This window comes from Canis aureus, chromosome 12 (genome assembly GCF_053574225.1).
Source record: "Canis aureus isolate CA01 chromosome 12, VMU_Caureus_v.1.0, whole genome shotgun sequence".
Classification (NCBI taxonomy): domain Eukaryota; kingdom Metazoa; phylum Chordata; class Mammalia; order Carnivora; family Canidae; genus Canis; species Canis aureus.
The window spans coordinates 46,201,510-46,405,336 of record NC_135622.1 but is presented as its reverse complement, the minus strand read 5'-3'; the positions used below and the strand labels follow the sequence as shown (position 1 = coordinate 46,405,336).

At 39.1% G+C, this 203,827-nt stretch overlaps 1 protein-coding gene and 1 long non-coding RNA gene across 13 annotated transcripts; one reads left to right on the top strand and one right to left on the bottom strand.

The window, feature by feature from the left end:
- Positions 1-7,611: 7,611 nt before the first annotated feature.
- On the bottom strand, positions 7,612-135,685 carry ITSN2 (intersectin 2). 8 transcript variants are annotated; one of them, XM_077843920.1, is made up of 41 exons: positions 135,550-135,685; positions 109,284-109,347; positions 107,015-107,116; positions 101,537-101,629; positions 99,801-99,864; positions 98,443-98,606; positions 96,932-97,138; positions 96,713-96,809; positions 95,563-95,702; positions 91,487-91,550; positions 90,806-90,943; positions 90,270-90,355; positions 89,319-89,581; positions 88,298-88,447; positions 85,912-86,052; positions 84,628-84,715; positions 80,766-80,905; positions 79,714-79,794; positions 69,993-70,129; positions 66,874-67,010; positions 65,758-65,855; positions 61,979-62,154; positions 61,537-61,681; positions 58,397-58,602; positions 56,393-56,457; positions 53,654-53,820; positions 50,340-50,385; positions 50,134-50,255; positions 48,346-48,442; positions 47,716-47,907; positions 23,143-23,264; positions 20,062-20,168; positions 19,047-19,230; positions 16,153-16,251; positions 14,127-14,294; positions 13,488-13,703; positions 12,872-12,993; positions 11,985-12,067; positions 9,196-9,279; positions 8,601-8,774; positions 7,612-8,095 (listed from the first exon to the last, which is right to left on the bottom strand). In XM_077843920.1, the coding sequence occupies exons 2-41, from the start codon at positions 109,312-109,314 to the stop codon at positions 7,938-7,940; spliced, it is 5,154 nt and encodes a 1,717-aa protein (XP_077700046.1). In that variant the 5' UTR covers positions 109,315-109,347; positions 135,550-135,685; the 3' UTR covers positions 7,612-7,937. The 8 variants fall into 8 exon arrangements, with proteins under 8 accessions (XP_077700046.1, XP_077700045.1, XP_077700050.1 ...); XM_077843919.1 differs by lacking the exon at positions 135,550-135,685 and adding an exon at positions 135,091-135,200; XM_077843924.1 differs by lacking the exon at positions 107,015-107,116 and having other exon boundaries at positions 135,550-135,684.
- Positions 135,431-194,875, top strand: LOC144281133 (uncharacterized). Of its 5 annotated transcripts, XR_013349579.1 has the most exons (6): positions 135,431-136,026; positions 137,658-137,726; positions 153,674-153,783; positions 183,481-183,591; positions 191,106-191,242; positions 192,775-194,875. It is a non-coding gene; the product is annotated as an uncharacterized LOC144281133 (long non-coding RNA). The 5 variants fall into 5 exon arrangements; XR_013349581.1 differs by having other exon boundaries at positions 135,432-137,726; positions 183,484-183,591; XR_013349578.1 differs by having other exon boundaries at positions 135,471-137,726.
- The last annotated feature ends 8,952 nt before the right edge of the window (positions 194,876-203,827 follow it).

Here is a 203,827-nt window from a genome sequence, read left to right as displayed (position 1 = left end):
CACCACGTTCTCCTTCCTCCTATCCTACTGTCTTTTACTCTTTCAGTTGAAAACTCAGCTGCTAGTCTCACTGTTGATCCTTTGAAGAAAACTATCTTTCTCTAGATGCTTTAAATTTTTTCTTGTCTAATTTTCTGTAGTTTCATATGATGTTTCTAGATGTGAATTTTCTTTTATTTATCCAACTTGGGATTCGTAGGTTTTCTTGTACCTGTAAATCGATATCTTTAATTAGTTCTGGGACATTCTCATTTTATTTTTGTTTATTACCTTTGCCATATTCTCTCCATACTCTCTATGGTACTCCAGTTAAATATATTTTAGATTTTCTCACTGTATCCTGTCTTTTTGGATACACCTTTTTGTGTGTATTTTTTATCTTTTTATGTTACTTTATACTTGATTTTAGATATTTTACTAATTATCTCTTCAGTTGTATCTAATAATCTTTTGTTAAGCTCATCAGTAAGCTATTTTCAGGAGTTATTTTTATAGTTCTAGCATTTTATTTCATTCCTTTTCAGATAGGTTTGGGGAAGGCTGTCTGAATTCAGGGTCTGGTAGGTCTCCATCCCCTACCAGGGACCTTATCCCAACGCACTGTTTGACTTACTTACAACTGAGAGGGAGGTGTTGAGAGCAAGGTTAACTACTCAACTGCTAAAATAGCAAGGTTAACTACCCAACTGCTAAGATAGCAAGGTTAACTACCCAACTGCTAAGATAGCAACCATACCTGGGAGAAAAAAATCCACCAAGGATATGCTGGGACCATGGAGGAGTCAGTCTATACCCTGCTATCCAAGGTTGGCAAGTTCCCCCAGCAGAGAAGATAGTCAGAAATTGCCAGCTCATTCTGAGAAAGCTCTTTCCTCTCTGAAATTGTCCAATGACTTTAAGATTATGAATTTTTTTTAAGGGTGGTGGTAGTCAATATTCTGTTTTTCTAGTTGTTGCAGCAGGAGTGTTGGCCTGTGCAAACTTGTAAGTCCTAAACAAAAAGTAGAAGTCCTGTTGTGCTCTCTTGATATTTCCTTTTTGTCTCTCATCCTGGATTTTGCTGGCATGAACAATGCTACTTTCTGTTTCCAATTCTGACTTGGAAGTTTTATGTTTTATTTCTGCTATCTTGGCTTCTTTATAAATTTTAATATTTTAATTGAAACATCAATGATTATGTAACTCACTATCCTCCAGGAAGGCAAAGGCTATATTTCCTCATCCCCCCCTTCTTGCTCCTCAGCTCTTTCAATGGTCTCCTCCCCTTTAGTCTGGTATCCTCTGGGGAATTCTTCATCTTGCAGCTGGAGGAGTCTCTCTGAAGTGATCAACCCTCTCCAACTGAAAACCCTTCAGAAGTTTCCCATAACCCTTACAATGAAGTCCAGACTTTTAACATAGCACATTAGGTGCTGTCTGGGTACTGCCATCCTTTCTATCTTCATCTAAAAAAAATCCTTTCTCTTAAAGAAAAGAAACTACAAAAAATCAGGGTCAGATCAGCACAGTTATAAGTGCCTGAACTGCCACACTGGTTCATGCCTCTGCCTCTTCTTTGCATTGCTGGCCATCCCAACCCTGGCAAAAGAGGAAATTATCACCTGGGGATATACTGCCACACTCTCCATTTGCCTTTTCCTACCCCAGCAAGCCCCTGAGGGCAGGGACTGTGTTGTCTTTATCTTGGTGTTCCCAGCACTTAGCTGGAATGCAGTGGAGGATGAGAAAATGCTTGTTGAAGGGAGGAAGGGAGGAATGGAGGAGTGAATGGAGGAATGAAGGAGAGGCTTATATGCTGTGATAGGCCTGGGCTTCCCAGGGCAGGGATGGGACAGCCCTGGGGAGACCCTCAGGGAGGATACACCTAGAGGTGCCTCCACATGGCTGCTCAGTAAAGTAAGGACTTAAAGACAAGGTGGCTATATTGGAGTTTAATTACAATTAATTACAGAAAAACAGAATCCTTTTTTTTTGTTTTTAAGGATTTTTTATTTATTTGACAGAGAGTGTGCATGTATAGTGGAAGTGGGAGAGGGCAAAGCAGGCTCCCTGCTGGATGCAGGACTCAGTCCCAGGAACAGCCAAAGGCAGGTATTTATTATTTATTTTTATTTTTTAAAAAGATTTTATTTATTAATTCATGAGAGACAGAGAGAGAGAGAGAGAGAGAGAGAGGCAGAGACACAGGCAGAGGGAGAAGCAGGCTCCATGCAGGGAGCCTGATGCAGGATTCGATCCCAGGACTCCGGGACTGCGCCCTGGGCCGAAGGCAGGCGCTAAACTGCTGAGCCACCCAGGGATCCGAAGGCAGGTGTTTAACCAACTGAGCCACCCAGATGCCCCTAAAGCAGAATCCCTCTTACATTAAAAAAAAAAAAAAGAAAAAAAAAAGGCAGTGGGGAGCGGGTGGCAATTTTGTAGACTTGGTAGGTTAGAAAGCAGTGGTCTATTATGGGAGCCATGGTCACTGTCTCAGCCCATTTGACTGCTATTACAGAACTCCAGAGACTGGGGGCCTTATAAATAAAAGAACTTTCTCATAGGTCTGGAGGCTGAAAGTGCAGGAGAAGGTGCTGGCAGATTCAGTGTCTAGTCCTTAGGTGGCACCTTCTTGCTGTGTTCTCATATGGTGGGGGGGCGAGGGAGCTTTCTAGGGCCTCTTTCATAGGGGCACTCATCTCATTCATGAAGGCCATGTCCTTGTGACCTACTCATCTCCCAAAGGCCCCACCCACATCCTAATGCCATCACACTGGGGGTTAGGTTTCAACATATGAATTTGTTGGGACCATGGCAGTCAGAAGGACAGCCAGGCTGCTTAAGGGACTAAGAGCCATGTCCTCTCCTCTTTGGGACTTTGTGCCTTTCATCAGAGCTGCCTTGTGAAGTTGCTTCCTTTCTCCGCACACTGGCTTTCTCTGTGTTCTTATGCATGTACTGGAAGATGGGTGCCCCAGGCCTGCCTGAGTTTCTAGTGTGAGCACTCCAAGACTGCCTGGAAGTTACCTGGTCCCACTTACAACTGTAGGGACCAAGGCTCTGGACCAGGTACCTCAGCCATGGGCAGAGAAGGGTCACATGACTCATGGTCCATCTAGTGGTTGTGCCAACAGGTGTGGGTGGGGCAGGCTGCCTGATGGACAGCCACCAAGTGAGGTCTACTCAGTAGACCTGTCTACTCAGGTCTCGCAGGGAGCCAGATGTGGGACTTGATCCTGGATCCCAGGATTACGACCTGAGCCGAAGGTAGGCGCCAACCACTCAGCCACCCAGGCATCCCTGGAGTTATTTTTTTTATGTTTTTCTTTGCAGTCCTGAAAAACTTACCTATACAGAAAATAAATATCTGCCTGATAAAGAGAACAAGACTACCGACCTACGAATAAAAGGGATGAGAATAATTGTGTGGTGAGCAGAAGAGATCTTGGGGGCAAGGGGGAAGATCAGGTGGGTGGCAAGAGTTTGCAACATGCACAGGATAGCAGACCCTGATATTGAAATCTGAATCATTGACAAATCCCTCCTCCCATGGGTTCTGCAGGGCAGAGAAGGCAGGAGCCAAAGAAGGGAGTGAAAAAGAGGATGCAGAAGAGGCTTTATTTTATGCACAATGATGGGTTTGCTTCTGGACTCTGTGCTGCTGCATATGGGCAGCCCGAGGCAGGGAACCTGAGGCTCTAGAAACTCAGAAAAGGAGCATTTTGGTGAATGCTGGGGGGGACAGACTATGCCCTTTTAAGATGAGAGAAACCCTGGCCACAGTGTTCTGCCCGCTAAGATTTCTTTTCTCTTCTGCCATTTTTCTAGCATTCATACATCCAAACCAGACCAAAAGATTTGTTTTCCTTAGTAGTCATAATAGGTGGGGATGTTCTGAAATGAAATTTATATGAAAAATTAGGCCAAATGACGGTTTCAATACATGAAGGTTTTTGTTTTTTTAAAGATTTTACTTCTTTGAGAGAGGGAGATACAGAAAGTGAGCATGAGCAGGGGGAGGGGCAGAGAGAAGAGAAGCAGGCGCCCTGCTGAGCAGGGAACCCAATGCAGGGCTCCATGCCAGGACCCCGGGATCATGATCTGAGCCAAAGGTAGGTATCTAACTGACTGAGCCACCCAGGCAGCCCCATGAAAGTTATTTCATATGTAAGCTTTTTCCACACACAGGTTGCTTTTCTTTTTCTTTCTTTTTTTTTTTTTTCCAAAGATTTTGTTTATTCATGAGAGACAGAGAGAGAGACAGAGGCAGAGACACAAGCAGAGGGAGAAGCAGGCTCCATGCAGAGAGCCCCATGTAGGACTCGATCCCGGGACCCTGGGATCACGCCCTGGGCTGAAGGCCCTGGGCTGAAGGCAGGTGCTCAACAGCTGAGCCGCCCAGGGTCCTATCCACACACAGGTTTCTTATTAAAAGCTCACAATCTGATTGGCACATGAATAGCTCCTGCTCTCTCTTCCCTTCCACCCTCTTATCTCCCACATCCTATATCCTAATGCCCCAGGGTGAGGACACTTCCAGAGAAGCCTTCAGGTACTTGGGAACTGTAAGGGTTCATGACTGTCTGGGGTGCAATGGATCTTTGCGTTCACCAGCTGCCCCCCTCTTGCCTCCAGCACATAGAGGACGAGGGACTAGTTCTTCTGCATAGCATGAAAATCTTGTGAGATAGTTTATGACCTAAGTCCTACCCAATCCCACTGTTTTCCCCAGTCTCTCAGAGAGAAACAGATTCTCTATATATGGTAAGTTTCCATACCACTTTCCTCAGCAGTTGTCTCTGTGAATAATTCTGAGAGCCAAGCCCCTCAGTCAGTTCTGAATGGGACCGCAGTCAGCTCAGCTCTTCTGGCAGGTAACCTAACCACTGTTACCAAGAGAGTCAGAAAATGGACTGTGGTTTACACACAAGAGAAGTTTCTCGCTCAGGTACCAGAATGGGGTAGATTGGCAGGCTGTTCCTCTTTGATGCAGCCTTTCAGGACTCTGATAGAACCTTTGTCATCTTCAGTGCCCAGATTCCAAGGCTGCCCTGGGGAAATCATTCCTGTCAACCCGAGAAGGTAAGAGGGCCCCTCACTGCTCTCAGCACAATGGCAGGGAAAGCAAGTGTTTTGTGGATAGCTGGTCATCTCTGTTCCACCAGTAAAAGGTTAGTACCATGTGGAGTCCAAAGATATGGAAAGCCTTGGCTGGGAGTTGAAGACATCAGAGGAGCAGGGGAGCAGGGAGGGGAAGGCTGCTTGGAAGGTCTCAGCTCAGGGTTGAGTGTTGGGTAGGATCCTCCGAGGCCTTCTTCCCTGCCCCCGTAAGTTCCTCTTCCCTACCCTACACTTAGCCCTTCCCTCTGTTCATAGGTTTGAGGAACCAGACAGTGTAGACCACAATCCTGGGTGGCTGGGGAAGGCCAGCAGAGGCAGGGGGCACAGACTGTGGAAATAAGAGTGATGACAGCAGAGGTCCTGGGGAGGCTGCTGGGGCTCAGGCGAGGCTGCCAGGAATCGTGCTAGCTGTGAGGAGGCCACTGGCAATAAGTCTTCGCTGGGCTTTAGTTTGTAGTGTCTGCAATGGCTAAAATGCTGCCAACAGGTTTCCTCTCTCCAGACATGTGAGAAATAACCAAATAATAATAGTTACCATTTAGTGAGCACTTGTGAACTGGGAACTGTGTGAGGTGTTTTATTCCATGTAAAAGTTTTCACAGCAAGATGGTAATATTATCTCATTACACGAAGCATAGAGGGGGTTCAGCAGCTTGTTCAAGGTCAGCTGCATAGTCTCGATTCCAGGTTCAGGCCCTCTGGTGCCAAAGCACTGGGCTGCTCACCAGAGCACACTCCCTCCTCGCCCCTGTAATGTCAGTCACACTGCTCAGGATTTGGGTCCCTTTCAGAGGGTGGTTATCTTGCTGGTCTGCCACAGTGTCCTGATCCTGAAGAGCACTGAGGGAGGGGTTGGCGCTTGCTGGGCACCCCTCAGGTCTCCTCAGTCCTTCCCTGGGGGATGCAGGTAGGCTAAGGACACACCCCCTTCCCTCACCCTTCAGAAAATTGGGCTCACGTCTCAGGAGAGAACTTGGTTTCTTAAGGGACAGTAGCTTCATTCCCAGGTCAAAGCGGGTGACTGGAGTTGCTAGGAGTACGGACATTGAATGTGCTCTAAAGTTTCCTAGAAGTTGTCTGACTTACATCCTGCAGGCTCCTCTATTCTGAATCTGAACGGAACCCTGACATATGTAGACACGGAGAAATGGCTCTAGCCACGGTTCAGCTCAGTGAAAATTCAAGTCTTGGGAAAAGGATTATTCTGTAGCTCGAGTCACAAGTAATCCCAGAGCTGGTTTTAAGCCAGCCTGACCCATCAGTAACGGCCTCAGGCTTTGGCGGTCAGCCGGTCAGAGGCAGACATGGACATCGACCCATACCTGCCTCCGAGACCAACACATAACTTGCTTCCCAAGACTCTATGGGAGACCCTGTATGAGATCAGCGAGGCTGTGCCTGACTGGCCAAACTTTTACCTTAATATGTCCAGTTGTTTTGGTTTCAGATGTTGAGTGAGCGTCTCTTCTGTTGACAATGGGGCCATATTTCTTTTACATCTAAATTTTAATAAGTCAGTGCCCAGGATTAATACCTGGAATGATGGATTTTTCTTTTTTACTTGAATATTCTGGGTTATGTTTTCTAGCTTTTTTTTTTGCCCAATGATTATGTTGAGACAGAAACGGCAGCTGGGGTGAGGGACATCGGAATCTTTCCTCACACTCCCTGGGCATCAGGGCTCCTGCAGCCTGCATGGTTCTTTCCAAAAGACAGATCCTTGTCCCGCTGTATGCATTAACCCAGGGACTTAGTGGGTAAGACCTTATTTTTATCAATATTCAAAACAAATTTCATACTCCAAATCCAGAGCCCCAGCAAGCAGCTCTGAGAGGAGAGGTGATAGGAGGGAGAGGTGTTGCTGGAGCTGAGGCTGAAGATGCGTAAGTTACCTCTGAGTTTCCTGCTCACCCTTGCCAGCAGAAGGACCCACAGAGCGCAGGAGTCTAGTGGTCAAAGAACCCAAGCCCCAGAGTCCAGAGCAAGTCAGAGAGGCTCCGGGCTCCTAGGCGCTCCCCCTCCCCACCCAGTCCTTGGATTTTACCACTGTCAGCAGAACGGAATTGGTTTCATCACAAGGAACCCCTGAACTTACCTTTTAAGAGCCTTTTAGGTGGAAAGTAAATCAAATTTGCAAAGAAGTTACATTCATAAACATATTTTTATTCTCTTTCTGTACATATTGGCAATGATAAAGCTTAAAGATGCATGTCCTATGAAATATGCAAAAACAAGGAATTTACATAAATAATTTATACTTCAGAAAATTAAAGTTGAAAAATATTTCCATATCATTAGAGTTCACAGTATTTAAAGTAAATCAAGCTTTCCCCTTTATATTTCAAACTCTATTGTCTCAGCAGAGATGACAAAGTCTAACCGGGAATAGAATGATCAAGTCTGTGTCTTCATTCAGTGCACGAGCAGACCTACTTCACTATCAGGCTGTGCGCACGCCCAGGCTGCAGTGTTTCTCCCCCATCCTCCACCTCCTGAGTGCCTGTGCCCACCTGACGGGGCACATTCGACCAAGTGGTAGTGTCTGGTGTTCTGATGCCTCATTTCCACTTAATACTTTTTATAGCCCTGAAAATGGAAACCCCGGCATCTAAACACAGCCAAAGATGTTAACACTAATACAAGGCACTGTGCTATGGGTTTGGTTTATTTATAGGAAAGATCATGTTTGCATAGATTGCTAGCAATTTAGTGTGCAATAAAATAGCCCCGGCGCGTGTGGCCTGTGATGGATGAAGCTGTGTGGTGCTCCTTCGGCCCAGGAGCAGCACCGTCCGTCTGGCTCTAGCCCCAGCCTTTTGGGCAGATCCCTGAGGCCCCTACAGGAGAGTTTTTTGCTCAAAAAGCTGCAGGTCAAAGCGGACCCAGACCTCCCCAGTGGGGACCTCATGCAGCAGCAGTCGGCGGGTTGTGGGGCCTTTGCTTTCCTGTTCTGTGCGAATTTTTGCCACTGGAACTTCAGTACGACCCAGGAAATCTGGTGAATAGACATGTGAGAGTCAAAGTTTCTTCTTTATAAAAATTGTTAAACTACCCCAGGAGGAGTGTCTAAAAACATTCTTAAAACTTTCAAATTCAGAACAATTAACTTCTTTTGCTTAGTGGCTATTTGATACTGTGAATAGATGCATGCAGAACGAGAGGACTTTGGGAGGGAAACTGCTTCTGAAACTGCCTCTTTGGGATCCAAGGCCCTTCAGTCAGAAAATGTGTCACCCTCTCAGTAGGTGCTGGGAGCAGGGCTGCTATTAGGAGTGTAGGTTGTGACTGGGGTCCATACTGGAAACACACTGGAGGCCAACCTTTACCCGTGAGAGGACCTCCCCCAGCTCTGCTTCCCACATGAGCAGTGGGTGCCCATGGGGTTGTGTCATTTTCCTTAGGTGTCATGGGGTAAAAATAAAGCCAAGTACCCTGGATCTAGACCCCAAATTTTAGAGTATTGGGGAAGCTCTGGATTCCCTGGTCAATTTATACTTTACCATCTGGTGAAAACTGATCTCTGTCAAACATGGTGAGACACAGCACATCTTGGTAGAGATCCTTAATAAAGAACTGGCAGTTAAAATTCCATTTGGGATTGAGTGTGTCCGGGAGGGTTCTGGTGGTATAGCTCTGGGAGCCCATGCTGATTTCACAGTATGGATTGCTCTTTCCTGAACAAAAACAAACCAAAGATGCATGTGGCATGTGTAGGTAAAATAAATGACAACAGGACCTTCCTTGAGCAGAGGCAGGATCCAAACGGATGCTTCTCTGTAAACCATGACAGCAGGAGCCACGGTCGGAGCCTCGTGGTCTCCGTGTCCCCAGTGCTGACAGCCTCATAAGCCTGGGAGCAACTGTGTGGGCTCTGACACCCAAACTGTTTCCCCATGAGCTTGGGCAAGTGTCAGTGCAACTTCTCAGAAGCACTGAGGAGGGAGGCACTAGTACTTATTGGGAAAACACAGTGGTCCAACAACCATCACTTGAAACACTGATTTTTAAAAAGGCATCCCATTATTCAACGTCCAGAAGAGTCCTCAGCAAAGAACAGGGTAGTTACCACATCTGTTGAATGAGAGAAGCATTTACCATTTGGTTTACAGGCTTTTAATTCTGTAGCTTCGATGACCTGCACCATCAGACGCCCAATGCCTGAGGTCTTTTGAGAGCGAGCTACAAAAGAGGAAGGACAAGTCTTGTTAGTTTCTTCTCTGAGCATGCAGGTGGTGCGCTGATGATGCTGCACTGTAGGTACAGTCTAACCAACCCTAACACGCCCCAGTGTCCCCTGCAGTGGCACCGGGCCTGGCAGCCCAGCATCTGGCTGGTCTGTGCCTTGGCCCAGGCTGTCACCTGCTGTGATATCTTGTCCACTGTTTCTGCCTGTCTGCATCCTTACCTGGCCTTGAAGATGCACGCTCAACTCACCCCCCCACCCCCCGCCCTCTCCACACATCCATTATCCCCAGCTCTTGAGTGTCCTGCAGCCTGCGGGTTCAGAAATTCTGAGTCCTAACAGTCTCCTCTGCCAGGAGAGGCCGCTGCAGAGCTTGTGTTGTTTATGCAGCCTTGTATTAACCCTCGGTTGCCTGGCAAATGGTAATACTAATAAAATAATACATTATACCCATTCAGCATTTAAAGGGCAGCCCGGGTGGCTCAGCAGTTTTGTGCCACCTTCAGTCCAGGGCGTGATCCTGGGGACCCAGGATTGAGTCCCACATCGGGCTCACTGCATGGAGCCTGCTTCTCCCTCTGCCACCACCCCCCCACCCCCTGGTCTCTCATGAATAAATAAATAAAATCTTTAAAGAAATAAATAAAAAATAAAAGCAGTTAACATTTATTGGATACTTTGTGTTAGGCACCTGTGCTAGACCTCTACAGAAGTTTTATTTAAGCCGTACCTTATGCCATATGGTAGTTGTTTAGAACTGCCATCTCCACACACCAGAGAACAGAGGCTGAGAAAGGACTATAACCTGCCCGTGTCACAGAGGCTATCCGTGGCAAGGTAAGAAATTCACCACCAGGTACTAAAGTCTGTTAGCCACCCGCCATCTTTCCAATTACATGTAAACATGTCAGCTTATAAAGCGGTTTCACTTAAGATTTTGTTCTACTTGAGGGTGTGCTCCAAAACCTTCCATATGGAGGGAAAGAAGTCTGTGAACTCAGATTATCTTGTAAATATGAAGTGAAGCAGGTTTTGCCCTCAAGGGTTTAAAAATGAACAAAAAGGCTGGTTGGTGAGCTACTGATTTTTCAAAACTAGGGCAACTAAACTTTCTCTATGAGAAGTGGCCCCAGTTCCCCTTAAATGCAGGGCGGGGCCGTATTCATCTTTAGAGGCCTGTTAGGACTAGCACAGGGCTTGGCACAGAGTAAGTAATAAATGTCTAGAGAATTGAACACATAGAAAATGCATAACCGTATGTACAGACATTGATGTTAAGCAAAACTAATAGAAAAACTCTGATTTACATCTTTTACCAATTAAGAGATTATTATATGCTTTACAAATCATTCAGTTGTTGATTTTTTCAATAGCAAGCATTTTAAGTACCATTAAAACACGATGCAATCAGCAAAGGCCAATTTACACATACCTTTCAAGAGTATATAACAAAATTAGGGAAACCTGAATAAAAAAAACAGAGTTGCAGCTATAGCAGCCAGGAACATGAGAGGGAGGACTGGATAGGGAAGGCCTGGGGGTGGGTGTGGGCAGGGGTTCAGAGGCGGTTTGTTCTGTCAGGCAGTGGTGGTATGGGTGAGGCAGAGGGAAAAGGAGAAGAGGGGCCGCGTAACAGGTAATACTGAGGATGCACCCTGAATCTGGGCTAAGAATTTGTCCTTAATTTGGGAGGCAACAAGGAAGATGCTTAAGCAGGGAGATTCAGCCCTATAAGAATACTCTGGGAATGAAGGGGATGGGTGATGGGGCCTCTCGTGCTGGGGTGGAGACTGGAGGGTCTTAATGGGGCTGTGCCACCAGGAAAGGACCAGGACATGGAAGAGAATGATAGAAGGTGTGCAACTCAGCCTCTGAGAAGTGGAGCATGAGGGCTGAGAGATGCTTCTAGTCCATGTGGCCAGGACAACACTGCCATCCACAGAGCTGCTCAGGAGGAGGTGCCAAGGTGCGAAGCCCAGCAGGTGGCCGGGAGAAGTGAGGTGTGTGTAGAGTGTGGTGTCAGGGAAGCAGCCCAGCAGGACTTTCATGAAATTGAGAGAGAGGCTCAGGCAAGGGCGGAGCTCCAGGTACAACGGGAGGAAGATCCTTGACTTCCTGCCATTGGGTGCAGGGGGCTCAGAAGGGGAGATGAGTCAAGCCCTGGGTTAGGTCACTGGTGTCAAGTGAGGGAGCCATCTGCACAGGATAGGGACAGCAAGTGGGATGAAGGGCTGGTGATGGGGAGGAGAGCCTTGAGATCCAGGCGCTGTTGTCCAGAGAGGGAGGATGGGTGGATGTGGAGGAGGGCTGGGGCAGAGGCTGCGGTCAGAGAGAAGGCACAGAGCTGAAGGCAAACAGGCCACAGACGTGAAGTTGGGTGAAGCAAATGGACCAAGCAGAAGTGGGCGTGGTTTTGCAGAGGACCCTCCTCCTTTGCCGCAGACAGAAGGGAGGTCCTGGGGCTGGCACTGGATGCTCCTCGCCGCCGTGTAGTGGCTAGGGGGCTCAGGGAGTTCCCACGGGCGGCAGCAGCCAAGTGGGCTCTGCTGTCTGGTCCCCCAGCAAGTCTGGTCTTTCAGGCTGTCCCTGTTTAGTGCCCTCACTGCAGGGGCAGCAGCAGCTTGTGTCCTGAGGGTGGGACCTCGCCCCTCCCTGGGGTCCCCTGGCAGCTGCTCCCAACTCCCCAGGCACCACCAACTACCTTGATAAGCTTTTTCCCGTTTCTTCTTTTCCGTATCGATGTACTGCTCAGATGCCGCCTTGATCTTCTGGACCCAGGCAGTCCTGGAGAAGCAGAACACAGCCTTGGGGCGGCTTTCCCACACACCTCACAGGCTCAACCAGGAGCTCCAAAGCTCTATGCTCCTTCTTCACGCCTGTGCTAACCTTGGCTTTGACAAGTTTCCAATCATAGACCTAATATTAGTTGAACTGAAAGACTTATTTGCTAGTTGAAGATCAAGCTGAGACTTTCTAGACAGTTACTGCTTATAAAACACCAGGCACTTGCACTGTGCTGCCCTGCCCCCCCCCCCAATAGAAGATGCAGTGTGCCCCATCAGTGGCAATTCAGCATGACAGAGGGACATTCTACTGAAATCAAAGAACCAAGTGCACTAGAAAAGGAGGAGCACCCCCTCCACCCCCGTTTGCCATCACAGAGGTGCTGAGCTCCACTACAGAGGACGCATGGCTGGCCAGAGAGCAGGAGCATGGTGCTCCATAGGAGGAGGGCAGATATTCTGGCTGGAGCACAGGTCATGTGGGGTGGGGGAAGGGACTGCGGCTGAGATGCACACAGGGGGCCTCAGAAACTGGGTGAAGGTGCCTGGACTGCTGCACAGGGGATTTTAGTAGGAAGCAAGATGCTGGATCTCCCATTTTGGAAGATCCTAAGGAGGGCCTGGAGGCAGGGACACATGGAGAGGTGATCGTAGCAACCCAGCATGTCTACACCAAGGCTGACCAGTAGACTAGGGGGTTGGGACTGGTTAGGGAGCTTGGACATGCAGAATTAGCAGGACCAGAGGTGATTTATGAGAGGGAGATGTCCAGGCTTCAGGTAGGTTACACGTGGTCAGGACTGACCTCTCGTTAATGTTGTCTGTTCGAAGGGTGTAGACTCGGTCAATGTGAGAAATGTGGAAGACCGGCTCATCGCTGGAAGGGTCCGTGGGCAGTTTCACCAAGACTTCATTCAGGAAAATGGGCTGAAAGAGGGTCAAAACACAGGCAGTGAGACGGGCCAGAACCCTCCTTCTGTTCTGAAGAACCTGGTTAAGAAGCAGAGAAGGGTCTAACTTCTTGAGGCTTTTACTTAGGGAAAAAGAGACTGTGTCCATTTTGTGGAAGAAAACATCTTGGGCAGATCAGAGGTTACTGGACTGGGGACAGGAGCTCACAGGACGTGGTCTCTCCTCTTCTACCTACACTTAGCACTCTGCTTCAGCTTCAGTTCCAAGAGACCTGATGCTGAATGTGGACAGAGGTGGGATCACACGTCACGTCTGCCAGGAAGGAGGCCAGCAGCTACAGCTGGAATCCAGCTGTCGGGGGCGGGGGGAGCAATGCGGCTCAACCACCCTGGGGCTTCCTCCCTGGGAAATGGAGGAGTGACCCACCTGGAGACGGGGAAGGAGGTCCTCGAGGTGAAGGAAACACCTCGTTATGCTCCTGATGCAACGGCCAGGAACGTGACACTTACCGTTTTATACATTTTGAACTGGGCATTGGACTTAGAGCTGAAAAGCTTCTCAGAGCCTGAGGAAACAGCGAACTGCTTGACCATGTAGGTCAGAAGCAGAAAGTCATTGAAGAGGAATCCGTGTAGCTCCTTGTTGCTCTTGGTTTTGTATAATTTCCCACTGTGCAGAAGCTTCCGGGGCCCCAGGCAGTTGGTGAGTGAGTTGAAAATAAGTTGCTTAAAGAGAAATTGTAGCATCATAAGTCCCAGCACAAGCCTCCCCGGGCCCCTTGAGAGGCCGGTGCCCTGGACCTGAGGTGCTGTGGTACAATCTTCTGGTTCAGAATGTGGCTGTAATCATTCACCTTGACACAAAAGAGCCTTGCTTTTTTTTTTTTTCCTTCAGAGTTCAAACAACTGGCATGGTGAAAATGATTACTTATATCCACAGAATAGGGGTTTTATAAATTAATTCAAAAAACTCAAAAGTACCAAATTTCTCTCTATAAGAAAGGAAAATGAGAACCCAAGAAGGGGCAGGATGGTGAGTCCACGGGGCCTGGGCTGAGGCATGTCCTGGCCACAGTAGGGGAAGGCCTGCAGCTGGTTCCCCACCCAGAGCCTGCCTAGTGGCACCCAGCTCAGCACCCCAGGCCTCACCTCTGCAAGACCTTCACACTGGACGTGCGCCTGGATCCACTCTAGTCGGTCTGAATTTTCTTTTTCCCGAACTCCTTCATTAACTTGGGAACAAAGCTCCTCTGCTTGCTCAAGAGCCAGCTTTAGGGAGGAATGGTCTACATGATTCTCCAGGGTGTTCTCCAGAATCTGGAAAAGAGTGGGCTGCATCATCTGGGAAGTGGAGTGTCTTCCACCCACCCACCCAGACGTTCTATTGGCTGCTGTATGTGCTGCGTGCTGGGCACTGGCTAAACAACAGTAAGATAATTGTTTGCCCTCGAGAGGCTCATAGCTCCAGAGTTCTGGGGGTGACAGGTGACTCAGTTACAAGAGGGTGTGTCAAGTGCTACATGGATCAAGTGTCCTGAAACGTGTGGGCGTCTGATGGCTCTCTGGGGGGTCTTGGTAATAATACACGTGTTAAAGGGTGTCTCCCTACCTTCCCCCCCCCGTAATTTAAGCCACGTGCATTTAACCCAACAGTTTAACCTGGCTGCAGCTCTCAGAAGTACGTGAACTTGCTGGATAGCAACATATAAGTATGTTGGGGGTCACTGATTTAAAAAAATATGAAGAAAGCAATGAATTGTTTGCTACAGGGAAAATACAATCAAATCATGTCATCAGCTTATAGGAAAACACATTCAGTTCACTCTGAAGTGACTTCAAACTAATGTTACAAATGCAAAAGAGTAGAGGCTGGGGTACAACTCTGTGGAGCCTCTGGAAATTAGTGGTCCCATCAGCAGATGGCTCCTGTCTGGGCTCTAGTCATGTTGGGGTCACAGTTCTTTGTTTACAATTCCAAAATGGGACAAAGCCCTGAAAGTCTAAAGTTTCTTTCTTTCTTTTCCTATTTATTTATTTATTTATTGAATCTTTTCCTTTTTAAATATTTTATTTATTTGAGAGAGAGAGAAAGAGAGCAGGATTAGGGGGAGGAGCAGAGGGACAAGGAGAAACAGACTTCCTGCTGAGCAGAGAGCCTGATTTAGGGCTCAATCCCAGGACTCTGGGGTCATGACCTGAAATAAAGCCACTCAACTGACTGAGCAACCCAGACACCCCTGAAGTTTCTTTCAATATTCATTTGGTGGCAAAACCTGACCTAAACTGAAGAGATATATTTATTTATTCTACTTAAAAGTGATTATTCATATATTTCACTGTAGGAATATTACTGTGTTTGGTTAAAGGTGATGTCCAGGCTTTGTTGTAATGTCATATAATATACAGTATTTAGATTACATTCTGAATTCTGAAATACATCTGCCTCAAAATATTTCAGGTAAGGGGCTGTGGATTACTGTGTATTAATGGGTCAGTTTGGTATCGTTAACTGTAACATAAGGTCCATAATGAGGTAACATGGCTTAGAGACCAGTGGTCAAGGGATAATCAATAAAAGTAACAGTCATATTATTTAGGCTATTTTTCTTTGTAAGATGATTACAATTGTATCAATGATAACTTGTGGAAAAAACACTTTATAATACGCCTTCTCCTTAGAAGAGGCCCACACAGCTTATGTTCAAAGATGGATGGACTTTTAGAACTGCTGGGATGCGAACGGCAAGGGGACGGTGATGAGCTCTGGCTGGGGCATGCTGAGTTGGGGACTCCTGAGACCTCTAGGTGATGGTGCTTAGCTAGCTGGTAGATGAATTCAGATCTCAGCAGAAAGACTGGAGCCCAAGGTCATACTAAGAATGGCCTCTGTCTGGGTTCAAGACAAGCTCCACGGCTGCAGACCTGGAGGGCACTTACCTTGCTTAGAAACACACACTCATGACTCTGAGAGGCCCGCAGAGTCTCCTGGGGGAAGGGAGTCACTACCCCAGTGACACCGGATGACTGTGATTTGCCTAATGGGGATTGCATGTGTGTGTTCCCGTGCACGCACACACGTGGCACCTGGTCTATCAGGCCACCTGGCAGGGGCTCCCTGAGCGTGGCCTCTGTGGACCTCAGAGGGTCCTGACCCTGTTCCAGCCGGGGCACTCACACTTCTGATGAGGAGAGGGTAGCGGGTGATCCTCTGCATGGGCTTCAGCAGGAAGCTGGAGAGGGGCATTCCTTTACACCGAGGGTCAGATGCCAGCTTCTGCAGATAATTGAGAGGCTCATGAGGAACTCATAGCATCAGTGAAGACAAAGGAAACACTGACTGTACTCCTGACATTGACCACCTTTTAGATTTCTAATTTCTTTTAAAAACTCAAGATTCAAAATGATACGTATCAGATTAGCAGCAGGAGTTTCCTCCCTCATTTGGTAAAGCCAGCAGATGCTTTTCAGCCCTTTCCTTCTTACCTGGATCTGGCAGTCTGCGCCATCACTTCCTCCTTTGCTTCCAGAACCACTGACAGCTGTCTTCCCAAGCTGGCCCCTTCCTGATCCTTACTTCTTTCTTCTCCTCTACCTGCTGTCCACTGTGGGTGCTGCCCGAGACCCCGCACAGCTGAGGCCCAGAGCGTCACCCAGACCCTCTTGGGCGCTCCATACTTGCTGCATCACTCTCCTTCCCTCCTACCCCGATCCCCTACAGGCACCTCAGCAGACCCCAAAGTCCTCATCTTCCTTCATGAAAGCCTTTTCTTCCACTTCCATCCCTGAGCTGCCAGAACCATCCTGCACCCATCTTCCCTCCACACACCTGGGAGTCACCTTTGTCACCAGTCTAGCTTCTAAATAGCTCTTGATTTCCCCTGCCTCTGCCTGCCCGTTGTCTCTGCTTTATTAGAAACCATCACTACCATTTAGAGCACCTACGACGAGCCAGGTAATGAATGCATTGGCCTTTGGTACTGTTCCTTCTGCTCTTTCTTCACTTGGCTAATTCATACTCCTTTCAGAAGACTGAGATTATGCTTCCTCTTGGTCAGGCCCTCCCCTTTCTTGACACCTTCCCTCCTTTTCAGTGATCCTTCTGGAGCGTCCACAATAATCATGGCCACCTTATTATAACACCACCTCTGGAATGGGTAAGGTAAGTAGAGGTATCACGTTTGAGGTGTCTCGGTGACCTTGCAGACTGTTAGCTCCATACAATATACATGCTAATATAATATATATAATATATAAGCTAATATAATATAGTTATATTATTCATATAGTACCCGAACACAGTAGCTAGTACTCTTGGATGACCTTTTTTTTGGATGACCATTTGTAATGACCAAAAAGCATATTTACTGTAATTTACCTAACCATTTCCTGCTTTGGGATATTAAAACTGCCCCCTCTTTTTGTTTTTGGATATATCTATATATGTTGCTATAACAAGCATCTCCATGCTTTTTATTTCTGTATTTTCTGAGACTTTAAAAAAAGTAACATTTAGGGAGCACCTGGGTGGGTCTGTCAGTTAAGTGTCTGCCCTTCAGCTTATGCCCTTCAGCTCAGGTCAGGATCCCAGAGTCCTGGGTAGGACTCCCTGCTCAGAGAGGAATTTGCTTCCTCCCTCTTCCTCTTCCTCATACTCTTTTTCTATCTCAAATTAAAAAAGCAAACAAACAAAAAAAACTTTAAAAAGTAACATTTACAACAAGGCTTATTGCCAGATTTTGTTTTAATGTAATGGACACAATGCCTTTCATTATAAGACTATACATTTTTTATTTCTTACTATTGTTACAGTTGTGATGACACTGATAACCTATTTACATTGCTATTGTTTTTACTATTTGGAAAATTTTAAAAGTCTTATGCTTTAGAATGTAAACATCAAATTAAAAAAATATTTTATTTATTTGAGTGAGAGAAAGAGAGCAGGACTGGGTGGAGGGGCAGAGGGAGAGGGAGAAACAGACTCCCCACTGAGCAAGAAGCCTGATGTGGGGCTTGACTGCAGGACCCTGAGATCATGACCTGAGCTGAAGGCAGAGACCCAACCTACTGAGCTACCCAGGAACCCCTTTCTGTTAGAATTTTTATCCTCCATCTAAACATGTTATATTTTATGCTTAATTATTTTTTTCCATTCTTTTTTGATAATGACATTAAAAATCTGCATTCTCCCTTAAGGCACTGTGGCTGTATACAGATCTCAATATGTAGTGTTTCAGAAACCAAAAAGACAAGAAGACACGTAAAAAAGCAAGAAAACAGATTTGACTTTCATTTCCCTCACCACTTTGACATGTGTGGTAATAGTTTCTACTCCTGAACAACATCAGTGAAATGCGTTATCACAACATGACATTCTATTATAATCAGCAGCCATCCGAAGCTCACTGTTGTATCTCTAGAAGGATGTTGCTGATTCATTATGTTACACATAGTGGTCTCTGAGTGTTGTTTTATCGATACTTCTCTTTACCAAATGTTTGTTCTTAATTTATGACCACAGCATCAGAGAACCGATTGTGTCCTCTTCTCACTGGTTTCTGGAAGCTTTGAGGACATAGGGGTGCCCCTGGAGCACATGGACAGGGTCATACACATGCGTTTTATGTAGCGTCCTACATCACCTCTCATTTCCTTTTGTCTCACTGTATTCATCCACTGACAACGTTTTATCTTGTTGCTTTTTATATATTTGAGTAAGCTATTTTATACTCTTCCTGGAATAAGATGGATACAAAATAAACACCATCTACAAATTTAATAAAGTGACATTCTGGATATTTTGGAGCATAAAGCAGCTGATTTAAGTAAATAGGCTTAAATAATACTCTACTAATAGACGGGCAAAATTATGGTCCTAGAGCCAAAAAAAATCAATTTGACATGGAAGGTGACACAAATATTCAGAAAATTCTTTGCCATATTGGTGTTTCCTCTGGAAATTGGTGGAGTACCCTTCCCCATCCTGAGCTTCCTGACAATGCAGCTGTACATCTCCGCCTGTAGGCTCGGAACGGGGTGGGCCTGCCTGTGATCTCAGGATGGAGTTACCTTTAAAAATTCCTTGAAATCTGCATCTTCATCTGTCTTCTGCTGTAACAGAGCTGCTCCATTGAGCTGACAGCTACAGAACCGGATATAAGCCTGCATGTGGGACAGCTCAGCTGCCAGGATATCCCCAATCATCTGCACAGGCATCTTCTCTCCTCCCGTCTTCTTCCGTACCCGCAAGGCCCTGCAACCGACACACTCTGTTTTCAATGGATGTAGTTGGTATATAAAGGATGAATATCATGGGAAACTAAAATAAGGACAACCAGCAAGTCACCTAAAAACCTGGCACTGTGAGGGGAGAGTGAGGAGGAGGAGGAGGCAGCTGGGGCCTATGCTCCACTGGCCAAGCCAATCTAGGTAAAATGTTAGCAAAGAAGAGTAAGAAATGAAATTCATACTCTGGGGTATTTCTAGGTCTTTGGAATTGTTTTGGGTTCATCTTTGTTTCTTAGCAAAGTTCCTTTAGAAAATTCTAACTTGTTCCCAGCTGAACCAAGAAAAGAATTTCCCACATGCTGTAGGGGGAGAAAGGGAGCAGGAGCCCACAAAGGTCAGGTATGGAGGTGGAGGTGAGCACTGTCCCCAGGAGAGCTGCTGTCCCCTAAGGGGCGCAGAGACATAGCAGTGGTGAGGAGATCACCCCAAGGAGTGGAATTTCACATGGAGCCTGAGGAGCCTGCCAGACCAGCCAGTACGTCTGGGTCACGGGCTGCAGCTTCTCTTCTACTCTACCCAGAACAGACAAGTATATTTTGAAATTTTGTTTATTTTATGATTTACTTTTTTTCTTTGTTTCGTCAAAGTATTTTCTTTGCTATATATTTCTTGACTTCCATAGTTATGTATTTTACAGTTACAGGGCATTTCATTAAATGACAATAAAATAAAAAGCTTGAAGGAACAGAAAAGAGTTGTGAGTTCCTTTGCAAAACAGCCCTGCAGGGAGAGAGAAAGTCTCTCTCCTAGGGTCTGTGGGTGTCCACTGCAGTGGCAAGGGGTGCTCACAACTCACTTCAGTAGCTTTGTGTTAGACATGATGAGCTCTTTCCAGTTTACAAATATCAAGGCCATCTCTCCTTCACTGAGAAACCCTGACTCTGCCATCCGTTTCTGAAAAACCTAAATTCAAGACACAAAAGAAATAAATTAGCTTAGATGTGACTACACAGCCTATGTGGTCTAAAGTAAACAGTATATCTTCATACCCTGAAACTAATACAATCATGATGTTTTTGAATAAGCTTATTTATGATTGCTAAATTTTTCTCCTAAATTTTTATTTAAATTCTAGTTAGTTAACATATAGAGTAAATATTGGTTTCAGGAGGAGGATTTAATGATTCATCACTTCCATATAACACCCAGTTGATTGCTAAATTTTAAATTGCAAATTTCCTTACAGTTTGCTACTTGTGTTATTAGGGCTTTTTTTTTTTTTTTTTTTTTTTAAAAGTAGGCTTCATTCCCAACATGGGGCTTGAACTCATGACCCTGAGATTAAGAGTCACTGAGCCAGCCAGGTGCCCCCCATTAGGGCTAATTTTAAAGATCAAGTCTAGTAACCTCTTTAATAAGACAAAATTCTCATACTTATCTCTAAGGAGATGAGGTAGGTTAAATGAAACCATGGACATAAAGCACATGCACCCTATAAAAGCTGCAGAATTGAAGGGCTGGGCACCCTAGAGTCCTGAGGCAATCTCTGAGAAGCTTAGCAACAGAAAAAGTGATGACTTACACACTCCCCAAGCAGATGTGGATTTCAGAGGCTGGCTGACTGGAGGGGAAATGATGCCCTACATCTGTATTCCATAACACTGAAGGATTTGCAAAGCTGATGTGTATATATTTGCACATGCCTGTGTGGTGTGCACGCGGGTGTGGGTGGGTTCTGAACAAACTTCACAGATCATGCAGGTCAAAGTGAATCATGTGTTATCATTCCCAGGGCACTCATGAAGAAATAAAGGCTGAGAGAGTGATCTGCTCAAGGTCACAAACCTAGAACAATGAGGAGCCAGAACCAAAACTCCAGTGAGTGTTCAGTTTCCACTGAACAACTGGGATTCATAGGGAATGACTTTAAGAGCCTTAAGGAAACTGAGAGGTTATTAGAGACAACTCTTCTCATGTGGGATCTTTCCAAGATACACATGACAGGTCAGCCTGTTAAAATCGCTCACTGGCCCTGTGCTAAGACACGGACTCCTAGCTGAGGTTCACCAGGTCTGTGTGATCTGATCTGTTCCCTGCCAACTTCACCAGCCGGGCCCTCGAGTACCTGACACTCCAGCCACATGGAACCACATGCAGGACCCTAACTCCCTGGCACATTGCCCTTCCACTTCCTTTTCCTCTTCCGGGCACAGAAAACTCATCCTCGTCCTTCTGGTCTTGGCTGAAGCCTAACTGGGAGGGTCCTTCCTTCCTGACTCCCTCTCCCGGCCCCGGCCTCCTGCTACTATAGCTGTCTGTCTGTCTCTGCAGGACCGCGAACTCCTCGTGGGCAGGAACTTTGTCTTCTACCTCTGTTCTCCAGCACCGTGCTTTCTGTACATGATAGATTTTCAATTAATTAGTGTTTATTTACTGAGTTGTGCTGAACACGGATTCAAAGAATTCAGGCAACAGTGCTGTGAAGCGGACATCTCTAAAGTTTCCACAGTTCCAAAATCAGGCTGCAGACATTGGGATCCTCCTACAGGTGCAAGCCCCGGAAAGGTGGTGGATCTGCTCTGAGGGCTCGCCGAGGGAAAGCCTCTGGTGGTCTGTTCTTTCACCCATTGATGAATTCATATCACTCTGTCTATTCATTCCATTTACCAGCCTCAGTGAGGTAGGCAGAGGAGGAAGCCAGTCCCAGGGTCCCCAGGGCCCTCTAGGGACCTCTGTGGGAACGATGATGAGAACGCCTGCCTGTGAATGGTGCTTCCACCCTAAACCCCTGCACTGACAGGACTCCCTGCTCTTCAGGTGAGGGCAGGTGGGCAGAGTGGGAATAACGAAGGCCCACGTGGTTAAGTGACTGGTATGAGTGGGGCAAGCATGCGTCCTGTGTTCACCCTCTGTGCTAGGGCCAGAGATGCACTTCCACGGCTATATACAATCTCGGAGGACTGTAATCCGACCAGCGGCAGGGCTGATGCTCAGAGGGGTTAATAATAAGAGGGGCTTTTCTTCTAGGGCATCCTTCCCGGTCAGAGAAGTGCAGGCATGAACACATATAATTCCTTCAGTACTGATGGGAAGGCCTGCAAAGGACCAGACGAAGTTCTGGGGATGCGGGATAAAGGACACACGTCCCTGCTGTCAGGAGCTCACAGCCTTATCAACTGAGAAGGGCAGCAGAGTGTACCTGTGGGCAGAACAAGTGTGCTGGGTCTGGAGATCCCAGCCTGCACAAGGGGGACAATGAATTGGGACAGGTCTTGCTGGGGGGCAGCTGCATGGATGCAGCCTCCACTCCGTGCCTGTAGTGAGGTCACGGCCGGGCCTCTGTGGCATCTGCAGGGCCTGTGTGGGCACACATGTTCTCTTCAGGTGGCTTGTTTATTTAACTGGGCTTCTCATCTGAGGGCCTTGACACATTTTGTGGGAACTAAAGGCCATGGAAACAAGAGTGTAACAAAGTACAGAGTCTTATTTTGTTTACTCCACACAAATCATTTCTAGGTGCTACTCTAGCAGCTGTTATTGGCTTAGGGGTGACTGGCAACATTAATTGGCCCAAAACAGTAAATATATTGTAACTGGGAAATGTTTTACAATGTGGTCCTATTCGGTTTTCTAAACTGACACAAACGTTAGATGAATGTCTCACTGTCTCACAATCCTTCTGTAAATATCAAAGTTTGTGAAGATCTCAGGTGTCAGAAGAGCACAGTAAGCAGAGGCTGAAATGTGAGGTGGACAGTTTCCTTTAGCGCCTTCCTGCTGACTCTCTACCCTTGGCCTTCCCCTGCCACATCCAGCGGTGGCATCTCGTTCTCTCCACCCTGCATGACCCACTCCGGGGGAGGCAGGTGACTGCAGTTCCTCAGGCAGCCTCCCACAGCCCAGACCACGCGCACAGCCCTGCAGGCCCAGGCCTCACCTCCACGACGAGCTGAAGATCATCCACGTACCGCTCTTCAGTCTGAATCAGCTCGTGAATGTAGCCCTGCCTCTTCCTCTCCACTGGCTGCATGGTGTCCAGGCTCTGGAGATCCGCGCACCCTACGGGGTAGGACAGGGTAGAGTTTCAAAAAAGTATTTTAGTCTTTGTAGGAAACAGACATTTATCGGCAGATGTGCTGCGTCCACAAATGATGCCCTGAAAAAGCCACACAGCTTTCCAAAGAGCGCCCTATTCTGTAAAGCGGCGCCCACCTGCCACTCACTCCAAGCAGCAGATTAGCAGCGGCTGTACCATCTCCCTGGGGTCCTAACTTCTTTTCCAAATAAATGACAAAATGAAGGACTTTTACTTATTTTTAAAAATACTTTATTTATTTATTCATGAGAGACACAGAGAGAGGCAGAAACACAGGCAGAGGGAGAAGCAGGCTCCCTGCAGGGACCCTGGGATCACGACCTGAGCTGAAGGCAGATGCTCAACCCCTGAGCCACCCAGGCATCCCCAGAATGAAGGATTTTTAGAAATGGCCTCAGAGAGATCATGACTCTATTGCACTTGTGAAGAATCTATGCAGTTCTCACCACCTCAGGACATTTTCAAAGATATTGAAATGATTAAATGAATCAAATGCTTGAGACCAGTGTTTTCCAAACTGCAGGTCATGAGCCATCCATGGATCCTTATATCAATTTTGTTTTTAAAAATGTGGGTTAGGGAGCACCTGGGTGGCTCAGTTGGTTGAGTTTCTGACTCTTGGTTTCAGCTCATGTCATGATCTCAGGGTCATGAGATCAAGCCCTGCATTGGGCTCCATGCTCAGCACAGAGTCGGCTTGGGAGTCTGTCTCCCTCTCTGTGCTCTCTCCCAAATAAATAAATCTTTATTTTTTTTTATTTTTATTTTTTTTTTATTTATGATAGTCACAGAGAGAGAGAGAGAGAGGCAGAGACACAGGCAGAGGGAGAAGCAGGCTCCATGCACCGGGAGCCCGATGTGGGATTCGATCCCGGGTCTCCAGGATCACGCCCTGGGCCAAAGGCAGGCACCAAACCGCTGCGCCACCCAGGGATCCCATAAATAAATCTTTAAAAGTGTGGGTCAGGCTTAGCCTTAAAAAACAAATAAATACAAACTATCACGCACAGTACTGGTAAGTATTATTCTGTGAACACTTTTAGTTTGGTATGTAGAATATAGCTCTTACTGTTAAAAAGCAGTTTGAGAAACATTTCTCTAGATTTCTCAAAGTGAAGTGTTAAGGTTAGGAAACCTGACATTCCCAGGATCCAGCAGTTCCCAACAAGACCTCTGCCTTAACACACTAGAACAAAGAACTGGTTCTGGGACAGTGGAAGACCTTGAGGGAGGTCCCTAGCAGCTTCATATCAGGGTGAGTGGTACTGCGTTCACTCTGGATCCATTTATAGGCACGTGGCAGCTGAAATGAACATCAGACTGTGAAGTGACATATTTCCAGAATTGCTTGGTAAGTAGCCGAGGGCTTGCTTTATGCACAGTGATAGGGGAATACCTCAGGCAGCCCTTCCTCAGACAAAAATTAATAGCAGGAAGGTGCCAGCAAGCTAGAAGTTGAGGGAGAGAAAGTCGAGGGAGGGTGGATGACCCTGGAGGTGGAGGTAACTGTGAAAGGCAGAGGGGGAAGGTGTAACCCTGCCCCAGCCTCATCGATGGGGCATGTGGGGACAGATGCAGAGGCACCCCACGGGGAGGTGATCATCCAGCACTGGAAACACATAAAGCCACAGAGGCAGAAAACGCAGGCATCAGACTGGGCGTTTCAAGGGGGTCTCTCTTTCTGCTTGCCTTTGAGTTTTTATAGGTTTTGTATAGATTTGGGCTAACAGTTCTAAGGAAGACAACTGGTCTATTTTCTGTACATGTTGCCAACAGTTCTTTAAAAAAATTATCCTCACGGTAAAACAAAAATAGAATAAGGCAGGTTTCGTTTTGGTGCTTTCAAGAAGTCGCCATGGTGCCACTGTCATGTTCAAAATTATCACACTTCTCTGAGGACCGTATGGTCTTCTGCTCTGCTGGGGAGAACTCCAGGAAGACCAAGGGTGTTCTGACCCTGTAAAGGTGATACAGATGCCTGTCTGACCAGGCTGTGTGAAACAAGGGGGCTGGGGGTGAGGTGTTGGTCATGGTGTGACCCAGGGTCACGGATCAGAGGTACCAGTGGAGTCTAATGGAAGCTATCAGAACAGTTTCTAAGGTTACCCTGCCTCTCACACTCATGTTTTACAAATCTGACATTCACATTCTGCCACAGTCACATTCTTCCTCTACTTTTACATAATACTTCTATACATTTACTCAGGTGTGAGTTAAGTATGTAGGAAATCACAGATTTTATGTACTGATTATGTCTCTCCTAATACAAACATAAATACACAACCATTAGAATAAAACAAGTTATCCTATGGGGCGCGCCTGGGTGGCTCAGTTGGGGAAGCATCTGACTAGATCTCAGGGTCATGAATTCAAGCACTGCACTGGGCTTCACATTGGGCATGGGGCCTACTCAAAAAAACAAACAAAAGGGGCACCTGGGTGGCTCAGTTGGTTAAGTGTCTGCCATTGGGCTCTCTGCTCAGCAGGGAGTCTCTCCTTCTCCCTCTGTGCTTGCTCTCTCTCTCAAATAAAATCTTTAAACAAATAAACCCCAACAAGTCCTCCTAGTCCTCCATACTATTTTGTGTGCTATTACGTTGTGTACCATGGGGGTATGTGTATCACACTTTGGGAAACAATTATTTACAGTAAAGCCCACAAGCATTGGCCTATCTGTTCTGTATCTTAGAATAATAGGAAAAGTCTTAGATATTTTATCATTTCTTTTAAAAATATTTTATTTATTTTAGAGGGTGGGGAAGGACAGAGGGAGAGGGAGAGAGAAACCCAAGCAGACTCTGTGCTGAGTGTGGGGCCTGCTATGAGGCTCGATTTCACAATCCTGAGATCATGACCTGAGCTGATACCAAGAGTCAGATGCTCAACCAACTGTGCCACCCAGGCGCCCCTACTTAATCATTTCTAAGGCTACAACATACAGGACACTAGGTTTATCAGAGTGAATGTGAGGACTGTTATACTCTACTTCTAATAATCCCTTTGCATTTCATTACAATGGCTCTTAAGCTTTTATTCTCTTCAAGTTCTTAACTTGACCCTAACCCTCACTTTCAAGGGTCTTACCTCTGATGTCAGGGAAAAGAAACAGAGGCGTGGCAGCCCTTCATTTCCCTGCTCACTCAGCCCTGTACTTCCTTCCTGTGTATGGGGATGAGGGGGTCCTGTTTCTTCCTGAAGCCAGCATCTTTAACCGACCTTCTCCTTTTGACTCCCTGCCATCCTCTCCACCCACACTGTCTCACATGCTGGCCATTAGCAACACGTGGCTACTGAGTATTTTTTATTCATGAGACAGAGAGAGAGAGAGAGAAAGAGAGAGCAGCAGAGACACAGGCAGAGGGAGAACCAGGCTCCTCGCAGGGAGCCCGACGTGGGACTCGATCTCGGGTCTCCAGGATCAGGCCCTGGGCTGAAGGCGGCGCTCAACCGCTGAGCCACCCAGGGGTCCCTGCTACTGAGCATTTGAAGTGTGGCCAGTCCAAACAGAAAAGTGCTCTAAGTGTAAAATACACACCAGATTTCAAAGACCTAGTACAGGGCAGCCCTGGTGGCTCAGCGGGTTTAGCACTGCCTCCAGCCCAGGGCGTGATCCTGGAGCCCCGGGATCGGGTCCCTCATTGGGCTCCCTGCATGGAGCCTACTTCTCCCTCTGCCTGTGTCTCTGCCTCTCTCTCTGTGTGTGTCTCTATGAATAAATGAATAAAATTAAAAAAAAAAAAACCTAGTACAAAAAAAAACCCCGAATGTAAAATAAGGTGTTAATAATTCTTACGTCGATTACCTATTAAAATAGTAATATTTTGGATAATACTGAGCTGAGCAAAAAAAATTATTCAAATTAATTTCATGTTTTACTTTTTAAAATGTGGCTTTTGGAAAACTTTAAATCACATATGGGCTGCATTTGTGACTTACATTATATATCTACTGAACAGCTTAAGTCAGCTGCTACATTTTTTATTATGTTCTTCCCTAACAGAATGTTTTAGTGGTTTCTGCTATTTGCAGAATAAAGTCCTAGCTCAGTAGCACAGGGCTCCAGTCTCCATTATCCACCCATGACCTACAATTGACCATGTAGCCTGCCTGTTAGCCACCCTGGTCCAGGCTCAGTCCTCATGGTGCACCATACGCACTGTATGCACTGCCTGGGGCCCTCTTCTCCACATAGAGCCATCTTATTAACTCTTCCAGGTACAGCTCATGTGACCTGACTCTGGGGAAACTTCCCCATCCTGGTCCCACTTACCCCAGACTGCCTCTTTTTTGTGCTTCCAGGATAGTTTGCATCAGTATTTAACATTTCACACGATGTAACCTGCATTGTAGTTCATCTGTATATAGTCAGTATGTCTGTCTCTCCCACTGGAGGTCAGGGACTGTGTCTCCCATAGTTCTTGAATATCAAATTTAACACAGTGTTTTCACCACAGAGGTCAGGAAATATTTGCAAAATGGCAGACTATTGGGTTGGTCTCCAGACCTGTTTCTCACCTTTCCTCTGCTCTGTACTGCAGGGAGGCCAATCCCATAGGCTGCCTGTATAAGCGCCCATTTTAGTTGGCTTCTGCCCAGGTTTGGCCAATGACAGGAGGCCCTGGAAGGAGATTACAGGGCAAACTGGGAAAACAATCCTTATGCCAGAAAAGTGAGAAGATAGGAGAGCTTTTACATCTCTGGTGGGTAAAGAAAAGAATTTTCTGGGTTTGCATTGCATATAAATTTGGAGTTCAAGAATTCCCAAACTGATAAATTAACAGAAAACTGGTCCCTGGCTGGTGATACTCTCAGGGTGCTTGGTCAAAAAAAATGTACAACTGTCCAGATGGTCTCTTTCACAACCTCAGTTCCACAGGATTTCCAGAAAAACCAAGTCTCACTAAAGATGAGCTCAAAGTAAAAAATTACAAAAAATAAGGAATGCTCCACCAAAAATAAAAAGACAATGATTAGAAAGAATCTTAAGAGGGGTGCCTGGCTGGCTCAGTCAGTATAAATTGGAATTCTTCTATTTTTTAAAGATTTTATTTATTGGGCAGCCCTGGTGGCTTAGCGTTTTGGCGCCACCTTTGGCCCAGGGCATGATCCTGGGGACCCGGGATCGAGTCCCACGTCGGGCTCCCTGCGTGGAGCCTGCTTCTCCCTCTGTGTCTTTGCCTCTCTCTCTCTCTCTCTCTCTCTCTAATAAATAAATAAAATCTTAAAAAAGATTTTTTAGTTATTTGACAGAAAGACAGAGACAGAGAGTGTAAGCGTGAACACAAGCAGGGGAAGCAGCAAGAAGGAGAGGGAGAAGCAGACTCCCATTGAGCAGGGAGCCTGAAGCAGGGTTTGATCTGAGGACCCTGAGATCATGACCTGAGCCAAAGAAGGCAAAGGCTTAAATGACTAAGTCACCCAGGTGGCCCCAGTGTGCAACTCTTGATCTCGAGGTTGTGATTTCAAGCTCCATGTTGGGTGTAGACATTACTTAAAATCTTAAAAAAAAAAGAACCCCAAGAACATAAAGAGAACAAAATCTAAAAAAAAAAAAAAGAAAAAGAAAAAAAAAGGTAAAATATGTATATTTAAAATAACACAAGACATACATGAGGGGTTTGAAACCATAGAGTCTATAAAAAAGAATGGGCAGACTCGAAAAAGAAACTAATAAAAATGGCAAATATTATCAGGGAACTAATAAATTAAATAGCACATCAAACACATATGAGGAAAGGATTAGTAAATCTGAAGACAGATATAAAGAAATTAAGAATGCATCCCAGAAAGATAAAAAGATGGAAAACATAAAATGGAAGTTAAGGGACACAGAGGACAGAATGACAGGGTCCAACATACATCTCAATGGGAGGCCAGGAAGGGAGAACAGAAAAAAATGGGAAGAAGTAATATTGAGATTATAATGGTTGAGAATTTTCTGGAATTGATGAAAGATATACCTCCATATATTCAAAAGGAATAATGATTCCAGATTAGGGAAAAAATAAATACGAATCCAATACCTAAACTGCAAAACACCAAGGAGAAAAAAAAATGATTAAGACAGTAAGAAAGAAAAGGCAAAACTACAACATAGGAACAGGAATCACACTGGCTGCACACATCTCAACACAATGATGGGTATAGAGCAAAAATAACTGTCAAATCAGAATTCTAATTATATACAATTAATGGATGAGGGAGAAATAGAAACATTTTCAGGCAAAGTTTGAGAACATTTACCACTAATAGGCTGACTAATGGAACTATTAAGAGGTGTATTTTGGGAAGATGGAAATTGAGTAAGAAGGAAAAATGAGATGTAAGGAGTGGTGAAGAAAGAGAAGGAAGGTAGGAAAGAGGAATGAAGAGAGAGAAAGGGAAGGAGGGAAGGAAGGATAAACAAAAATACTAGTAAATATGTGAAAAATCAATTACTGATGAATAAAATAACAATAATGATGATGGGTATAAGTTAAGAGGGATTTTAAATTTACCTGAACTTTCTTTTTTTTTTAATACAAAGAAGCAGTAACATGAGAGGCAGGAGGAGACTCATTAGAAATAAAGCATCCACCTGCATTGATCAGAAGAAGTAAGTAAGATAAACATCAAATTTAGACTGTGGAGGCAAACACATATGTTAGAAATGAAAAGGTAACTACTCAAAGAATAGAAACAGAAAACATAACTTTCAAACCAGTAAAGGGAAATAAAGGAAGTAAATTTGATCAAAGCAGCAGAAGTACTGTATAGGCAGAACAACAAGAAGAAAAAAAAAATACATGGTATGGGACGCCTGGGTGGCTCAGCAGTTGAGCATCTGCCCTCAGCCCAGGGCATGATCCTAGAGTCCCGGGATCCAGTCCCACATTGGGCTCCCTGCATGGAGCCTGCTTCTCTCTCTGCCTCTCTCTGTGTCTCTCATGAATAAATTGATAAAATCTTAAAAAAAAAAAAAGCCTGGTAAATAGAAAATATATAATAAGATGGATAGAAACAGCAGTATTCCATTGTTCCAATAGATGTAAATTACTTAAATCTGTCAGTTATAAGACGACTCTGGATTGTATTTTAACATTCAGCTAGATGCTGGGGGAAGGTGGAAGAGTAGGAGGATCCTAGGCTCACCTCATCCCATAGATACAACTAGATAACACCAACATCAGTGTAAATAACCCAGGAAATGACAGGAAGACTGGCAGGACAGACTCTGCATAGCTAAGTGCAGAGAAGAGGCCATACTGAAAGGGTAGGAAGGGCAGAGACTCAGTTGGGAGCCAAAGTGACTTGTAGGACTGTCCTTAGGAGGTAGGGATACCCTGGACATAGAGAAGGGAGAGAAACAAACTCTATACCAGGCACCCAAGGCACAGGGGCCTCTCACCAGGAGAACAAATTCCCATAACATTTGGCTTTAAGAGCCAGAGGGGATTAACTTTGAAAGTTCTTACAATCAGTGGGGCCTAATACCTGGAACTTTAAAATTCAGTGGGCACAGTTGTGGCAGAGCCAGAGGGTGCTAGGAAACTGAGGCCCTGCCCTTAAAGAGACAGCATAACAGGCTAACTAAGAAACAGCACAGAAGTGGCAGTTTGAAAAATGCCTGGGATCTACAAGAAGGAGATTTATTTACTAACCTCAGAACATATGTTGGAGGACAGGGATATTTGGGAGACTTCTCCTAGAGCAAGGGAGCTGGTGGGACCAGTTCTCTTCCCTGACCCCCAGCCTAAATACATGAACACAGTGGAAATCAGTGCATTGCAAACATTCTCCATCTAGCTTGCTAACACCAGTACCCTGCCCCTGTGTTCTCCTGTGGACCCAGCCCTCTAACTTGGCTGGACAGCAGCGAGCTGGGGCAGATATCTGGTCTGACATGGCTCTGCCCACCAATGAAAGCTTCTCAGGGGACAACACAGGGACAGTGCCCTACAGTTCAGTGCTACAGCAACTCTGGTCAATGACTGGTCTGACTTAAGCCCAAGATGGCCCCAGATTGGCCTACTAACAATACAGGGACTAAACCCTGCCCGCAACGGGCAGAGAGAGCCACAATAGACACCAGGACTGAAGGGAAATGCAGCTCAGCTACAACAGTAGGTTCCGGTGAACCTGAGACATTACACTGCAGAGCACTACAGGATCTGTTCTTCATAATGCCACTACTTTCAAGAGCAGGAGACACAGTTAACTTTCTTAACATGTAGAAACAGACACAGAGAGTTAGACAAAACAAGGAGACAGAGGAATATGTCCCAAATGAAAGAACAGGACAAAATCACAGCAAGAGTTAAATGAAACAGAGATAGGTAATATGCCTGATAGAATTTAAAGTAATGGTCATAAAGAGACCCAATGGACTTGAGTCAGGGACCTTAATAAGGCTCTCAACAGAGATAGAAAACACACACACACACACACAACCAGTGAGAGATGAAGAATAATTGAATATTTTTAATTTCAGAGGGAACTAGAGGGAATAAAGAATAGACTAAAGAAAGCAGATGAATGGATCAGTGACCTGGAGGACAGAGTAATGCAAAGCACTCTAGGTGAATAGAAGAAAAAAATAATAAAAAATGAGAATAGATTAAGGGAACTCAGCAACACCATCAAGTGTGGTAACATTCACATTATAGGGATCCCGGAGGGAAAAAAGAGAGAAAAGGAGGCAGAACATTCATTTGAAGAAATAATAGCTGAAAATTTCCTTAATTTGGGAAAGGAAACAGATATCCAGATCCAAGAGGAACAGAGAACCTCCAACAATCAACCCAAGGAAGTCCACAAGGCACATAGCAATTACAGGGGTAAAAAGCAGTAATAAAGAGAGAATTTTAGAGGCACCTGGGTGGCTTGATTGGTTACTATTGGCCTTTTGCTCAGGTCATGATCCCAGGGTCCTGGAATTGAGCCCCATGTTGGGCTCTCTGCTCACCAGGGAGCCTGCTTCTCCCTCTCACTTTCCCTCTGCTTCATGCTATGCCTACTTGTGCACATGCTCTTTCTGTCAAATAAACAAAATCTTTTTTTTTTATTTTTAAAGAGAGAATTTAAAAAGCAGTAAGGGAAAAGAAAACACTTACATATAAGGGAAACCCCATAAGGCTATAAGCTGATTCTTCAGCAGAAACTTTGCAGGCCAGAAAAGAGTGGTATGATATATTCAAAAGGCTGAAAGAAAAAAATCTGCAGCCAAGAATACTCTATCCAGCAAGGCTATCATTCAGAATAGAATGAGAAATAAAGAATTTCCCAGAAAAATGTGTTAAAGGAATTTGTGACCATTAAACCGGCCTGAAAAGAAATGTTAAAGGAGACTCTCTGAATGGAAAGGAAAGACCATAAGCAGGATTAAGAAAAGTAGGAAGCACAAAAGCAGTAAAATTAAGTATATCTATAAAAATAAAACTCAGTCAAGGGATTCACAAAATAAAAAAGATGTAAAGTATGACACCAATACCTAAAACATGAGGGGAGAAGGGTTAAAAATTTAGTGCTTTTAGAATGAGTTCAAAAACTTAAGTGACCGTTAACTTCATATAGACTGCTATATGTATAAGATGTTATATACAAGCCTTCTGGTAACCAAAACCCAAAAACTGGTAATAGATATGCAGAAAATAAATAAAAAGGAACCCAAGTATAGAAAGCCAGCAGACTGTGAGAGAAGAGAATAAGAGAAGAAAGAAACAGAGGAAAGTTACAAAACAACCACAAAAAGGTAAAAAAAAAAAAAAAAAAAAGGCAATACGTACTTATTAATAATTACTTTGAATGTAAATGGACTAAATGCTCCAATCAAAAGATATAGGATGACATAATGAATAGTAAAGCAAGACCCATCTATATGTTGCTTACAACAGACTCACTTTAGATCTAAAGACCATGCATATTAAAAGTGAAGGGATGGAAAAGTATCATGCAAATGGAAATGGTAAGAAACCCAGGAGTAATACTGATATTGGACAAAATAGATTTTAAAACAAAGACTGTAACAAGAGACAAAAAGGGACACCACATAATCTTAAAGGGAATGACCCAACAAGAATATATAACAATTATAAATATTTGTGCACCCAACACGAGAGCACATAGGAATAAACTTCACCAATGAGAAGTACACTTCAGACCTGTACTCTTAAAACTATAAAACACTGATGAAAGAAATAGAAGATGACACAAACAAATGGAAATATATTCCATGTTCATGGATTAGGAGAACAAATATTGTTAAAATGTCTATACTACCCAAAGCAATCCACAGATTTAATACAATCCTTATCAAAAAGCAAACAGCATTTTTTTTTTCACAGAACTAGAATAATCCTAAAATTTATATGGAATCACAAAAGACCACAAGCAGCCAAAGCAATCTTGAAAAAGAACAAAACTGGAGGTTTCACAATCCTAGATTTCAAGATAAAGTATAGATCTGTAGTAACTAAACAGTATGGTACTGACACAGAAACATACACACTGATCAATGGAACAGAATAGAGAGCCCAGAAATAAACCCATAATTAAATGGTCAATTAATCTTTGACAAAGGAGGCAAGAGTATGCAGTGTGAAAAGATAGTCTCTTCAATAAATGATGTTGGGAAAACTGGATAGCTACATGTGAAAGAATGAAACTGGACCACTTTCTTACATCATATACAAAAATAAACTCAAAATGGATTGGAGACCTAAATATAAGACTTGAGTCCATAAAAATCCTACAGGAGAGCACAGGCAGTAATTTCTCTGACAACATTGTCCATAGCAAGTTTTTTCTTTTCTTCTTTTTTTTTAAAGATTTTATTTATTTGAGAGAGAGAGAGAGAGAGAGAGAGCCTGAGTTTGAGCAGGGTGAGGGGCAGAGAGAGAAGGAGAGAGAGAATCTTAAGTAGACCCATGCTGAGCATGAAGCCTGATGCAGGGCTTGGTCTCATGACTCCTGAGATCATGACCTGAGCTACAATCAAGAGTCAGACACTTAACTGACTGAGCCACCCAGGTGCCCCACACAAGTTGTTTCTAGGTATGTCTCCTGAGGCAAGGAAAACAAAAGCAAGAATAAACTATTGAGACTACACCAAAATAAAAAGCTTCTGCGTAGAAACAGAAACAAACAACAAAACAAAAAGAAAACCTAATGAATGGGAGAAGAATATTTGCAAATGATATATCTGATAAAGGGTTTAGTATCCAAAATATATAAAGAACTTATACAACTCAACACTAAAAAGCCCCAAGTAACCTAATTAAAAATGAGCAGGAGACATGAATAGACATTTCTCCAAAGAAGATATCCAGATGGCCAACAGACATACAAAAAGATGCTCAATATCACTCATCATCAGGGAAATGCAAATCAAAACTACAATGACCTATCACCTCACAACATTCAGAACGACTGAAATAAAAAACATAAAAAACAAGTGTTGGCAAGGAAGTGGAGAAAAAGGAACACTTCTACACTGTTAGTGGAAATGCAAACTGGTATAGTCACTGTGGAAAACAGTATAGAAGTTTCCCAAAAAATTAAAAAGAGCATTACTAAACAGTTCAGTAATTCCACTACTGGGTATTTACCCAAAGAATACGAAAACACTAATTCAAAAGGACAAGAGCACCCCTATGTGTATTGCAGCACTATTTACAATAACCATATTATGCAATGGATAAAGATGATGTGTGATATATATATATATAATATATCAAATGATATATATAGATCTCAAATAAAAATGGCATAAAAATGAATGAAATCTTTCCATTTGCAACAACATGGATGGAACTGGAGAGTATAATGGTAAATGAAATAAGTCAGTTAGAGAAAGATAAATACTGTATGATTCACTCATATATGGAATTAAGAAATAAAGAGACAAAAAAATCTCTTAAATATAAATATAAAACTCTTAAATATAGAGAACTGCAGGTTACCAGAGAGGAGGTAGGTGGGAATGAGAGAAATAGGTGATGGGGATTAAGAGTATCCTTATTGTGATGAGCACCAGCTGTTGCATGAAGTATTGAATCACTATATTGTACACCTGAAACTCATACAACACTGCATGTTAATTATACTGGAATCAAAATTTAAAAAAAGTCAGCTAGATGCTGTTTACAATGACATCTAACATCATGTTACAAAAATGTTAGAAAAAGGTTTGGAAAAAGCTATACATTCATAAAATATTAAAAAGCAGCTAGGGAGGTTTTATTAGCAAGAGACAAAATAGGCTCTTATGGATCTGTGTAAGCATTATAAATATTTAGGATGATATAATGATTCTGATTTCATTTGCAACTAACAGGATAGCTTTGAAATGTAAAATTAACTGATAAAATAACCAATGGAAAAGAGAAAGAAAAAAAGCAAGCAAGGGAGGGAAGGTGGATAAAAGAAAGAAAGAAAAAAGATCTGAAAAATCTATAATCAAAGTAGTGGATTGTAATCTCTCTCAATGAAAATTAGTAAACATGACAGATTTGAATACTATTAACAGGCTTACTATAATGAACACACATGCAAAGGAATATCCACAGAATTAATTTCAACAAATACTAGAGTTTGTGTAAAAACATTTCCCGAATGTTATAGCTGGAAAATTAAACATTACAATTATTTTCAAATGTTGTAGTTTACTATTTTTTAAAGATTTTTACTTATTTATTCATGAGAGACACAGAGAGGCAGAAACATAGGCAGAGGGAGAGGCAGGCTCCTTGCAGGGATCCCAAGAACTAGGGATCACAACCTGAGCCAAAGGCAGACACTGTTGAGTGTCTGAGCCACCCAGATGCCCCTCAAATGTTGTAGTTTAAAGGAGAGGTTCTTAAAAGCTCCATGTAGCTCCCTCCTTTAGCACAAGGTACGTCAATTTGCTTGACCAATCACTAGCATTTGTGACAGTGGATCACTCCCTCATCTTTAAAATCTGTCTTTACTTGGCTTCTAGGTCACCAGCTCGCCTCATATCCTCCTACCTCATTGGCCAGTCACCTCCTCTCCATTCCTAGCTCCTCCCCAACACACAGACTTAATGTTGGAACACAAAGGCTCACCCTTCGAACTCTTCTCCACATACAGCCTTGGTGGTCCCACTGAGTCTCGTGGCTTTAAGTATCATCTATGCACTGACACACTCCCAAACATGTAATCCAGCCTGAATATATCCTCTGGACCTCCCCATGTTTTACTGCCTACCCAGTATTTCCACTTATCGATCTTAAAGGTAAGTGACGGTAATACCCAAAACCAAACTCCTATTCATCTTCTCTGCCCTTCCTCCATCACCGTGTGCTTTTCTTTTCTTCTTTCTTTCTTCTTTCTTTCTTTCTTTCTTTCTTTCTTTCTTTCTTTCTTTCTTTCTTTTCTTTCTCTTTCTTTCTTTCTTTCTTTTTCTTTCTTTCTTTCTTTCTTTCTTTCTTTCTTTCTTTCTTTCTTTCTTTCTTTCTTTCTCTTTTTTCTTTTCTTTTCTTTCTTCTCCCTTTTCTTTCAAGATTTTATTTATCTACTCATGACAGACACAGAGAAAGAGAGAGAGGTAGAGACACAGGCAGAGGGAGAAGCAGGCTTCATGCAGGGAGCCCGACATGGGACTCGATCCCGGGTCTCCAGGACCACGCCCTGGACTGAAGGTGGCGCTAAACCACTGAGCCACTAGGGCTGCCCCTGTGTGCCTTCATTTAATGCCAATTCCATCTTTCGGGTTGCTCAGGCCAAGATCTTTAGAGATATCCTTGATACTTCTCTTCTTCTCACACTCCACATTTATTTTTTATTTATTTATTTTTTTTCACACTCCACATTTAATCTACCTACTGGCTCTATCTTCAGAATATACCCATAATCTGACCACTTCTCACTACGTCCACTTGGATCATGCTGATCATGTCATTGTCATTGTTCACGTGGATTACTGAACCACCCTCCTAATGTGTCTGCTTGCTTCTGAGCCCTTCCCCCAAACTGACCCCTGGTTTAATCTAGCAAGCTAGAGCTATCCTGCTAAAGCACATCAGATCATATCCTTCCTTTGATTAAAGCCCTTTGATGGGTTCTTGTCACTCTCAGCAAAAGCCAAAGTTCTTACAAACAGCCTCCAAGAATCTAAACAATCTCCCCCATTTCTCCAGTTAACCCTGTACTCACTTCTTCCTCTTGCTTCTCCCTCCGTTCCAGCCACCCTGGCCTCCATCCTGTTCCTCAAGCATTACAGTCATGCTCTTGATTGAGCCCCTGGCATGTACTCTTCCCTCTGCCTAGAATAATCTTCCAGATATTTACATGGCTCCCTCCAGACATCCCTCACATCCTTCAAGTCTTTGCTCACATGTCACCATTTCAGAGAGGCTTTATCTGAGAACCGCATTTAAAACTGAAATCTGGGGGCACCTGGGTGGTTCAGTAGTTGAGTGTCTGCCTTTGGCTCAGTTCATGATCCCAGGGCCTGGGATTGAGTTGGGCTCCTTGAGGGGAGCCTGCTTCTCTCTCTCATGAATAAATACATAAAATCTTTAGAAAAGAAAATAAAACTGAAATCTGCCTGGATCCACCCTCCCCCACCAACCCATCACTCCCTTTCCCTAACCTGTTTTACTTTTCCAGGACATGACATATTTATTCATTTTGTTTGTCTTCTGTCTTGCCCTACTTAAATGTCAGCTCCAAGTGAGGAGGGATTTTTGCCTATTTTATAATCTGCCATATTCCTAGTATCTGACACATAGTAGGTCTTCAATGAGTATTTACAGAATGTGATATGAAGATAAGCTCTGAACTGCAGGGAGATGGTACCTCGATGTGAACTACAGACGGCCAGAGAGAATGGTGAAAACTTTCTGGTAAGTTCCTTCAGCAGAATGCAAGACAAACAAGAGATCATGACTACGACCAGGTCAAAGTCCCCAGGACCACAAGACTACCCCCTCCCCAGCTGGCGTGAGGATGCAGAAACTGATGGCCAAGTTACACACAGTGAATGGCAGCTATGTAAACTGTGTCCCCCAGAGCTGGGAGGCGGCTGCACATTACAGCGTGCACAAGAGCAAGAAGCAAAAGAGAGACCCCTAAGAAAGGATGGGGGGAGCTCTGGAAGACTCCAAAAGGTGAAGGACAAAAGATGGTTTGTGATGACCAGTACAAAGAGAGCTTGTTGGGATTACGTCATAAAGTCCCAGAAAAGTGCTTGCCCACTGTGAGAAGAGCAACGCCGCTGAACAACGCTATGCTCTGTGCCCGAGTTAGCAGCCAGAGTATCACATAATGGTTTTTTCAGTCTCACTGTTCGAAGCTCAGTGAAAAGACAATTTTCAACAGTAAATCCAGATGACTAAACTGTGTGCATTTTCTGAAGGCTGCCTTTAGAAAAAAAGGGGATTTATTTATTTGAGAGAGAGGGAGAGAGTATGCATGAGTGTGTGTGGGGGGAGTGGGGGGAGCAGAGGGAGCGAGAGGGACAAGCAGACTCGATGCTGAGCACAGGGCCCCACACGGCATCCCACAACCCTGAGATTGTGACCTGAGCTGAAATCAAGAGTCAGACACTCAACTGACTGAGCCCCCTAGGCACCCCTGAAAGCTGCCTATAGAACAGAAGCTTTGTCAGGGCATGAGAAAATTACTGGAGATCTTATTTTGTGAGAGAGTAGCAGTTTATCCACTTGGCAACTATTATGGCACACAAACTAGGTACCAGGTAATATGCTCCCACCATGAAGCCTCAGATTCATGATTTTGTTTTTGGAAATGTAAGCAATTGCTGAACAAACTTTTAAACTCTATGTCTTCTTGATGCCTGTCAATTCTTTGTCACCAGGAGTTAGATTGGTTGTTTTAAGCACAAAAAGAAAAGTTAGTATTGTATCCTAATACTGCAGACCATCAGAAAGTAAACTATTTGGTTATCAGAAAATGGAAGTATTCCAGAACTTCCCAAAGCAAATCTGCTGATAAATGCAAGTGGACAAAGAAAAATTATATGGGTTTTATTTTTACTTTTGAATCTACAGTGAAAGGTCATAAGCCTAAAAGAAAGCAAAGGCCTTGTAAGTAGACAGAGGTGCCTCTGAGGCTCAGGCTCAGAAAGTGGTTGATACATTACAGATTGATACGTGCTTTACCTTCTAGACTGCCAGAGTTCTATCACTGACCCAACTGAGGGAAGTGATGTGCTATTCAGACACAGAACATTATGAAGAGGGGTCACGTAACACAGTGTTCTTGTGTGCGCCCAACACATGGCCGTTAATCTGAACATAAGAATAACCATTACCAATATGCGTATGATGATTTACAACCACTGATCCACTCTCTGAACCACGGATACCACTTTGACCCCTGCTGTGTAAATGTATGAAAAGTCTGAAGTTTGGTGGTTAAGCTACTTAGTGCAGAATTTAAAGCTACTAAATCCCTATATCTAGGCCTCTTAGTTCAAGTCTTACACTTTGAAATGCGAGGCCATTTTAAGTGGTGCTTACACAGTCATCCTACTTGAGGCAAAACATGCATGATAGTGTGTATAAGCTTGACCTGGTCTAAAGCTTGCTGGACTGAATTCTAAAGGAAATGAGGGCACTTTTCTGGAAATGCCAACAGAGTTCTCTCTTTTAACTCATTTCTGTGTCTAAATGACGACTGGTATCTACATACCTTCTCCTCTGTCACACATGCAGTGAGTAGCTGTGTCCAACAGCCAATTTCATACTGACTGTTCCATATACTTCAGTACTCACAAAGCACCCCTGTTATTACACTACTACTGTCCTGGGGCAATAAATAAATCTTAAAAAAAGTTAAACACAAAATTCCCATTTGGTATGGCAATTCCACTCCTACCTAGGTATATACTCAAGAGAAATGAAGACATATATCCATACAAAAATTTGTACACAAATGTTTGTAGCAGCATTGTTCATAATAGTAAAAAAGTAGAAATAAGCCAAATGTCCATCAACTAAAGAATGGACAAGCAAAATACAACCTAGTCATAAAAAGGAATAAAGCCCAGACACATGCTATAGCACGGAGATACCTCAAAAAGATTATGCAGAATAAAAATAAGCTAATCACAAAACCCACACATTTTATGATTCTGTTTATATGATTATGTCCACAACAGGCAAACATATGGAGACAAAGTAGGGGATGAGCAGTTGTTTAAGGCTGGAGGTGGGGGTTGTACAGCAAGATAGTCGGGTAACAGTTAAAGGTTACAGGACTTCTTTTAGCGGTGATAAAAATGTTCTGGAATTAGCCATCTTTGGTGACAGTCGCACAACACTGAATATACTAAAAACCATTCAATTGTACGCTTTAAATGGGTAAACTGTATAGCATGTGATTTATAGCTCAATAAAGCTATTACTCAAAGAAGTGATTATGTTCAGCTTTACCCTTCCAGATACCACTCTTAAAAGATTCCTGTCCTAATTATACTCAGTCTTTGCCTCCTGCCTCCTTCTGTATACTTTCTACAAAGAGAAAACACTGTGTAGCCTCTGATTGTTCCTCTTTTCTTTTCCCTGGTTCCAGTGATGGCTGTCCTGCAGCAGCCTCACTGCTATAAACAGGGTGGTGGTGTCTGTACACTAGGGTAGAGGGTGAGGGCATGGGCTCTGCAGCCAAACCATATGGGTTTGAACCCAGCTCTACCACTTGCTGTGTAACTTTGAACAACTTACTTAGCTTTTGCTTGCTTTTCTTCCTTTCCTTTCTCCTTTCCTTTCCCCTTTCCTTTCCTTTCCTTCTCTCTTCTCTTCTCTTTCTTTCTTTCCTTTCTCTTTCTTTCTTTTCTTTCTTTCTCTTTTTTTTAGCTTTTGCTTTAATTTCCATATCTGTAAAAAGAAAATAATCATGAGGTAAAACATTTGGGAACTTCAGAAGGTACCTAAGATTAATAAGTGCTCAAAGAAGGGCATCTTCCTTCTTTTCTTTTTACTGGTATGAACAATGGTGGTACAGCCAGTGCTTCATCATTCTTTGTGGGCACCTTCACTGTCCCTCCCTCAACTGCTGACACCCTCAGTCAGCTCACCTTTCATGGGCTCAACACCATCAACCTACATCATCCCACCAGCTGTCGTCCTGCTGCTGTGCAGCTCAATCCTGACCATCTGCTGGTCCAGTCTACCAGCATCTGCTGGTGCTCTGTAGTCAAAACCAAACTCACGTTCTTCCCCTAACTCCAATTCCTTCCTGTAGCTGTTGCATCACTATCCTACTGTCATACCTGCCACTGAGATACAAACTTGCCCACACAACCCATTCATCCCCGACTGCCAATGTTCCCGCAGAAACCGTTCTTAGCTGTTTCACACTTTTCCCCTACCTGGGTTTCATATCAGAATCATCTGGGGAGTTCTGAAAAAGACCACATAGACCATGCTTCTTTAGACCCATTTAAATCAGGACTCAGACATCAATAGTTTTAAAGCTTCCCAGATGATCCCAATGAATCTCTCATTCAAGCTAGAGAATCTCAGATTTAACCTTTGGGCTGCTTCTCAAGCCCTAACTTTCAATCTTCCTGGCTTTACACTTCCACTCCAGCCATACTGAACTGCTTCTAAAATCACTCCCACCTGCTGTTTCTTGTCTTTTTCGTACTCTTCACCTCCTGCACCTCAATCTGCTTACTCCTATTTATCTTATTGGTCTTGCAGTTGCCTCCTCCAGGTCTTCTCTAATTCACCAATCTACAGTGAATGAGGTATTCCTCCTCTGTAACTTTCTTGGTACCCAGTGTCTATCACCATGCTTATTAGCACGTTCTTCTAGAATTATCTGCCTATGTGCCTGACCCCCTCAGAGCAACGTACTACCTGAGCCCGGGACTATCTGACACTCATTATCATATTCTCAGCAGTTAGTCCTTTGTTTGGCCTTATACTCAATTCCAGAGATGAGGAGATGTTTTCTGGAAAGAGATTGTTTAGCCAGACATTGATGGATGGGTTAGATTTTGATCCATATTCTTCCATTCAAGGTGAAAACCAAGTAACTTGGTTACTTAAGTTTAAAACTATGTAGGTCTGATGCCTCCAAACAAGCATTCACTGCAGTTTCTTTCATATAGACTCTTGTTTTGTACTAAGAATGTTTTATTTTTTTTTTTATTTATTTTTTTTTCTAAGAATGTTTTATCCTGCATTTGCAATGAGTATCAACTTGTAAGTTCCGTTAATCTTTTTAGAAAAAAGTTGGAGTAAAAACTGTAAATAACATAGTAGTCTATTATCCCAATTTTTACTTTCAAATCAAAATCAAAATTTCTTTTGTTTTTGAGATACATATGATTATTTGGATCAAATTATCTCAATCTTGACCATTTAAAAATTTCTTTTGCCTTCTGTGATATAAAACAATTCGTTGGCTTGTCCCCAGAGACTATGTTAAGGAAGAGAAATTTCAAAGAAATTCAATCACAACTGCATATAATTAAAAATGTTTCAAAGGGTGCTTCAAAAGAAATACACAATACAAGTAATGTAGTTTGTGTCCTTTTAATAAACACACTTGCATAGTTATATTACAATTTTGTAAAAATAAAAACAGATGACCTCATGCCAAGCGTGCCCAGCATCTGCACAATCTCAATATCTTTAATACTATAGTTTCAAGACACACAAAATAAAAATTTAAGGCAAAACAGCACTTCGCAACAATTTAATAACTTATTACAGTAGCATCACAGCAGCATCCAATAATGCCACTTTAGGCAAAGTCTCTCAGTATTTCCATTATAGAGTCTATTTACAAGAATTTATAACTTGGTAAAATTTATTCTAAGAAAACTTGGCAAATAAAGCTTTGGACTGGAATTGGCATTTCTTTCTCTACTTTTCTTTCCTCTACTTTCTTTTAAACTATCAGTATTCTTATTGTATTTTAAAATAAAATAGCAGTTACATTTTTAATAGTTATATTATTTTAAAATGACTCTTCAAAGTTTCAGAGGAAACTGTACAATGCGTGGGACTGATTTCAACTTTCAAATTTGCTAAAAAATCAGCTTTGGTTTTAGAACTGATTTTTTTTTCATCACTGGAAAACCTATCAGGTTTAATCACATACTTTAAAAATGATTATCACATACTACAATCTTTAAACAAATAGGTTTTCTTTTTAAAAATAAACAGGTATTTGGATCCTTCCTACAAGGATCAGATTTACTCACATTTTAAAATTCTGTTCCTGATAAACTCTTTCTTTCTAAGCTAACTGAAAGCTGCCTCTCATACTGAAGGAGGAAGAGAGCAAATTTGTGGCCGAAGAGGAGGTACTGCAAAGGACGGATTGCATGCATTTTTAAGAAGGATTAAGGTTACTCTTCCATGTCATTCAACTTCCTTTACTTTTAGCTTTCTCTCAAATATATGGCAAAATACCTACACAAAGAGTAGTATTTCAGGAACTACAGTAAATTTTTTTCCAGACCAACATTCAGCTTATATATGCCATTATGTGATTTGATTTAGTCCACCTGATTAATATATTATTTTTCAGATTGAGTACAGAGGCTAAGCTCTACCTGAATGTCATTCTTAATAACTTATATTTATCAGTGTTACAGTGAAGCAATTTGAGCTATAAAATTACCCCCGAAATAACTTATCAGTGTATTAGATAAGCCCAAATTCAAAATTATAAAGAGAAAATGTTATACCAAATTGTGCAGCTAATTAATAGTGGTTTGATTTATACCCTCAGGGGTTTAAAATGGATTTAGAGTAACTGTCCTTAATCTGAACCCAATCAAAGAGTGCAAAAAAGTTCAGAAAATAAAAGGCAAGACCAAGTAATTCGTACAATGTGGAAGATCAGGTGAATTCACAAGGACTGTCTTTGCACTGTCTATTTTAGTGACTCCAGGCAAATCTGTTATTCCATCTGTAAAGTGTTATTATTGCTTTCCTATTACTGTCATATTTTATAAAAGTATCATGATGATGTCAAATGCTAAAAATAGAGGTGGTCTAAATAACTAGAAATTCCTGTCCCAAGGAGCACACATACACATCATCATACATTCCAATAATGTTAAGCATTTTGAAACACAGACATTTGAACTTTGTAAGGTTCTATCTAAACTGTTGATTCTTTCTCAAGGAAAAAGTTATGATTTAGGCAATGACCGAAATTATTCATTCACAATATATAGGCACATTAACATAAATATTGCACAAAATATGCCTCTAACTGAAACTCAGATATAAGAACATATTTCACTCTTCTTAAAGAACTCTGTGAGGAAATAAGACTCTGTGATTGTATGTACACTTTTCCTGATAATACTCTGACATTCATAAACAGTAGATTGCACTGCAGTTTGTAAACATTTTAAATTGCATAAACTTCCCATTGATTTTCAAATATAGTTTAATACTGCCTACTAAAACTCCTTTTTGTTTCAGCTAGGTACTCTCACATCATTTACTTGTTTATAATAATGTTTATTATCTTTAAAGTGTTTTCCATTCAAGGAAAAGGAGTGAAATCCTATGCCACAGTAGCCTTTGTATCTGAAGACAATATTAGCCAGAGAATTCTGGATGGTAAAATCAATCTTCTAGCATCAGAGCAGTTTCAGAAGAATGTCCACTCTCGAATTCATTCCTGACTAGATAGAGCTTATATGCCTGCTTCAGGGGCACTTAAACTCTTCAAGGATTCCTTATGATTTTTACTAAATACATTAAGAGTGTCAACGCATGTCCTTTTATGATCTGGGACAGGTAGTCATCTAATTAAAATAGGTATCATAAATTTTGACTTTAGAATGTATTCCAAATATAAAAGCTAAGCTAGGGAAGGTTTCGTATCTCACCGTCAATGACGGGAGCCTTTCATTCCTCAAAAAGAACTCATTTTTAAGCCACCAATAAAGAAGGAAGAACCAACTGCTACAGTACATGGTGCAGGCTCTTCATCAGCCCAGAGCTCAAAGACCCTAAGTGAACTCCCACAGTGCCCTTTCGTGGGCAGCTGAGACAGAGGAAACAGCCTACTCTGCACATCCTGCTGGGGCAAGTTGCTTTCCTCTTTTCTGAGAAAAGCTTCTCAGAAGTGTTGTTGCTCCCACCCCAAAATACACAGAGAATAGAGAAAAGGTTATTTCCAGTTCTTTAGCCTTTAAACAAACTTAAATATTGGTACTCAGGTGGCATATAAGAAAGTAACAGAGTAAACACTGCATATTTGGGAACAAATCGCATACTGAACCAGTTGAGAGATCATTGTGATTAGGATTAGATCAAACGTAAGAGCAAAACATAAGCAAGTTTTATCTGAATTGTAATGAATATACATGTTGCAGTAACATTAGAAAAGCATGGCAGCCCATTCCAAACCAGTGAGAATAGTTTGTGCAAATAGTGGGTCTTTGTGTGTTTGAACTCCCACCATGTAAGGGCAAACTCAATATGCATGCTAATGACCTGTAATTACCAAATTAAAAAAGAAGAAAAATGCTAAAGGATGCCAGAGTGAACAGCAGGGAAAGCCACACAAAGACCCACTATCCTTTAACTTGTTACAAATAAATTTTAACTATAAATTAGAAACACAAAGAAATAATCACAAGTGGCTCTAACATTCAAACGAAGTTAATGAATTGTGTAGGAGATATTTGATCAGGGCTGCCTGCCCTGCCTCCACGCTAGAGTCAAACTTGGATAGTGGGTCTCTGGGGTGCTTTCACACTGGAAGACAACATTGGGTCCTATAAAAAGAAAAATGAGGAATAAAATGAACATAAAGCAAATTAAGTGGGTGAGAAAAAATTTGACTAGTAACATGCAACATCAACTAAACAAATCTGAATAAAATTCTCCATCTTTAAAAAACATCCTAATCACATTATAAAATAAAAATAATAATTGTAAGGGCCCAAGAAACACAAATGATAATCTAAAATTTAACCAGTGTTCACAGACTCATACACTCCTGGCTGTTCTTCCTTCAGGACAGCTTTTATCTATTCTTTATATCCTTATTATGTAAGACTTAATTGGAAAAAAAGTGTTCCTCCACTGGAAAACAAGATAAACCACCACCATGTACTTGGAAACCATCTCTTCACATCCTGGGCACTATAAAAGCCAAATGTGCCACTCTACTGGGTGCCTTCAAGGTTCCCCTACTAGTCCAAGAGCTCCCAGACCCCATAGGTCTGAAAAGTATCTTCCCTTTTCAGGGTCAGAGAAGGCACCTCAGGTATGTCTAATTAATTAGATAAACTGGCAATTACTGGAAGTTGCCAAACCATCAGCAAAGCTTAAAAACAGTCATTTAGGTAGCCCACATTTTTAGGGAATGTTCAAACCATAAGAAACTGAACTCCTCCCAAATTCAAATTGGGATATTTAGTTGCTTTATCTAAAGGAAAGTCTTCACCCAGGATCAGAAATATCTTTAGAACTACAAGTTCTCCGTTGAAAATAATGTACTAATATTTTAAATTATAGTATAAATTCGTAATACTTGCACTGAATCATAAGCATATCTCAGTGTGACTGTGTTACCATTTATATGTTCTCAGAAACTAAACTAAAAAGAAAGGCTAAATATTTTGGATAATTTCACAAGAATGATAAAAATATAAATCATGATGAATCATGATATGTTTTGTAAAGAAGCAAAAAACAAAACCCACAAAATCAAAAGGGTAAAGTGACATTTTATAAAGGTAAGAAGTATTTCCAAGTGCTGTTTATTAACTATTACCAATGTATGTTAATTATAAGACAAGCCAGGCAACTAAGAGATAATTTTGTATAATACCATATTTCACACTGAGATCTAGATCATTTTCTAAAAATAGTGAAATAGATCTTGACTCATGTATCTCATCTCTTGAAAAAAAAAAATCACCTAACAGTTTTGCAGTTTAAACAGGTTTTAAATTTTCTAACCAAAAAAAAAAAAAAAAAAAAGCTGTAAATTTTCTTCTAACCTGGATGACGTAGAAATATGTGCATATTAAATGAAAGGTTGCAAAAATACCACCTTTATAGCATGGTATAGGGTAATTTGAGTAGGTGAATATGGTAATTACTGGCTGCACTGGCTGCTCTTTATTAAGCAGAAAAAGATTGTTAGAGACAAAAAAGGATGGTGGTAAAGGGAAGTTGAAGTGTAGACTGCTTATATCCAAGAACATATATAAGAATTATATATATTTTTTTCAGATAAAGTCTAATAGTAAGGTCTAAAGCCAAGAAAAAAGTATTTAAAGCAGTATAATTTTTGATTTTGTGAAAAATTTCCCTTTTTATCTTACTGCTTTCATCACTAATATGTACTTGCTAAGAGTGCTGAATTTAAGATATGCCGGGACAGAATGAGTGCAGTGCTGCATATTAAAGCTTTTGCACTAGTTTTAGAGACAAACAGTTTGATATTACTCACACTGTTGACTTGGATCAGAGTCTGTTGTCATCTTAACATAGTTTGAAGGAAAGAGACCAGTCACCCCGTTGATTTCTCCTTGCCACCAGTCAGGATCATCTTTGTTCAAAACATTGATAAGTTGTCCCTTGGAGAAATTCAGCTCATCCTCATTATTTGCCGCATAGTCATACATAGCAATCACCTGACACACTACCAGAAAAAGAACAAAATAATTAATTATTCCTACAAAGATCACATGTTAAAACTGCTTTTGGGTTTAAATTACTCTAACATTAAATGTTAAAGTTAGGCTAAAATTTCCCTTGAGCTGCTCTCTCTCACCCTCTTTCCTCCATTCCTTATTTTACAAAACAATCTCCTAGCTACAGTTAATCCACATGAATTGCTTCACTTTTAAGTATGAGAGCAAAGCAATTCCACTTTGAAAAATTTCAAGGAATGAAGTGGCTCAGGTATCACTGCACAGTTGGCCGTTTCTACATAGAATTTTTTAGAAAGGAAGTTCTCATTATAACATTGCTTTGAAATGTTAATGAAAAAAACATTTTCAAAGCATATGCTAATCTAAGAAGTTGTTAAGTCTCAACAAAACTTCTGTAAAATGCAATACAAGTTAACCCGCCATACCAGGATGAAAGGCAGGTGTAGTTCTTTCGCTACTTGGACCCAAAAGTTTAACATGGCTGGCAGGAAACCATCCTTTTTGTCGCTTTTTTCCTCTGGCCTGCAAAATTAGCAGAAGGAATATGAAAGATAAGATTAAAAACAATTATTGAGACATAAACTAAAAATAGCTGTGTAGTAAAGAATTTAGCCCAAAAGAGGTCTGGACTCTACCTTTGGCACCTGGGAGGAAATCTCTAAACCTCTGATATGTTAAGTGTCTGATTTTCTCTGGGGGCCTTGACCATGCCAGATAGTCTAACAATGTGGCTTACAGTGGGTGTTCTAGGTCACAGAGTATAAACTCAATTTTCAGAGGGACTGGAGACTGAGTTTAGCCATATGGGCAGAACCATGTCTATATGATGGAGCTCCAATAAAAACTCTGGATACCAAGGCTCAAATGAGCTTCTTTGCCTGACAATACTCAGTATGTGTTGTTGCTAGGAGTTAGTGCTATCCACAAATCCACTGGGAGAGTACAATATGAAAGCTCTGTTTTTGGAACCGTCCTGAACTCAGCCCCATATATCTCTTCTCTTGGCTAGTTTTAATCTAAGTTATTTTGCTGTAATAAACTGCAACTATAAGAAGAATAGCTTTCAGTCTTATGAGTCTTTCTAGTAAATTACTGACTTTGAGGGTGGGTCCTGGGAACCACCGAATTCTGCACTGGCCTTCCAGGTCAGTATCAAACAAGCGGAAGACTCATTATGCATCTCAAAGTGTTGCTGAAAGTGCTATTGTAGAAGACTACTGGGAGGTGTTTGGGGTTCAAAGTTCTCTGCATATTTCACACAAATAATATTTATAAACTTAAAATTCTTCTAGAATTCTCCTAGTAAGTTCAAGTCAACACTTAAAATGTGCACAATGAACACCTCTTGAGGCTTTGCTAATAATACAGAGATCACAAATACAATTTGTGGAGAGCTGTGCTTGCCATTTAGTTGGGTCAATCTTTAAAGCAAATCAGGAAGGTAGGATTTCACGGAGTTATTCAAGACACTGAATTTAGAACCTCCACTGTTCCTTAGAAATTGCAAGAATGAGGCTGTATTTACCCTCATTATAATCATATATCACTCTTACATAAAAATATAGCTATTATACCTCTTATCTTTTAATCTTAAAATGCCTTTTAGTTTTTCTAGTAAGGAACTTTTAGGAGAAAAGAACTCTCTTTCTGTGTTAAAACATACGCAATAACTGTCTCTGTTAACATCCTGGGAAAAAAACTAGGTTCATTTATACCTACATTTCCTTTCCTTGCACTGCTGTTTCAAAAACAAAAGGCTAAAAAAACAAAAAAACAAAACAAAAAAAAAGCAAAAAAAAAAAAAAAAACAAAAACAAAAACAAAAGGCTAATGTTGGGGAAAGTCCAATGAGTAGCATTTTCTCAGTGCAGTCTGGATCATGTTCCTTGTCCTAGGTAGAGGCTATACTGCAAGCCTGGGGTGACCCTAGACAAAAATGATGCTATGCTTTCCTTTAAGAAGTGACCTGTGGTTTATTACCTGCTTTAAAACAGTTATGTCTGTAGGGAAAATTATTCTTCATATTGTTACTTATAATGTACTAAAAATGAACAGGGAAAAGACTAGAGGGAAACTTAATACATGAAAATGTTAATATTGATTACCTCTCTTAAGTGGTATGATTACGGGTGATCTAAAATTTCTATTAATTTTTTTAATGAACATGCATACTTTTATAATAAAAATGATAAATGTTATTTAAAGGTTATTACCTGTAATTCCCCTTGCCACCATCCACTTGAATTTTTCTTTAGGATTAATATTAACTGCCCTGGTGCAAGGCTTAGTTGTTCAGAACCAGAAGCTACATATGCTGAAGTTACTTGAGCAATCTCTGGGAAAAGAAGACAAACAAGAAACTATGAATTCAAGATTATTAAACACTGTAGTAATTTTTTAACTTCATTATTATACATACCAGGTTTCTTGTTTGACGTTCCAGATTTGCTAGCACTCCCAAAATTCTGTAAAGAAAAGACATACTGTGTTGTTTTTTTTTTTTTTTAAGATTTTATTTATTTATTCATGAGAGACACAGAGAGAGAGAGAGAGAGAGAGAGAGAGAGAGAGAGAGAGGGGCAGAGATACAGGCAGAGGGAGAAGCAGGCTCCATGCAGGGAGCCTGACGTGGGACTCAATCCTGGGTCTCCAGGATCAGGCCCTGGGCTGAAGGCAGCACTAAACCACTGAGCCACCCAGGCTGCCCAAGACATACTGTTTTATCATTTTCTAATAATCCAGATGTAAGAATACAAAGATTATTAGGAATTAGAAATCTCTAATTCCCAAGATTCTTGTTTCTTTAAATGAAGATCAATAGTAGCTTTATATTAACCAAGTAAGTGAAGAAGCCAATACGTAATTATGGGGAGATCTGGTCTACTAACAGACATTATATACAAGTGGCTGATCTTGGCATCCACTGACTCAACGAAGAGTTTAACGCATCTTTCCTGAGTATCAAACGTGATCATCCAGGCCAGATACCTCTCATTTATTGGGTTAGGATCAATGCCCACCACATACAACATATCTTAAGGCATACGTGACTTCTACTCCTGCTGCCTAGGAGGTAATATTTTAAATTATTTTTTGCATGTTACCCCTGAATCTCACATAAGAACAAAAAAAATCTATGCCCTGGGTAGCAACTATAACCTCAGTTTGACTTTACAGGATAGCTGGGCCAACCATCTTTCTTTTTTTCAGGAATTTGAACAAGTAAAGGGAAGGAACAGAAAGTTTTTTTCTGTCAGTGAACACAGCTATAGTGAAAGTACTGAAGATGAACTGGTGGTAGTCAAGGGCTAACATTTTTTGAGTACTAACAACGTAACAGTTACTGGTATAAGAATTTTATATACAGTCACTTATTTAATTCTGACAAAAACACTATTAAGTATTATGATTATCCCCATTTTACAGAGAAAGAAACTGAGGTACAGAAAGGTGAAATAATAATTGTCCAAGGTCCCCTGGCCTCTAAGTGCTGGAGCCAGAAGTCAACCTAGATGGTTATCACTGTGTGGTTTATGGATTCCTGGAGACAGTCTTGAGCCCCTTTTGGGGGTCTGGAAGATAAAGACCTTTTTCATCAACAATGTTAAAGACATTATTTTGCCTCTTTCACTGTGTTGACATTTATAATGATAGGCAAAACTACTGATACCTTAGTACTAATTATGACAGTGGTGCCAAATTATACTAAGCGGTCATTGTATTCTTCACAGCCAAGCGTTAACAGTAGAATAAATAAAATCAGTATCACTTAAGAGGGGTGGTGATCGGGGTGCCTGGGTGGCTCAATGGTTGAGCATCTGCCTTTGGCTTAGTTCATGATCCCAGGGTCCAATGATTGAGCCCCGCATCAGGTTCCTCACAGGGAGCCTGCTTCTCCCTCTGCCTGTGTCTCTGCCTCTCTCTCTGTGTCTCTCATGAATAAGTAAATAAAATCTTTGAAGAAAAAATTTAAAAAAGAATGTCCTTGATCAAGCAGTAAAAATGTTATTAAATCTTAATGAAATACCATCTTTAAAAAAATCTGAGTGACTAAATGTAAGCAAGCCTACAGCATTTCTGCTGCATACGAAAATAGCAAGATGCCTATCTCAAGGAGAAGGAGAAGCATTTGTATGACTAAACTGTGAGCTAAACTGAGTTTTTCATGGTTACGTGAAAGAATGACTAAATCACAAACTATTCAGACTTGGGATTTAGCAGGTATTTTCTCAAAGATAAAGTATGCCTGTCACATCAAGGAATACAGCTGACAGGATTTATTGCCCAGGACCAAATTCAAGATTTCAAAAGAAAACTGAAATTTTGGAAAACCTGTATCTACCACCATGAACTTGACAGTTTCAAAGTATTTGAAGATTTTCCTATGAGATCAGTGGTGATATTAACAAATATAACTTTTTGATATTGTATAATGAAATGTGCAATACAAGGAATATTTGCATAGTTCAGTGATTCCATATTTTCCAAATGACCAAGATATAGGTAAAAATTCCATTTAATGTCAAAACAGAGTGATGAATTTTAATATAACAGTAAGAAATGTTCACTGACATGGCTTTAGATTCCATATGTAACTAACCTATAACAATTTAACACTTACTATGTTTTGGTATAGTAATATCAAAGAATATCCACAGATACCTGAAAATCTTATTAAAATACTTCTCTGTTTTCTCTCACATCTATGTGAGGTGAATTTCATCATATACATCATCCAAAATAATGTATCACAACAGACTGAATACTGAAACAGAGAAGAATCTAGCTGTCTTCAAGTTAAGGCAGACATTAAAGAGATTTGCAAAAATATATAATAATGCCATTCTTTTAACCAAACATTTTTGGTTTGAAAATATTTTTCATAAGAAGTAAGTTATTTACATTATCATGTAATGGGTTACTTTTGTTACTTTAAAATGAGTAAATACTTCTAAAATTCCACAGTTTTAATTTTGAATATGGAAAATATAACTATATATACATATATATTTTTTAAATCCATATATTTTTAAAAACTCTTTAGGGTCCCCAATAATTTTTTAAAGATTTATTTATTTTAGAGAAAGAGAGAGAGAGTGTGTGTGTGAGCAGAGAGGGGGTCAGAGGGGAAAGAATCTCAAGCAGATTTTCTGCTGAGAGCACCTGACATAGGGCTCAGTCTGACGCAGGGTTCGATCTCATGACCCTGATGAGATCATGACCTGAGCTGAAATCAAGAGTCGGCTGCTCAACTGACTGAGTCACTCAGGTGCCCAGGAGTCTCCAATAATTTTTAAGAATGTAAAAAAGTTCTTGAAGCCAAAAAGTTTGAGAACCACTGCACTGTACCATACTAGTGGTAGGATGAAAAGAAGCAGGACCTCAGAGTGTAGAGTGAGTTACATTAATGTCAGAGCCTTAAAGTTTCACAGACTCCTTCAAGGTGATCCCTTATAAGTGTTCCTGGATCTGAGACTATTTCCCAGCTTCAGTTACCATGAGATGAGGCCCAGCCCTACCCCTATAGCTCCTAGTATTAGAAATTTCATCAAATCCTATCCCTCTTAGCTAATAGGATCCCTATAATAAAGTCTATTTTACTGGTGCTACCTTAAACGGTTTCCTTAAAACCAAAGCCTGACCAACACCATATATACATGAATCTCTGTTTTATGTATGCTTCTCAACACAGAAAAATGGAATTATTTTGTTTCTATACCAAAATAACTCTACCTCTTGATCTTTTGGTTTGACATAATTTGATGGAAAAATTCCAGTTCTATCTCCAATACTTCCTGTCCACCACTCTCCATCTTTCTGGGTCACCAGTATTTCTTCACCTTCAGTGAAAGTCAAATCTCCAGGTTCTACACTTGAATATGAATAAAGTGCAATATACTCTGTAGGAAACAAAGCAAAAAGAAACTAATTTTGGTTATAAGATTATAGAAAGAAAAAATTACGTTAATCTCCAAATCTTGTGTAAATTAAATGTAAAAGACCTTATAATTTAAGGAAACCTAATGTAAAAACATATTAAAATAGACAAAAGCATGAAGCAATTAAAAAGATCTGATTTAACATAAAGCTTTATCATGGGGTTTCTTCTTTTTCCTCATTGTATCATCATCATCACCATCGTCTTATCACATCCAAAAACACAAATAGGGATCCCCTGGGTGGCGCAGCAGTTTGGCGCCTGCCTTTGGCCCAGGGCGCAATCCTGGAGACCTGGGATCGAATCCCACATCGGGCTCCCGGTGCATGGAGCCTGCTTCTCCCTCTGCCTGTGTCTCTGCCTCTCTCGCTCTCTCTCTGTGACTATCATAAATAAATAAAAATAAAAAAAATATTCAAAAACACAAATAGATAGAAACATCTCTATAGTCAAGATATTTTTTTTAATTTATTTTTTATTGGTGTTCAATTTACCAACATACAGAATAACCCCCAGTGCCCGTCACCCATTCACTCCCACCCCCCGCCCTCCTCCCCTTCTACCACCCCTAGTTCATTTCCCAGAGTTAGCAGTCTTTATGTTCTGTCTCCCTTTCTGATATTTCCCACACATTTCTTCTCCCTTCCCTTATATTCCCTTTCACTATTATTTATATTCCCCAAATGAATGAGAACATATAATGTTTGTCCTTCTCTGATTGACTTACTTCACTCAGCATAATACCCTCCAGTATAGTCAAGATATTAAAGTATTTTTTCAACTTCCTTATTCTCTCTCTCTGTGACTATCACAAATAAATAAAAATAAAAAAAATTCAAAAACACAGATAGCATCTCTATAGTCAAGATATTAAAGTATTTTTTCAACTTCCTTATACAAAATATATTTTAATATGCTAAGTTCTTTTCTCTTTGATTCTTTAATATATACAGTTATGGAAATGCCCAGCATTCAGCTGACATCAGTACTAGTGGCCAAATTCTACCACAGTGATCTAGCTCTTAGCACAGTGCTTGGCACAGAGTAGATGCTCAATACATACTGACTTTTAAAAAAATGTATTGGCTTTGGTTTCCACCCCTGTTATTCTACTTAGAATAAACAGTCAATGATCTGGTTGTAAACTAATTCATTCTTTTCTAAATATTTTTATTTGTCAATATGGAATTTTATCTGTACATCATAACTAGAAATGACCAGGAACACCATCTACTACAACTTATTTACTGTTCATGTTCCCAGTATTACTCAATTTAGGTGATTTAACAAAACCAAAAATGCCCACAAGGTTTAGGTATGCTGCAATAAGCAAGGTCTTTCCCAAACACTCCTTGCTACCTTCCCAGGCTCACTTCACAGCACTCATTCCATAGTGAACCTATGGTTCCAGCCTTGCTGGTGATCTGAGCTCCCTAACATAGCCATGCTCTGGCTCATGACTTTCCCTCTGTCCACAAGAGCTTTCTCTTCCGTTGTCATTATGTGAAACTCTACTCCTAGCACTGCCATGTAAATTCATAGGTCCTACTCAAAATTAAGTTCTACTTATTCATTATAGAATTTCTTACAATGGTATGCCTATATTCTCCAGTCTATTGTGAGGACTTGGGAAATTTCATCCTTGTGTTTTTCAGGTTCTAGCATAGAATCCTTAATATAGTAGATACCGAATAAATCATTTATTTTACCATTAAACTGATTTTCTTGAGCAGGAATATAAACAAAATAGACTTCTACTATTCAACTAATTTTACAATGGACAAATATAATTCCTTTATAAAGCTATGTAAGTGTTAAATACAAATGTCTGAAACTTAGGGTAGATAATTTTTCATTTTTTAATAAATTAAAATAAAAAATAAGTTATTAAACAATCCCCCTCAAATTTCTTTGTAATAACTATGATAAAGTGTACCTTGATTTCAAACCCTACTTAATGATTATTATCCTGAACATCTATAACCTAGATATCTAATAACAGGGAAACAGGGATCCCTGGGTGGCGCAGCGGTTTGGCGCCTGCCTTTGGCCCAGGGCGCGATCTTGGAGACCCGGGATCGAATCCCACGTCGGGCTCCCGGTGCATGGAGCCTGCTTCTCCCTCCTCCTGTGTCTCTGCCTGTCTCTCATCTCTCTCTGTGTGACTATCATAAATCAAATAAATAAATAAATAAACAAACAAACAAATAAATAAATAAATCTTGAAAAAAAAACACAACAACAACAACAAAAAAACAGGGAAACAAAGCCTTCATGCTATCTTGCTACATTTTTAAATTTATGATCTTATTTATCAAGTCCATGCTGAATTTTTATAGCACTGATTTTCTAAAAGTGTTTTTTTCCCCTATATTCACAGTATTCATATGAAATAGATAAGAGGCAGGTTCTCCTACTCACTTTAACAATGAAGACACAGAAATGGGGGCAAGGGGTAATAACTGTGGGAAGTCAGATAATTAGACAATAGCTAATTTGACACCCATTTAATTTACAAATTGCCAAAAACTCACCTTCTCCAACTGTATAGGCTGCAGAGGTAGGTTTCTTGTTTACAGCTGCATACAAGGTTTCTGGTCTGTCAAATAAATATACAAACAAATTTCAAAAAATAATAATGAAACAAAAAGATATCAACAAGCAAAAACCAAGAAAGGTGATATAGTGGGTGTTTGTAGTACTTTCTTCTAGGGCTTTCTAAAGTTAATTCAAATATTGTCTCAGTACACAGGCTAAAATATTCTCATAGGGGGCGTGGCTTGGTATAGGGAGCAACAAGGACAGTATACGTTTTACTATCTGTTTAGAGCACACTACACATTTAAACATACAAAAATAAAAACTTTATTTTTCATAATTGGTAAAGCTTTAATTTCCAATTTAACCCGAAACTATTTTTTAAAAATCTGGAAGACTGTCATATTTAAGAACTAGACATCTGTAGGATGCATTCTCCAGGACCCTTAAGGAAATGATACAATACGGCAGTTCTCAGGGAAACAGAGTGGAACCTTACTACAGCTCATGGCACAGCTGAACAGACTGCCTTGTTTAGGGCACGAACTCTCCATTACTGCAGGTTTTCAAGTTACATGGCTCATCTGTTAGAAAAGATCAGTAATTGAACGAAAAGTTAGGGGGAAAAAGCATTTAAACTTACTGTCTTTGTGCTTAAGTTTTCTACTCCATAAAGTGCTATGGTGTTTAAGTAAGGTAATTCCTAGAAAGGGCCTGGCGCAGTGCCAATATGCACATGTCAGCTCTGAATTGTTATGATCACTTACTTCTAAGTCTAAAATTCCATGTCAGTCTGAAAAGTAAATTTCTGCATTTCAACTAAAAATTCAGAGTCTCAGCGTTGAAAGGGTTTTTAAAGATTACTCTTTTTATCTTATTAGAAAACTGCAGATGAAGGAGGTTGTTCCATATAGCCAGACAAAAAATAGAACTCAAGCCTCTTGATTTCTAATGACTTTTTTCATTCAATCAGATAACTTTTCTATTTAGATCGATTTCCATATAAAACGCCAGAAACAATTGCCCATTGCTACATTACAGTACTTACTTTTTTTTAAAAAAATTTATTTATTTATTTATGAGAGAGACAGAGAGAGAGAGGCAGAGACATAGGCAGAGGGAGAAGCAGGCTCCCTGGAGGGAGCCCGACAGGGGACTCAATCCCAGTATCCTGGGATCATGCCCTGAGCCGAAGGCAGACACGCAACCAACTGAGCCACTCACTCTGAGCCACTGAGGCGTCCCTAGACTCCCCATTTCTTAAACATCTTAAAGATCTCAGGCACCTTTAAACTGTTTGATGATTTCACTCCTCTATGGACTGAGAAATAAATGCCAGAGACCTTGTCTAATTTTTACTTGTTCACTTAAAAACGGATTCAACTGACAGTTCATGACTCCTCTCTGTATTCACTGAACCAACATGATGGAGAGGCTATTATGCAATGAAATTACACTGGGCAGGGAAAAACTGAAAAGCAACAAGAAGACGACATGGATCGCACCCTTCTGGAGCTTACGATCTCATAAGGGATAGGGGTAAGAAAATGCATAACTACAATCCAGTCTGTTATGAGCAACAAGAGAGGTTTGATCACAAGGTATTCTGGAGGCCCAGAAACAGCACACCCTACACTTTGACAAAGACAGAGCTTCTCGGTGAACATTTAAATACCGACAATGCGCAGTAAACAAGGGAGAAATGTTCCAAAGGAATGAAATGTAACTCCTCTAACTGACTTGATGACACAAAGAAAACAACAGATGTAAAATTTTAAGCACTTTGAAAACTTTAGCAATCTGAAATAACTAGAATAAAAGATACTCTAAAACTGATATAAATATCTGAAGCATGCTTTTTTCACTCTAGGAATTACCCTTCTGATAGTCAAACTCAAGCATAATTGTTTTATTTTACGGTACAGCCAGTAGTTCCATGGCTGCTGACTCATTACTGAAAACACCAACATCCACATCTCATGTAAACACAAAATGCTTACTCTTCCCGCTTGACTTCACTTCCAGGGATGATTTTGACATAAGATTTTGGAAACCATCCTCTTCCTCCATGTACCTCCCCAAACCACCAATTTTCTTGTTGCTCCAAGACAGTAATAATATCATGTTTTGAAAAGTTCAAGTGGTTATCTTTCTTTGCAGTCCAAGAACAAAGGGCCTGTGCCTTTAGGTTTTCTACAACTTGTCCCTGTGAATACAAAACCACAAAATTAAAAAAGAAAAAAAAAAAGGTAATTTCTGTTTCCTAATACATAACTTACTGTTTAAACAGGGACCAATTTGGCGTGGTGGTGACTTAACCTTCACCTATTAATGAATTTAAAATTATATATGACAGACAACATTTGAGTAGCTTTGTGTTAAAAGTTAAAGACTGAACACCTACCATTCAAAGCAACAGCTTGGTATTAAGCATCACTGGGATGGAAGATATACTGGGCACTCAAGAAATGTATTCATAAATCCATCAGGCAGACATCGTAAACAAGTGGAAAGAGACCCTTCCTTTCCCCCAGTTACCAATGGCTCTTTGCTGTGGTCACTTGAGCTTACCCCACCAGGAGTAGAGATGCGGCTGTGTTGTCTCCCACCACTTTTCTGCTTTGTGTCCCTGATCTTCCTCCTCCTATTCTTACTCATTTTTCTTTCTTTGCCTCCTCTCTGAGGAAGGAGTGTTTTGTTGATAAGGCTAATCTCTCTACCCATGCTCTGAATCTTCTATTATGCCCTCTATTTTCTAAAAATATTTTGTAACATCGTGAAGTGCTTCTCTATAATAGTCAATCTCTCCACCTCTCTACTTCTACTTCTAAATTCCTTAAAGATACAATAGTGTTAAATTCAATCCATTTTAATCGAGGTTCTGCACTCACCACACTACTGAACCTCTCCTTGACAAGGTCATTGATAACATCAAAGCCTAAAAAGCTTCTTCCAAAGTCTTATTTTCTCTGATATCTGAACAGTGCTGACATCACTTAGCACCCCTGCCATTCCGAAAGCTCACTTTCTCTGGTGATTGACAGGTCTTCTCTTTGGTCCAGGCCCTTTCCTCTCCTGTTTCACATGATTTCCCTAAATTATCTTATTTATATCTATGCCTTTTCAATTATGTATCTTTTTTAAAAAATATTTTATTTATTCATAAGAGACAGAGAGAGAGAGAGAGGCAGAGACACAGGCAGAGGGAGAAGCGGGCCTCATGCAGGGAGCCTGATGTGGGACTCGATCCCAGGACTCCAGGATCATCCCCTGGGCCGAAGTCAGGCACTAAACCACTGAGCCACCCAGGGATCGCCCTCAAATATATATCTTAATTTTAACTTTATCTCCTGAGCTCCAGACATGTAAGTCAGACTGCTCACTGGGCCTTTTCACCAGGTTGTCTTTAAAACAGTGAAGTTGCACATGTGAGATATATCATTTTTAGAATCCACGAATCCCCTCTTCTTGCAATGCCCACCCAAGATAATGCTACTCGTTACTTGAGCTAAAGACCCTGGAAATGTATGGAAGGAAAATCCATTTCCTCTTCTATACATTTTCTTTATTGTGGCACTGTTTCACATCATCCTCTCTTGTTATTTAGTACTGGCACATCCTTCCTTACTTGATCTCCCTCCTTTGCTTCCTTCCACTAATCTGGCCCTTCTACTACTGCTGGAGTTAGGTTTCTAAAATATACACCTCTTAGAAACTTTCAGGGGTTGCCCACTGCCAGGTTGCTGGGCACTATATGAAACACTTCACAAATAAACTTCAACCTCTAAATTCATTTCTTGACCCTTTCTCCATGAATCCTGTACTCTAGCCATACTATAAACAATTCTCATCCTATAAACTCCTTATGTTAACATGTCCCACTGATCCTCCCCAAATTATTTTTTCACTTTCCTTCTCTGCTACAATCTTGCTTATCTTCAAAGGTCCTGCTCAAATACTTGGCCTTTTGTGAACTCTGCTCCAATTCCCACAGACTGAATGAGATATCTCTCTCGGCTCTATATATCTCAAGACTTTGTAGAATCTGTTACAATACTTCTTACACTTTACCACTGTTTCTTTTTTTTTTTTTAAATGATTTTATTTATTCATTTGAGAGCGAGAATACAAGCGGCTGGGGGAGGGAAGGGGCAGGAGGAGAGAGAGAAGTAGGCTCCCCACTGACCAGGGAGCCAGATGAAGGGCTCGATCCCAGGCCCCTGAGATCATGACCTGAGCCAAAGGCACTTGCTTAAACAATTGAGCCACCCAGGCACCCTACAATTATTTATTTCTGTGTCTGTTTCATTAGATTACGACTTCTTAATGGCAGGGATTTTTTTTTTCCAATAAATTTCTAGCACATATTGAAATTCCTGGAACATAGAATCAGGTAATTAACATGATTTTGAGTGAAGGTGAAAATCTCTGGACTCTTTTCTAATAAAGTCTGTGATTTCTTTTCAATAATGTTAATGTAACAATGTCTGAAATGGTTACATCTAAATCAGAAGCTAATATATATATATATATATATATATATATATATATATATATATATATATATATATATATAACAGAGTTCCCACACAAATGACTCTTTTAGGAACAAAAAACAAAAAACTCCCAAGTCCAAATATCTTCTTACAATAACTACAAATTAATAATAACACAACCAGATTTGTAAAGATGATATTTTGAGCTTAGAAACCTTAGCTTATAGCAACTGGATGCTATGAAAATGAATTGTTGAGAAATTTCTAATAATTATTTATTTATACATCACACATAAATAAGAACAGAAACCAAATGCTACAAACTCTGGTAAAATGAGTAAAATGATGCCTTTGTATAAAATCTTCATTCTATTTTATGTCAACACGAGCAATGTCCAAGAATAAAACACACAAGGACATCTGGGTAGCTCAGTCAGTTGAGTGTGTAACTCTTGATTTTGGCTCAAGTCATGATTTCAGGGTTGTGAGATTGAGCCTCAAGTCAAACTCTGTGCTTAGCATGGAGTCTGCTTGAGTTTTTTTCCCCTTTGCCCCTTCCCCTGCTTGTGCTCTCTCTCTAAAATAAATAAATAAATCTTAAAAAAAAAAAAAGAAAGAATAAAGCAAAAATTAAAGATACACACCTGTCCATGAATCGGTGATATAGATCCAGGGGACACAGTACGAGTAAAAGCTGATTTTTTCTGCCATGATGTATTAACAGTTAGGTTTGTAAAAGATACATTTTGATAATCAGTCACTGATGCTGGTTGATTTGAAGAAAGTGATCTGTAAACACAACATTTTCGCATAATTATACTTAATCATTTAAAATCTAATGAAGTACTACAAATTTTCTATTTGTATAAAATTTACTTTTTGTTTAAACACAACTGTGGAAATAAGAATTCATAAACATCTACATTTTTATTTATTAAATTTCAGTATGAAATTTGGAACAAAAGGTACTCTTGAAGAGCCCAGCATAGATTATAATATGATTAAGTAGCAGGCTGATATGAATACCTATTAGGTATTTATACATTTGCAAAGCTATGTAAAACTCACTGTTAGCTGAATACTTACTCAGAAGAAGTTGAGGTAGCAGATACAGATACTGTAGGGGGAAGTAAGGCCTTCTTAGGAGACACAGATTTTTCACCTGACAGCATTTTTTCTACATAGTTGCAAGGAAACCAGCCAAAATTTCCTTGAAAACTACCATAAAGCCAACCAGGTTCTCCTATGGTTTTTTCATCAACCTACAGAAACAAAAAGAAGGGTTAATATTGGTTATAATGCCACAAGTTTACAAAGGAAGGAAATGTAGACTACGATATAGTGGCCTCATTTTCAGAATTAAGCCCATGTAACTAAAAAACTAATGCATTTTCTATAAATTAATAGATCACTATCTCTAATGATTGACAAGTGCTTTTTTAAAATTTAATTTTTAATGTTATCCAAGTTAAATACATAGTTTACAAAAAAAAAGCAGCATTCTACATAGCTTATGATGGAAGACCCCATCACTCATTATGCCCTGATTTCCAGTCCTCATAGTAACTTGCCATTCTTAGTTGTTTTTCTGTATTATCTTCTCTATTTCTAAATAATGTATTTATGCTACTATTTTAAAAATTATTTTATTTATTTGACAGAGAGAGAGCAGGAGAGCACAAAGCAGGGGAAGAGGTAAGGGGAAAGAGAGAGAAGCAGGCTCTCTGCTCAGTACCCTGAACTCAATCTCAGACCGGGGCTCGATCTCAGAACCCTGGGACCACGACCCAAGCTAAAGGCAGATGCTTAACCGACTGAGCCACCCAGGCACCCCTACACTACTATTTCTTGAATGTTTCAATTTTAGACATTATCTATTGGCTTTTAGTTATGAAAAATCAACATTCTTAACTCTCTTGTACTGCATCTTCTTATTCTATCAATACTGCTATCTCAAATTTTTGGTTAAATTATATTCAATGTTTACATTTTTATGACTATGTAAATAAATTCTCACATCTGAATCATGCACTGTTCTAATAATTACACTTCCTTTCTTACAAACTTGTTCTTTTCCTACAGTTAATCATTAATTTTTGTTTTGCTTAGTTTTTTTCTGTTCCTATCACAGAATCTTCTTGAACTAAGATCTGAACCAGAAAACTTCCTCTAAATACTATTTTTCAACTGGTAACACACATAGGTGATTTATAGTCTCATTTATTTTCCCTTTTATTGCTGAGTAATATTACATTGTATAGATATACCACAATTTGTTTATACACTTACCTAATAATGGGTATTTGAGTTGTTTCCAGTTTTTGGCTATTACAAATAAAACTATGAACATTTGTCTTATATTTTGATCTTTTATCCTGCAACCCTGCTAAACTCACTTATTAGTACTATCAGAGCTAGCATAAGTAATAACTATAAAATAGTGTTCTGAAATAGAACAAAAGGAATCACTGCTAAAATATTATCCTGTATATCTAGTTTAAGACTAGTTTATTTTTTAAATTTATTTTATTTTTTTAAGATTTTATTTATTTATTCATGACAGAGAGAGAGAGAGAGAGAGAGAGGCAGAGACACAGGTAGAGGGAGAAGCAGGCTCCATGCAGGGAGCCCAACGTGGGACTCGATTCGGGTCTCCAGAATCAGACCCCAGGCTGAAGGCGGCGCTAAACTGCTGGGCCACCGGGGCTGCCCAAGACAAGTTTAAATTAGACAAGCCAGAGCACTAAAAATGAAGAGAGGAACACAAAAGACCCCAAGGAATTATGCAACATAAAGTAAGCACGCACAGAAATATACCTGATTTAAACGTTGGTCTCAAGGCAAGGATCATTGACAGGTATGAATATTGGCATTCAAACACTAAATTCCTCCTTTTCCCACAAACTTTTTTTTTTTTTTAAGATTTTATTTATTTATTCATGAGAGACACACACACAGAGAGAGGCAGAGACACAGGCAGAGGGAGGAGCAGGCTCCATGCAAGGAGCCCGATGTGGGACTCGATCCCGCATCTCCAGGATCACACCCTGGGCCAAAGGCAGGCGCCAAATCGCTGAGCCACCCAGGGATCCCTCCTACAAACTTTTAAAAGCCTACTTTCTTTAACACTTTTTCTTAATATTTTTTACCTTTCTAAGAAGAAAAGGCCCATTCATTTAATCTTTAGAATTTGACCAAGTTTGCTTTTTGAGTAGTCAATTTTAACCAACTGCACATCTGTTATTTATAGCCCTAATTAAATTTTACTTGTCAATCTACGTAGACTTAAACTAGAAAATTTACCTAAGTTCTCACAGGTTTATGTAAACTATTACTTCAAAAATACCACTAACACATATGAACGCTAGAAAAACAGGTTGTCATGGAAAATATTACCAGGGCTCGGTGGGATATCTAATCTTTTTTCACTTTCAATCAAATCTCTTCTGCTTCCTTCATCCATTAAACTGATCAGACCTTGCCTCCTATCTTACCAAGAATAAGGAAATAAATATCCAGCTAACATAATGTTCCTGTTGTCACTGCCACTAGACTGGCTTGATGACATGGGGGTGGTCTGCTGGTAGCTTTCCACTACCATCCTTCCTCTACTGTATTAGAATATATTTCTCATCAGACTATCAGCTCATTATGTGCAGAGACTGTGTCTTATTTACTATATTCCTAGCCTAGCATAGTCCTCAAAAAATATTTGTTGACAGAATAAATAAAAGATATAACCAAAAATATAAGTAGGCTTTTGATCAAATGTGCCCAGAGATAGGTTGCATCTCCTCATTCTTGAACACAACTTCATCATACCAACAGGTGGAGGAGGAACAGGAGGGCCACCAGACTATGGTACTGTCAGGGGTAGCGATGGTAACAGAAGGAATGTGTAGCTGGGGACCATCTTGAGTGTTTGAACAGATGTTTCTGGTAAATCCTATGCCAAGTATCACTAAATATCTGCTTTGTAACTGGTAAAATACACCAAACTGGTGACCGTGCAGGGAAAAAAGAAAGCAGGCACTGGCTAGGTATTCTAGGTAATATTATCTTAATTCACTAAGAAGAAAACCGAAGGAGAGACTACAACTCAAGTTAGTATGTTTCTAAAGCCTGTATTCTTTCCATTATATCACAATAGTTATATCAAATGCTATTCTCTGCATCTTCTCTTATTCATCCATTTTATGTGGTTTGTTACTATATAATAAAGACCTTTGTTGCAAAGAACAAAGGCTTGCATCTAGTTAGAGCTATAGAATCTACCTCCTTTGATTTTTTAATGGTTGCCAGAAAATGATCAGTTTCCTCAAATTTCATCCGTAATTTATTAAAATAACAAAATCAGCATCACCTCTTATGATGTGATGCAACAGCATGATGTAAAGAACATGGGATTTGGAAATCAAAGGCATGTACTTGCAACCCACTCTGGCACTGTCCTGCTATTACATTTTCTGTAAGTCTAAGCTTCCTTACCTAGAATACGGCAGTAATAATATGCTACTCTGCAGAATGTCATCAGGGCCAAATCAGATAAAGTTCAAGATAGGCTTTTATTTTTTATTTTTTAAAGATTTTATTTATTTATTCATGAAAGACACAGAGAGAAAGGGACACAGGCAGAGGGAGAAGCAGGCTCCATGCAGGGAGCCTGATGCAGGATTCGATCCAAGGACTCCAGGATCACACCCTGGGCTAAACGCAGGTACTAAACCACTGAGCCACCCAGGGATCCCCAAGATATGCTTTTTAAATGGTAAATCGCTATATAAAATGATAGTCATTATTATTAAAGAAAGTAATATATTACATTGTATTAAGCTTACTCATGAACAATAAAAACTATTTCTTACCTGTATTATATCCCCGGAATTAAAACTCATCTCATCATGGCTCCTGGCTTCAAAGCGATACAGTGCTTTATAATTCACCAAAGCACTAGCTGGCTCACCTAAAGAGAAGATAATTGTCATTATTTGCTACTTTCATGTACACACACATCTTTGTGATGACTCAATATAAAGAGCTCATAAAATCAAAAGGAAAAAACTGAATACCAAACAGTAAAATGAAAATGCATTTGATATAGGCTTGTTAGGATTTAAATATCTTGTATAGTCAAAGAATCAATATAAAAGCAAACAAGGACGTTCAATTTCAGTAAAGTAGGAGGCAATGAAACAAAGACATGACTTGCAGGGTGTGCTACGCTCAGGGACGCCGGGGAAGGTGGAGGAGTGGTGGCAGACTAAGCCATGCAAGGCGGCCAAGCAGCAAGGTTTGTTCTGTGGCGCTCAGAATGTACCAGGGAAGAGACAGAGAGAAAGTTTGCAAATGAGGTTAGCAGTGAACAGGGTTCAGTGAAGAGCAAGCTGTAGGTTTACCAGGACGGTTCTAAAAGAAAAACAGAAGAGCTCACAGATACACTAGCCTTAATAAGATTATAAATATTTTATTTTATATGCAGAATAAATGCTTTAGCTTACAGAAATTTCAACACATGTATCATTAATAAGGATTCAAATATCTGTGTATCCAAAACAGATACAGCAATATGTAAAGTATCTCAGGAATGGACTCTAAGGTATATCATAAAGCATATGAGAAAATTTTAATATGCAAAGATTTAAAATTTTACTGCTTTTTCATGAAAACAAACAGTTTAGTTAACACTGGTTGAATAAACTATTTACAAATGTTTACTTCACTTATGAAAACCATGTCAGGGTCTGTTCATAGCTAGTCAGTGATTATGATCTTCTTTTCTACATGTTGTTTTAAGACTTCTACCCTCAGTCTGTTTTAATAAAGCCTATGCATTTCTCCAGGTTTAATTTAGAAAAAGTTTTCTGACTCAAAGGTTAACATTTGCTTAAATTTTTTTTCCTCTCATCATAACCTTTTTTGTTATTGCTTTCATTGTTCTGTCTCAGAAAAATAAAATCTATCATTTTTATCCTTATCCTTACATTGTTTCTCCTCCACTTTCCGCTCCTCTTCTTGAACTTTCTCTTGTGCTTTTTCTTCCTGGAGTCGCTTTTGTTTTTCTTCTTCTTCCTTTCTAAGACTTTCCCTCCATAAGTTTTCTTTTCCTTGCTTTGCTTTCCTTTACATAAAAAAAAGAGTTTGTATAATGTCCTAAAATTTTTGTTAAGCAAAATATCAGATCTTCTTCCTCACAAACTATAGAAACATTACATATTTCTTATGTACTTATATATAATCTTATATATTTACATACTTATTATATAGCAAAGACATATTAGTAGGGGATGTGGAAAAACAGTGGGGATCATGGATGAAGGGGAAAACCAACTACTTGAGGTCACCCTTGGACATACAGATGAGCTGAGGAGTAGGACCAACAATTTCCCAAACCCTCAAATTCCCTCCTGTCAGCCAACCTCCTAATTCCAAGAAGGGAAACTAAACTATTCAGAAAACATATCTAAAAAGTGTGTCTAAATGCTCTTCCTTTCTCCCCAGATTTTTCGTAAGGACTATATTCCAGCTCTTATTCCTACTCTTCTAGCTAAACCCTGTTTTCAAGATGTGGTCATTGCTGTGGAAATAGGAAATGCTTCTGGGCAGATTACCTACTCTCTACATTGTCCCTTGGAAGTCTTTTCCATTATTAGGTCCATGCTTGCATATGTGTTTGTGATGTGATATAACTGCAGCTTGGTTTTTAGCTGGGCAAGATGGTCTCTGGTCAGACTTAGCTATTACAGTATTAAAACTAATGTTCACCATAGTTTTCTTTCTGGCATGTATTTTTATGGTCTTACTTGGAAGCGGAGCTGTCATCACTAAATTTAGCACCTTCTCCAAGCCTCTGCTCACACTATCAGGGACAGCAGAGCTTGTGGCTGAATACAGCCTGAGAGTTGTGGTTATTTATGCCCCACCAAGGAGGACATCTTGGCTTAAATCCATTTCTCAATTCCTATAATTCCTGGAGAAATTTGGAAATTCTATAATCCCCAAAACTGCAGACCCACTTACTCAGCAACCTTTTCTTCCTCATTCCTGGACTGTCTTAGACTTCATACTCCTGGTTCATTACCCTATGACTAGCTTCCTCTTGACACTCTGCAAATCCTCCCATACCCTTTCTCACTCCAAAGAGTGCTTCCCCTAGCACTTTGTAACTGACATTTGGCTCTCCTTTGAGGGTCATACTTCTCTGCAGATCTTTCTTAATCTCCACTTCCCAGTTAGTTCCTCGGCAGCCTTTTCTGATATTCTTCCACACTTAAAATGACCTAATCTAGCTTTTATTTGAATTCCCATAGATTATAAACAACACTATCAAAGTATTTACGTGTTTACTAGGATAAAGAAAGGCTAGAGAGTTAAGAGAATATAAAATTAAATTTTGGTAAACTGTCTTATGTAGGAGTTAGTAGATGAGAAACTGGGCCAGAAACAGAATGTACCTCAGAAGCTGGACAAAGGGCAAAGAGGCCATATCTCCAGGGTAAAAATCTGACTATAACCCAATAGCACGGGACAAGGAGGGAACCTTCCTAGGCAAATAGCTAGGAAATCAAGTTATATTTCTAAGACTCAGCTTTGGACTGATCTTACATGTGTTTCTGCTCAGATTTCTTCCCTCTTCTATAGCAGGATAACATGTGAGGAAGATGAATGAATTGAAAATATGTATTACTCATCTGGGTTGCTGGGCTAAAAAAATTATGAGCAGTGATGAAGAGATATCAAGATACTTGCAATGTGTCATGAGAAAATTCTGAACACAGTGACTACCTACGTAGTCACTTCACAGTTTCCTTGTGCAATGTTCAGTGGCACTGTTAAGGGGCAGGTAAAAGTCTTCTTAATTTGAAGTCTTCACTGTTTCTGCTTCTATATTATTCTAGTGTCTCTTGTCAGAGCCCACAAAAGTAGGGGCCTTGGAGTAAAGAGTACTACAGCAATCTGTTTAGTTGTCTCCATCTCCTACTGGAATGACAAGAGCTCAAGGAACAAGAAGTAAAACCAGAGTCTCCCTACATCACAGTCAAACAGAGACCACTCAAAGTTTGCTGGGAGTGGTAACAGAGGTCTGCTATATGGTAATGTACAACACATCTTGCCTCCCTAGGAACTCTTAGTTCTTTCATGGGCATTACTTGTCTACTTGTCTCCAAGGTAAAGGAATGTTGGCTCCTTAGTATTTATTAAGTATACTGATTTCTGACACCAGAAAACTTGGGGGGGAATTGAGGAACATATCAGATATAGGACCTTACAACAGAAAAAAACAAAACAAAACATGCTAAGCCTCTAAATAAATGGTTCTATGCTTCAGATTCCGTGACTGTCTTACTTCTCCTTGCTATAAATGGAGGCAATTGATAAGCTCAGTGGTACAAAGAGACTTGCATCAACATGGCATTACACATTCTACCTGTAAAGTATTTGGTTTTGTGATCTTTCAGTAAATTAATAGATTTATAATGGAGAGATGGAAAGGATGAGTGTAAGACATTTGTGCTCGGCTCATTAGCTACATTATTTTTATTTAATTCACAGTTACCTAAGAAGCATGCATCAATATTTCTACTTTGCAGATGGAGAAACTGGGGTTCAAAAGGTAAAATGACTTGACCAAGGTCATCCAAAGAGTAAGTGGTAGATCAAGAAATCTAATTCAGGGATCCCTGGGTGGTGCAGCAGTTTGGCGCCTGCCTTTGGCCCAGGGCACGATCCTGGAGACCCGGGATCGAATCCCACGTTGGGCTCCCGGTGCATGGAGCCTGCTTCTCCCTCTGCCTGTGTCTCTGCCTCTCTCTCTCTCTCTCTCTCTCTCTCTCTGTGTGACTATCATAAATAAATAAAATTAAAAAAAAATCTAATCCAGTTCTGATGCCAAAGCCTCTATTTTTCACTAATGCAACATAAAATTGATTACTATAATCTCAGTCCCTAAAAGAAGAACTAAATTTCCCAAATTGAGAATCTAATTAGCATCAAAAATAATCCTTTCATTTCCATTAAATTCTCATAGTCAAACTAAAGATATGGGCAACAAAATCAGAATTCTAATAGTAATATAGTATAATAAATTTATCAACTGTATTACCTTATAGCCTCATCTTCAAGTTTCTTTTTCTGTATTAGCTCTGACCTTTTTCTTTCAATTTCCTTCAACTTGTCACGTTTGATCTTGTGAAGCTGTTCAAGGGCTAACTGCTGTGTATTGTAGCTTTCTCTCAGTTCCTAAGGAGAAAATAAGAATAAGTCAATATACCATTGATTTAAATATGGTCTTATATACTAATGTGGTATTTTCATTAAGAGACAAAAATCTGAAAGCAAGTTAAACTCAAGTAAAAAGAGTAAAAGTTTTATAATATGTAGATGATTTAAAAATCCTGAATAGAAGTATTTAAGTCCTGTAACCACTGAGGACAAATTCACTTCTAAGGAACAAAGAAAAGCCAATTTCATAAGCCAAATCTTTGATTTGATACTTTATTTTTAATACAAAAACCCCAATTACTAAAAATATGGGGAAACAGGGGTGCCTGGGTGGCTCAGTCAGTTGAGCATCTGACTCTTGGTTTCAGCTCAGGTCATGATCTCAAGGTAGTTCAATCAAGCCTTGTGCTGGGTTCCGTTCTCGGTGTGGAGTCTGCCTAAGATTCTTTCCTTCTCCCTCTGCCACTCCCTGTCACTAGCACACGCTTTCTAGAATAAATGAATAAATCTTTAAAAAAATATATGGGGAAACAATCTGATTATTTGAAGAGGAATTTTGATATTTTTTACATATGTAGTTTAACCAAGTACCTCTAACTTGTTCAATAAGATGCTGAACTAAACACAGAAGCAATTATTGAGTAATTTACTTAGAACTAAAAACAGAAAAGATAATATCTACCTAAAATCATGACTAGAGTAAGTCAAAATAATGAAAAGTATTGTAAACAGGAATTGAAATAAACATTTGCTTAAGAGCATCTAGTTCTATGCAGTGCCATAGAGATATGCAGGGGATCAAATCCAGGGCCCTTTTCCTCTCAAGTTTGCAGTTTTTGCCTTCAAAGAGCTCAAAATATCAAAGTAAAGAAAAGTACTAAAATGTGGGATAGAGATAAGCACCTTAGCAGAAACCCGTGGTAATTTGTTTAGCATTTTCCTTCCATCTTCTAACAGCATCTTTCCCACAGCATCTGCCCCAACCCTAGTCTGTGCAGTTGTGAGGATCTGTCAGAGTCTACCCACACCCCCTCAGGCGTAGTCATTTAATCCAGGCCTAACAATCAATCATGGCACCCCCACCTCCCTCCAAGCTGGACCAGAATCCTTTCCTGGGATTCAGATAGACTGAAGACAGGAGAAAGAAGTCTTTCTTCCTCTAAAACTCATTAGACTGGGATAAGGTAACCCTGGAGCTGTCCCACTACCAAGTGAGGCCACCTGGGTAAAAATTAAATCAATGCAGGAAAGAGGGAAGCAAAGACTAGAGGCAGAGAGAGGAAGGCCTAGGGAACTGAATCTCCAATTGTATTCCTGTGCCTAGGAACTGCACCTGCCCAGTAGCATCTCTACTGACTCAGCAGTCCTGGTAAGCTCCAGTAACTACTCTCGTTAGCTTAACTATTTTGTTTTTGTTTGTTTTTAAAGATTTTATTTATTCATTCATGAGAGACGCAAAGAGAGAGAGAAGCAGGCTCCATGCAGGGAGCCTGAAGCAGGACTCAATCCTGGGTCTCCAGGATCACATCCTAGGCTGAAGGCGGTGCTAAACTGCTGAGCTACCTGGGCTGCCCAACTTAACTATTTTGAACTGAGTTTCTTTTACATGAAATCTACAGAATCCTAAACAAGAAAATATAAAAAGGCTGGAGTAAGGAAGAGAGAAAAAAATACCCCAAAACCAACCTACTCCCCCCCCCCAAAAAAAAACCCTAAAGTAATCAAGAGGTTTCATGGCAGAGGTGGAGCCTTCAACAGTACAGCTGACCCTCAGATAACTGGGTTTGAACTGTGTGTGTCTACCTAACACAGATTTTTAAAAATAAATACAGCATAGTACTGTAAATGTGTTTTCTCTTCCTTATGATTTTAATTTTTTCTCTAGCTTAATTTTAAGAATACAGTATAATATACATATAACATAAAATTTGTGTTTATCACTGTGTACGTTATAGGTTAGGTGTCTGGTCAATAGTAGGCTATTAGTAAATTTTTGGGAAGTCAAAAGTTGTACACCGATTTTCAACTATATTGGGCATTGGCTCCCCTAACCCATATTGTTCAAGGGTAGAATATGTATTTGGAAGAATGTTATGGTAAAAAATGTTTTTGGGTGTCTACCTGTACACAATAACAAAACTCTAAACCAAAAAATCCTCCAAAACAAAAAAAACTCAATTTTTTTCAGAAATATTTTACAGGTGAACCCTTTTAACTTGATTGAAATGAGAGATATGATCTGAGTGCAATGTGGTGTAAGTCTGAAGACTATGTCCAAAATGTCTGAGATCAACACTTGCAGCTTAAGCCAATAATAATACAAATAATGCACTCAGAGCAAAGTTTCCACAAATCTCAGCTTCATTAGTTCTCTTAGTTGTGTCTTTCTCTAAATTCTACTGAAAAGCAGAAGAATATAGTGGTTACAAACTATGGAGAAGCAGTTTGGCTTAGTGATAAGGACTCTGGGAACATAGGTCTGAATCTGGCTCTGTCAGGGGTAAGCTGAGTAACGTTAGGAAAGTTACTTTGCAGTTTCCTCATCTGTAAAATGTAGTTAATTATAGTACATGCCTCACAATGTTGTTGTGAGGATTAAATGGGTTAATATCCATAAAGTGCTTATTACAATTGTGAAGGGCACAAACCAAGTTCATAATAATTTTAGCTATTATTATTAGCTAAGGTCATAAAGGAAAAGAATTATAAGTTATCCTATTTTTTTTAAGTTATCCTTTTTTTAAGATTTTATTTATTTATTTGAGAGAGAGGGAGAAGCAGATTCTTCACTGAACAGAGAGCCCAATGCAGAACTCGATCCAAGGACCGTGAGATTATGACCTGAGCTGAAGGCAGATGCTTATTAACCAGCTGATGCTTAACCACCCAGGTGCTCCAAGAATTGAAGTTTAAAAGGACAGTTAAAAGGAGCCAAATTAATGCCTGATCTTCTTATCTGCAAGATTAGCACTCTGACTTGTCCTGTAAGATACTGCTCTAAATCTTCCTTTATCAGCTCCATTCCTCTAATGTCTGAGTTCATGAGCTTCCCATGCTCCCCAAGGCATCCTGTGCCTTCCTCTACCACAGTGTCTTCTGACTATATAATTACCTCCTCCACTGGAATGAGTTTCTTGACAACAGGGCTGACTTTCATCAAGGTATGCCCACCCAAGAAGGCTTGGTATAGTGTGGATATTTAATTAGTATTTATTACATGAATGAAAATGCATAAAAAAGTCTATACATATTAATAAGAATTGAAGAGCACCATAAGGCTTGCCAGAAACTTCCTCTGCCTGACTGCAATACCCTTAGCAATTGTTTTCAACTAGACTCACAGGATTAAGTCATTGCTTCGTGGAGGCCCTGGTTCAATAGATGAGTTAACTGAGGACAAGTAAACTAAACAGCACTATGGACAGAGCTGTTGTAGTTTGTTTTTGTTTTTTTTTAAAGATTTTATTTCTTTATTCATGAGAAAGACAGAGAGAGAGGGGCAGAGACACAGGTAGAGGGGGAAGTTGCAGACACTGATGCTTTCACCCCAGATACTTCATCACTATTCTACGTAACTACCATCCCAATGCCAGTACCAAACTACATTTAACACAGCCATGAAGTATTACTTAATACAGAGTTCATATTCAAAAATGTCCCCACAGCATAAATATTATCCTCAGTAATAGCTTCTTTTCTGATCCATGATCCAATCAAGGGTCATACACTGCATTTCACTGTCATGAGTGTCCTTTAGTCGTGGTTCTTTGGTCTTCTTAAATCTGGAAGATTTCCTCCATCTTTTATGAGAGTCACAATTTTAAAGTGTGGGTTAGTCAGCTGTTTTATAGACCAAATCACAATTTGGGTGTGTCTAATTATTTCCTTACACTTAGATGAAATATTTTTGGCAAAAATAGTAGAGAGGTGATGTATTTCTTTCAGTGCAATGTATCAGGAGACACAAAATGTTGGTTTAACCATCTTGGTAATCTTAAATTTGACCACTTGGTTAAGACTGGTTTACTTAGTTTTAGGCCTGGGTGTACCTCAACATGACTCAACAAAGCATTCACAAAAATTTTTAAATCCAGCATCTATTTTTATTGTCTATTTTTATTGTTTTCATTGCTCAGAGTACTTATTCTACCATCCTGGTAGAAATGGAAGATTTAACTCGCTGAACTTTAACCACCAATACTGAATACCTCCTATAGTGACAGGAAGTAACTTTATATTCTAATTTTGCTTAAAGAAAGCATGTGATGTTTTTTTTCCAAAGGCCAGGCCTTAAAAGATATTCAATTTACAAAATACAGCTCAGCTGAATAATGTGATATAATCAAGATAAAAAATTTTGATTAGTCATGAAAAAAAAATCATAGCAGAATGCAAATTAGCTCCTCAAACATCCAAAAAGCCTCCAAAACAAAAAACCCTGAACATCTGTCTAGCACTTTAAAGTGCTTTTACACATAATACCTACATTTAATCTGATAATCATTCTTATAAAATAGATATGATGACCATTTCTGAGGCTGAGAAGATTGATTTGCCTAATTTTGAACTGTCTCCACTATGTCACTCAAACTCCAAATCATACCACAGATTCTAAATTTACTTTCACTTAAATTCACTTTCAGCTAAATTTCTAAAGTATCTTTATTAGGTAGGAAACATTTTTAAGATTAAATGATTTAAAGGGATCTGACAAACGGTATTTCATGTCCATTCTAAAGGGGGGTACCTGAGTTAAGAATACAAAAGCAGCATTCTGAGTAAGAGGAGGCAACATCAAGACTCTGTGATGACCACTAAACCAACCCTAGTATGCCCAGAGCCTGTTAAACAACAAGAGGGATCACCTGCCTCTATCCTGAATCAGATGGGCCTTCAGTAAAATTCAATTTTAGAAGCACTGTCTAGAGTAACCAAGGACTAGTCAGTGAAGCCAGAATGACAAAGTCCCAATGGAAACGTTTAGGATAGAAGTCTATGATAAGCCCCAATTCTGGTGTTTACAGATTCTACTTTCTCTCTAAGGAATAGTATCTCCTCAGTCATTATCTCAAATCAGCAGGGGTGACCTTCCAATGCACTGAAAGTACTGTGGAAATTTAGGGTGATTCCTACCCTAATAAAAACCACAAAAAAATTTGTATGGCACATGATAGTCCAGAAAGCCCTTATATATGCTATCTCAAAACTCGCCCTAAGACTCTATAAAGAAGGCAGAGTAGACATTGTCAGCTTCATCTTATAAATGAAGAAAGCAAAATTTGGAAGTTAAATGACAGTTACACAGCTAGCAAGTGGCATGGGTAGGACTAGAACTCATTTCTTCAGATTCTGAAGTCGGTACTTTTCTCACTGTTAACTCACTACTAAAGATAGGACACTGTGTCCTTATTAAAGGAATAAGGGCCTGTCAAATGTCTCATCTTTGAACCCACAGGCTTTGCTATGTGTCCTGGTGTGACTTGATCAAAAGTAAAAATTATCACTAATCCTGTATATGAATATTATAGGGTCCAGAACACAATTCCTTCAAATAATTTTAAATATTTTACATAACCACCATGCCAATGCTAGTAGCAAGCTACCACAGTAGGCTAAAGGAGTGCTCACTCCAGATGTTCTGTCTCAAAGACCACAGATTAGAACTCATTGCTTGTCTTCCTCCAACACTAAGGACAATTCTCTCTCACCTGTCAACCCACCTGGCCTTCCTTGTCATCCTTTATCACCCAAATTCTCATCTCTAGAATGCTGTTTATCTCTTGATCTGACCGAATCTCCAACCCACCCTTCCTCTCCTCAAACCCTTCCACTGCCTAGGAACTCCCTGTTTGTGATCTAGGAAGTTCCTGGCATATCTACACAGCTTCTCTGGAAGAAAATTCCCTTAGCCTTTTAGTCCTTTTGGCTAATCCTTCAGGATACTGTTTTTCCTCTATTTCTCTCTCAGTTTTTTTTTTTTTTTTACCACATATTCCATTTACATCAGGGTGAGGGGATAACTAAAGTTATTTTCCTTGCTCTTCATTGCCATTCCAGACCATTATCTCTCATCCCTCTCACAAAGTCTTGCTTTTCTGAGGCTTATACCTTCTTGCAACACCACCCTCCTCTTCCTCTTTATTGTCACCTCTTGATCATCTGGTCTGATCCTCATTCATTAATCTTCACTACTCTCTAAGGTTTTGACATCCATATGGACTTGATAAAAACTTCAACTCTCCTTTTTATACTCCACTTAATCCACCATTTCCATTTTTATACTTTGAATCTTGTCATCCCTAGAAACAGAACTATCATTGGTTAAATATCCCATTCTTCAAACATAAGTTCTTATCCTCTGAACTCGTCTTATACTTGGTACACTCACTGACTCCATCACTCTCTCATCAGCACCCTTTCCTCTCCTCACACTCTTTCATGTCCATTCCATATTTCAGAGTTTATCTTTACTGTAATTGTCATGTCAAGATCTGCAACTCCCTTGTCCCTCCCTCGTTGTCATGTCTATTAAAACCTTAAACTTGTATGAACCCATGAACCTACTTCATCAGTCTTCATTGTGCTTTTATCTAAGAAGATGAAATTTGGTGGGGGAAAAAAATCATACAATTAGGCATGCTGCTTTCAATTTATATTCATGACCTCCAACTTCACACAGGCATTCAACATTGCTCAGCACACCTGTTTTCCTTTACCAAACATGGACTGCCTATCCCCACTAAGATGTCTATTTCATGCCTAGTTCTCTCTCTGGAAACAAAACTATCTCATCTTTCCTAATCTGGGAATTTGGGAGTTCCCAAAACTCCTTAATCTTCCATCCATTCTTCTTGCTACCAGCTAATAATCTTGCCTCATTAAACCATCAGATTGGAATTCCTTCATCTTTCCATTTTGAAAATCAATAAAACTTCCTATATCTGTACCCAACTTCTAGTCTGGTTGGACTTATTCCATGTCCTCAACTACCCAGGAAGATTCCCTGCAATTGTCCAATTTGCTTCTGATTTTAAGTCTTAAAGCTGTCAGCTTCCTACTCTCCACAAGCAAATTTAGCTGCATTCACGCTCATCTTTTCCCCATATGTTACACTGAAGGTCTCTTTATCTAATCCTTAAATCTATGCTCTGGATTATATCTCAATCTGGTTCCCTCAGACTCGGTTTTATCAATCACTGCCACCTTATATATTCAACATTAAGCTCTCCCTTCCTTCCTCCCTCTCCTTCCTCTCCATCTCCTTCAAGTTTTTTTGTGTATTTTTTTAAGATTGTATTTATTTATTTGAGTAAAAGAGAGTGCACATGAGCACTTGAGAGAGCACAAGTAGGGGAAGCAGCAGAGGGAGAGGGAAAGGCAGGCTCCCCACTGAGCAGGGAGCCCAACTCAGGGCTCCATCCCAGGACGCTGGATCATGACTTGAGCCTAAGGCAGATTGCTTAACCGACTGAGCCACCCAGGTGCCCCCAATTTTTTGCATTTAAGAAATAGCCTTAACAGAAAAAATACACGGAGTCACAAATGTTCCTAGTATGTGGGATCCATGGTTCTCTGCTGTTTTCTAATTCCTTTCTACTTTTTCTTTTTTTCATAAAGTCTATATGTTAACTCTAAAATGCTGCATATTTTCTGAGAACATTCAAAACCGCTCATTAACTCCACAAGTATTTATTGCCACCCACTAACATTCCACGTACTCCTACAGGTGCTGGGAATTCAGCAATGAGATATTTGGCTTGGCCAGGCAGTACAGATGTGGTCAGTTACCTCACCAGCTCTAGTCTCTCCTTTTCCATTCCTCTGTCCTGACAGAAACTCTCTCTCTCCCACATAAGCATATGTCTCACAGAAAGCTGATACCACCTTCAAGGGTGGTCTCAATTATTCTCTCCTCAGTTTTCTTGAGATAAAATTGACAAATACAAATCGTATATGTTTAAGATGTACACCGAGATATTTCAATATAGGTAGGTACACACTGGGAAACGATCACCATAACTAAGTCAATTATCTACCTCACATAGTTACCATTTTTCTCTATCTTAGCAAATCTCAAGCATACAACATGATATTGCTAACTAGAGTAGCCATGCTGTACATCACATCCCAAAACTGATCCATTTTGCATAACTGAAACTTTTTGTCAAGTCTTTCTTAAATTAAAAAAACAAAAACAAAAACACTTTTCCTTTGACTTCATGCCTTCTTTGCACTCTCCTTCCCGAGCCTGTTCACACTCACTCAGCCCTTCCTCAACTCCCATTCATTCCTTATCTGCCACAGTTCAGCTTCTGCTCACTTAACTAAAACGGCACTTTCAGAATGGTCTTCAAGGTCTCAGTGACAATTCCATAGATATTTTCAGCACTATGTTAAAGGACTGCTCTGCAGTGCTTTGCAGAGTGACTACATGAGGCTCTTTTCTTCTTGCTTTCCATAACAACACAGTCTCCTAACTACTTTGAACCCCTCTTAGTTCTAATCCTAAATTTGCCTCTGATGAAAGTATCAACAAGCAGTGAAACGCTGGAAGGCAGGAAGCAGAAGGAAGAAAGTAAAACAAGAGCCAAGAATAATCTGCTGGCCTGTGGAGAATCAAATGCTAACTGAAATAATCACTTGTGTGTGAGTACAGCCTACAATCATTGTCAAACCTCATTCTGTAGATGGAAGAAATGTAGGGTGAAATTTCTGTGCAACCTATAGCATAAGTTCTAAGACGAGATGATCTGGCCATTCATGCTACAACCATAAAGTAAAGGCTGATATCATCTTTCCAACTTGCACACTTTGCTTAAATAACAAATAAGTTGTACTTATCATGTTCTTGTCTTCACTGCGTGTGAAGACATATACATATATATTCAACTGCCCTATTGCTGTAGAATGCACAATCAAAATCTAGGGTCAGCAAGAGGTAAATACAAAGCACCTTTCTTTGTATTAAAACAGAAATTCACTGAGTATTTGAAATACTCTGTGTGCTACAAATGACAAAGTGAGCTACTTATGTATATGATTTAAACATCTTTATCTGAAGTGCAAGCATGTCTAACAACATGAGGCCTGTAACTAGATGTAACTAAAGCTGCTCCTGTATTACTGGTTCTCTAAGATTTTCCCTTATAGCAGTATTAGGAAGCAGCCTGGTACATACATGACATAACCTTGCCCCACATTTCAGAAGGTGTAAATTTTATTTTAAACAATGATTTTCAGTAATATGGGTAAATGATTAAATCTCACATTCCTTTAGCTTTCTTTTTCATTGAATCAGAAATAATCCCAGCAGGAGCTCAATGCACAGGGATATTATAAGGGAAATAGGTAGTTATTTCTAAGTGTCTTGGGCTTCTCATAAGACAGGTTACTCCAGGCAACCCTATGAATTTCTGGCATTAGACTCAAACAGGCAGTTAGACAGCAGAAGGCTACTCAAGCAAACAGAAAGAAAAAAGGTCCACATTGTGTATGTTATTTCAAACAAAGATACTCAGATAAATGCAAAGAATAGTCTAGTTTTTAAGAAAAGAAAACAGTAAAGTAACTCAAAGAAAAGAAGCTAGATATTAGAAAATAACCTTAAGTAAGAGGAAGAGGTTGTTGAGACAGCTTAGCAGAGACAAAAGGCACTGCAGAACAGAGTCATCCATATTCCCACACTGTAAGATAAGGCAGATAAAAAGCCAATTAAACTATGTACAGATTTAAAAAAAAATTATGTAGGGAAGATAACTTGGCTGGCTTATCTGTCCATCAATGACAAATTATTTGGTTTTCTTTAAAATGTTTTCTATAGAATATTTGCTCATGTAAAATTTATTATTAACATTATTCACCTAAAACTTCCCCTCTATAACTGAAGCCACCATGCCTCTTTTCTTCATAATGTTCACTCTATAGTTGGTGTAATATTATTCCAAATAAGTCAGCAAAAGTCACATGAAGAGATAGAGAGCTGTGACTATTCCCAAACTGGAATGATGTGTCATCAGTCTGGTTTTTACCTTTTAATACTTCTTTCATAGGTATGGCTTCAGTATATAACTAATACTGCATATGAATGGTAAGCATACAGTAGACATTTTGGACATCTGCTCTGCCACCGCAGTAAAAAATGAATCATGAACTTACTTTTCATGCAAAGTTTGAGTGCCAGATTATGCTTTGGATTTCACTGATTATTGCATTACCTCACAAAGGTTAATTACATTATAACAAAGAAACAGAAAAAAAGAATTTAGTAGGTTATAAAAGCCTCTACCATTACAAGTATTTTAAATAGTTTTCCATATTTACCATCTTAGAATTTTGCCTAAGATCATGTTGGCTGAGACCAATTTTCTATACTGACAAAGGCACTTATTCTTAAAATGTACAGATGCCAATAAAAGCAGTCAAGAACTGGGAACTATGGTAAATGGTAGGTTTCATTACATAACACCATGTTTATAATATCTACAGAGAACATTTAAAAGGAATCTTGTAATCCTGGTATAGCTCAAATTATAAGATAAATTATGCAAATATACTCCATATAACAATAATAGCTTTAGTTACTCATCCTACTAAATCAAAATGAGGAGGATAAGAAGGCAGCTACCTAAAAATGAATATAATAGAAGATAAATACCTTTAGTTGGTTGTTAAATGAATCCATTTCAGATAGCTTAGATGCAGTTTCTTTTTCAAGAGCATCTAATTGTTCTTTAAGTCTTTGGCATAATTCTTCCTTTTCCAATGATTTTTTATGAAGCAAACCAATCCCTAAATCTGAAATACAAACATCAGATAGTTTACATTTGGTAGAAATTCTTATGTCACTACTGGTAGTTGACTTTTACTGTCATATCTAAGTCAAACCCCTATGCTATATACCTTAAACTCAGTGTATGCTATCTCAGTAACACTGGAAAAAAAGATATAAATTTAAAATTGCTCCATGGTAGTCTACATTATGGCTATTTCATAATTTACATAACTATCCCCTTTTGGATTGGCATTAGGTTGTTTCTAATTTTCTACTATTTATATAAAAATACTGCAATAAATATTCTTGTACGTGCATTTTTAAAGCACACATGAAAGTATTTTACATGGCTAAGAGATGAAAGAATTGCCATGTAAAAACAGGACTTAAACACTCTGAATTTTGACAGGAACTGCCACACTGTCTTTCCAAAAAGGTGCACTAATATAAAATGACACCAAAGTATATCTGTTTCTGCATATCCTCATCAACATGGATATTATCAATCTTTTTTCATTTTCTCTAATTGGCAAAAAAATGAAACCTTATTGTTACTTTAAGTATTTCCTTGATAACAACTGAAATCAAATCAACACCTACTGGCTCACTGGCACTCTCTTGGATTGCCTTGCCCCATCCACTGCTGTTTTTCTTCCTGCTGGGTTGTCTTCATTTCTGATTTGCAGCAACTCTAAATTCTTGTTGTACTGTATGTATTTTAAATGCTCTACTGTTTATGATGCCTTTCATCATGAAAAAGTTCATTTTTATAACATCAAATCTGTAAATATTTTCCTTCATAGCTCTAGGTTGTTTGAAGAAACTTTCCTGACACTGAGATTACAAAAATGTTTTCCATTGTTTAACATTTTTTCTGAAAGTATTTTTTGTTTATCCTCTTAGTTTACTTAGAATTCATTTCTGTACATACAGTGAGGAAAAGAGCTTCCCCACCTCCCTTTCTGAGAATCAACTGTCTCCCAAATCACTTAAGTGACAGTGATTACTGAAAGCCCATCCTTTCCCCACTTGTATTAAATGCCAACTTTATCATATCATAAATTGTCATACATACACAGGCCTGTTTCTGGATCTTCTTTTCAGCTCCAATGTTCTATGTTTTCTTTCTGATCAATAATACACTATTTTAGGGACTACAGCTTTCCTAACATGTTTTGATACCTGGTAAAGCAAGTGTCTTCCCCTCACTAATGTTATTCTTTTTCAAGTCTTGTCTAATCTTGCACATTTTCTCTTCTGGGTGAATCTGTGAATTTTCTTGCCAGGTTTCACTTAAAGAAATCTGAATGGAACTGAATGTATGGGATGAAGTAGTAGAGAACTGACATCTTTACAATCCTGAGCCGGATCATTCAGGAATATAACATGTACCTACTTATCCAGGAATTTTTCATATCTATCAGTAAAATTTTATAGCTATACATTTCTTTATACATAATAATGAGAATGCTAATGTAAATGGAACCTTTGTTCATATTTTTCTAATTAAGTACTTTTGACTGAATTTTATATGCTCACTTTTTATCCAGACACCTTGCTAAATTCTCTTATGATTCTCTAATGGCTTTCCAGTATTTCAACAAATATGTTATCGTTAAATTACACATCTATGTGCAAGGCACTGTACTATGCTCAATAGCAGGTGAAAAGGAAGGATAAGGCATGGGTCCTATCCTCAAGGAGTTCAGAATCTAGTTAAGCTGGGAGATAAGCAATGTGGAAAAAATAAGTTAATTTATATTCCTAGTACTCTTCAAAATGAACATCACTAATTATGGATGTATTTTTTTAATTTTTAAAAAATATTTTATTTATTTATTCATGAGAGACACAGAGAGAGGCAGACACAGACAGAGGGAGAAGCAGGCTCCATGCAGGGAGCCCGACGTGGGACTCGATCCTGGGACTCTGGGATCACACCCTGAGCCAAAGGCAGACCCTCAACCACTAAGCCACCCCGGCATCCCTAATTATGGATGTTTTAATACTGAATTTGAATAGATCATACCTGTGAGTACCATGTTAGGTAACTAAAAATCAAGAGAGACAACATGGTGGCACAGTGGGCTTTGGACTCAGACAAGAATTTGAGAATAACTATTTCGCCATATTAGGCAACTACTTAATCTTTCTGAGCCTCGTGTTTTGGTGAGCTGCACGATGGGAATAGCAATACCCACTTCACAGGGCTGCTGTGAAGATTAAGCGACAGACACAGCACATGAAAACTGCCTAGTATGGTGCTTGGCACATAGCTGGTAATCTGCAATGGCAACAGAGATCAGAAAGGAATATAAGGGATACAAGGCACTTTGCAAATTGCAAACAAGAGCTTCCTATTTTGAACTGATAACTATAACAACAGGTGACCTGGATCACGTTCTATAGAGAAAGACTAGCTCTACCAGGTCCCCAATAAGACATAATCTATATTCCATTCACAATCCAAATACTGAAACAATGAGAGTGATGCTATACTTTCTGCGACTGCACACATCAGGAGGGCTGGCTCATCTCGCCTCTGGAATGCCTGTGAAGGGGTGAGGTGGGGTGGATATACTTTGAACAGACAAGAAAACAATTATGTGCAAGAAAGATGGTCTGAAACATAGACAGACTGTTTCACTGGAAGGTAGGAGACACAGCACAAATAGCTGACAAAAGTAAAATTCTCTATTCTTGGTGTTTCTTCCCCGTAAACAGCCTTTCACTGGGACAACATTCTCAGCTTCTTTCTACTCCTTCAGTAATTGGTGAGCTCAAGGTAAGGACTTGGGCATACATAGCCTAGACCCTTCCTATTCCTTGCATTCTTGAGACTGAACTGCCCATGGAAAACCTGTTCTACTTCATTGTACACCCAGTTTTACAGGGGTGGTTGTCGTCCTCACAGCTAAGCCAAGCTGTCCAATATCAGCTTTACCAAAAATGAGGCAATATTTTGATCTCTTGTGTGTCTTATTCCTTTGCTTTTATTTCTCTGTTTGTTCAGAATTGGGCAAAGATGAGGGATGCTATTTACTGGACTTCCTAAAGAACCAAAAGTATAATAAAGAGCCCTGGAATTGAAAGATTGATAGATACTCAAAGGAAGACATTTAGGATACTTGACTTTCTAACATGGTATTTGCAGATTTACTTTTTTTAAATAAACCTTTCTTCTGCTATGTCATTACTGGCATGCTATCCAATTTAGAGATCTTTTTTTTAAGATCTTGGTTGAGACCTGGATCAAGAAAAATGTTACATTCACACAAATTACTTGGAATATCTTGTTCCAAAGGTGTCAGAGGGCCAAGGTTATAAAAGTCTTTATATGAATCAGGCAATATGAAATGTCTGGAAAGGCATTCCGTTCTGCTTAGGATTAATACTGCTGTACACTATCACCCAGAATCTCACAGGCTTGGTAAAATCTCAGTAGTTCTTTACCATTAGTGTAGAGTTTTGCCAAAATGCACTTACAGTCTTGTGTTAGAGTCAAACTTAGATTTAATTGTAGTCTAACATTAATACTTGAAACATATAAATAAAATATTATCAAGATAGGAAGGCAAATCACAATGACTACTTATTTCATTTTTATTTACTTTTTATCACTAAAAATGCTCTAACATCTGTGATTTTTTTCAAGTTTTTCAAGTTACTTTTAACAAGTAACAGAGTATGACTCATGATCATTCAGAGAAGGACAAAAGAGGTAAAACAAACCTTAGAGACTTACCAGGTGTGTTACCAAGTTGCATGTTCTTAATTCTTTCATTTAATAATTGCTTCTCAGGTACCAAATAGATAAGCTTATTTTGATAATCCTTGTTAAAAAAAAAGTAGTCTCTAATTAAAAATCTGTCATGCTGAGAATTTTTTGAAAACTTAAAAATATGATTTAATCACTCTAAAAACTTAAGTATAGGAATAATTCATAGCTGTAAACTGCTTACAACTTATGAGTAAATCAGAATGGAATTCTGCATGATTTAAAATACAAATATTTATTTTTTATTTTTTTTTATTTTTTAATTTTTATTTATTTATGATAGTCACAGAGAGAGAAAGAGAAAGAGGCAGAGACACAGGCAGAGGGAGAAGCAGGCTCCATGCACCGGGAGCCCGACGTGGGATTCGATCCCGGGTCTCCAGGATCGCACCCTGGGCCAAAGGCAGGCGCCAAACCGCTGCGCCACCCAGGGATCCCAAAATACAAATATTTAAACATAAATCCATTTATGAACAATTGACTGGAAAGAAAAGGTTTGGTGAAGAAAATCTTTGTTAATGGGGTGTGTCTAGAAGTCTTAAAATTTTCAGTGTACTGCTGGATGTCAGCAGGCACAAGGTGAAAGGTGCCTTTGCTATTTGCACTAGACAGTATTTGTAAGCAAGTCTTGACACTGCAGGATGAATATCAAACAGATACTTAAAATGCAGGAGTTAACTAGGGAAGCAGGTTTAAATCAGACAAGAAATGTTATTTGGCCTCTATCTGTACCTGCTGTAACACAGTAAGAAGACTGTTAATTAACTGCCAGTCCATTCAGAAACAGAGATTTGGTGAGAGGAGGACTCTAAAGATGCAGAATGCTTTCAGAGTCCCTATTCTGCAAACCACAGTAACTGACCTAGACCCTACTGCATAAGTAAAGAAGATTACTAAGTCCCCGAGGGACATACACATTCAACACTCTCACCATAACTGTGAAGGAATAACATTAAGTCAAAATTTCCTGAAAGTAGTAGCAATAAACAATGTATATCTATACATTTATTAAAGACTTGAAAACCAAAGTGATAAACATCCATTTATGTACAAATATGAAGCAGAATTTAACCAGATGTAGAGTAGCATATGAGTTTCCTGGTATTATATACAAGATGGTGTATATTTACATCCTTCTAGGAATGAAGCCTATCAAAGAGGTTCATCACCCCAAAAGCGAAAACTATTCTATTAGTAAAAATTATTAACAACTGCTCATGTTTATGGACAATTCAGTAGCAAAGGACTAACCTGAAGTTCTTGTTGGAGTTGCTTGATTTCCATAATTTCCAGGTCACACTGCTTATCCAGAACTTCCAGCTCAGTCTTTTGAGTTTGTTTTCGGAGTCGGACATCTTGAAGTCTGCCTGAGATCTGCTGATGTTTGCCATTCTATAGGAAGAGCATATAAATATACAGTAACATAAAATGCTAATAAGAAGAGCTCTTATCAGGAGAATCATATTCTTATTTAAACTTTTAAATGTTGGGATCCCTGGGTGGCGCAGCGGTTTAGCGCCTGCCTTTGGCCCAGGGCGTGATCCTGGAGACCCGGGATCGAATCCCACGTCAGGCTCCCGGTGCATGGAGCCTGCTTCTTCCTCTGCCTGTGTCTCTGCCTGTCTCTCTCACTGTGTGCCTATCATAAATAAATAAAAAAATAAAAAAAAATTAAAAAAAAACTTTTAAATGTTATTTATCATTTATACTCAGTCTAGATAAATATGTAAAACTAGGTATGAGGTACTTGGCTGCCTCAGTCTGTAGAGCATGTGACTCTTAATCTGGGGGTTGTTCAACCCCACATTGGGCATGGAGCCTACCTAAAAACAAATAAATAAATAAAACTAGGTGGAATGTGTTCTAGAGTTGTATCTGTTAACTCCAGTTATTATTAGCAGGAAATGTACCATTCTCACAGCCTAAAAGCCCAGATGTTAAGATGAGCAAGCATAAACATAGCACACTGAATTTTTTCTGAATTCAACAATTAGGCATTAATTTATAGTACTAAAATAAAGACAGCCTCAAAGAATAATGAGAAATAAACATCTACATGTGACTTTTAGCATTACCTTCTCTAAACTTCTGTTTCTACCCATGTTTTCATCTAATTTCCTCTAATTAAACAGGGTCCAGGAGGACCTTTTTGGCCACAATTCTATTCTCCTACATCAAATATTCCTTTTCTTTTCTTCTAAGAAGTAGGTGAAAAAAAAAAAAAAAAAAAACCAGCAGAGATTCTTAATGGAGGCTAAGGAGAAGGGTAAAGTGTTATAGGCTGAAGTGTATTCCCCCCAAATTTATTATGTTGAAGTCCTAATCCCCAGGACTTCAGAATGTGACTGTATTTGGAGACAGGTCTTTTTTTTTTTTTTTAATAAATTTACTTTTTATTGGTGTTCAATTTGCCAACATATAGAATAACACCCAGTGCTCATGCCATCAAGTGCCCCCCTCAGTGCCCGTCACCCAGTCACCCCCACCCCTCACCCACCTCCCTTTCCACCACCCCTCGTTCATTTCCCAGAGTTAGGAGTCTCTCATGTTCGAGACAGGTCTTTAAAGAGATCATAGGTTAAATATGGTTATATGGATGGGCCCTAATATAATCTGATTTATGACATAAGAAAATGTGGACACAAAACAGACACCAGAGATGCACAGGCAGAGGAGAGGCCATGTGAGGTCACAGCAAGAAGGCAGCCATCTGTGAGGGAAGGAAAGAGGTCTCAGAAGTAACCAAGCCTGCTGACATCTTGATCTTGGATTCCAGCCTCCAAAATTGTGAGAAAATTAATTTCTGTTGTATTTTGTTATGGCAAAATACAGCAGTCTAGCAAAATACCAGTCTGTGGTATTTTGTTATGGCAGCTCTAGCAGACTAATACAGCAAGGTAAGGAGGAGAAATGAAGCTTAAAAATCGCTGATAATTAAAGCTTTTACTGAAAAGTATATTTTATATTTGAGAAATACATGCTAAAAGGAATATGCTATGTTCACCCTCAAGTTCATGTGACTATCTTCAGCATTTTTAGGCTCTAGACCTTCCAGACTGCACATTAATCTATGCTACTGCTTGGTATGTAATCCAGGTTCTTGGGGGGAAAAAAAACTAAATCTTAAGGTTCCCTCCTATTATACTTTTAAGGACAAATATAGTCAAAATAATGGTTTAGACAGAAATCTAAATAGCTACACAAAGAAGTAAACGATTTTTAGTACTATAGCATGAATAATAATTGTGATATGCTTTTATATCCATTTGAAGGCATAAAATAGTACCTTTCTGACTGTAAATGTGATTTTTAAAAATTTTAATTTCAAGTCATCAACCAAATAAAATGTTAGGCTCCAATTAAAGAAGAACTAAGCTTGGCTCTACAACATGGCTATACATGGTGGCTCACTCCATTAAGCATCTGTCTTCAGCTCAGGTCTTGATCCCAGGACCCTGAGAGTCCCACATAGTCAGGGTCCCTGGTGAGTCCACCTCTCCCTCTCCTCTGCCCATCCCCCCACCTTGTGCTTGCTTGCTCTCTTTCACAAATAAATCTTAAAAAAAAAAAAAAATGACATTTTCAACAGGTAACTCCAGCATCATTCAGAGAAATTTCACTTAAACTTTAGCCATACCAGTGCTTCCAGCTCAAGATGAAGACTCTTCTTTTTAGAGTTTAACCTGACAATTTCTTCCTGTTCTCTATTCCTTTGATTGAGAAGCTCTTGTCGACGAATCCTCTCCCATTCTAAACGACGTTGTCTTTCAAGTTCCTGTTTTGCTGCCTGAAAATAATGAATAATATTTTTAACTTAACAATTTTGCATCATTCAAAAACTGATGGGATGACCAAGATAAAGGTGAGGCAGCCTTTAGCACTTAGTGGGCTTTAGCCTAAGGGTCTCTGAGCAAACCCAGTTTTATCAGTGGGCCTAACCCCTACAGACTTCCACAAAAGCAACATTACCCGTTAGACTTTTTGATTGTTTCATGGGACCATCTTCTTGTTTGTAGTTAACTTTTATCTTAAACAAAAGGACAATTCCAGAAATAAAAACGTTAATAGGAACTGTTGTACCTTTATTCTGGTGTCAGAGAAGAAACACCTTCTACTGACATTACTTCAGTGTCATTATGATTTACTGTGCTCCATCCCAAGCCCCTTAAAACAAAGCCAGTTCTTCTGGGGACACCACACAACAGCATTTATCCCAAGGACCTGTGCAAGCTCACCCTTGTGTTTCCCCTCCAGACCTTCGGCCCCACGGTCTCAGCAGCTTTCTGCTGCTCTAATTCTGTGGCTTCTTACTCTGGATCCAAAGCTTCCTTTCATTCATGATCTGCCTGGAGGGACTCCTTCCTCTGGCTCACTAACCTCAGCTCTTTGCTCATCTCAGCTTTGCAATCAGTACTCCTCTGAGTGACATATCATTTGCAGACATGCCTTTGCTACCAGTTACCAACCCTAAAAACCTTTCACAAGCAAGGGCCCTCCTCCTCTCAGCAAGGGAAGGAAGGTTCAGAGTTGGAGAGGGTAAGAATGAATGATGCAGAGAAAGAGGCACAAGAAAAATACCCATTTTTAAATCAAATGGAATGGAGCCACTTATTAAATATAATCATTTTCTTAGGAAACAAAAATAACTTAAAAATAACCTCTCGTCTTTCTATCTCTTTTCTCCTTTCTTCCTCCCGCTGTCTCTCCAATTCCCTTTGCTTCTCCAAGCGTTTTTCTAATTCGAGTTGTTTCTTCCATTCTTGCTCCTGTAATTCTCTCTGTTTTCGCTCCCACTCTTCCTTTTCTTTCTGGGCTTTACGTTCTGCCTCCCTCTGCTGCTGCTCCATCAAGGCTTGGCGCCGCTTCTCCAGTTCCACATTCCCTCGCTCGTAGTTGGCCTTCCGCTTGTCCTCGAAAGTAACTAAATAAAGTATATTGTAAGCACTCTCACATGAAGAGCCCAAGAACGTGGATTCCAGTTTCAACACACTCATGCCTTGTGATCATTTGAGTGCTGTTTCTCTCTGGATAGTTCTTCTAAGGACAATTTTAACTCAAATGTAAATAGTATTTACTTTCATCTAAGAATATTCATTTTTGGAAAACAAATTTCTAAGTTTGAATCCATCTGAGAGAGAAAAATAATTTTACTATTCCTGCCACTTTTTTCTCAGTATTTTCTTCAAGGACAAACAAAGCTATATGGCTATATACTTGTTTTATTTGATATATTTCATTAACATCTTAATACTTTAAAATATCTACCCACGTGCTTCTTCAATCAATATTTAAACTTTCATTTATAGCTGAAGATTTCATCACAAAGCTTGCTATAGTGATTTTTCTTAAGTGGGATAAACATTTTAATTAAGTTGTCTAATATACACATTCTTGCCAAATACATACACTATCTCTTCTTCCTAAATACACTTCTCATTTTTAACTATCTTAATTTTATTGATAGCAAAATCCAACCCAACTTATGAAATAATTTTCTCTTATAGCATATAAAATATTAAGAATGTGAAAATTCTAAATACTCATTTACATCTTACAGTAAAATTTAAGAGAACCCACTATAGATACACAACTTAGACACTCCATGTTACCTGGTAATTTTTTCTGAGGTTCCTCTTCTTGCATTTTCTGATATGAAGGCAGAGTTCCATTAATAGAATCAATCTGCTTTCCTCCTCTAAGAAAAGCAGACAACAAATTTAACAACATGCAGTCTGGGAATTTCTAGACTGTATATACAGCTAGACTACCAATGACTTGAGCCATTTAATATTTAGAATGCAGTATTAAAGACATTTAGAATGCAAGAAGGTCTAAAGTCACAGTGTACAGCAGGATATGGACTATCTAGCTAGAGAGATTTAGATTTCCATTGCCATTTACTGATTATTGGCCATGAGCATGTTTGCTCTTAATCTTGTAGTTGTCAGTTTCCTTATCTATAATGTGGTGGAAACACACCTATTTTTATTCCTTCCTGGTGTAACTCATTAAATACCAAAATCAAATGGATTGTAAATATTTAACTTCTCACTCAACTAGAGCAGAGGCCTTAGGAGATCACAATGTAGTAATCATGTCTGCCCAGGAATCAAAACCATGCCTCTTCATCTCAAGAAATGCCCACCTGAAAGACGGAGGGACAAGCTCAGGAGGTAACGTCAGTGGCAACGGCTGTCCAGCTTTGGCCATGTCAGTGAGGTGCATTGCAAGGATGAATTCTTCAGCTTTCAGCTGTCCGTCCCCATCAATATCAGCCAGAGTCCTAAAGCAAATGTGAACGCTCACCAGCTTATAAACAAAGTCTACTTAAAGTATTTTCAAAAGTTTAATATTTAATTTTAAAATGAGAATAATGACAGTAAAACAGTTGGGTTAATATATTTTAGTAAAATCTAAGTATATAGGGAAAAGAGTTTATTTTTACCCTTTATTGTCCTCTCACCCAAGGGTGGGGAGAAACTTTGAAACAGAAAAGGAAAGATTCCTTCTGAAAAGGTGGCTTGTCTCCATTTCATGGATAATTCACCTTTCAAATCACATTTAGCTCTAAATAACAAATGAGATATTCTCTAACTTTCCATAGTTGCCATTATGAAAAGGCAAACTAGTTTTACTTGCAAAATAATTAAATGCCACATTGTCAAGAATAACAATTTGTACAGTTTTACTGGCTTTCAAGGTTGCATTAACCTTCAAATGGCTGCTTTTATGGAACATCTTTGAGTCACAAACTTTTACAGAAACAGTATTTTTCTTACAACAAAGGATATATCGTTAAAAATCATGAATTAGTGGACAAACTCACCAAATAGTAGCTAGCTGAGTTTGAGAAAGATTTGACTGAAGAAGGGCATTTCTAGCTTGAAAACCTGATTGAGTGGGGAAAACCAGAAAAGAAAGAAACAAAATTCTTTAGCGTCTTTAAAGTCATGCAAACCCAAATAACTGTATTCTATAAAATAATACTGCTGCTATCCTGGGAACTTTTAACATCAAAAAGGTTTTACCAAAGAGGTGCTGAGCATTCAGCAGTAACCAAAACACAGTCATTGCCCAAAGGAATTTAAAATCAAGAATTGGTAACTCAAGCATTCCCCCATGTTGTTTCAGAAAATAACAGTACACACCACTGACCAAAACGGAGGACCATGTGCTGCCACAGAAAGTACTGGAGGCTGCTGAGCTCTCTGGCCTCCTCGTTCTCCCTGTGTACCTTGAAGCACTGCTTTCTTAGCATCTTCTGACTTTCTGATCTCTCTCTGATCTTTCCTCTGTCTCTACTCTCCCTCTTCCAAATGACCTGTAAATCCTGGCATTCCCCAAGGCTCTGTCCTGGGCTCTCTGTTCTCTTTGTGTGTTCACATTTCTATCTGTGACTTTAAATAGCATTTAGATAATTCACAAATGTACACCCTAGCTCAAACCTTTGCTCTGGTTTAGACATCTATATCCAACTAAAAAAACTTCTGAAGTATTTTACAGGCATCTCAAACCGAATATGTACAAAATGACTCTCTCAATCCCCATTCACACCCTTCTTCCTAATCTTCACCCAAACCATTTACCTTCAGCCTTCCCCTCTCTCTGAGTGGCATCACTGCTTCTCCAGTGGCTCAAGCCAGAAAGCAGAAAGTCACCCTTGATCCCTCTGTCTCATGTACACCCATATCCAACATCACGTTCTATAATCCAACATCACTGCATGTCTGGGTCCTTCTCCCCCTGTAAGTACCAATTTAATGCCACCTTCTCAGAAATGCCTTTTCTGTCCACCCTATGATCCAACATACCTTCTGCTTGTTTCCTTCACAGCTCTCATCACAATCTGTAATGTAATATTTAGCTTCCTGTTTACCTGTTTATTGTCTGTTTCTACTATCCTACTAAGTTCTATGGAGACAAAAGCCTTGACTCCCTTATTTACTAACATTACTGTACACCCAGTCCCAGGTACACACATGCCTAATAAATATTTGCTAAAGTGACGAATAATGTTGTAATCCTAAATTCTCTAAGGTGCAGTGGGGACTTATGGGATAGGGTCTGAGAATAAGAACAGCATTCACTGAATGCTTACCATATGTAATAAACTGTTCCAACTTCTTTTCTCCCCCTCAGTAATCAAAAGTATGTTTGACAGGCTTCTTTACCTGCATTTTCATGTCAGGATAATGGTCACACAGAAAATTCCAGGAATTCATTTAGAACAGAAAGTCCTGTCTGATTCATAGGAGCATTCATGTCTGGTGGGCAAGCATGTGACTTTCTGATCATGATAAATAACATGACTTCTCTAGGGAAGGTGTCCTAGTCAGTGAAGCAGGTATCTCACCTCCCACTCCCCAGTGATGACTGAGCCATGGGTACTGGAAGAGTCAGACCCTACTCAGGGTTTTGCCTGAGTCAAGGACCACCCTGCACAGAAAAGAGTACATCCACCCACTCTTCCTCAGCAACAGCTCCCACTACAGAGCCAGCATGAACGTTGCTAACCCATCGTTTCACTGGGCTTTGAACGTGAGGTCTGGGTTATCAAGACTATTTATACTATATGAAACAAACACAGATACATCAGAAATTATAACATGCAATTGGATATTTATGTTATATAACTTAAAAATCTTTTTCAGTCTTTAAAAAAAAAAAAACCCTGGTGATTTGACAGAAATCACATATGGAAAAAACACAGGAAATAGCTTCTACCATCTCCCAAATAATTAGTCCTTAGTAGATCTCACATAAGTGAAATTTGAGATCTTTATGTTAAAAGGAGGACTTTTCTAATAAAAAGAAATGGAAGGTTATTTCAAACTGAAAAAAAAAAAAGGTCTAATAACTAATGTCTCAGCTTTTGCTCAAAAACAACTGAAAGTAGATCCCTTAGCATTAGGTAACAGAGTAAACAAGAGGAAGGAAGGAAGGAAGGTAAATGATTAAAAACCTACTGGTGAAAGGCTAAAATATGTGCAAGTGTAAATAATACAAAGGGCTACAGAGGGCCATCAGGGTCCTCTACTACAAAAAGCTCACATGAACTTCTACACTGTTGGTCTACCACCAGTCCTTTGGATATCTTATTTCCTATGCCTATAATGCTAGTCTCTCCTTCTCTCCCTAGTGGACTACTCATCCTACACGGTCCAGCTCAGATGTCATCTCTTCTGTGAAATTCTCTCATATCCTCAGCATCAGTCACTTTCTCGTCTATATTAATCACAGCATTTTTATTATTACTTTTAAGGATTTTAATTTATTAAAATTAAAAGAATGAGTGAGCAAGTGAGCAGGGAGGAAAGGAGATGGACAATCAGACTTGCTGCTGAGCGTGGAGCCCAATGCAGGGCTTGATCTCACAATCTTAAGATCATGACCTGAGCTGAAATCAGCAGTCAGACGCTTAACTGACTTAGCCCTCCAGGTGTCCCAATCACAGCATTTTTAAACCACTAATCAAAGACTATGATTATGTGATCTAAATACTATGGACTCCTCAAAGATACGGACCATATCTTCCCAACTCCGTGCACTCCAGTGCATCACAGAGTGCCCAAAAGATATGTGGCTCAGAAACTATGAGTCAATGAATTAATCTAAATAAATCACAAGAGTTTAGCGGGAAGGGAAGAGGAAGAAAATTAAATCACCAAATGCTTTGAAACTATGTTCCACGACTTTATCTTCACACCTCCTCCAGGAGAGGGAACTACTATCCTGAATTTTGTGTGCATAATTCTCTTGTCTTTCTTTTTCTTCCTTCAATTTCTAGTGACTTTGATATACATGACCTCAGAGGCAAACAGGGTGAGCTAATGTGTATAGAAAGGAGCAGTCCAACCCAAGGCCCAATCACCCCCTACTTTGCTTTTTTATTAAGTTTTTTTTTCACAGTTATATACCTTTAAAGAAAACACTGTGTATTTTTGCTTGTCCAATCAATTCGAAAGCCTTCTTGCTCCCCTGCCCCAATGCACAACTACAGACCCCATACTCATAATTCCATAGACTACTTTTCAAACTCTCCAAACATGCTGTGTACTTTTTGCTCTTAAGAGTTCTTCTGTCACCCTCAAATGCTCTCAGCTTCAATCTCTATCGGTCCAAACTCTAACTCTTCCTTTCATGATGGAGCTTAAATGCTCTCTCTCTTCCTACATTTTTGTCTGATCCTTTTACTATTACCATCTCCCATTTTATGTTCTCTAGAACTTTAAAGCTCTATTATTTTAAAACACTTATTTTATTACTCTGTCTAAACTGCAAATTACTTGTTGAGTGAAGAGAGAGGGTGAAAGTTAGAAGGTAGGAATTCTACTTGCCTATTATCCTCTGTTTATATCCCCTTCACTATCCTTAATTAGAAAAGTTTGGATAATGTTCTAGCATGGACTCCAATGTTCTGTAAGGACCTAAGATTGAGTCTTATGGGCACATCTGGGTTGGAACATTAAAGGGCAGGCAATGCTCATGGGGGTTTTAGTAAGGGCAAGTACAGAAAGATTCAATGAGGAAGGGTACTGCAGGGAAAAAGCGGAGGGCTAGGAGCCACATGCTGGTCCTTGTCATGGGAAGTTCTCCTTTTACCACACTGGAGGGTGAGGCTTAATCTTCTCAAAACAGAGGTCTTTTTTTCCAAAAAGTTGGCTGTCTACCTGTGTGCTCATCTTCACTGTAAGAACTTTGAAGAAATCAATGAGGTTGTATCTCATTTTGAACTCTCACACAACTTAAAATATTTCTATTTATCAAATGGCTGCTAAATTTTTTGGATGTTAAAATTTTAGGTGAACTACAGAGTACAAACTCAAATAAATGTTCTTTAGTAGAAATTCATATAAAAAAACTTTAACTCTCTCATATTCTTAAACACCGCATATCACTTACCTGAGAGGTACCCACTCATGCTTTTGTCAAGACTATTAAATTTTTGCCGATATTTTAATCTTGAAGGCTGAGGAACTGCCCACTCTGAGGTCCCAGTCTTGGGCGAGTTCCCAGATAGTGAAGCAGTTGAGGACGTTGAGCTGTAACAAAATTAATTTAAAATCTTTATGTTACTAAATAAAATACATTTTGTTAAACCTTATAAGGCAGAGACATTAAGAATTGTACCTTCTATAGTACAACAGTAATTGCTTTTGTGCTTGATATTTTAAAAATTTAAATAATTTAACCTCACTCTTAGGAAAACAAGTACCATACAAAGTACAGAACATTATGCCAGGCTGAGTACTGTGTTAGGGCCTTTACAAATACTATTTCTAATCCCCATGACAATCTCAAAAGGTATTACTGTCCCCACCTTCTTGATGGGCAAACTATGGCTCAGTAATGTTATGAAAAACAAGGTCAGGGGATCCCTGGGTGGCTCAGCGATTTAGTGCCTGCCTTTGGCCCAGGGCACAATCCTGGAGTCCCAGGATCCAGTCCCTCATCGGGCTCCCTGCGTGGAGCCTGCTTCTCCCTCTGCCTGTGTCTCTGCCTCTCTCTGTCTATCATGAATAAATAAATAAAATCTTTGCTCAAGAAAAAAGTAATAATATACCATGTTTGTGAGACTTTTTGATAGAGTATATAATTTGGGGCAAAAACCGGACTAATTAAAAAGATAGCAGAAGGGACGCCTGGGTGGCTCAGTGGTTGAGCATCTGCCTTTGGCTTGGGGCGTGATCCCAGAGTTTGGGGATCGAGTCCTGCATTGGGCTCTCTGCATGGAGCCTGCTTCTCCTCCCTCTTCCTATGTCTTTGCCTCTGTGTGTCTCTCATGAATAAATAAATAAAAACCTTAAAAAAAAAAGATAGAAACGTTTTTAGTTTATGTGAAACATTTTTTCAAACATTTACTGATTCTAAAAATAAAAAATTTTCTATTAGTTATAAGTAGTAAATTTACCTTAAGCACTTTTACATTTGGGCATTATAAAGCAAAACCTGGATAAGCTCAGAGCTTCCAAAAAAAAAAAAAAAAAAGAAATCTTTTGTTAAATACTCCTTATTGAAAGCATAAAAAGTTGTAGGTTTTAAGCCTTCATACCTACTAGATCCTAAATCAATCAGAGACTGGGCTTTCTGTAAACTAGCACCGCCGAGTCCTCCCATCATGAGACTGTAAGATGATGTATGAGGCAATGCTAAGAAAAGAAAGAAATGAAGAAAAAGGTTAACACTAAACAATATCACAAGGTATAAAATCTGTATCAACCAGGACACAACAGTTCTTTCTCCAACAGTTTCTGACTCATTAGCTACTTACTTGAAGAAGAGTAAGGAATGGATAAAGGCTGAATGAGGCCAGGAGTTCCATTTGGTAGTGATGATGTGCTAACAGAAGGCACTAGGGGAGCCGGCATCATTACGGGAGGAAGGGTGGTCCCTGAAGTCGCAGAGGATAAGGGGGTTGTCATAGGTGCAACTGGAGGCAATGAGTGAGGAATGGACAGATTGGGCATGCTTCCCATTCCTAGACACAAAACAGAACACATTTCCCAGTGCTAGCAATTGACTATAAAACACATGCCAGAAAACAAACTGACAGTACAAGTGAGGCACATCCAGGTTTATAGAGACACTACGGACAAACAATCTTAGTTAAAAAGTTCACTAAAGCAGCTTTGACTTAGCAATTACACCATTGCTTTTAATATCAATATTCTGACCTATGTGAACTACGGGAATGCCTACTAAGGAGTTAAAGACTCTCTTCTAGCACCATGATGAAAACTAAGCAGGCTTTTCCAATTAAATGTTAGTATTCTCAAAGAAAGACTGTATCACCTGATTAAATGTAGGATTTTGTGTAAGGATAATAAATATAGTCCTGTTGAGTTACTCAACACATATACATACATATTCCCCCAATGTCCCCTCCCCCCAAAAGATATTCTAGTTACTAGATACTTTAGTAGACCCATTTATGCATATGCATTATTTTTAAGAAGAAGTATGCCACATATTTCACTTTTCTTATAAGTAACACATCCATAGATTTAAGAACAATTCTTTAAAAGGAATAAAATGATGACTTTTATTCATTTACTAACTGCAGATTACTAGGTACACTAATAAGTATGGTTGTCACACAATGATCTGGTATTTATCTCTAGAGCTCATTGTAAGAATTCAGTATTTTAAGATCTAACATCTGGAATGAAAGAACAAGCTTCAGATACACAGAGATACCTAATTGAATGTTCCATCCCAATGAGTGTTTCTCATATATAATTAATAAGAAATTGGCTAATCAAAATTAACAGAAAACGGATTTTCTCTGATGAATATGGTAAATTAAGGAGCACAAAGTCTGCAACTTTTAGCCCTAAATTTAGCTGGGTAATTAACCTTTAAATTAGAAAAATTTCTACTTAGGAATAATTTTAAATTACTTCCCAACTTAAATCACTTCAAGTGAGTTTAAAATTGTTCACATTTTTTTCTGTTATTCATACAGAGTAGAGAGGAAACTAAGAATAGTATTTAAGATCAGCTCTAACTAGGGAGGATCATATAATTTATCATCCAACTGGGAATTGTGAAAGAGAACACTAACCAGACTTGAGGCCAGGACAACAGGCATAAATCAGAACTGTCCCTGGAAAACTGGGACACAAGGACACCCCTTCTATGACAGTCAGTTTCATATCTTATCTCAAACATGAGAACTAACGTGGAGTCTGAGAATTATTGTTTTAGGCTAACAAACCCTTTTTTAATCCCTAAATATTATGTCTAGGAATCAAGTTTAACTGTCATTTAATAAATACCTACCAAAACGAGCAGAAATTAAAGGAGAGAACATAGGAGGTTGTTTCATAATAGGAGGGAGGACTACGGGCAACTGTTGGCCTTGCAGCTTTAGTTTGATGAGTTTCATTGCTATGGAGAACTCCTGCTGATCCATCTTCCCATCCTTGTTCAGGTCTGATAAAGCCCTAGAAGGACCATGAGGTGGGTAGATTGGTATGTAAGGTTAGTATTTTTGAGGATGATAAAATGGAAAAAAATGACACAGCATTCACACACAGATCAATACTTAATAAGCACATATATATAAACAAGCAAAGTTAAAACCTGTACATTAAGAAATACTGACCAAAGATAGCATCTAATGAAATATTGCCAGTCTACATGAAATCCATGTGTAGAGAAGCTATGAGACCTTTGGGATGATACCCCCAGTGTGGACAGAAAGAAACTTTCAAGAGTATAATCATTCTAAATTTAATTTATTAATTTGCTCAAATATTTACTGGAAGTTTGTTATGTGTCCAGTACTCTGCCAGGTATGGGAATATTCCAAGTGGAAAGAAAGATGGGGTAGGGACTGGTATCTATTATAAATGCATTAAAAAACAAAACCCTAGATAATATGAAGAACAATTTTGATTAAGGGAGGAGCAGGAAAAGGGAGAGCTAATTTTGGGCTTATAGATGATGAAAGAGATAAATAACTACAAAGTAACAGAAAGAAGATTTTGAGAGTCTGCCAAATTATAAAGAAACATTTTTCAATGGTGATGCTTCCATTTTTCCTGAAAAATTCAAAGGACATTAATAATTTGTCCAATAGAGGGACATATGGGTGGCTCAGTTGGTAAGCATCTGCCTTCAGCTCAGGTCATGAGCCTAGGGTGCTGGGATGGAGCACCCAGAGTCTGCTTTCTCCCTCTGCCCCTCCCTCTCTGCACACTCCACCCCCTCGCTACTGATCTGTTTGCTCACTCAAATAAGTAAAATCTTAAAAAAAAAAAATTGTCCAATAGAACAAAATCTCAATTATTTTTAGTCATTTACTCAGTAAAATTTATTTTCCTAAAAGCTGAAGAAATACTTAGTAAGAGCAGACTATGAGTAAAAATAACTTTATATTAACACTGTATCAAAAACAAAAACAGGGATGTCTGGATGGCTTAGCATTTGAGTGTCGGCCTTCAGCTCAGGGCGTGATCCCAGGATCTAGGATCGAGTCCCATATCAGGCTCCCTGAAGAAAGCCTGCTTCTCCCTCTGCCTTTGTCTCTGCCTCTCTCTGTCTCTCATGAATAAATAAATAAAACCTTTAAAGAAAAACAAAACAAAACCAGACTATCAGAAATTTAAGTTCATCTAGAAAAGAGAATACCTTACCATATTTCAGCTAAAACAGGAGCCGGCAGGCCTGACTGTAAGAAAAAGGTACGGGCTTGATCCCCTGAAGGTAATAAAAGCAAAAGTCAAATAGCACATTAGTAGATAGAATTCCTCCAATGCCTATGAATAATAATAATGGGCAATATAATAATGCTATTGATTTGTCATTTTAATTTCAGTCACTAAAGAACAGAAATACACAAAATTATTTATGTTACATTAATAAGATTGAGCAGTTTTAAAACAAAAAAGCCACAAATTAAGTTATATGCATTAATCAATGATGAAAGATTACATTATTCATCTTAGGTTTCCTATAATAACTGGGGTATTATTTGATAATATTTCCATTTAATAAAATTTATAATTAAAAACAGTATTCCCTAGAAGAGTTCTAAAATAAAAAATACCAGATGTTGGGAAGGTTAGTCCCCCATGGGTCTCTCACAATCCTCTATGTCCTGCTGTGCGTACCAAGAATGAAAGACCCTAACTGCTCTCTACCTGAGCGGTTTCTCAGTCGGGTTTGCAGTGAGCATTCTTGAGGCATGATTAGGTAATGTTTCTCCCTGGGCCAAAAAACAAGCCTGCTTGCTAAAAATGGTGGGTTCCCTCAGGCTCAGTGTTCCTGTCCTATAAAACACCCGCTGCATGTTTAATATCCTTTTGGGCTCTCTGCATCACCCCGTGGAACTTAGGGGACACAGAAACCTATAGGAACATGCTGATGCTCATGCTGCTAGCTGTGCCATTTCTAACAAAGTCCTTGGTCTCTGTCTCAGGAACCCTGGGTCTTGTGCCGAATCCAGGTGACAGCAACAGACTACGTTATTAACTTGCAAGTAGGGTAATCAAATCCCAGTCCTGATACCAGGAAAGGTGGCTATTATTATAGAAGTACAAATCACATTAAACTATAATGGCTAAGAGGACGGATTCCAAAATCAGACTGAAAAGTTTCAAAGCCCAGATCAACACCAACACTCTGAAATACAGACAACAGTAGCTACTTTACTATGTTGTTGCAAGATTAAATGAGATAATGTACTTAAGTACAGCATCTGAAATACAGTGATTTGGTAAATATTAGTCCTTATAGTTACTATTACTGTAAATAAAGCACTCAGGTGCTTTGGCATAGAAAAAAAGTTTAACTGATAGAAAAAAATTTGAAAGCACACCAAAATTAATCCTCCTTAGGTTCTGGAGGTCATCTTGCAAAACAAGGATTAGTGCCAACAATCAACACTTGGGATCACCTCTCAAAAACAGAGGACTAGCATCATAAAAACAGATTGTAGGAACGAAATTCTAGATTATTTTCAAGGAAATGGGCCTGATGCACACTTCTTCTAGACTTAGTAATACTGACTGTTATACAGGGAACTGGCACAACCTATTAGGATAATATTAATACATTTGGAAAAAAGTCCCAACGGCCTTAAGAAATAAATTGAAAATGTTCTAGAAAGAATGTTACAGTGGGAAACTGGACAGCATTCTTGGTTATAATTTAGAATTAGGAAAAGATCTTCCATAAGCCAAATCCAAAACAAATTTAGACAGTTCCAGATAAAATAAGAAAGCCACTATTTTTTTTTTTAATTCATGAATTCTGAATGGCAGGAATTTTATCACTTAGTAATACAAATTTGATGGTAATCGAATTAAAACTAATTCTAAGACATTAAATGAAAAGGGACATAACTCACAAATAAAATATAAATACAAACCTGTTATATAACCTCCTGAGGGTTTGAGGTTATCAAATTGCTTGTCATGCTTAGTCCGTTCTTCAGAGGTAATAGCCCACATGTTTGGCCCTCCTAAACCATAAGTAAAAGACAAAGAAATTATAGTATACACACACACACACACACACACACACACACGAGAATGCTCAAAATACTTCTAAAATGTAAATATGATCACAGGTGTCCATTTAGTGACAGTACTCTATCCTGCATGACACAGAGTAGAGCTCTCATGACTATATATATGGCACAGCCCTGAAGTTCTTCGCTCATTCAACCAATTAACATCTATAGAACAATTACTGTATACCACTCAATAGATACAGGCAATAGGCTAAATTCCAGAAATAAGAAGATTAATAAAATATTATTCCCATCCTCTTTACACAATCAACATAGCTAATAACCATCTATACTTCACTTCTGACTACCTTTTCAGTTTACCCAACTTTCACTAATAAGAAACCAAAAATGTTTAGATACATAAACTCATACATGTTTGCTGTTTATGGTATAAAAATCTGCCTACAGAGTTGTTTCCAAGAATGACTATCATTGAAAAGTAGGTTCCCACTATACTTTGAAACACTAAGATGGATCTGATTTAATAAATATTTCTTAGCCTTAAATGAATGGATTACTGAAACATCCTCTTTTAAAGATAAGTTTTAAGATTAAAGTTAAAAATACAGAAACAGATATACTGAAGAAGTTCCTAAAACACCTACATCTATACGCTTTCTAAATAAATACCACATACAAAGTAGACACCTACTTGGTTTATCAGTGAACAAATTAATCTGTCATGACTCCTGTGACTAGGAGTGTGGATGTAGACTGCTTTACTACCATAGGAATCTGGAAAACTGATGATGACAACAGAAAACAACGACAACAACAAAGGATGACAAAGAAGGAAGCAGCTCACTTTTACTGAGCCTGGACCCTATGTCAGGGACTTTTTATGCCGTAACTCACTGACTCCCCACCACTACCCTGTACATTAGATACTACTATTATACCCCTGACACAGGTAAGGAAACCAAAACTTATGGTGGTCACCCAACTAATTAGTGGCAGTGCTGAGATTAGAACCCAGGTACTCTGAACTCTGTGCTACATTGTCTCTCAATATTTATGGATAAAATGCTTATGTTCTCTATACCTCAGCTGTCACCTCCAAAAATTAGGAAGATTATATAACTTTACAGGGTTGTTGTGAAGACTGTATGTAATAGATAGTGTATCTACTCTAAAAATAACACTAAATATAATTCTTCATCTATTAGATTGGTAAAATAATAATAGCTAGCATTTAATGTGCCACGTGTTAGGTATTTCTCTAAGAGCTTTATGTGTACTGTTTCTAAACAGTCGCAAGAATTCCATGAGGTAACTATTACTGGTATCATTGTTTTACAGAGGAGGAAACAGAGGCATGGAGAGATTAAATAATTTGCACAAGGTACCAGAGCTGGTAAGTGTTGAAGACAAGATCAGAATCCACAGACTTAACTGAGGATCTTAAACTATCTGCCCTGAGGATAATTAAAAAGAAATAAACCTACAAATACATTGTCAGTTGATTTCAACAAAGAGGTCAAGATAATTCAATGGGGAAAGGATAACTCTTCATTGAAACAAGCTGAAAGAGTAGACATGTACATGAACAACAACAACAAAAACCAAACCACTCAATCCTGCACCACATACAAAAAATTATCTCTAAGTGGATTACAAAATTAAACACAGGAGCCAATCTATAAAACTTCTTGAAGAAAACAAAGAAGAAAATCTTTGTGACTGGATTAGGAAATGATTTTAGGACACAAAACATGCAAATTATTAAAATTTTTTGATAAGCTGGACTTCTTTCTTAAAGACACTGTTAAGAAAGTAAAAAGACATTGGGGCACCTGGGTGGCTCAACTGGTTAAATATCAGACTTGTGATTTCAGCTCAGGCCACGATCTCATGGGTCAGGAAATCAAGCCCCAAATCTGGCTCTGTGCTCAGCAGGGAGTCTGCTTGAGATTCTCTCCCTCCACCCCTGCCCCCATTCATGCTTGTATGTGCACTTGCTTTCTCGCTTTCTCTAAAATAAATAAATAAATAAATCTTTTTTTTTAAAAAAAAGGAAAAGACAAGTTACAGACTGGGAGAAAATATTTGCAAAACATAATAAAGGACATGCATCCAGCATATATAAAAACTATTCAACTCATTAATACAATCCCTGCTCCTCCCCCACCCAAAAAAATGGGCAAAAGATTTGAAGAGACATATTAAAGATATCCAGATGGCAAATAAGCATGTGACAAGATGTTCAATGTCACTGATCATGAGGGAAATGAATATCAAAACTAGAGTAACAGGGCCCCTGGGTGGCTCAGTGGTTGAGCATCTGCCTTTGGCTCAGCTTGTGATCCTGGGGTCCAGGGATCGAGTCCCACATTAGGCTCCACGCAGGGAGCCTGCTTTTCCCTTTGCCTACGTCTCTGCCTCTCTCTCTCTCATGAATAAATAAACAAAATCTTAAAAAAAAAATAAAACTACAGGTAACATATTACTCCATGCCTACAGAATGTCTAAAGTTTTTCGAAAACCGCTGCAAGGATGCTGAGCAACTCAAACTCTCACATCTACTGGTAGAGAAGAAAACGGAGACAATTTAGAAAAAAGAGTCTGTCTGGCAACTTCTGAAGTTAAATATGCATTTTTCATGCAACCCAGCAATAAACTCATAGGTATTTACCATGAGAAATGAAGACTTTTTTCCAGATAAAAATCTGTCCTTTGATGATTACAGCAGCTTTAGACATTTTGGTTTAGACACCGAGACCTGGATATAACCCATATGTCTTCTACAGATGAATGGTTAAACAACTTGTGGTACACATTTATCCAATGGAATTCTACTCTCAGCAATGAAATAGAAAGATATATACAAAGACACGGATAGGTTGCAAAAATATTTTGTTAGGTGAAAGAAGCCAGACACAAATAGGTATATGTATTTCACTCATATGACATTTTGGAAAAACTGTAGGGATAGAAATCTGATCAATGGTTGCCAATGGCTAAGGGTGGGGTATAGGGATATGAGGGAATCTTTTGGATAATGGAAATGTTTCATATCGTAATTTATATGGCTTTATACATTTGTTAAAACTCATCAAACTATATACTTAAGAAGGGTAAATTATACCCCAATAAACCCAACTTAAAAATAAAACAAAATAAAAATATACCATTTAATATATGCCTGCCACATGGAGGCCATTCAATAAATTAGTTTCTTTACTCAACCCAATCCCAGGAAACAATATAATTAAGGAGAAGTCAGAGCATTAAAATCTTTCTCAGGCTCTTCCCCTTCTGGTAAAGGTACCTTGCCAGAAAATACGGAGAGTGAGGCTTTTTTAGTCAGAAACCTTAAGACTATTTTAAATCTGGAGAGTCTGGTTAGGAAGGCTTAAGCTGCTCTCACACAACCCCAGAAAGAGTACATCCTCAGGGAGTGGCAAACTGCTTCCTAAGACTGCAGAGGGCTCCGTGGCATCCGAAGGACAGTGCTTCCTTATGTCCTACTATCACCTTACCTATCCTTAGTTATCTGTCTTAACAGTGGCCAACTATCTGATAAGGTTTCTTGCTTAGTTCCAGCAACCTTGACGCCTTCATAAACATTCGGTCAAAAAACACTTATGGGGCACCACTGTGTACAAAGACTAGGGGTAAAAAGATAAATAAAATGTGCTTTAAAGGAACTCACATACTCCTTTAGCCATGACTCAATATTATCATGATGAATGTCACTTATAGAAAAAAATGTCTGAAGCGTAATGACAAGGGATAATTTTTAAGTAATATTTAAATAATCTTTAAATCTGGACACCTCAAAAGAATGACATTAACACACGAGAAGTTAAGGCACTAAGAATTTTACAAAAAGGAAAAGTTACACAGAAATAAGAAAACTAGGAATACATGTATTTCAAAACCATTTAAAAATAGTTGATCAAGGGCACCTGGGGTGTCTCAGTCAATTAGGAGTCTGACTCTTGATTTTGGTTCAGGTCATCATCTCAGGGTTATGAGATCGGGCTGGGCAAGGAGTCTGCTTAAGATTCTCCCTCTCCCTCTGCCCTTCCTCCTATGCTGTCTTCTCCCTTCCTGTCCCCTCCTCTCCCACGAAAATAAATAAATAAATAAATAAATAAACAAATAAATAAATAAATAAATAAATAAAATAAAATAAAATAAAATATTAAAAAAAAAAAAAGTTGATCCAATTCTGGCTTTCTTAGAATATGTACTAACAGAACCTTTCCAAGAGTTAACAGTTCATTATTTTAAATTTCCAGTAAAACATTTCCCAATCTTTCTCTGTATTTATTCATAAGCCTTACAGAAAGTCAGGAAAACCTGTTTTGAGGTTGATGTTTAATATTTCCTTGAAAAACTAACAACCTTTTACATTGTCTAATCACTTTAGAAATGTATTAAAATTCTATTCATTTCCCCCACTCATCACTAAATTGAGAATGTGGTATTTTCACAAAGATTTCTGTTGCTTATTCTCATCTTGTCACCTACTGGCTCTGTCAAAAACGTACTTATGGTCTATGTAGAAGGAAAAAGAGACATTTACAGAATGTCTACTATATGCTAAATCCCATGCAGTAAATAGTGTCATCCCTGTTTTACATATATAGACATACACACACATGTGTATATGTACATACAGGTGTACACACACCCACACACACACACACGTTCCACAAGATTAAGTCAACACAGCTGAATAGTAGCACAGTAGTATTCTAACACACAGTTCTGAAGGTACACGATTCAAACATGTTATACCCGGTTTGTATGCTGTGATATTAACTGAAGACTATTTCTGGGTCCAGTTCAAAATAATAGCCAAATGATATATGTCAACCCAGTACAAACTTCTATCTCTAAAACACAACTAAGAATACTGGTCTAGATAGAACTAAAGCCTTAACTGGGACTTGAATAATAAATGCTTGGGCTATTATAAATGCAGTATCATACCACATCTGATTCTGCAGATCCAATGTTTAACAATTTCCTAATTACACAGATGAAAAAAACTAGTGAACTCTAAAATTCTGAAAAGGTAATAAAACTCTAAAATGGCATTTTTTTTTCCCTCCTAAAGCCATTAACTGTTCTCTCCCTCCCCCTCCTTCTCCCCATTTCCATAGTTTGGATATAGCCATCGTCATGGGCTTTAGAACTTCTTACTCCTTTAACCAGTTTTCAGTACCCACCCCAGTTTTAAGGCTGGAACAAGCCACAGTACACTACAAACAGGCAGCAGCATGAATTGGAAGTAGCCTCTTGCTTATCACCTGATGACTGAAATATCAGGTTCTCTGTGTTTACAATTTCATTACATTTTTGAAAAGCAGAAAGCAAACCTACCATGATCAAAGAAGACTCTGGCAAGGATGATTCTGCTGGTGCAGAAGACACCAGAATTAGAGTCACGAGTGGTAAAAATATGACGCACTGATCTTTTTTGCTCTGTTGAGGAGATGGGAAGTGAAGCAAAGAGACTAAGAAAAGAATATCTGCTCAATAGAACTTTCTGAGATGATGTAAATGTTCTGTATCTGCATTGTCCAATACAATGGCCACTGGCCACATGTGGCTTTGAGAGTTTGAAATGTGGCTGGCTGTATGACTCAGAGATTGAATTTATTTTTTATTAATTTAAAGTTAAGTTGAAATCGTCACATGTAGCTAATGGCTACTATATAAGGCAGCACAGCTCTGTGAGAACCAAAGAAATCTAATCCATGGTTAGGCTTGGGATGATGAAATAGACATGGCAAAATGTGAGAAATACATTAGAAGCATTTAGACACACAGCTTGGTCTAGGGCACTTATAGACAAGTTCCAACAGTACTAGGCATTGAAAAGATTTAAACACCATCTATAATTGAGCATTTACTAAGAGTAAACACTATTTTTGAAGGTTTTGTGCTATATGTGAATGCCTCTTCCAATAAGATGTTAAACTCTGAACTGGACCTGAATTAGATATATACAAGATTATCTTTAATCTTCAGCTATATTTTAAACTAAGTAGAGGGGTACCACAGTCTACATTTGCTATCAGTTCTTCAGAGGTTTTAAAAAATTACTACTTCTATTTTTTTTTTTTTACTACCTAGGTTCCTATCACTCCTAAAATAATTATCCAACATTTTGTCCAATATTATTCTTTCATAAGTAATGCAGTGAGCTACAAAGTAGATACACAAATGCTAAGGGAATGGAAGAAACAGAATGAAGAAAGACTAGGCCTATACTGCTTGCATTTATGTTCATTTTGTTTGTAAACCTTCTTAACATTTTGTTGAAGTTTGAAACTAAACTATGTGTTTAATGCAAATTCCTTTGCATGGTGCGCAGAAATCCTCAAATTTGGGTAGAGCACATTACTACTACAATTATTACCGATTCTAAACTTTTATCACTCATTATGAGGAAAAAACCATTTTTAATTTTTAAAAATAGTCTGCAGCATCTAATAATCTTCATAATCCCACACCATTTCCAGCAATGCTCATGCTGAATCTTTAAATAAGAGTTCTGAAAAGGCAAAAAGCAAAACAAAACTCTTATCTCAAGTCCATCCCTATATGACATAGAATTCTAGCACACAGAATTTAGTTTTACACAAATAATTCATTTTCCCAAAACTCCCTTAAATCTCACAAGGTCAATCTTGAGTCTTAACATTTTAGATATACAACATGTATTTTTGTATTAACAATGTGCTTAATTTGGCCCAATGACTTAAAATATATTTTTAAAAACGATGTACTTGATCAAATACTAGATGGTAACATTGAAACAGAATTGCGGTTTGAAAGTGGTAGAATTATTCATGATGCTTCTTTTTCCCTCTAATGTTCTTTAATATTACTGCTTTCAATTTAAATGTTAAGAATGACCAACTAGACTCTCTATTCCCTTCTATTTATAATTGGCTAATGAAATTTACCACATATTTAAGAAGTTCCATCTTAGACTTCTTTAGCAATTAAAAAATATAATGCATTTTCTCAATTAATTCTAAATGACATACACGGTAACTTAATACTTATTAAGGGTACTTAATTTGTATTTGGGAAAAGAATTACAACTAGAATCAGAAAAGATGCTTTAAAAATTTTGTTACTGAAGTTACCTCAACACTTTCTTTAAAAATGTTTCATATTAAACAACTGTGTGTATAGGCATATATAATCCTTTATAAAAGGATAACTTAATTTTATATGTATATTACTAAATGAATCTTTATTGGCTTAATCAGTTCACAGTCATTCCAAACAATTGAAAATATCTTTAATGTTCTTCACTTACAGCACTCTGCTTTTTGTCCTCCCATTTTATGCATCAAACAATAAATCCTTTAGGTTATTCATAACTGCTCAAAGGCAAGGAAGCACACATTCTAGATAGTGCAGAATATGCTTAAACTGAGTTGCAAGATTTACTGCATAATATTCTAACAGAAGATATATTCAGAGTTTTAAAGTAAACTAACATTTTCAATAAGAATACTTTAAGTTTTGCATTTATAAGCTTAAGGAAAAATATCAAAATGAATATTTTATAACCTCTAGCCAAAACCCCCCCATAACCTCTTTAACTTGCCATAAGCACAAAGCGGCTTACCATTCATAGCTGTGGGAAACTGAGCCATCATGGTACTGAATTTTCCTGGCTAGCTCTCAGCCATCTGCAACATAAAAACATTGTGCCATTAATAATACAACAAGGGCAGATCACAGCTTTAGTGCACCAGCTAAGCAGTGGGAATGTCTGTCCCCTTGAGCTCACACTTCCAACAGAAACAATGCAGAGCTTCTGCTGCTGCTGAAGAGGCAGGATTTACATTTGGGGAAGGGTAAGAGACTTAGTCGGGTAATGGTGCTGCCTTTAAAATAGAAAGTTATAAGAAAAACAGGCCCATATTTCATAGCAAATACTGAATACAGAAACACTTGGCATGAATCAATTTTGTAGAAATTAACTTGGGAGAGAGGGAGGTTGTTCTAACTAGGCAAGATGTTATTTCAGAGAAATCAACTGTATAAATTAAGTGTATAATAACATGGAAATCCATAACACTTTTTTCTTAAAAAAAAAAAAATCCCTAAATGAGAAAAATATCCAAAATAAATGTGGCTCAGAGTTCTGCAGGCTTATAAAAATTGTCCAGAATTATTAAAATATATGTTTATTTAAACATAACTAAATATGCTGGGTAAGTACCCTGCACTAGGAAGAAAAGCAACTTTGGAAACTAGCAGCTGTGATTTAAATCCCAACTCTGCTATTTTCCTAGCTACGACAATGGGAGAGTTATTTAACCTTCCTGAGTCTCAGATTCCTCATCTGTAAAAAATACTTTGCAGGAGCATTTTTAAAAGTATTAAGCATACTCCAGTATACTGCCTGACACATAATGAGTTTTTGATAAATGGCTGTTAGAACGCAATAGAATTTTGAACCCTAAATTCATTATTTCACTATGAATAAATTCAAAATTCAAAATTTATTCCACAAATCTTGAGGATAAGACCAGTAGTGAGAGTGAAGACGTAGCAAACTTATAATAATATACTTAGTAATTAAAGCCGTGAATTAAAACACTGCAAGAGAAACACTTGCACAAGAGAAACAAGAGAAAAAGACCATTCAGTAGTTCATCTATTTACACAAATCATTTAAATATTAACATTTTTAGAAGCCCAAGGAAAAACGTTTGCACAAGCCATTTGAACAAAGAAGGCATAAAGAAGAGTTCCATATCGTGGTGGAAAGTGGCACCAGAGGAGCTGGCTAACCAGTTGCCAAGAAGTGCTATAAGGCACTGGATCTTAGTGAATTTAGTGTGCTCAAAGAGAAATACAACTGTATCAGTAAAACCATCAAAAATTAGTCACACCAACAAAAGACTGGTATATACATCCAATTTATTGATATACAAAGAGAAATTTAACAGCCAAGAAAATGAATAGTAGCTTTTCTTCTTTATAAGGCAAACTATAACATCTACTAAATTTCAACCAGATCATTGTGTAGTGAGGGTAGGGAGTTACCAGTGATTAGAATGCTTAATGGTATCAGGCATTGACAGATACATTTATCTACAAACAAAAATAAGCAGAGTGCTGCACAATAGGGATGGTTTGTTAAACCTCCAATAATGCTTTGAGTGACACTGCCAACTTTACTCTTCTGACTCCCAACTTTTCTGTATGCTACTACTATATACCATCCTTCCTCTTAAAGTGTATACTCTTTCTTTCAATGTTATTTTTTTTTCTTTCAATGTTATTAATAAGCTTTAGTGCAGTTTATGCACAGCAAAGAAAACCATTAGCAAACTAAAAGACAATCTACTGAATGGGAGAAGATATTTACGAATGACCTGATTAAGGGTTAGTATCCAAAATATATAAAGAACATATAAAACTCAACAACCCAAAAACAAATAATCCATTTTAAAAAGACAGAAAGAAATTTCTTTAAAAAAGACATGCAGGGGATCCCTGGGTGGCGCAGCGGTTTGGCGCCTGCCTTTGGCCCAGGGCGCGATCCTGGAGACCTGGGATCGAATCCCACATCGGGCTCCCGGTGCATGGAGCCTGCTTCTCCCTCTGCCTGTGTCTCTGCCTCTCTCTCTCTCACTGTGTGCCTATCATAAAAAAAAAAAAAAAAAAAAGACATGCAGATGTCAACAGACTCATGAAAAGACGCTCAATATCACTAATCATCAGGGAAATGCAAATCAAAATCACAATGAGATATCACTCACACCTGCCAGAATGGCTAAAATCAAAAACACAAGAAACAAGTGTTGTAGAGGATGTGTAAAAAAAAAAAAAAAAAAGGAACTCTCGTGCACTACTGGTAAGAATAAGAACAGGTATAGCCACTGTGGAAAACAGTATGCAGGTTCCTCAAAAAATTAAAAATAGAATTACCGAAAAAAAAATAGAATTACCATATGATCCATTAATTCCACCACTGGGTATTTACCCAAAGAATGTGAAAACACTAATTTGAAAAGATAGACGCACACTTATGTTTATTGCTGTATTATTTACAATAGCCAAGTTATGAAAGTACCCCAAATGTCCACTGGCAGATAATGGATAAAGAAAATGTGGTATACATATAGAAGGGTCTATTACTCAGCCATAAAAAAAAAAAAAGAATGAAATCTTGCCATTTGCAACAACATGGATGGATCTAGAGGGTATAATGCTAAGTGAATAAGTCAGAGAAAGACAAACAGTATATGATTTTATTCATTTGTGGAATTTAAGAAACAAAACAAAGAAAAAAGACAAACCAGAAAAACAGACACTTAACTATGAGAACTGATGGCTACCAGAGTGGAGATGGTGGTGGGGAATGGGTAAACTAGGTGAAAGGGATTAAGAGTATAATTATTATGGTGAATCACTTTGTGGTACACCTGAAACTAATATAACACTGTGTTAACTATAGAATTAAAAAAAAAAAAGCTTTATTGCGATGGAGCTTTAATAATTTTTTTTTCTTTATTTATGATAGTCACACACACAGACAGAGAGAGAGAGAGGCAGAGACACAGGCAGAGGGAGAAGCAGGCTCCATGCACCGGGAGCCCGACGTGGGATTCGATCCCGGGTCTCCAGGATCGCGCCCTGGGCCAAAGGCAGGCGCCAAACCGCTGCGCCACCCAGGGATCCCCTGCAATGGAGCTTTAAACCTGTTACCACACTTAGACTTTACTTGCTAATACTCCTCCTAGGTAAGAGTAAATTTCACCTATGTATGAGTTGGTTTTTTCTTCACTCCTTTCTCAAAAGATAATATAAAGTTCAGGTATTGGAGCTGTGTACTACACAGAAAAATGGTATCTAAACCATGGTAGGGTAGTTAAGAGCACAAAGGGTAAGAATTGTAATGTTAAGAACATTGGATTTGAACTTGTAGTTCACAACGAGTGTTAAAAGACTTTAAGGAGAGGGACATAGATTTCACTCAAGACAATCAACGGTGAAGAAAGAGCCACAGCTGCCCCAGGGAGATCAGTTAGAGAAGAGATGAGAACAGTAACTGGCACCTGAACTAAAATAACGCAGTTGGAACAGAGCAGATGGGATGAGCTGGAAAAATAACTAAGGGTTTAAAACAGGTAGAACTCATGAACTCTTTAGATATGAAGGATTATGAAGTAAAAGGAATCAAAGCAATGACTCCCAGAATTTGTTTGTGAGACTGGGTGAACTGCAGTGTCACCATTTTAAGAAAAAGTGAACACAGAAGAAGTCTCATAAATTATGACTGATACTTCCTCAATACAGAAATTCTCCAAGAAAGTGTAACTTTTACTTCTCCAATTTTAAATTGTCATCAGTAATGTTAAATCAAAATAACTCACGTGCCTGCAAAGAAACTGTTCACCTAGGGATATGCAGTAGCAAAGACCTATTTTATTAGGTCTCTAAGACTGAGTTTCAAACTGTTAAGAGAAAAATCCTTCAAAAGTATTACATGCAACACATTGTGTAAGTACACAGAAGCACGTGAATTACCAAAGACAGTTTGAAGAGAAAGCATGCACTTCCAAAAGACAAAGAATAGGATCCCAGAGTCTCAAAGCCTTAATCAGTTAGATCTAGATCTAAAACTTAAAGATTATCTATCTAGGATTTCTGCTTAGTCATTATATATTTTATGAATAATACAACAGAATGCTACATAATAGATGCTCAGTAATCACAGGTATAATTCTGTGATAAAACCAAAGAATGAATCAAATAATATGAGAAGGGAGGGCAAATCCCTTCAGGGAAGCTGAAGGTACTAGAATTACTTTCTTCACCTGATACATGGATTTAGCCAGCCATGCATGCGGGTACCATATTATTACATGGATGTAACATGTAACATCTGACTATGGTAGCCCAATTTGTTGAAACCAGTAAGCTTTTAAAGCATACTATTTTATATCTGCTACATTTATATTAATTCTCTCTAACCTGTTGTCAAATAATTACCTCATGCTTAATAATTCTACTACTCTACTTGCAGAACAGTACTTGTACAAAGAAATAGAAATTTTGAAAAATTCAAGACACTTTATACTTAAAAAAATCAACTGCTTTACTTTATATAATCATACTAGCTACAATTTATTATGTGCTTACTATTAATGCAATTCACTTCTATTAATCATCTACTATGTGTCATGCTTAGTACTGAGAATCTAATATGTTCCAGGTTATATACAAGGAGCTTCAAAGAAACAGAGGAACTTGTAGAATAGGCTTCCGGGTGCCAGATACTGCTAGACACCTAGATAGTGCTAATAACATTCACAATATCCCTGCAAGGCAGATGATACTGTACTCACTTCACAGATGAAGAAACAGAAAGGCTAAATTACTTGCCAATACTGAGTGACGAAGCCAGGATGCAAATCCCAAACCTGTATGTATGTATGTATTTATTTATGAGAGACACAAAGAGAGAGGCAGAGACACTGGCAGAAGGAGAAGCAGGCTCCATGCAGGGAGCCCGATGTGGGACTCGATCCCAGAACTCCGGGATCATGCCCTGAGCAAAAGGCAGACTCTCAACCACTGAGCCCACCCAGGCGTCCCTAATTCTGTCAGTTTTTACTTCATATATTTTGATGGTCTGTAATTACGTGCAGAAATGCTTATAATTGCTTTGTCACATTTATCACATTCTTCTCATTCTTCAACTCCCAACTCAATGGACCTCTTATCTGAAAGACTTGTGTCCTCTCCTCTCAGTTAATCATGGTGTCCTATGTTGTCCACGACACTTGTTCATCCCATAGTAACTTCATTTATTATACTGTATCATTTGCTGGATAGATGAATAAATGAATAGTTGGGTAAGATAAACAAAAATGAAGCAAGGGAAGCATGGAGTGAGGCACTATGGAACTGAATATACAGAAAAGAAACTCCAAACGACTTCCTCAAAACCCTGCAGGCATCAGGAGCTACGGATTATAGACCAACTATCCTTTGCAAGTGGCCCTTCCATAACTTGTTACTTTTTAAGTATATTTTTAGAGAAAGTATATTGCCTGTTGAATTCTGAAGCTTTTATATTGGGATAGAAAGACTTGGGTTTTTCAATTATACTTTGCATCATGTTCATTAAACATTGTTAAATAAATTTGACTGAAGGTCTGACATTCAAAAGCAAGATAACCAAGTTCCTGAGGGCATATCTTATAAAACTTTCTCCAGTACCTCCTCCACTTCATGTGCTATGTACACAAAGCCAACTCTCCAAACTTACTGATTAGTTGGAGAAAATGTTCCTTCCTCAACTGATTCCTAAGGAGACCAAGGTCAGTCGCATGAGAAAATGACCAAAGCAAAATTACCTACTTCTTTACAGTTTCTCCAAGAAGATGAAATTTACAGAGTACATATATTCTCTATACCTCTTCCCTACCTATCCATCCCTTCTTTTATTCATCCATTTGCTTATTTATCAAACATGAATAATCACTATAATAAAAGACTTTGGAGAATGTTATGAGAACCCAGAGGACAGAACTACCACTATATGGGAGGTAAGTTAAACTAAGGCACATATCACAAAAGAGGTAACATTTGTGTAAGAACGATCTATGAGCAGCCTGGATGGCTCAGTGGTTTAGCAATGCCTTCAGCCCAGGGCCTGATCCTGGAGACCCGGGATCAGGTCCCAAGTCAGTCTCCCTGCATGGGGCCTGCTTCTCCCTCTGCCTGTCTCTCTCACTCTCTGTCTCTCTCTCATGAATACATGAAATCTTTAAAAAAGAGAACGATCTAACATGAGGTCAGTGGCAAAGTAAATGGGTTCCATGCATCCTCAGAGTGAGAGACGCTGTATAGGTGTGTGGATAGGCACCGATACAGAGAAAGGAAAAGTACCTGAATCTGAGGGAAGGACTGGTTAAAAGGAAAGTATACAGCCAGTATCATAGTAGAGCCTTTCCTATTCAAAGATGGTGTGATTTGAGAGCCATGTGATTTCAAAGAGCTCACTTAATCTTAAGTGTGAAAAGAGACCTTAAGAAACCCAATAGTTTTAAATTTTGCTCCCTGCTGTTCTAGAAATCTCAAAGAGATACAAGAGAGGTTGGGTAGGGAAGAGGAATGGAGGGGTTGGGAGAAGATATCAATTTCAATGAAAGTAGCTCTGCTTTTGTATTTTACATACTGAGGCTTCTCTATAATATTTTATGTGATGATTTTTTAAAAGAGAGTTAAATAGCATACTGAATTCCATCCCCTTCATTTTAGAAACTAAAGAGAAGCCAAAGAGATTAAGTAACTTGCCAAGATCACACAATTTAAGGAACAAAGTATGTCATGCTAATGATTTGCATTTCCCTGTGCATGACATGGAGAGCCAGTATTTATTCAAGATAGACACCCAGATTTGGTAGTCACTAGGGACTGGAAATAGCTGTCATCATATCAGTGAGTGGCTTTATCTAGGGAAAGCATATATAAGAAAGAAGAACCTCATCTTTTAAGGGCAGAGGAAGAGAATTCTGACAAACAATATAGGAACAGCATATATAAGAAAGAAGAACCTCATCTTTTAAGGGCAGAGGAAGAGAATTCTGACAAACAATATAGGAACTGAACCGGATTTGAGTATCTTGAGATAGGGACACCAGTTATGAGTAAGTGGTATAATCCAGATGGTAAGATCTGAACTTGGACAATAGAGAAGAGACATTTCTGAGCTAGAATGGACAGCATTTTCTGATTAGCTAAATGCTGCTGATATAAGAAGAGCATTAAGATAAGTTTCTATCTTGGGTGACTGTAGAATTGTAATATTAACCAAGACAGAAGCTCTAAGAAAGTAGAAATTTGGATACTAGATTTGGAGGATACAAAATGTTCACTTTTCAGGTTACCTAATCTGATGCACCTATAAAGACATCCAGGTGGAAACGTTATGAGATGGTAAGGATTCTGTCCAAGCTGCAGATCCAAATTTGGTAGTTACCAGGGAATGACATTCCACAAAAAGCATGCACAGGAAACAGGAGAAGAACAATCAGAACAGAGGTTGAAAAAAAGGAAAAATCAGAATACAGGTTAAAGAAAAGCATTTCAAGGAGATGATGGTCATAATTATCAAATATCACAGAAGTCAAGACTAAGCCATTAGTTTTGGCAATCTGTACAGGAACTGGCTGTAAAAGTCAAAATAAAGTAGACCAAGCAGTAATTGGGAGGTGAAGTGTAGGTGACTCAAGAAGTATGTTATTAAAAGACAGAAAAAGGGTGGGAGGAGAGATAAGAGGCTTTAGGAAAGAGGCAAGGTTATAAGACTTTCCTTTTAGATGGGAGAACAAAACTATTTCTAGAGAAAGAGCAAGAGATTTAATTTCCAAAAGGAGAAGGAAAAACGGTTACCTAATAATGAAAGCTAGAGTCCAGAGAAAGTAGACAGCTCTAGAGTATAAAGCTAGAACATGGGGCACATATTTCTGGCTCTGAGAATATAGGACAAAAAAGATAGTTAAGGATGAGTAAAGACATATTTAAGTTTGGAAGCAGAGGGAAAAGGAGTTAAGTAAGTACAGCTTTTCTTTGCAACTCTTTTTTTTCTCTCTTTTCTTTGGGCCCAGAGAGTCCAAAGGGCAGGGCTGAAAACAAACTTCAATCTCTTGGGTCCCCAGGTACCTAAGCACAAATTTCTCAAGTAACAAGAGAAGGTAGCATGCAAGTGTTCCCATGAATCAACCAGGTATGCGCATTTCAGCTTGTGGTCACCTAGCTACGCCTTACAAATACATTTGTTACATGGCTGAGTGTGGGGAAAAAAACATTCTAGGCCAAGGTAATATGTGCAAAAACAGAGTGAAGAGCGTGTTCTGGGAAAATAGGTGGTGGTTTATTCACATGAAATGTCGAAGAGCTTAACAATGCAAGGAACTAGAACAATAGTGTAAAAATAAGTATTATATTGATACCTAGCTGATAAAAATGTAAATCAGCACAATAACTTTTCTGGAAAGGAATCTGGAAATGGACTTATTTAGCCTGCCTTTTTCCAAAAAGAATTAAAGCTCCTGCAAAAATACAAACACATTAAATTAAAAAGTAGATGGGTAAATGAAGGTAAATAGAAAATAAGTGATTGCTTTCACTTTTCATATGTTTGACGTTCTTCATAAATAAAAGTTGAAAAAGACACCTAGTGTATCTGACTTGACCACTGGCTCTTCCTCAGTTGTTCCCTAGAATCAACATGGCAGTTCCTCAACTGCTTTCACACCTACCTCACCATCCCCTTTCCACCATTATTCCCATACTTCTTGGTGAAGTCAATATCCACACAAACGAACCTGCTCACATCCTGGCCTCCAAGTCTGAACCCTGATATATTCCAAATGTCTTATCCTCCATCTTATCTTAGCCAGGCACTTCCAGGTCCCACCCTAGGCCTTGTTATCATGATGACTGTACTCCTCCGTAACCCACTTCAAGCCTCCCTTCACCAGAGTCTCATTCAACAGCCCACTCTTTCTAGTTCCCAGACTCCAGCAATTCTCGAACTCTGCCAGGACCTACAAAATAATGGTCGTTGCAATTTGTCACTGTCCCTTATTTTTCCTTATGTCCTAACATCCTCTTCCTTAGGTCCTAATATCCCTCCTTACCCAAATTAAGTATCGCAGTCCACTATCGTAAATAAGTAATTGTATACACCCTCAAGTTCACTCTCCCCTCTTCTTGTATACTATGCATCTGGTAAAACCCTACTGCTATTCCATGGGCACATGAATGAAGGTGTTGACTGACAGACATCATTTTAAACTCCTGAACACTAACTCCTGCCAGCCTGACAAGTCCATGTTTCCCTAGCCCATCTGCTCCCCTTCTCCTGGCCCCTCCATGACCATTTCACACTTCTTTCCCTCACTCTCCCAAACTCTTAACATGTGTCATAAATGCTTTTCATCCAGCTTATTGCCTTTCAATTTGAAGGCATCTTTTACTATATCACCTTATTTTCATATGAAAATTTGTCAATTTTTTCTGACTACTGAGTACACAAATTAGATTAATTCATTCAATAGAGAAAGAATCAAGAAAATAAATTTCAGAATACTACATGTGTATTACAAATCATAATTTCCAGGCTGTAGTAGATAGGTAATGTTTGTGGTATAAAGTAAATTTTAAAAAAATACACAATTCTAGAATATGGATGCCAATATTCAAAATTATATATGTGGGCAGCCCGGGTGGCTCAGTGGTTTAGCGCTGACTTTGGCCCAGGGCATGATCCTGGAGACCCACGTCAGGCCTCAGGTCCCATGAGTCCCACGTCAGGCTCCCTGCATGGAGCCTGCTTCTCCCTCTGTCTCTGCCTGTCTCTTTCTCTCTCTCTCATGAATAAATAAAATCTTTAAAAAAAATTATATATGCACATGTCAAGGATTAGAAGAAAACCTCTTAAGGGAAAGGATCTTCTCCCTCTCCCCCTCCTGCTCATGCTCATGTTCTCTAAAATAAATAAATACTTTTTTTTAAAAAAAGCATTAGTATGTAAAAGTAGTTGACTTAAGTTGGAAGAATTTTTTATTTTCCAAATTTTGTTATTTTTTAAAAATCTCACATAAAACACATATACCAAAATGTGAAGTAACTAAAAACAGACAAATTTGGACTACTACTCAGCTATTGAAAAAATAAAATTTGCCATTTGCAATGACGTGGATAGAACTAGAGGGTATTATGCTAAGTGAAATAAGTCAATCAGAGAGAGACAATTATCATCTGGTCTCATCCATGTGGAATTTAAGAAACAAAACAGGATCATTGGGGAAGAGAAGAAAAAATAAAACGATGAAATCAGAGAGTGAGACAAACCATAGGAGACTTAATTACAGGAAACAAACTGAGGGTTAATCGAGGGGCAGGGGTAGGGGGTGGGGGGATGGGGTAACTAGGTGATGGGCATTAAGGAGGGCACATGATACAATGAGCACTAGGTGTTATATAAGACTGATGAATTCCTGACCTCTACCTCTCAACTAATAATACATTATATGTTAACTAACTTAATTTAAATTTAAAAATATGTAAAAAAAAATAAATGTTACTAGATCTATAAAACAGAAAAAAATCAAAATAAAAACAGACAAATATTATGACTTTAGTAATTCAAAGAAGAGAAGTCTATTGGTAAATTTATTTGTCTTAAAAAATGAGCAATGCCTTCTATGGGGGTTTTTCTCTGGACATCAATTGGATGTCCAACAATTCAATTCTGACACTACCTATCTAGAGTTAAGTGGTCCCCACAGGTTAGGCCTTAGTCCCATGAGACTGCCTCTATTTCAGGCACTGGTCACTAGTCCTGGGCCATCTTCTGACCAGCCAGCTACAAATCAGGGATTCCCATGATCCCCTCCTTGGGTTGATAATTTGCTAGGAAAGCTCTCAGAACTTAGGAAAAAAAATTACTTACATTTACGGTTTTAATATAAAGGATACAATTCAGGAACAGCCAAATGGAAGAGACACACTGGGCAAGGTATGGGGGACAGGGCATGGAGCTTCCATGCCCTCTCCAGGCATATCATCCTCCCAGCACCTCAATGCATTCACCAATCTGGATGCTCTCTGAATATCAATGTTCTAGAGCTTTTATAGAGCTCAATCTCCAGTGCCCATCTCCTCTTCCTGAAGGTTGGCAGGTGGGGTGAAAGGTATCCTAATCCTCAGGCTATATAGGGGTAACACTCTAAGCCACCTCATTAGCATACCTCAGGTATAATGGGAAAGGGCTTACTATGAATAAAAGACACTTCTACCACTCAGGAAATTCCAAAAATTTTAGGAGGACAGGAACTAGGGACCAAGACCATATATATTTTTGTATTCTACTACACACTCTTAATTTTAACACAATAGCAAATATAACCAGAGCCTTGCCTTTGTCTATATTTTAGTCTATTATAAACAATATTAAGTAACAAATCTGTTTTACAGAAACATTTAACTAAAATTATCAATCTCCTCTCAAACCCTACCATGCTACATCTAGTGCTAGCGTTACAGAGAAAAAAGTACACTCTTCCACACACATCCTACTACAGAGGCCTAAAGAGACTGGCATCTGAAACCAACACCACACACAGAAAGTCCATCTGCAACAGGTAGTTTCCAACCTTAACCCAATACAAACAGAACAAGAGAGTAAAGAAAATGAAACCAGTAGCCGATGGGTACAAAAGCATCCATCTATTTTCCTATTCTATCAGTCCAATTTAAGGTGGGTTTTTAAAAATATCAGTATGTTTCAATTACTGGAAAATATACTATCACTGCAGCAAAAAGAATGCTCTTAAATAGAACATCCCAATCCACTGAGGAAGCAAATATAAAATAACAAATGTGGAATGAGGATTTTATTTTATTTTTTAAAGATTTTATTTATTTACTCATGAGACACACAGAAAGAGAGACAGAGACACAGGCAGAGGGAGAAGCAAGCTCCATGCAAGGAACCCGATGTGGAACCTGATCCCAGGACTCCAGGATCATGCCCAAAGCCGAAGGCAGGTGCTTAACCGCTGAGCCACCTGGGTGTCCCTGGAATGAGGATTTTAAAAGCAAACTCCAAGCTCTGAGAGGGAGAAAAACTAACACAAAGCAAGACAGAGATACCTTATTATGGAATTATTTCCACCAAAACCAACAGTGTGTCCAGAAAATATCTCTGAACATTAATACCTAACCCAAACAAGGTCTTGCTTCCCCCAAATACTTCGAAAACATAAATTTACAAATTCTCTTCACCAATCTGAGTTTTTTCATTTTGAGGAGCCATGGACTTAAAAATCTGGCAAACTTATAGTTGCTCTTTCTGGAAAAAACACAAATGCACAAAATGTGGCATACAATTCCTAAGGTTTTAGACCTCTAAAGCCAATACAGAGGATTCATGTATTCCACAGCTAAGTCTTTATTTTTTTTTAAAGATTTTATTTATTTACTTGACAGAGAGAGAGAGAGAGAGAGAGAGCAAGTGAGCACAAGAAGGCAGAGTGGCAGGCAGAGGGAGAGAGAGAAGCAGACTCCCAGCTAAGCAGAGAGCCCAATGTGGGGGGTTGAACTGAGGACCCTGGGATCATGACCAGAGCTGAAGGCAGACGCTTAACCAACTGAGGTACCCAGGTGTACCATAGCTAAGGCTCTTAATTATAAATACACTAAGTCCCACTTTTAAAAATGTATTCAAATTTACAATTTTAGAGTGGGAAATAATCCTTCCATTATGTATTCCATTATTTTCAAACTATTCTAACCATGGCCCACCTAAGTGGCACAAGAGACCCAACCTAAGTACCTGCTTCCATTTTCCAAAAGAAAAATAACTCCATGATGAAGAATTATACATGCAACAGTTGCAAAAGAGCAAAATGGGCTCACAAAAATCAAAGACTATGAACATGAAATAGTAGCCCTTAAGAAATAAGAAAATAACTTGCATTTTAGTGTCACTCATCAGGAAAAGCCTTCTGACCTAGCATGTGCCCTGAACCATACTGGAGAAGCAGCAATCTAATCCAAAAATTTCAGCCATTTTTCCACTGCGATTCTATGTAATAGCTCATTAGTAGTATAAAATCTAATCTCCTAAATTGGATCCCTCATATATTGCTGGTAGGAATGTAAAATGATTCAGTGCTTTGGAAAACAATTTGGCAGTTTCTCAAAATGCTAAGCATAGGTTACCATGTATCACCAATTTCACCCCTAGGTATGAACCCAAGAGAAATGAAAACCTAAACCTATGTCCACACAAAAATGTGTATACAGATGCTCACAGCAGTATTATTCATAATATCCAAAAGGTGGAAACAATCCAAATGTCTATCTCCTGATGACTAGATAAACCAAATGTGATATATCCATACAACAGAATAGCCATAAAAAGGAGTGAATTATTCATGTTATAATTATTCATATATGCTATAAAAAGAATTATTCATGTATGCTATAACAAATATGGAAAAACATTATAGTTGTAAAATAAACCAAGCACAAAAGACCACACAAATTTTATGTTCCCATTTACATAAAATGTCCAGAAGAGGCAAATCCATAATTGACAAAAAGTAAATTATTAGTTGCCTAGGGCTGGGGGTGTTGGGGGGAAATAGGAATGGCAGCTAATGGATAAGGGGGTTCTTTGGGGGATGATGAAAATGTTCTAAAATTAGAGGGTGCCTGGGTGGCTCAGTCAGTTAAATGTCTGCCTTCGGCTCAGGTCATGATCCTGGGGTCCTGGGATCTGGTCCTGCATAGGGCTCTCTGGTTGGCGGGAAGTCTGCTTCTCCCTCTCCGCCTCTCACCACTGCTCCTGCTCTCTTCCTCCCTTTCAAATAAATATCTTTTTTAAAAATGTTCTAAAATTAGATATTGGTGATGGCTGCACAATTTTGTGAATATAATAAAAGTCACAGAATTGTAAACTTTAAAAGGCTGAATTTTATGGTATGAATTATATCTCAACAAAACTGTTACATTAAAAATCTAATCTCCTTCACATGGTTTACAAGGTGTTTTAGGGTTTATTCTCTGCCTACTTCTGTACTGTTGGAATATGTTCTCAGTTTATCTCTGCCCCATCTTATTTCATTCCCCCCTCTTTGAACCTGTGGAACTACCTACCTCCTCAATGATACTTCCATTTACAAAAGCTTCTGTTGCCACATTCCTGTTTCATCTTGTATACATCTCCACTAAACTACATCTACCTAGTATTTTTATTTATTCTTTTTTTAAAGATTTATTTATTTATTCATGATATATATATATATATATAGAGAGAGAGAGAGGCAGAGACACAGGAGGAGGGAGAGAAGCAGGCTCCATGCCAGGAGCCCAACGTGGGACTCGATCCCGGGACTCCAGGATCGCACCCTGGGTCAAAGGCAGGCGCCAAACCGCTGAGCCACCCAAGGATCCCCCGACCCAGTATTTTTAAACTTTATTTTCATGCCAACCACCTCTATGACACTGTGAAGTCCTATGAATTTCTCTTCATGTTCATATACCTAGTGTCCAGAAGTCAGCCATGTGACTGGCACTAAGATATCCTTTAAGAAACACAAATGCTTTAACTGTCAGAGGTTAGGATTCTTTCAATTGTAATGAGGACAAGAAGGCTGATAACTTGAACTCTGAAAATACATCAACCAACTTGTGTTTAAATCCCAGCATAGATACTCCTTAGTTTTGTGGACTCCACATGACATAGCTTCAACTTCCTAACCTATAAGTGCCATATCCAAATGCCAGGTTGTTCTAAGTGAATGTCTGTAAAACATCTGACATATAGAAGGTGCTCATAAATGATGGTAATTATTATTATTTCAACATTATTTTTAATAGTTATCTTGATTTTCACAATAGTAACTGGTACTTTAGTTTGTTGTACCAATTACTAATAAAAAGGGCATATTTTTCTTACTTTAATCAATATCTGAGAAAAAGGTTACTATTATTTCTATCTAAAGGCTTAGGGTCCCAATATGCAAAGCATGTTGAGACTTAAAAGCTTCAAAGATACTTTTCTATACAAACCTAGTTACTACTTCTAGTTCTGCAATTTAGCCATCTTCAGCCTAAGATGTTTAAATACAGATTATAAATTTGAACTTTTATAAATGTTAAGTTTAGTCTACAAAGAATCAACCAATAAACTAAGCAAGTATAAACAGAAATGGTAAACTAATACTGAAGTCGTTACTACTCAAATAATACTGCAGATTTAAATTAAATCAATTTTAGAAGAACTAGTCAACAACTGAACAAGACAATTCACCCACACAAAGGGGAAAAAAACACCTAAGAATAGCTTGTGACTCAGCCTGCACCGCTGTAAGGGGAAGGTGGGGGGAACCGGCTATTTGGTCTGTTCTCTTCAGTCTCAGATAAGGACTAAATATTAGAACTATTTACTTGTCTTGAGTAAGAAATACAGAGGGAGGGACACTAGGTGGCTCAGCGGTTAAGCGTCTGCCTTTGGCTCAGGGAGTGATCCCGGGAATCTCCGGATGAGTCCCACATTGTGCTCCCTGCATGGAGCCTGCTTCTCCTTCTGCCTATGTCTCTGCCTCTCTCCCTCTGTGTCTCTCATGAATAAATAAAATCAGAAGAAGAAGAAGAAGAAGGAGGAGGAGGAGGAGGAGGAGGAGGAAGAAGAAAGAAGAAAGAAGAAAAGAAGAAGAAGAAATAGTAGTAGCAGTAGTAGTAGTAGTAGTAGTAGTAGTAGTAGTAGTATAGGGATGCCTGGGGTGGCTCAGCGGTTGAGTATCTGCCTTCGGCTCAGGGCCTGATCCTGGAGTTCCAGGATCGAGTCCCATACTGGGCTCCCTGAGAGGAGCCTGCTTCTCCCTCTGCCTATGTTTCTGCCGTCTCTCTAGGTCTCTCATGAATGAATAAATAAAATCTTAAAAAAAAAAAAAAAAGTACAGAGGGAAAACATTCAGGTAGATGCATCACCCTCAAGTAAAATATCACCTTTGAAACAAAGATAACTTTCTAAGTTCTGAAGCCATTCAAGAAAACACACAGGAAAAAAGTTGATTCATTTATATGATATTCATTGAAAACAAAATTAAAAGGTAAATGTGGAAAAAATAAATATCATAGTCTATATTTTTAATGTTCAGAGAACTACTGAAATAGATAATGAAAACACTAAGACCTTAAATAGTTTTCCAAAGGGGAAATGAAATTGGGTAATAAATGTTAACATAAATTAATCAATACAATGCAAATGAAGTTTTGTTTCTCCCGAAAAACCTATTCAAAAAAAAAAAAAAAAAAAACCAACAAAAATTAGCGTTGGCTAATTTGTAAAGATGTAACAGAAGAGCTGGAGTGTGTTATGCTAAGTGAAATAACTCAGCCAGAGAAAGACAAATACCATATGATATCATTCATATGTAGAATTTAAGGGGGAAAAAAACCAAACAGATGAACATATGGGAAGGGGGGTTAAAAAGGAGAGAGGGAAAGCCATAAGTGACTCTTAATGACAGAGAACAAACTGAGGGTTGATGGAGGGAAGAGGGTGGAAGATGGGCTAGATGGGGGATGGCTATCTTGAGCCTTAAGGAGGGCACTTATGATGAGCACTGGATGTTTTATGTAAGTGATGAAGCACTGAATTCTATTCCTGAAACCAATATTGACTGAATGTTAACTAAAATTTAAAAAAGAACAACACTGCCTTGGCTAATACTCAGGGATAGAAGAGTTGAGGGGAGTTAAGTGCTGACATATGGGAATGCAAATTGGTATAGTTCCTCAGAAAGCAGTTTGAGAACATACAGCAAGAACCCTACCACTGTTCATATCCAATAATCCAATAATTTCATTCTGGGAATCTGTCATAAGAAAACAATGATAGGGCAGCCAGGTGGCTCAGTGGTTTAGTGCCGCCTCCAGCCCAGGGCGTGATCCTGGAGACCTGGGATCGAGTCCCACGTCGGGCTCACTGCATGGAGCCTGCTTCTCCCTCCACCTTTGTCTCTGCCTCTCTCTCTCTCTCTCTGATGAATAAATAATTAAAAATCTTAAAAAAAAAGAATGATAAATGGGGGAAATGTGAAGATATTTACTGCAATTATTAGTTATTATAGAAAAAAAACGGGTAGTGACGAGTGCCTAACAATGGGGGAATACACTGAACTCCAAGTATCATGCTGCTACTTAAATCAAGTATCAAATTCATAATGGTATCTAAATTATATCTCAATAAACCTACTTTTAAAAACATAAGTTTGGCTAAACCATGCAGTAACATGGAAACTGGTTATGTTCTTTCAATTAAAAGTTTATGATATATAAAAAAGTTTATGATATAAATGTGTATCATTATGAAAATAATAACAGCAGCCAATAATTACTGAATATTTACCAAATTTCAAGCCTGACACATAGGTCTTTACATGTTATCACTGACATCATCATTATATCAGGGCCATCCTGGAAGGGTCTGAGGTTCAGGGCCAGTCACCAACTGCGAGGTTGGTAAGTTACAGTAAGGTAACTTACAGTCTAAAAGGTAAGTTACAGTCTAAAAAAGGTAAGTTACAGTCTAAAAAAGGTCTCATCGTAAACAATTTCATAGGTCCCTTGAGAATGTTAAATTTTTGAAACTGAAATTTGACTATTTCAGAAAACGTAATGTGTCCCTGATATGCTGCCCCCTTTCCTCCAGAGCCCAGGGCAGCAGCCCCAGCTAACCCAACCAAAAGACAGGCCTGATTATTATTGTTACATTTATAAAGAATTTATGAGATGGCCACACCAAACATACATCATCTCTTCATCTTCCTGAAAACTCTAAGTATTATTATGAAATCTCCACTTTTAAAGGAAGGGAAAACCGAGGCTTAGTGAGACTGTTACACTTACAAAGCTAATAAAAAGCTAAGCTGGAACTAAAACTCCACTCAGCAAAAGCCATGTTATTCTTAACTACCATGTGGTATTATAAAACATGCACAACAATGTATATGTTAAAAACAACAAAAAAAGAAAGTCAGAGTGGGTAGGAGACACCAAAATGTGGTTTTTATTGGCTGGTGGTCTTCGAATGACATTAACTTTTTCTCCTATTTTACAAAGTTTCTTTAATCAGCATGTATTATTTTACCAATAAATATAAGTTTAAGTTACATAATGAGAAATAAAGTTAAATTGAAAGAGGAAAAGGGGGAAACCTGGGGGGCTCAGCAGTTGAGTATCTGCCTTCAGCTCAGGGTATGATCCCGGGTCTGAGGACAGGTCTGAGGACTGAGTCCCACATCAGGCTCCCTGCATGGAGCCTGCTTCTCCCTCTGCCTGTGTCTCTCTGCCTCACAGAGACACAGAGAGATCTGTGTCTCTCATGAATAAATAAAATCTAAAAAAAAAAAAAAAAAGTTAATGTAATTCAGAGACCAGCAGGCAGTATCAAAATTAAACTAGTAAATTTAGAGGAAAATGTCTCTTAACAAAATCAGAACAGAAACGTAATAAATGCTGGAAAGAAAAGGAACTGAGATCTAATCAAATACCCCAATGGCCAGAGAGGAGTGTGACTAGAACCCCAAGACCCCAAAGACAACAGCTTCACAGTTCTCTCCCCTAATGCCCCTAGGGCACTTCAAAATCCTACCAGAATTACATCAGGACCCTCCAACTGCCCCCCCCCCCCCCAGCCTGGAAAAAAGAGGAAAGTCAGAAGAGAAACTGAGCTAAAAGGAAAAGATTTGGAAGGAAAATTCAAATATTCTGAACACTAGAACAGGTGTACTGGGGTGAAAGGGATACTTCCTCAGGCTTTCCCAGAGGCAAGGCTGATAATCCCCAAAGCCATTCTAGGTAACTTGCTGTTCCCAGAATGGGAAATTTCCAAGTCTGTTTTCATTCAATTTGTTTCTAGGTCTCTCCTTTCCCCACTTTCCTCCCTGGCCTTCTAAGCCCAGTTCCAATGTTACGTCCTTGGTATAAGTTTCTTTATATACTTGGAAGGTGGATTCCCTTTTTGATATCACCATCATCATCATGAGCACCTTTAATTCAAATCAACAAATATTTACCAAGTTATGAGTTGTATAAGACCTGGATAAGATGTGTAAGAGCAGGGAATATAGAAGAGCAATCCCAGAAAAAATGCCTCAACTGAGTAATGAAGAACTAATCAATTAATAAGTATCATCTAGTAGGCTAGAAAAGGAGATTTTTAGGACTTGGGAACAGAAATAGGCAAAGACACAGAGGAAAAAGATGTTTGAGAATTAAAAGAAAATGTCAGAGGACTCTGTAAACAAGGCTAATAACAGCACCTATCCTATAGGAATGTTGTAAAAATTAAATGAGGGAATCATGTAGTGAATTAAAATAGTGCTGTATACGGGAGGTACTATATAAATGATAGCTATGATCATTGATAAATATCTAAAAACAAAATTAAGAAACAAACGGGAAAAAATTTATCTACATGGTAAAGAGTTACTATTCTTAAACATAAAGAATCCTTAGAAATAACCGAGAGATGAAAATGCCTAAGAAGTGAGAAAGGGCAGAGATCTCAAAGAAGAAAAATCTTTCAAAGTATAACTTCAATAATGAAGAAAAACAAGGTAGTCTTTAACAAATTAGTAGATTTAAAAAAAAAAAAAAAACAATGTTTCTGAGGATGTGGGAAACAGGACTGGTTTCACTGGCAGCACACTTTGGTACTGACAAGTTTTTCTGGAAGACAACTTGGCAATACATTTATAAAGGCCACAGGAAGTGCCCATACCTTTTGATATAAGACTACTACAACTACTTGTTAATTTACTCTAAGGAAATATAGATGTGCACACAGATATGGTTACAAAGATGTTAACTGTACATAGTTTAAATTTTTTAAAAAACATTACAAAATACTTTAATGCTATAAAACCAATATGAGCCCAAGATGCAGAGTCAGACTAAGTTCATATTCTCTACCACTTATTAGCTATGGGATCTTGGGAAAATTACTAAACCTGTCCTTGTTCAATCTTAACAATAAATAAATAAATAATAGACTAGCTCTTAGGGAGAAGCTGAAGATTAAATGAGTAAAAATATGGAAAGATAAATATACAATAAAATAGAATGTTTTTGATAAATGCTAGTAAGCTAAAAAAGCAGATTACATAGCAGAGTGTATAATTCCATTTTTTGCAAAGAAAAATTTCTAGAAGGAGATCCACCAAAATATTAATACTGACTATTTCTCTGGGTAATATGACTATTAGAGACTATTATTTTCTTCTTTCAATCTGCTTGTTGCTTTACAATTTTCCAATTTTCTGGGTGCAAACCCAACAGAAATATCATGATTATAGACATTTATGTTACAATGATGTAAAATACTAAGTTTACTCATAAAACACACACAATAATCTTTTCCCAGATCTTGAATTCCTTAATAGTAACTTCAAATAAGGCAAATTTACTTCTCCCAATTACCCCCCACCCAACTGCTCACACATTCCCTGTACCCTCATTTCCTACCTTACTTTTCTCCATAGCCCTAGCAAATTCTAACTTCTAGACATTTTATTATCTCTCCTCCTTCTTGACTGTAAGGAGCACAATGGCAGGAATGAGCTCATATGCTCATTGCCTGGACCAGTTCCTGGCATGAAGGAATTCAGTATTTATTTTTATTTTTATTTTTATTTTTTTATTTTTATTTTTTTTTAGTATTTATTTTTAAAAAAATTAATTTGGTACCAGATTTATGAGTAACTTCTGTTGGGTTTAATTCTTTAAAGATGAAAAATGGCCGTTGATAATAAAGAAAAAGTTAAAGCAGATAACAGAAAATGTGGAGGGGGGAGCTCCCTCCCTCCCCATTGAAGCCCCTAGAAATACAAATGTGAGGTAAAGTCAATCTAATGAGGAAAGCAGTAACAAAGATGTATTTAAGAAGGAGTTGCAGCAAGTACTTTTTTGAGATGAAGTTACCATCATGCTACAAAGACTATAAAACCTAGATACTGGAGGGACACCTGGGTGGCTCAGCACCTGATCCCAGGGCCTGGGATCGAGTCCTGCTCTAGGCTCCTTGTGGGGAGCCTGCTTCTTCCTCTGCCTATGTCTCTGCCTGTGTCTCTCATGAATAAATAAATAAAATCTTTAAAAAAACAACAACGAGGTATTGGAGTAATGTTCAAAAAAAGTTTTAGTTTATCTGTATCTAGTCTAAATGGCTCTGAACATCTCAAGCATACAAGTGACTCATCTCTCTGGACCTAGTGGAACGCTGGATCCTTGGAGCCCAAAACTTCAAATCAGAATCACAGAATGAGAACCAGACACCAGAAGGAAGGAGAGGTAGACAGCGAAACCCTTCCAATATAGGCTGTCTCTTCAGTAAGACAAAATCAACTTATAAGCTGGAACTTCACTGGAACTTTGGAAGAGGGAAAGCCTAAAATGCTCTTGATGAGGAGAAAGTAAATAGAAATTAAACTATAGCTTCTGTTCTACCATTCAGGTTTCCAGGATTTACCACAAAGTTACAAAGTGCTACACATACATGCATCTTAGTCCACATCATTCTCTGCAAATTTCATTAATCTTGAAGTTCTCATTTATATTCACCAAAATGTATTCCATGCTCACTAAAAAGTAAAATTACCAAATGCTATATATGCTGTGAAATTTATTAACCTGCCCTACTTCTTATATTTAAGCACTCATTCTTAAGTGTGAAAGAGGAGCAATAGGGTGGTGAAAAGTGTCCAAATACATATACCAATGTGTTTAAGGAAAAAGAATATGATAAAGCAGTAGTTATCAGTGCCCTCCTATCAGAAAAAAATAAACCTTCCTGGGGTTTATCTGCATGGACTCTCCAAGTTTGATGCGGCCCACCATTCTTGACCATTCTTTCCCATTGTCAGCCTCATACCAGGCAAGCATTCTTCACACTGAAAAGTACATTAAAAAAAAAAAAAAGTACATTATTTAAGCACCTGGATTTGAAGACTTGGAAGTGATAATCTAAAGCAGTAGTTTCTTTTGCAGATATAGATGTTTTCTTCTTTTAGACTATGTTTCTCCCCTACCCCAAATTAAGGGGACTAAAAAGATTCTTTAGGGCGGATATGAGATTCTGGATCAGTTCTTTTATTTTCCAGACGTCTTATATGGATTGTTTTGATGATAAGATTAAAAAATGAGGCAAAAAAAGTTAATTTTTTCCAGTCATTAGGTAAAAAGACCCTTCCCTCCCAAAAAAAAGCATTAAAGTAGTTTGAACTTTCTCACTGAAGCTAATTGGAATAGTGGTAACATTTATTGGGCACTTATACTAAGCAATAGTCACTGTGCTAAGCACTTTATATTACATACAATAAAACTATGAGATAGATACATTTTACAGATGAGAAACAGAAGCTGAGAATTAAAATCAGTTGCTCAAGGTCATACAGCTTTTTGGTGTTGGGAGTTAGGAGCAAGAGGATTAACTTGCAAGCCAGTATCTTATCTACTATGGTTACAATGCAAATAAGTGAAATTTTTATTAACCACAACACTTTTTCTAAAGTGAATATGCATTAGTGAAGAAAATAATCTAGGAAACATAAAACACTTACTTAAATGAGACAAGTTAAATGTCTACCACCTGGTAATAGATCCCTAAATGTCTCCTATAACCACTGCTGAATAGCTTCACAAGTAACTAAATCACTCAGCGTCCTGATATAGCTGTGAAATGATTTTTTAAGTGGATCTCTCAAAAATAATACTATACATTTGCAAATGAAATATGCTGCCCTCTTAGAGTTGTATAAATACCTTATTTCTTGATGTAGTCACTGCCCTATTTCTGCCGTTTCCTCTCTTCCTCCCCCACTTCCTCTCTGCCTTAAGATCCTTTAAGATCAGTTCAGTTCCTCCTTCTCAAAGAATACCTACAAAAATGCAGTCTACCCAAAAGAACTCTAACACCAGCAGCTGTCTTCTGTCTTCAGTTGCTGTGCTCTATAGTTACAGGAGGGTACAAGTAAAATCTAAACTCAAGAAAAAAAGCCAGCATCTCTGATGCACCTTCATCTTCAGATCTATTCACCTACAGAATTAATTCTTTCAGATTTTATTTATTTATTCATGAGAGACACAAAGAGAAAGAGGCAGAGACACAGGCAGAGGGAGAAGCAGGCAGAGAGCCCGATGCGGGACTAGATCTCGGGATTCCAGGATCACACCCTGGGGCAAAGGCAGACGCTCAACTGCTGAGCCACCCAGGCGTTCCTACAGAATTAATTCTAAACATTCTTTTTTCTCTACTTCACACTTGGAATCCTGCCTTTAACAATTAGTGCACCAAAAAAGTCTGCCTTTTCTTAGTCTTTCTTCAAAAGTAGTTATTTCACACATTTTTCCCTAAGTAAGGTATTGAAAAGATCAGAATCCAAAAAGAAGAAAAAAAAGAAGGAAGCAAATGCACCGACAGGAATAAATACACCACATTTTTAGTAATGTAAGTTTTAGTGATATAATTTAGTAATATAATTAGTTTATTCTGAATCATTTCTGGAACCTGTTCATAAAATGCTTTACAAGTAAATATAGTATATAAGAATGCTACTTACCAGTAGGCTAACACGTATTTTCATTCATTGACTTATACGACAAATATTTATTGAATGCCCAAATAACTTTTTTAAAAAAGTTTCTGAATCTAGAGGGGTGATAAACGCACAGGTGCTAAAGTCAGAAGGATCTTGGTTTGAAACCTGGCTCTTGTATTTAGTAGCTCAGAGAGCAGTCAGTTAACCTCCAGATAGCATTTCACTCATTAAGTTGATAGGAAAAAAAGAACTACCCTTATGATCTTTGTGAGCTTTCACTGATTATGCAAAACAGCACAAGGCCTAACATGTACTAAGTGCTCAAAAAATAACAATGGTAAATATATTTTGCTATTGAAGAAAGTAGTTGAAGGAGATGGCCAAAAAAATGTTCTTTTTGTCTTACTAGTAAGATGAAAATTTGTGAAACTCTATTAAAGATACATTAAAAATAAAAATCTTAAGGATATGAGGGAATATTCCACTTTAAAACAAAAAAAGGAAGTGTTTGCTATGTAGGGTGAAATGACTAAAAAATAAAGAAGAAAAAGAGATGGATTTAAAAAAACCCAAAAGCTCCAGATGTGGTCTTAGGTGCAGAGAGGTTCCTTATATATACATATATCTTTTTTTTGCAAAAATCCCATTTTTTATAACTATAATTGCAATCCCAGAATATGCCTAACACATTTCCTCGTATTCAGAAGAGATTGAGGTTTTAGCCTTGAGATCTGAACAACAGGAACTTTCTGCTCAATAATTCAGTATAGGTCAGGTTTTTTCAGACCATTCTACTTTTCCTTATGAAGGTGAGCGGAGGGAATAAATACACTAGAACATTGAAAAATACAAGGTGTTTTGCTGCTCATTAATATTGCATTAAAACAGCAGCAATGCACATTTTTCCATGCCCTTGAAAAATATAAAATTGTTTTTAAGTTAAGATTTTAGAAACAACTTCCACCTTCTTCTATACTTTTGAAATGACAAGAGATAAATGTCAATCACACCTCAATAAAGCTGGGGGTGGGTGGGAGGCAGAAATTACTAGACAAGGTTAGGCACAGCCAGAGAGACCTAAAGGTATGCACATCAGAGTTGCTACTGTCTTTAAAATTTGAGGGACGTTATTAATTGATGTAAAGATTTACGTGATGTTTCCAGATTCCCTTTAGGTTTCAGCACTAACAATATAGCAAACCAGTACAGGGAAAGAGGCAATTAATTTTCTTAAGAGGCTTAAGAAGCTTAACCTAAATTAAGCTAACACAACACAAAATTCCAAGTCACACCTCGCCCATCTCAGGGGTAAGCAAAGTAAACACTAGTGAAAACAAAGTACAGCATTTAAGAAAGCGATCATTTTTGGGTTAACCTTAATTCCTAAACCGGCTGGCTCTATCAAACATATTCCCAATTCATAATTTTAACGCGAGTCTCAAATGCAAGCATACTTGCCATCGGCAATCATTCAACGCCAAAGCACAAGATCGGTCACCCCAACGCTGCATCTTTTCACAGCATGCAAAGCCAACTGTAGTTTCAGCCTCTGTTTACCCATTCACTACGCACATGCAGGCATCTTTTACAAAATAATAATAATAATAATAATAAGCAATAAACTTTACTGTGGTCTGAGAGATTACATCTCTCCGGGCTTCCTGTATACCCTGGACGTCAATAACGCTAAAGTCAAATCGTCAACATTTCCCAACTTTGGGTTAAGGCGAGCGGCGGACGCCGAGCATCCGCCCACTGGCTGCTCGTGACTCGGGCTACTTTGACGCACCGGGATGCGGCTCACCTGACAATCCGCACCAGCCATTACCAAGGAAAGCCAACTCTGTGAGGGGAAAAAAGGGGGGGGGGCGAGGAAGCGTGCGGGGGCCCGTGCGGGGGCCCCCACGGGCCCTCTTCTGGCGGCACCCCGAACACAAGGGGCCGCGCCGCCCCCGGCCCTCCGCGCCGCCCGCACCTGCCGGGGAGGCCGGGGGCCTCGAGACCCGGCCCCCGCCCCGGCCCCGGCCCCTCCGCGTCCGCCCGGGGCCCCGCCGCGGGGGCAGGAACCGGGAGCGGAGGTTTCCGCCCGGCGCCGCCGAGCCCGCCGGGGGCCTAGCTGCGGCTCCCGAGGGCCGGTCCGCGGCGGCCGGGGCGCGCAGCCGCCTCCCGGCCCGGCCCGGCCCGCCGAGCCTCCCCGCGGCGAGCGCGGCGGCGGCGGCGGTGGCGGCGGCGCCAGCACCTGCCCCGCGCCCTCCCGCCGCCCGGGCCGGCCGCCTCACCCACCTGGCGCCCCCGCCGCGCCTGCCGCTCGTCACAGCGCGACCCCGCGCCCCTCGGCACCGGCAGCGCGGCCGCGGGCGGACGCCGGGAGACGCTGCTCGGCCGCCGCCGCCGCCCGGTTCGTCTCCAGGCCGCCGACAGCGAACCTGTTGCGCAGCCTGTCACGGCCGCTCGGGCTCCGCGGCGCCGCCTCAGCCCCACAACAACATGGCGGCCGCGGCCTCCGCAGGAAGCCGGGGGGCGGGGAGCGAGGCGACGGGCCGGGCAGCTGACGGCCCGCCCGCCCGCCCGCCGGCGGCCAGCACCCCTCGGGAGCCCGCAGTCGGCGGGGGCGCGGCTCCTCCCCGCCAGAGTCCCGGGGCGCCGGACCCCGCGGGCCTGGTGCCAGGGCCCCGCTGTCCCCTCGGGGACGCCCCGAAGCCCCGGGCCCGGCTGCCCTTTCCCGGAGCGGCGACGGCCCACCTGGCTCCTCCTCCCCGAGGTGACATGCTGAGGTCGGGTGGTGCGCTTCCTGCCGCTGCGGAACCCCAAGGTTTCGGTGGAAGGCCCGGCCGCATGGGGCGCATGCCGGCTGCACCCCACGTGGGCCTCTGCCCGAGGCCGACTCTCAGGCTAACCCGCTGCTGTGAGAGCTGGAAGTCTCCTGCGGAGGGATCTGAGGCCGGAGCCGGGGGTCGTCCTGGCCCTTGCTTCTGGGTCTGGTAGAGCCCCGGCTGGACTGGCCGTACCCACGGCATCCATCCAGCATGCCTCACCGTCCTCAGTGCCACATGAAGAAGGCCAACATGGTGGGGACCTCCACACCCGCCTCCATTTGGGAGAGCAGCCACCCCGGAGACCGTCATGAGCATTAAAACGTTCATCCGGCCCCAAACCCCACCACCTGGTCTGCAGGAGCTGAACATTTCTTCCCCACGCTATGGCCGCCTTGAGATCAGAGTATCTCTTTTTTCTCAACACTTCCAGCTCCTCATCTCCTCACAAAACACCAGACTATACCCTTGCCCTTGACACGGCACTCCTAGAGGAAGGCTTTCTGTTAGCTGGGGTTGGAGGCGGGGGCATGGTTCCTGTGGGTACAACCATGGGGTTAACAAGACCCAGTATTTCTATTGGCTGTCAGAGGCAGGGTGGGGGCTCACCCCATGCACAAAATTCATATCCCCGTGACTGAACGTTGGCAAAGGAGAAATCTGTGCAGGTCAAATGGTCCCACGGCTTCATTACTTACCTGTGAGGGCAGGAGAAGGTAGCAAGGCTAGCACTAGAGGGATAGGTCCAAGGCTTAGGCCTATCTGAACTGGCCAACCAACTCGTGAGGAATTTAGCAAACGTCTGTGATGATAAACAGGCTTTTCCCGCTCTCACACTCAGTGTTTTTCCTAACTCTTCGATTAGGGCCTGACCAAGACCTGACAGACAGGTCCTGCACTTTGGTGACACAGCGATGCCTGACTCCTTTGTGTTAGTCTAGGAAGTCCCTTACCTACTGGGGATCAGTTAATCTGACCCTTATCTCCCGGAGACCAATCAATCTGCAAACAAATCACCCAAGCTAGGAACAACACTCTTGACCACATGGTCTCATTCCCTTGGCGGACGTCACTAATTAATTGTGGTAATTCCTTTCTGAGCCCATATTCAAGAGTCTCAGCCTCTGAATCTTTCTTAGCATAATGCTCCAGAGACTTGGTCAAGGGGCAAAACCTGTTTTTTTTATTCCTGATAGGCAAATAGCTAGTCTCCATTTCCCTCCCGCCATTTGGTCAATGTCATTTGTGTCTCTGGGTTCTGGACCTGGTGAAATTCACTCTCCATCCCTTTTCTTTTCAAGGGAGGTGCCAGATCCTCGGCAGAACAAAAATTAAGTTTGTTTAAAAGCTTATTTATAAATAAAAGAAAAAACTTTTTGAACATCTCCCTAAAATAAGCCAAAAATTTAGCAATTCTCGTGGAAATTGGTGTCCTGTATACAACTGGGAGCCTATAGGATCTCAACTGCTGAAACATTATCTCAGAGTTCCAAAAGGTACTTTGAGGCCAGTTTGTCATTCAGTATGGAATGTCATAGATCATTCAGTATCTATGATTTATATAGGTGATACAGCTACCATCCTACATCTTTGATATCCTTTTCTATTCACAGAGCGTACCTTGGAACTATATATGTAAATTTTCTCTTTGGTATTTCCCAAATCCCACCACCTCTTGTTTATCTCCAAGACCAACTGGTGATCAGATACTTGAAGGAACTAAGTACTACCCAAGACATAGAGACATACCTGTCAAGTCTAAAGTAGATTAGGAGTTATTGTAGGGTGAGAAGGCAGAGAGGTCAGGGAGGAGACTAGGTATATTACATTTTTCTTCCCCGAATTCTTCCACAATTTAGAATAGTTTCTTAGGCCTATTCCTAACAACCTAGCTTTTACTGGGGGAGCATTTAATCTCAGTCTGTTTTCCTTACCTACAATGATTCTCCTCGTCCCAAGCATATATATGTTTTGTTACATCAATTTATCTTTCTGTTAGTTTTCAAGGATTCAATCCTTAACCCCATTCCTACTCAGTCTGCCCTCAAAACAAACTCACAGTTGTGGGAAGAGAAAAGTAATTCCAGACTCTAAGCATCCCATCAGGTAAATATATTATCTATTCTACAGAGAAGAAAGGCTATAAAAAACTGGAGCTCATATGTAATGCCTCTACTAGTAATATATTTCTAAGACAAATGATAAACATAATTTAAAACTTCCTTTATTGTTTCTTGTCTTGCAGGTCTGTTGGCTACAAGTCCTTTTAGTTTTATCTGAAAATGTTATTTTCAGACTTGAATTATATATCCCTGAATATAGAATTCTGGATTGAGAGGGTTTTTTTCTTTTGGCATTTTATTTTTTTTAAAAGGTTTTATTTATTTATTTATTCATGAGAGACGCAAAGAGAGAGGCAGAGACACAGGCAGAGGGAGAAGCAGGCTCCTCGCAGGGAGACTCGGCTCTAGATCCTGGGATCATACCCTGAGCTGAAGGCAGCTGCTCAACCGATGAGCCACCCAGGCATCCCTTCTTTTGGCATTTTAAAGATGTTTTCCCATTCTCTTCTGGCCTTTATGGCTTTCACTGAAAGTCAGCTCTTGATAAAATCATTTTGTCTTCCATGTAATATGCCATTTTCTCTAGCTGCTTTCAAAATTTGCTTTTTATCTTTGGCTTTCAATAATTTGACTTCAATGTGCACCATTGTGTTCTTTTTAAAAAGATTTTATCTATTTATTTATTCATGAGAGATACAGAGAGAGAGAGAGGCAGAGACACAGGCAGAAGGAAAAGCAGGCTGCATGCAGGGAGCCCGAAGTAGGACTCGATCCCGGGACTCCAGGATCATGCCCTGGGCTGAAGGCAGTGCTAAACCACTGAGCCACCCGGGCTGCCCCCATTGTGTACTTTTTTTGTGTTTATTCTATGTGTCATTTATTTACAATCTTGTATCTGCAAATTTCTGTCTTTCATCAAGAAAAATCTTAGGCAGTATTTCTTCAAATACTTTTCTCTGCCCCATTCTCTTTCTTATCTCCTTCTGGCATTCCAGTTGCACATATAGTTGATTGTTCAATGTCATCTGGGGTTCATATAGTTGTAGCAGTGTTGAACCACCATTAAACACCAGAAAAACCTGGCTCTATTCTTCTGATCCACAGGGCATCTGAAGATAGGAGTATTGAGCAGTGGGAATCTGAAGCTGTGCTCCTTTTACCTTCTATCTTTGGTAGGAGTTAATATGCCTCTATTGTTAGCAACTGTGCTTTTTAGCCAGGGATCTCTTTTATTCTGTGGGAAGAAAACCTCACAATATCTCTATATAACTCCCAAACACACACACACACACAATGTCAGAATTATTCTATTCCTTCTGAGAAATAGATGGAAAGTGAGGTTTGTCTCTTTTTTTAGTTTCTTTTTTCTTTCAAAACTCACACAAAAGAATAGATGTGCTGAGAGTCATTCTTTGCTCATAAAGAACTAAAGTCAAAGTCCATCTGGGAAACCAAGCTGAGGCTGCCCTAGTATTTGACCATAAGAGCAGATGAAAAGCAGGTCAGTGGTAGGAGAAGTCAGGGTCCAGGAAAACACTTAGGGCTCCATCTGGTATATATTTGCTGATTCATTAATTTGAGATTTGTTTTCATTCAGCAAATAGTTATTAAGAACCTATTATGTTCTAGCTACTGAAAATAAGGAGTTACCAAGGAACTAGCACTAGTGGAAGCAGCTGAGACCCAGTTAGGAGGCATGGTTAATGGGCTTCATTAGTTCCTTTGCCCTGTTATCAGCTTGGTAACCTCATGCATCCTATTCTGGAGCCCTGGTACAGATGAGAAACAGAAAAAAAAAAAAAAAAAAAAAAAGGAAATAACAGTTATTTAAGGAGACAGAGGAGAGAAGGGTAATTCCCGAGCACACAGAAGGAGTGTTCTCATTGGGCCATTTGTGTCATGCAAAATGAGTCTCTGGCTTAAGGCCTGTTGGTACTAGATGAGACGGTATCAGGCATCTTAGAGGGGAAGTTAGCACAGACTTGGCTCTGGTCCAGCACGGCAGGGTGGAGCCAAAGGCCAGACCAGGGCAAGGCCCTAGAGTTCTGGACAGGACGTGCCCATTCATGACCGAAGAACCATGGGCTTCCAGTCTGGCAGGTGCAGCTCAGCAAAAGGGAATCCAGCCTGTGTTCAGGAGTCAGACATGCTTCCTGTCTGGCATATTTGCCCAGCTGTCTGTTCAGTTCATTGCTGCTGTCTCCAGCACAAATTTGGAGCGATTCCAGTTCCCTTTTTGTAATAACTAGTATTTACGTGGCACCTTGCACTTGACAGAGTAGTCTTGTTATTTCATTTATAAACCTCACACCAATCCTGGGAAGCAGGGTAAAGATCTATTTGTGATCATCGAACCTTGTTTAGTATGAAAGGAAAGAGGTAAAATCAGGCCTCAGTCTTGTGCGGGTAGTTTTCTCATGTCTGGTTGTTGTAATTTTCTTTTCCCCTTTTAAATAGAGAATCACAGGCTATGCTATTCTGGGTTCAGATAGCAACAATGTTAGTTTAAAATACACAATGGATCATATCATTTTGTACTGGTTGGCCCAGTCTAGCTGGACAAACATTTTTATATCTAGAATGACCATTTTCTTTTTCCTAAGATAATATTTTAAGCCAATGAAGTAGAAGAAAGATAACTAGCCCCCTCCCTACCCTGTCCCCCACCTCCAACTCTCAGGAGAGAGAGATGGAATCGTATTTACTGTGATGCTAGAGCATTATAGGAAGGTAGACCTCAGGTAAATGGGAGGCTACATTTTGCCTGTTTAGATGATATGTTTAAAACTTGCCGTATCTTGACTTCCCTCAAGAACAAGATGGGGGGATCCCTGGGTGGCACAGCGGTTTAGCGCCTGCCTTTCGCCCAGGGCGCGATCCTGGAGACCCGGGATCGAATCCCACATCGGGCTCTCGGTGCATGGAGCCTGCTTCTCCCTCTGCCTATGTCTCTGCCTCTCTCTCTCTCTCTCTCTGTGACTATCATAAATAAAAAAAATAAAATAAATAAAATTAAAAAAAGATCAAGATGAACATCTAAAAATTAGAGCAATGAAATCACTGCTCAAGATGGGGTCAGCAACCTCAGGTTGGTTGCCATTCTCATTCACCCCAGGGAAGAATGACCAGACCAGGAGAATTCTCTGCCTTGAGGCTCAGAAGGAGATGAGGTTTAGGTGCTTGGTGCTATTGCCATTTCTTTTTTCTTTTTTGTGTTACATAGATCAAAAAAATAGGCCTTTTTCTTTTTTCAAGTACCAGTAGCTTAAAAGTGTTTAATTCAGTAGAATCACATAGAAGGGCAAGAAAGAACAAAAATAGTGTTCTTTTAGAAATTAATTGAATTTTAAAAGCCATTCCTCAAAGGTGGATGTTTTTGTCTTTTTAGATGAATGAATAAGTTTGAGTGTCAAAAAAAGAACAGCATTTGAACAAAGTTATTCAACCATAAATGCTGAGAATTTTTAACAATCACTACCACCATTGCATGCTGAGTGTGCCAGGCACATATACCTATACGTATAGTCTCTAATGAAAGATAAAGTGATAGCAGGTATTATAAACCTCACTTCACAGGTGAAGAAACTATAGTTTAGAGAAATTGGATCATTTTTCCATAATCATATTTAGGAAGTGGGAGAAGTAGAATTTGAATCCTTATTTTTATGACAATTAAGACCATGCTCTTTTTACTCTACAGTACTTCTCATTATATTACAGAATCAGAAATTTCTCCTTGTATTAAATATGCATGAGTAAGAACTTCCAAAATAATTTATCTTGGAAGAACAGTTCCCCAAAATACAAAGATGCAAATAGTAGGTCAGGTTCCACTCTGTAGTCAGACGCACCATGTGATGCTCCTGGAGCTTGTGATTCTTCCCACTGCAGTCAAGACTTTATGTCACAGTGCCCTCCTGTTCTCTGTATTGTTCATGGATTTCCAGGGTGTGACATATATGATCTTATTCCTTATTTTCCTTTAAGACTCTGTCGTGTAAATAACATAACTCTTTAAAGAGAATCCACCCAATCCCTTGAAGAGGCATAGCAGCAGTAGCCTTGAAGATGTACAGTCAGTCTGGCCAGTGTGAGCCATAATAACTAATTAAATGAACATCTTGCCATTCATGACCACCCACATTGACCCAAAGTAATTTAGAAAGGTCAGATTATTCAAAATACTTAGAAAAGCTTCATTACATTCCAAATAGGCAATTGAAGGAAAATAAAATCTTAATGTATATGTCTGATTTTCAATTCTGTGAAATGATTTTATCTGACTACAGAACATTTTTTTTCGTCTTTATTGAATTTGCAGATGGTAAAGTACACACATCATAAGTTTGCCAGCTCTTAGATATTATGAAAGTGAAATACAGTATGTATGTATCTGTGTCTGGCTTCTTTTGCCTAATGTTGTAGACAGTCCATTTTGAAGCAACAGATTTTTTAACCCCATTTTGAAATTCTTCCTACAATTTTTTAAAAAAGATTTTATTTATTTATTGAGAGAGAGAGCACAAGCACAGGGAGAGGTGGAGGGAGAGGGAGAAGCAGACTCTCTGCTGAGCAGGGAGCCAGACATGGGGCTCGATCCCAGGACCCCGGGATCACGACCTGAGCCAAAGGCAGACACTCAGTCAACTGAGCTACTCAGGCGCCCCTCTTCCTACAATTTACTCATTTGTAGGATGAGAAATTTGAAAAGATTTCATCTTTAAGAGGTTGCCTATTATCTTATTTTCATCAAGAACTAATGAAAAATCTTTGTGTAAATGTTATACATCCATATAACTGTCCATCTCATTTTGTTCTAAAAAATAATTTTTAGTTCTTTCTGTTATAAAACTAAGAATTTAAAATTCTCTGTTCTGGAAAATGCCAGCATTGCTTTGGTATATAAGAAAGTTGTTGACCAACCTCCCCATATCCAGCAATGCTTTTATTTTCTAAAATTAACTTTTTACTTCAAAAAAAAAAGGCTGTTTTATTCCTTTTTCTTTCCCAAACAACATTATTTCAATAACTTTAAATATTAAATTCAGAATTACAAAAAAATTCAAAAAAATTCAGAATTACACATAGATCCTAAATAATGCAGCTGCATCATAACAACAAATCAAACCTCTTTCATTTTCCTCTTAGGATTTGTGCATTTAGATATATATTCATTATTTGACTGTATTCAAATATAATATAATTTTCAGCTTTTTCTCACTTAACGTGAAGTTATAAATACTTTTCCAAAATAGCATGTTTTCTATATTTTCCATATTTATTTTTAAAAACTGCATGCTATTTATTGAATGAAGGATCATAATTAACTATTTCCCTGTTATTGGCTGATTTTAATTTTTCATTATTATAAAGTACATTTCCTTTCTAAACACCAAAACATATATAAAAAACATTTCACAATAAATATTTTCATAGATACCATTTTCTTTCTTTTGGTTTTCATCCTTATAATTAATTCTCAGAACTGTAATTACTGCATAAAAATAATTTTTATAATTTCTATAAAAATATATGAATTTACTCTGTCATGGCAGCATGGGAGTATACCAGTTCCACTACATCCTCCTCAAAATATTTCATCTACAGGGGCACCTGGGTGGCTCAGTGGTTGGGCATCTGCCTTTGGCTCAGGTCATGATCCCGGGATTGAGTCCTGCATCAGGCTCCCCACAGGGAGCCTGCTTCTCCCTCTGCCTATGTCTCTGCCTCCCTTTCTGTGTCTTTCATAAATAAATAAATAAAATCTTAAAAAAATATATTTCATCTACATTAAATTTTTTTAATACTAAGCAAAAAATTTTTTCAATTTAACTTGATTTTCTTAGATCATTACAATCTAAGATAATGGTGAACATTTTAATACTTCCATTAATTAATAAAAGCAATAGAATTCCTTTTTATTAATAAAATAAATTTTTCTTATGTGAATTATTCACATTCTCTGTTCATTTACATATTATGATATTTCAATTTTACCAATTCATATAAATTCTTTTTTTTTTTTGAGGTTTTATTTATTTATTTGGGAGAGATGGAGAGAAAGAGCAAAAATGGAGAGAGTGAGAGGCAAACTCCCTGCTGATCCCAAGATCCTGAGATCACAACCTGAGCCAAAAGCAGATGCTTAACCACCTGAGCCACCCAGGTGCCCCCATATAAACCTCTTTTTAAAAATTGAGATATAATGGGCAGATAATATTATATTAGTTTCAGTAGTATAATATAATGATTTGATATTTTATATGTTGCCAAATGATCACCACAATAAGTCTAGTTAACATCTGTCATCATGCATAGTTACATATTTTTTTCCTGTGATGAGATTTCTCTCTTAGCAACTTTCAAATGTATAATACAGTGTTATTAACTATGGTCATCATTCTGTACATTACATTCCTATGACTTATTTATTTCATAACTGGTAGTTTGTACCTCCTTCATCCATTTCGCCCACTCCCCCACCCCACACTTGTGGCAACCATAAATAATCTGTTCTCTCTATTTATGAACTTGTTTTTTGTTTTTGGGGTTTTGTTTTGTTTTATAGATTCCATATATGAATGAGATCATATGGTATTTATCTTTCTCTGTCTGATTCATTTCACTTAGCATAATGACCTCAAGGTCCATTCATGTTGTCACAAGTGGCAAGATCTCATTCTTTCTATAGCTGAATAATATTCCATTATATGTGTGTGTTTGTGTATCACATTTTTTTAATCCTGCCATCCGTCAATGGACACATTGAATGTTTCTTTATCTTGGCAATTATAAATTATGCTGCAATGAACATGGGGGTGATATATCTTTTTGAGTTAATATTTTCATTTTTTATAGATAAATATCGAGGAGTAGAATTGCTGGATCACATGGCAATTCTATTTTTAATTTTTTGAAGGAACCTCCTTTCTATTTTTATAGTGGCTGCACCAATTTGCATTCCACCAGAAATGCACAAGGATTCCCTTTTCTTCACTTTCTCACCAATACTGGTCATTTCTTGTCTTTTTAAATAATTCCCATCCTAAAATATGTGAGGTGATATCTCATTGGTTTTCATTTCCCTGGTGATTGGTGATGTTGAACATATTTTCATGTACCTGTTGCTGTCTATATGTCTTCTTTGGAAAAATGTTCATTCAGATTCTCTGCTCATTTTTTAATTGGATTTTTTTGGTATTGAGTTATATGAATTCTTCATATATTTTGGGTATTAGCTCCTAATTAGATACATATTTTGTAAATTTTCCCCCTCATTCAGTAGATTGACTTTTCATTTTGTTGATGGTTTCCTTACTGTGTAGAAGTTTTTTTTTTTTTTTTTAATTTTTTTTATTTATTTATGATAGTCACAGAGAGAAAGAGAGGCAGAGACACAGGCAGAGGGAGAAGCAGGCTCCATGCACCGGGAGCCTGATGTGGGATTCGATCCCGGGTCTCCAGGATCGCGCCCTGGGCCAAAGGCAGGCGCTAAACCGCTGCGCCACCCAGGGATCCCTGTGTAGAAGTTTTTTAGCTTAAAGCTTATTTTTGCTTTTGTTCCCTTTGCTTTCAGTGTCAAATCCAAAAAATCATCACCAAGAGCAATGTCAAGGAGTTTACTGCCTATGTTTTCTTCTTAGATTTTAGGTCTTACATACAACTCTTTAATCAATTTTAAGTTAATTTTTATGTATGGCGTAAAAGAGAGGTCCAGTTCTATTGTTTTGCAGGGGCTTTCCAGTTTTCCCAGCACTATTGATTGAAGAGATTGTCCTTTCTCCATTGTATATTCTTGGCTCCTTTGTCATTAAATGAATTGACCATGTATGTGTGGGTTTATTTCAGGTCTCTCTGTTATGCTCCATTGATCTATGTGTCTATTTTTTTAAAGATTTTATTTACTTAACCATAAGAGACAGAGACATTGGCAGAGGGAGAAGTAGGCTCCCATGGGGAGCCCGATGCGGGACCTGATCCCAGTACCCCGGAGATCACACCCTGAGCAGAAGGCAGACTCTCAACCACTGAGCCACCCAGGCATCCCTATCTATGTGTCTATTTGTATGCAAGTACCATATAGTTTTGATGATTATAGCTTTGGAGTATAGTTTGAAATCAGGCAATTTTACCCCTCCAGCTTTGTTCTTTCTCAAGATTGTTTGGCTATTTGGGGTTTCTATGTTTTGTGGTTCCATACAAATTTGAGGATTGTTTGTTCTATTTCTGCGAAAAATGCCATTGGAATTTTGATACGGATTGCATTGAATTTGTAGATTGGTTTGAGTAGTATGGACATTCTAATAATATTAATTCTTTCAGTCCATGAGGATAGAATATGTTTCCATTTATTTGTGTCTTCTTCAATTTCTTTCATCAGTGTTTTATAGCTTTCAGTGTGCAGGTCTTTCACCTCCTTCATAGAATTTATTCCTAGGTATTTTATTCATTTTTGATGCAATTGTAAATGGGATCATTTTCTTAATTTCTCTTTCCGATAGTCCATTATTAGTATATAGAATAGCAGATTTTTGTATATTGATTTTTTATCCTGAAACCTTATTGAATTCATGTATCCTAAGTTTTTTTTTCTAAAAGATTTTTTGATGGAGTCTCTATGGTTTTGTATTTGTAAGATCACGTCCCCTGCAAATAGTGACAGTTTTATTTTATTTTTATTTTTTTAAGTTTATTTATTTATTAACTTTGGTAATCTCTATACCCAATGTGGGACTCAAACTCATGACCCTGAGATCAAGAGTTGCGTTCCTCTAAGTAAGCCAGCCAGATGCCCCAAATAGTGACAGGTTTACCTCTTCCTTTCCAGTTTGGATGCCTTTCATTTCTAATTGCTCTGGATAGGACTTCCAATATTATGCTGAATAAAAATGGTGAGAATGAGCATCCTTGTCTTGTTTCTGAGACCATGTTGCTGTGGGTTTGTCATATATAGCCTTTATTACGTTGGGGTACACTCCCTCTATACCCACTTTGTTGAGAGCTTTTATCATAAATAGATATTGAATTTTGTCAAGTTATTTTTCTTCATCTATTGAGATGATCATATGATTTTTATCTTTCATTTTGTTAATTTGGTATATCATATCGTTTGATATGTGATGTTGAGCCATCCTTGCATCTCTGGAATAAATCCCACTTGATCATGGTATATGATCCTTTTAATGTATTATTGAATTTGATTTGCTAGTATTTTGTTGAGGATTTTTGTATCTATGTTCAAAATAATGGCCTGTGATTTTCTTTTCTTGTGGTGTCTTTGTGTGGTTTGCCAGCCTTGTAAAATTAATTTGGAAGTGTTCCTCCTCTTATATTTTTGGGAGGAGTTTGAGAAGGATTGGCATTAATTCTTCTTTAAAATGTATGGTAGAATTCACCAGTGAAGCCATCTGATCCTGGACTTTGGTGTGTTGGGAGGTTTTTATCTACTGATTCAAGCTCCTTACTAGTAATCAGTCTGTTCAGATTTTCTATTCCTTCATGACTCAATCTTGGTAGGTTGTAATTTTCTAGGATTTATCCATTTCTTCTATATTGCTAAATTTGTTGGCATATCATTGTTGATAGTAGTCTTATGATCCTTTTTATTTCTGTGATATCAGTTGTAGTGTCTCTTCTTTCATTTCTGATTTTATTTCATTTCTGAATTTATTTATTTCAGACTTCTTTTCTTGGTGAGTCTAGCTGAAGATTTTTCCATTTTGGTTATCTTTTCAAAGAACCAGCTCTTAGTTTCATTTCCTTTTTCTATTGCTTTTTACATCTCTATTTCATTTATCTCTGCTCTGTTCTTTGTTATTTCCCACCTTCTACTAACTTTGGGCTTCAGGTATTCTTCTTTTTCTAGTTCTTTGAGGTCAAAATGTTATAGGTTTAGCCAAATAAAAGAAGATTGAATCTCTTAATTCCAATTCCAAATTTCTTGAGATGAGATTCTGAACAGTCCCAGTCCAATTTGGGTCAGAGGCCCATTCCTGGTCCAATCAACTACAGTCAGGGAGGTGGAATCAAGCTGTATAAACATGTCTGTCTTGATCTAGTGATTTTGGAATTTTAATGTCTGGAGGACAAGGGGAAAGGAGGAACAACATGAATTGGACAGATACCACAAAAGACTTCTCTTGTGATATTTTTATCAGGCAGACATATTAGTACTGACAATGATCTTTTTATCTTATTTTTTTAAGATTTTATTTATTTATTCATGATAGACACACAGAGAGAGGCAGGGACATAGGTAGAGACATAGGCAGAGGGAGAAGCAGGCTCCGCACAAGAAGCCTGATGTGGGACTCAATCCCAGGACCTTGGGATCATGACCTGAGCCGAAGGCAGATGCTCAACCACTGAACAACCCAGGTGCCCCAATGGTGATTTTTTAAGGGAAAGAAAAAAATAAATACTAAAATGTCTTGCAGTATGCTAAGAGTCTTTGAGACTTTTGTTATGATGGCTTGATATATTTTAATTATTCAGATGCCTAAGGAGAATCTGGGTGATATCAGAGTTTCCTGTTGTTGTTTGATTTTATCATTTTGGGATAAGAGAGAATAACTGAAATTGTGTTATAACTGTAGCATTCTCTCTCTCTCTTTTTTTTTTTTTTTTTTTTTGTAGCATTCTCTTAAGTTCAGTGTTCTTTTCCAAAGCAGTGGCAGTGTGCATTGTTAGAAGTTAAAATAAGCATATAGAATTCTACCCTCCAACCAACAAAGTTTAGCTAGAATTGTGGTAACTTCTTAGGGATTTACAAAAATGTCCCTGAACTTTGTGTCCTTCAAGTTTAGCTTTGCTTTTAATTTGATGTAGTACACAGTCTGAATTGATTTGGTTTGTAATTTATATGGTAAGCCTCAGCATAGGGAGCAGGTTTTGACATGTACTGGAAGCTTACACTGCCTTCTCAATACTTAGGAAATAATAATTAATGGTTAGGTATTGGGTACTTGGCACAAAACTCTAAGTATAATTAGCTTTAAGAGCTATTTTGGTGCATGATGAAAGTGAGATGTGAAACATTTTTCATGGCTTCTTAGAAGGAGTTGGGAATGTATCCAGTGGTTGAGACATGTTGAAATTTGCAATACGTAAGTGTAGTTACCTGATGAATGTGAAAGTCAGGTGATTTCCATGTTAAGAGTTGTAAAAACATTTATACTAAAATTAATGTCAGGAGGATTGGATTAAGAATTTAGATGCCCCCAAATTAAATCACACATGTGTGAAATTAAAACTAAGACAAAACACCAAAATACACTCTCTAACCTTAAAATCAGAAAGTTCACTAAGTTCTATGATTTATTTGTCTTGTAATTTTGCCTTTTTCTTTTGACCTCTCAAGTACTGAAGTATTTCTAAATAATTGTGTGTGTGTGCGCGTGTGTGTGCATGTGTGAATGCCTCATATGCATGCTCACACACATGCAGATAGATACGCGAGCTAAAGGGCATGCCATTGCTGCCAGTACCCTAAGAATGTGCTTGGTTTGCTTTTTGGATAATCCACAGTGGGTACACCATGTTCTTTAGAACTCAGAATGTGAAGTAAATCGTGTGGACTTTCCAATTACAGAAAGTTTGAATAGATAAGTTGGCAACCAAGAAGGCTACACCAAGGGGCAACTCTTTTATGACTCCTCAAGAGACAGAGCTGTGCCTGGTATCTGTCTTCTATCAGTGTAGTAGGGGCTCAGTTTCATATTGGAGCATAAGAATCTTGCTCCAATATGATCCTGATTGAGGAGCAAGAGAGCAGTTCTTGAAGGGCCTCTTTATGTATTGGTCTCTAACTTCACCAAAAACGCTTTTCGTTATTCTCCCCCCAGATTTGGAATATTTTTTTAAAATGCATTTGAAATTTGAAGATTTGTTGTATATAAATGCATATTAAAATGCCCTTTAAGAAAATAAATTGAGGAAATAATCTTCAGAGTTAAACTATCAGAATACAACATTGTAGGAAAAAAAATAGTTAAAAATTAAGGAAATGGAATGGCTCCAGATCTGAGCAAATTGTAACTGTAGATGTTAAGGGTGCAATCTGAAAGCAACGGGGCTTTGTTAGTCTGGGATTTTTTTTGTTTTTGTTTTCTTAAGATTTTATTTTATTTTTGTTTTTGTTTTCTTAAGATTTTATTTATTTGGTAGAGAGAGAGAGAGAGAGAGATGGAGCATGAGTAGGGGAGAGGGGCAGAGGGAAAGGCAGGCTCCCCACTGAATGGAGAGCCCAATGAGTGGCCTCCATCTCAGGACCCTGAGATCATGACCTGAACCAAAGGCAGATGCTTAACCAACTGAACCACCCAGGTGCCCCTGGGGAGATTTTCATAAAAGGAGAATCTCTGAGATAAATCTTGGCAGTTCCCATCCACCTACTACTGTCCTAGGAAGAGGAAATCTCAGACTTGTATTTATAGTTTTATTGGCAAGGCCATGTTTATTGAGAAGGGTACTTCCTGCCTAGTTTAGTCAGGTCACATTAAATTTTCAAGTTGCTACCCGCCCCTAGTATGATTCCAGGCTTAGCAAGCAACATTCTCATCACAATCTGGTTCCTTGTGTTACCCCACAGGGAAGAAACGTGTTGGTTACATTTAGAGTGCTCTTCTGGCCCATGCTATTGTGATCATTCTCAGTACAAATTGATACAACGTCCTAGTTTGTTCATCAGTGAATTTGAATCAGGAGAGATGATCACAGATGGGCTTTTATGGGGTTTCATAGCCAGCAAGACCTAGAGCCAAGGAACTTTACCAAGGAATGTGGCCTTTAGATTTCTGAAGGGCTGAGACTGTGTCTAGTTCATCTCTATCCCCAGCTTGAAACACAGGGCCTGGGACCCAGTAGGACCTCAGTGCTCATTTTACCTCGATTAGACATTCCTTAATAGTAAAGCCCATGTTACAACTATAATCTCATTTTAGAGTTACTTAAAAGCATATGTTCATCAATGAGAGATCTGAACAATACTTTTAAAAAGTTACATATTCTGGGATCCCTGGGTGGCGCAGCGGTTTGGCGCCTGCCTTTGGCCCAGGGCGCGATCCTGGAGACCCGGGATCGAATCCCACATCAGGCTCCCGGTGCATGGAGCCTGCTTCTCCCTCTGCCTATGTCTCTGCCTCTCTCTCTCTCTCTGTGACTATCATAAATAAAAATAGAAAAAAAATTTTTAAAAAATTACATATTCTTTTAAAAGGTTACACATTTTTTAAAAAGATTTTTTAAAAGGTTACACTTTTTTTGGTTACACATTTAAAAAAAACAAAACAGTAAAATGTAGCTATCCATATTACAGTTACTTAGAGAAAACTATTGTTAACTTTTTGGTATATATCCTTAGAGACTTTTTTTACACATTAAAAAAAATCTATCTATATATTTTTTTCTTACAAAATGGAATCTTACCATTAAGCAGATTTGTAGCTTGCCTTTAAAAAAAACTATATGCTGAAAACTGATTTCATATCAATATGTAATCTATGGCATAACTTTAGTGACTGAATAATATTCCTTAGCATATGGATATACCATGATTTAAACATTCTACTGTTCATCATTTAACGTATTCATTTCTTTGTTATTACAACTAACACTTTATTTTTTTAAATATTCTATTTCTATTTATTTATTTGAGAGAGAGAGAGCACGTGAGTTGAGGGGAGGAGCAGAGGGACAAGGAGACTCCCCTCTGAACAAGGAGCCTGATGCGGGTCTGAATCCCAGGACCCCGGGATCATGACCTAAGCCCAAGGCAGATGCTTAACCAACTAAGCCACCCAGGGGCCTTATAACCGACACTTTAAAGAAGATATTTATCATTTATTTAGAATGAATTTCTAGTGGAGATATTGCTAGGTTAAAGTATATGCATGTTTTAAAGCTTTTGATATATAGCCAAATCATCCTCTAGAAAAACTCCCATTAATTTATTAATCTCCTAGCAGTGTTTTGGAGTGTCCCATTTTACCCCTTTAAGCTTTCTGCACCTTAACATTACTTGAGATCCCAGGAACTTAGGGCAACTTATAACCCACAGGATCCTTAGCAACTAATTGGTACCCCAGATGCAGGTTTTCTTTTTCTTTTTCTTTTTCTTTTCTTTTCTTTTTTTTTCTTTCTTTTCTTTTCTTTTTTTTTTCTTTTCTTTTCTTTTCTTTCTTACAGATATACAGGTTTTCTGATTAGCCCCACCATGCTCCTCCAATTCCAACTATTGTCCCTCGACACTTGAGCTCTAGCATCTCCCACTCCCTCCCTCCCTTCTCCCTCCTTTCCTTCTGGGTCTTGAAATTCTTTCAGGGAAGCTCTGAATAGGTTGTCAGGTATGATTACCAAATAAAATGCATTTATTTATTTATTTATTTATTTATTTATTTATTTATTTATTTATTTATTATTTTTTTAATAAAATGCTTTTAGCCTTTAGCTCCCACCGCACTTTGCTCCACCCTTATCGGTAAGGCCCCCAAATCCCTTGACGGGTACTAAATTTCTCCCTGCTAGGGAATGGGGTTTGCGTGTGGAAATCCTTGCGCTCCCTCTAGCGGTTAAAGTGCGCATCCAGCACTGATGACAAAGTCCGCGCGTGTGTTGGATTGTTGTTGCTGTTCTAGTGTTAACGTCAGGAAACTTAGGGTGTCGCTTTCCCTCTCCAGGAAGCTTAGCAGAGTATCGGAAATGTCCTGTCTGTACCTTTCTGCAGCTGATTCTTTTTTTTTTTTTTTAATTTTTTTTTTAAAATTTTTATTTATTTATGATAGTCACAGAGAGAGAAAGAGAGAGAGGCAGAGACATAGGCAGAGGGAGAAGCAGGCTCCATGCACCGGGAGCCTGATGTGGGATTCGATCCCGGGTCTCCAGGATCGCGCCCTGGGCCAAAGGCAGGCGCCAAACCGCTGCGCCACCCAGGGATCCCATCTGCAGCTGATTCTTGAACCCTTGCTAGTTTTCCAGTTGAGGCTTATGCAATAGAGAGGTAGTTCAGCCCTCTCACAAATGTTCGCTCCTTTGATGTTCTACCCAGGGAGCCAGTTATGTCAAGATGTTCTATCAAATGCAGCCCAAGTGTTTTTCCAGATGTGCTGTGGACCAGTGCATGGGACTCTCCTAGAGTATTTTTTTTAAATGAAGTGGGTTTTTTTTTTTTTTTTTGAGCCCTGCCCCAAACCTCTGAACCAGAATTTCAGGGATATGGATGGAACTAGAGGACACTTTGCTAAGCGAAATAAGTCAGTTAGAGAAAGACTGTCATCATATGATCTCACTCCTATGTGGAATTTAAGAAACAAAACAGATGAACATCAGGGAAGGGAAGGAAAAATAAAATAGGATGAAAATAGAGAGGGAGGCAAAGCATAAAAGACGTTGAACGCTAGGAAACAAACTGAAGGTTGCTGGAGGGGAGATGGGTGAGGGGATGGGGTAACTGGGTGATGGGCATTAAGGACGGCATGTGATGTAATGAGCACTGGGTGTCATATGCAACTGATGAATCACTAAATTCTACCTCTGAAACTAATGGAAGGAAGGAAGGAAGGAAGGAAGGAAGGAAGGAAGGAAGGAAGGAAGGAAAGAAAGAAAAAGAAAGAGAAAGAGAAAGAGAAAAAGAAAAAGAAACAAAAAGAAAAAGAAAAAGAAAGAATTTCAGGGGTGGAATGGGGAGGGGGCAGTGATGAGGAGGCAATTATTAGGCACATTAAGTTTGAAAACCAGTGCTGTACACTCCTTGAGAAGGCATTTCTCTGTTTGATGTCTCATTAACAGTCATGGTGCGTGATACTATAATCAAACTCCTCAGGGTTATATTCGCAGTGAGCACACTATAATAATGTAACATACCAGGCTTTCACGCTAAAAACAGAACACAGTATCTACCCTTCCTTTATTTAATCCCTTGAATCTACATCCTCAATTATGTAGAAAATGTTTTCCTTCTCCTTTTAAAATATTTATTTGTTTATTTACTTAAAGCAGGCTCCAGGTCCAACATGGAACCCACCGTGGGGCTTGAACTCATGATTCTGAGATGGAGACCTGAGCTGAGATCAAGCGTCAGATGCTTAACTGACTGAGCCACCCAGGTGACCCTCTTTCTCTCTTTTTAGAAATATTATTCTAAAAAAAAAAAAAAAAAAAAAGGAAATATTATTCTGTTCAGTCTAAATAGAGGGGTCTTTTTTTTTCTTAAGATTTTATTTATTTATTCATGAGAGAACCAGAAAGAGAGGCAGAGACATAGGGAGAGGGAGAAGCAGCCTCCCTGCAGGGAGCAACTCAGGACTCGATCCCAGGACCCCGGGATCACGACCTGAGCCAAAGGCAGACACTCAACCACCGAGCCACCCAGGTGTCCCTGAATACAGGGGTCTTATTTACTCCTTCAGATACTCCAAAGTTGGGTTAACTTAGCTCAAATCTCTGAAATGTCCACACCTTTCTGAAGTTCAGGAAACCATCAGAAATAGGCCCTTCCCACCAAATTTAGAAAGCATAATCAACCATGCATAAATATAACTGCCTGTGATCAATGCATAATTTCTCTTTGGACACATGTTTAAAATGCACATTCATAGGCTTCACTCCCAAATTTTCTGGTTTGGTTGACCTTGGTTGAAGCCAGGAATCTGTGGTTTTTCTTTTTTCTTTTTTTTTAAGATTTTATTTATTCATGAGAGACACAGAGAGACAGAGAAAGAGAGAGAGAGAGGCAGAGACACAGGCAGAGGGAGAGGCAGGCTCCATGCAGGGAGCCCGATGTGGGACTCGATCCCAGGTCTCCAGGATCATGCCCTGGGCCGAAGGCGCGCTAAACCGCTGAGCCACCCAGGCTGCCCAGGAATCTGTGTTTTATCTTAAAGTGACACTGATGCAAGTGATCCTCAGACTACATTTTAAGAAACATTGCCTTGTATGTCAGAGTTTCCTGAACAAATACAGTATTGCTAGAGTATTTTATAACCAAGTCCCTTATAAATCTTACAAACTAGAGTTCTAAGCAAATATTTAATGTTAATCTGCAGAAAGAAAGTAGACTTGGGATAATAAATAGTGGCATAGAGGCCATAATTTCACCTTTCCCCTCTTATTTCCCATAGCTCTAACCTTTATTGCAGTAAAATATACATAACATAAAATTTGCCACTTTAATCATTTGTAAGTATAAAATTCAGTGGCATTAATTATACTCACAATGCTATATAATCACCATCACTATCTATTTTCAAAACTTTTTATTACCTCCAACAAAAACTCTGTATGCATTTAGCAATTGCCTGTTGTCCTCATTCCCCCAGCCCCTGGTAATTTCTAACCTACATTTTGCCTCTGTGAATTTGTTTATTCTAGATATTTCACATAGGTGGAATCCTTCAGCATGTTTCCTCTTTAGTCTGGCTTATTTCACTTAGTATGTTTCAAAGTTTTTCCACATTGCAGCATGCATCAGAACTTCATTCTTGGAGCACCTGGGTGGCTCAGTTGGTTAAGTGTCTGCCTTCCATTCAGGTCATGATCTCAGGCTCCTGGGACTGAGCCCTGCATCAGGCTCCCTGCTCATTGGGGAGTCTGCTTTTCCCTCTGCCTCCTTTCTCCTGCTCATGCTCTATCTCTCTCTCTCAAATAAATAAATATAACCTTAAAAAAATAACTTCATTCTTTCTTTGGCTAAATAATATTATATTGTGTGTGTATGCCACAATTTGTTGATCCTTTCATCTAGTGAGGGATATTTAGCTTGTTTCCACCTGTTGGCTATTGTGAATAACGCTGCAGTGGATGCTGGAGTACAACTATCTGTCCCTGTTTTTGGTTCTTTTGAGTGTGCATCTAAGAGTACAATTGCAGGGTTGTATGGTAAATCTATGTTTAACTTCTTGAAGACCACCAAACTGTTTCCCACAACTGTTCCATTTTTTTAAAAGATTTTATTTATGGGATGCCTGAGTGGCTCAGTGGTTGGGCATCTGCCTTCAGCTCAGGGCATGGTCCCAGAGACCAAGGATCGAGTCCCACATTGGGCTGCACTGGGGGAGCCTGCTTCTCCCTCTGTCTATGTCTCTGCCTCTCTCTATGTGTCTTTCATGAATAAATAAATAAAATCTTAAAATAAAATAAAATATTTTATTTATGAGAGAAAGAGAGAGGGGGAGAGGGGAAAACAAGCATGAGCAGGGGAGGAACAGAGGGAGAGGGAGAAGCAGACCTCCAGTTGAGCAGGGAGCCCTACATGGGCTGAATCCCAGGACCCTGAGATCATGACCTGAGCTGAAGGCAGCCGCTTAATTGACTGAGTCACCCAGGCACCCCTCACAACTGTGCCATTTTACATTCCCATCAGCAATGGTTGGGCACTCCAGCTTCTTCTTCCAGCTTGTCCTTTCCAACACTTGTTATTTTCTCTTTCCTTTGATAGTTGCCAACCTGATGGATGTGCAGTGGTATCTCATTGTAGTTTTGATTTGCATTATCCTCATGATTAGTGATGTGGAGCATCTTTTTGTATGCTTACTGGCCATTTGTATGTCTTCTCTGGACAAATGCTTATTTAAGTCCTTTGCCCATTTTTGAATTGGGTTATTTGTTTTGTCGTTGAGTTATAGGAGTTCTCTCTATATTTTGGATGTTAATCCCTTATCAGATGTAGTTCTGCAAATATTATCCCTCATTCTGTGGGTTGCCTTTTAATTCTGTTCATATTGTCTTTTGATGCACAGAATTTTTAAAGTTGCATGAAGTCCAACTTGTCTACTTTTTATTCTGTTGCTGTGCCTTTGGTGTCACAGCCAAGGAATCACTGCCAAATCCCACACTGTGAAGCTTTTGCTGTGTGTCTTCTTCTAACAGCTTTATAGTTTTAAGTCTTATATTTAGGTCTTTCTCCAGTTTTGAGTTAATTTTTGTATATGGTGTTAGGTAAGGGTCCAACTTGATTCTTTTGCATTCAGGTATCTAGTTTTCCCAGCACCATTTGTAGAAAAGACTGTCTTTTGTCCATTGAATGGTCTGGGCACCCTTATCAGGAATCATTTAGCCAAATGGGGAGGCTGGTTGGCTCAGTTACGTGTCTGCCTTCAGCTCAAATCATGATCTCAGGGTCCTGGGATCGAGCCCTGTGTCAGGCTCTGCACTCAGCGAGAGTTTGCTTTTCCCTCTCCCTGCTGGTGCTCTTTCTCTCTCACATAAAGAAAATCTTAAAAAAAAAAAATCATTGACCATATATTGAAGGTTTATTTCTGGGCTTTCTGTTTAATTTCATTTGTCTCTATGTTTATCTTTATGCCAGTACCACCTTGTTTTGGTCACTGTACTTTTGTAGTATGTCTTGAAATCAAGAACTGTGTCTTAGCCTTATTCTTATTTTTTTTAAAGATGTTATTTATTTATTCATAGAGACACAGCTAGAGAGAGAGAGAGGCAGAGACACAGGCAGAGGGAGAAGCAGGCACCATGCAGGGAGCCTGATGTGGGACTTGATCCCAGGTCTCCAGGATCACACCCCGGGCTGCAGGCGGCGCTAAACCGCTGCGCCACCGGGGCCGCCTCTATTCTTCTTTTTCAAGATTGTTTTGGATCTTTAGGATCCTTTGAGATTCTATATGAATTTTAGGATGGGTTTTTCTATTTCTGCAAAAAATATGGCATTTTGATGAGATTGCATTGAATCTGTAGATTGCTTTGGGTATTATTGACATTTTACTAATACTAAATCTGGTAATCCATGAACATGGGTCATTTCCCTTTATTTATGTCTTCTTTAATTTCTTTCAGCAATGTTTTATTGTTTTCATTGTACAAATCATTCACCTCCTTGGTTAAATTAGTTTCTTAGTATTCTTTTTGATTTTATTGTAAATAGAATTGTTTTTGTAATTTTTTTTCAGATTGTTCATTGTTAGTATAGAGAAATGCAACTGATTTTTGTGCATTGATTTTGCATCCTGCTACTTCACTGAATTCATTTATTAGTTATAACTGGGTTTTTTGATATGTGTGTAGCCCAGGGTTTCTACATATATGATCATATCATTTGCAAACAGAGATAATTTTGCTCTCCCTTTCTAATATGAATGTCTTTTATTTCTTTTCTTGCCTAATTCTTCTGGCTAGAAATTTCAGTACTATGTTGAACAGAAGAAGTGAAAGCAGGCATCCTTGTCTTGTTCTTAATCTTAGAGGAAAACCTTTCAGTCTTTCACCATTGAGTATGATTTTCACTATGAGTTTTTTGTATGTAGCTCTTATTATATAGAGGTAGTTTCTTCTATCTCTAGATTGTTGAGTGTTTTTATCATGAAAAGGTGTTGAATTTTCTCAGATTTCATGAAACGAAATATTGGTTTCCAACTATTATTGTAAAACTGTCTATTTTCTCCCTTTAATTCTGTCATTTTTAAAAAAGATTTTATTTATTTATTCATGAGAGACAGAGAGAGAGGCAGAGACACAGGCAGAGGGAGAAGCAGGCTCCATGCAGGGAGCCCGATGCGGAACTCCATCCCAGAACTCTGGGATCATGCCCTGAGCGAAAGACAGACGCTCAACCACTGAACCACCAAGGCGTCCCTAATTCTGCCAGTTTTTACTTCATATATTTTGATGGTCTGTAATTACGTGCATAAATGCTTATAATTGCTTTGTCTTCTTGATGCATTGAACTTTTGTTATTAATATATAATGTCCTTCTTTGTCTTTTACAAACTTTGTGACTTAAAGTCTATTTTGTCTCATATTAGTATGGCCACCCTTACTCTCTTTGGTTACTATTTGCACAGAATATCTTTTTTTTTTTTTTCAGAATATCTTTTTCTATCCTTCCATTTTCAATCGGTTTGTGCCTTTAGATCTAAAGTGAGTCTTTTTACATAATATATATTCATATCATGTGTTTTTATCCATTCTGTCAATCTGTCTTTAATCTATTTACATTTAAAGTAATTACTGATAAGGAGAGACTTCTGTCATTTTACTATTTGTTTTCTATAAGCCCTATAGCTTTTTTGTCCCTCATTTACTGTACTACTGTCTTCTTTTACATTTAGTTGATTTTTTTGGGTAGTGAAATGTTTAAATTCCTCTCTCATTTCCTTTTTTGTATATTTTGGTGGTTACCATGGGATTGCATATAATATCCTAAATTTATAACACTCCAATTTGAATTTATACCAAATTAACTTTAATAACCTATACAACTTTGAACCTTTACAGTTTCATACTCACCCCTTTCAATTGTTGATGCCACAAAATTGCATCTTTATACATTGTTTGCCCCAAAACATAAAGTAAAAATTCTTTTAAATACAGTAGTCTCTTAAATTATGTAGGAAATGAAATGTGGAGTTATAAACTAAAGTTATAATAAAATTAGCTTATATACAAATATATTTTATAATGTAATAACTACATGAATCATGTAGAAAATAAAAAGTAGAGTTATAAACTATTGTTACAATAATGCTAGCTTTTATAATTGCCTATGTATTTATTTTTATTGAGGGAGATTTCTATTTCTTCATATGGCTTAAAGTTACTATCTAGTGTCCTTTCATTTCACTCTGCAGGATTCCCTTGAGCATTTCGGTTGCAAATTCACTCAGCTTTTGTTTATCAGTAATGTATCAATTTCTCCACTTTTGAAGGACAGTTTTGCCGGATATAGAATTCTTGGTTGACATTTTTTTTTCTTTTAGCACTTTGAATATATTTGCCTCCAAATTTTCTGAGAAATCTGCTGATAGTCTTCCTCCTTATGTGCAGTGAATTGCTTCTCTCTTGCTGCTGTCAAGATTCTCTTTTTGTCTTTTGAAAATTTAATTATAACATGCTTTGGTGTGAATCTATTTTAGTTCATCTTATTGAGAGTTCACTGACCTTGGATGTTTATATTCATATATTTCATCAAATTTGCAAAGTTTTCAGCCAATATTTGCTCAGATATTCTCTCTCTCCCTTTCTTCTTTTTCTGAGACTCCCACTCTGTTTAGTGGTGTCCCACAGCTCTCTTAGGTTCTATTCATCCTTTCCAGTCTTTTTTCTTTTTGTTCCTTAGAATCAATACTTTCCATTGTCATTTTCCTGTTTGCTGATTCTCTCTTGCTTGCTCAAATCTGCCTTTGAATTCCAACAGTGAATTTTTAAATTTTACTTATTGTACTTTTCAGTTCCAGAATGTCTTTTAGTTTTCTTCTTAGGTTTCCTATTTCTTTATTGATATTTCTATTTTATTCATACATCATTTTTTGACTTTTTAGATTTTTGAGCATCTTTAAGACAGTTGTTTTAAAGTGTTTGTCTAGTAGATCTGCCATCAGATTTTTTCAGGGACAGTCCCTGTTGATTTAAATTTCTCCTTTGAATGGGTTACATTTTCCTATTTTGTTGTATGCCTTGTAATTTTTTTCTTGAAACTAGATATATATTTTTTTTAAGTATTTATTTATTTGAGACAGAGAGAGAGAGAGAGACTGAGTGAGCAGGGTGTGGGGACTTAGGCAGAGGGAGAGAATCTTGAAGCAGACTTCCTGCTGAGCGGGGGGCCCAATGTAGGGCTTTATGAGACATCCCATGAGATCTTGGCCTGAGCCAAAACCAAGAGCCAGACACTTAACTGACTGAATCACATAGGCACCCCAAAACTGGGACATTTGAATCTAATAATGTGATAACACTTGAAATCAGATTTCTCCCCTTTCCCAAGGGTTTGCACTTTTTGTTGTTATTGTTTGTTTATTGCTTTAAAAAAATTATTGGAGTCTGACTCTGTGTCAGGGACCTACGTGAGGTATACACTTAAGATCTTCGCTGGTCTTTCCTGAGCCTACAATTTTCCCTGGGCATGCATGGCCACTTTCTAATTTCCCCATTTATGCAATTGTTTTTGAATGTCCTAGTCTTTAATGTGTGGCCCCTAAAAGGGGAAACAGAGAAAAAATAAAGGGGAAAAAGCCCTTTAAATCCCCTAACCAGGAGAGGTAGGGGTTTGCAACAATGGGGGTAGGTGCAACAACAATGACCACCCACCTCTTTGTACCTCTGAGATCAGAAGCAGCAATCTATAATCAAAACAGATCCTTGATACTTGGAGGGAAATTTATGCCTATGCTGGCTTCTACAAGCTGTGTGTAGCTACTTTAGGAGGCTGTATAGCTGCTTACTGTGGGGCTGAGGGTCGGGAATGGGTAGTTGCTCTTGTGCAAAGAACTGAAATTAACCAAACTTACCATCCAAGACTTCCCCTGGAATTTTCAAGCCTTTAGTAGAATCCAGAGTTCCAAAGTTATTACATCAGACAGATTCTGTCATCAACTGCTGTCCTGTTGGGGAGACAAATTACTGGTACTTTTTCTTTTGCCATATTACCATAATCCTCTTCCACATTTCCTCCTTGTTTTTCCCTAGTAATTTTGGATTGTATCCTGCATATTGTAGACAATATGTTGTAGAGACTCTGGATTCTCTTTTATTTCTCCAAAAAAAATTTTTTTAAGTAAACTATGCCCAAGTGGGGCTCAAACTCATGACCCCAAGATCAAGAGTCACATGTTCTACTGATTGAGCCAGCCAGGTGCCCCTGCTTTGTTTTGTTTGCTTTGCTAGTGGTTTAACTAGGCAGTTTATTTAGGTAGACTCAAGCTTCTGCCTTTGAAAGAGAGAAGAAACTTTGTTTCTTCTGTTGTGGGCAGCCGCTGAAATCTCAGTTCAGCAGCTTTTTCAGTGTTAGCTGGGCTGCATAGAATCTGCCCTACACAAATGTGGTTCAAGGTCAGACAGAGATAGGGGCAGAATTTTTACACAGAACCCTGCTTTTCAGCTCTCTCCTTTTTGTGATTTTCCCTTTTTCTATTTGAGAGCTATTGTCGCCTCTCTTCTCTTCTCTTCCCTTCCTTCCTTCCTTCCTTCCTTCCTTCCTTCCTTCCTTCCTTCCTTCCTTCCTTCCTTCCTTCCTTCCTTCCTTCCTTATTTATTTTTAAAGGAGAGAGAGAAAGGGGAGGGACAGAGGGAGAGAATCTCCAGCAAACTCCTCATTGGTGTGGGCCTGCTGCGGGCCCAATCTTACCACCCTGAGATCATGACCCTGAGATCATGGCCTGAGCCTGAGGCTTAACTGACTGAGCCACCCAGGTACTCCATCACTCTTCTCTTTTCTCTCTTTCTTTCTCCCTTTCTTTCTCTTTCCTTTCTTTCTTTCTTTCTTTCTTTCTTTCTTTCTTTCTTTCTTTCTTTCTTTCTTTCTTCCTTCCTTCCTTCCTTCCTCCCTCCCTCCCTCCCTCCCTCTCTCTCTCTCTCTTTCTTTCTTTCTTTCTTTTCTTTCTTTCTTTCTTTCTCCTTCTCTCTCTCTCTCTCTCTTTAATTTATTTATTCATGGGAGACAGAGAGAGAGAGAGAGAGGCAGAGACATAGGCAGAGGGAGAAGCAGGCTCCATGTGGAGACCGATGCGGAACTTGATGCTGGACTCTGTCCCAGGACCCTGGGATCAGGACCTGAGCCAAGGGCAGACGCTCAACCACTGAGCCACTCAGGTGCCTCTCTTCTGTTTCTTATTCAAGTTTTATTTGGGATGCCTGGGTGGCTCAGCGGTTGAGCTGAGTGTCTGCCTTTGGCTCAGGGCCGTGATCCTGGGACTAGGGATTGAGTCCCACATCAGACTCCCTGTGAGGAGCTGGCTTCTCTCTCTGTCTCTCATGAATAAATAAATAAAATCTTTAAAAAAAAGTTTTACTATCCCACACAGGGCCAACTGGCACCTTCCCTCAAGTTAAAAGTGTAACAAGGAGAAACTTATTCAGAGCCATTACCTTTTTTCAAATGTAAATGTCCCTACTGCCTACTTTTCCCCTGAGTTTTGTCTTTCTCCAGTGCTTCCAAGGTGTTTTTTTCACATTTTTTCTCAGAATTTATACTTATTATCTACTAGAAAGTTGATTTGATAGGAACTACTCCATCATTACCTTATATTTATACAATTATAAATAATTAATAATGGTTAATTTCTCATTTGGTTGGAGTTCTTCTCTGAAGTGGTTTAGGATAGGCTCTTATATATCTGAAACATATTTTTGTTGTGTTTACAAGTCAATGGCAACTTCTTTTTTTTAAAGATTTTATTTATTTATTCATGAGACACAGAGAGAGAGAGAGAGGCAGAGACATAGGCAGAGGGAGAAGCGGGCTCCCCATCAGGAGCCCCATGCAGGAATCAATCCCAGGACCCCGGGGGATTACCCCCTGAACCGAAGGCAGATACTCAACCACTGAGTCACCCAGGTGTCCCCAATAGCAACCTCTACTAGTATTGAATTCTGAGGAGTTTGGTGAGATCCAGTATGTCCTCCACCACATGGCCCTCCTTTAGGCATTTCCTCAGCTGTTTTTTTTTTTCTCCAGGCGGTTTCTTCTGGTTTTTAATTCTATTTTTCTAAAACTATTCTTATATTGCTCTTTATATGCTATCTATTGACTTCATATTACAGAATAACAGGATTTAGCACACTTAACATTCCCTTCCTTCCCTTCATCCTCCCAATATATTTGCTTCACATTTTTAAAAATCAATATTTATAATATGTTTGTATTGTTATACTACTGATTATATAACTTTTTAGCTATACTGGAATTAATAATTGCCTGTAGGTTGTTTTAGTAATTTTCTATGTAATAATTACTAGTTCAACCATAAACTCTCCAATAGAATTGTGATGCCCCCTCTGAATCCCATACAAATAATCATTCTTGCTTTCAGCTGTGTCTGATATTACTGTGTCTAGGTGCTGCAAGTTTCCTGACACCTTGTCTTCTGCTAGAGTGGGAAAGAGGATCCACTTGTCTCTGCAGAATGTAGTTTTATGGATATGAGCAAGCCACTTAAAGTTTTTCAACCAGTTCTTCTCTTCAGCACTGCATTAATTTCTGCCTTTGGAGATAACTGGTGCCTCCAGATTCTGGGCATTTACAAAATACTGTAGTGATTTCAGCTTTCTTCTCATTAGCATATCCCTGTGGTACTAAGCTTTCACAATTCTAGCAACTCCTTTATCCAATTTTTATCTTCTAAAAATTTGTTGACATCTCTTGTCTGTGTCTGTATTATTTATTTGTTTTGCTCTTCCAAATCCATTCTTTTTTTGCACTGCACTGTGTGAGAGAGGATACTTCTATGGACTTAGGCTCCCTTGACTTTTGGCTAACAGTTGGATTCGGCTAATTGGAGGTACTGTCAGAAGACTGGAGAGTGGGAGGAGATAGAATTGTAGATGTAAGAGTATTTATTCCCATTGCGGTCTTCTCCCCACATACTTCCTCCCTGGGATGCCATATTTTGGTGATGGCACAATACTTTTTACTTAACTCTATGGCTCCTAGAGGGTTCTTTTCTTCTATGCCTAGAGCTCTTACCAGGTTGCAGTAATCATTCTCTCCACTTGCCCCCTAGAGGTCCACTGAATGTTATTCAGAAACTGTCATCATCTCCGTCCCTTGCTGGTTCTCTTAATCCTGCCCCCACCTCTGTAAATAGTTTTCTTATTAAATTCTATTAAATTCTCATTTGAATGTGCCAATCTGTTTTCTGCCAGAACTCTGACTGCTACATCGCTGTTCATGTTCTCTCTCTACTGTTTATTCATTTCAAAATTTTATTCTCATTTTAGCAGAGTTTCTGGAGGCAACAGAAATAAGTGCCATATGTTCAATCTGCTATGTTTAACTGTTAGATATCCTTTTTCCAGTATCTTTTCCTATGCAGAAGTATCTATTTTCTTTGATATAACATTTTCTCCTATACCCAAAGCAGAAGATTGGCGATTTAATCTGTGGATAAATTGAAAAGAGAGGCCCCAATTCAGGGACAAGTACAGTGGTAGGCAAAGCAGAAACATCAAACTATGAAGGGTGAGATTAAGACAAAGTCCATATAATAAAGGATAATTCTCTATGTACTCTCTTGAGTCTCCTAGTGCCAAGAAAGCTGAAAGCCAGAATGTTGATAGCTCTATCCCTATGTACCCACCAATCAGAAAGTTCAGCTTTCTTCCCTGGAATAGCCCTAAAAAATCTGAGTATGTGTATCAAAATTGAATGGATGGCAAAAAAAAATCACTATATATTTGAAAAAGACTTAAACAAGAAAGACAAAGACAAACAATGCTAAATATACAAATAAGCCATAGAAGAGTCCAAAGGAAGGAAAAGCAATTCAGGACTCGGAAAAAAAACAAAGACCAACAAAACAAGAATGCTAGATTAGTCTGGGGGAAAATGGAGTGGTGGCTTAAAATTCTGAGGGCAAATTATATCCAATCTAAAATTCTATACCCAGGCAAATTATCATGCAGATAAGTAGGTAAAATCATGACACTTTTATTCAGAAACACTAAATGATATAAAAAAGGAAGAAGCCAAGAAAGAGAAACACACCAGATCCAGGGAACAAAGATTTAACACATAAGTGAGGTGAAAAAAATTCCTTGGATTTCAGTGATGGGAAGTGTCAAGATAATAGCTGGGCAGTGGGCTTCATGAGCAACCGGTACCAATAAGAGAATGAAGACAGAGGGCTCCAAGAGAGAAACTAAATGTATAGAATAGCCAATGTATTTTAATATGTTCAGAAATTATTTTTAGCTTTAATGGATAGTTTGGAATTGAAGTAGTGATATTGACATGGACAATTAAACAAACAAGAAACAAAAACCAAAGCAGGGGGGCCTGGATAGCTCAGTTGGCTAAGTGCCTGCCTTCTGCTTAGGTCATGATTCTAGGGTCCTGGGATCGAGCCCCACATCTGGCTCCCTGCTCAGTGGGGAGTCTGTTTCTCCCTCTCCCTCTGCAGCTCCCCCTTCTTGTGTACACTCTCTCTCTCTGTCAAATAAATAAATAAATAATAAAATCTTAACAAACAAACAAAACCAAAGCAATTATTTATACTGGAAAATTGTTCAAAAAGGAAATGTTATAATACACACATAATACAAGAATAGAAACTATACTAATATAAATATTAAATATTTATTTAAACAAAAATGCAATGTAACAGATCTAGGAAAATGAGAATGAGGAAGAATATTTTTTTTTGAGGAAGAATATTTAAATGAATATACAGACACATCTTAGAGATATTCAGTTCCAGACCATGGCAATAAAGCAAATATTGCAATAAAGTGAGTCAAATGAATTTTTTGGCTTTCCAGTACCTCTAAAAGTTATGTTTATACTATACTGTAGTTTGTTAAGTGTGCAATAGCATTATATCTATAAAAAAGTACATACCTTATTTTTTAAGTACTGTATTTTAAAAATACTTTTATTGCCAAAAATTGCTAACCATCAGCTGAGATTTCAGTAAATCATAATCATGAATCACCAACCATAATGAATATAATAATGAGAAAGTTTGAAATATTGCAAAATCACCAAAATGTGACACTAGGTACATGAGGTAAGCAAATGCTGTTGGACAAATGGTTCCAGCAGACTTGATCGACACAGGGTTGCCACAAACCTTCAATTCCTAAAAAATGTATAATCTTTGAAGTGCCGGGCAGCCCAGGTGGCTCAGCGGTTTAGCGCCACCTTTGACCCAGGGGGTGATCTTGGAGATGTGGGATCGATTCCCCATCGGGCTCCCTGCATGGAGCCTGCTTCTCTCTCTGCCTGTGTCTCTGCACCTCCCTCTCTCTGTGTGTCTCTCATGAATAAATAAATAAATAAATAAATAAATAAATAAATAAATAAATAAATAAAAAGAAACTCAAAGTTCCTTTAAAAAAAAATCTTCGGGGATTCCTGGGTGGCGCAGTGGTTTAGCGCCTGCCTTTGGCCCAGGGCACGATCCTGGAGACCCGGGATTGAATCCCATGTCGGGCTCCCGGTGCATGGAGCCTGCTTCTCCCTCTGCCTGTGTCTCTGCCTCTCTCTCTCTCTGTGTGACTATCATAAAAAAAAAAAAATCTTCGAAGTGCCATAATGTGAAGCACAATAAAATGAGATATGCCCTGGAGGAGATGACTTAAGAGAGGTAAATCTCCATTTACCATAATAGCAAGATAAAGTAAAAAATGAAAAAATGGTGATGTAAGTACATAGTTTATTTTATTTTTAAAGATTTTATATATTTGAAAAAAAAGATTTTATATATTTGAGAGAGAGTGAGAGAGCACAAACAGGGATGGGGCAGCAAAGGGAGAGGGACAAGCAGACTCCCCACTGAGCAGGAAGCCCCATGTGGGACTCAATCCCAGGACCCTGGGATCATGACCCAAGCTGAAGGCAGATGCTTAACTGACTGAGCCACTCAGGTGCCCATAAGCACTTACTGTAGATACATGGAGATAAAACCAGAATAAATAGCCCAAAAAAGTTCAGAGAAGTTGCTTAAAAGGAAGGGGAATTTGGGAATGAGAATCAAAGGGGCAGAATTCTTCTATTTTTCACTGTAAGCTAACTGTTCCACTTAAATTTTTTTTTTAAAGAGATACACTCAGGGGCGCAGGGGTGGCTCAGTCAGTTGAGCATCTACCTTTGGCTCAGGTCATGATCCTGGGTTCCTGAGATGGAGCCCCACTTCGATCTCCCTGCTCAGTGGAGAGCCTGTGTCTCCCTCTCCCTCTGCCCCTCCTTCTGCTTGTGCTTTCTTGCTCTCTTTCAAATAAATAAATAAAATCTTAAAAAAATAAATATAAGAGATACATTTGTTGGTTTCATAAAAAAACAAAAAATGAAAAGAAACACATATCCCATGTGTGGACCCAAATAGTAGTCACGTAGCAGTATTTCTCTCTCTTCCCCCACCTATTCTAAGAACTCCTCTGTTTCCTTGTGAAGAGTTCTTGGAATCTCTATGTGGTATCTCACAAGCGTTCTGTGAATTTGTTCTCTTGGCTGCCTTAAGTTTCTGTTCCTGCTCTTCTCTCTGCAGAGGCCAACTGAAGGCCACACCCCTGCCTGCTACAAACGCTCACTGATCTCTGTTCCCAGGCTGCCAATACCTGGTGTCAAATTGTTGATGTTTGTGCCAGTGATGCTACTTCTTGTCACTGCCGGAGCTGCTGGCTTCAAGGCTGATGACATTTCACACCTCACTGGCCCCCACACAGTTGTGTTTTCTCCTAAATGGGAGAAATTTCTCTCAATTCACACAATCAGGAAATGATAATTCTCTCTTGAGCATCTGCTTTTGTCTTTTATGAGCAATGTGGACCTGAAACTGACTTTTCTTCTTTTTGGGGGGCTGGCTGCTAGAAAGTGCTTAGCTAAATTTGCTTGTAATTCTAGAGAGGAGGGAGTATCCAATGGTTTGTATGTTTGTGAATTACTGTTAAGTGCTTTTTGGGCTTTTGTTGTACCCTTATGGTTTTTTTACTTTGTCTTTTTTTTTTTTTTTTTTTTTTAATTCATGACAGATACAGAGAGAGAGAGAGAGAGGGGCAGAGACACAGGCAGAGGGAGAAGCAGGCTCCATGCACCGGGAGCCCGATGTGGGATTCGATCACGGGTCTCCAGGATCACGCCAAACCGTGGGGCAAAGGCAGGCGCCAAACCGCTGCGCCACCCAGGGATCCCTTTTTTTTTTTTTTTTTTTTAAGGATTTTATTTATTTGAGAAAGAGACAGAGATAGTGAGAGAGAGCACAAGCAGGGAGGAGAGGGAGAAGCAGGATCTCCAGTGAGCAGGGAGCCCGATACGGGGCTTGATTCCAGGACCCCAGATCATGACCTGAGCCAAAGGCAGACACTCATCCGACTAAGCCACCCAGGCGTTTCTTCACTTGCCTTTTATTCATTTGCTCAATACTGCATTTATTTGAGGTGATTCAAATTCTTTTCTTTTTTCTTTTTTGGAATGGGGGATTATATTAAAAATTGAATAAACAAATACTGAAAATTTTTAGCTTTAAGAAAATTTTCCACTTTATTAAAAAATCTCCTAGGACTTAGGACTGCATTTGTGGTAGCCATATTGATTACTGCAGGTTTATGGAAAATCTTAAGATTGGATAGTGTGATTCCTTCAACTTTATTCTTCTCTTTTAAATTTTTTAGCTATTTTGGTTCCTTTTCCTTTCTTTCCCCCCCTACCCTCCCCCCGTTCCTTTTCCTTTCTAATTTTAGAATCAGCTTGTCTATAGTCATAGAAACTGCTAGAATTTTTAGTAGTACCTTTATTGAGATGTGACTCACTATATAAAATTCACCCCTTTAAAGAGAGTACACTTCCAGGACACTTGGATGGTTTAGTCGGTCAAGCATCTGACTCTTGGTTTCAGCTCAGGTCATGACTTAATGGGTTGTCAGATCCAGCCCTGTATAGGGTTCAGTGCTTAGCAGGCAGTCTGCCTCATGATTCTCTCCCTCTGCCCCTCCCCTCTACTCAAGTGCACTCATTCACTCTCTCTCTCTCTCTAATAAATAAATCTTTTTTTTTTTAAAAAGTGTATGATTCTGTGGCTTTTTGTATATATCACTAAGTCCAGAATATTTTTATCAACCCAGAAAAAAAGCCCATACCCATTTGAAGTCAACAATCTATAATCAGTCAAATACCTTAAAAAGCCTGAGGTCCCTGGAAAAGAAGGACTCAAGCTTGCAACACCAAGTCTTCCCTGAATGTCCAGCCAGCTAGTTGATTTTGAACTTGCCAGTCCACACAGTCATGTGAGCCAATTTCCTCTCTGGAGAATCCTAATATAGATTTTGAAATCATACAATATATGCCTTTTCTTTCTTTTTTTTTTTTAATATATGCCTTTTCTGTCTGTTTTTTTGTTTTATTTTTGTTTTTTTTTTTGTTTTTTTTATTTTATTTTTTTATTTTATTTTTTTTTTATTGGTGTTCAATTTACTAACATACAGAATAACACCCAGTGCCCGTCACCCATTCACTCCCACCCCCCGCCCTCCTCCCCTTCTACCACCCCTAGTTCGTTTCCCAGAGTTAGCAGTCTTTACGTTCTATTTTTGTTTTTGTTTTTCCTTAGTATAACATTTTCAAGGTTCATCCATCTTCCAGCATGAATCCATTCATTCCTTTTTATGGCCAAATAATATTCTATTATATGAATATATACCACATTTGCTTTATCCATTCATTAGTTGATAGACATTTGGGTTCCCATTTCTGTCTATGACGAATACTGCTGCTACAAACATTTTTGTACAAGTTTTTGTGTGAATGAGTTTCAATTCTTCTGGGTTTTTCTTCAATATGTACTATTTTACATTTCTACCAGCATTATATGTGGGTTCCAATTTCCCCACATCCTTGCCAACACTTGTTAGTGCCTCTTTTTGATTATTGCCATTCTAGAGGGTGTGAAGTGGTATTTCATTGTGGTTTTGGCTTGCATTTCCTTAATGGCTAATGATGTTGAGAATATGTGTAGAGTCATCAAAGAGCTGCTCCATGCTTTCTGTCCAGGTTTCATAGCTGCATTCAGTGGGAGAGACAGAGAGAGTGGAATAGCTCTTACTCTCTTTTACCTGGCAACAGAAACTTGCTAGTTTTTGATACTTATAAAAATAGTATCTTTACATTTTCTAGGTATTATTGCTGGTGAATATAAATGCAATTGATTTTTAAATCTTGATTTGAGGGACACCCAGGTGGCTCAGCAGTTGAACGTTTGCCTTTGTCTCAGGTTGTGATCCCAGAGTCCCAATGGGCTTCCTGCATGGAGCCTGCCTCTCCCTCTGCTTGTGTCTCTGCCTCTCTCTCTGTGTGTCTCATGAATAAATAAATAAAATCTTTTTAAAAAATCTTGATTTGATTTCCTGCAAACTTGCTCAACTCTCTTATTAATTTTAATGTTTTATCATTTGCAGACAATGAAGGTTTTGTTTCTACCTTTCCTATTCTTATTTGCTTATTGATTTTACATGATTGTGTGAGCTAAGGACTCCAGAATAAGATAAATTAGAAATGGTAATGATACACTTGTTTTCTTCCTGGTCTTACGGAGAATATTTTCAGTATTTCATGATTACATGTAACATTCAGAGTAGGTTTTTGGTTTTGTTATCAGGTTAAGAAAATTCTCTTCCTAGTTTTCTTATGGTGGTGTTTTTGTTTAAATCCTCAATGGGTATTGGATTTTACTAAGTGCCTTTTCTGTATATATTGAAAAGAAAGTTATAAATGTATATTGCTTTCTGGCTCTTAACATGATATATTAGAATTGATTTTCTAATGTTAAACCAATGTTTAGATTGTTTGCAAAAATTGCTACAACATTCTCCCCATCTTTTGTATTCCTTTGCCATGTGACTTTACCATTCATCTCCTCAAGAGGTGAAGTCCCCTTCCCCTTGAATCTGCTAATAAAACTAATCGTTTTATTAGAATGTGGCAGAAGAAACACGGTGATTTCTTAGTGCTGGCCTCAGGGGATTTTGTTCCTTTGCTCGCTCCCTCTTAAAATGCTTCTCTCAACATGGACAAGCCCAGGATAGCCCTCATGGAGAATGAGGCCCAGAATCCCAGCCATTTCAGATGTTGCAAACAAGGTCCCAGATATGTGAGTAAGATCATCTAAGGCCATCCACCCCTAGCTGAACTCCCAGCTGACTGCAGCTACAAAAGTAACCAGGGCAAGACCAGCCCAGCCAACTCATAGCATTGTGAGAAATAATAAACTTTTGCAAGCCACTGTTTCTGAGTGCTGTCATTATGGTTTTGGTGTTTTGTTTTTAATGCAGCATAGGTAACTGATACACTCATCTTGCATTCTTGAGTTAAACCTAACTTGGATGTGGTGCATTATCATTTCATATATTGCTAGATTTCTTTTCCTAACATTTTGTTTAGGATATTTGCTTCAGTGTTTGAATGAGTCTAGCTTATAATTTTCCTATCATGTAATCTCATTAAGTTTTTGAAGTTGAAGTAAAATTAGCCTCATAAAGTGAGTTGGGTGTGTTTCTCCTTTTTGGTTTCTGGAATAGTTTGTATAAGGCTGAAAATATTTGTTTCTTGGATTATTGAGGGAATTCACTATTAAAATTGTCTGGGTCTATTGTTTTCTTTTGTGGGAATAATTTAAGCTGATTCAGTTTCTTTAATTATTATAAAATCCTGCAGTTTTTCTATTTTTTCCTGAGTCAGTTTTAGTAAGCTATATTTTTCTATTTTCAAATTCATTGGCAAAAAGTTACTCAAACTATTTCTTTTTAAAAGTTCAAAAATATCTTTCCTGGGCAGCCCGGGTGGCTCAGTGGTTTAGCGCCACCTTCGGCCCAGGGCATGCTCCTGGAGACCCAGAATCGGGTCCCACTCTGGCTCCCTGCATGGAGCCTGCTTCTCCCTCTGCCTGTGTCTCTGCCTCTCTCTGTCTCTGTCTCTCATGAATAAATAAATAAAATCTTTAAAAAATATATTAAAAAAATCTTCCCTATCTTCAGCATCTATTTGTATTTTTATTTCCAATATTATTTGTAACTTCCCTTTTTTGCCTTAATTGGTCTTTAAAGAGGTTTGTCTTTTCAATGACTAGACTTTTAGCTTTAATGCTTCTCTATTTTCTATTTAATTTTATATATTTATAAATGTATCACATGTATATGAATATGTATTTATATAAAAGTTATATTTAATATAAATAAAATTTGTTATGATATATACTTATATATGTAATATATATTACATAAATATATCATATCATATATTGCTTATTTTATTGCTTCTTTTTTCTTTCTGAGTAATATTCTATTGTATACTTGTACCACAGTTTATTTATCCATTCAGTTGTTTTTTTATTTTAATTAACTAATTAATTTAAGATCTTATTTATTTATTCATGAGAGAGAGAGGGAGAAGCACAGACACAGGCAGAGGGAGGAGCAGGCTCCATGCAGGTAGCCTGATGTGGGACTCGATCCTCGGTCTCCAGGATCACACCCTGGACTGAAGGTGGTGCTAAACCGCTGAGCCACCAGGGCTGCCCTGTTTTCTTTTTCTTTCTTTCTTTTTTTTTATGGTTTCTTTTTTTTTCTTAAAGGTTTTTTAAAATTTATTTATTCATAGAGACACAGCTAGAGAGAGAGGCAGAGACACAGGCAGAGGGAGAAGCAGGCTCCATGCAGGGAACCCAATGTGGGACTCGATCCCGGGTCTCCAGGATCATGCCTTTAGGCTGCAGGCGGCGCTAAACCGCTGCGCCACCGGGGCTGCTCCTGTTTTCTTTTTTTTTAAAAATATTTTATTTATTTATTCCTGAGAGACACAGGCAGAGGGAGAAGCGGGCTCCATGCAGGGAGACCGACGTGGGACTCCAGGATCGCGCCCTGGGGCAAAGGCAGGCAGGTGTTAAACCGCTGAGCCACCCAGGGATCCCCTACCATGCACATTTTTGATCATATGTCTTGGTGCACATGCATATCACTTTCTCCAGGATATATAACATGGAGTAGAATATCTGGATCCCTAGGGGGATGTGTCTTAAAATTTGGCAATATAAATACCATGTTCTAAGCATCTTTCACCAGCATTTGACATTGTCATATTCTAAAGCTTTGGCAATAGTATCTAATGGTGGTTTTAACTGACTTTTCCTTATTTACCAATCAAGTTTAACATCTTTTCATATGTTTATTTAACCATTTATGTTTCCTGTTTGTGAAGAGACTTGTCGAGTGTTTGACCATTTTCCTATTAAGCCCTCAGTTTTTTCCTTTTGACGTCATATTAGTTCTTTATACGTTATCAGTATAAACCCTTTGTTAGTTTTATGTATTGCAAATATCTTTTCCTATTTTGTAGCTTGTTTTTCCTCACTTTTTATGGTGTATTTTGATAAATAAAAGTTCTTCATTTTAATTTGGTCAAATTTATCATTTTTTTTCCCCTGTATGGTCAGTGCCCTGTTTCTATGTCTTGGCAGGAAATACTTGCATCTTTTAAAAAAATATTTGCTTTGTTTTAAAGAAACTTATTTCTATCTCAAGCTCACTAAATTATTATCCTAAATTACCTTCTAAAAGCTTTATTGTTTTACCCTCACAGATCTATAATCAATCTGGAAAAGAGGTACCTTAAAATCCATCACAATGATTTTTGTTTTGTCTCCTTCTTCTTTCAGTTCTTTTTATTTTGTTTCATTTTTATACTTTCAGGATATGTTATAAAGTGCATATAAACTTAAAGTTGTTATGTCTCCTTGGCTAATAACATCTTTTATCATTATGAAGTTACCCTCTTTATCCCTAATAATGGTTTTGCCTTAAAATCTATTTTTGTCTAATAATAATTGTATCTGATCCAGTTTTTAGGGGATTAGCATTTTCATATTTATTTATTCCTATTAAATTCATTAATATGCAATCTATCTTTAAAGATGGTTCATTGTTGGAGCACCTAGGTGGTTCATTAGTGAAACATCTCTTTTTTCTTTTTTTAAGGAATTTTTCTTCTTTTAAAAAAGACTGTATTTAGTTATTTTATTTTAGAGAGAGATAGTGTGCGAGTGAGGGGAGAGGGAGAGGGAAAGAGAGAGAGGCAGACTCTCCACTGAACCCAGAGCCTTACACAGGGCTTGATCTCAAGATCCTGAGATCATGACCTGAGCTGGAACCAAGAGTCAGGCATTTAACTGACTGAGCCACCCCAGCATCCAACCTTTGATTTTGGCTCAAGTCATGATCTCAGGGTCAGGGTATAGAGCCCTGAATGGGGCTGAGCTTGGAGTCTGCTTAGGATCCTCTCTCTTTGCCTGTCCCCTGCTCACATGTGTGTTGTCTCTCTCTTTAAAATAAACAAACAAATAAATAAAATCTTTAAAAAATTACAGATAGTTCGTTTTCACAGAGAATATTGAATGTTACATCATCTATTTTGTAAATTTAACTTGATACATAACTTCAATTTTTATTTTTGGTCTCTTTCTTTGATAAACACAATTTTATGGGTCATGCTGATTGTTATTTTTTTCCTCATCCTTTCATCTCCAAAATTGTTGATATCTTTTGGGATTTATAGACTATGATTCACTACTTGTGATCACTACACATAAATAGAAAGACCTCATTTATACAGTATCACAGCCAAGGAGAATGACATGGAATTTGTTAAAGATCTGCTCCTAGTGTCACTTCTAAAAATGAGTTTGCTTTTTGTTGTTGTTGTTTTGTATATTTTTACAATACCATTTCCTTCATCGGACAGGACTTTTATGTTGCTTCACTTTATCTCATTGACTTTAAAAAATGGTAAAGATGGTATATAAGATATTCTATTCAATCCCTATACATAAAAAGAAAAGGGAAATGGTACATGCTTATTAAAATTAAACATTTCCTATTTTGGTGCTATCCAGTAGTAAATTTTTCAGGACTATATTCCAGATGAGTGTGATCATTACGTCTTATAGATGTATTTTTGACTGGGTATATTTCATAGTCATCAGTGTTAATTTTGTTTGCAAGTAGGAAAAGTTTCACTGCTCCCAGGATGACCTTTAGAGTTAAGTTTTTTTCTTTCTTTGTCATTATTTGCTTTACAAAAAATCCTGAATTCATCTTGCTTTACCAGATCCTGGATTGAAAAAACCAACAGCTATGATACACATTATTTGAATAATTAGGGAAATTTGATATGTGCTGTATATTAGATAATAGTACTGCATTGGTGCTAAATTTCCTCAATGTGATAATTATATAGTGATTATAGGAGTTTGCCCTTGTTCTTATAAGAAATATCTATGAGGGTCATCTGGCTAGCTCAGTCAGAAGAGTATATGACTCTTGATCTTGGGGTCATGAGTTTGAGCCCAATGTTGGGTATAAAGATTACTTAAATAATTTTTTTAAAAAAATTAAAAAAACAAGAAACATCTGTGAGATTTAGGGGTGAAATGTCATAACAATTTGTAACTAACTTTAAAATAAATGATCCAGTAGAGAGAAGGAAGGAAGGGAACAGGAAAAAAGGAGAGAAAGAAAGAGTATATGAAGAAGGTAACATAAAGCAAACATGACAAAATGTCAACTATTAGTGAATCTAGATGAATTGTATATGGAGTATTTGTTGTTCTATTCTTGTCATTTTCTATAGCTTGGAATTTTTCCAAAATAACAGATTGGGAAAATAAACTCTGTCCACTAAAAAGAATTCCTGATATCAATGAGTTTGTGACTCTGATATAGTATCAGAATGGCACAGGTAGAAGGGAGCTCTGGCTCATCATTTGTCATGAGATCTAAGGCAGGTTTTCCTTATATTTTAGAGATTCCTAGATTTTTCTCTAACCTAGCATCCTTAAGATTTTTTTCCAAAAAAAAAAAAAAAAAAAAAAGAAAAAAAGATTTTTTTCCTTGAGTTCTTTAGGGCTTGAGGCTTACTACCTTTTGAACTTAACTGAACTGTTGACTTTTTATCTTTATTTCAAAAAGCAGTCTAATTATATCAGTCTAGTCTGGATAAACCCAAGGTACCCATTGTGTTTAGAAGTTTCCCTGGACAAAGTGAGAGGAGGGAGACTGTTTCCCAGGACATTGGAAAACCAGGTAGAGCAGGGTTTTGTGTGTGTGTGTGTGTGTGTGTGTGTGTGTGTGTGTCTGGGAACCTCACATTCTCCTGTCTTGGGAGGTTCTCTGATTTAGCAGAATTAGATTTCCCCCCAGATTTCCAGGGTCATTGCCATTGGCAGTCAGCTCATTGTGGGAGGCCAGTTGGAGCTCTCTCCACCTGAACTAGCTCATCTGGCTCCAGTCTCCCCTTATCTGACACTGCACAATTGCCTTCTCTGGACAATTCTTCCTAGAGCAGAAAGAATATCAGGCTCAGATAGAGAGCTGCTTTTCCCTAAAACAATGAAAATGGAAATATTCGTCTTTTTAGAGTGAAATAGAATCGACAAACAATAAGGTCAGCTTAGAAATAATCAAAGAAATCACCTCCTTTTATGTTGATGAGCCTTTCAAAACTAACGTGACAGAGGGCTTTGAATGAAAACCACAGCAATGTGGAAACATTAATATGTTTCAAAGTATTTTCCTGCAGCATACTTTTTCACTGAAAAAGATTAACACAAACACACACATATCTGTATAAACAGACTAATTTAAAACTTTTAAGCTTAAAGACTTGAAGAAATGGGGGAAATGGTCAAATTATGAAAACTCCTTAGAATACACTGAATTATAACATTTTTGGGAAAAGACATAATATTTTATTTAAAGAATACCAATAAGGGGATGCCTGGGTGGCTCAGTGGTTGAGCATCTGCCTTTGGCTCAGGGCATGGTCCTGGAGTCCCAGAATCAAGTCCCATATTGGGTTCCCTGCAAGGAGTCTGCTTCTCCCTTTGCCTGTGTCTCTGCCTCTCTTTCTCTGTCTCTCATGAATAAATAAATAAAATATTAAAGACACACAAAAAAGAATACTAACAGGGTTGGGGTTTGCTGGGTGAGAGAACTGGAGGATTAGCAGGATGGATCTGAGCTTTATGCAAGGGGATGGTTGTAAGAATAGGGTGGAATCTAAGCGGGGGAAGGATCCCAGTCATTCATTACAGATGTGATTATTGGGATTAATTTATTATGGGTGTGAGCCAGTAGGGTGAGTCTTCTTTTCTTCATGTTTTAGCTATATTCCTGAAGTCATTGTTATTTGTATTTGCATACTTTGGTTTTTCATTTGTGCTGCTCATTTGCATATCTTTACCTTTATCCTCTGTCAGGAAGCCAGATGCATACAGAAAACTCCATTTGACAAGCTACTTTTCAGTCATACCCTCATTTATTTTTCTCCACAATATTTGGTTTTGTCAGTTTTTCTTTTCTATCTAGGTTTCTATCTTGCAGTAAAAGCAAGGCCTTGCACGTGATTCCCACTATGAGATCATCCTAGAACAATGTAGCCCAGTGATCAGAGAGATTTGAGATGGAAAAAAGCAGGAAGCCCCAGCAATATATGAGTGGTTTGGATCATTTTCTTTTCTCTCTTTTTATTTTAAAGATTTTATTTTTAAGTAATCACTATACCCAACGTGGGGCTCAAATTCACAACCCTGAGATCAAGAGTCACACACTCTACCAACAACCAGCCAGGCATGCCCCTTGGATAACTTTTAATAGCCTGACTTAAATTTACAAATTCAGTATATTTAAAATGATCACCAAAAAACTTAAGGAATTCTATACAAACATACTTTGGAGGGATTTCTGGTTGAAGATCATCTCACTGTGGCATATTTTGCTTTAATAGGCTGTCATGTAAGAAGTTACCAAAATGGGCAAATGGGCAAAAGACTAGAACAGGAACTTTACAGAAGAGAAAACCCAAATAGACAATAAATACATGTAAAAATGATAAACCTGGGATCCCTGGGTGGCGCAGTGGTTTGGCGCCTGCCTTTGGCCCAGGGCGCGATCCTGGAGACGCGGGATCGAATCCCACATCGGGTTCCCGGTGCATGGAGCCTGCTTCTCCCTCTGCCTGTGTCTCTGCCTCTCTCTCTCTCTCTCTCTCTCTGTGACTATCACAAATAAATAAAAATTTAAAAAAAGATAAACCTCATTATTTTCAAGGAAATGATATATTCAGGTTCAAATTTATATCCATCAGGCTGGCAAAAATTAATGTCTGATATTGAGTGTTGACAGGGAAAGAACAAAGCAAACTCTAATACCTTGCTAGTGGGAGTATAAATTGAGACAGTTACTTGGAAAATAATTTGGCTCTATATAGTAATATATCTGTTATCTATTTATATATTATTAATATTGGTTATGTTAATACATATTTTAAAATATATGTTATATGTTATTTATACATTATGTAATATATAAGATTATACATAATTATACATAAATAAAGATTATTCATATAACAATATAATATAAAAGAATATTTTTTTCTTAATAATTAACAAAATCATTTTTTCTTTCTTTTATTTATTTATTTATTTATTTATTTATTATTTTTTTCTTTTTCTTTTTTTTTTTTTTATTGGTGTTCAATTTACTAACATACAGAATAACACCCAGTGCCCGTCACCCATTCACTCCCACCCCCCGCCCTCCTCCCCTTCTACCACCCCTAGTTCGTTTCCCAGAGTTAGCAGTCTTTACGTTCTGTCTCCCTTTCTGATATTTCCCACACATTTCTTCTCCCTTCCCTTATTTTCCCTTTCACTATTATTTATATTCCCCAAATGAATGAGAACATATGTTTGTCCTTCTCTGTCTTTTTTTTTTTTAATTTATTTTTTATTGGTGTTCAATTTACTAACATACAGAATAATCCCCAGTGCCCGTCACCCATTCACTCCCACCCCCCGCCCTCCTCCCCTTCCACCACCCCTAGTTCGTTTCTCAGAGTTAGCAGTCTTTACGTTCTGTCTCCCTTTCTGATATTTCCCACACATTTCTTCTCCCTTCCCTTATATTCCCTTTCGCTATTATTTATATTCCCCAAATGAATGAGAACATATAATGTTTGTCCTTCTCCTATTGACTTACTTCACTCAGCATAATACCCTCCAGTTCCATCCACGTTGAAGCAAATGGTGGGTATTTGTCATTTCTAATAGCTGAGTAATATTCCATTGTATACATAAACCACATCTTCTTTATCCATTCATCTTTCGTTGGACACCGAGGCTCCTTCCACAGTTTGGCTATTGTGGCCATTGCTGCTATAAACATCGGGGTGCAGGTGTCCCGGTGTTTCACTGCATCTGTATCTTTGGGGTAAATCCCCAACAGTGCAATTGCTGGGTCGTAGGGCAGGTCTATTTTTAACTCTTTGAGGAACCTCCACACAGTTTTCCAGAGTGGCTGCACCAGTTCACATCCCCACCAACAGTGTAAGAGGGTTCCCTTTTCTCCGCATCCCCTCCAACATTTGTTGTTTCCTGCCTTGTTAATTTGCCCCATTCTCACTGGTGTGAGGTGGTATCTCATTGTGGTTTTGATTTGTATTTCCCTGATGGCAAGTGATGCAGAGCATTTTCTCATATGCATGTTGGCCATGTCTGTGTCTTCCTCTGTGAGATTTCTGTTCATGTCTTTTGCCCATTTCATGATTGGATTGTTTGTTTCTTTGGTGTTGAGTTTAAGAAGTTCTTTATAGATCTTGGAAACTAGCCCTTTATCTGATATGTCATTTGCAAATATCTTCTCCCATTCTGTAGGTTGTCTTTTAGTTTTGTTGACTGTATCCTTTGCTGTGCAAAAGCTTCTTATCTTGATGAAGTCCCAATAGTTCATTTTTGCTTTTGTTTCTTTTGCCTTCGTGGATGTATCTTGCAAAAAGTTACTGTGGCCGAGTTCAAAAAGGGTGTTGCCTGTGTTCTTCTCTAGGATTTTGATGGAATCTTGTCTCACATTTAGATCTTTCATCCATTTTGAGTTTATCTTTGTGTATGGTGCAAGAGAGTGGTCTAGTTTCATTCTTCTGCATGTGGATGTCCAATTTTCCCAGCACCATTTATTGAAGAGACTGTCTTTCTTCCAATGGATAGTCTTTCCTCCTTTATCGAATATTAGTTGACCAACAAAATCACTTTTAAGTGAAAAGTCACCAGTGTGTCACTACATGTCTTTAGAGTTACAGAATCTGTTCTCATATTTATTTTTTAGTTGTTCAAACAGTTGCTTTGCAGTTTAGGTATAAAACTACCATAGATACCATAGCCATGAAAGTGAGCTGCAAGGGATCCAGGTCACCATATTTAGCCATGCATTTTCGTTTTAAAATAAAAGAGCATATTTATTCCTTAAAACATTTGCTTGAAATCACACAGTAGATAATATTTTTGAACAGTGATTCTCAACTCCTGGCTGTACATCAGAAGTACCCAGAGACTTTAAAAACACAAAATCTTGATGCCCTACTTCCATCCTACACTAATTGAATTAAAATCTATAGAGGCGGAGCCTGGGCTTTGCATTTTTCTTGAAAAATCCCCCAGGTTATTCCAATTTAAAACCAGAATTGGAAAGAACTATTTTAAAACGACTTTCTAAACCTGCGTTTCTTACACTGCTGGTGCAAAATTCTCACTGGATGGGAAATCAATTTGGTAGGTTTATAGCATTTAGAAAACACAAATAATCAAGATTGGAAAAATGGCAGAGCATGTCACATTTTGTTTCAAGTGTGTGTATGTGTGTTTAATGAGCAGTCATATAAAATATAGATTCTTACTGTATATCACAGTGCATTTGAAAGCATTTCTAAGCAAACCTTTTCCAAGGTGCTATTAGATATTCTTTCCATTGGGGGACGCTCCGGTGGCTCAGTGGTTGAGCGCCTCCCTTCGGCCCAAGGCTCGTGATCCTGGGGTCTCGGGATTAAGTCCCATATCCAGCTCCCTGCATGGAGCCTGCTTCTCCCTCTGCTTGTGTCTCTGCCTCTCTCTCTGTCTCTCATGAATAAATAAATAAAATCTTAAAAAAAAAAAAAAAGACATTCTTTCCATTGGGTTTGAGGTAACAGAGCAGTGATATAATGTGATGGTTGCAATGCCCTTACTTGAATCCAAGCTTTTCCTCTTATTCCCTGTGTGACCTCAGTCAAATTATTTACCCTCTTTGTGTTATCCTGTCATTATAACAAGTACATGCAAAGGAGTTTAGTAAACCACACAGTCAGAAGGCATAGTCCCTAGAAGCCTCCCTTCATTTAGACACCAGTAGGAAGTTTGAAGATCCCAGGGCCACCCTCACTTCAGATCAGCTGGCTATAAATTCAGAGCTACTCATGACTAGTCTGAGGTTTGATAATTTGCTAGAAAGACTCACAGAACTCTCTGAAAGCTATTAAACTCATAGTCGCATTTATTTTTGGCAAGAGATACAAATTAGAACCAGCTAAAGGAAGATACAGATGGAGCTAAGTGTGGGTGAGTTCCAAATGCAAAGCTTCTATCATGTTCAGGATGTGTTACCCTCCCAACACTGAAGTGTGACAATACCCAAAGAGTATTGTCAACCAGAGAAGCTCCTCTGAGTTTCGGTGTCCAGAATTTTTATTGGAGCTTCATTACACAGGTATGATTGATTGAATTATTGCCCATATGGTAGAATTCAATCTCTCTCCCCTCCCTGGAAGTTAGACTGGTATCATGTGGCCCAAAGTCCCAGTCTTCTAATCACATTGTTGGTCTGTGCTGTGGCCAGCCCCCACCTCGAATCATCTTTTTCGAGTAGAGACCTAGGGGCCCACCATGGATCACCTTGTTAGTGTAAGTCACAGGTGTGGTCCCAGGGGCCCACCATGGAACACCAAAGACACCCCTGTCACTTGGAAAAGTCCAAGAATATAGAGGTTACCTCCTAGAGCTAGACAAAGCCTAGACCTCTCTTTTAGGCTAAATTCTTTACTGCACAGTGGTTCTAAGGATTTAATGAGTCAACACACCTAAAACTCTTAGAATATTGCCTGACACATGGCAAGTGCTCTATAACTGTTAGTTACTGCTTTTCCTATTCCAATTGTTTTAATTCTTTGCCCCTGTGTTCTCAGTCCTTGACTTCTAAGAGCCGTGTTGCTGTTTTAAATCTTACTTGCATGTGTCCCACAGCCTTTGATTCCCTAGCTTCTCTCTCAATTGCTTAACTAAGAGGGAAGCCAAGAGTCAGAAGAAAGACAGAGCTTCTCTCCCTCCCAGCAATAATCCTTTGCCAGTAACCTGTTTACCTTTTTAATTTCTCTCTTTCCTTTATTTCTAATTTGGAAGATCTGGCAACACTGGTCCTAAATTCTTGCCAAACAAGAACAAGCTGATACTGGATCCCCACTTTAAACAAGCTCTCTCCTATTCTTGACTGTTCCCACGACCACCATGAATCTGCTTGTCTACCTGTTTAGACCCTTTAGGATCTGATTTTGCAACCGCAAGTCCAGAGACCAATAGTCTCTCAATCTCTCACCAATAAATAGAACACAGGAAACATTATTAACAAAGTTAGCAAAATTCTCTTACTAAAGAAGTCTCTTACTTAAACTCAGATGTGCTAAGTTATGTATGGAGGGCAAAGTTTCAATGACATAAAGTCATGTTAATTTTTTTGAATAAACTGATCTCACTCCTTGCCATTGTACCTGAGGAATGGTGTTTCCATTTTTTAACTTATGCTGCCTCACGAAATGCCTTCATAAGAAAAATGAAGGTCCTTGGATAGAAATCCCGTGTGACAAAAACCAGATGCGTAAGATTTACCTGAAGCTCTAGTTAGCTTATCAAAAAAAAAAAAAATTTTCCCCAAGGGGCTGGTACATAGAGTTTTAGATAAAAAAAAAGAGAATTCTGAAAAAATTATTCTAACTTAAAATAAAAAATAGCCGTTTGGGGATGTTAAACAATGTTTTCAAGGGCTCTTAAGTGACATGAGAGAGCAATCAGTCCAATTCCTTCCTTTTAAATGTAAGGCAACTATCCAAGAATAAACAAAGTTCCATGCTGTGTTTTATGTTTGAAGTTGTCAGAACCTCTTTAAAAATTAACCATTGTGGGGGAGACAGAGCAGAGGATCTGCTTCTTCAAATACTGGAAATCACACCATGGATTTCCTATTGTTTCAGGAATACTCTAACTTGGAAATATTTCAAGGAGTTCATTTTAAGTTCAATCATATTTAAAGTGATGTAATTTATTATAATTTATTAGTCACTGAATATCCATGTGCTCCCATACATTTCCCAGCTCCTTTGCAGTTAGATGGTTCTATGTGATGAGTTATGACAAGTGAGTTGTGAGTGGAAGTGACATGTGTCACTTCTGGGACAAAGAATAAAGAGAAGAGCACTTTTTAGGTCTTGATGCTTTTCTCTTTTCCCGCCGCCCCAACAGCAGAGGCTGAACATGGAGATGGGTGTAACCACAAGATGGAACAGCCTGGGTGTCAGGCGTGCTTGGAAGGGAGTTGTTGGGAAGAGCCCCAGTACCTGCAGCCAACTTTGTGTAAGTGAAATGTAAACTTTCATGGGTTACACCAGTGGAAGATTGGGATTAGCTATTCCTGCAACATAACCTAGTTATGCAGATAACACATAACAATACCACCTAACATTAGCCATGCTTTAAACTTGCCACAATTATCCAAAACACAATTTATAATCTTTGACACTCATACAGATGTGAAAGCTCCATATTTGCATGAGTAAAACATTTTTTATCAGAAATATTTGACAGAAAGGGGATTCTTACTTTTTCATGTTGAGAGAGAGCCCAGTAGAAAAAATATGTCAGCTGTGACTAAGACAAAACAGGATCAAACATAATCTTATTTAAGATCTGGATTAAATCTGAATAATTAGGTAACCAAAAAATTTCTTTGGTTTAGTTTTTAAGGTTGTCAATTTCCTATGTTTATCAGCACAGACTAAGCCATTTTGGAGAATAATGAAAAAAGTCTTTCAGGCCTAAGTGATATGTTTCTTTTAATTCCCTTGAACATTTTCCTTAAAGAATTTGGGGGTGTGTGTTAATTTTAATTTGTTTCTACAAAATTGAGAGTCAAATGTTAGGTAATTTGCTCTAAATCATACAAAATTAATGGAGAGGACCATACCAAAACCTCAACATCCATTGTTTCCACTATGTCTGTGCTTCCTCAAGAAGTCACAGGATGGTTAAGTAGGAGATGGAAAGTTAAGGCTAGTCTTTCACTTCCAAGAATGATAAATTAAGTCATTTAAAAAAATCCTCCCATTGAAGACAACTAAAATGCTGAACAAAATATAAAATCACCTTTTTAGAAATAGCCAATTAACAAATAATGAGGAATTACCAGGCTAAGTTCCTGGAGAAGATAAAAATCCATAAAGATGAGCATGGTACTGGTGCCATTTTGTCCTGAGGAGGTGCAGTAGTCCAGAGTGGATGGTGGAGAAGTTTAATAGTGCCTCTCGGGCTAGGGTGACAAAAGTTGGTGCCTAGGGCCCACCACAGGTGAGTGCCTTGTATCCTGAGTGGAGGTTGATAGACCCTAGAAATAAGAGTGAATTGGAAATCAACCAGCCCTTGCATCTTCTGCAGTCTGTCTTTGAGTCATCTGGGTGGCCTGGAAAATCTCAAGCATAAAACTGGATTAGGGTAATATTGGAATGTTGGTGACTTCAAGTGCCTGGTAGAAGCAATAAAAAATTTCTTTGGATGGGACAGCTGGGTGGCACAGTCAGGTGAGTGTCTGACTCTTTGTTTCAGCTTAGGGCATGATCTCAGGGTCATGAGATTAAATCCTGTATGCCCCCTTGGTCTCCCCACCCCATGCTCAGCAGAGTCTTCTTGAGATTCTCACACCCTCTCCCTCTGACCCCCAACTCGTGCTCTCTCTCTCTCTCTCTCAAATAGAATAAATCTTTTAAAAAATTCTCTTTGAAGAAAGGGAACATTATAGTAGGCCTCAAATTATTTTTAAAAATAATTAAACATACGATTATCAGGACATAGGAAGAAAAACAACCAGGTATACAAGATGATAAAACACTGTGAACAAGAAAAATAAAATATACCAGACTGCAGAAATAGACCCTCAGGGATTCCAAATACAGACTGTAAAGCAATTATGCATATCAAGTTCAAGTAGATACAAGTCAAGTATGAATATTTTAGCAGAAAACTATAACGTATAAGAAAATGACATAGAATTGAAAAAGAACCAAATAGAAATTCAAATAGTAAAAAAAAAAAAAAAAGTAACCTAAATTAAATCAGTGGATGTATTTAAGAACAAATTAGACACAGTTAAGAAAGAATTCTGAAAAAGACAGATGAGACAAAACCTTTCAGAATGAAGCACAAAGAGAAAAAAGAATAGAAAAAAAAAGAATACAATGAACATTCAGTTGGAGAACTTAAGAAGTAAAAAAGAAAGGGACAGAAGTGATATTTCAGGAGATAATAACAAAAAATGTTCAGTACTAGACATTGACCCACAGAAGCCCAGTAAATCGCAAGGAACATCACAGAAAGCAAGCCACCACAGACGCAGCACAGGAAAGCAGAGAAAACCAAAGGCAATGAGCAACTATTAAGAGCAGCCAGAGGCAAAGGACAGTTTACCTTCAAAGAAGCAATGGTTAGATTGGCTGCTGGATTCTCAGCAGCGGTTGGAGAAGCCAAAAGATTAAGGACTGATATCTTTAATGTGCTGAACAGCTGCCAACCTAGAATTACACATCAGGTGAAAACAGCACTAAAATACTGTGTGAAGATAGCCTCAACTCAGCAATTAAATCTTTTCCCCACTGGCACTTGCTGCAGTACAGGTCTGTGGGTATAGCTTTTCTCTCTCTCACTCTCCTTTCTCTGCAACCTCTAAACTATGTGCTTTTGGTAGTAACTCTGCAAGGAGCCAAGGTAGAGGTGAGTGTAGGGCTGGGGCAAAGGCAAGACAAGGAGTAAGAAAGTTTTCTTCACTGACACGTTTGCACGATGGCTTTGCAGACTGGAGAGCTAGTCAATGTCCGAGGCTGGCTTGCTCATGGACAATTTCCAGAATTCTTCATGAATCCCCATTGGGTTGTCTGTAATTTTCTTATTGATTTGAAAGATTCTTTATACATTTTGGATGCCAGTTTATTTATTTATTGTCTCTTTTCAATAATATGTGATACCAATATAATTCCCCTTCCTGTGGCTTACCTTTCCATGCTATTAATGGTGTCTTTTGATAAATAGAAGTTATTAATTCTAACATAGCTTAATTTATGATTCTGTTCCTATGGTTAGGGTTTTTTTCCTTTCCTTTTTGAGAAGTTCCCCTTGGTCACTTTTTAAAAGCACATGCCAAGCCTTTCTCCCTCAGTTGTTTAAAATCTAAATTTAATCGTGTAATATTGACCAGGACTTGGTACTCTAACAGCCATCCTCCATCTCTTCCCTGTTTATAAACCAGAATAGATGGAAGAAGGGATTGGGGGAAATATATACTCTAAAAACAGGATGTTCAGACAAAGGCACCCCATATTTGACTCCCTGAATCTTGGACTAGAGCTTGGATGTGTGTAATTTTTAAAGGCTCCCCCAAATGATTCAATTATATCTTGATAAAAACTACAAGGGGCAAAAACAGCCTTCAAGTGTCTGGAATGTCATGGAAGGAAGGAGAGAATTTCAAGTAGGGCTTGGGAAACAGTCTTAGATGCGGCAGGCGATCCAGACAGTATAAAGATTAAGAAAGGGACAGACTTCCAGCTCTAAGATAAGTTCTGCAGATCTAATGGGTAGCGTGGGGACTATAATTAATAGTTCTGCACTATACCTGCAGGTGAAGAGAGTAGATCTTAAATATGCTCACCACACACACAAAAAAGTAATTATGTGAGGGGTTGGAGGATTAACTAACCTTACCGTGGCCATCATTTTGTGTTATTTACATGTATCGAGTCATCACATTGTACCTTAAACATCTATGTTATGTGTCAATAAAATCTCAGTAAAGCTGGGGAAAAAAATCATGCAAGCCATATGTGAAACCCAAGAAAGATATGGGCAACAAGGATACCAACGATAGCAAGCAACTCCACCAGACGCTGGTATCAGAGGCATATATACAAGATTGAGAATTCTAAAAATACATATTGATTCTTTGTAGCATTTGCAGGAAAAAACTAATTATCTAGTTTTTTAAAGGTTATGAAAAATGTTGGATTTGACTTAAATCTTTGGTCATTACTAAAAGAACCAACACTTTAGTCCAGAGGTGGCGTATAGAGTATGGGCTGCATACTGCTAAGGATGAGGAGTACTCAGTCAGGAAGAAAAAAAACATGGGTGTCAGATGTTTATGGAGAGAAGTCTTGTAGGGGCAGCCCGGGTGGCTCAGCGGTTTAGCGCTGCCTTCAGCCCAGGGTGTGACCCTGAAGACCTGGGGTCGAGTCCCATGTCGGGGTCCCTGCATGGAGCCTGCTTCTCCCTCTGCCTGTGTCTCTGCCTCTCTCTCTCTTTCTCTCTCTCTCTCTCTCTCTCTCTGTGTCTCTCATTAATAAATAAATAAAAAATCTTAAAAAAATAATATAATAAAAAAGCAGTTTTGCAGATCAAAAAAGATGTATTTCAGTTTTAAGATTTGAGATTGAAGAACAGACACTCCTTGAATCTCAGAGTTGAGAGGAACCTCCAAGATTATTTTGTCTAATTCCATCTGACACCAAAATTTCCCTGACAAAGTCCTGTCATCCTGTTTATACTTCAGCTCCTCCGTGGGTGAGGTCTGCCATCTGCCACCACCCGCAGGATTGGCCTGTTGTGTCTTTGCTTTGGCTTTGAGTGAAGGCTCTTCCTTACCATGAGCTCAGAACTTCTCTCTTCAAATTGTACTGATTGCTGTATTTGAAAGAGGAGGACAGGTGTCAGCTGTGAGGGAATGTCATCTTACCAATACATTTCTTTAATGGCTTTCCAAAGGAAATGGAAAAAAAAAAAATCCTGGCTTGAATTATTTTGCGAGCAGGGGAAAACACCAGATCAAATTTAAACAAATAGGACAGTTTAAGAAATAGTTGTTCTGCAAGAATGACTGTTTGAAAGTCAGTCCTTTGTTTCAGGCTTTGTTAGGCAAATATGTAACCTCCTAATTTAGCTCTGTGGTATCTAGTATGGCAACTACAAGTCAGAAATTTGCAGGGATCTGTATCATTTACGGATGAGGTTGGCTGAAAGCAACAGAATACCCAACTAGAAGTGCTCAAAGCACGTGACCCATAATGTGCTACTTAACAAAACGTGTGCAAGCAGGTGATGACTGGGATGTTCAGCTTCTGGACGTCTGGGCACAAGCAGGCTGGTCTCTTGGCCTTCCCCTTTGGGCCAGCAGATGGCACAGCTGCTCTAAACACCAGGTCCTCAGCTTGCCGAGTCCTAAGCAGATAGGGAGGAGACTGGAGCAAAAGGGCTTTCTCTTTCTCTTCTTTTAAGTCTCCATGAGCAGGAAGAAACATTGAGGCTCCCAGCAGACATTTCTGGCCAGAACTTGACCACATGTCCAGCACTAGACTGACAAAAGGGAAGTGATACTGGCTTGATTTACTTAGACCTTGAAGCTGGCACATCATTGCCCAATCGAAATGGAGCTTTCATTTTACTTATGTACTTTTTTTTTTTTTTTTTTAAAGCCAAAAAGAAGTGGGGAATAGCTGTTGGGTAGGCTACCAATAGCCCCTGCCAGAGGAGCTCAGGAGAAATTATACACGCTAAATCCACTGGGCCCTGTGCCAAGGGCAGGACAATGCCTCTACAGAAACTAGTAAAATGTTTTTCTTCCTCTGATAATTATTAATTCTCTGCAGTGACTTAGAAAAATACTTGGACTAAATTTCTTGCTATTAAATGCTTGATGAGTATAGAAACCGACTGTAAAACTGTTTTTAAAAGTCACTCTGCTTCTAACCCGAACTCCTTACTCTAGAGCTTATCTTACCACTACATGAGTTGTACGAATCACCTCCGATTTACATATTAGAGACGAGCCTTACATGGTAAAGAATAAATCATTTTCAAATTAGACATTCCATCTAAAACTGACAGCAGCCGATTCCCAGCACTGTCTTTTATTTCTGACATGCTCTTAGATGAGAGTCATCTTATATTTGCAGTAATTCTCAGGATAAAATTTTCTTCTCAAAGCTTATTTTATGAAGGTTTTTTTTAAGTTTTGAAGACTAAAGCAATTATTCTTTCTTTTTGAAATTGCCACATCGAGTCCAGAAACATTCATTATTCTTTCCTTTTGAAATTGCATATCAAGTCCAGAAACATTGACTCTTTAATTTAAAATATTAATGTCAAATGATGGATGTAAACATCTATTTTCCATCCGCTTTCTTCTTTGAGCATGCCTTTCTTGCTCTTGGGGGGAGCCTCATTCCTATTGGATTTCCATTGCACACTAATTACCTCAGGCCACAGCTGCTTACTGACAGCTGTTCTCTTCACTGCCCACCATGTGGCCACCCTTCTGCTGGTAACCACACTCTAGCTCCCATCTGTGGAAACCCCGGCCTCCCCAGTGTGGCTGCTTCTGCTGGGGCTTCACCCTGGCTCAGACACAGAACTTGCAACCTCAGTAAGTCCAAATACTGCATTCCCCTGGCCACACTGACTGTTCGATTCATAGAAGCCTTGCTCAGAACCTGTGAGAGTACTTTCGCTGGGACTTCTGGGAGAGAGATTTTTCCTCTGTCCTGCCAGATTTTTGCTTTTAAAGTAAGGACCAGAGTTACTGTAGCCATCTTGATGTTTTGAGTGGAAACCAGTCTCAGAATGGAGCTGAGAGACAGACAGACAAACGGACAGACAACAAGTCTCCCTGGTGTTATGTTTCAGCCTTCAAACCAAGATAGACGCATAACACCAAGCCCTATTCCTGGACTCTTCAGTTACATAATCTAGTAAGTTCCTATTTTGTTGAAGCCAGTGTTTGGATCAGAGTTTTCTCTCACTTGTTAACCCGAAGAGTTCTAACTGATACATAGGTTCAGAAACTCTTATGATCAAGAAATAGTCTCAGATACCGAATGTGTCATAAAAATTAATATGAGAAGGAGGGGGTACCTGGGTGGCTCAGTCAGTTAAGCATCAGATTCTTGACTTCAGCTTAGGTTGTGATCTCAGGATTGTGAGATCGAGCCCCACTCTGCACTAGTCTCTGTGCTCAGTGGGGTGTCTGCTTCTCTCCTCTCTCTTCCTCTGCCCCTCCCCCGTGCTCTCTCTCTCTAAAATAAATAAAACAGATCTTAAAGGGATCCCTGGGTGGCTCAGTGGTTTAGCACCTGCCTTTGGCCCACGGCATGATCCTGGAGTCCCAGGATCGAGTCCCGCATCAGGCTCCCTACACAGAGCCTGCTTCTCCCTCTGCCTGTGTCTCTGCCTCTCTCTCTCTCTGTCTCTCATGAATAAATAAATAAAATCTTCTTAAAAAAAAAGATCTTAAAAAAATATGGGAAATACTTAATAGGGAATAAGTACACTTATAACTTATTATGTCCAATATTTTTTTTTGTGAAATGTCCAATATTTTTACTGTCTTTTCTTCAAACAGTAATGTTCACCTGTCATGTAATTTAAAGAGTTTAAATTAGTATTCTTGATATTATATACTTAATGAGCTCTAATCATTATTATGGTAATGTGCTCTGGGGACAGCTTCCTCAAGTCTGAGCATGTACACTTGTTTTCTTTTTGAATCTAAATTATTTCCCATTATCATGGAATAAAATAATCTTGGAGATATTTAGAAATATTGATACATTATTGGTGGACATAAGGCTATAATTATAAAAATGGTGGTCTCAGGCTGCGAGGCTTGAATTTCTCTGGCTATTCGCTTTGCTCCAACAGCACTGTCCTGAGAAACAGGCATCTCTTGGCTGAGAGACATTTGTGTCTGGAGATGGAGATCACTGTGAGGAAACTGTTCTTTTCAGAAAAGCTTCTAGCCTTCCCCTCGGTGACCTGTATGCTCTCACCTCCAGGTGTCCACACCCTTGTCAAAAGGTGAGAAATCTTTTGTCATTGGTGAGATGATTCCAAGACAAGGCGCCAGCCAGTTTGTCTACCTGGAGCATTCCCTGGAAACAGACCCAGTTCATTCTCCTGTATGAACAAAACAGTAAGGCAGATTACGTTTTTTGGTTTTTTTTTTTGTTTGTTTGCTTTTATGGTGGTAAAGGACACATTGATTGTGCTAAAAGAAGATTATCTTCATAGTGAGCCCCTCTGTCATGTACCACGCAGCTATGTTGGTGATACTATACCAGGAAAGCCTACAGTTAATGTTAATTGATAATTCTTTTCATATGGCTCAAAATTCTAAGATGCAAAGATTTGTGAACAGTTTCTTTCCCACTCCTTTTCCCCCGATGCCCGGTTCTCCTCCCCAGAGGCCATCCATCTGATGTTTTTGCCATGTCTTCTCAGGGCGGTACTATGCACTTTTAAGCAAACGCATATAAATATTATCTTTCCCCTTTTACCTCAACAATGGTACATGCCCTGCTCTGCTAGATTTCTTTTTTCACTTAAGATATCTTGGATCTGGGACACCTGGGTGGCTCAGCAGTTAAGGGCCTGCCTTCGGCTCAGGGTGTGATCCTGGAGTCCCGGGATCAAGTCCCACATTAGGCTCCCTGGATGGGGCCTGCTTCTCCCTCTGCCTATGTCTCTGCCTATCTCTGTGTCTCTCATGAATAAATAAATAAATGCTTGGATCTACTTCTGTTTTGGTATACAAGGAGCTTCCTTGTTCTTTTTCATAGCCTATTAGTATTGCATAATTTCAGAATACTATGATTTCACCAATGTCTTACTGGTGACACATCCCCACCCCCCCAATCTTTGGCTTCTACAGACAGTGCTATAGTGAAAAACCTTGCACATACATCAGTCTGCCTATGAATGAGTGTATCTTTGAAACAAATTTCTAGAAGTGAAGTTTTTTGGTTCAGGGCAAGTATGTTTGTGTTTTTCTCATCTTTAGAGGTTTTATTATACCTGGAAAAGTAGTACATACACATGGTAAACAAACAACACAAAACCAAGCAGTATGAAAGTATATATAGTGAAAAATGAGTCTCTCTGCCTCCCCTCACTCCCTTCCCCAGAGGAAGTATTTGTTGTACGCCACTGTGCGTACACTTCTAGAGATTATAGGCATACACAAACATATATATGTGAATCAGTATGTGTCATTTGTCTTGGCTTGAAAGGAATATATTTAGGAACACACACCATTCTGCACCTTACTTTTTTCACATAATATATTTTAGGATTTATTGCTGATATAGATCAATCTCATTCTCTTAAAAGGCAACACAGGATTTCTTGTGAGGAGATTGACATTAACTTTGTTCATTAAAAAAATTATGGTATGGGGCATCTGGGTGGCTCAAGTGGCTAGGTATCTGCCTTTAGATCGGGTCATGATCCCAGGGTACTATAATTGAGGCCATTATCAGGCTCCCTGCTTCTCCCTCTCTTTGCCGCTCCCCCTGTTTATGCTTTCTCTCTCTCTTTCAAATAAATAAATAAAATCTTCAAATAATTCAGGTATAATTTATATTTAGGGTTTTTTTTTTTTTTTGCCATTTTGTGTATACAATTCTACAGGTTTGACTAACACATTGTCCTTTGTCATTTTAATAGGTATTGCTATGTAGCCCTCCTGAGAAAGTTGTGCAGAGAAGTGTACCTGCTTTTCTACAACCTCACCAACTCAGATGTGTCATCAAACTTTTTGATATTTACCTAATGGTAAAAGATGAAAATGATATTGCATTACTTAAAATTGTATTTTCCTCATTATGATGAAGCTAAGCATCTTTTCTTTTCATTTTATTTACTTTTTGGGAAGATTTTATTTTTTTAAGTAATCTCTACACTCAATATGGGGCTTGAACTCACAACCCTGAAGTCAAGAATTGCATACTTTACCAAATAAGCCAGCCAGCTGCCCCAACATCTTTTCATTTGTATAAGATTTATTTAAATGTCCTTTCCTGGGAACTATCCATACTTTATTTTTTGGCCCCTTTTTCTCTTGTGGGTTGGTCATCTTCATATCAAGTAAAGACTCTTGGCATATTAGGAAATTAGGCCTTGTCTGATATATAAATTCCAAAAATTGGGGAGCTTGATGTCCATGAAATAAAGATTGCATTTCCTACACAATAAATACTTAAATCTCTTTCAACCGTTGGGAGATTATTGCATGTACAAAGTTCCATTTCAGGAGAACTAAACTTCCAAAATGAGGTTTGGCTGAGAAGATTGTCATGCTTTGCAAAAGAATCAGATGTATATTATTCTGAAACAAAGAGGCGCCTGGGTAGCTCAGTGAGTGGAGTATCTCTTGGTTTTGGCTCAGGTCATGATCTCAGGGTCTGATGGAATCCTGAGTCAGGCTCCCTGCTCAGTGGGGAGTCTGCTTTCCCTCTTCCTCTCCTACTGCACCTTTCCCCCCATCATGTGCTTTCTCTCTCTCTTTGAAATAAATAAATCTAAAAAAATTTTGTAAAGTAAAAAATTAAAATTGCATATGTCTGTGCAATTGACTGTAGCGTCTTTCAATAACCTATGAGGATTAAAAGTTAATGTTTTATCATCTGTAATATAGCTGACCTGGGTTGCTCTGGTTCCTGCCTGTGAATATCCACCAGTTCACTTCAGGCACAGGCAAAGATGAAAAGTCTCTTCTGCATGGTTCCTGCCATAGCATTCTGAGATGATTACATCATGCTGAAATGAAGAATAAGTTCAGAGTTGTGGGGCTCTATCTCCAAAGTGCACAAATGATGTGCAGTAAAGATATTTATGTCTCAGAGTGCAGTGGAGAAGAGTTGAGATGTAAGAAAATTAGAAACTATCTAGTTTTCACATGACATGGAGAAATAGAATGTTTCTTGGCCCCTAAATACAGCAGAAGACAGCTTGTGAACTGCAAATGGTGGAGGCAGAAACACTTTGCTTCAATTATTTGGATAAACAAATGTGTAGAATGTTTAAAAAAGAAATTCCAGGAGAGTGGTGGCAATAGACAGGAATGACTCAGTACCCCTCCTTACATGTGGAATAATGGCTATAAGGGTATAATTAAATCATACATTATGAGCTTGAGCCAGGTGAGCTACAGTCACTGGCTTTGATTTTAATTTGTGTATTGGGATGAAACTTTGTGCATACTCTGTCATTATATATGACTTTCTTCAAGGGTGAATAATTGAAACAAGTCATACATATTTGGAACCTTTTAATTCTTTTTTTTCTTTTTAGAAGATAGAAATTTATTCCCTCATCTTTTAAAAAGTTACTTGTTTTGAAGGGGCCACCTAGGTGGCTCAGTCGGTTGTGCATCTGCCTTTGGCTCGGGTCATGATCCCAGAGTCCTGGTACTGATCCCTGCATCGGGCTTCCTGCTCAGTGGGGAGCCTGTTTCTCTCTCTGCCCCTCCCCCTACTCGTGCTCTCTCTCAATGTCTCTCTCTCTCTCTCAAATAAATAAAGATCTTAAAATAAAGTTACCAGTTATGAAGGAGATCCACCACAAAGTGGATGCTTTATACACAAGATAAACTACACTAGAACATTCTAAGGTAAGTTATAAACATCTACATGTTTTCACACAAGGCGAGATGGTTCAGTGGAACTCTGTCACTGTGCTTTCCTTAGCCTTTTTATTTTATTTTTATTTTTAACTTTTAAAAAAGATTTTTTAAAAGATTTATTATTTATTTATTTATTTACTTATGATAGAGAGAGAGAGAGAGAGAGGCAGAGGGAGAAGCAGGCTGCATGCCAGGAACCTGACATGGGACTCGATCCTGGGACTCCGGGACTCCAGGATCGCACCCTGGGCCAAAGGCAGGCACTAAACCTCTGAGCCACCCGGGGATCCCCTAAAAAAGATTTTATTTATTCATGAGAGACAGAGAGAGAGAGGCAGAGACATAGGCAGAGGGAGAAGGACTCGATACAGGACTCAATCCTAGGAGCCCCGGGATCACGACCTGAGCCAAAGGCAGACACTCAACCACTGAGCCACCCAGGCACCCCTCCCTTAGCCTTCTTTAAAGGACCACGCACAAGAATTTTCAAATCATGTGTCAGGTCAAGCCTAGGAGCAAATGATGAAGCTGGACTGCAAACCATGACTCAGAGTAGCCACAGATCAGCTGGAACTAGCATAGTAGGAGCCCCTAAGCACAGAATGGGGTGGATGGGAGAGTATACAACCCTTTTACATTGCAATGTATCTATCTTTTTCTTTACTTTTCAGGGAATGCATCCCAATATAACAATAAAACAACATGTGGAGCCTTTTTATTCCTTCTCTTGATGTCTGCACATATCTTGATTGACAGTTTACATTTGATGTGTATTAATAGACCTTCCTAATCATTCATGATGGAGGCGCCTTGTTGGCACCATGGGGTGGTTCAGTTGGTTAAGCATCTGCCTTGGGCTCGGGTCATGATTCCAGGACCCTGGGATCAAGCCCCACATTGGCTTCTCCCTCTCCCTCTGCTTCCTCCCCTCCCTGCTCATGCTCCGCCTGTCTCTCTCTCAAATAAATAAAATCTTTTAAAAAAAAACACTAATTAGAATGAAAAACGATGAAGAAAATTCATGCCCTTTTACCCTTGTTAACTAATCTTTTTGTGCAACTGGCTCATCAAACAGTGGAAGCAACTTTCTTTGTGTGTCCTCCTGTTCTCCCCCTCTGGGTGAAGACTCAAGCACTTGATACATTTCTCAGCACTCTCAGGTAATAAGCATCCTTTTGGTGGCTTTAAGTCACACACACAGCCTCAACCTCATAATTACAGCTTCTCCCTTCCTCTGGTTGGGGCCTGTCGCAGACTGGAGTCTGTGATCCAGGGAAGGTGGGAGGGGGAAACTGCTTCTCTTTGTTCACTGCTTTCCCGCAGCAGCTAGATGTTGTCTGTTGTCTGTGAGGAGCTCCACCAGGAGCCGGAGCTGGGAGTGGGTGTGATAGGAAGGAGAGCGGTAACTGGAATGATTGTCCTTTCTTGGTAGTACTGCCTGGCTTCCCCTCTCTGGCCTAGCAATGTTTGAAACACTCCCCTGGGCAAGCTCCTAGGCCCTTTATCCATTCTGGTCCTAGGCCTTGGCTGACAAACCCTTTGATCTGAGCAGTGCCCTTCCTATTGGCTGGCTGTACCTGTTCTCTTGGTGTCTGCTCCCAGCCCTCCTAGGGGTCTTTCTACCTGTGTCCCTCACACCACCAAGATGCCCTCTCAGGCAGGATTGAATGCTTGATTGCTTGATTTTTAATTTATTTGAGAAAGAGAGAGAGGAAGAGAGCACAAGCAGGGAGAGCTGCAGAGGGAGAGGGACAAGCAGACTCCCTGCTCTGCAATACAGGCTCGATCCCAGGATCCTGAGATCATGACCTGAGCCATGGATGGCAGCCGCTTAACTGCCTGAGCCCCCCAGGTGCTCCTGGCAGGATCTATTTTTATTACTATTATTATTCATTTAAATTCAATTTGCCAACATAGAGTGCTCATCGTATCAGGATCTGTTTAAAATGACCTCAGAACGGTATCTGCTGGTACTCCTGGTGTGACAGGCCCTGTTTCTCTCTTCTCTGCGACCTAGCCCCTTTAACATTCTCAGTCACGGCCCCCAGAATTAACCCTGCAAGGAGCACAAAGCCAGTTTCCAGGGGTTCTGGCTGAAGCTCCTCCACCTTTGAGCAGGTTTCACAGCTCCTTTTAGAGAAATCCTCCTCACAAAATCCTCCCTCTCTCCTCTCCCGACATGTTAGGCCTTTATGTGGGTCAGTCATCTAACCTGTTCTTGGCATCTACTTTGAAATTTCCATTTGGCCTTCCACCACACTTGGGAATCTGTAATCTATGGAACTTGGTGGATCCATCAAAACTCCCCAATAGACATCCTGTTATGTTTGTTTCCTCTTTTTCCTTTGAAGGATATTGCTTTTATTTAGAACATTATCTCCAGTAAAACTCTCCCCCTGCCCAAGAGCCTCACGCAGATGGGTGAGATGGCCTCTATCATCCCACATCCTTGGAAGGCCCCTGAGCTTTCTTTATACCTATTTATTTAAGTCACATGTCTTTGAGTAGGTAACATATGCACAGAGTACAAAATTCAAGAGGCACAAAAGGGAATAGTGTGAAAAGCAGGTTTTGTCTTCACCCTTGGATTCCTGGTCCCTCTCTGCAAAGGTAACAACTATTGTGAGTTTTGAAGGGTATTTCCAGAAGTATTTATATAGATATCAGCATATGTTTATGAAAATTTTTGTTTATAAACACAGCATATGACACACCTTTCTGTACCCTGCTTTTCTTCACTTAATGCATCTTGGAGATCATTCCATATCATCACACAGAAAGCTGCCTCTTTCTTTGTTTTTTTTTTTTTTAATTTTTATTTATTTATGATAGTCACAAAGAGAGAGAGAGAGAGAGGCAGAGACATAGGCAGAGGGAGAAGCAGGCTCCATGCACCGGGAGCCCGACGTGGATTCGATCCCGGGTCCCCAGGATCGCGCCCTGGGCCAAAGGCAGGCGCTAAACCGCTGCGTCACCCAGGGATCCCTGCCTCTTTCTTTGTAATGATTACATTAAGTTTCCCTGAGTGAATGTAACATAATCTACTTTACCTGTTCTCTATTTTTAAAGATTCAGGTTTACCCTTGTTGACTAATTTAAATAATCCATTTATGGGGGTGCCTGGCTGGCTCAATCGGTAGAAAATGCAACTCTTACTCTTGAGGTTGTGAGTTCAAGCCCCACATTAGGTATAGGGCTTACTTTAAAAAAGTAAATAAAGATATTTTAAAAATAGTAACCATTTGCATAATTGTTTGAGCGTGGGCTATGGAACCAGACTGTCTCTATTTATGTTTCAGCTAGACCACTTACTTGCTGAGTGGCCTGAAGCATGCAATTTAACCTCTCTATGTCTCAGTTTCTGTATCTCTAAAATGGGAGCAGTAATATTTACCCTTTAGAGTTGTGAAGATCAAACAAATTAAAACAAAAGTAAAGAGCTTATAACTGTAGTTAGCACACATTAAACACTTAATATACATTAATGTTTATTCTTCCTGGATGAAAGTGCTCCGTGGCCTCTTGCTCTTCCTAAGCTGGATCTGGATTTATGGGTAGAGGGGAGCTGTTGTGTCTCCTCCCTTTTCCCCCTTGGGGGAGGGACTCCCTGGCTTTGTGTTTCGGAAATGCTGTCTGGTATCTGCTGATCTCCCATGTGCCTGGGTGTTCTTTGTCTCGTGGTTTTCCCAGCTAAGTCTGGGGCCCATGACTAGTGATCTGGATGTCTCAGCAAGGTGTGACCTGATGGCACTTCCTGGGCCATTCACCTTCTCTGTAGTTGCTACTGGCTACTTCTCCTGTGTAGTATGGTCCAGGCAGTTGGCTCCATCTTACATGCCATGGTCTTCCTACAGTGATGATCCCTCTGACAAGCTTCATTTTCAGCTGTTGTCTAGAGTTTGAAACAAGTTGCTGGGGCAGCAGCCTTCTTTGTCCTTTGTATTTGCTCCTATCTAATGAATGCACATCTCCAAATTCTCCATCTTCTCTTGATTGGCTAAAGGTTGTCCTGTAAGACTTTCTTCCAGAAAGGAACTATATTCCCTGACTTTGGCTAGTTGGACAATATTTCTGTTGCATTTGTATTTAAATGATGATAGTTAGGCTGTGCATGAAATTCTTGAATCATATTCTTTTCTTTCTAAGGATTACCTCACTGTTTTTTGTTGTTGAATGTTACTATGGAGAAGTCTTAAGCTCATCTGAAACTTTTCCCTTTATAGATGAGTTGATGATTTTGCATAAATGTTCAAAATATTCTTTTCTATGTCACTGAAGTCCAGTGATTTACTGAGACAATCTTGTTGACAGTTCAAAATGTTTGTTTTCATCTTGCTTTTTTCCTCAAACTTTTCTTCTGTGTTCTTTTTTTTTTTTTTTAAGATTTTATTTATTTATTCATGACAGACACAGAGAGAGAGTGAGGCAGAGACACAAGCAGGATCCATGTAGGGAACCTGACGTGGGACTCAATCCTGGGTCTCCAGGATCATATCCCAGGCTGAAGTCAGCGCCAAACTATTGGGCCCTCAGGGCTGACCTCTTCTGTGTTCTTTACAGGTTTTCACGTGTTCACTATTTCTTTGTCACTCCTATTGTAGTCCTCAGTTCTATGATGGTAAGTACTTTTTCTCTCCTCTTTCCTATTCTTTCCTAATTAACATATTATTTCACAGGTTTCACAGGTAGAGTTCAGTGATTCATCAGTTGTATATAACATCTAGTGCTCATTATATCAGGTGCCTTCTTTAGTGCTCATCACCCAGTTACTCCATATCCCACCTCCAGCAATCCTCAGTTTGTTTCCTTTGGTTAAGAGTCTCTTATGATTTGTCTCCCTCTCTGATTTCCTCTTGTTTTATTTTTCCCTCCCTTTCACTATGCTCTCTGTTTTTCTTAAATTCCACATATGAATGAAATCGTATGATAAATGTCTTTCTCTGATTGACTAATTTTGCTTAGCATAATACCCTCTAGTTCCATCCACATCATTACAAATGATAAGATTTCATATTTTGATGGCTGAGTAATATTCCATTGTAGAGATATATATACCACATCTTTTTTATCCATTTATCTGTTGATGGGCATCTGGACTCTTTCCATAGTTTGGCTAATGTGAACATTGTTGCTATAAACATTGGAGTGCAGGTGCCTCTTCAGGTCACTGCATTTGTATCTTTGGGGTAAATATCCAGTAGTGCAATTGCTGGTTCGTAGGGTAGCTCTATTTTTAACTTTTTGAGTAACCTCTATACTGTTTTCCAAAGTGGCTGCACCAGCTTGCATTCCTACCAGTAGTGTAAGAGGTTTCCCCTTTCTCCATAGCCTCACCAACATTTGTTGTTTCCTCAGCTTATTAATTTTAACCATTCTGACTTGTGTGAGGTAGTATCTCATTGTGATTTTGATTTGTATTTCCCTGATGATGAGTTACGTTGAGCATTTTTTCATATGTCTGTTGGCCATTTGTGTATCTTCTTTGGAGAAATGTCTGTTCATAAGAAATCCTGCATATTAACAAGAAAAAGACAGACAATCCAATAGAAAATAGGCAAGACTTGAATGGGTACTTCACAAAAAATAAGCAAATGAAAAGGCTCTAAACATGAGTCCTTGGGGAAATGTAAATTAAAATTACAATGAGATGCAGCCATCAGAATGCCTAAAATTAAACTAACAATACCAAATAAAGGCTAGGATGTGGAGGATGCTTCCCTGGTCTAAATGAGTACAGCTCCTTTGGAAAACTTTTTAATGGTTTCAAAGCTAAAAATACAGGTACTTTATGACCTAGTAATTCTATTCCTTTGTAAATTCTCAACAGAAATGAATGTTTATATCTTCCAAAGACATGTACAAGAATATTCATAGCAGCTTTTCTCATAATAGTTAAAAACTAAAAACAATTCAAATGTTAATGGGTAAAATAGCAGCACATTCACATAATAGAATACTATGTAATATTGCAAAAGAATGAACTGCTATTCACAACAACGTGGGTGACTATCACCAATATAATGTACAGTAGAAAGACCTAGACATAAAAGAGAGTGCCTACTGTATGTTTTCATTTGTGGTACATTCAACACTAGACAAAATTAATTGGTGGTAGACAAGGATAGTTGAAACAGCAATTATCTTGGACTGGGAGGGGACAAGAAGGAAACTTCTTGGGTATTAGTAATGTCCCATGTTTATATCAGAATGTGGTTACATGGATGTAGTTACCTTTTATTTTATTTATTTTTTTAAAAGATTTTATTTATTTATTCATGAGAGACAGAGAGAGAGAGAGAGAGAGAGAGAGAGGCAGAGACACAGGCAGAGGGAAAAGCAGGCTCCATGCAGGGAGCCCACTGTGGGACTTGATCCCAGGTCTCCAGGATCAGGCTCTGGGCTGAAGGCGGTGCTAAACCACCGATCTACCCGGGCTGCCCAATGTAAAAATTCACCAAGCTATACATTTAAGACTTTGTTGTATATAAATTCTACCTCAAAGAAAACAAATTTTAATGCTAACTCATGGTTGTTGCTTTTATCTTTGGAATCATTAAAAGATTTTCCAAAAGAGCTGTACTCATTTAAACCAGGAATGCATCCTCCACATCCTAGCCTCTATTTGGTATTGTTAGTTCTTTTGAATTCTGATAGCTGCATCTTGTTGTAATTTTAACTTACATTCCCATGCCCACACCCCAGGACTCATGTTTAGAACCTTTTCATGTGCTTATTTTTTGTGAAGTAGCCATTCAAGTCTTCACCTATTTTCTATTGGATTGTCTGTCTTTTTCTTGTAGGCTCCATGTCCAGTGTGGGACTTGAACTTATGATCCTGAGATCAAGAGTAGCATGCTCTACTGACTGAGCGAGTCAGGCAGCCCACTAACTCATGTCTAAAGTTCAGTTATCTTGTCATTTTCTGCTTGACCCCCTTGTATCTCTGCTTTAAGTGCTTGTTATATACAGCTTATTTTTTCCCCTAGAGATTAGTTTTTCTTTACTTCCTAGAGATAATGGAAATTTGGGGGGTCATAATTTTCATTGTCTTTGTGGCAAGATCTTTCTGCTGTTGTTCTTTCTCTGCCAATAATTTTCCCTATTGATTTCCTCCTTTTTTTGTCGTATTTTTTGTAAAGAGTTGTGCTGTCTCCCTTTTGATTATTTCTCACCTTTCAGTAAGGGCACTTTTTCCAGCAGGGCTGACATAATGTACATCTCCAAAGGACATCTCCAAATTGCATTCTCTCCTAGGGGTACTGTTCACACAAAATACAATATGAATGGTGTCTCTTGGAGACCCTGCTGCTTAGACTACCTATGTGCTGAAATACTTGTGGGGAAGGGTCAGAAGCAGAGTGCCAAACCTCTCCCTGAGCCTCCCTAATCTAAGTAAGGTTTGCCTGTGTGCTTGTATGAGCTGGCCTAGCCTTTCGTCCTCTTCAGAGGAAAAGTTTAGCAATGGCTGGGCAGCTTATTACCAAATAGCTGTTGCACTACCTGGCCTCACCATGACAACATGGTGGGTTTATTTTTTTATTTTTAAAAAAAATTTTTAATATATTTTTTTATTTTTATTTTTTATTTTTTAAAGATTTTGTTTATTTATCCATGAGAGATACAGAGAGGCAGAGAACGAGAAGCAGGCTCCCTGCAGGAAGCCTGCCATGGGACTTGATTCTGGGACTCCAGGATTACACCCTGGGCTGAAGCCAGGTGCCAAACCACTGTGCCACCCAGGCTGCCCAAGATGGTGCACTTAGAACCTACTTTCTTCACCTGCTCTCCTACCCCTCTGTAGTATCAAATGGAGTCCAAGAAAACTTCAGCAGCTGGCCTGCATCAAGCCTGGTTCTTTCTTTCTTTTTTCTTTGTTTAAAGGATTTTATTCATTTATTCATGAGACACACAGAGAGAGAGAGAGAGAAAGAGAGATAGAGAGAGAGAGAGGCAGAGACACAGGCAGAGGAAGAAGCAGGCTCCATGCAGGGAGCCCGACATGCATGGGACATGATCCCAGGACCCCGGCTCTCGCCCTGAGCCAAAGGCAGACGCTCAGCAGCTGAGCCCCCCAGGCGTCCCGGACGTCCGTTTCTGAGCAAGGTACTGTTGGGTTTGCATCTGGCGAATCTACTCGTGCCTGAGCATTCTGAACTCTGCCAGTGCTGCAGTACGCAGCCTCTCTGCCCAGATCTTCTTCCTTACTGGGGTTGGACGTTTTGCCATGGAGAATAGCCTTCCTTCATGTATGGTCAAGGTTCAGGGTAAAAGCGACTTGGCCATTTTGTGGACTATTAAGTTTCTTTTTTCCTTGTTATCTTCAGGTGATTAGAAATACCTTGCTTTCACAAACAGTGCTGCAGTTGCACGTAACTCAGTTTGTATCTATGCAAGTGAATCAGTAGAATGAATCTTTAAGATTGGAATACTGGCTAAAAGGTATGTGCGTTCATCTATCATTTGAACAGATACCACCAAATTGTCCTCCCTAGAAGTTGTACCAATTTATATTCCCATCAGTAAGAATGCCCGTTTCTCCAGACCCTTGTCAACACCGTGGACTGTTGTACCTTTTGGTCTGTGCCATTCTAAGAGATGAAAAATGGTGTCTCAGTAAATTTTGAAATTAATTTTTTTTCATTTCTATGTTTTTTAAAAGATTTTATTCCTTTATTCATGAGTGACACACCCTGAGGGAGAGAGAGAGAGAGAGAGAGAGAGGCAGAGACACAGGTAGAGGGAGAAGCAGGCTCCATGCAGGGAGCCCGACATGGGACTGGATACCGGGGCTCCAGGATCAGGTCCTGGGCTGAAGGCAGCGCTAAACTGCTGAGCCACCAGGCTGCCCCATTTCTATGTTTAAAAGTCATTTATCTTAGTGTTTCCTTTATACATCCTTTTCTATAAACTGTGTATTCATATCATTGGCCCATTTTCCCATTGGGTGTTGGTCTTATTGATTTACAGGACCTCTTTATATTAAGGAAATAAACACTTTGTGATATGCTGTGTAAGTATTTTTTCCAGTTTGTCATTTGTCTTTTGATTTTGCTTATAGCAATTGTTGCTTTATTGATTTTTAAAATACATGATGTA

Coding starts and splice junctions, on each gene's coding strand:
- ITSN2 (XM_077843920.1), bottom strand. CDS start 109,314: ATGATGGCTCAGTTTCCCACAGCTATGAATG. Junction 20,169..23,142: donor ATCTTCAGCTCGTCGTGGAG/GTGAGGCCTGGG, acceptor TCTTGAATTTAG/GTTTTTCAGAAACGGATGGC. Junction 8,775..9,195: donor AAAAGCCTGTAAACCAAATG/GTAAATGCTTCT, acceptor GTTTTTGTTCAG/GAAAGAGCAATCCATACTGT.